Source organism: Ammospiza caudacuta, chromosome 20 (genome assembly GCF_027887145.1).
Source record: "Ammospiza caudacuta isolate bAmmCau1 chromosome 20, bAmmCau1.pri, whole genome shotgun sequence".
NCBI lineage: Eukaryota > Metazoa > Chordata > Aves > Passeriformes > Passerellidae > Ammospiza > Ammospiza caudacuta.
The window spans coordinates 9,321,971-9,537,539 of record NC_080612.1 but is presented as its reverse complement, the minus strand read 5'-3'; the positions used below and the strand labels follow the sequence as shown (position 1 = coordinate 9,537,539).

The 215,569-nt window shown below is 45.7% G+C and overlaps 15 protein-coding genes across 19 annotated transcripts in view; 5 read left to right on the top strand and 10 right to left on the bottom strand.

The window, feature by feature from the left end:
- Positions 1-1,094: 1,094 nt before the first annotated feature.
- Positions 1,095-8,117, bottom strand: NLE1 (notchless homolog 1). Its single transcript, XM_058817879.1, has 13 exons — positions 8,098-8,117; positions 7,684-7,830; positions 7,386-7,603; positions 7,190-7,269; positions 6,861-6,937; positions 5,628-5,725; positions 4,115-4,307; positions 3,595-3,730; positions 3,303-3,349; positions 2,980-3,182; positions 1,938-2,097; positions 1,782-1,852; positions 1,095-1,333 (listed from the first exon to the last, which is right to left on the bottom strand). Exons 1-13 carry the CDS (start codon positions 8,104-8,106, stop codon positions 1,321-1,323), a joined length of 1,452 nt encoding a protein of 483 aa, XP_058673862.1. The 5' UTR covers positions 8,107-8,117; the 3' UTR covers positions 1,095-1,320.
- Positions 8,118-8,700: 583 nt separating this feature from the next.
- Positions 8,701-26,630, bottom strand: AKAP10 (A-kinase anchoring protein 10). The gene is made up of 15 exons (XM_058817784.1): positions 26,319-26,630; positions 22,820-22,867; positions 20,616-20,798; positions 19,785-20,300; positions 18,303-18,401; positions 17,792-17,876; positions 17,332-17,455; positions 16,185-16,321; positions 15,136-15,280; positions 14,203-14,376; positions 12,721-12,830; positions 12,296-12,378; positions 11,689-11,741; positions 11,027-11,122; positions 8,701-9,987 (listed from the first exon to the last, which is right to left on the bottom strand). Exons 1-15 carry the CDS (start codon positions 26,482-26,484, stop codon positions 9,982-9,984), a joined length of 2,025 nt encoding a protein of 674 aa, XP_058673767.1. The 5' UTR covers positions 26,485-26,630; the 3' UTR covers positions 8,701-9,981.
- Positions 26,631-30,999: 4,369 nt separating this feature from the next.
- LHFPL7 (LHFPL tetraspan subfamily member 7) lies at positions 31,000-87,604 on the top strand. The gene is made up of 3 exons (XM_058817814.1): positions 31,000-31,287; positions 40,240-40,378; positions 84,457-87,604. Exons 1-3 carry the CDS (start codon positions 31,000-31,002, stop codon positions 84,681-84,683), a joined length of 654 nt encoding a protein of 217 aa, XP_058673797.1. The 3' UTR covers positions 84,684-87,604.
- Positions 87,576-91,947, bottom strand: SPATA22 (spermatogenesis associated 22). The gene is made up of 8 exons (XM_058817813.1): positions 91,774-91,947; positions 91,245-91,373; positions 90,463-90,517; positions 90,239-90,334; positions 89,523-89,826; positions 89,058-89,187; positions 88,629-88,726; positions 87,576-88,303 (listed from the first exon to the last, which is right to left on the bottom strand). The coding sequence occupies exons 1-8, from the start codon at positions 91,814-91,816 to the stop codon at positions 88,112-88,114; spliced, it is 1,047 nt and encodes a 348-aa protein (XP_058673796.1). The 5' UTR covers positions 91,817-91,947; the 3' UTR covers positions 87,576-88,111.
- A 2,780-nt stretch (positions 91,948-94,727) lies between these two features.
- Positions 94,728-101,090, top strand: ASPA (aspartoacylase). The gene is made up of 6 exons (XM_058817576.1): positions 94,728-95,009; positions 96,844-97,039; positions 98,229-98,322; positions 98,760-98,867; positions 99,414-99,523; positions 100,050-101,090. Exons 1-6 carry the CDS (start codon positions 94,783-94,785, stop codon positions 100,260-100,262), a joined length of 948 nt encoding a protein of 315 aa, XP_058673559.1. The 5' UTR covers positions 94,728-94,782; the 3' UTR covers positions 100,263-101,090.
- Positions 101,091-104,646: 3,556 nt separating this feature from the next.
- TRPV3 (transient receptor potential cation channel subfamily V member 3) lies at positions 104,647-123,976 on the bottom strand. Its single transcript, XM_058817575.1, has 18 exons — positions 123,911-123,976; positions 119,972-120,094; positions 117,399-117,503; positions 115,761-115,847; positions 114,573-114,730; positions 113,640-113,816; positions 113,319-113,459; positions 112,863-113,143; positions 112,062-112,238; positions 111,406-111,564; positions 110,872-110,973; positions 110,223-110,296; positions 109,464-109,629; positions 108,922-108,988; positions 108,310-108,581; positions 107,794-107,906; positions 107,140-107,210; positions 104,647-106,679 (listed from the first exon to the last, which is right to left on the bottom strand). Exons 2-18 carry the CDS (start codon positions 120,088-120,090, stop codon positions 106,582-106,584), a joined length of 2,367 nt encoding a protein of 788 aa, XP_058673558.1. The 5' UTR covers positions 120,091-120,094; positions 123,911-123,976; the 3' UTR covers positions 104,647-106,581.
- A 9,697-nt stretch (positions 123,977-133,673) lies between these two features.
- On the bottom strand, positions 133,674-144,290 carry TRPV1 (transient receptor potential cation channel subfamily V member 1). The gene is made up of 17 exons (XM_058818013.1): positions 144,189-144,290; positions 143,521-143,551; positions 141,719-142,034; positions 141,001-141,167; positions 140,562-140,714; positions 140,056-140,196; positions 139,289-139,587; positions 138,511-138,687; positions 138,153-138,309; positions 137,790-137,887; positions 137,412-137,482; positions 136,866-137,031; positions 136,073-136,139; positions 135,354-135,670; positions 134,665-134,792; positions 134,295-134,410; positions 133,674-133,875 (listed from the first exon to the last, which is right to left on the bottom strand). The coding sequence occupies exons 3-17, from the start codon at positions 142,018-142,020 to the stop codon at positions 133,706-133,708; spliced, it is 2,529 nt and encodes an 842-aa protein (XP_058673996.1). The 5' UTR covers positions 142,021-142,034; positions 143,521-143,551; positions 144,189-144,290; the 3' UTR covers positions 133,674-133,705.
- Positions 144,243-153,883, bottom strand: SHPK (sedoheptulokinase). Its single transcript, XM_058818014.1, has 8 exons — positions 153,627-153,883; positions 152,292-152,433; positions 149,881-150,064; positions 148,562-148,714; positions 147,366-147,541; positions 147,053-147,253; positions 145,831-146,217; positions 144,243-144,372 (listed from the first exon to the last, which is right to left on the bottom strand). Exons 1-8 carry the CDS (start codon positions 153,792-153,794, stop codon positions 144,353-144,355), a joined length of 1,431 nt encoding a protein of 476 aa, XP_058673997.1. The 5' UTR covers positions 153,795-153,883; the 3' UTR covers positions 144,243-144,352.
- A 360-nt stretch (positions 153,884-154,243) lies between these two features.
- CTNS (cystinosin, lysosomal cystine transporter) lies at positions 154,244-161,042 on the top strand. Of its 3 annotated transcripts, none has more exons than XM_058818016.1 (11): positions 154,244-154,314; positions 154,722-154,795; positions 155,533-155,611; positions 156,141-156,225; positions 156,314-156,417; positions 157,285-157,416; positions 158,163-158,262; positions 158,357-158,476; positions 159,536-159,706; positions 159,906-160,023; positions 160,340-161,042. In XM_058818016.1, exons 2-11 carry the CDS (start codon positions 154,732-154,734, stop codon positions 160,468-160,470), a joined length of 1,104 nt encoding a protein of 367 aa, XP_058673999.1. In that variant the 5' UTR covers positions 154,244-154,314; positions 154,722-154,731; the 3' UTR covers positions 160,471-161,042. The 3 variants fall into 3 exon arrangements, with proteins under 3 accessions (XP_058673999.1, XP_058674000.1, XP_058673998.1); XM_058818017.1 differs by having other exon boundaries at positions 154,289-154,460; XM_058818015.1 differs by having other exon boundaries at positions 154,312-154,543.
- A 264-nt stretch (positions 161,043-161,306) lies between these two features.
- Positions 161,307-165,022, bottom strand: TAX1BP3 (Tax1 binding protein 3). Its single transcript, XM_058818018.1, has 4 exons — positions 164,930-165,022; positions 163,480-163,599; positions 163,123-163,200; positions 161,307-162,901 (listed from the first exon to the last, which is right to left on the bottom strand). The coding sequence occupies exons 1-4, from the start codon at positions 164,966-164,968 to the stop codon at positions 162,764-162,766; spliced, it is 375 nt and encodes a 124-aa protein (XP_058674001.1). The 5' UTR covers positions 164,969-165,022; the 3' UTR covers positions 161,307-162,763.
- A 76-nt stretch (positions 165,023-165,098) lies between these two features.
- EMC6 (ER membrane protein complex subunit 6) lies at positions 165,099-165,932 on the top strand. The gene is made up of 2 exons (XM_058817923.1): positions 165,099-165,281; positions 165,384-165,932. The coding sequence occupies exon 2, from the start codon at positions 165,426-165,428 to the stop codon at positions 165,756-165,758; it is 333 nt and encodes a 110-aa protein (XP_058673906.1). The 5' UTR covers positions 165,099-165,281; positions 165,384-165,425; the 3' UTR covers positions 165,759-165,932.
- Positions 165,933-166,541: 609 nt separating this feature from the next.
- P2RX5 (purinergic receptor P2X 5) lies at positions 166,542-177,086 on the bottom strand. 3 transcript variants are annotated; one of them, XM_058817744.1, is made up of 12 exons: positions 176,829-177,086; positions 174,117-174,267; positions 173,586-173,762; positions 172,669-172,744; positions 172,177-172,273; positions 171,743-171,823; positions 171,140-171,278; positions 170,051-170,187; positions 169,694-169,787; positions 169,126-169,191; positions 168,700-168,782; positions 166,542-168,325 (listed from the first exon to the last, which is right to left on the bottom strand). In XM_058817744.1, exons 1-12 carry the CDS (start codon positions 176,963-176,965, stop codon positions 168,250-168,252), a joined length of 1,314 nt encoding a protein of 437 aa, XP_058673727.1. In that variant the 5' UTR covers positions 176,966-177,086; the 3' UTR covers positions 166,542-168,249. The 3 variants fall into 3 exon arrangements, with proteins under 3 accessions (XP_058673727.1, XP_058673729.1, XP_058673728.1); XM_058817746.1 differs by having other exon boundaries at positions 173,691-173,762; XM_058817745.1 differs by lacking the exons at positions 168,700-168,782; positions 169,126-169,191.
- An 8,217-nt stretch (positions 177,087-185,303) lies between these two features.
- HASPIN (histone H3 associated protein kinase) lies at positions 185,304-189,271 on the top strand. Its single transcript, XM_058817949.1, has one exon. It carries the CDS (start codon positions 185,304-185,306, stop codon positions 188,034-188,036), a length of 2,733 nt encoding a protein of 910 aa, XP_058673932.1. The 3' UTR covers positions 188,037-189,271.
- Positions 189,272-196,965: 7,694 nt separating this feature from the next.
- On the bottom strand, positions 196,966-210,774 carry LOC131566407 (transient receptor potential cation channel subfamily V member 2-like). The gene is made up of 18 exons (XM_058817696.1): positions 210,520-210,774; positions 210,180-210,342; positions 209,825-209,936; positions 208,653-208,946; positions 207,347-207,480; positions 206,409-206,561; positions 205,864-206,004; positions 204,605-204,903; positions 203,977-204,153; positions 203,341-203,499; positions 203,126-203,221; positions 202,576-202,646; positions 202,038-202,203; positions 200,831-200,897; positions 200,443-200,750; positions 199,184-199,302; positions 198,669-198,763; positions 196,966-197,948 (listed from the first exon to the last, which is right to left on the bottom strand). Exons 4-18 carry the CDS (start codon positions 208,889-208,891, stop codon positions 197,827-197,829), a joined length of 2,346 nt encoding a protein of 781 aa, XP_058673679.1. The 5' UTR covers positions 208,892-208,946; positions 209,825-209,936; positions 210,180-210,342; positions 210,520-210,774; the 3' UTR covers positions 196,966-197,826.
- Positions 210,775-215,401: 4,627 nt separating this feature from the next.
- UBC (ubiquitin C) overlaps positions 215,402-215,569 on the bottom strand; it is a 2,798-nt gene continuing 2,630 nt past the window's right edge. Inside the window, exon 2 of the mRNA XM_058817996.1 lies at positions 215,402-215,569. This exon is cut by the window's right edge and continues 1,762 nt beyond it. The gene's annotated coding sequence lies outside the window, so the exon portion shown is untranslated.

The following is a 215,569-nucleotide window of genomic DNA, read 5'->3' as shown; positions in this document are numbered from 1 at the left end:
CATGAACACTTGCAGACAAACCAAAGGCCATTACTGCACCATCTTAATCCTCCAAAGCAGGGATAAAGTCCTAAAATGCATCTTCTGCAGCTGGGAAGCATCTGAGACCCAAACTCCTGTTCTGAGTTGTAGTAATCACTGCATATGAGGGCTATGGAGAATGTTTTGACCTTCATGCTAACCCACTGCAACTAAATCTGACAGTATCATTTCTGCTCCTTATTAATCACATCTTGATTTTCTGTTTTGTAAGCATCCTGGCAATAAACACTTCGTCTAGGTCTATTCACCTCATGGTGGCTGGAAGCCTGAACTGACTGATAAAAGGGCTCATAAGCAAACTTACAAATACCCAGCTGACAGTGTGAATCCCTCTCACCCACTGGGCAAGCAAATGCATTTGAGAAATTCCAGAAGGAGCCAGCCCTGTGCAATGGCAGTATTGCTATTTTCTGTGTCTGTCCCAGCCCTGCTGTCAGCACGTATCCAGGGCAAGGGACAAGTGGCACACAGAATTCCTGTTCCATTCTTCCCCACCCTATCCTTCCTCCCCCTGAGCCAGTGGTGGATGGGAAATGGGCACTCTCTCCCCTGTTCAGAGTCTCATTTTCCCATTCCCAAGAGCTCCTGAAATCTGAAAACTCAGCACAGCTCCAGCAGTCGTTTGAAGTCCAGGCCTGTTGCACCCTGAACAGATCAGCCAAGGAGTGATCTGCTGTGGATGCAGAGGATCACTGGCAGATAATGCTCAGCACAGCCTACAGGAAAATGGGGCTGTGTGGAAAGGCAAAACCTTACTGGAATAATGAGAAGCCCCAAGTCCTCATTTTCAGCAGATCTTTGTCCCAGACATTGTGACATTGTGCAGCCAAGCACAATTCTGCAATGGATTGATGTGCTGAATTTTCCTATTTTTCTCTCTCTCTGGAGGCCACACAAGGACAACCCTCTCTGTTCCCACTAAAACCCTCTTCTCCACAGGATTCTTCACAGAGCAGGAAAGGGCAATAGCAATCTCCACCCTCTGCTTGCCCCTTTCAGGACAATGGCTACTGTGAGGCCGAAATTCCAATAAAAAGCCAGTTGAGATGGAGGCAGATGAGATATCGCTCCTGTGAAGTTCAGAGGAAATCATCCTACAATGCACAGCTCTTAATAAGAACTAAAATTAAAATTTCCTTAAATAAATATAAGGAAAGAGTCCATGAGGGAGAGTTGCCAACGGGAACACGGAGCTGTGTTGGGTCAATCTCTTCATCCATCACCGTGGAGATGTCCCAGGACTGTGCTGAGGGCAGGACCAGCTCCATGTCACTGCTCCTATCGACGCCATCTGCAAAGGGAAAGAGCTGCTGTGTCCCTGTGGTGGGGCACAGCTCTGCCCAGCAGGCACCAGCAGCACCACAGGGACCTGGGGTCACCAGCCACAGGGAAATGGCAACCAGCTCCCAGGAATTTGTCTGCATGACTGGGAAAGGGAAGAAGGTCAGAAAGGAAGACCTGACCAGCTGGTGCAACTGTTCCTTTCCCTGTCCAGGAGTCAAAATATCTGAGTCAAATTTCATCCTGAGTCAAATTCCAGCCCCCTCGGCTGGAGGGGCTCTGCTTTCTAGTTATCTCCCAGCCCTGAGAGAGGTCAGGTCTCTCTCCCAGCTGGGATGTGACACAGTGCTCTCTGAAGGAGATCATGCCCTAACCATGCAGGTCCCTGCAAGGGCACTGTGGCTCTGAGGGGCACAGGGAGTAGCTGCAACACCCTCATGGACAAACAGGTTACTCACATCCGCAAACACTTGTCCTTCCCTCCGCTCGCCACCCTCTGTCCGTCCGGGCTCCAATCCGCTGCATACACCTGGTGAGATGGGAATCAGTCACCTGTGCTGGGAGGAGGGGTCACTGCTGCCTCCCAAAGCCCCCAGCCCCAGCAGGCAGCTCACCTCATCTGCGTGGCCGGGCAGATCGATGGCCAATTTCTTTGTCTTGGCATCCCAGACCTTGAGGGTGCTGTCGCTGCTGCCGCTCACCAGCAAGCGGCTGTCGGCTGACCAGGCGATCTGGTACACGGCCGAGACGTGGCCCCGCAGCGACGTCAGGTACCTGGGACAAGGACAGGCTGTCAGAGCAGCAGGCTTTGTTCCTAACCTGCCCTTGCATTCGTGTTTCTTCTCCACCAGCACAGTCACAGGATGCCCAGCACACTCCAAGCAGTCAATCGCTAGACAGACTCCATCCAAAAACTCTCCCAAGTGGGCTCAGAACCTTCTAGAGAATGTCTCCCCATCCCACTCCCTCAGACAAGAGACCTTTATCCAGCAGGCAACACTTCAGCCCTCAGGTGTGAAGTAACCTGCACAGGTGTGTCCTTCCCTCTCTAGCTGAGCAGCCCAGATTTAGAAGGACCTTTAAAATCACTGACATGAAAACCGAGCTCATGAATATTAAGGTTGGTTTGCTGCCTCCAAGAGCTCACCAGTACTGCAGCTGAAAGTTAAAAGCTGGATTACAGGAGCATCCAAACACCAACAGCACTACTTGTAACTACAAGAATTTGCATCATCCAGAACAAGCTGTTCTCTGGCACAAGAACTGTTTAAACTGGGTCAGTCTCCAGTTCCCAACACACACATCTTCAGGAGATCACTGGAGTGGAACATCCCATCCCACCACAGCTGCGCCCGCCCCGAAGAACTGACCCTGCAGCAACAGGGTGTGCAAACAGGTGCCAGGCACACCTGAGTCACAGTGGGGCTGCACACACAGAGCCAAGCACAGACACCCTGACACAAGAAAAGCCAGACAAGACTTCCCAAGGGCAGAAAAACGCAGAGGCAGCAGAGTGACTTTGTATGAGCTGAGGCCACAGAGATGCTGAACACACCAGGGAGCTGCTGGCAATGAACTGGGCCCAGCCCTGTGTGCCCTGAGCATTACACACAGACTCCATAGCAGCACCACCTCTAACAGAACAAACCAACTCACTTTCCTGTCCTACCATCCCAGAGCTTTATGGACTTGTCAAAGGAGGCACTAGCGATGGTCCGGGTGTCTGGCGAGAACAGGACTTGGTTAATCAATGCCTGGTGGCCTGTCATTCTCTCCAGTGGCTTCTTGTCTTCTGCTGGTCTCCAAAGAAACAGGGTGAAATCATCTGACCCCGAGACAAGCCTTTCTGGTTCCTGGCCCTGAAAAGGAGATGGAAGAGCCCAAGTTTTGTACAAGCCAGGTGTGGAGAGCTTGAAAGCACAGCAGTGTTGGGGTGTCCACTGCTTTCACCAGTGACAGCAGGGACAAAAGGGACTTACCCGGACTTGGTTGTACCTCTGCAGTGCCCTCTCTTTCAGTTCTGACACTGAAAAAGGGAAAAGGAGGGTGAAAGAGAGATTGGCAATCCTTAGACGAAAAGAAATTTTATAACCTTGTCATGCCAAGTCCAGTCCTGGCTCTGCAGGTTTAGCAGGAGCATTTGTGACCGCTCAATTTGCCAAAGTGACCTCCCCATCCCCCAGACTTCTCCACCCTGGCATGGGCAAGAAAAATCTTGACTTCCAGCATGACCAGCCCTCCCCCAGCCTCCAAGGTGGGTGCTGCACTCACAGGAGCCTTTGACATCCTGGGGGTTGATGGTGGCCTCGGCCGGCTCGAAGGCGCCGGTGCGGAGAACGTAGTCGGTGCTCAGGGCCATGGTGTTCACCCAGTGAGCGTGGCCCTGCAGCGTGCGGCACAGCACACCCTGGGGACACAGCCACCCTCAGACAGGGACAGGACACAGCCACCAGGCTGCAGGGACACACCCCACACTTTCCAAACCAGCTGCAGGCAGGTTCAGTAAGCAGGGAGGACAGAACGCTGTTGAGCTTCAGGAATCAGTTTCCCTTGCACAACACCCACCAGCTCAGGTTGCTGCAGGGATGTTTCCAGCTTTTAGACCCATTTAATGCTCTTAAGGATGAAAACATCACACAACAGATACCCCTTGCAAATGGTGCCAAGCAACAGGTCTGACAGGTCAGGAAGATAGAGCAGCTCTGTTTTTCAGGGCACAAGCTGTGCCAGGAAGAGCAGACAAAGCTACCCCACAGTGTGCCCAGCAGCCCAAGGGCAGTCCCTCACTTACATCCTGGCTCCTCCAGACTTTGATGGTCCTGTCCTGGGAGGAGGAGTAGAGCAAGCCATCGCCCCCCCACTTGACACAGGTCACGGACTGCGTGTGGCTCGTGAGGATCTTGTCACACCTGCCCATCAGCGTGTCCCAGATGCGGATGCTGCAGTCCTTGGAGGCACTGGCCAGGTAACGGCACTCTGGGTTTCTGGCAAAGAGATCAAATCCATTTGTGCAGCTCCCCTGAGCTCCCTCCCACCAGCCCCAGAGGATTCAAGGGTCCAGCAGGCAATAAAATGTAACTTTATTTTGCCTTAAGATCAGAGAGAGGCCAGTCAGGGGCAGAGCACTGACCTCCAGGGAACAAGGTCTCACAAGGCAGGGGAGAGGCAGACAAATGCCTCCTCCAAACCAACTCCTGGGCTGCACATTGGAGAAATCAGTCCAGGGTAAACCTGGCAGCTGAGGCCTTGGCAATGACCTTGTTTGCACAACTTTAACCTACTGGCTAATGAGGTCACCACAAACTGGCACCTTCCCTGGGCACAGGCTGGAGAGAGCCCTGGGCAGGGGATCAGCCTCACACAGGGAGCACAGACCCATGGGACATTGGGAATGTGTTGGATGTTCCCCTGCCTCTGCCATGCTTCACCTCCAGCCTGTGGACAGAGCTGAAAGGAACTCTGTCCATCCACATCCATTGTGGCTCAGGGGACAAACTGAACACATCTGGAAGCAGCTGGCCACAACCCAGCAAGGACAGGGCAGCCACAACCTCTGCCTTTGCATATCTTTATCATTTTGCATGGTGGCACCAGCAGTGAGGAAGAGCACAGCCCCTCCCATTTCACTGGAACTGGCTGAAGAAGGAGAACTGCAGTCCTGGCAGGGTCATGTCTCTCCTCCCCATTTCCTCATCTTCCTTACAATCATTTTTTTGCTAATCCAGTTAATTGTCTGCAAATAGCTGGAGCTTCCTACTGGCAAATTCAATTTGCAGGGCTCTGCTCTGAAGGGGCCCTTTTTCTTTCTTTTTTATTTATTTCTGTAACATCTTGGATTAATGGCTACAACTGTCCCCTTCCACCCACCTCTCCCAGAGGGAGCTTTAGCTGATCGAAGGGATAAGGGGATTGTACAGTTAATCATCCCTGATGATAAACAAACAGCATGACAGAGGCCAGCAGGATCAGGAGAGCAGAAAGGAGAGCTCTGCCCTTGGACACCACCAGGCTTCCCTGCTCCCACCTCAGCACATCAGGGTTTGTCCAGCACCACAGAAGCAGGTGTGTTTTTATACCCAGGGGAAAAGAGACACAGCCTGGCAGTGATTCCCCAGCAACTCCCAGGGACTGTGAGCAGCACCTGGGACTCCTGGCTCCCAGATTTTTCCCAGCTCACCTTGAGAGCTGTTTGACGTGGGCTTTTTCCCGTAACAGGAGCAAGGCAAACAGGAGCAATGCCCTTCAGGTCAGGCTGCTTTTTCCACAGGAGCAGAGGGGAAGGGCTGAGCTGGCCCTTCACTCACCTGTGGAGCGGCTCCCAGCACAGCCACGTGATCCATTTGGAGTGGCCAGAGAGCACCCGGCCGATCTGGCTGCCAGTGGCCGGGTCCCAGAGGAAGATCTGGGCAAGAGAGGAAGCACCAGGGTCACGTCAGGCCACAGACATCATGTGAATCCCACAGACGTCGGAGCTCCATTTAGAAAGCAGAGGTGTCCTTGGGATCGTGTTTGCACTCGCAGGCAGCAGCAGGGGAAGGGGGCTGGATGCCTTTCCAAATCCCTGCAGCAATCAGCTGACACCCAAAAGAATGAGACCTGATTGCCCTCCTGTCTGCCTACAGCACTGCTGCTACAAAGTTATCTGACTCAACTCAAAAAAGATACAGTCCCCCAAGAGCCACCCCGTGCCAGAAACTCAGGGAGTGTTTGCAGAGCACAGTGAAAGCCACAGCTAAACGCTGCTGATTATCGGATGCTGTGGGTGGGACACATGCTGGTTTTCTCTTGTTGATTCTCTCTCTACATAAATGTTCATCTTAAGAGCCAAGGCATTAGTCATCTCCTACTTAAGAACTGAGGAGAAATAGGGAAAAGGAGGACAAGCAGCTCTCTGGGTTCAATTAAAGGCAGAGCAGCCCCAAACCATGGCTGAACCACCCTGGCCCAGGACATTTCCTTGGGACTGGCATCACAACTTTGGCAGCTCTGTGAGTGCTGTCATTGCTCCCAGACCATTCAAAGGTTAGAGAGAGAAACTGCCCCTCAGGAACTCAGCTCCCATTTAACCACACATTTCTGCACTTCAGGCACACAAATTTTGCCCCACAGCGAGGGCTGAACTCCTTTCACATTTGTGCAAGAGGGAATTTGGCCGTGTCTGTGTGGGAACGCTGTGACCAGGCTGCTGCAGCACGGCTGGATCACGCCAACAGCAGGCCTGACCCATCCTCACTCCAGACACCTCCCTCGTGATGGAGCTGCCTGCCAAGGACCACATCCAGAGCCTGGACTCTTTCCTGGACAGAGGGAAAAGCGTCTGCCACGAGACAGCAGGACTGAGCAGCAAGAGCTCCTCAAGGTGACAATGCCAGAGCACTGCCTGGCACAGAGAGGCTTCTTGCAATACTGGGACACATCCACACACAGAGCTCCTCTGGAGAATGGGAATCCTGCTCCAAACAATGGGATACACCCCTGAAGAAACAAGGAACACCCCTAATCCCCCCCAGCCCCATGCTGAGGGAGCCCAGGTGTACCTGGCTGTTCTTGCAGCCCGAGGCCAGTTTCTTGCCATCAGGTGACCAAGCAATGCTGAGCACCCAGTGCCGGTGACCTGGCAGAGAGAGAGAGCACAGAGGGTGTGAGTGGAGAGCTGGGAGTGTCCCTGGTGTCCCAGCAGGAAGCCACTCTGTGCTCCTCCTGGCCAGCCCCTCTTTCACCACTTTGCCAAAGAGAGCTACTCCCTCCCCAGGCTGCAGTCCCAGCTCAGACAGCACCAGGCTCTGCCCTGCTTGTCCCCCAGGCACACAGGGGTCCATGAGGGCAGGGGTCACAAGGTGCCCTCCTGGCACTCCCCAGCACCCACCTTTGGCCGTGAACTGCGGCGTTTCCGTGCTCAGGTCCCAGAAACGGACAGTGGTGTCTCCAGAGCCGCTCGCCAGGTACCTGGGAGAGGGGGAACAGCTCAGCACAGTGTCCCCAGGACAGGACAGTGTCCCCAGGACAGGACAACGGCAGCTGCCGCCTTGCCCTGATCCCCGCCTGCAGCCACAGCCTCGTACTTTCCCGTGGGGCTGAAAGCCACCGAGATGACGGCCTCGGTGTGTCCCTCCAGGGAGCTGGTGCAGCGTGTGACCGCCCGCACCCTGAACACCGCCTGCGGCTGGTAGATGATGTCCAGGACCTTCTCTGTCTCCACGCTCTGCCCTGCCAGGGTCTTCTCCAGCGACGCCACGATCTCGGCATCGTGCACGAAGAAGGCCAGAGGCACCGGCTCATCCTGCGGGAGGGAAGGCAGGTGAGGTAGCGAGGGCGGCGCCGGTCGGGCTGGGGGTGCCGGGGAGCTCGGGAGGGTCTCACCTTCTGCAGGAGGGCGTTGCAGACCAGCTGCAGCTTGTCCGGAGTGATGGTGACGGGCACGTCGAAGGGGGAGCCCAGGCACTCCCCCGCCTCATCGCGGAACTGGATCAGGAGCCGCTGCACATCCTCCTCGTCCGGCGACATGTTCTGCGGGACAGCGGGCTCAGCTCCGGGAACCCCAGCGGGCGGCGGGCACAGCTCCCACCCCGGCAGCGATCCCCTCCCGGGGACAGGGAACCTCTGAACCTCTACAGGGGGACCCCCCGCGGGACGGAGAAACAGCCCGCACCGAGCAGGAGCCGCGCGGGGGAACCCCAGGAGAGGGCGAGGAGCCCCCGGAACGCCGCAGCACTCCCACCCCTGCAGCTTCCCGGTGCTGCCCATCCCGGCCCCGGCCACCCCGGTCCCGCTCACCGCGGCCATGTGCGCGCCCGCCCCACGTGCGCCGGAAGCGGGCGGGGAGCGCCGAGCGCGGCGCTGCTGCCCCCTGGCGGCCGGCGGTGAGCGCGGCTCTTCCCGGGGCCGCGGGTTCGAGGCCGGGCAGGGACAACTCCCGCGGGTCCAAAACTTCCCAAAACCTCGGGGGGGTTTGGTGCCAAAACGACTCAAGATGGGCCGAGCCTCTCACATCCAATCTGGCCCAGAGTTTAACGAAACGCAGCCCTGAGCAACATCCATATCCAAATCTGGGAGCTGTAATCTGTGAACATGCCCAGAATGACTTGGGATTGTGCCAGGGAGGAAATTGAGGCAGGGGTGCACTAAAATAGGCAAGAGTTTAATGTGGTTCAATACATCACGACCAACCCCTGCCCCTTTACACTTTTCCCAGCGAACTTCTGCCATGTCCTGTGATTGAACAACTTATTTACTATTTAAATAAGAATTAATCTTATTCACCACACTGCCATTAACATAATCTATTAAGAAATGAGGGCAAAATGAACCCTAAAACTTACATTAAAAACCCCATCCCATGTAACTTCAAACCCCATGAAAACAGAAAATCGACACAAATTTTAATATTTATATATTTTAAATCAAAACACAATTAAATATAGTATGTTTTAAGTACATGAATGCTTGGGTATGAGAGAAATAAGAGGTGGTACATAGTACCAAAAACCTATACACAGCCTTTTTTGCTTTTTCATAACAATACAGTGTGTCTCTATACAATCAAATATTGCAACAGAATAACACTTTCTAGTCAATCAAGATATTCTGAACATTGGAAATGATTTGAGTTCTTCGCATAGTGATTTCTTTGCACAAGTTTGAGGAGAAAAGCAATCATTAGAGTTAAAAAAAAGACCCGAAATAAAAGTGTTGTATACTAAAAATGCAGCAGTAACATAAGGGTGAGACACTGAGTACTTCTGCTACCCTGCAAAATCGATTTGCTGGGGGAAAAAAAGGAGGTGCTGTGTAACATGGTAAGTGTGGACAGTGTCAGGAAGAAGGCCAGAGGTCATTAAAAACTGTTTTTCTTTGTAAACCAAACATCTGGAATTAGATCCTACGTTGGGTGGAGGACAACAAGCAATGGAGAGTGGCAGCAATTCCTTTTTTCCTTGCTCAGGGATGGTGAGGACAGGAGTGGAGCACTGCAGGGTCCAAGGTGGGAGCAGAGGGGCTGCAGGACCAGCCTTGGCTCTGCCCTGTGGTGGAAGCAGGGGAGATGTGTGTGTGTGTGCAGGTGTAGGAGCTCAGCAAGGAGGAGTTCCTGACCCTTCTACACTGCCTTCAGAGTTAATGCAGGTATGAAGTAAAATACATTTATCTTACACTTGAATACTCATCTATTTCAAGTAACGGAAAATTAAACTTAGAACTTCCCAGGTCATTCACTGCCCATGGATTTGCCCCACAGCCCTTCCAACTCTGTGTTTAAAAATTACAAGCAGTAGAACCAGAAACTACAGCAAAACCTTCCCCTCTGTTGTGGCCTGTGTGTCCCATTGCAGATATTTTGCTTGAAAGTCTTTTTGTGAGACAGGGTCAAGTATTTGTGAAGTCAATGACAGTTCCTCAGTGACACATTTGTAAACTGCATCTTCATCTCAGAACCATCATTTCTGTGAATGCCACACACACCAGGCAGAAGTGTTTCTTCACTCTCTACAGTGGAGGTCCAGGATTGCTTCTTCTTCATTCTTCCTCAGAAATGAGGGGGATTCCAGTGGTTGGAGTAGCAGTGCTTTGTTTTTATTGGCTGTGTTAAAGAATCCACCAATAGGGAAAGTTCGCTCGTTCTCAAAGTGGAAAACCAGATTTCCTGTCCTGGAGTTTCTAAAATCATAGCTGGAAAAGGGAAAACCAGTTAATTTTACCCTAAAACATGCAAGGTAACTGTTCAATACAAAGACATTTTGTGTTTAAAAACGTTGAAGCCAGGTTTGTTTGAGTTTAGGGAAGAAAAAAGCTCCAAACCTAATCCAAACACACTCAGCCTTTTGATTACTTGCTTAATTGAATCCAGAGCATCTGCAGTCATTTGAGAATTCTAAATACTGTGCTGAGTGACCTTTTCATCCAGGCAAACTGGAATTGTATCATTGCAGCCAAGCTATCAAGTGAAGTCATTGTACAAGTTATTTAAATGTTACTGCTCTATTAGAAAGAAAATAATCAGTGTTCACTCCCAGTGAAACTGTGGATCCACCCATTTGGATCCAAAATCTGGGCTTTGGCACATGTGCACTTTCAATAACTGAACATAATGCAAGTTAATTTTTACAAACTCACATGCCCGAAAGTCAGAAGTACCAGACATGAACTTGGTAACCTGCTGTCACCAATATTTCACAAAATCCAACTGCTGCCTCAGAACTGGGGTTTTTTTAAACAGAGAACACATGGGCTGTACAACAACAGCCATTAAGCAACAACACACAAACCCATGCACAGGGTGAAAGTCTGGAGACAGAAGTGTGTAAATGAGAGCACCCAATGAGACAAATCCACAGCTGCTGAGTTTCACTGAACTTCAAGTAGAAATGCCACTACTGACTAAGAGGACACAGCAAGTGTGAGCTCACGGCAGGAATTACACTTCATCCTGCAGCACAGATCACCCTTTTAACTAATTAGGCAGTTTGGAGACTCAAACCAAGACAAGTTTAATGCTTGCACAGGAGAACCACCACAGGCATCTGCTAAGAAATTCCTACATCACACGTAGGCTCAAACACTTCCAACCTTTGTTTCTTCCTCTCATGCTCTGCTGGTTTGAACATTTTCCAGCGTGGGTTTCAGCCACAGGAGGAAGGCAAGTGAGAGCTCTGCTCCTCCCACAGACTGGCTGGAGCCAGATGAAGGCAGCAGCCTCTCCACCCCCTACCTTGGTGACCTTCTCCACGGGCTGCTCACACTGCGCCTGCTGCATCACGTTGTTGACAATCATCTTTGCTATCCTCCAAGCCATCTCTTCTTGAGCCTGAAAAACACAGCCCAAAACACAGATAGCCTCAGGTTCTTAAAGGACAAACACAGTGCTCTCAGCACAGCCTTGGAGTCAGGGAAATCTTCACAACTCTATAACTGGTATGAATATATCCTCCCTCAATGGAAATGCACCTGGCTTCCAAGTGTTAACTTCAATTATTTTACCTAAGGCTTGATGCAATTTCCAAGAGAGTTAGTGGAGATTTTAGATTTATCTCTTGGAGATTTATCCAAGCCCCTCAGAGGGGAAAAATGCAGCCTGGAATCCATGTGCAGTGGTCACTCAAATAACACTTCCACCCCTACTTACAGATAAATAAAACCACAACAAGAAAAACCCTGACTGCAAGCACACACTTAATTAGTTCAACCAGCAAGCACTGGCAAAGAGCAAACCAGTTTCACACATACATGCAATCAAACTACATTTAGCACACAGAGTCTCCCTGTTCTGGGTGCAGCAAAAAGATACTCAGAGATAACAGGCAGGATTAAGAACATCAATGCTTTATTTCTCTGAAGTTTAAAGTCACAAGAAGAACATGAAAGAGGACACACCTCATCTGTATTTCCTTGAACCCATTTCTTCATTGCTTGTGAAAACATGGACCCTGGTTGAGATAAAAATAGCAAGCAAGGTATGTCAGCAAAGTGAGGCACAAAGCTGATTCCTGTCACCCTTCTGAGGTTTGCTCTGCTGCCATTCAGGACATGGAGGGGTGCCAGGAAGGACAAGGGACTGCCTGCAGCCATTTGGACACTGAGCCTTCCCCAGAGCTGAACAGCAGCACCAGCAGCAGGTCCCAGCCTGGGTGGGAAGCTTGTGGAGAGCTGCAGCTCTTTTTCATCTCAAGACCAAAGCTTTGAGGGTTTGATCACCAGCTCAGCTGCTGACACTTCCATCCCTGCCACGTTCCACCAACAGCTCCAACTCCCACAGGCTGCTCATCCTCCCTGGAGTCCAGCTGGACCAGGAAAGCAGAATTTGGGTAGGAAACTGAGCCAGAGATGGGTTTTGCCTCACTACAGGCCAATCCCCACAGAATTTCTATTTAGCTTAAAACAGATCTGCAAAGAGTCAAACACTTTGCCTGTCTTAACTTCAGCAGGGAAGAGAGCAGCTCTGCAGATGTTTGCAGAAATGGAGAGAAAGAACAAAGCAAACCTTTTGATTTTTTGACATCAGGCTCTGGTTCAGATTCTCTGATGAACTGCCCCAGGTCACTGACTCTTCCAAATGTCATCTTCCTGAGGAGAGGAGTGAAGAACCATGTGGGTGATCAAAAGAACTTTGGCATTATGGAAAGCTGTATTTGGCTATATATTGGCTACATTTTGGAATCAAAGAGGAACAATAACTAAGAGGAAGAGAAAAATCAATTAGAAATATTTTTCTGGCTGCCATTTTGACCAAAGAAACATTCACTGGGTGTTAAATCACACTATTGAAATAAAGTTACTATCAAATATTAAGACATGGACTAAGATCTTGCATTTAGGCCTACTCTCCATGCAGGAGGATACAGCAAAAATGAAACAGAGGTGAAACATGTAACCAGAAAGGAAACAATACACTGAAATGAACCTTACCCTGCATATGTTCGTTGATACAAAGATTCTGGATCCAGACTTGCAGCATCTACAATTATTGCTTCATCAAAATTTTTCAGGATTTTAACATTAGCCTTTTTGACATTGGACTACAAATAAAAATTCTAAGTATTAGTGCCCAATGCAGATAACTACCAGCTTCTTAACAAAACTGCAATTTTACTGCTTTTAACACAGATAAGCCTCCATCAAATCTCTAAGCAAGAGTACAAAAGAATCAGTGTGTCTATACAGCCTTGAATTCCCAACTCACAGGACACTGTTGTTAGCAGAGGATGATAAAATTCTGTGGACAGAGCCAAAGACACAAAGCCCAGGTCAGCACAGGCTGCTCAGTTATCAGCTCAGCAGGTCCATGTGTGCTCACAAATCATTTGTTGTGAGTCTGGAACATCCCTCCTGCTCTTGCTAAGCAATTCCCAAACACAGATGCCTCCCCCATGCACAGAGAACAAATTATTTATCTTCTGGCCTGGAGTATTTATATAAGATTATGAATAAAAAGCCAAGGAAACATCAGAGCAACAGCAGAGAGGGCACAACACACAGCACTCCATTATCGCCTCAGCACGGAACAGGAACACCAATGGCAGCTCCTTTCCTGCTGCTCTTTATGCAAAAATATGCAGAGAGCCAGAGATTCTCCTGTTCACACAAGCAGGAATGCTCACACAGAAAGCAGCACCTCATCTCCTAAATTGCCCAGCCAATTACCAGCAGTTCCTCCTGCTCAGAGGTTCAAGCAGCAGGAGGCTGCAAGAACACAGATTTTATTCCTCAGTTCACAGCTAGGGGAGGAATATTCCCTCCTTGCAAATTAGGAGGTTTAAAAATAGCACAAGCAGGTGGTACAGCTTCCAAGTTGCTGGAAAGCCAGGACATGACTAACAGTGGTGTGGATACTGGGTTTGAAGCTCAGGGCTGCCCTGCAGAGTTCAATAAAAGCAGCAGTTGCTTGGCTCCTCTGCTCTCAGCTGGGCTTGCAGTTTCCAAGCTGTCCTGGTTACAGGTTAGCCAGAATCTGCTCTGTGTTTGAGCAGATTGATGCCTTCAGCCCTGGAAATGAGTTTACTCTTCAGGACAGAAGATTTGGCACTTTAAAAGAACTGAGCACACAAAGCTAGCATGTTTATATTTAAATTTGATAGCATATTCACAAGTGTCAATTTTCACCTGAAGTTGTAACTATGGTATTGACAAAATAATGTTATTTCTAATAACAAACATTCTTAGATATTATGGCATTATAAAAAGTCTTCAGTAAAGCAGCAACTTAATATAAGACATCACTGATGTAAAGAAATAACAGCAGCACAAGGCTGTGGGTACAACAAATAGCAGAGACACTTCTGACAGAACTGAGCTGCAGGTAGATTAAACACATCCTAACACAACACAGGCTTTAAATGAAAGTGGAATGGTGTTTCCTTGGATATTGACACAGGAAAGCCAAGGTGGTACCTGGGAGGCAGAGCCATCCGTGCTCCCCATGGAATCACTGTCAGGAGAGCTGCCAGGGCCATGGATACTCAGTGCAATGTTCCCTCCTGGGAATTCATCTCCTCGGACTGAATGGATGAGGTCATTCAAGTATTTGTAGTAAAGGTTGCTGGACAAGAATCCAGGTAGGAAAACCTGAGAGATGGAAAAAGTCTCCTTTAATTAAGGTTGGTCTCCATAGTTAGAGAAGAGCACACAAACATCTCAGTCCTTGTGTAGATGGAACACAAGTAAAAGCATCCATGCATGGAATTATTGTGGATTAGCAACTGCATTGCTTTAAGTTTTAATCCTACTGCAAAATGAACAAACCCAACTGCCTATTAATGAAATCCCCCAGTGAATGGAACTGAAGTTCAGGGCTTTTTCCCCCCTCTAGAAACTTAAGCCTGGCAGCCCAACAGGCTTTACAGTTATTCTGTTTCACTGTGCACAATTCTCTGCAGCTCCAGAATCAAATAATTCATCTCTGGTATCTGGGTATCCCAGAGTTACATTATTAACCACAGCACTTGTATTAGACTTGCAAACAACTCCTACTAAGAGGAAGGAAAATTTTCCAAAGATACAAAATAAGCTGTTGATAGCAATTCACATGGGAGGAAATTCTGTTACTTCCATTAAACTGCAATAATCACCCAATGAGACAAACAGAGCATTAACAGCAGCAGTGGGTGGTATCTTCAAATCAGGCTGGGGAAGAGTCTGGCAGATTTTCCTGAAGCTGTTCTATTATCCAGGTAAACAGGAAATCAGTAAAGGAACAGCACAAATCAGGGCACACTGTGGAGCCCCCACCACCCTCACTGAGTGTGAACCCCACTCTGGAGGGGAATCAACCCCAGCCCACTCTGGAGGGGAATCAACCCCAGCCCACTCTGGAGGATCTCTCACCGTCTCCATGGTTGTCCAGGCCTGCCTCAAGGGAGTGGTGAAGCAGTTGGGGAGAGGCCCCCCCTCCCTGCAGATGTTGGATTCAATCTCCAGCCTCACAGAGTCATCAAAGCCCAGAGGGTGCGTGGCCTGCAGGGAGAAGTACCTGGACAGGGCAAGGAAACAACACAAAGAGGATTTGCAAACCTCTGCAGTGCTCAGTGCCCACCCCAGACACTGCACACACCTGGTCCTCACTACTACAGGTGAGACTGAAACAGTCTGAGAGCCCTGCCCTGAAACACAGATGAAAAACAGAGGATGGGAGACAGGAATGGAGCAGGAAACACCCAGAACTCCAAAGCAGCTTTGGCTCTACTGCTCACATCCTTCCAAAACTGAGTGTAAGGATGGGGGAATGATTGATGAGCCTGAGTGAAGCATTTGCTTCCTCTCCAATTATTATTTCCTCCTTGGGTAATAACTCCAGTTGTGGTAGAGCCTCACACTTCAGCTTAAGAACAAACATTTCCTGGAAGCAGTTGTGCTGTCTGTCTCCCAGCTGTCTTATTGCTAAAGTGAAGCACAAAGTACAGGAAGAAAGTTCCTCTCCTGAAAGTCAGATGTTAAAAAGGATCTGATTGCTTCCTTAAAAAAGGAAGTATTTCACAATACTAAGAACAAGCACTAGCTGGCTTCTATTACATGTGAGAAGAGTTTCTACAGCCTACTTTATATGGATAAGAGTATCTGAACATTAAGGTTTTTCTGCTACTAGGCTTAAACCCCTTCCATCTTCAAACATCAACCCATCAGATTTGATACTTCCTAACCAAACAAAACCAAGCAATCAAGTCCTGAAAACCCTGAATTATGTTTAAGAATGGAATCCTTGTAAGGATTTCTCCTCCTGTATATAAAAAAAATTCAGTTCATGTGTGCAAACGCATCAAAAGCCACCTTGATAAAATGCACCTCAGCAGACCAGCCCAAGAGTGCAGAGAAGTTCCTTTTGCACAGCCAACACAAAAGCACAAGTACAGAAAGAAAGGATTGTTGAGCTCCCTCACTTGTCATACAAAATCATGGCATCATTCTGTGCTTCTTGCCCATCATACTGGCCTTCTTTGGCAGCAAGCTGAGACTGGAAGTTATCTGCTGCCAACCAGAACTGCAGTACATTAACTGCATCTTCCTTCTCCATGTACTGCAAGGGAAAGCACAAAAAGAGGAGATTAAAGAAGTCTTAGCAAGAAACTTTTGATGATTTTTTAACTTCCTTCTTCCCATTTAGAAGAAGAAACATAGACCATGTATTAGTGATGCAAAATTGGGCATGGTATTTTGAATTTCTGTTTCAGGCAGATTTAGCTTGCTTGGGGGGGAAAAAAAGGAGAAAAAAAGAAGAGAACTTCTGACATTTCTTTTCTGTACTTATTTTTACACTTAGTTTCCAAAAAACTATTTGTCTTGTCATAGGACAGGAAGCACAATTTTCATGCTACATTTAGCTTACCCTGAGCTCAGCACATTGTCTCAGCTTCCCAAGCTGCAGTTTCAAACTACATCAGCTTGTCAGACAGTCAGGACAAGTGTGTCAAGAGCTGATGCCTTAAAGGTGCAGGAGCCTGAAACTGTGATATCTTTTATTTAACCTATGACATCACTAAAGGTGCCCTCTCCACATAGCACTGGTTGTGATTTGTTATCTGCAATCCAGGCTTTTACAATCACTACAATGTGAAGATCAAGATAATGTCAAAGCTTCTACAAAGCAGAAACTCTGAGAAGCACTCAGCAACTGAGAGGAAATCACAACTACTCATTCCACAACACAATGGACAGGTTTGAACATTTGAATTAGTTCTACGTGAGGGCAGGAAAAAGTTCAGTGCATTTTCTCTCAGAAAAAATACACCTTGGGCTTTTTATTGTATTTAGAATCATAGAATTACAGAATTGTTTGGGTGGAATGGAACCTTAAAAATGATCCAGCTCCACAGCAGGGACACCTTCCACTATCCCAGGTTGTTTCAAGCTTTAATCAACCTGGCCTTGGGCACTTGCAGGGATCCAGGGCAGCCACAGCTGCTCTGGGCACCCTGTGCCAGGGATCAATTCCTGCCCAATATCCAACCCAAAGCCATCAAGGAATGAACAGATTTGTTCCATCTGCTAGAAAGCGATCTAAAAGCAAACCCAAACATTGCCACTCACCTCAGAGAAGTAGAAGAGGGCTGACTCACAGAACAGAATGTCAGCCAGATACACAGTCCCACTGGTCAGCACCTCAATCTGGTATTTACAGAAATGGTGACTCCGCAGGAATTCACTAAAGTGCCTGCACAGACAAGGGACAGTCACTTATCAGGGTCAGCAGCACCCAAGGCAACCTCAGAACCCATCAGCTCTTGCCCAGAACTCTGATACTTTTGGATGGATAAAAGCCAAACCAGCAAGAAACAGGGCAGGTTTGTAAATGGCACAAGAAGGAGATAAAGAACACAAGAGTGTGAACAGCCAAGTTCAGCAAGAATGGATTTAGAGAAGGGATCTGAGCAATTTCAAATATAAAATACAGCACAGAAAGTGCTGATATGGTCATGTGTCCATAAACATTCTTAACAGAACCTTTAGGACAAGAGACACAAGAACCCAAACCATGGCATCAACTTACTCTTGTTCCATTGCATTGAACACTATGGACTGGGCTGTAACAAAGCAGTTGGGATCCACCTGGCCATCCTCTCCACAGATCTTTGCTGCAAAGAAAGAGCAGGTTAATTTTAACATGGATTTGGCTGATGGAGCTGGAAGGCAGAGCAAGGACTGGTTAATGAAAGACTGCAGTTCAAATCCACCAGAATCAGCTGGTTCTGACTGAGCAAAGAGCTTTCAAGGCTGGCCAAATAATAATAACATGGCTAAAGTATTCGATTGAGACTCATCTGGATCCCCTCCATAATCACCAAGAATTCTTTCCCTAATTTAAACAAACTCTCTGAAAGTTTTTATGAGGATATTCACAGCACTGCTGAAGGTCAGATCCACTGACACTTGTAATCTCCTATCCTTTTAAGGCTGCCTTTAAAATTCATAAAAATAAAGGCAAATATGTGACATATTAGAGACACATTTTTATGGGGACAGAGCAGCTCTGAAATGAGGAAGCAATTATTAATTCTTACCAACTATGTCATTTCTCATTGCTTCTGTAATAGGGATTGGTTTAGCAGCATCTGGAGAAATATATTTGGTAAAAGTACTAACTGCATCCCGTTCTATACCTGCAGGGAAGAAACACAGAATCAAACTTGGAATTCCTTGGAGTGAGTGAGTAACAAATATTTGCTCTTCAGAAAAGCAGCTGTCTAATTCTCAGTGATGTTTCCACTGCAGGATATTCATATTCTGCCCCTGACCAGCTGCAGGGACTGTGTGATCTCCAGTCAGGTCACAACAAACCCAGCATGGACTGGGATGGAATAAAACAACACAGCTCCAAATTTTCCCTACCAGCACACAAGGCAGAACCCACTTCCTCAGCTGCACACCATAGTCCCAGAAGCAACAGCTTTCAGGCAAGTCAAATTCCCAATTTCTAGCTCTCATCACAGAGAAATCACTTGCATTATACAGGAATTACTAGGAAAAAAAAAATCTTAAAATTATATGCCTCAAACAAGTTGTGCTCTTTACACATCATCGTTTGAGACTTGGGACTCTGCTCTGGAAGACAGAAAAAAATTACACTCAAATTCTTTTCAGATTTCTCAATAAGGACCCTGTGTTTTCAAATTCTTTTTAAACATCAGAAAGCAGAGATGCTTTGGTGACTAAAACATCATTTTCCCTGTTTAAGTGGCTTTGAGGCTGAGGTTATGTATTGTGGAGGCACATGACAAATAACTACAGGAGAAACACAAACAGCAAGAGAAAGGGATGCAACACAAGGAAACAGTTGGGCAAACAAAAGGAACCAATATGAAGAAAGAAGTGTTTCCTTTTTGGCTGCAGACTTGCACAAATGAGGGAGGACTGAGTAGATGCAAAGTAGACAAACATGTTACTGTGCATGTAGCTCACTACCAAAAGGAAATATTTAATTTCATCCTTACTTCCAGCAGCCTCTGAAGAGGTGGAATCCAAATGACAACAAATCAGTTACAAGGGAAGGAACTCTATCAAATAAATCCAAGAACAAAAACAGTACATTCCACACGTAAATCTCCACAAGTCTCTTGCAACCACTACTTATGTCATTCTAAGTAATACAGGATATTTACCTTCCATGACAAGTGAATTATCCATTCCCAGCCCCGCCATCCAAACTTTCTGCAGTTCTTTTAAGGTGAGATGGATGGGTGAGGGAACAACTGGACATAGCAACGTTCACTCAATTTCTTATCACACATGGAAGAACAGAACCAACCTAAGCTCATTGAGTACACAATAATTTTGCAGTCTCTTCAGCAGCTTTTTTATTTTTAAACAAGACAAGCAATACACAGCTCAAGCTGACCAGCATCAGTTTAACATAAATAATACACAAAAGTTTCTTCCTTGCAACATCACATCAGGCTTGCTAAGAGCCTGAGAACTGAGGCAGCCCCCTGCACAAAAACGTTCATTTCCCACCTTTCCAAGCAAAGGGAACACACAGCACTTACTTTTCATGAGTTTTCCTGACAAGTCCTTTAGTGCAGAGGAGGGGCTGTTTCTGTTTGATACTGAAAGCTTGGAAGATTCTTGCTGATCATCTGGAAGAGGGTGAGTCCCAGGCTCTGCTGTGCCCCGGGGCAGAGCCCTGGCGCCGTGGCTGTCCTGCCCCAGCAGCCCTGCGTGGTTCTGGCTGCTGGCAGTTCTGTGGGGCTTGGAGAGCTCCAGCCTCTCCTCCAGGCTGGCAGCAGGGGGAGAGGAGCCCAATTCCTGCTGCTTGCAGGGGGACACTGGCTCTGCCAGGGAGCTCTGCTTCACCGTGTTCAGGCTGTGGGCGCGGATGCGGGACCACGTGGTGGAGTGGAAGCTCTCGGCCTCCAGCCAGAATTTCACCAGGTGCTCCATCCTGCGCAGCTCCATGAACTGGATGAAGTAAGGGAGGGCTACACTGTCCTGCAGGACTTGTTCAAGGGTCTTGGAAAGGCTTGATTTGGTCTCTTGAGCCTGGTAGTTCAGACATGATCTGCCTAAAGGAAAACATGAAAGGGAGTGAGTCCATATTGTACCACAGATGTGGGGGTGAGATACAGAAGTGTCCTGTAAAGCAACTGTGAAGAGGCAATTCCAACATAATGCCAAAATAAAGGAATTAAAGTCTGTTCCCTTCAATTCCCTCCCAGGGTAACACAGATGCTATTATACAGCAGCCACACTTTTATTACCTATTTGTTTACCTGAAAACCAAGGGGTGGTGAGTGCACACCATCACAAAATAAATACACAATAATATACAAAATAAATACACAAAATAAAAAGAAAAGTTGGCATTCTTAGAGCCTTACCTAAGTCTCCAAAGTGAGCAGCTTCCATGTGACTTGGCTGCTTCTTGAGGGCAGCTGTGCGGCTGCTGGAGAAGGAGTCCATGTTGGCAGAGATGGCGTTGATGGCCACGTGGCTTGGTCCTGCAGCCTCCAGCAAGGCATGATTCCTGGTGCTTCTCTGGGGGGAATGTACTGGGACTGCAGCTGGAATCAGGACAGCAACTGGTAAAGCACAAGGACCCCAAGACCTCTTCTAAACACTGCCCGATGCTGAGCACCCCAAAATACACCAGGGAGCTGGCAGAGTCACTCTCATTAGAACCTCACTGTACCTCTGGGTGTCATCTTTGATTAAGGGTCTGATTAAAGACTCCAAGTTTTATTATTGCAAGAATAAATTCATTCCCACCCACCTCTATTTTCCTTATTCAGCAGCAAATCAAGAGATGCCACGTCCAAGTTTACACATGAAATACTTTTGAGTCTTCCTGCTTCCTTGATAACCACTACTGTAACAACTTTATACTCTGTCAACAGTTTAATTTAGTTCCAATGCTCCTGCCAATCCATTTCCATGCCTTTTGAAAGCTAAAATGTGTTAAAAAATCCTGAGGTACACATCTCTCTGTGAGGTTTAATAAGAGTTATTTCTCAAAAATATTCTTGTTGCTTCTGCTTGGTTGCAAGAGAAAAAAAAAGCAATAAGGAAATACCTGTGATGAAACCCAGGTTATAAACTTAACCCCCTCTGGCTGTTTCAGGACACAAAAAAGAACAAATAAGAACTTCCTCACACAGAACTCTGCTAATTGTTAATTGATGACAGAGCTGAAAAAAAACCCCAACCATGCTGACAGCAGATTGCAAAGCTCTCAGGAAGCTGTGCTGGATGAGGATGTCGTGCAGGGACATCTCACACCTCTGACTCAAAAATAAAGCACATCAGATGAGCTGATCAGCTCCACACTTCCAGGGATGTGTCCCATCAAGGTGTCAGGCACCTTGGGCTTCATGACTTCCATGCTGCATCACTTTATTTTTATTCCCAATTTTATGACAGCAGTTGACAATTTCACACTTAGATGTCACAGATGCCTCAGGAGCAATGGAAACATTTAAATTATTGCCAAGTGCTTGTGCAGCTGCAGGATTGGACACCAAGACACCACTTGCTGTTTCTTACAAAGCCCCTGGGTGTTTCCTATCACCAATAATGGAGAAAATACCTTTTTTACAAGGCCAAGGGATGGCAGCAGCGGGAAAATTTGGTGGAGGTCACTTGTGTAGAGCCAGAGTCACACTCCTCATAATGCTACAGGCTATTAGATTTAAATTTAATTTTATATTTTAGACATTTGAGAAAAAAATCTATTTTCTCTAAGGGTCAAATAAAGGTGCTGCTCCAGCAGCTTACATGCAGCACTATAAACTTTCAAGTTTATTTTTATTTTCAGGGTCACCAAACTGGTAGTTGCACTGAAAGGTGAGGTGTGGCTATGAAATGGATGCAACTCACTGTTTCCTGCATTTGATTTGAAAGACAGACCACCAAGGTGAAAAAAGCCTGCAATTTTCTCTTGATGTGCAGATAACACATTACCAAGCACAGAAACAAGATTTTGTCTGAGGGTATAAAAGTAGCAAATCAGATTCTGGCATTTACCTCATCTCCTTTCAGAACTGCAGGAAAATCTGACAGGATCAACAAACTTGTTTTCCTACAGTTTATAAATCTCTATTTCACCAAGATCTTTTCTCCTTTCCTAAGACATTCAGGAGCAAGACCTCTGCACCCCACAGAGCAGCAAGGAACGGCTCATTGGGACTGGGATCTTCAGCCCCATCCAAGATAAATCTGCAGCTTCTTCTGCAAACCAGACAGTGAAGCTGCACTTTGCAAACTCCAAAGGACACTGCACCTGAGCAAGGAACTGCAGGAGCAATTTGCTGTGGATAAGGAACAAGCACTGCAAGGTGACTGGAGTGCCTGATCACTTTGAATTAAAGCTCATGCCTGACATAACTTAATAACCTCCTGCACCTACAGGATCAGCAAGAGGAGGAGGAAAGATTAGTTACTATAAATAGCCAGAAACAGAATTAAGTTCTGGGTTTGATGCACAGGTCAGATCTGTGCTCAGGAGTAAGGAATGATCCTGATGGGGAACACAAAAATGGTTGATGATGGCAGAGATCTGAGTTTACAGACAAAAGTTTGATCTTACTTTTAATTGCTTTCACATCTGTGGTCTTTTCTTGTTCTTTGCCTTTCACTGTAAAATACAAGGGAAAATGTTAATGCTATTTTGGGTAACTAATGGCATTCACCTGAGAATGGACAGAGACTCCCCAACATCAGCAAGTATCAGAGGCAGACAGAAACTATAATTTTGTTAAAACTGATTTCTCATTTAAATTGCACATCCAGTAACTGACAGAGGCTTTCAAAGCTTTCCTGTTGACTTTCAAAAGCAAAACCTTATCATCCATTAATTAAGTTCCATGAAATACAGTCTGTTACATTTCCACGGAGGAAGATGTTTGCTGTCTATAGATTAAAGCTTCACTCAGGGTGACTTTATTAAACAGCATGAACTGGGAAGAGTGGGAAAGGTGTGTTTTAAGTGTAGAGCACTGGCAGGTGCTCCCTGTGAACCGAAATTCACCTAAAACCAACATTTCCCTTGTGTTACAGAACACCCAACAGTGAGGAGATGTGGGCAGGCTCTGGCTCCATGGAGCTGCTTCCGTGCACATGATGGGCACCACAGAAATGCTCTGGAAACTCCCTGCAAACAGTTAATTCTCTCACAAATATTCTTGCTTAATCATCATGAAACCCCGGGTGAACAACTGATGGGAGATAACAGTGTAAAAAGTTGTGATGGAAAAGCGCTTTGAGGATTTATTTTTTTTTTTTTTAATATTACTATTTGTTAAAGGAAGCTCCTAAAGGAAGTGAAGGAGGAGATCTGTTCAAAACAAAAATAAAGAAACCCAAGCAGCACATAAACAGGATGGCAGAGAAACAAATTGGAGAATGTGATCTACCAGGGAGGCTGCTCCAGGCCAGGATTATTACTACAAACGGGTCACCCCTGCACACCGAGTGTGGAGCCCTTCCTGAGGTAAGCACAGGGCACAGCCCCGCACAATCCCGCATTTACACCACAAAACACACCCCAAAATCCCACCCGAAGCGCTCCCATCCCATCTAGACATGGTAAATATTTCAGCGGAGAGCTCCGGTCTCGGGTTACATAATTGGCCCGGCCCGAGGCTGCAGCGCTGCCTCCAGGCTCCCCTGCGAGCACCAACGCTGCGGGGCTGCACATGGGGGAACTGCGGCTGCAGGAGCACACGGTGTGTGTGACAGAGGGGCCAGGGGACACCCAACGAGGAGGATTCTCCCCTCCCCACGCTGACCTGCAGCCGATGCAGCAGGAGGGTGACCAGCCTTTACATAACTGAGCTGATGGACAGGAGGGAAATCAACCTCTGTGAGCTCTCATCCTTCCCAAACACTCCAATATTTCACCAAACCAGTTCCTAGCTGCCAGCAGCAATTCCTGGGTTTCGCACAGCTGCCCTCCGTAAGCCTATTTCCAGTTTAAATACCTCAGTTCCTCCCTAAATACCTACTTATAACTGGAAATACCAACTCCAGGCTCGTGTCCCAACCCTTCCCACACAGGCTGCTTCTGTCCCCAGCAGCTCTGAGCACGACCAAGCGACACCAGTGACAGGAGGGGACAAAATCAGCTCTGATCCAGGACAAGCCCGAATTTCAGAGGGTGAAGTTTCACTACAAGAATTCACTTTCACTTCCCCCAGAGAGCGGATGCTGCGTGGTGCCTGTGTGAAACCAGAAGGAACCACAGGACAAGGCTGAGGGCGACATTTCCCGTGGCCAATCCCATTCCAAAGGGTGCCAAAGCAGCACGTGACATTCCAGAGGTTCAATTCACATCTTGAAATGCTCTGAACAAACTCAAAAAGCGTTCACAGTGAGTCAACAGCACACAAAAACCAGGGAGATCCTGCTGAGGTCAGCCAGGCTGTGGGACTGCACGTTACCCCCAAGATATCCCCAGGGATGAGCAGTTCCACTGGCAGCAGTTTCATAACCTGCCCTCAAGCACCCAGCTCACCTGCTATACTTTGATTTCTCAACCCATCATCCACCCTCAGTCTGCCAGAACTTTATTTTAAGGCCCAAGCTATAAAAACATTTCACCCCTGGTTTTGATTTTTCTACAGGTCAGTTGTTTTATGATTCTTGCTATGGCTTAATTTTAAATTAGTTTTAATTTTTACCCACTGCAATATCGTCATAAACAACAACAGCTCACCCCAGGAACATTGGTGTTTGTGGGATTTTGGCCTGCACGTGGCCAGAGTTTTATCCTAAGCCTTAATGTGCTGCTTTCCTCACAGCTCCTGCTCAAATCTTCTCTAAAAACCACACCTAAAACAGAGATCACACCGAGCAGTGCTTCATGCACAGCCCAGATGAAAGGTTGCTTTTCTCCTCTCCTTCACAGCGTCTCTCTCTCGGGCATTTAGTGCTGATTTGCCTCTCTGACCAAAGATCCTTTAATCAAAGGAACACAGATCCTCAATTACATTTCTCAGATAATCAGAGCTTTCATGGCTTTCTCCCTGAGAAAGTTTCCTCACAGGCTGACCTTGTCCCTGTGATCCCATGTCAGGATGAAACCTCAGCTACACAATTCTCAATGAAGCAACAGCAGCTCTTTTTGAAGCGTTCATAACCACTATTAAAGTTTTATTCTGCAGCTCAACATTTGTATATAAACGCCCTGAAAAGGATTATGGCACTTGCAAAGCCCTCAGTGCCTTCCAGACTCTTCAGATCTGCTAAGTTTAGATTCATTTCTTGCACAACTGCTACACTAACCTCCCCAAAGAGTGACATTTTCATTGCTGTTGCTTTGGCTGAGCAAGATCCAGAGGGTGTGAGAGCCAAGAGCATCTCCATCAGCCCAGGCACCAGGTCCTTGCCTCCCAGGATGTTCAGTAACCCTGAGAGGCTTCAGGACAGCGCTGCATCAGGAGATCAATGGTTGCATTGCTCGAGCTGCAGCATCACGAGGAAACAGAACTTTCCCAAGGGCCCTTCCTAAAAGGTGCCACTTTCAACAAAAACCACCCAAACCACAGCTGGGCAGGCTGAGAGTGCAGGGCCCTGCCTGCAGCATTAGCACAAAGTGCCTTCAGAACGCTGCACTCCCAGAGAACACTTAAACTGGGCCCATTTGTGCTGCTAGAGTATTATAAATATTTCAGCAGCCCTCAATTTCCCAGCTTGTGCTCCCTACCAAATCCATTGCAGAATAAACAGCCAAGGATTCCTCTGGCTTTCACGGAGAGCTCGGTGCCATGAGTCCCTTTTTCACTGACATTTTCAGCCGCTGCTGTACATTCCCATTATAATTTATACAAAGCCGGCTATGTCAGCGTTGTGAAAAACCATCCGGCAAGGGCTCAGAGGCTCAGACCCTGCACGAAGCGTGGGAGGCGCCCCAGCCCCCTCCCGCCCCGGTCACCGTGCGGAGCCGCCGGGAGCCGCGGGCAGCCCGGGGCCGCAGCCGGCGGTCACTGACCGGAGAGCCCCGAAGGCGGCCGAGCCCCCCGAGCCCCGCCCGGCGCCCCGAGCCCTCCCAGCCCCGCGGGAGGAGAGGACGCGGCGCCGGCACTGACCGTCATTGGCGAGGACGCCGCTCCTCAGGGCCCGCGCGTCCTCGCGGGGCGCGGCGGCGGTGCCGGTGCCCGGAGGGGCAGGGCCGGGGCCCGGCAGCCGCGCGGGGGACGAGCCCGGCGGCCGCCCGCCCGCCGCCCCCCTACCTTTCCGCCTGAAGAAGGACATAGCGCCGGGGAGGGGGCGAGGCGGCCGCCGGGGCGGGGGAAGGCGGGAGGGAGGGAAGGCAGCGCGCCGGGTCCTATGAATGAGGCTGCTGCGCCCGCCCGCCGCCGCCGCTCCCTCCGCCTCTTCCTCCCGCGGCGGCGCCCGCGGCCGCCATGTTGTCAACAACGGCCCCGCGCCCGCTTCCGGCAGCGCCGCCCGCGCGGCACGGCGGGATGCGGCCGCACTCAACATGGCCGCCCCGGCATCGCGCCCGCCCGCCAATGGGGCCGGGCGGCGCCGCCATGTTGGGTGAGGGCAAAGAACCCGCGGGGGTCCGGGGAGGGGCGGCCATCTTTGATCAGGGCGGGGGGCACCGGGTGGCGTGAGGCGACGGCCGCCATCTTGGCTGAGGGCACGGGTGACCCGGGGACGCTGCGGCAGCTCGGGCGCGTCCCGAGGGCACGGGGACAGAGCCCCGAGAGGAGGGGACAGAGAGCCCGAGGGCGGGGGACAGAGCCCTGAAAGGAGGGGACAGATTCCCGAAAGCAGGGGATGACGGGCAGGCGCCGTGCAGGGCCGTGAGAGCCGAGGCGTCCTGGAGAGAGACCTCAGGGACGTGTCCCCAGATGTCCCCTTCAGCCCTGGGGGCCGCACAGAGGGGCAGACAGACAGACGGACACACGGAGAGCCCCGCCCGGGGTGTGAGGGCTCTGCAGAGCCGGTCCCAGTCCTGCAGCCCTGTGGGCTCTCTCTGCGGGACACGCGGGGCCGCGGCCGGTGCCGGAATGCGGCGGCTCCCTCATCCCTCGGCTGCTCCTTCCCTCATCCCTCGGCTGCTCCTTCCCTCATCCCACGGCAGTCCGAGTCCAGCACAGCCAGAAATCCCTGCCGGGCCGCTCTCCACCTGCGGAATCGCTGTCCCATAAGTCAGTTCCGTCTGCGCCCCGAATCCTGCCACAAAAATCCTCTTAATCATCCTCCCGAGGCAAATCCGCTCTTCCCTCACCTGCCAGGGACGTTTGTCACCGTCACCCGGCGCTTAGGTTGATGTCCGAGGAGACACTCCTCAGGTTGATCTCTGAGGAGATCTCTGCTCTAAAAACTTTACAAACACTTTGTAAAGACTGTGATTATAAATTCTGGTTTGTGAGTGTGTGAGAAACTGAGGCACGGAGCCAGAGGGCAGCTCTGCCATGGCCGTGTCACCCCGGATCGATGCAGTGTCACCCTGTGCCGTGTAACTGTCCTGCCCTTGCTGCCCGAGCCGTGCCAAAGTGATTAATGTGATTAATAATCATTGCCTGAGTTTTTGCGCCTCCTTTCATCCGAGCATTCCAAACCTCTTTACAAACACTCAGTAATTAAGACTCATAAATTGTAAATGGCATAAAAGGTACAGGGGATCTTCCAGGGCTGGGATGGAGCCGTCTCCTGGGCGGGATGGTGCCGCTGATCAACACCCTGTAGCAATTGCATTTTCTCTTTTGATATTATTTTTGTTAACTGGTGCTCTTTGATACAGTTTTGTACACATGCCCAGAGGCTGGCTGAAGCATAATGAACTATTCTATATGGTTTCTGCATAATGAATGGAATTATTTAATTGGCACATAACCTCAGAGACTGCTAATAGACTAAAACATTCTGAAGATGAGTAAACTGGAAAGAATGGGATGACTCAGGGAACACTAAATTAACATATTTTGCCAAAACTTTGCACCCAGTCCTCTTGGGTTTCAGGGTCTACATGGGGGTTGAAGAAGGATGCAATGATTGACACAAGAGTTTGACATGAATTACCTTCCCTGGACCGACATTTTCTCTCATTTTTGGGAATCCAGAAGGGCTGAAGCTCCAAGCCAGAGCTGCTCCCTCAGCCTTGGACCTGGATCTGAACTGGAAGTGTGAGTGACAGCAGGTGCTGGAGCATTTAACAGAACGCGACAGTTTAATTATCTGAGCAATCAGTTAAATATGACTTCAGGACATGGGTTGGCCAACGTCAGAGAAGCTGAGGGACTCCTCCCTCAATGAAAATATTCAAATTAAAATTAAAAAAAAGGCTGTCTCAGTGCTTGATTTTTTTTCCTCTCCACAGCTAGAAAAAGAAGTAAACTTTAATATCTGAAAAGATCTAAATGGAATAATCATGTTTGGACAGATATAATAAAACAGAACAAGACTTTGTTGCCTTTGATAATTAATCACAGGGCACTGCTCTGCTCAATTACAGCACAAAATCACAAATCTAACACACATTAGAGGTCATTCCTATGTCTCCCATCTTTGGGACAGTCCATTTATTCCCATGATGTTGGGATTCTCTCATATATAGAATTCTCACTATTTTGGGAACACAAATACCAAAAATTTTATGAGTAAGGACTTTACCAGCTGAGATCTTACTCTGGAGTAAATAATGTCCTAAACACATCAGGAGTCAAAGTTTCTGCCTTTGCACAGAAACTCACAGCACCTTCAATTAGAGACTTGTATTTTACTCCTAATTTTCTTTTTTTTTTTAATGGGAAAACAAGTGTCTGCATGCACACACAGAATTCCTGGCAGGTTTGGCTGTGGCTGACCTCAGTCCATGAACCTCATGGGAACGGGAGGGTTGGTACCTGTGCTGAGCATTTCAAAGCAGGGAATTCTCCCACGTCCCAGCCTGGTGAAAATTAACTGCTTTTATTAAAACACTGCAATTCCTCCCTGCTTCCTTCCACGGGGCACATTCCCAGGGAGGGAGGTTTGTTCAAGCAAGCAGTGAAGAGTCTCTGACTCCCAGTGGAGGTTTGAAGTGTAAAATGGGGTTAAAAGGTACAAAAAAGGTTCATTCCTAGCAGGAAGAGCTGCTTGGTGACCTGCAGGTGTGCTGGACAGAGCTCTGAAGCAGCACTGAGCAGCAAAAGCAGAAAATCTCCCTCTCCACGTCCTGAGCTCTTCCCGGCCCTGCCGTGGCTGCTCCTGCAGGGCTGGAGCCGCTCAGGAATTGTTCTGGATCGGGGAAGGCAAAGGGGCTCGCTGGCACCTCCACCCTGCCCAGATGGCACTGCCAGCGCTCTCTGGGACTCACCTCAGATGACCTTCCTCCAATCCACAGTTCTTGCCATTCTATGGCATCATAAATACTTGGAGAATAATAATTTATTTAACACCATCTTCTGTTTCTCCGTTCTTTTTTCCCCCACCTTTTGCTTTTCTAGATCCCTCAAGGAGTACAAGAAGTGATGCAGCACATGACAGCAGTCAGGTATTTCTCTGAGCCAGGGATATGGGGGGAAACCAAGGCTGAGTGTGATTTTGTCCCTCTAGAACTTTCCCGAGGTCCCAGGACGAGCAGCATTTCTAAAAGCAGGACACAGACACAGCCCATGGAGCCCAAAGGCTGCTTGAGGACAGAACCGCAGCGTTCCGGGGCTTTGCCCGCGCATTCACTCAGCTGCAGGAGCGGATTTGCCATCGCTGCCGCAGCACTCCGGGCGCGCACCAGGAGAGGGTGCCAAGCCCCCGGCTTGTGCTGCGGGATCTGCACTTCCTACAGCGCGGAGCCCTCTGCGCTTTAAACATCAACCAACGCGCCCTGGATCTAAAGGAAAAGCTCGTTTTTTAACCAAAAGCTGCCCAAATGTCTTTACCTGTTTCAGCCCTCTCGGCAGTAAGTGCCCGAAACCCGCCCGAGGACATTAGCGCAAGATAAAGACATTTTTTGCTACATTTTAAAAAGGATCTGGTTCTTTATGCGGCTGATGGACGTGGGACCGCTCGGGGGAACAGCTGAGCTCCTGGAGACCGAGAAAACCCGTAAGATCTGCGAGGCACAAACATAAAACATCAATCCGTGCTGCGCCGTGAGGTTTAGCAGGAATAAAAACCCGATCGATGAAGTTTTTAGAATGACTGTTATAAAAATCCATGTGCACTGGGAGGCGCAGCTTTTACACCTCAAACAAGCGCAGGCTCCCGGGCAGCCGCTGTGCCTCCAGCACCTTGGAGAAACCTGCGGGGTGAGAGGATAACACAGCCCGAGCCGGCGGACCCCGAGCCCGAGACCTCCCTGCACGGCGGGTTTCAATCTAAACCTCGGGTTTCAATCTAAACCTCCCTGCCACGGCGGGTTTCAATCCCCCGCGAGGTGTCACCGCGGAATTCCCGCACCCGCGTTCCCCACGCGTGTCCCCGTCCGGGAGAGCTGCAGGAGCGGAGCGGCAGCATCGCCGTGTGCGGGCACGGAGGGAGGGTTAAAGGCACCGCCGGTAATCCACGGCAGGCACAGCCCGACCCTTTCGGGGCCGCGGCGCCGCCGGCAGCGGGCGGAGAATCGCCGTGACAGCCCCGGAGGGAGCGCGCAGGTGACCGCGCTCCCCCGCCCCGGCTCCCCCGCCCGCCGCGGGTGTCGCAACCGCGCCCGTGCTCGGCCGCGCCCCGCGGGGGAGGCGGCGCAGGGAGCGCGCAGGGAGCGCGCAGGGAGCGCGCAGGGGCGCGGGCAGCGCTGCCGGCCCCGCGCCCGGCCCCGCCGGCCGCCCCGCGCCGCCGATGCTGTCGGTGCCGGTGCCGGTGGCGGGCGCGGGGGCGGCGCGGGGCGCGGGCTCCCTGCCCCGCCGGCGCACCATGTGCAGCGGCGTCGGCTGCTTCTGGGCGCTGCTCTCCGCCGGCCTCCTGGCCGCCTGCGCCGCCGCCTTCCTCTCGCCGGCCTGGCTGCTGCCGCCCGGCCGCGCCGCCGCCGGCTTCGGCTTGCTCTGGCGCTGCGCGGGGCCGCCCCGCGGCTGCCACGGCTCCGCCGGCCCCGGCGGCTTCGGAGACATCCCCTCCGGTTCCTGGCAGGTGAGCGCCTCCCCGCCGCGGCATCCCCACCGCATCCCCCGGGCTCCCGGGAATCCCCCGGCAGCTCCCCGACATCCCGGCTGCCCTTCCCTGCACTCCCCGGCAGCTCCCGTCACCTCCCCGGCATCCCCCGTGTCTGCTTCTGGCTCTCCGGCATCCCTCATCGCCTCCCCGGCATCCCCCCCTTCCCTGCTTTCGGCTCCCCGGCGTCACCCCATCACCTCCTGGCCTCCCCCCAGACCAGCTCCAGGCTCTCCGCTATCTCTCCGTCCTCCTCACGTCCCTAAGGTCCTCCTGTCATAACCCCAGTTTCCCTTGTCCTGTCTTCCAGAGCTGCTCCAGCATCCCTATCCTGGCCGGATCATCGCAGGCATCCCCTGCATCCCCCTCGAGCATCCTCTGCTCTCTCCGGCATCCCTTCCCTCCTCTGCATCCCACCCGATGCCTCCGAGCATCTCCTCAGCCCCCCTTGGGTGTCCCGGGATCCCCGTGGGGTCTCATCCCTCTCTGGGATGCTGGGCTGTTCTCGGGGTGCCCCGGGGCTGACCCGGCCACCCCGCCCTGCCGGAGCCCCAGATCCCCCGCCCGGCCCGGGCCGGCTCCAGGGGCGTGCGGGAGGGACTCGGGGAAGCTGCAGAGGTTTCTGTGCCTCCCAGCGGGGCTGAGCATCGCTCCCGGCTGAGTTTGCTGTGCAGGAGGGAGCGGGGAGGTGCTGAAACTGCTGCTATGGGACACGTGGATGCAGAAATCGAGCGGGATGTGGGGGATCGTGGCTGTCCCCCTGCCCGGCCCCCCGGGGCGATGCCCGTGCCAGGTTTTGGGAAGGCAAGAGGCCCAGACGCCCCATGGGGCTGCTGTGGTGTCCCGGGGTGACAAAGAGCCGCCGGTCACACTGGGTGTGTGCAGGGAGCGCACAAAGCCCGGCCCCGGCATCCCAGCGCCCGCTTGGCCCCGTCCTTCCTCCCTCCTCTCCCTCCGTCCTTACCCCGGGGCCGTGAGTGTGAAATCCCCGCCTCTGCTCGGAACACACGAGCCTGGCCCCGCTCCAGGTCACGCTGTGGCAGGGTCCCCAAGCCGGGGCAGCATCCCCGGAGCTCGGGGCTGTGCCGGGCACAAAGAGGGGCTGTCACCAGCTGGATTTCTCAGCCTGCCATGGAGCTGCGCTGTTATCTCTGCCAGGACACCAGGGCTGCGTGTGATTGCTTAAATCCCATCGCGATCCTTAAAATTGGCATTAGAGACAAATATTGTGAATTGCAAAGAAAAGAACCAGCTGTATAAACTCCTAACTATTTATATAAAAAGGTGCAAAAATGCTCTTGTTTCCATGGGCTGGCCTTTGTTCAGATGTTTTTGCAAATGTGATGCAGATAAACAATTCCAAGTAATAACAAACTTTAAAGATAAGAAGGAAACTCAGCAGTGACTCATTTGAACAAGCCTCAGCCTCTGAAAACACTGACATCCAGAATATAAAACACTGAGATCCAGAACATGATGTAGCACGAAGTCTCTGAGTTCCTGAGCTTGGGCTGAGGGAGAGATGAATAATCACAGCACCGAGGGCAGTTTGCAGGGCATTTCGGTGACATGTGCGTGTCACCTCTGTTAAAACCACCCAAATAATTAATGAACAACAGCCAGTGCAGACTCTTTCAGAGGAGAGTGCTCCCTCACCAGCTTTCTGCCGTGAGGAGGGGGAGAATACCTGTTGTGATGGTTATTTGATGGGCTGGAATGCAATAAAATAGTCCTGACAGCTTTGCTGAGGCAGGCGACAGCTTTGGCTTTCCTGCATGAGCAGCCCCGGAGCCCGCACGCCTCGGTGCTCAGCACGGCTCCGAACCCGTCCACGAGTTCAAGCAGGAGATTTCTCTCCGTTCTGGAGAGATGGGGAAATCGTGGCGCTTTTTTCTTTGCTTTCAGGGCCCTGACGTTCATTTCCAACCTTTCCAGCGATCTGATGGGCAGCTCTCTCTTTAAATGAAAGCCGAACATGGACAGGAATCTGAGAGCTCCTGAAAAGAGCCTGGAGCGTTTGCTCCAGTGGAGTTTGCTGCAGGAGGGTGGGAGCTGGGGCTGCCGGGGTCAGAGGGGCCAAAGCTGATGTGGGGCTTCTAGAGTGGAGCTGGTGGCACATCTGGGGATGCTGAGCACATCTGGGAGAATGCTGAGCACACCTGGGTGGATGCTGAGCCCACCTGGGGATGCTGAGCACATCTTGGCTGGACGCTGAGCACACCTGGAGATGCTGAGCACATCTGGGGATGATACTGAGCATATCTGGGGATGCTGAGCTCACCTGGGAGGGTGCTGAGCACATCTGGGTGGATGCTGAGCGCACCTGGAGATGCTGAGCATATCTAGGGATGATGCTGAGCATATCTGGGGATGCTGAGCTCACCTGGGAGGGTGCTGAGAGCACTGGGAGGATGCTGAGCACATCTGGGAGGATGCTGGGCACACTGGGTGGATGCTGAGCACACTGGGAGGATGCCCACCCGCAGCAGGGATGCCCATCCCTGGGGAACACGGGTTTTTTTTTGTCTCGCTGCCGTTTCGGTGTTTCCCCGCTCCCTTGTGCCGATTTGTTCAAGGGTGGGGGAGCGCTCAGTCCTGCAATGATCGTTAATGCCAGTTGTGTGTGCACTTGGGGGATTATGTTAATCGTGCTACAAATGATGCTTTGAATCATGTCTGGAGGTTAATTAACATGCCTTTCTTCTCTTAAGAGGGCCTTCATGTCTGCTTGGAGTTGCTGGCTTTTTTCTTCTTCCTTTCATAATTACTTTGCAGCTCTCTAATATCATGGGTACCTTTAATTTAACCCTGTCAGTGCTGCTGGGGCTTGGCACTGAGCTCAGCATCATGATGGTTGGAATATAATAAAATATCCCATAATATTGATGGGGTGGAATATAATAAAATATCCCTGGTGGCTGCAGATGTTGTGGACAGGCTGAGACCTTGCAGGAGCTGATGGAAACTGGAAAGGATTTGGCTGGAGCCAGAGAGGAGAAAGGATGCTGATGGTGATGGTGATACTGCCCAATTTGTGAGTGAGGCCCTTAGGATCTGTTGTGGGATGACTTGGACCTGTGAGGGCTGCAGAGGGACACCCCAAGGTGTGCACATACCCTGGGGAGAGGGGATTGCTTTTGTGAGGTCCAATAAAAAAAAACAGGTGAATTTTTGAGCTCTGAGTGGTTTCATAGCCTCTCATGACTTCTCTTTTCTTTTTCCTGGTGCCAGATCACTGTGTACATGCAAAATAGTGCTTCATCCTCAGCTAATTTATTTTCTCCTTCAGTGGGAGCATTTGGCTCATGGGTTCCTGTCTCAGTGCTGCACTTCGGAAGCTGCTGCTGCCACATTTCAGATTTCTATTTTTATTTTTCCAGATAGTCTCCAATTATTTTCAGGCTTTGCCAAGCATGTAATCTAAAATAACAAAGAGGCTGATCAGCCCATGATATTCGGGTTAAAGCCACACAGGCCATTTGCCTATGGAGCCAGTGATGCCATGCTGGAGCAGAGCCCAAAATAACCTGCTCAGGATGGAGGGGGGCTTTGCCCAACCCCAGCAGTTCCTTGAGTGGGTTTTTCCTGGGTTTTAAAGCAGGACTTGAAAAGATTCAGCAAAGCTTAGTAAAAATGTACAATAAACCTGCTTACCCTTTGCATTAAATCTTCACTGCTGGTTTCTCACTGTGTCAGTTCAGCCCTGGGTCCCTGATGTCATCTGGGGTTTGCCCATTGGGGCCAGGTTTGCAGATCAGCAGCCCTGATGGGGTCCTCATGGAGATGGGAAGAAATCTGTCACTCTGTGGAAATCTGTCCCTCCTCTTCTAGCACAGGCTCTGGAATTAGGGAGAGATGCAGTGAGACCCCAGCAGGCACTCAGTGTGTGCTGCCCCTCAGGCAGAGTCTGCTCTGCCTCCAGAGTCCTGTATCAGGCCAGCACATTAACTTGGGATTATCAGGAAATCAACTTTTAGCTCATCATCTTAAGAACTTCCCAAGAGAGCAGACTCTGCCTGCCTGCCCATTTGATTTTTAATTGCACTGACACAACCTTGGCCAGAGTTGTGAGTGCTGAGTGTAAGGAATTTTTGACATCACCACCTTCCTGCACATCACCCCAGAGCAGATTTATCTGCTTTCATCAGCCACCCAGACTTTTCTGACCTACATCAACAGGACTGGTGGTGGGGGAGCCTGTAACTCCTGGGCTGTGGTCCCACATTTCAGTGCCCAAGTCACAAACCACCACTGGCACTCACCAACCTGGTCCCAGCTAAGCTGGGCAGGCCCAGCTTAAGGGTGGGCCCTGGGAGGTCAGGTTGATGGAAAATGCAGCCAGGCTGCTCTCAGGATTAGCTCTGTCCCTGCCCTCAGAGGTTCAGGGAAGCTGCTTGGCCACTCCTGGCAGGGATGGTCAGGTCACAGGGGTCACCTGCCACCCCCTCAAAGGCAAATCCTGACCCTGCACTCGGGAAGGGCTCAGCAGAGCCACTCTGATGTTGCATTTCCCCTCTGCAGGGCCCAGAGCAGAGTCTGGCAGGGACATTCTGACAGAGGGACATTCCCTGCTCCTCCCGAGGCTGCAGATCCCGCTCTGCCCGGGCTCCTCCTCCGGGGGGTGACCCGGGGGCATTCCCTGGCCAGGGCTCGGCTGCCAGCGCCAGGAAAGGGCTGATCCCAGGGAAGGACAATGACAGAGCGAGGGGAAGCTGGGCTGATCGGGTACCCAGCACCGTGCACTGCTTGCTGCCTAATTAAAATTTCATTAAGTTGGTTCGAATCCCTTGATGGAGGTCACAGGCACACCATTGATGTGCTAATGTCTTACTTTTCCCCTTTTTTTCTGTCTTTCACTACTATCCATCATCCTCTTAGATAAAGCAGTGCCATTAGGAACAGCTTTCCAGCATCCCCAGATGCAATGGCAGCGAAACAGAGACAGCCATAATTCATCAGATGTATTATCTGTCCCTTATTTTCTCTCTAATTAAAAAAATGCCTCTGCCCCCATTTGAATCAGTTTGGGCATTAACCCCTCTGGTGTTCTGTTGAATATGCTGGGAATTGGAAAAGTTGCCTGGAAGGCCAGGACTGGCTGAGCTTTGTTTTAGTGGAGGTGGTGCTGAATTTACTGCAAAAGCAGGATTAATTTTGCCACCTCTTCTCTTACAGTTGACTTTACAGTTTTTCTCTATCTCATTTGGGGTTTCTTAGATATTTTCTCTCAACAGATACCCCCAAAAGCCAGACACACTGTGACCTTCACCTCCTTTTTCTCACTGAGCCTGTGGCTTTGTTTCCCAGTTATTCAGGGCATTTATTTTCTGCCCCCTCTTCCAAGGATGCTGAAGGATCTGAGCAGGGCTGGACAGCCCAGCAGTCTGTAACCTGGCCCTCAGCCTGCTGCCCTGGCTACCACAGGCCCCAGCCAGGATAGCAGCTGTTGGGGATGGTCAAGTGCCAATTAATAAATTGCATTAATAAATTAATGTGCATCCTGACCCAGTTCATAGTGATGGCAGGAGCTTTGCCATGTTGGTTTATCTCTGCTGAACCAAACACCAGGTACTGCTTTTCAGCACTAAAAACTGGACTGGAAAGTTTATTTTCCCTTCTTCTTTCCTGCTTTAAAGCTGGCTTTCGAAGATGAGCTAACTTTACAAAAGTTTTCATTAGGGAAATTAAGGAATTCTTCCCAGAACAGCCATTATGTGGCATTTTAATTTTGATTTTTCTGGTGAATGAAACAACATCTTCAGCAGATTTATTGCTAAGTGAATGGCCCAGCCATGGCATGTGTCAGACCTGTAAAACACTAAAAATCAGGCAGGGGATTGTTGTTAATCAGAATTTATTACGCCACATAAAGGCATATTTACAGTCCCACCAGGGGACGATTAATTTGTTTGGGGATAAACAATTAATCTCCCTGGGAGTGGGACCAGAAAATCTGACATGGTTTTATGTCTTTTCCCAGCATGGCAGAGGCAGGATTGCTCACAGCCTCCCTGGGGCATCTCCCTGGCACTGCCAGGGGTCAGCAATGCCCAGGGCCTCCCTGGCAGGGTTTGCACTGGGAGCTCTGCTCTTTACTGGGATAAATGGGTTTTTTCCTGCCCTGCCTGAGCTGGGCTCTCACAGGCAGCCTCCTGCATCCCTGCTGTTCCTCCCCACCCTGTCTATTTTTGGGTTTCAGCCCTTGCATCTGTTTCCTACATCCTCTCCTTTCTGCTCAAGAAGCAACAGGCACAAACAGGGAGGAGAGAGGGAGGTGCTGCACAGTGGGAAGGAGACAATTGCAGCTGCTATGCCTTTGCTCCATTGACTTCTTCAAATTTAAACCTTATTATTTCCCTTTGAAAGCAGCTTTTTGATCTGTGCAGGAGCAACCCCAGTACAGGGCAGGAGCACTTGAGAAATTCCCAGCTGAGGTTATGACAAAAGCAAAATTTCTGTTTTCCAAGAGCATATACAGTGTTTTGGCTGGTAATGTCAGCACACACACACCCCTGTTTTGGGGGCAGCTGTGCCCCTGCCACCCCTTCTGTCCCCAGGAGCTGCCTGGCAGCTGTTGGGTGGCTCAGCATTCCTGGCCCACGTGGCAGAACCCAAACCTCACCATTACCTTCATTGAATCTTCTCCCATTTATTCAACAAGATCTTTGTTCCCTTTGCCAGGGCCTGGCTGGATTTGGGGGGTTTTGGGCACCCCTGTGCACATCAGGGTGCTGTCAGCCCTGAGACCCCTCAGTCTTGTTGCCAAACCCTGATGGCAGCTCCCAAACCAGAGCAGCTCTTCTGCCAGTGTAACTCACCTGCACCCAGCCTGTTTGTGCCTTTTTCCTGTCATTTTAACTCACCTGCACCCAGCCTGTTTGTGCCTTTTCCCTGTCATTTTGTCCTGAAAAAGACCTTCACACTTCTCCACAGGAATTAACAGTCGGAGCAGCTCATCACTTGTTTCCAGCAGGAACTGTGAGTTTTTAGGAGATTTGAGCCACCACAATTAAGGAGAACCTAGATCATTAAAAATAATATGCTTCACACAAGAGAAGAACCAGCCTGCTTCACAAGACCTCTTTCTGCTGAAAAATTCATTGCTCTAAATAATTAATGGCCCTTGCAAAGGAGGATGGTTTTGCTGGGCAGAAGGTGAAATGCAGATGCCAGGCAGAGTAATCCTTTTATTTTTGTTATGAATCCAGATTTCCTGGCCATGCTGCTGCCCTGGGAGCAGTTGGGGAGCAGGGCTGTGGCTGCTTTCCCCATGTGGCTGGGGGAGTGTCTGTGCAATGGGGACATCCATCCCATCCCATCCCATCCCATCCCATCCCATCCCATCCCATCCCATCCCATCCCATCCCAAATCCCATCCCAAATCCCATCGGTCCCTCCTGGTGTAGGGACAGGGCAGGGGGCCCTGCTGGGGGTGTCCCAACCTTGTACCTTAAGCCCTGAATCAGGTGTTTTCTCTCCAGCTCTCAGTGCCTTGGCAGGCTCTGGAGAGGAGCAGATTTCCCTGCTGGAGCAGCCTCTCCATTTCCCTGGGTAGCTTTTGCACTGCTGTTCCTTTTGCATTGCATGTCAGGAATTCATTTATTGCTGGGACAGCATTTGCATTGCTCAGTGCATAAATAGGCTATAAATAAGATGCTGATTTCCAATCACTGCACAGCCCCAGGAGAAGCACTCACACCAGGGTGTCAGGTGTGCCTGGCCTGTCCTCTCCAGCACCAGGGTGTCCCTTGCAGCAGTGGCAGCTGCTGGGGCACAGCTGGCAATGGCTGTGTCACCCAGCACCAGCCAGTGCAGCTCAGCAGTCAGCAACAGGGGGAGGTGTGGGGCAGTGCCAGACCTGTGGGACAGCAGCACTCATGGGAGGGGGTTTTGAGCTCTTGGGACCCCCATGGGCATCCCAGGGTAAATCCAATTCCTCTTCCCCTGCTCAGCCTGCCGGTGGTTCCTACAGAATAATTTACATTATTATTATAATAATGATATTATTCCAAACAGTAGCAGATTGTTTGTGACCTCTTTGGGGAGAAGAGGTAAATGGAAAACTGCAGTGGGGTTGTTTCCCTCAAAAGCTCAGGTAGAGGGGGGAAGATCAAAAAGGCAAACTGTGCTCTGCTAACCAGAATGTCCCACCAGGACAAGAGGGCTGGACAAGGGTGGGAAAGGAACCTGACCCCCTCAGAGCAGCTCCCACACAGGTTATAGAAGGCAGGCTTTTCAGGGAGGTGGGAGTGGGACCTGCCTTGGTGCTGTGCTGCTCCAGCAGCTGAGGCACTCACCAGAGCCAGCAGCATCCCTGGGATGTGCTGGGAGTGACAGGAGCTGCCGTGGCTGATGCAGGGCTGGGCCTGAGGTGTCCTCACACTGTTTGAGCACTGTCACCAGCTGGGTGCTGGAGGAGGAAGTCTCTTCTGTGCCCCTGGCTGGGCTGGCATGTCCCTGCTGGAAGAGGCCACCTTGCTGCCAGTGCCACCCGCTGTCACCTGCAATGGGGACAGAAACAGCAGCAGTGCAGTGACTGAACACCTGTACCCAAGGGCGAGCTGTTTTGCCATGAATTAATGCTTTTCCCTGGTTTTAGGCTGCTGGGGGTGGGAGCAGCCTGCCATGTCAGCAGAGCTGCAGTGGGATCCCCAAAATGCCTGCTCATTGCCAGGCCTGCTGGGGCAGGGCTGCCATGGGTCCATTTCAGTGCTCAGGAGGGGCACTGACACATCACACACATGTGGTTTAGGACAATTGTCACTGCAGCCCCAGTGAGCCCTGGGAGCAGGGCATGGCTGAACCTCGGGTGGTGAAGGGAAAAGGTGGGAGAGCTGCCCCTGACAGGGCCGCACTGCCCACTCCCAGAGGGGGATTTTGGGGTGTGTGTGGTGTGGGGTGACCTCTCTGACAGCCCCTGTGTCCTTGCAGACGAGTGCAGTGCTGTGTGCGGGCGGCTGTGCCCTGCTGGCCCTCAGCTCCCTGCTGGCCATCGTGGCCGTGCTGCTGCCCGGCGGAGCCTGCGAGCGCCGACTCTGCACCCTGGCTGGCTACATGCAGACAGCAGCAGGCAAGTGATGGGGCTCTGCTCTTGGGGGGGAAGGTGGGGTGTCCTCTCATGCCATCTTGGGGCTCAGCAGCACGAGGAGATCGCAAACCCTAAGCAAGGGTGGGAGAAAAGCAAGCGTCCCTTCAGTTCAGTGATTGCCTCTGTTGAAGTGTCCAGTTCCATCTTTGTGGTTCAGCCCCTGGAGGGATTTCCCTCCCTGAGCTTCACACCTGACACAGGGGCTGCCCAGCCTGTCCTGTATCTCCCCAGGCAGCCCTGGTGATGCTGCATCCACTTAAAATTCCATTGCAATCTCCTGTGCTTCTGCCTTGGGGGAGCGCAGAGCAAGGGGAGGAAGCTGGGGAGGGACAAACCCCACTGGAGAACTGTCCCCCTGCAGGGAGCCACGTCCCTGAGTGTTGGACCAAACTCCCCAGCTGGCCATGAGCCACCACAGGAGATTAATGCCCCTTCGTGTCTGTGCCCAAGAATAAACTCCTTTGCTTGGAGAAATTCTCAGGGCCAGCCAGGCTTTGTTCTCTGCCTGGAAGCATTCAAGCTGCTTTGGGGGGAAATCCTGTTACACACTCTCCTCTGCAGGGCTCATCCCCTGGGATCTGCTTTGGGACAGATGGAGCAGGACAGATTTCAGCCATGCTGCTCCAGCTCAGCCAGGCTGTGGGGCCACACACATCTCCTTCTCCCAGTCTGGAGATTCCCATCTCTGCTGGCTGCTGGCCAGTGTGTCCCCTGGGTGTGGGACAGAGGCTGGAGGAGCCTCATGGCAGATCCAGCTCCAGGGATGGGTCCCTTGCAGGGGACAATTGGGGTGGAAAAGGGTAACCCCACATTACCTTTGCCTGGAGGGTGGCACATCCCTGCAGTGTCTGGAGCAGATACAAAGCAAAGGATTAGGAAGAGTCCCTGGAAAGGAAACTGACTGTGGCAGATAAATACAAATGAGGAGCTGCCAGGGGTTCTGGTAATATTGAACAGGCTGTAAATAAACTGTAGGCTCTAAGCGTTATTGACAAATGAAAATTTACTGGGGACGTTTGAGCAAGCTAATGGGTTTGCTTTAAACCCTGGCATTGCCTGCTAAGCATTTTGTCTTGTGCTTTTTAATTTTGTGCACTGTGGATTAATTCCCATTCAGAGCCGGGCAGCCCTGAGTCAACAGAATTAAATGGTTTAATGTATTTGGATTCAGAAATGCTGCCCCTCCATAATTTCTCTCCTTGTTGCCCCCTCCCTCCCTAGGAGGAAGCTTTTCAATAGAAATCAGCTGCAGCGAGGTGACAGGGAGAGAAACTCCTCCCCAAAAATCACATTATCTCAGAGAAAAACAGGGATTTCAGGATGGATGGAATTATGGGGGAGGGAAGGAAAGCAGAGCAAGCCTGGAGGTTTGGTAGAGAAGCTTTCTGATGGGGGGCAGCTCTGCCAGGGGGACCCCCTGAGATGCTGGCAGAGCAGTGAGGGTTGTTTCTCCCAAATCCCAGGTTTCCAGGTCCCAAAGTCACCTTTCCTCTGTCTGACCAGACATTTTCCCACTGAAATCCAAATTTTGCTCTCCTTTTCCCATTTCACAAAGCCAACTTCAGATATTCTTTTAGAGCACCAAAGGTATGAATAAATCAGCTCAATTCTATGAAACACTGAATCAGGAATCCAATGTGCTGATGAAGAGCCAGGTGCACTGAGCCAGGAGCATGGAACATGCCAGAAGTGAGGAGCAGAGGCACCAGCAGAGCCAGAATCAGCTCCCACAGGCCCTGCACTGTCTCAGAAGGATGCCCTGAGCTGCACTCACATAAATCCAGGTCAGAGGCCAAGGATTGATCCCTGAACCAAACAGGAACCAAGCCTGAGAGCAGCCCCACAGCCAAGCTCAAGCTACAGCTTTAACACTTTCCTGCTGTACATTTGGAGAGCCAAGTTGTGCCTTTGCAGCCCAGAAAGGAGGAAGATAAAAACCTCAGGCAGACAGAGCAGAGCTCTAATTGCAGATGCAGACAGGCCACCAGGGTTCAGAGCCGGGCTAATTGCCACCATGCTTTGAGAACAGGAGTCCTGATGCCTGGCATCCATCCTTAGGAAAAACCCAACACATCCACACAAAGACAAGAGGATGGTCCCTAATGAAAGAGTTAATGAGCAACAGGGAGAGGAGGGAGGATAAAAGAGCATTTGCTCAGCTCTCACACCCTACAAAGTCAAAGCTGCCTCTGAGAGATTAGAGATGAGGCTCACCCTCTGCTCGTGGTGTCAGCTCACTGAAATGAAATTTCTGGGGGTCCTTCCTCCCAAACCTGCATGGCAGCCCCTCCAAAGAGGCTGAGGGAGCCAAGCTGGGTTTTATTTGTGGGGGGGCCCAGTCCTCAGCTGCAACCCATTGCTGTTGCTGGGGAGGAGTCCTGGGGCTGAGCTGAGGGACAGGGAGGGCAAATGGGGGCACAGCTGAAACCCTGCCAGTTGTCCTTCAGCAAAAGCCTCTTTGCTGGGCTTTAAAAACAGGAGTTAATTCCAGGAAGAAATGTCTCCTGCTGTGTGGGGCTGAAAGGGAAGCACAGGGAATGTTCTCCAGGGCTGGCTGTGGCTGTACAACCTCCCTGGGGGCTGCCAGGTGCTGCTCAGGGCCCTGCAAGGCTCTCAGAGCAGATTTTCAGTGACTGGCAGGGGGAAGCTGCTGGAAGGAGCTTGGGGCCATCCCAGTGTGTCAGGCAGTGCTGTCACCCATGGCACCTGTGGGTGATGCTCTGGGGAGCCCCAGGGCTCTGCTCTGAGCTGTCACAGCCCATACAGCCCCCAGCAAATGCCTCACAGGAGTGTCCTGAGCCTGGGGGAGCTCAGAGCAGCCTGTGACATATTTCCAGCAGGGACTGTGCTCCAGAGCATCCCCACCCCCATGGGAATGGCCCTCCCAGGGCAGTAAGGCTGATGACAACTGAGATTGCCACTCAGTAAACCCCATCAAACAGGAAATCTGGGCAGATTTCTGCTTTGGGGCTCGTGGTACTAAGGGAAGGACTATGGGTGACCATGCTCCAGGACTGGAGCTGCTTCCATCTGCTGCTGAGGAATGAGCCCTCACAGGCAGGATGAGCCCCCCTCATCCCTAAAAGCTTCAATAAAGGCAGGACTGTGTTGATTTTGGGAAGCTTTTCCCTATGTGCTCTTCAGGCAAAGGGCTCCTGCTTTGCTGGCAGGGGTGGCTGATCCAACCTGCCATGGCCCCATGGCTGCTGCTCCTTCCCCTGGTCTCTGGGGCTCCAGGAGGAGCTGCAGAGCTTGGGACCTCTCTGAGGCACAGAGCACAAAAAGCCTTCAGGGAGAGCTTTGCTTTCACCCCACGCTGCTCTCTGTCCAATCCCACCACCATCAAGTCACTGCTCAAACCCAGTGCTGAGGGAAATGATCCTGACCTGCCTGTGCCTTTCTAAGGCTCTTCTGGTTTTAAAGAGCAATTTCCCAGCATTGCCATGACAGAATCAGAGCAGTCACAAGGCTCCAGCAAGACAGGCAGAAACCCTCAGTTATGCAATTTAGCCACACTGTAATCCCAGGTTTCATGGCAGTCCCAGGAGCTTCTTCCTGGAAAATGTGATTGCATTCTGCAGCCAAAATTTCTCTTAGTGGCAGCAGCATGGTGGCATTACAGAGATGGCCTCAACTTTTGGTCAGTTAAGCAGCAGAGCAAAATACAGGAGACCTTTGTTTGTTCTTTAGACACTGATCATTCAGTAAGAACACAGAAAGAGGGAGAATTGTTCACTTTCAGATCAGTGTGAACCTTCTAAATGTATCAATTCCCAAGGACTGAAAACCAACCCAGATTAAAATGCTTTGTGCCATTCCCAAGGGAGAGCAGCAGGATGGGTGGGAGGTTTGGGGCAGCAGGGCCACAGCGGTCCCTGGCCAGGACACTGTCCCAGTGTCACAATGTTATTTAGGAAGGCAGCACACGATCCTTCCCCCTCATTGCACCTCCCTGCGTCCCAGCCCACCTCTGGGATCGATGGTGCCCTGTTTGTCCCAGCCTGTGCAGGCTCTGCATGGCAAACAGCACCATCATCTGCATCACTATTGATCCCTCAGGCTCCCATCCTTCAGCCTGGTGACATATAGGTAATGTGTAATTAGTAACTTAGATAAAAACAGCACCAGGAGGGAGCTGCCAGGCCAGTGTGTCCATGGAGCAGCAAACAGAGGGGTGGTGGCTGCCTGGTCACTGAGTCACTGAAACTCTTCCCTTGCCTTTGGGGTCCCTCCCATCCTGCCCCTCTGCCACACATCCCCATTGGAACAATGGCATGAGGGAGGCACTGCCAAGCATCCCTGCCCAATGCACTTGTGGGGGTGCTGGAGGGCAGCACCAAGGACGGCGCAGAGGCCACCAGGCAGTGGGGACACGCTCTGCTGCTGGGTTCGGTGTCCCAGCACGACTGTGAGGGGACAAAACTGGAGCAGGCCCCTCCCCAAGCAGGGGAATGAACTAAAAGCCTTCAGGAAGGGCCAAGGCTCGAGGCTGGACGAGGCCCGAGCCCCGTCCTGCTGCCCGAGGGTTGTTTGTCACAAACATCCTTGGCATTCGGAACTTGGCAGTGGAGGCAGGGGGGAAGCAGCGCCCTGTTGTCCAGGCATTGATTTGATTTCAAATCACCCAAAGCTTCCCCCATTGCTGTTTAAAAATAGCAGCTTGGCTTTTATCACAGAGCCCACGCCGTCCCTCTTCTCGTGGCAGAAAAACATGCTCAGTCCCGATGCACTGACACTGCTGGATGTGCTCAATCATCAGAGCAGCATTAAGGAAATGCTGCCATAAAGCTGCTTCCCCACTTAGGAAAGGTTCCTCAGATCTGCAAGAGAAGCTCCCAAAATAAGCAAAGTCCAGTCTTCCTGCAAGGTGCAAAAGCAAAACAGTAGCTTGAAACCTGAGCCTGGAGATGTGTCCAGCTCCTGAATTGCAAGGGCAGCTTGTTTGTCTTCCTCTGGAAAGAGCAAAGCTGCGAGCAGCTGCATGACCCTCCTCAGTGCTCAGGTCCTCACTGCCATCCTCATCCTCTCCCCTCACATTTCCCATCCTGTCCTTGCCACAGAGACAGCACTCACACTGTTGGGAGCCCTGATTCTGCCCCTGGTGCAAGGCTTTCCCCCCCTGCTTTCTTTAATTACATTAGCAAAGTCAAAAACTGCCTTTGGCACGTTATTATTCAGTCAGTGAACTCTCACTAATTCCTGACACAACCAATAAATATCTGAGGTGGGAGCTCACTGCCAGGAGCTGGAGAGGGGCTCGGTCACAGCCCAGTCCCACTGCTCATTTCAGGGTCAGTGTTGCTCATGCCTGACTTTCCTGTGCTCTGATTTTGTTCACTTGCACTGATGCAACTCCTCTTCTGTTACAATTTTGCTAATTTCCTCCAGAATTCAACTCAGTAAAAGCCACAACCTTCCTGAGCCTTGTGCTGGTTTGTCCTGGAGCAGGGACTGCCCTGAGCCCTGTGGAGATGCTGGGCACCAGCACCAAGCCCAGGTGTTGTTATTCCATCAGTCTCTGTGTGCTGAAGAATTTGATGAACTCCTGTGTTAGAAGCAACAATTGACTTTTTTCCCATTTCCCTCCCAGCTGGGAGGTGCTGTCTGGGAGGATGTTGCAGGGGGAAAATGAACTTGTCAGATCTGCAGACTGACAGGCATGAAAGTGGAACCACAAACATCAACTTCAGCCTTTCAGGAAATTTTTACTTCTGCTGAAACAGTAATTTCTCTGTGCTCACTCCAGTGCATACATTCCAGTGACAGATCATTTTAGTTTGAGAACAATTTCATGATTTTACTTGCAAACCCCAAAATCTCCATTGGAGAGGCAGGCCATTACACACAGCAGTGACAGGGGAGGGGCTGGCAGCTCTGCTCACAGCCAGGCTCCCTGCCACAGGTTAAGTGCAGATCATCCTTCCCAGGGCTCCAGCTTGTCTCACACAAGGTGCAGAGCTGTGAAGGAGCAGGGGCCAGACCCTGGCTGTGCTGTGGAGCAGCTGAGCTCTGCTCCACCCCAGTGACAGATGACAGAGCTTCATTTCCATCTGACATTTGGACAGATTGCTCATTTCTCAAAGAGTGCTGTGATTCTCTCCAGGTGGGTGGTGCAGTTTGGCACTTGGTGCCTTTGCCCTCCCTTCAGGCCAGGTCCCAGCAGCAGCAGTGTGCTGGGCTAATGCCAGGAGCAGAGCATTTCTCAGCAGCCTCATTTAGAGAATAAACCAGCCATGTCCTTTCATTGGCTTCTTGGAGAGGGGCAATACATTTCCAGTGGCATCAGTGACAGAAGCAATATTCTTTCATTGCTATAATCAGAAAAGAGCAGCTTTATACTGCAAGAAAGAACTATTTCACTTGTACAAAACATATTTTTTATTTCCTTAAACCTGGGGAAATCCTTGTCATATTAATATGTGTCTGAATTGCTTCTCTTTCAACAGTTCTCCCAAGGATTTGAGCTCAGACCAATTATTGCACTTGGATGCAGTAACAGTCCATAAAACAGTATATTCTGTAAATAATAACAGTGCTTTGTAATAAATGGAAACTACAAATAACAAGTGCCACTGGGACTCCAGCACTGCTGCCCCTGAGGAAATACAGGCCCCAAAGAGCCCAGCACTGTGCCAGAGTCACGTGTTTCAGATGGGAAAATCCATATTTCACCTGATTCCCTCTGCCTGTGACTCTCCCTTCAGTTTACAGGCAGTTGTTCCTTTATAAGGCAGAACATTTACCTGGATTCTCACATTTTCAAGGCACCAGGGTGGAGCTTGTGGGTGTTACCAGAAGGCTCCTCAATCTCTCCAAGCAGGCTCCTTCTTGAATTTTTGGTGAGGGATGGCTTTGATAATTACTTGTCTTTCATGAAGTTTAATTGATCTTGTTGGTTGTTGCAGCAGAGAACAACAGCAGGAGAGGGTCCCCCTTCCCATACAAGTTCAGGTTGTGTAATAAACCAGGTCCTGCAAAGCTTGAGAGCATTTATCATTTATCATTTCACAGCTGTCATTAGTGGCTGCCCAGCCTGCTTGTTGCATGCCCACAGTGCTGAGCAGGATCACGTCCTCTTATCTCCTTGCTGTGTAATTATGTGTTCAGCTGAGGTTTCTTTTCACAAACAATTTGACTTCTCCCATTCCTCCTCCTTGCTTAGCTCATGTTTGTTGGAGACAACCCTGCAACCCTCTCCAAGGCCACCTGAATGTCCTGCCTTGCTGTGGGGAGGGAGCTCAGAGCTGAATTTCATGCATCCTGAAGCAATTGTGTAGACACCACATCATCTTTATTGGCTCATCCATCTGCACTGAGTGCAGGGTGTAATGCTGAGAAAAAACTCTCCCTGTCCCCTCTGATGCTGGCAGGAGCTCAGCACTGTCAGGTGCATTCTGCAGTTCAGTCTGCCCAGGGATGCATTTCAGGGATTTTAGGTCAGCCCCAGTGCCCAGCCTGGCTCTGGAAATGCTGAAGATTTTGGCCTGTTGGTTGGATGTTGGCTGTAATTTAAAAGGCATCTGAAAGTGGGGACAAGGACCTGAAAGTGGGGAAAGTGGGGTCAGAACACAGAGCAGGGCAGTATAGAGAAGCCATCCTGTCTGCCAACACCAACATGCTGCCCCAAAACCTAAAGGCTGACATCAAATTTAGGGTGCAGCAGTGAGCCCCTCAATGCCTACAAAAACCTCTGTTTTGCTGGGATTAGATGAAGCTCATGCTATTTGTGGATCCTCCTTGGAGGTCACTACAGGCCCTGGCTGGCCCAGCCTTGGTGAACTCAGTGATAAATCTGGGTGGCAGCTGCTGGCTGGTTTCTGTGTCACAGATTGCCCAGGCAGTTAAAAACTCTGCATCTGTGCACCACAGCCTGGCTTTAGGAGCAGGGGTGCACAGAGAAGATTTCCCTGAGAAAAGAGCAATGAAAATCTGACAAATGGGTCTTTCCACCTCCTGCAGTCCTGCTGACTGTGGCACAGACCTTTTGGTGGCACTTCCAGTCCCACTTTGCTTGCTCTGATCTGGTTTGAGTGTCCTGGATAATGGGAGGTGCTGCTGGCTGAGCTGGGGAGGCAGCCTTGGGAACAGCCACAGGACAGTGGCTCTGGGCCAGCCCCACTTCCTTTTTGCACAGCCTGACAATGCAGGGAGTCTGGCAGAGGTCTCTGTCCTCCTGTGGGCACGTAGCACAGCTCCCAGGCGAGCTCTGCTTCGGAAATGTTTTGCTCTGCCTTCCTGTCTGAGCCTGCGCTGAGCTGGATTCCTTTGCTGGTAAGGAACAGATCTGCTCAGAGGAGAAATTTACCCTGCACCAAGTGTAAACACAGATGGAAATGTGGTGGAGCCCTTTCCAAAGTCAAGGGAATAAATCTGTTTAAAAGGCTGAGCACCTGGGGCAGTGAAAGAGCAGGTGGAGCAAGAGCCCCAGAAAGGACAGTGGGACTAAAGCAGAGGGCACAAACTGCACAATTAAGTGGAGAAATTACCCCAGAGAGAAAGGAAAAGACACTCCTTTATGGATCTCTTTTAAGACTCCAGAGTTTTCTGAGCCCTGTGAGTTGCATCCCAAGCAGGTAGGCTTTTCCCCTGGACTAACCTCATCTGCCTTCTCCAGGGCAGCATGTGAGGGATGCAGCCCCACATCCTCCAGCTCCTGGGAGGGATAAGCAGGATTTTCCTCCCTGGTTAGGCAGCTATTGCAAGGACAGGAACTCTGGAAGGACAGGGCATGTTCACACCAGTGGAATCAGCTTCATGATGGTTTGGTCAGCTCTGCTGCTCCAAACCAGTACATTTTCTATGTTCTACTGTAACAGCACTCCTGAACAAAGGCTTGGTCCTGCAGGGCTTTACTCACTTGCCTAACCAAAAAGCTAGAAACATGGATAAGCCTTGGATGGCTGAGAAAATGTGAAATTGGGTTCTCCTCCCAGCTGTAACCTTGGCAGAAGCAGAGCTCTGGCTGCTAAAGCCCATAAAGTGCACAGCCCCTGTTGCTCCTGATAGGGGTATAAAATTATAATTACTTGAGGAGTGACTTATGATTCAGTGAAACAAGAATCTTCTCCTTTTTGATTGAATTACTCAGTGGTTATTCCTAGAAGACTGGAAGCAGATGGCAAGCTCTGGCCAGGCATTTAACAGCCTGAGTTATGGCATGGAGGGGATGGAGCTGAGCTCCAACCTGCTGCTCCTGCCTTCCTGCTTGCTTTGGGTCCCATCCTGGGGTATTCCCTGGGAAAGGATAGGCTGGGGCTGGGACAAAATGGTTTTCAGCGATGGATGGAGATGTGGAGCATGTCCAGCAGCAGAGGGCTTGTTTTGTAGCTCAGTTGGCAGCACAGCAATGCAAAAAGGTTGTTTCTGTCAATCCAGTGCTGCTTTGGCCCAGGTAGGCACATCTTGACAGCAATCCCAGGGCACTGTCAGGAGCCTGTGGAGCTGGGAGCTGACAACTGTCCCTGTGTCACACAGGAAAGCTCCCCATCCCTGCAGGCCCACGAGGAGGAGGGATGGATGAAGGCAGACAGTCCCCTGGGCTGGGGAACAAACACAGCTGTATAATTTCTGCCTCACTGCTCCTCCTGCCCCCGTGTATCTTGAGCACATCAATAAAATCAAACAGACTATTAGCAGCACGTCCTGTTATCAGCCATGGATGGGCATCATGCAACCTGCATTTTATGAAGTGCTGCTCCTACCACTGCTGGGGCTGCAGTGATTATCACATCTCCTCACAGCTGGGCCACACCACAGCTTTTATGAGCTACCCTACATCAAAGGCCCTTTCTTTTTAAAGATAAATTAACAATTCTCTCCCTTTCTTTTTATTTAATAGCAGAACAGCCAGCTGATTACTAGGTGAGACACCAATCGTGTTGCTGAGCTGTGCTTACTGCATTGTCTATTTGATTATTTTTATTGAATAAGCAAATGTTCTCTCAGAGCTCTCAAGTCCTTATGAGGGAGACTCATTTTCTGCTGCTGTGATCTCTTTGTCACGGGTGGGTGATGTATGAAAAGGAATTGCAAATAGCTGTTTACAGCAAGCAAAGTCCCAGAACAGCCCACTGCAATTTCTGCTATCTGTCAGAGGCTGTTGCTGGTGATGGTCAAAATTAATTAAGCAGGAAGGAAGAGAGCAGAGAGGCACCATGTATCCAGTCCTGCCATTGAAATATTAATGGTGAGCTAATCAAGAAAGAGTATCTATGAATATCTAATCAGCTCTCAGTTTGCAGTTTTACTGAAGCAGTGAACTTCTGGGCAGGAGGTGTGGGAGGGGAGGTGGGTGGGCTGCTCCTGATCACTCTATCTGGGAATAAACAAAGAGCTCCTGCCTGTCACAGGGGCTCAGGGACATTTTCCTTCCTCATCTCACCTCCCTGCTGCCCCTGGATGCTGTTGCATCCTTCCTGCAGTCACCCACAGAGTGTCCAGCTCACAGCATCCCCAGTGCTGTGCTCCTTCCTCCCCAGTGCCAGGGACAGCTCAGCTCCTCCAGGACTGAGCTGCAGCCTCTGACCACATCCAGGTCTTGGGAAAAGGCTCCAAATTGTACTTTGGACACACAGCCCTGGCCCTCCATGCCTGCTACAGGCACCCCACAGGAGGCAGCAGCTGTGTCCCTGTCCCTCCTGCCAGCGTGTTCCCAAGCTTTCTATGGGGAAACAGAAGGTGATGGGTGTGCTGCAGGGCCAGGGTGCACTGCAGACCCCCCAAGCTCAGAGCCTGCTCAGCTGCTTTCTGCCACCCACCACACAAGCAGGGAAAAACAAGAGGAAACAATCCCATGGCAAAGCTGGGCCGATTCCAATCAAAGCCACAAAAGTAAATGTCAGTTTTGGGTGCCAGGAGTCGTCAAGCATCATTTCTTTCTTCAGTGTCAGTGTAATGAGGGCTGTGGCTTTGGAGATTTCTATTGCTGTGTTTCTGCAAACAGTTCCCTCCTCTAACCTCTTGGAAATTGGATTTTGTGGGGCTGAGCAGTTTGTGTGCAGCAGATAGCAGCAGGACTGATAAGCAGAAACCTGTTTACACACTCACTCTCATCTAATACTCCAACTGGACAGGCAGCTGCCTAGATTATTTTTCAAATTTCTCTCTCTTTTTTTTTTTTTTTAACATTATCCAATGTAATCCTTGTTGGCTGAATGTTTTGCTGCTTAACTGGGAGAAATCTGAACTAGGCAGTTTTAACATGTAACAAACATGAAAATGATGTGAAGAAAAGGATAAAGGTAATAAGTAAATCTTAAAATGGCACCAAAGAAGAATCAAGTGGTGATCAGGAGGGAATAGAAAACCTGTGCTATCCTGTGTGAGGTGTATTTCATGTGCTGCCAAGGGAGGAGGGACTGGATACAACTCCAAATTCAGAGTCCTGGCACATTGCTCTGACAGCCACAGGAACTTTCTGGGAAAGGAAAAGCAAAGCAGATGGCATCAGTTAAGAACAGTGGAAGGTACCAGGGATGTCCAGGGAAATGATGGAGCCCAGTGGCTGCATCCATTGTCTGTGGGAAGGAGAAACCCCTGACTGCAGGTGTGTGGGGGCTGCAGTGCCCAATGCAGCTCCAGGATTTCTGCAGGAGGAGCTCTCTGCAATGTGCTTCCCTCACTGCTCCAGTATAACCCAAATCTGTCAGCCTTTAGGGCTTGCTGAGAAGGTCATCTGTGAGCATGGCTAATTATTTCAAGCAAAGCATCAGGCTAATGCCACTAACCTGCTCCCAGGGACTGAGCTCTGCCCTCTGCCTTGGCTCCTTAGCTGCAGGGAATTATAGATACATGGGAGTGTGTGTAAAGCTCATGGGTATAAACAGATCCCACTGGCATCTACCTTGAGCACAGGGAGGAAAATTCACATTTTTCATAGCCTGTTCATTCAGTTGTCATGAAAATGCTGTTCCAGCCAAAAGGCAGAATCTCTTCTTTCTGCCATTTAATTTTCTTTAATCTGCTCTTGACATTTATTGAAAGAAGTATTTTACCCACATCAAAGGCAAAGATTTCAGAATGTCACATGGAAAAAAACTTAAGGTCAGTCCAAGTGAGGTTATGGTGGCTGACATGAGATGAAAGACTCTGGTTTTCACAAGGAAAGTCTGTGCAAAACAAGAGGCCTGTGCTCTGAGGGTGCTTCATTTGCACCCTGGCAGGAGCTGCAAGTGGTGGCCTTTGTGTGTCAGACACCTTCAGCAATTCAAGCAAGGCTGTCCTTAATATGAACAGGTTAAAGAATAGAAGATGCCTTGATAACATGACTTTTCAGAAGGCTCTCACAGGGGTGAAGGGTTTCCCATGGCTCTGCCCAACGTTTGCCCAACTCTCTTTGCCTGGGGCACAGCTGGGCCCTGCTCTGCCTTCACTCTCCATGAGGGAGTGGTGCTGCTTTTCACAAAATTAAATGAGCCAAAACACCTGACAAACTGCTGAAAATGCACACAGCAGTGGGGCCAAGCATGCAAGATGCCTCTGGATGTGTGGAACATCCTGAATGCCAATTCTGAAGAAAGGTGTAAAATGTAAAAGACTCTCAGAAAACTTCTCAATTTAGTTCATTTTGCATGGGTAGAGGTAACAAGCTGACACAGGTTAATTTATAGCTTGGCTGTATGCTGATTGCAAAGCACACATTTCCACTCAGCCACCATGAGTAAATCACTTTCCCACTGGTTCTCTTGGCATATAAAAGAAATTTCTCCCTTCCCGACATTTAAAAAAAATCCTAATATGTTATACACTGCATGACTTTATAGCATCTTTAATATTTAAAAGGCTAGAATCTATAACCTCAACCTTTAACAAATGTACAGTAACGTGATAACAAATTTGCCTGGAACAGCTGCTATCTGGGTACCAACTGGCACGAGGAGGAGGGAGGTAATTGGCTTGTTTTCAGATAATTACCATAATTGTAGTGACACCATTTGGATCACATCTAACTGCATTCCTGCTGCAAGTTGGATAATTTAATAATTGGCAGAATTTAGACTGACAGTAAAGGTAAAGTCAGCATATGGTGGGGAATCAGCAGGCACCTCCCTGCACTGCTGCTACAGGCTCTGCTGCTGTTGCTGTGAACTTCAGCAAAATCTTTTGGTTTTGCTGCTTTTCTTGAGCTCTGTGACTGAGCCACATCTTTGCTCCTTTTCTGATGCTTGTCCTGATGAGACCACATTTTGCACCTCTTGAACCTTTTGATTTGAGATCAATCAGTTCAGTTCACTCCTACCCAAATTACTGCTTCCTTTGTGCTCTTGAGTATTTTTAGCTGTCCTAGTTCTGCTGGGGGCTGTCAGAGCTCTGCACTGAAAGGGGATTAAACCATGGTCAGGTGCTTCCAGGCAGCAGCCAAATGCCTCTCCCCGAGGTTGAAGCTCCCTGGAGCAGGGCTCATTCCTGGCTGAGCTGCAGGAGTGCTGGGCACTGCTGGGGACCTGTTCCTCTTGTGCCCTGCTGTCCTTGCTGCTGGTGGCAGCTGAGGGGATGCAGCAGCTCCTCCAGAGCTGAGAGCTGCCCAGCAGAGCACAGGAGCTGAAAGGTAAGGCCAGGAGGTGGCTGAGGCTGCTGGGGGAAGGCAGGGAGGTTTCTCAGCTTCTTGGGCACTTCAGGAGTGCAAAGGAGCAGAGCACTGAGCTGCTGCCCTGCAGTGCCTGTCCCTGGCCTTGCCCTGCCTTTTTCTGCAGGGCAGAGCTGAGCACAGCTGCCAACACCACTGACACTGGGGCTGCTGGAGCCAACACTGGGGCTGCTGGAGCTCCCCAAAATGAGAAATACTCCTAGGGTGCATATGCTTGTTTTGTTTGTGTGGCTCTTGTGCTTTCTCTGGGCTGAACCCAGCCACCAGGTGTGTTTTCCAGTGGGTGAGGGGGCTGGGGATACACCCTTAGCTCAGGTCTGCAATGCAGCCCAGGCCTGGGAGCCTGGGGGGATCCATCAGATGCTGGAGACAACTCTGGCATGGAGCAGGGGAAGGGCCCATCTCTAACAGACCCCTGTGCCAAGATGAGGTTGATGGCTCCATCCCAGACTGGGCACACACAGCCCTGGCACAGGAGGGAGGGAAGGGATGACTAAAAGTAAATCCCCAGGTTCTGGTGGGTGGTCTCCAGGGCAGTGCTGGGAAGGAATGGGAGCTGTGCTGCACCAGGTTTGGGATGCCTGGAAGCAGCTGCTGATCCCCACACATCCCTTCTCCCTGCCCTGCTCACAGAGACTGCAGGGTATCCCTTTCCTTGCAGCATTCCCTCCCCCTCTGTGATTTATTGCTGCCAGGAGCCTGTGCATGTGGAGGTGGCATAAATCTCACCCAAAAGAGAGAGAAGGAGGAAATTTGCATTTGCTTTCTCACTGGCATATTGAATGCAGCTTTCCAGTTCAGTGCTGAAGGCCTGGGCAGGTCCCAGGCTGAGGCATTTCCCTCAGGGTAACACAGGGCCAGCACTGGGGCTTCCCTCCCTGCTGGAGGAGGCTCCCACAGCCAGCAAGGAGCAGCTCCTCCACTCCACCCAATTATCCCCAGATTAATTTCAATCCACTCCTATTTATATTTTGTGGTATCAGCCTACTTAATTCTGTAGTATTTGCAGGCTTCAAGCACTCACTGTGCTCCCCTGTGCTGATCTGCCAACAGCCACAAACCCTTCCCTCATTCAGACCTTCCAGTCCTCCAGCTCCTTTCTGTGTCTCACCCACCTCCCTCCAAGCTGCTTCCATCCAGCCTGACAGTCTCTGTGCTGGTTAAAACCCCCCAAGCTGCTTCTGGAGGCTACAGAAAGCAATTAGGGAGATTACAGTCAGAGCATGGTCATGATGCTGCAGGGGTCTGGGTGTCCTGTCACAAGCAGGCAGCCTGGACTAAGAGGCTTTCAAATAACAGAGCATAAGCAAACAGAAAAGCCTGGCAATTGTTGTCTCCAAGACTGCATTTTGCCTGGAAGTCCATCAGTGTTTTCCTGTGTCAACACCAAACTGGATACAGGGCAAAGCAAGAGATGCAAAAGAGCAAGGAGAAGGCAAGGGGGGTAAAACACATTAATCAGAGGGAAAAGTTGGAGGCAGTCTGCAAAGCTCTGCTCCTGCAGGGGCTGACAGCTGTAAATAGCATATTGAAGCCATGGAGGAAGTAAAGAATTAATTACAGTGCCAAGACCCAATCCCACTTCCAGCCACAGGCAGCATTTATTAAGATCTCACTGAGGCAGGAAAGATTGAACAAGGGACTCAGGGGACTACGAAGGGGAAAAGAATTAATCAGTTTGTCTCAGGAGAGTGGAGAAGTCAGATTAAATAAAAACTGGAAGTAAAATGAAAGGGGGAACAAGATGGTTGGAAAGCTGGACCTGTTTGAAGGAGAAACTCTGCAGTCACAGCTGGGAGCAGTCCCAGGGGCTCCACTCCCCCACTGCAGAAGCTGGAGAGCTTTGAGAACAAAGGCTGAAAGTTTGCCTTGACTTTTTAATAGGTTTAAAAATGTCACTTTGGGCCTCTTCCTTCCTTTGCCTGGCAGAAGGAGGCCAGGAAAGACATCCCCAGTTCCAGTGCATCACCAAGGAGCTCAGATTCCCCACATCCCACTTTAACTTGGACCTGAGAGTCATTCCCCAGCTGAAATTCCCCGATAGCCAAGCAGGGGAAGCTGCACCCAGTTGAACAAATAGAAATCCAAACCCAGAACCAACACCCTTAAAGGAGCATTTTTTGTCCCTGCTCATTGTCAGTCCAGTGTTTTCCATCACAATAACATTCAGTTATTTATCTTCTAAAGTGTACAACATTTTCCTCCCTCTTTTGTGCTGTTGCTTTTCTGCCTGTCCCTCTGGGAAAGGTCACTGAGCTTCCACATTCCTGCTGTGTAATGAGCTGTGACAAACACTGCTGACCACGCTGGGGTCACAGAGTTTTAGAGGGCCTTGAACACCAACATCACAAGGAGGGAGCCTGTCCCCAGTTTGGGAATGGTGTCCCATTGCCAGGCTCCTTCCCTTCTATGCAGCTCAGAGGCAGAAACTCCCTAAAAGCCAGATCAGAGACCTTTGTCTTATTCTTCCCCCTCAAAAATCCCAAGCCTGACATATCCAGACATAAAATAAAACTTTGCATGTAATCAAAGTAAAGAGTGAATGGAGGAGCACATTTTGTCCTCCTTGCTAAGTTTTCAGGAAACAGGAAAGGATTCCTACTTTTCTTGCAAGTCCAGAAACTGTTTTGAGAAAGCCCTTATGGAAATGCAAAGTGCAGATCCTATAGAAAAGAGACACCAAAGCCCTGCTTGTTGCTACAGAAACTTTCCAATGAAAATGCAGTTTAGAAAGTTCCTGACTTTATCCATCAGTCTCTTTCATAGAAGTACAGGTCTGTGTCTACTTTTTTAGCAAACCTCCAGATTACTGGAATTTACTGATGGGTTTAGTCCCATGTTATGCCAAAGAGCAGTTAAAAAAAAAGGTATTTTCTGCTGATTCTGTGGTGGTATTTCCTGGAAAAACCACTAAACACTGTTTGCTGGAGTTTAATGTGCATGAATGATGGGAGGGAGGGATGTGCACTGTATTACAGCCCCTGGTTTTTGAAACCTGGTGCTCTAAAGCTGTGAGTGCATGCCCAGCACCCCCACTCCCCATGTCCAGGGCAGAGCAGCAGTGCCTGCTCCTGCTCACTCTGACCCACAGCACCACCCTGGATGCAGCCAGCCCCTTTCCCTGACCTCACATTTAAGGTGAACAAACCAACAAGCCACAGCTGCAGGCAAGCCTTAAAAAACCCCACAAGCCACCAAAAATAAAGATGTGTCTCTCCCAACACACGTGTAATGTTTCAAACCAGCCAAAGAGCTGAATGTGAAACTGGTGCAGAAATAGATCCTCCCTCAGAAAATGAACAAAAAGGATTTTTGCTTGGGGATAGGGATAAGACAGGGAATTGGAGGTAAAACCTGAAAGCTGGAGATGGAAGAGCCTCCCTGAGCCAGCTGTGCTTCCTGGGGTCCCTTGAGGCCCCAGTTTCAGCTTTTGGGCTGTGCAGTCCCAGCTGCACTGTGTGCTTTCCAGAGCTGCCCAGTGACACCTCAGAGCCACCCTGTAACCAACCCAGAAGCGACAAAACCTTCCCAGCCCTTTGCAGTCACCTTTTCCAGCCTGCTGCTGGTGAAAACCTTGGTGCATCTCACTTTAATGCCCCCAGGGCTTATCGATGGAGCCCAAAATTAGATCAGCAGACCCCAGCAGGCTCAGGAGCCTTAGCCAGGCTTGTTACCTTAATGAAATGCTAATTGCTGCTTTTGCAGACTAAAAAAGTGCCTTTGGTCCTACAGCAGCTTCAGTTAAGCAGTGTTAATTGCTAAAGCTAATTATGTTGCTGTTGCTCCTAGATACTGGTTCAGGTTAGGTGTGTAAACAATGAACCCAGGCAGTGCCTTGGGTGCTTTTTGTGCACAGAGCAGGTGCTGCCAGGGAACAGGGGCCACATCCTGAGCTGATGCCACACACACAGAACAGGACACTACCAGGGAGGTGACAACCTTTGGACAAGAGACCTCACAGCAAACCTTCTTCCTAAAATTTTTAGGATTTGTGTTTCGAGGGAAAACACTGAAAAAAAAAAAAAAAAAAAAGCTGATATTTCCTCAGTTCCATAGATACAGGTTTTAGTAATTTCCTTAACCAGCTGTCCTTAAAAAGCCTCAGATTTCTTCTGTGATGCAATTAGTGGAAGCCAAGGAACAAATAGATCTGGGGTTCACCTTCCTAAGGGAAAAAAAACCTCTTCAAATGCCTTTTTTGTTGTACATCCCACATCTGTTTCATTGCCGAAACTGCCAGCTGAAAAGGTGCATCATGTCAATTAAACCACCAGAATTTTCCAAGATCTTTCTGAAAGACCATTAGGATAAAATATTTGCTGGTTAGAACAGCCTTGGATAATGGCTCCAAAGGGGTTTCACTTTGCCAGGCCCTTTGGGAACCACTGCTTTGGGACTGGAGGCAGAAGCAGCCTTGTGTCAGCAGCTGTGGGGTTGCAAAAACCAGGATGAACCATTCCTGGGACTCTCCCAGGGCAAACAGGAACAGCCTGGGAGAGCCACAAGGAAAATTCTCTTGAGTTTGGCTGTGCTGCTTTACTGCTCTGCTCCTTGTGCTGGGCAGGAGCAAAACAAAGCAGACAGGCTATAGGTTGTGATTCTGGAAAGAACTTTACAGAATCCTGCTTGCAGTAAACCAGCTTTTATCCCAGCTCCAATTAACAGCTGAGTTACAGGACTCCAGTGGGATAAAGGGCAGTGAATCTCCCAGCCTATTTACATGATTTATTAGAACACTGCTGTCGGCAGGAGCTGCTTTATGTTTCATTTATGAGGACACAAGGGGGTGAAGGCTCAGTTACCAAGCTGTTGGGGTGTTCCTACCCCAGCAGGGCTGAAATTCTCCTACAACAAAGGCACTACCAGCCCCATTGCTGCAGCACTGCTGGCTGTTCATGGCGTGTCAGCCATGGCTTCCTGGCTCACCTTGGCAGAACTGCTGCTGAAAAAGCACCATTTATTCCCTCTCACTCCTTTCCAGGTTCATCTGGAGCAGAGAGCCAAAGCTCAGACTTCCAGAGGGAAAAAAGAGATGAGCTCCCAGCCTGGCAGCTGAAGCAGCAGCAAGGGGCAATGCATGTAGTGGGAGTTTCTGTAACAAGCATGGAGAAGTTGGGACTGGAGGTTTCTCATCTGTTTCTGAAACTTCCCTTTCTAAGCATCTTCCAGGCCAGGAAAGGATATTTGAGCTGACAGCCTTGGAAGGGCTCCACCATTTGATGTTTGTATGTTTGTAGAGGAAGCAGAGAAGGATTTTCAGTGACAGATGAAATCTGCAGTCCCTCTAACACACCAGAGATCTCTTCTAAAGAGATTTAGCCTCTTGAAAGCCAAACTATAAGGTTTCTATTGCAGAGATGTTTGATACCAGGAAACTGAGTCTTGTGAGAAAATGAAAGTGTCCATGGTTTTCTCCCACTGCAATCAGTATTCCTGTAAAATAGCTGCTTTCCCTGCCTTGCATAGCAATGCAGCAGTGAGACCAGCTGCTGTTTCATCTTCCCCTTAATTTTCAGGAGTAGCTGATATATAGTGATAGGAAAATACAGTCACAAGTAATGTGACTTTCTCTAAGTGTCTGTTTTCAAGAAAAGTGTTTTTCTGTGTGTGGTGGGGTTTTTTTAACACTTCAGTGGTGCTCTGAATAGCTGTTAAGATGAGAGGCTCCAATGCCATGTTGTATCAATATCACAGAATTGGGTGCTCCTGAGGGAAGGAGCCTAATTAGGATTATTATTTATTGCTAGAGCAGCCTTAGATTTGGCAAGTCCTCTCCCAGCAAGACTGTGTTCACTCCTAGCATATGTTGTTTGGATCCATCATTTGAACTTAAAAGCTAAAAGTACTTTTTCTCTAATGGGTAGAGATGCAAGCTCTCCTCCAAACCTCTCCAGGAGGTGGAAGGCTCTCTCAAGGGGTTGCCTTTTTCTGTTAAGTGTTTCTCTAATGGGCTTGGAGAGAAGCAGCACTGACACAGAGCAGAAGGAGCAGAAATCAGCCTTGCAGAGGTAATGTAAAGCTCCTGTTTCCAACCACCTTCTCGGCTTGGTTCATCTTATCCACTCAGTCTGATCTCATAAGAAAACCAGGCAACTCTCATGCTTGTAACCAAAAATTGATGTAAATAATATTTTAATGCCCATAAATACAGGTAAAATATTATTTGCAGAAAAAGCCATCCATTAAAAACCAGGTTGCTACATTTAGTTTTCTGCTGTCAGATAGAGAACCAGGCTGCTTGTAAGGTGAACTTCAAATGGGACCAAGTTTTAACAGAGTCATTTGTGCATCCTTCTCCCCAAGATGCAGGCACACAGGTGTCCCCAGGCTTTGGTGTTCCTGAGTGACTGCTAACACACCCTCAGGGGCACCTGAAACACCACAAGATAAAACACCTGGGCCCTGTGGGGACTTTTAGGCAATTGCTGTTAAAGCTGTTGTGATCTCTCATGTCCCAGCTTAGGGAGTTCAAGAGAAATAGCAGAAAACATGGTTTTAAATGAAGGGTGAGAAGTGTTAGATTAATGCACCAGTCATTAAGTGTCTGCAGCAGAAAGTGTTGTTTTTCTAACAGTATTTCATGCAGCTCCTAGGTGTGAGACAATAAACTCTGCACACTCATCTTAATAAGGGATCTGCCTTGGGAGTGCCAGGGCTGCTTGTGCAGGAGCAGTTTGAGTTCCTCTGGAAATCAGGAGAGAATTCAGCTCTCAGGAGCACAGGGTCTTATGAAGAATTCAAACCAGGTCTCAAGCCATAGACACTGCCAGCCCAGACTAGGAAAAGTAATTTTTCTCATTTTCCTCATTCACACTCACACTGGCAAAGGGGTTGATGCTTGCAAATTCAGCTCAAATCTTTCAGCCACATTTCCAGCACACCAGTGCAGAGCACACAGGTACCAAAGCAATCATTCTCTGAAATACAGGAGATTTCCAGGGTGCAGCAGAGTTCAGGTGGGGTTGTTGGAGCCACCTGGGATGCCCAGGCTCCCAGCAGGGCTCCCTGGGGTGGGAGGATTGCTGCTGCACAGTGAGGACTCAGCAAGGAGCTCCTTTCCATCCAACCTGACCAAGGCTGCCAGCAGGGAAGCATTAGGGGCAAAGTGTTTCCTCTGGCTCCTTTTCAAAAGCCTGGAATGGACAGAGCCCATTTTATCACATTACTTAGGATGAAATCAGCAGTCAGCCTAGACCAAGTTCTAGAAAAGTCTAAAGTTTGGCAGCCAAATAGCAAGTGTGAACAAACAGCCATTAACACTGTTGTTGTTATTATTATTTACTGCCCTCAAGCATGCAGTACTGCAGGGGGGAGGAACAGGCTGGCACTTGTCCTCAGGAACCTGCTGCTTAGATTTAGTCACAGCAAAACAAAAGCTTCCCTGTGCACCACACCTCCCTCCCTCCCTCCATCACAGCCACTGTGAGCTCTCAGTTTGGGGACAGCCTTGTCCCTGGCAGTAATTAAAGCCATAACAAGAGGCACAGGTCTCTGTGCACAAGGTTGAACTGGCTCAGCTCCTCCTGGCAGCTGAATTTCCCTGTTTTGTGTCCCAGCAGGTCTGATCAGCACATACCTGGGCTCAGACAAGCAGTGCCATGAGCTGCCATGGTCTGATGACTTGTGATCACCACTCCAGACTTTAATAGTCACCTACAAGTTTGATAACCAGCAATTGCTTGACTCAGCTCCTCTCCTTTTCCCCCCAGGCACTCCCAGTTTGCTGCTGGGAGCTCGTGGCTCTTCCCCATCAAGCTCCCCCCACCCCTGCTGACAAACCCATCTTTAAAAACTATGTCAGCTGCGAGGATGCAGATGGTCACATTTGCATCAAACAACTTTTAAATTATCATTCAAATTAAATTAAATTGAAAATGCAATGAGCTGTTCCTGTAGAACTCCGTGCACAAAGACAAGTTAATGAAGGTCACATTTGTAACCAGTGAGGAACATTTAAACTGTATCATGCTCGGCATGGGATGACATTAGAATAACATGCCTGTCTAAATAAGGATGAATTACTCTTAAAGGCCTTGTGCAGGATTATTCCCTGCTCCAGAACAAGTCTTTGGGCCCTCGGTGGTCCAGAGAGGGAAGAGCTGTGCTGGGTGCAGCAGAGCACCAGCAAAACTCATTGGCCACAAGGGTGAGGCCTCAGGCACCATCAGGTCCTGTCTGCTCTCCCTGCCTGGATGCAAAGTCAGGCACACCTGGAAAGGGCTGCCAAGGGAGCTGATTGAAAGGTGCAGTCCCCATGCCTCTGGTTGGAATTGCTTCATTTACACACCCAGAACTGGGTGTCTATTGCCTTGCTCTGTGTTTGCAGCCATTGAAAAACTGCCCTGTAATGCTTTGGGTGACATCTGTCATCTTCATGGCTCTGTGCTGTCACAAGGATGTCACAGAAATGAGCCATGCCCAGTTCTGTGTGCTGGGATGACAAATGTCACCTGTTTGGCTCCTTGTGAGGCTTCACAGCTCCTGCTCAGATGCCAGGCTGGGCTCCAGTCAAACACTGAGTGCAGGAGCTGAGCCCTGACTGAGTCCAGGCAACCACAGAGCAACAGTCTGAGCAAGCCACACAAAGCAGAAATTTGTAGTTACTCTTCTTTTTCTCTGCTTTGCATGATCCTTCACCTCATCTGCACCTGCTGCAGGCCACATCACATTTTTCATCTCAGGAAATGAAGGAGCATTTTGTGTAGGGAAATAAATAGCAATAGTACATCCCAAATGCTCCTTAGCAACAAAAGGAGAGGTTTTACTCATTTTTCCATGGGCTCTGCTCCACACTCAGGTGCAAAGTCAGATGCTGAGAGATCAGAGAAACCTGTGAAATGGAGAGTAATAATTGGCACAATTTTTGTCATCTGCAAAGGCTTAAGAGCTGTTGGTTCACTGCAGCAGTCGCCTGCTGTCTCAGAGAAGAGCTAACACTTGCCATCAAAAGGGGACTGAAGTGCTTTGCTTTAAATAGCTGCTGAGGTTTTAGCTGCTTTGAAGTGACTGAGTGCATCCAAAAATCTTAGAAAGCAACTGTTCTAAAATCCACCCATCCCCATTTCTGCCATTACAACAAAAGCAGTCAAGTCACAGCTGAATGCAGCTCATAATTCCCTGCAGGAAGAATCCCCAGGTGCAGTTTCTGAGCTGAGGACAGTGGCTCAGTGGGTTGGCCCTGCCTGCAGAACATTGCTGAAAGGCAGCAATGTGCCTTTGCTTTCTCTGAGCAGAGCATTGCTCAAATGTCTTTCCTAAAAAGCTCATAACAGTTGTAAATCTGAGGAAAACCCTTCTGATCCCTGTGGATGATGGTCTAATTTGTTATCAGCCCAGCTGAGAACAAAATCTGGACCTGAGTGTTCTACTCAAAGCAAGCTTTTGTGTGATGGCATCTGAGAAATTGCAACAACTGGAATTAAATTATTTTACATAATCCATTCATAAGATAGAGCTCATAAATAATAGTAGGAAAACAAAATGTCAAGCCAAACTGATTTTTAAAAAAATCCTGAAAGCTGCCTTACAAATGAGTGGCACAATAGCAGCTCAGCACTGAATAGTGATTTACTCTCTGCTTTGTAAACCAATTTATTTATCAATAGCTGAAGTCCAAAGATTATGCAAAAGTAAGAAAGTCAAGGATATGTGACCAGGAGGAATGTCACACTGCTGCCTATATGGATTCAACAAAGGAATTGAAGGCTTTGTCTTCCTCCTGATAACTGCAGAACTCTCTGTCTAAAGGCACAGCTGCCCTGTGGCCATGGGAGCAGATTTGCAGCCCCAGTTTCTGAGCCTCCTCCTCACCAGCTCTGGGGAGCTGAGTTCAGTGCTCCTGCCCAAGGAGGTCACAGTTTCCTGCTGCCCTTTGCCTCTGCCAACTGCTGTGCTACATGAGCAGCCTGTGCCTCAGACACAGCTCAGTTCTGACCCTGGAGAGCTCAGGGATGTTCCAGAAGAGATGAAGACTCTGGGTCTGGCCCCTGAGTTCTCCTGCACAGCATCCAATGCTGCAAAGAGAACCCTTTGCACTGTCAGTTCATTTTCTCCTCAGAATCTCCATGGAAAGGGAATTTTCCCTCTTTAGATGTTCCATTAGAAACTGCTGATGCAGAATCCATCAAATGCATTAGAAGTCCATTAAGTCTATAAGGCTGCTGTTTGTTTTCCTGTGCTGGCTGAAGAATTTGGAAGGCCACAAGCTGCATGTTGCCTGAGATTAGTGCTCTGGCTGCAATATCCCGTGTGCAACAGGGATGTGTGGCTTCAGGAGGTGAGAGGATACAAGGCCCTTTCAATCTGCTGTGCCTTTGAACTGTGTCACACAAAAATGACAGCAGTGGGAGACACAGCAAATGATGCCCAAGAAGTTTGGCCTAAAATAACCTCATCATTTTGCATCAAACAATTCTGTCTGGGATATTTGCTCTTTAGTCAGTCCTGAAGTGCACATTCTTCCCTAATTACTGCATCAACAGGTGACACTTTGCTCAGATTATAGCTAGATCTTCATTAAAACAAGCTGAAGATGATAGTACTGAAAAATTCATCCAGGATAAATGTCCTGGAGCATTTAACAAACTCATATTCATGCATCAATTCTACCTTACATGCAAAGGATAATTTCAGGTAACACCATGCAATAGTTATGTCTGAGGTAAAACAAGGCACAACAATTCTGTGCAGCCCAGGATGATCAGGGCAGGACAGGCTGACTGGAACACAGGATTAATCCTTGCAAACTGATGTTGAGCCAAGTGGGGAGCTCCAGCCACAGCTTGTTCCAGCAAGTGACGTGCAGGGATTTTGATGAATCCTCACGACACCCTGTTGAGAACTGGGGATGTTGGATAAACATGCAGCATCTTGGAATCTTGCAAAGAGCAGGGATACACCTGGTAGAGCACAGAGGTCAGAGCTGAGTGTGTGAGACGCTTGTCTGGTTTGTTGCAGCCTCCTGGGAAATTTGTTTGGGTTTGGTTAACTTGAATTTTAAATGCAGGCATCCTACGGAAGGAAACTTCCCTGAATGACAAGTCTGATGTAGTTAAACAAAACCATTTTTGAAATGCAGAACTCCAAACGTGATTAAAATGCAGGTTTTCCAATGTATATTTCATCAAGGCTAACCATGAACAATCCTTTTTAAGTATTTCCTTTGATGGCTGGCTGTTTATTTGGATTCAGTGAATGCAGGTTTGGTGAAAGAGGGTGTCAAACAGGTCAAGAGGCGAGAGGGACACTGTGCCCTGGAAATCCAAGCCTTTATTATCTGGTCTCCACGGGATTTCCTTTCCTACATGGAAAAATGTGTGGTAATGCCATAGCAACAACAAAGGAACAAACATAGCAGGACATGTCTCTGCTGTTTAAGGCTTAGTAGACTGGATTTTGTAAATGACTGCATTTCCAGAACTGTTATTTTGCTTAGAATAATATAAACAATGAGAAGCTGAACTAAAGGCACAAGAAATAAGGATGAACAGCTTTCCATCTTCTCCTCGAGGATTTTGTCTGTAAGGTAAAAGGAGCCTTATAAATATTAAGGACAAGTAGAAAAATCCTCATTTTAATTTCAAACTGATTCCTCTTCCTCATCTCATACCACACTTAGAAAGGAATCATCCTTAAGCCCCACGATAAACTCCTCACCCTGTGTGGGGAAGCACAGATGCAGAATACTGCACGTATTCTCTGCCAGCCAGTTCCCACAGACAGAATCTGCTGCCTGCTTGTTAGGCAGAGAGGCTCTGCTGAAGGATTCAGGGGTTAAATGGCCCTTGGGGAGCTGGGATGTCTGGGGAGAGTCACAAAATGGGAAGAGAGAGTGGCACTTGAAGGCTGGGCAGCTCCTGGTGTGGGGGTGATGCTCTCAGATGGTTCTGCTCCCCTGTCCTGTGTGCCAGCAGGACACAGAGCAAGGCATAATCCACTTTCTCCCTATGGATTTGCTCTAGGATCCCACAGGAATGCATGGCTCACCACCTGCTCTCTTAAAGCCACATGCAAACAGTAGATCAACATGATTTATCAAAATCAGCTTATAACCAAGACACTGATCTGTCAGTGAGCAGCCCCAGAGGAAAGTTTTTGCAGCCCTCCCAGACCCTTTAAGATCCTTGACATGAAATGCAAGGTTTTCTGAGCTGCCTCCTGACCCTTCCTGTGACCTTCCTCTCTCAAGCCATTATTCTCCACAGCAGAGCCCATCAGCACCTGTCAGGGAAGGGGTCTTGGCTAAGAACTCACAGTCTGGCTGCTGTATTTCAAACCAGCTCTTTATCAGAGAGGACCAAAGTCAGGCCAAGAAAAGATCTAAGGAGGTGTGTGTGTGAGAAGGAAAAAAGTCCCTCCAGTTTTCAGGACCACTGGGTAACTAAAACCACCTTTCATGGTTACCCTGGTTTGCAGGGTAGCTATAACCACCTTTCATGGTCAGCCTGGCTTGCAGTGCCTTCATTTGCAAATCTGCTTTCCAAACCCATCTCAGGTCCTAAAAAACTACACCTCTGACCTCAACCTCTGCCCACTTCCCCACTGTTATCCTGCCTCTGATTTCACCAGGAGTGTCTTTATAAAGAGTACCCAAAGCTGGGCAGAATCCAGAGCCCAGCAAAAACCTCATGGGGAGAGGTCCCAATGTGGTCCTCCTCAATAATGAACAGGAGCACATGGCTCACAAACACTGACAGGGCCTCATCCAAAAAGCTCCTCCATAAATAAGAGCTGCCCTAATGATATGAATTCTCTAATAGTTCAATACATGCTGAAATCATTTCAGTGGGCATAAAAAGACATATCATGAGATTAACACTGAAACAGATTGGAAACATCTGGCTTTGGAAAGTGGATTGGTTAGACAGCAGCTTTTGCAGGGCTTTGCAGGGTTATTTTCCCCTTTGGATTAATCTGCTCTACTACAGAATAAGTATTTTTCTGACCTGCCAGCAGAGACAATATTAATAGTTTCTAATTCTTTAGTCAGCAGAACAGTAAGGTGAATGCATGCCTGGGATTGGATAGAGAGGAGTCTTTATGATCCTCCAGCATCCCTTTAAATTCTCCTTCTGTCACTTGCAACAAAACAGGCACTTTTGGTATCGAAAACACATGGCACACAAAGAAAAAGGAAAAATAAGCCTGCCACCTCTAAAGGCAGAACTGCACTCAGATTTATGAGGTTGTGGCTAAGGAACAGAATAACAGCTGATATCTTTTATGGGTGATTGGGAAAACGAAAATGTATTTCATATACCATTATGTACTATTACACAATGGTTAGTCATCTCAAAGAGATATTAGATGGAGTTTTTTTCATTAAAATGCCTTTAACAAATGAAATGGGTGGGAGGAGCCATTGGCTTGGCAGTGGCAAATGAGCTGATCACAGGTGAGTAATAATAATTGTGCATCAGCAATAATCAGTGCCAGCTTGACAGATAGCTCAGATCTGACCAGTAATATTTGGCATCAAACCTCATTTCTATGCACCCAGCTTCCTCCTTCTATCTTTATCACCCAGTGCATTTTCTTTTCTGAGAGCAGGCTGATTGCTACTAATCTTCCAGCCTGTAACCTAATGCTCTCTCTTTAAATGAAGTCCCATATTGTTGATAAAGAGTCATTGTGTTCCCTTATCTCCCTCCTCTCCAGAAGTGATAGCAGTAAATCTGACTTCTCAATTAACCTGTGCTGAATTAGAATCTTTATGATCAAATTGGTTGATGTCAGTTTGGATTTTTATTTTTTTTTTCTTTTTAAATCTTGACTGCTTGAAACTCAGTGGGAATTAGGATTTGTGTAAGTCACCAGAGCCTCTTTCTGTGTGTCAGATTGCTGTGGTGTACACAGATGAGAAGCCATTTTCCTGTCATTCTTACAAATTGCTTCTCTTCCTGAAATTTTCGAAGGAGGAATGAACGTGGCATTGTGTTGCAGGGAAAGCAACAGAAATGAGATCATTTACACCATGGAAAAATAAAGGATGTTTCACAGATGTAGCAAGGAGAGTATGGCATAGATCTGTCTGTGAGACAGGAGCCAGACCCTCTACAAATTCATTACAATTATTATTTTAAATGCATTTTTCTGGGATGCAACGTTATACATTAGCATGTGAGAATGAAGACATTCAAAACTCAGTATATTCATGCTGTCTGCATGTTTTCCAAACCATTCTTTTCAGATTAAAGTAATCTATGGCTCACAGATGCCACATCCCATATGGGAATCTCATCAAAGGTTGGGGAAAAATTGAATGAGTCAAGACAGGCAAGAATTTCCAACCAAGCCAGGGGAAGAGGCTCGTGGGCTGCTGGGCTGGGAGCACATCCAGCCCTCCAGCCTTGGCACAGCACCACCAGCCTGGGCTTCCCTTGCTGTGCTCCACAGAGCAGGGATCTCTGCTGCAGGGACATCCTTCTGTCCTGCTTTAGAAACCTGCTGTTAGACACTGGCTTCCCTGAATGTCTTAAAGCAGGGCTTAACCTGGCTTGCTCAAATTCCTTGGCATTTGACATAGATAAACCCAGGTTAATTACAGAATCTTTAATTAGAGACTATCTAAGATCATCAAAACGTCTCCTACTTTAAAAAGCACGCAAATCTGATTAAAATATGGATACCTAAGAAAAGATATTTAGTGGCTAAATGGAAGCCCTGTCATTACTGCTTCATTTCCTTGCTGCTGGTTGAGTTTTGACGGGAAGGGCACTGGCAGATGATCCCACTCTGATTAATCTGTTGATGATTTCACCTATAATTATCCCCTGTAGGAACACAAGGACCTGGCCAGGTTTAAATCAGCATGCCTCAGATACCTCCTTTATTCACCACTTCAAATATTTTTCTTGTTCAAACAGGGATGTGTAGCTGTAGTTCTTTCAGACCATGTTTATCTAGCACAAGAAAGCCTGAACTGACACACACAGAGGTTGGTACAAACCAAATTTCCCATCTCTCCACTACAGATTAAAGCACAAACCAAAACTAATGCCATAAAATAAAACCTGGTGCAATCCAAAAGTTGTGCTAGAGTACACACTTGCACTGACTCCTGTGTGCAAGATGTGCTGTGAAACTCCTTTACCTAAGAATATTCCTTTTGCCAAAGATTTAAACCAATGCTTTTTCTCTTTCCATTCAATATTTATGTTTTCCTTGTCAGAATCTGTTTAAATTCCCATTATTTCAGGACTATCTTGTAATATTTGTGCAGTATTTCAAAGTGTGTAATTTCAGGAGTATCTTGTAATATTTGTGCAGTATTCCCAGTTAAAAGACATTAAGATAATCTATGATACTACACATAAGAGGCTTTTTTAAGGAAGTCCTTGAGTCATTTTGCTGCGATGACAGCAGGGCTCATTAAACAGCTGCATCTCCTGCCCAGACCGGGGACGTTTGCAGTGCCTGCAGTTTGTGACATTCCCCAACGTGACCCCTGGGAGCAGCAGGGACAGAGCAGGGGATGTAAAAGGAGCAGAGTGTCAAAGAGCAGCTTGGGCAGGGCCTGGGGGTCTCCTCCCTTGCTCAGCTCCTGCCCACCTGCTGTGCTCAGCATTGTCTGGGCATGGCAGCCACGGCACAGCACAGAAATCCCACAGCTGGCTTGTCCAGAGTCTTCCACAGGGACACATTTAGTTCTGTGCTTCAGCTGTGCTGCTTTGGGGGGTTTATCTCACCTGGGGATCAGGAGCAGGGAGATCAGACTTGCTTTGAAGGGCTCTTTCCTCCTCCTGCTGGGGATGCTCACAGCTGAGAGAACCCTACTGAGCACTTGTTCAAGCTGCTGAAAGTTCAACTCTCTATGCTACAGAAGCAAAACATTCCAGTGAATACATCCAGGCCCACTGGGGCTTGATTAGAACTTTGTAATTTGCCCCTGGACAATCTGGAGTGGGAATTTGTCTGCAAGTCATTTCACAAGCTCCAAGGGGTTATATCCTCCATGAGTTGCTGAACACAGGTGAACTTTTATAAAATATTGTTCTGTCAGCCCTTCCCTGTGTGTGTACAGAATACCAAGCTTCCAGGCTGCTGAATTAAAGCTGTAAATTTGACCTGTCAAAGCCAAGAGATGTTGGAGCAGGCAGCAGGTACCTTTATGACATTTCCTTATTACAAGCACTGAGATGCAATTGTTCATGGAGGGCATTAAATCAAATTGTGGATGAAAGCTGTGACAGAGCCCCCCAGGCTCCTGCCTCACCACAGGCACTGCAAAGTACTCACAATTAACCTGCCTGGCTGGAGAGTGCAGAGGGGAGATGCTTTTCTTTTGGATGGATTTTGCCATCCCAAATATAACTGTGCACTCTGCTACAGGGCAGTTGCAATTACCTTAATGAACTGAAGCCTGTGGAGCAGCTATTCCATCAGGCTTTTGGGACAGCATCTGCTACATTGCCCCCTTGGCAGTGGTGCTCCACTGAGCTGCATCCTCCTAAAAATGGCATCAGGCTTGGAGGAGCAACCATTTGTCCAGAGACACAGGAGAAAGAATGGATTGATGGAATTAATGATGCTAGAAGGGTACTCCTGTGCTGAGCAGGTTATTTGGCTGTTGGTTGTATCTTACACGACCTGCAATAGATCAGCAGGTGCAGTGACTCTGACAGGAGCTCACCTGTCTGCACTGAGTGAAAAGTTTGGGGTGGGCACATCCCTGGGGACAGCAGAGGGAAACCTGAGCTGCCAGACTGATTCAGCCAGGCCATGGCTCCCCATCAGAGCAGTCTACTCGGCCTTTGTTGTTAATTGTTTCACTCATTGCTTCTTTGTAGTCCATCAAATTTCATTCTGTCCGTGGATGCAGTAATTACACATTCCTGTTTTAATGAAGGACTAATGGACCACCTAAGGCTTTGTGTAAATTAGTTAATGTTTCCTCCTGCAATGCTGCTGCTTGTCCTGTGCTGTGCTGGCAGGTGCAAAATGTTCCTTGCAAAAGCATATGGAGAATCACTGAAGTACAGCAAATGCTGATGGGTTTCCCAAGGACAGGGTTAAAGGATCATGTTCTTCATGATATAGATGAGCACAGGGTTTATTTTATATTTCTTCTGTAGCCTGAAATGCCTTAAAATTGCTGCTGAGAAAGCAGATACCTCAGAGGAAAAATATTCTTGTAAGGGACATGGAGGCAAAATAATAATTTCAGGAGGTGCTTAAGCCAAATGGGAATGGTGACAGTGAGCAAACAGAAAGGAGCAGGGAACATTGTCTGGTTTGCACTGAAATAAACTTGTGGAGCAAAGTTTTTAGGCTGGCTGCATAAAAATTAAGGATTCTGTAGGGAAAGATAAACTGGTGTTGTCAGATATTAATCTGCCAGTCACACTGCAAGAGAATTGTGGCTCTTTGTAGATATCTGGGGGTAAAATTTGGCCTAATGAGGTCGGTGGCAACGTTTCTGTTGACTCAATACGTGCAGGATTTCATTCTAATTCTTTAACTGTTTTTATTTCCTGTAAATAATCCTGCCTAGAGCTGAGGAACATTTTTAAGTGAGGGTTTATTCCTCAGTGCTTAACCATAACACATTAATAAATCAGCAGCCAAACTAAATAACTACTGTTTTTTGATTATATTTCAGCCTTCTCATTTATTTCTGGTCTTCCTTTTTCTCATGTTATGCTGAAAACAAGTCCAAAATCCACATTTTCTGGCAGTTGTGAGATGCCCATAAGAAGGGTAGCAGATTCTCAGCCATGTGTTCAGGCAGTGGTGGAGGCAAAAGCACAGCATTAGTTCAGCTTTGGTTCCCTTCCCTTTCTGCTGATCCCATGAAATTGCAAAAGCAAGAGGAAAAATATCAAAAGATCCCATCACATTTTCTGCAGTTTAAAGTACAAACTATCATGTTATGCAAAAGCCTGAGGTAAGCCTCAAAGCTGGATCTCTTACATGGCAATTTCCTTGAAGAGTTGTTGGATCACATTTTTGTAAGGGTTTCTTCTACACATGAGTATTTTATTGCATCTATTTATCCCAGTAACCTGGAATTCATTTATCTGACAAAGATATTTCCATCAGTGAGCTTCCAAACACACAGAGGAAAAACATGACACATCTGCTTTTAGTTTGTCCTTTCTGTGGCTAATTTAAAAATGAACACCAAGGGAAATACGTGTCAGGCACAGAGGATTCACCTCATTACTAGCAAACTTCCAACTCAGAATAGAAAACAAAATCTGAAATAAAGATTTCAAATGCCACACTGCAAACTTCTAGATGGCAACAGCTGTGCCAAACCACAGAATTAATATGGCTGTGATGGAGTGGAGGAAGGATTGCAATCAGTGGGCAGCTTCTTGGGGACTACAAAACAGGCAGGGATTTAGATCAGCTGCTGAAAAATCCTTTAAATCTTCCAACTTGTTCCCAAGTCTCTTGCAGAGTGATCAGACAGAGCAGCTGAGGCCTCCTGTCCTCCCCTGAATGGGGTATCAGAGCAAGCAGCAGAAATATCTTCATTTGGGAGCTCAATGCATTCAGAGTCTCATCCAGAAATGGATGTGGGGCCTCTTTCTGCCTTTGTCAGACCAAACCCTAATGGAACTGGGACAAGAACCAGTGCTGAGACGTGGAGAGTTATTTCTTAGAGGGAAAATGAGTTCAGTGAATGGAAACTTTTGGGCCCTGATGGCTGATGTGTGCACTTAGGGTTCATCATTTGCCCTGCCTAGATGCACATCACTTCTGCCAGAACAAATGAGCATTTTCCTGATTAATCAGGAGCCCTCAGGGAGCTGCTCCTTTCTGTACATACATTATGATCATTAAGGAGCCTGACTGCCCTGTTCTTGTTGCAGGATGTGGGAAATGCAAAACAAATTGTGCAAACTGTGCTCTGTTTATTGGACACATTTCTCTGTATCCCTTTCAGTAATGGTGTAATTCAGTATCCTGAGAGGACAAATGATGGATTTAAGTTCAATCTTCCCATGCTGCCCCATAAATGTTATTAAGCCAAACATTTAAATGCAGCAAGATGGAAATGCTGTGGGGTTTTTTTGGCACTGTCCCTGGGGTGTTTCTCACTGCTGGGTAGGTTTGGCAAGGAGGGTCCCAGCTCTCAGCAGGGCACAGCTGAGCAGGGCTGGCTGCTGGAGCCACACAAACCCAGCTGCAGGGCTGGCACTGCTCCCACAGCATCCTCACACCCCACAGTCTGGGCTGAACAGCAGGACAGGGGCCAGAGCCCTTTGCTGTGTTTACAAGCACACCTTTCACTCTGCAAACAAATTACTGCCTAAAGCACATCAGACAGGCTGCAGAGTCATTGCTGTGGGAGCAGTGCCCGAGTTTGGGGGGCAGGAGTGGCTCTGTCCACCTGACAGTCTGGGGCTCCTGCCACCCACACAGGTATCTCACCATTGTTCTGTACTGGACACCTAATTAAACAGCAAATTAACATTAATTGCTACCCTCTCTACTGGCACAACCACCTCATTCTGGTACTGCATAAGGCTCTTGGAAGGCTTTCCACTAATGCTTTTCTCACATGAAAGAGATTTTTGCTAATATTGTCCTCTGCTGGGTCTACACTGATTTCTTTTTAAAGTTGAAAATATATGATGCAGTGCTCTTGAAAAATTCGAAAAACAAATCATCCCACAGTCCAGTAAGTAATGTTTCAAATGCTGGCTAAAGCCTATGTGAAAGGAGAGAGAAATATACATTTTTTATTACAAGACCTGAGCTTAGAAATTGGCTTCACTTCCCTGACACCCTGGACTGGAGGGCACCATTTTTCTGGCACTCTCACAACTTAACAAGGTCATCTGCACTCCCAGAAGAAACTCAAAATTCATAACTGGAGTTTCAGTTGATTAAAAAAAAAGAAGGAAAAAACCCCTGATTTGCAGTTTCTTTGCATAAAAATATATCCAGGGAAATGCTGGGATCTTATCACTACAGTTGCAGTCTTAAGTAGTTCATTTATTAAGAAAGTTCAGGGTTGATTTAAGCATTTCAGCTCCCCTTTAAAAAGAAAATCTAGAAAATAAATGAAGTCCAATGTAAAAAAATCCACAGCAGAGCTATTCTTGTATTAATAAAACAATGGGAATAATACAGATGTCCTTGAGAGGAACTCTTTCTTACAGAGATAAGGTGGTGATTAATGGCAAATTTGTTCTTGCCAGAGGTGGCTTTCAACAGTAAGTAAATAAATAGTATGATCCCATTCTTGCAGTCTACCTACCATAAATATTATTAATCTGGTAATAGGAAGCTGTAATACTGCTGGCCATCCAGAGGTTAAGATTCTGAAAGCACCCTTGCCCCTAAGGTTATTTTGTTGATGATGTCATTTACTATAATGCCACAGGGAAAAAAAATGGCATGGCAACCAATTCAATTCAGTTTTAAAATAATTTCCAGAATAGAATGCTTTTTTCTGACAGTGTCACTGCACCTGGTGAAAATCAGCTGAGGAGCTTTGCCTCAAGAAATGGAGCAGCCTTTATGAAGCTGGATTTTAAACCTGAGGGAGTGCTGGAGCAAATGAATGTGGGTTATGTCCAGTGGCACATGTGCTGCAGCAGCTGGGCTCCCCTCAGCACTCAGTGGGAAGCAGGACATTGCCAAAAGGCACCAACCTCCTGCAGCTCCCCTTAGCCTGGAGTTATTGCACACAGACAGAGGATTTCCAACAGAACCTTAACCCCTCCTCCACACAGATATTCAATTTTCCCCATAGTTTATTTATGAATTCTGAATTTCATGGGCCAAATTTATGAACTAAGTTATTCTGTCAAGAAATATAAATGATGATCATTTGTTAGCTGCACCTCTTGAATAACTGTATCAAAGTGGAATAAAATTATTGAGGGGATTTATTAACCTGATGAAGTCACTCATTAAATCCTTCAAAAGCATTAATGAAGGAGGAAGTGTGGGCCTTCTGGTATAATTGGAGTTGGGAAATTGTGCAGCTGGGCCAACCTGATAAGAAGGATCAGATACCCCAAAACACATTCATTTAGCTGGTAATTTGGGGCATTTCTATCACTACTCTGGACTTCAACATGATTTTTCTAATCTAGGTAGCTCTGCATCAGAACACAACTGTATTTTTCTTTTTGTTTTGTTTTACTATTTCCTTCTAGCAGCTTTGGACTGAATGAAGCTCCCGTGTGAGATGTGGCTGGGGTTCTCTAAGGCTGCTCTGTCTGCTGTTAACTGAGGGTGGCTGGAGCAGCACAACCAGCCCAGGACAGTTTTGACCACAGGTTTTAAAAGGACATTATTGAAAATTGCTGTGTAAGACCTGGCTGAGGAACACAGGGGTCAAACAAGGCTGAAGTCAAAACATCAGATGTGCTGTGCTGACTCATTTGCACAACCAGCCATCAGGGACAGCAAACCCTGGATATTAAAGTTGGATATTAGAAAGAGCATGGGAGAGAAAGGATCAGAGTGCATTGAGCATCTGAGGATCAGTGCTGGGATCACCTGCTGCATTTCCAGGCAGCTTTCAGTCAAGTAGAAGTTGCTATCCCATTTTCCATCTGCAGACAGCATCTGGCTCAAGGCAGAGCTGACTCCATTTATAATGTTTTTAAAACCACTGCACTGTTCCAGTGAGCAGCATTAAAGATCTTTGAAGCACTCAGGGAGCATCACTGCTGGAGGAGCTGCTCTAACCCACTTCAGCAGGACAGGGCTGCCTGTGGCTGCAGCTGTGTGGCACCTGGGCTGGGAGAGAGGAGCTCTGGAGCAGACAACTATTTCCAACATTACTCCTGGTGTGGCTGATTTATGGTGGGCTGGAATCAGCAGCATGAAATGAGGGTTGTTACAGAACTGTTCTTTATGATCAGGTGGTGGCACGTGAGCTTCTGCTGACTGATGACATTCACAGGACTAGGACATCTGAGAAACAGAAAACTCTGCTTTCAACCCCCTGTCAAGCAGTTTTTATGAGGAGATTTGAAAACATGCAATTTGTGTCTTCCTGGTAGTTCCTGTGCCCTGGGAAAACTGCAGCTGGTCTTTGTAGCTTAAATCAATTAGGAGAAGGATGTAGGATGTCTTTTTTGTTTTAGGCATGTATTTTTCATGGTTGCATTCCAGATAAAGCACTGTTGTGTCAGGGATTCTAATCACCTTTCAGCCATATATGTAAAATACATGTCTCTGAAAGAGGTAATGAATGTGATATCCCTGAGGCTGGGAGGCTGCTGGGATGTGAAGTGCAGCTGTAATGAAGGGAGACGTGGCCATTATTCTGAGACCTCCCACCACCACTGCCTTGGCTGCCAGTGTGCAAGATGAGGTAGAGAATGGGCAAAGTCAAAATAAATTCACTGTACAACATTTTACAATAAGGTCACCTCTGGTTGAAGGCTGGTATTTAATGGCCACCAGCTTCATTAGAAATCTGTTTTCGTCAGCGTCTGCTCTGCTTAAATTGTGAGTCTTGGGAGAGGTGAAAAGATTGATTTAAAACAGACCTGTGGGCTGAGCAGGTGGGGAGGAGAAGGGAGCAAATGTGTCATGTGGAATCATGACATTTCAGGTGATCTACACATCACTGCCTGTCTTTTGGACCTCAGCCCCTGCTCTAAATAGCTATTAAAGAGCTTGGACTTGACAGGCAGAGCAGGAGCCAAGACCTGCTGCAGGCTGGGCAGCATCTCCCCTTCCCAGGTGAGCTGGCTCCAAAGCAAAGACAAATAAATGTGGCTGATCCCTCACTCCCTGCAGCTGCATAAGGCTCGTGGAAGGCTCTCCTCTAATGCTTTTCTCACATCAAAGAGAATTTTGGACCCAGGCTGACATTGCTTCTTTTGCTAGGGAATGCATCAGATGGCAGGTGGAAGCTGCTCTTGTTCTCAGCCAAAAGATCACAAGAAAAAGCATTAATTTAAATTTTCAGTCATCAGTTTCATTCCTTGCTCATGCTGAAGAACATAGCAGTTTTGGCAAGGATAGATTAATTAAGAAGAGAAGCAAAGCATTTGCCACCCTGATTTCTATTTGTAGAAATGTGCATTGCTTAGAAAATGTGTACCATGTTATGTTTACCTAAAATAGAACAACTGAAATATGCACTTTTTATTAGCACTTCTTGACTGTTGAATAAAATGTGACACAAAGATAAGGGAACACAGGCACATTACAGGCATGATACATTCTGAATATGCTGCTCTCAGCTAAAGAATCCAACACTTAAATATGTCAATATTACATTATTAGTCTGCTTCTGTGTTTGCTGTTCTGAGAGAGATGAAGTGAGCATGACTTAAATAATTTTCAGAAAAAATAAATAGAAAATCTATGTAATTATTGAAGCAGTACAAAAGAGGAAAATCATAATGGTTTCCAATCTGACAGTCCCCATTTCTTAGCTCTCTGACTCTTGTAAAATTTCATGTAACAGGCTGCTATTTTGAGAAACATTAGCTCTTGTCTCTCTTTTACAGTCTGCTAAAGAGGCTGTATTTCTCCTAACCTTGCAGATGACAAAATGCACTCCTTCAGCACAGTCCACACAGAGCTAGATCATTTCAGGCTTTCCGAGTCAATGACACGCAGCTCTATAACTGTGTGATTAGGCCCATAGATTACCAGATTACAGCTATAAATCTTCACCAGAGCCACCACTCACTTGGCAGAAATAGTCAAGTTTCATCATTTGTTCTCATGTAGAAAACATGCTGTGAAATGCAGCCTCAAAGGTCACCAGGATGGCATTTCCTTTTGTGGCCCTTAATAAACTTGCAGCTAATGCAGTAATTACCAAGCCAAATTACCTCTGTGATGGCTTCAGAGAATTTCTTTTCAAAGTCTGGATAGTCAGATTCCACTCCCTTCAGTTCATAAGTAAGATGGATTCAGCTATTCCTACAATTGTTAGACATTTCTGAAACAGGCTATTTGTAGAATGAGGGAGCTGTACCAACAGAACCTGAGTGGGATATTTTAGTGGCACTAAAAGTATTTGTGTAAAAAAGGTGCATGGACACCCTTCTTTCAGAGCTAACTTTATTCAAAATAATGTATTTCTACTCTACTTCAGCTAAGTCCAAATAAATTAAAATTGAAAACATTGCCCAGCTTTTGATATACACATATTTCCCCATAATTTTGCATGTATGCACATACATAAAAATACAACCTACTGTATCTGATGCAGCTCCTTAGTTTGTGAGTTGGAGTCAGCATTTCCTTAAGCACAGAGTTTGGAGACATTGTACAAATGAACTCATTCCCTTTGTTAGCTACAAAGGGCTTTGACAAGCTACACAGCTCTTGCTATAACTACATTTATATTACAGCTGCTAAGTGCTAACTTGTGAGTTGCACCATTTAGAAAAGCCAGAAAAGGGACTGCTATAATCTACTCCTCTGGCACCAGTCCAGCACTGATAGAAGCTCCTCAAATCACAACATGTTTGACTGAAATGATGCTACTGGAATAATTCTTTACAAAGAAGAGCTAAAGTGTGATATGTTAGAAGTGGCTGGGCCATTATGAGGAGTTCCAGCTCTTTATTCAGTTACAAAGGAAGGCAGCTCCATCTTTACACCAATATATGGGCATTATTATCCCTTTTTCCTGCTCTTCCTTTTGGTTTCCTTGGAGGGAATAATTGCTAGGGCTGCTTGCCAGAGTTTGAACTCCAGGTACCTGACATGCACCTGCCAGGAGTTCAGCAGAGCAGAATGGCATTTAGCAGTCCCTGCTTGCCTCACCCTCCAAAGTTCAGCTGTTATAACAGTAGGATTTTAGTCTGGTTTCTTTTATCTTTGAGAGGTCACTTTCCTGTTTGTTTTATTTATATGTAATAGGCATTTTAAATGATGTCTGCTGATTTTAGATATATTTCAGCTCTCCCCAATTTGCTTGGGTAATCCCTCCTTTCCTGAAGTAGTCCAAAGGAAATCACTAATTTTCAGATAAGCCCAGAATTCCATCTTGTTTCTATTTGCACACTGATGTGCAGCTATTACTGACAAAAACCTTGGATCTTACTCAGCACTGTCTTCAAGGGACAGATATGGAAAAGAAATATTGTACCTCCTTTTTGTACAAGAGAATTTATCCAAAATACCCCAAATGTAGAAACCTTTAGGCATGCTACAAAAATATTTGATTGTGAAGAGTGCTGGGAAGGACTGAGTGCAGGCCAGGCAGGGCAGTAGCACAAGAGGTGATTTTTGAAGATGTCTGGCTGTGTTTGGCTGCCAGGTTTTCCCTGTTACCTGTGCTTCTGCTTGGTGTTAAGCTGTCTGTGGCTTTGGATCAGCACCTGCTTTCTCATTTAAGATCATGTAAGTAATGAAAAGCTTGAGAGCAGCTAATAAATTAGGTGAATAAAATGTATGAACATGACAGGAAAGGTGTTATTCGAAGTCAACTGATTGTGCATAAGAAAAACTGCCAGGTTTAATAAGGGAGGTAATGGATTATATGTAAGGGGAAACTTCTTGATGAGTGAAAATTGCTTTGGTAGATTAAGCTCTGTCAATAAAAATCTTCCAAGAAGACACAAGACTATGACAATCTGTAATAGGGTTGGAATAATACCCATGCTTGCCTATGATTCAACCCTAATTCCAATTATTATCTGATATGTCCCACAAGCTTGCAATTAATCCATCATTGTCATAAGTATCCGCAATATAATACACTCCTAAAGTAAGCAAATTAAATTTCTAAGACAAACTAATCCTCTTACAGCAGGTAATTTCAGGAAGAGAACTCATGCACACAGCATATTTCACTACTACACATCACCTAAACACATCAACAAACACAACAAGATAAAATAGGTTTTTCTGTCCTCTATGCTTGTGAGCCACCTTTGGATTTCCATCCATTTTATCATTAGTATGGAAGATAAACACAATCTTAGTCCAGTTTAAACATTCCTGCTTCACAATACAGAAAACGATTCACTTATTGTGTTTCAGATGTTGGAAACTCCATCAGTCTTGCCAAAAGAAGTGGAAGGGAAACAGCCTTTTCTGTCATGGTACCTGAGAGTGTTGTACATTGGTGCCCTCTGCACACACTCCAGAGAACTGCATTGCTTTGCTTTGGTTTAAAATCAACTTGAAAATGGTGTGAGAGATTTAAATAATTAAACACTTGTACAGGGGCTTAATGAAATGAATAAACCATTGCAATGACAAAGAGTTATATATTATTAATTTCAAAATAGCAGAAAATGCTATTTTTCCAAACTAGAAGTGTCATTGATTCAGTATTTTCACCAACAATTTACAATCTTTTCCTACAAAAAGCCCTGTTTTCCCTAAAGAGAAGTGTCCTCTTTTCAAATAATACTTTATTCCTATTAAAGTTATTTAGAAAGCAAGCAATTCAGAAATATACTTCTTAAAATAAAACCAGGTTTTGGCTGGCAAACCCTTCAGAGGAGAAAATGCCATTTACCATCTGCCTGTAGGACACCAGGGAAGCAAAGAGGATGAGACTGTAACTGTTTGGGATTAGAAAGCAGAAATAAAATCTGACTTACTGTGGGAGCAGTGTGCTTGGCCTTGTCTCTGGGCTGCCATCAGCAGTGGCTGTGAGTTACTGCAGAGGGCTCAGGTGGGGAGAACCCAGCAATAACAAACACCTGTGTGGCACATGATAAACAAAGAGCACTTTTTAACCAGTGAAACCATTTACCCATCCATAGCTGATGGGAGATTAATCAAATTATCAAACCACGTTAAAAAATAACTCAACTATACTTGAGTTAAAGTATAAAACTATATATTTTACCAGCGAGTCCTCTCAGAGCCCAGAGGTTTCATGCTGCAGAACAGACCCAAATATGTTGTGTGGCCTCATCACCAACATATAACAAACACCATGTTTGTTATATGTGTGGCACATGATAAACAAAAAAAAGAAAGAGCACTTTTTAACCAGTGTAACCATTTAACCATCCACAGCTGATGGGAGATTAATCAAATTATCAAACCACATAACTCAACTATACTTGAGTTAAAGTATAAAACTGTATATTTTACCAGCAAGTCCTCTCACACCCAGAGGTTTCATGCTGCAGAACAGACCCCAATATGTTGTGTGGCCTCATCACCTCGTGTGACAGCACGATTACAGCACGCAGAACGGTGAGATGCACTCGCTGCTGTGTTCTGACACCTTTGAAAGTGATGTTTGTTGTTGGAAAGCCGTGCAGAGGCGTGAGTGTTACACGAGGAGCCTAAATGGAGCCCCACTGTTCCTTTGTGCGCTGTCCCAGCTCGCTGTGCTGCTGACAGACAGCACCATTAAGCAGTCATTAGCAGCACGCCTGAAAGCTCGGCTTCTGCGGCTAATAACGGGGCTATTCAATATTTGGAGCCTTTGTAAGAAAGAGGGCACCTAAATGAGAATAATGAGGTCATTCTGTGACATGCCTGAGGATATGAAACCATGGGTAACTTTTTAGCCCGTTTGATATGTGAATGTATACGTTCAGCTGTGACAGATTATTTCTAGCCTCGGAAAAAAATAAAGCTGCTTCCATTAAATCACACCACGCAACATCAGCACCAAGTGGTAATCAAAACACTGTAAAACACAGCCTTCAAAACAATTCTGGGGAACCCAATCAAGAAGACAACATATATGGAACAGATATGTGAAACAGAGCAAGGGGTTGAGACAGTGTCAGAAAAACAGTGAAATTTAACAGTTAGGAAAGGATTTTATAGCTGAAAGGATTGTTTCCAATTCTGTTTTTTTTTTTTTCTTCATCGAATGAGATGCTATTTTGGCTTTGAAAAGATGAACAAACTGAAATTTTAATTTTAGACCTGCTTCTTGCTTAGAGCAGTGGCTGTTTCTTGTAAAAGTGGCTCACTTTCCCAACATTTCACAGAAGGCTTTGCACCCCAGGGCTATTTCAAGATTCGTGGTGCAGTGGAGCAGCCTGGGTTGGAGGGGAGCTGTGCTGGGCACCCCCTGGGCACCACAGGCTCTGGGCAGCCCCTGCTCCACGTCCCAGCTCTGAACCTACAAGTGCACAGGTCCAGGGATTAACAGGTTTAGTTCATGGTTTAATACTCTTGTAAACAGCAGTAGGAAAAATCTCCCTTTTTTGAGTTATTTCCCATGTTTCTGCCCCCAGAGGAGGTGTTCTGGAATGTTCTGGAATGTTCCTGGGTGTGCAAGAGTGGCATATGGCTCTCAGGCTGTGCTGGCCCCTCAGCTCTTTTGGGAAAGCTCAGTGACCTTTACTGAACAAGATGACAGAATCATGGAATAGTTTGGGTTGGAAGTGACCTGTAAATGTTCTCCTGGAGCAAACAGGGAGGTCTTCAACTAGACAAGATTGCTCAGAGCTGTCCAACCTGAGCTTGGGTGCTTCCAGGGATGGGGCATCCACCACCTCTCTGGGCAGCCTGTGCTGGTGTTTTACCACACTCATCATGAGAGATTTTTTCCTTCTATCTACTCTGAGTCCACCTTGTTTTAATTTTAAAACTATCACCCCTTGTCCTTATGTGGTTTGGCCTCATTTTTACTGTATTTTCATTTATATTGTTTTTAGGGGTGTCACACATGAGCAGTTAGGGAGATCTGCATAACACAACTTCTCTGTATTCATTCAGCACGGCTGGTGACTGTCAGGCCCCAAAAGCAGGGACAGCTGCTGAAATCTCAGCTCCAGGAGCTCCCCCTGCCCTGGGCACCCCCAGCAGGGGCAGCTGTGGAGGATCAGGAACTGTGAGCCTGCCTCAGGATGCTGCCTGTGCTGGGAAGCACTGTTCTCTTTCTGGCTCTTGCAGCAGCACCTGGCACCCTCCTTGTGGGGAGGTGGAAAGAGGAAAAGGCCACAGCAACCACTGAAAATTCTCCCTGAGGTTTAAAGGAAGGAGGGTGGCTGCTGGAGCAGGTGAAACACTTGGTGCTCACAGTTCCCCCTCTTGGCAGGCAGCTTCTCTTTGTACCCATGTGTGAGATACCCAGAGGGAAACAAGACTTTGCTGCTGCTCCACTTTCTCTCCTTTTAATTTCCATTTTCTTCACCTTACTGTTTTCAACGAGGGATTAACTCAGCAGTTCCATTTGGACTAGAAGGAAAGGTTTAATTCAAATTATTCAGAGACTCAACAGGCTGTGTGTTAAACTTTTGGACTTCATCTAGCCCCCAGCTAATTAAAGTGTTTTTTAATTAAAAAAGATTAATGAGTGATTGCCCTTTTTTAGTGGATATTTTTTAGATTAAGCCTCTCCAATATTATAATTGGAGTAATATGCACATGCCCTACCTGAAAGGCAATCACAAACACAGAGAACAGCTCACAGTGTTTGTTTTATACTCCTAATGTTTCATTAGATGTTTGCTGGTTATGAATTATCTATCAGCTCAAACATAACTGTTAATTCTGGTTGCTGCTTGAATCACTTCCCTGAATTTGAACAAAACACTGCCCTGGAAAAGGGGAAGAGAGGAAAAGGGACTGGTCCATGGTATCTTTTTAGTACATAAAAAAAGCCTTTTAAAATAGAGTAGAGATTTTAAATACAGTGGTAATTGATTAGCAGAAGGGATGGAGAAGAAAATGTGGTTTCTCAGTGCTGTCTCAGACAAAAGGAGCTGTAACCCCTCACATCAGCCTGGCTCAGCCCCTTTCCACTTCCAAGCTGGGCAGAATCAGCTTCCAAGAGTTGTCCCTGGGGGATTTTCATGCATCTTTATCTTACTCATGAGTTATACCTTGGGCAGTCTTATTTTCAAAGTTGGAAAAGTGGTTCTGCTGTTGATTCAATAACCTGCATAAATTGATATTTGAATATGACATGGATTCCTTAAAGACTAAAATCTGTGAAGTTCTATTAAAAGCCAATGGGTAATGCAGGGTTATAGCAGGAGGCAAGCCTGGCCTTCCAATGCCAAGAGACATAAAATAAATAAATAAATAAAAAGAAGATAGATGGTGTTGGTTTTCATCAGTTATTCAAATGCAGGATGTTTTAAACAATTTGAGTCGGTACTAATGAATCTCACATTATCACAACCTCACCAGCAGAATCTAAAAAATTGTATTTGAACTCTTTCATTGAAAGTTTCTATTTGGCAGAACAAAGTAATTGTTTGTCTCAAGCACAAAAATGCTGCTGAGAAGAAAGTGAAGCTGGTTTGGAATCTGCCAACTTAGGAATTCTTCTCCTCTGGATTCCATTTTATCTGAACCACGGTACTTTTTACATGGCTACATAATTTGGATCACAGCGTTTCTGAAGTTATTTAATGGCAAGAGTTCTCATGAAAAAAATCCCAACTTGCTGCCTTGTCACACCACTGCTGTTCACAAGAGGTAATTATGAAAAGGAGGATAATCTGCCAATCACAAGGGGGTTTTATAAGCTATGCCTTTTCCCATTGATTTTAATATAATAGATATTTGCCTTTCTAAAATTAGGATTCCTTTTTTTCTAAAGGAATTAATGCTTGATAATAACTGGTGTGATTTTTTTTCTCCTCTCTAGTGTTCATAATGGCTTCTGGGCTTTTGGTTTACCCTTTTGGTTTCAACTCTGCTACTGTGAAGAGATTCTGTGAGAACTCAGACATCTACTATGCAGGAGACTGCCAGATTGGATGGGGGTACATGCTGGCAATTGTTGGGGTCATGTTGTCTGTCTTTTTACCATTCTTTGCAAAATATGCACCAAAAGAGCACATATCTCCAACTCCAATACCTACTATTTTATAGTATTTTATTACTGTTTAAGAACAGAACATTCCTGTCTACACTAATGGGCAGAAATTCTTGAAGCACTTCCAGTTGGCTGTGTTGCTAAAGAGAGGAGAGGAGATGGGGAAGAGAAGGTCACACTGACAAAGACCAAAAGTGCATTGAAAGTCTTCCGTAAGCACGAGCAGCGAACGCTCTGGAATTGAAATAGGATTAATCAGCAGCCTTCACACTGCTCTAACCACATCATGGCATCCTGCCTTAGACAAAAAAAGAATCAGTTTATCCTCAAAACATCTGTCTACCTCCCAGTTTCTTTTGTGTCTCAAAATTGTGAGTTTTAAAAGCTTCAATTCACTTTTGATATATTGTGAAATGTCAGAACTTTTATGAACCCAGTAACTTGAAAATCAATAATGATATTTTGTTACAATTATTTTGATTAGTGAAAAAGCACCTACGAGTAGCCACAGCCTAAAATTAAGATTGATAGCTAAAAAAAATGTATACAAGAAAAGTTTCTTTTTAATCTATATATATTAGCAGCACCTGCATATTCTAAGTTCTGGGCACAGTTTTTACTTCTGCTCCAATTGCCAAGATATAGAGACATCTTCATGAAGTCCTGGGTAAAATTTAAATTTCTTTTTTTCTGAGAACTCCAACTACTTCCAAAGGCTTCATGATGATTTAATACTTTAATAACAGGAAAAAAATCCCTAAGAATTTCTTCTCAGTATTTCCTAAATTATAATTCTAAGTGGACTTTAACAAAATGTTTTGAAATATGACAGCTATAGATTTTGGGTTTTGTTGTTTAAGGCTGAAAAGAAAAAAAATCTCTGTTTACAAAAATGTCTGTGCCCAATGGCCCTTATCTGTAGTGACAATACAAGCCAGAATGAACCAATTCCAGTATTTCCATTGCAATTTAGTCCAGACTGTAAAACAAAAAAGTGAAGTGAAGTGAAGTGAAATGCTATTGAACATGACCAGCAAAAATCTGCTGCTGTGTCAGAAGTACAAATGGCCATATTTCATTAGTCTGTATGGAATTTTGTGAGCTCTGATTTCCACAACAGCACTGAATTCATTATCAAGCATTGAAATAAGTGCACTTGATTGCCTTAAGCAAAAGAAACATTGGGTTCTAATCTCACATCACTGTTGTGTTTTTTCATTTAAAATAAAATTTTAATTCTAATTCTATTCTCATCTTTTATTTTCTATTATTTATTAAAAAGAAAAATCACATAGATTATATTTAATTCAGAGGTGTACTTCTTAGTTTTGTATTTTGGCACAAACCAGGTGATCAAATTTATTATTCTTCACTTAGCTGAGTCCAACTGATTCTGAATTTTTATTTTTTTTCATGGAAGGTGTACATGAAGGGACAGACAGAGACATGTTGAGGATGTATAAGAAAATGCAAACAGAACAATCACTGTGTTATTTCAATATACATCAAAGACTTCTGCAGTCTTGTTTACATTCCTCACCCTTCTAAACTTCAATGGAACATTGCATTGTTTTCCAAAACAATTGTCCTGTTCTTACATTTCCATGCACTCTAAAAGCAATTTCTGCACAGAAACTTAGCAAGTTCTTTGAAAATGCAGATTCCAATGCAGAATTGAGTACACTGAGAAAGAGAGCAGGAGTGCTGAGAAATTAAATCTTCCACATATTTAACAAAATAGGCTGAAGGAATGCCCTAAAGTAAGAAGAATAAATTTCAGTCTCTTCTGTATATTAATGTGCTTTTCAGTGATGTCTTACACTTTTTTAATGAATGGCTGAGATTGATAATTTTCATGTGAGAGTCAGAAAAGTGAGGAATAACAAACAACATGCAAAAAGAAAAGAATCACCACATAGTAGAAAGACAGAGATGCAGGCTTTTCTTTCCTAACCAACCTGTGCCTTTACACTAGAACCATTGTACAAGACAGGATCAATATGGTCAAGAAAAAAAATCACCCAACAACTGAAAAATGTTGAGTAGTGTGTATAAACTGTATTGAGTAGGGTTTCTTCTGTTTTGTGTAATGTTTACGACTGTTCACTTAATGTTTCACTAGAAAAAGTGATTTGTTAGTGTCAAATAGAAACTTCTTTTGCAAAGATCTAAACACTTCCTGAAAAGAAAAATTAATTTAGATTTTTATTAACAGCCATAACATACCTAGTAGACAAAGGACCTATTCCTGTCATTACTTATTAACCTAAGTTTCACATGTGCAAAACTGGAAGCATCAATCACTTAACTGGAAGCTGTTTTAAATTACTGTTACAGCAGTCTCACTATTCACAACACTGCTGTATGAATTCCTTTACTTCTTAAAGCTCAACTTCTCTTGTGCAAATCATCAACCTCTGCATCCTGCAAAATTCTGCACCTTTTATGAGTCAAGCTAATGCTTCCATTGGAGCTTCCTTTAACATTTTATAACATTTTTATAATATTTAAATAAAACAAACACGTGTACATGACCTCTGCAACTGGCAAAACCCTCCCTGAAGCACCCGTGCTCTGAGCCCACCTCACACTGAAGGTGTGGTGATAATTCCAATGATCCTGGCAGCAGTTGGTAAAGCACATCCTTCAGATCTCACCTGCTGCTGGCACTGCCTGTGCTCACACTGACAGATCACTTTTTTAAATAAAGACTGTCTGCGGTTAAACTGTGTAAAAGCGTTTTCCTGTTACAATTTGCTGGACCAGGTTCAAGTTTTATTCTAAATCTATAATTTTTTAAGTGTAACTAAAAGCTGTATTTTCCATTAATGTGTTTCTGCGTTGACTAGCTGGCTCCTTTTTAGAATATTAACTGTTTTCTGTATTTGACTTGTTGGATACAATATTTCAATTATTTTAAATGTGAAATTTCCAATTGCCAACACTGTATAATAAAATAATAAAAAAAAAATCCCCATACTGTTTGCTATTTTCTTGACAACTTTTGTTTTGCAATTCCCAAGAGATCTGCTACAAAGCTTCTGAAGTAGAGGAAAGGGAAATAGGAACAGCAGGAATAACCTATGAAAGGTAATGTTTGAAGGCAAAGGCACATAAACATGTACACGGTCCATCTGTCATGAAAGACATTTCCATGGCAAAGGCAAGGAAGTTCTGTGTTCTAATAATTCTTTCCTTTCTACTTCCTCTGTGTCCTTGGGAATCTTCCTACAGCCTCAGGGTCTGTTGTTATTTTATACAGGTATTATACTGATTATTTATTTTTTCAAAAAAACATCAATCAGGTAACACATAAATGGGAACCCAATGAACACAACACAGCATTTGTTGGATAACACAGCACAGTGATATTTTCAAATGTTTAACCAGATTTTCACTGGTAATTTTGGTAAATGTTGTAGCATGTCCAGCCTTTATGGGTAACAATTAGTTAAAACTGGGGTTTGGACAACCATTTTGATTTTTACATTTCATTCATAGTTTTTACATATGCTGTCATCTCAACATCTGCAACTTTAACAAAGTCTTGGAAAGTGTTCTGTTCTTGAGCAGTTGCTGGTCTTACAGAGACGCACTTGAAAATGTTCTTTTTTGCATCATAGGTTCCCATGCACCTGTGCACTCGACCTCTAATGAGTCGTGGAAGCTCACGGTCCTTCATCAAAGCACAATAAACACACAAAACAATTACATCACCTCACAAAAAAGCTCTCCACATGGCTGCTTCTGAGGGCTACATCAAACAGAAAACCTCTACATCACCTTTGTTCCTGTTATCAGCTACTTAAAAACTAAACTCAAAACCTCACCTGTTTTTCTGAAACAGAAGTCTGAGGATGCCTAAGTAGTGAGTATTGCTCTAAATTGGGAACAATATGATAAAAACATTCAGCCTGTCTTTTGCACTGTGAATTTATGTTTTCTTTGGAAAGGATTGGAGCCAGTGGTGACTGTGTTATGTGTGGACACAGAATACTCACAATTTCATAAAACACACAAGGCAGGGTCTCCTTTCCATCTCTCAGAAGAAAGTTCTTTGCTCCATACGCTCCAGGTGTGACTGCAGAATCCAGTGTGCCTGTCCCATTAAGCAAAAATTAATCATTCCAAGATTAATTCTATTAAAAAATATTCTAAAACTGTATCACTCTACAGAAGATTCCTACTAAATAGGAAATTAACATGTTCTAAAAACAAGGAAAGAAAGAGGATAGAAAAACTTGATGTTGGAGAATGACTGAAGTGTAAATTTCATACCTGTTTCAGTCACCTTTGATAGCTGAATGGAAGGGAAATTAGATGGTGTTCATGCCAGTATTTTGTGGTTTATTTCAGCCATTGAAAAATTCTCACTTTTTGTTGCCCTAGCATTATTATCAGATTATATTGTTATAATCTATGATGCTTACCTAAAACTTCAAACAGCAGTGCAGTTTTATAGGCATACTGGCTCCAGTGCCTCACACTCTGAATGACTGCAGACAGGATTCGCAAAGAATTCTTTTTTATTTTAGTTTTCACTTGAGATGATGAAATTTCCTTTCAGATGAAAACAAAAGTTTAAGTTAGACTTATACACTTGTAATTTCAAAGGGCACGTAGGCATTTATTTATTATTTATTATTTTAAATAGGCAATAATTATATTAAAATTAGGGCATTTGTTCAGAATATACAAACAACTTCCTGCCACTTAACTGAGGGTTTTAGATTATTACAGTAGTATACAGAAAATCTCAATTCTAAATTTCCAGAAACTCCAGGTTTTACTTAGGCAGCTTGAGCTGATGAAAACCTCATCATCTTCCACCAGTTTTCTTTCTTTACTACTTTCTTCATTGTGTCTTTCCTATTAACCCTGCCTATAAGTTTTACCTGACTTTTATCTTCTGGGACACAGCCAAACTGGTTTTCATTCATTTTATTTTGCTGAGTTTTGTAGTTAAATTTATATGCTGGACTCTGATCCTGCAGATTTCTTGCCACAGTGTTGGGTTTCACTGGCCACTTTCCTTTGGCTGTGTCTGTTTTGATGAGCTGGGATGGGTTATGACTGTCAGGGTGGTTTTGCTGCTGGACAGTTTTCAAACTGCTTGGAAAGGTCTCAAACTCCTGAGAAGTTCCATTATCAGATCTTGAATTTGCTGTTTTACCTAAAGGAGCATATTCACTTCTGTTCCTGCAATACAACAGTTCAGTATCACAGTGCCTCTTCTCAATAGTGAGCTATGTGATTAAAGAATATGAAAGCAATGCATAAATTGTTGATTTAGCTTTAAATATCTCCAAACTCCCTTGAGTTTACACCAAATTTATCCATATACAGGGCAGTGATTACACCTGTGCATAAATCTATCTGAGTTCAACAGGCCTTAAAACCCTGCTCAGTTACTGTCCTGCCCTGGGTAAGGGATCTTTCCTGCCCCAAAATTCACATATTTTCATAACTCTAAAATAAAATAAACAAGGTTTCCTCTGAGAGTGAGATTAAAAGGGTTGCTTTAACTGCTACAGGCATATGGGAAAATGTGAGATGCATTTTCACATAAGAACAAAAAGGAAGGGTTATAGACATTAAAGGCTTCACCAACCTGCAGGCAGACACGTTTTTTCCAGCATTTGCTAAATGAAACTTTGATGCATTTGGTGGTTTCATAAGGGAAGGAGCCATCGGATGTTCTGCTTGGCTTTCAAAGACAAGTTTAAAGTATCAGTGGCACAGCAGCAGCTTTATTGTAACACACACATGGATTGTTCAGGAAACAACATCCAAATAAAAATCAAAAAAGCAACAAATAACTTGCTTTTTACATACCCACTGTTTGCTGCTTTCTGCAGTTCATCCACTTCTGGGTTTGCAATTCCCCAGCCTAATTTTCAAAAGACAAAGGATGGAATATTGATAAAAATGGAAAAGACTGAAAGGTAGTAAGTCTTTGTAGGCCTCCAACTCTGTTTAACGTCCCACAAACAGACTCACATAGGAAGGAGGAAGAAAAAAGAAATAAAGGGAATGTGATCCTTTGATATTTGTAATTATAAGACAACTTCTAACAAGTAGGTTGCTTTTCTAGACAATAGTTCAGTTACAAGCATTAGACTTACTAGCAACAGAGATTTTATTGTGAGAAAACTTTGAAACTTTATTACAAGTAAAACATAATGAAAGCACTAAAAGCAGAGTTCTGCACCGTTCCTTCCAAGCCCAATTTGAAGAACAGAAGTTCCTTTCTGAACTACAAGAATGACATCTTACAAATGTTTCTTCTTGTAACACAGGACTTGAATGTTGATTGAAATCAACTGAAAACAAAAGGTCAGTTTCAAGAGACTCTATTTAAATGCCAGTGCTACTTCATTCTCCATCACACAAAGAGTCAAACTCCCTCTAGGCACGAAGTATAAAAAGCTCAATTGTACAGAGGAGAAAGAAATTTCCTGGAGGACAATTTTTACATAATGAACTTTTCAGAAATAGATATAAAGGATGCATATAGTTCTTGATAAAGACAATGTCTGATTGCATAGAATACAATCAGTAAGTTAAGATTTATTTGGATTTAGAGGCAGTAAAAAAAAATAAAATGTCTTATTTACCGAATGATGAGGGAGAGAAGTCATAACTACGAGTCCCAGAACCAGTGTCTGGTTCATTTCTAAGTGGATTTGAAGTGAGGGGCTGTCTAGTTCTTTTTTTCTGATTGAACAGTGGTACAGGCAGACAACCTAAAATTAAAATTTAAGTAATGCTATATTAATTGCAAAAGGGTACACAACCCACACTTAAAACAAGTAAATAAAATTAGTTAATTATTTTACATTACACATAAGAATTGCATTTAATAAACACATAAAAGGCCATTCCCTCACAGAATTTATGCTCCCAGCCCTCTGTCCTGCACATAATCCCATTAGTGAAACCTTTCCCTCAGTGACCAGTTCCCTGAATCCATCTAAAATCTCGCCCTGCAATAAACAGGTAACCCATGCAAGTCCACTCAGGAAATGGGGATTTAGGGCTAAATACTGAATATCCTCTATGAATACTACATACATAAATGTATTTTATGTCTCTATAAAAGCATAATGAGGTGTGAACAGGAGGGCACATAAGAAGGGCTGGTACCTGCTGTGCTCCGAGCTGGTGTGTCAGCTAAACTCCTTTTCATTTCTTTGCTGAATCTTAACAGGCAGCAATAGACTGATTTTTCCAAATTTGCTGTATGGAAGTCGGATAAACAAAGCAAAATAATTAGTGCTGCAAACACATCCAAATTTCACATGATTTTATGGCAGCTCCTCTTAACACTGCAGCACCAGTGATTGGCATAATTTCAAACACAAGCCCTAAAAAACAGAACCAGCTGTACTGAATTTAGAAGATTCACAGGTGCACGCCTAAGATGCAATCTGCTCTTTGCAGATTCCAGGCCCTGAGGGAGCGGGGCTGAGGGTCAGGGCCATGTTGAGAGTCAGCACTTACCAGGCTGAGGGAGAGACCTCAGGGACAAGGCTGAGGGTCAGCCCTGAAGGTCAGCCCTGACGGTTCAGCCCTGAGGGACGGGGCTGAGGGTCAGTTCTGACGGTTCAGCCCTGAGGGACGGGGCTGAGGGTCAGTTCAGACGGTTCAGCCCTGAAGGATGGGGCTGAGGGTCAGCCCTGACGGTTCAGCCCTGAGGGACGGGGCTGAGGGTCAGCCCTGACGGTTCAGCCCTCAGGGACGGGGCTGAGGGTCAGCCCTCAGGGTCAGCCCTCAGGTGAAGCCCTCAGGCGAAGCCCGCCAAAAACAACGGTCACTGGTCCGCGCGCTCGCGCCTCAGGCGGTGCGGAAATGGCGGGAAGGCGAAGCCCCGTTCCCAGCCGCTGAGGGCACGGCGGGAGCGGCCGTGCCCGGCCGGGAGATACAAGAACCCTTTACTCAACCCCCGGTGGGATTTCATTAATTATCCCCGCCCCCGAGGAACCGGTGTAGTGTCATCCTCAGAAAGCCCGGGGTAGGAGCTGAATCTGCAGAAGTGTGTGAGCACAAAAGTGGCTGTAAATAAAAGTAAAAGCATTCTTCACCCTGTTTGTCTCTTCGGCTTTTACACATGGGTGGTTACTGCCTAAAATCTGAGTGCTTGGCACGACTGGATCTTGTCCTGTTTTAATAAACCTTTTCTTTCAGAAGCACTCCCAAAGATCTGTATGTAGAACATCAAACCAATCTGGATCCTTACTAAACTAAATATCCCACTCCTTTTTCAGAGTGTGAGTATTGGCAGAGCACAGGAATAAGGGATGGGTCCCAGTGTTTAACCCTGAAGAGTGAAAACTTTCCATGTGAATTTCCATTCATTCCCAAATTGGCGGGTCCTGGGGACACCAGGAGTTAAAGTGTTTGGATGGGAACTGCTCTGAGGGGATAAAAGAAGCTTCCATGGGTTTAGTTCCTAAACTCATGTTTGGAAATTCACTGTCTCTGTCCTAAAAACTCTCTTAGGAGACAAACTTCTTGCATGTTAATTAAGTGCACAGACATCTCTGTGTTTCATTCAGTGCTTTGGAAGGAATTACAACCATTACAATGCCAGCAGGAATAAAAGATAAACTAAATATTCCAGCCCTGCATGTTTGCATTTTGCTGTTTACTCTTCAGACTTGTGCTGTGTTTAAATTCAACAAACCCAGATTCAGAGTGTGAGTTGTGTTTTTGGGTGTTGTCACTCCCCATTCTGGCACCACTGCTGAAGAGAGATAGGGGTCAAAGGACAGTACACACTGTCCAGTGCTGTAAAATGCAACTTTACTGCTTTGTTTAATAAATTACTCATTCTGATTAAATATCTGACAGCTTCTAAGTACAGAGTAGTACAGTTGAATATTTAAGCAAACAGTCTCTCTGTATTAACTCACTGTAAGCTTCAGCAAAATCTGAATGTGTGAACTGAAACATAGAGAGAAACGTCTGTAGAAATTATATTCCTGGCAGAACTATTCTAGATAAATCCTGTGCTCAGTTTTTCCTAGACCTACAGTCTGTCAGCCTGGGATATAAAGCCTTTCAGCCAAATATTCTCTCAGTCACTGGAGTATAATTCTAATAAAAAGGAATTGTTCAATAAACATTCTTTATTCTCTTGCAATCTAATATTTATTATGTTTATATCATGAGTCATATACCAATTGCAAATACTTCTGTCGTTTACAGTAATAAAGCTTATTTTTCTGTTAATAAGTCCTTTTATTCTAAATGTTTTGATTCTGAGGATGGAAGTTACAGCTGGTCTTTGGCTTAAGCTTCAGAAGCCTTTCTGAACGCTTTTGGAAATGGAAGAAAAGTTGCTGACTAAAGTTTTTTTGGGGAGAGAACAGAACTATTGTCCCATCGTGGTCTAGATCTGTTTCCTTTTTAATAAAAGACTGCCAAAGTTAGAGGGTTGTCCCTGGCACAGTTGTTTCAATGTGTTAGAGGTCTGTGTTAGCAGATCCCGAGGTAGAACTGGAGCCAGAACTCTGGGTAAGTCAGTCGTGGATAAATTGCGCTGTAATTTCAGCTCATGTTCCTTCTAATCACTGTTTGTAGGATTTCTAAAACAAAAAAGGTCGTACAAGCCACGACGTGCATTGAGGAACTTAGCTGTTCTTTGGCTTTTTTTAGATGAAAATACTTGAGGTTTCAGCATTGTGTGCTGGACCAGAGCCAAGATACAATTCTTATTTTCCTCACTTTAAATCAATCTGCCCTTATATAATATGATCCTTATGTAACTTCAAACATACATGAAAATACCTGTTACACCTACTTTGCAGTGCAAAAATGCCTGATATTTAAGTGTAAAACCAGTGTTTTCCACTGTTCTTTAGCACAGGATTTCCCTATAGATCCTACATTATAAAGACTGCCCAGAGTTAACTTTTGGACTGTGGAACAGTGCCATTAACAGCCTCGGAGATGTTACTAAATACAGAAACCGAAGGGGAGGCTCCTTGGGGAGGGAGGCTGGAAAATCCCGCCTCAAAACTGAGTTGGGAACTGTTGGGAGAAATCCACTCACTTTCTTTTGCGTCTGACCTAACCAGGAGAAAGACTCTCCTACTGGAAAGAATTTATTTTATTTTTTTTCCCCTTCAGAGAGAAAAGTTTTGCTGGAGCATGGGCTGCCCGTGTGCCCGGGTGAGGCGGGTCGGGCTCTTCGGGGGCACTCACGGCAATGAATTATCGGGGGTGCTGCTGGTCAGGCACTGGCAGCAGGATGGAGCCGAGATCCAGAGGGCAGGAGTGCAGGTGAAACCATTCCTCACCAACCCCAGGGCTGTGGAGAGGTGCACCAGGTACATTGACTGTGATCTCAACCGGGTTTTTGACCCCAAGAGCCTTGGGTAAGAGCAGTTGTGCTTTCTGTTGTTCTGCTTTTTCTGGGTTTTAAAATTCTTTCCTGATTAAAATGTTGAACACAAGTTCCCCTACTACTTTAACAGTGCAGTCACATAACTGAAATTACTGACCTTTAACCCAAAAAAAAGAACAAATTGCATGTGTTAACAGACTCACTTCTATTGCTGGTAGAATCAGTTTCAAACCAATACATTATCTTGAACATAATTTTAAATTAGCATTAGATGAGCTGCCTTTGTGTGAATTGGAGTACCACTGTTCTGAGTCAGAGTCATCATTGCTCATGTCTTGTGCAATTCAATTATATTTCCAAGAAATAGCAGATAAAAGCAATTAAACATAGAAATCTGAGTATCCGAAAGAATGGCACAGAAATCAGAGAAGTGTGCTTAATTCCACTTATGTACAGCAAAAGGTGAAAACTAGAAATTAAAAAACCTTGAAGCTGGAAATAATCTATTCTAAGGCAAAAGCACAGGCAAAAACCTGAATAATTTAACTGACTTGTTACATTAAAATAAATAGTCTATAATTACTGTAAAATAGTAACTAATTTTACATTTTTAATAGGATTTGATGTTTCTGTGCTTTTGAGACATCTATTCCAGAGGTGTACTTTGCTATATAAACATTCTTAGTATAGTTGCTAGCCAGGTAATTGTTTCAGAAAAGTTTTAATGGCAAAGGTGACTATCACAGAAAGGAATACTTACTGTATATATTTTTCAGGCAGTTATTCTTAACCTACACTTCTTTCCATCTGGCTTTCCATCTTAGGATTTTGTTGTTGATTGTTACATCTAAGATAAGCAGATGTTAGCACATAAGTATTGAGGCCATTCTTATAATTGTTTATTTTGGAAAACCATTTTAAAAAAAGGTAGTTTTGTTTGGTTTCAGCTGCTTTGAAAGCAGAACACTTGAAAAAACACAAGATTAAGACACCTGCAGGTTTCCTTCATATTAAACTACTATTTCTCAGTAAATACTATGAATTTGACTGGTCCTATTTCAGCTCTACTGAGTGTTTGAGGTAGCTCACCCTGCTCCCTTAAGTGTAGAACCTTCAAAAATCATAAATTATTTTACAAAATAAGAAAAAGGAGAGTGAAATTTTAATGCTACTGAAAGCAATGGTGTAATTCTCATTAGCTTCAATAAAAAGTATTAATAAACAGCTTTATGTGAAGAAATGTTGAATTTCAAAAGGCAGAGCTAAAGAACAGAAAGGTGGATTATGTGATACACAGAATCTCCTGAAATTACAAGGATTAAAACTTTGGAGGAACAGATTTGAAGCAGCAAAATCTTCACTGAGCTTTAAAGATCCTAAAGGAATAGATTGTAAAAGTCTGGTCAGATCCTGAGAAGACAAGAAATAGAACAGGTTAGGGAAAAACAGTTTAGAAAAGCCTTGAGGGTGATGTCCAAGGCAAAACATCATGAACTGATGTCTGAATATGGTCTCCAACAGAAGGGGATCCAGTCTTGGAAATGCTCTATGTTTTTGCAAAATTTTTAGTTAGTTTTATGCATAGGGGGAAATTTTGGGATGTAAGAAGAAATATTTTCCAGCCAAACTTTGATAAAATAATTCTAATACCCTTCTGCACAAGACTCAGAATAATAAAACAATTACTAGAGAATCATACTTGATTTCTTCAACAAATTCAGTCAATTTTAAGTTTGGTAATTAAACAGGTGATTTCAATTGCAGTCAGTTTTGGATTTAAAGTAAAAAGAAAAGGCTAATACATATTTTGTTGACTGTAAAGCCATGGAATGAGCTCACTAATTTCTTTGTGCTGATATTAACAGCAGGCCAGTGGTGGAAGATATTCCATATGAAGTGAGGAGGGCTCAGGAAATCAATCATATATTTGGTCCCAAAGGTAGTGATGATGCCTATGACCTTATTTTTGACCTTCACAACACCACTTCTAACATGGGTGGTACCATTATTCTTGAAAACTCCAGGGATGACTTTACAATTCAAATGGTTCATTATATCAAGGTAAAACTAATTTAAATGAACTATTAAATTACATTATTAGTTGTAATGTTGTATTACTATATATTATATTGTAGTTTCTTTAAATATACTATTTTTTCTTCTGCAAAACTGTTTAAAATATTTCATTACTCATATGATGAATTTTTTTAATCAGAGGCAACTATTAATTTGATTATAATATCAGGTAATTCAGATTTAAACTCATCATATCTTCATGTATTAAAATGAGCATTATTAAGACTAATGGGCAAAGAGGAATACTTAGAATAACATCTATGAAAATTAATGTAGTTTAATCTGCTTTCACACTGATCTGTCAGGAACTTGGATAAATTTGGGTTACACGTGCTAAATAGTTAAACATTAATTTCATTAAATAAAGAGATGTAACAAATAATGGAAGTAGGTACTGACAACGTTTCCTTATCAGTGATGTGTCTTTAGAAGCTGTTTGATTCCGCTGTTCCTGAAGCTGATAAGTTTTGGTAGGGTGTGGTTTGCAGAAGTGATGCTTTAAGCAGAATTTGCTTGAATTCTGGTGGCCTGGACTGTGACTGATGGAATCCAGGTTGGGCCAATGATATGGGATTTTAATTTTGTTTTTTTCCCTTGGAAACAAGGCCTTTTCAAACTTTTTTTTTTGTCTTATTACATGTATTATTTTAAAATGCTAATTAAAAAAATACATGAAGCTCTAAAAAGCTTACATGAAGATCTAAAAAGCTTTTGACAAAAATTATATTAAGAGTGATGGTGGGCAGGCATCAAGGAAGAAGCCTCAAGTAGCAAAAATGCCAATAAGGATTAAAATGAGGCTTAATTCACAATCTGTGTCCCCCATAAGAGAACTGGAGTCTAACTCCAAATAAAATAGTTGAAATCTGCTTTATGGTATTTCAGTTCTCCCTTTTGGAGCCATGCTGAGGAGATTTTTTTTCTCTGCTGGCAGTTCCAGAGTAGAGCTGTGCTCAGTTCTGGTTCAGTGGAGCTGCCTGGCATCACTTAATGGGACAGACACCAACAAACACAGCTTTGTGCATTTTCTAAAGATGTCCTACTTCCTCGAGGGCCCTGAAATAAAGACAACATATTGAAGACATTGTGTAAATCACTTCTGCATCAGTAATCTTTTGTGGCACAACATTTGAAACCCTTTTGCATGACAAAGGTTTCTAAACCATCTCCACAGAACGCTTTGGCTCCAGAACCTTGTCCTGCTCTGCTGATTGAACATCCCAGCCTGAAATATGCAACAACTCGCTCTGTGGCAAAACATCCTGTTGGTAAATATCAAACCTAAAGGCTCTTTCAACCCAGCAGCGATGGTTTGGAAATGTGGCTGTTTTCAGGTGTGCTCACAGAGTGCTCTGAGCACCAGGTGCTGCTTGTCTGACAATATTTACCAAAATGAATGGATGTGATTATCCATTCTTCTGATTTACACAATCATTACATAACACAGAAATCCTTAAACTCAATTAACCCACTTTCTGCAGAAAATATTTACAATGTATTTTTTATTTAAAAACCCCCATATATTTATTATAAATATTTTTATAAAAGACAAGGATTTGCTTGCCTTAAAACCCCACATAATTCTGTGCCTTACAATCCCTCTTAAACATTAAATACTGGCCCAGCAGACATTTATTTTTGCTGTGCATGTGATGAGTGGTGGTGACATTAAGTGACATTAATGATCTGCCTCATCTCCAAACAGGTGTCGAGGTGGGGCCCCAGCCACAAGGTGTTGCTAGAGCTGATGTTTTAGAGAAAATGAGGAAGATTGTCAAACATGGCCTTGATTTTGTGCAACTTTTTAATGAAGGTATGAGAGGTCACAACATCCTGTGTCATGTCAGGGACTATTTTAGGAGAATATTTTTAAAAATGACACTTTACAGGTGGGGGGAGAATTAAAAAATTAAAGTCAGACCTGTGCACTACCTAAAACACACTCTGACAAAATAAGTAGTTTTCATCATTTCAGAGTGTATTTTGTCAGTAGGTTGGGGTTTTTTGAAATAGAAAGAAAATAATACAGTTATGCATGTCAGAATTTCCATTATTGTGCTGGAATAGTAAAGATTAAATACCACTGATATCACTCTGTGCTGTACAACACTAGTAAACAGACCTTTCATTGATTTCCCCATCTACAAAATAGGTCTTTTTATATGAAAAGTAACATTTCAGTAGCAAATTTAGATTTGAACTTCATATGCCCCAATACATGACTGGATCATCTTTCTCCAACTTGGCTTTGAGGGGACAACCTGATGATTTGAGCCATTCTGCAGAGAATAAATAATGCAATGTTCTTTTTAACAGGCAGTTTTTCATCTTGACATTAAATTACATTTATTCTTTCTAGGCAAAGAATTTCCACCATGTACAATCGAGGTTTTTAAAATAATGGAGAAAGTAGATTATCCCAGGAATAAGAATGGTGAAATTATTGCAATAATTCATCCTAAACTACAGGTAATTTCTAGAATAGTTTCCTTTTGTGACATTTTCTACTTATTCCTGTGTTGCTTCTGCTATATTGTTGTATATTTTAGTAATAAATATTTAAAATGCCAATATTGCCAAGGATTTTATTGAATATTTTAGACCTCCCCTAGGGTTAAGTTCTCTCACTAAGGTCATACATTCATTATTTCAGGAACTGTCTTGGGAATCACTGAATCTAAAATCACTACAAAGAAAAAGCCAATAGGACAGCTTATATTTTAAAATATAAATCTAATTTTTAATTCTAAAACGAGTGTCTGTTTTCAATTTTCAATCAATTGTGAGCATCTGCAGTTTCCTTCTAGTTCACTTTACCAGTGAATTCTGAAAATGAGGGCCAGACACACAAAATGAGGTATTAAGATTAAACAATTACTTTAAAAGCTTTTGCCATAAACTGCAGAAATTTGCATAATTAGCATTAACTCAAGAATCACATAAAATATACAAAAACCTGAAAGTAAATATATTCTATTTATTTTCTTTCCCTAAGGATCAAGACTGGCAGCCACTGAAGAATGGTGATCCTCAATTTTTAACTCTTGATGGAGAAGTAATTCCATATCAGGGGGACTGTACAGTCTATCCAACATTTATTAATGAAGCTGCATATTATGAAAAGAAACAAGCTTTTGTAAAAACAGAGAAAATCAAACTCACTGCAAAACACCTCAGGTTGTCAGTCTCAGAGCAGAGCACTTCTTAAGAGCTTTTGTCATATAAAAAGTGAGTTTCCTTATGAACTCCAGGGTCATTCAGTAGTTACTTGTGGGATACACAAATGCAGAATCTAATTTTAAATTGTAATTTAATTAACCTTGCTGAGCACTTTGAGATCTACTGTCATAATGCTTATTATGACTGTTTATTGTTCTAATAGACTCCTACAGATGCAAAGAATTTATAAATATTTTTGTGAAGTTTTTATGAAGAAGCTCATCCACAGTACTACATTATATACAAAAATTACAGCTTTTCTACTTCATAACCCCAACCCTCAATAACCAACACTTTTTACAATGGCTTAATCCTCTAAATTAATTCCTCAGGTAAACACACAGAATGTGAGACAAAGGATAAGCTGGGCAGAGAGAAATAGGGGGAGGGTGTGTATAATAAATGATGTTATCTGCATATGTGACTGACCCCCACTGTGCTGAAGTGGAAGCCTTGGGGCTTATTTTGTTTTTATACTTACAAACATTAAAAGAAGCTAAAAACAGGATTTCAGAGAAATATACTCTAAAAAGCTTTACATTTCACTTTAGTGTATTTCAGAATAAATTGAAGCTGCTTCTGATTTAAGGCAAGATTTAGACAGTTATTCTGTTTTGATGAAGAGCAATGCACAAACCATACCTGAGTATTCCAGAATGGAAATTAAGAAGAATTCCATATGGAGAGACTTGTTCTGTATCTGTGGAGACAAAGCCTGTCAATGTCTTAAAAAGATAGAAAAATGGGGGTTTAATTCATTTTCTAAAGTTGTTTTTTACACATTTGACAAGTAGGGGATAAACATTAAGAATTTTAAATAAAGACACGTTAATTATTTACTGAAAGATTAATTGTCCAGATAACTCCTATATTCTACCTTTGAAATGTGATGTCACCCTCATTTACTATTAAATTTAATAGTAAATGAGGGTGGCTAAACCCAAATAAATACATGTGGGAGGGGCTAAACCAAATAAGGAAATGTGGGCAGGGCTAAACCCAAATAAGGAAATATGGGTGGGTCTAAAACCCAAGTAAGGGAATGTGGGCATGGCTAAACCTAAATAAGGAAATGTGGGAGGGGTTTAAAACAAATAAGGAAATGTGGGCAGGGCTAAACCCAAATAAGGAAATGTGGGTATGTCTAAAACCCAAATAAGGGCATGTGGGCATGTCCAAAACCCAAATAAGGGCATGTGGGCATGGCTAAACCCAAATAAGGAAATGTGGGATGAGCTAAACCCAAATAAGGGCATGTGAGCTTGTCTAAAACCCAAATAAGGGCATGTGGGCAGGGCTAAACCCAAATAAGGAAATATGGGAAGGGCTAAACCCAAATAAGGAAATGTGGGTATGTCTAAAACCCATATAAGGGCATGTGGGCATGTCCAAAACCCAAAAAAGGGCATGTGGGCAGGGCTAAACCCAAATAAGGAAATGTGGGATGGGCTAAACCCAAATAAGGGCATGTGGGCATGGCTAAACCTAAATAAGGAAATGTGGGTGGGCTAAACCCAAATAAGGAAATGTGGGTGGGCCTAAAACCCAAATAAGGAAATGTGGGCAGGGCAAAACCCAAATAAGGAAATGTGGGCAGGGCAAACCCAAATAAGGAAATGTGGGTATGTCTAAAACCCAAATAAGGGCATGTGGGCATGTCTAAAACCCAAATAAGGGCATGTGGGCATGGCTAAACCCAGATAAGGAAATGTCGGATGAGCTAAACCCAAAAAAGGGCATTTGAGCTTGTCTAAAACCTAAATAAGGGCATGTGGGCAGGGCTAAACCCAAATAAGGGAATGTGGGTGGGCCTAAACCCAAATAAGATAATGTGGGCAGGGGTAAACCCAAATAAGGAAATGTGGGCAGGGCTAAACCCAAATAAGGTGATGTGGGTGGGACTAAACCCAAATAAGGGAATGTGGGCATGGCTAAACCTAAATAAGGAAATGTGGGAGGGGCTTAAAACAAATAAGGAAATGTGGGCAGGGCTAAACCCAAATAAGGCAATGTGAGTATGTCTAAAACCCAAATAAGGGCATGTGGGCATGTTCAAAACCCAAATAAGGGCATGGGGGCATGGCTAAACCCAAATAAGGAAATGTGGGATGGGCTAAACCCAAATAAGGGCATGTGAGCTTGTCTAAAACCCAAATAAGGGCATGTGGGCAGGGCTAAACCCAAATAATGAAATGTGGGTGGGCCTAAAACCCAAATAAGGGAATGTGGGTGGGGCTAAACCTAAATAAGGGAATGTGGGAGGGGCTTAAAACAAATAAGGAAATGTGGGCAGGGCTAAACCCAAATAAGGAAATGTGGGATGGGCTAAACCCAAATAAGGGCATGTGGGCAGGGCTAAACCCAAATAAGGAAATGTGGGTGGGCCTAAAACCCAAATAAGGGAATGTGGGCATGGCTAAACCCAAATAAGGAAATGTGGGATGGGCTAAACCCAAATAAGGGCATGTGAGCTTGTCTAAAACCCAAATAAGGGCATGTGGGCAGGGCTAAACCCAAATAAGGAAATGTGGGATGGGCTAAACCTAAATAAGGAAATGTGGGTGGGCCTAAAACCCAAATAAGGTTATGTGGGTGGGGCTAAACCCAAATAAGGGAATGTGGGCAGGACTAAAACCTAAATAAGGGAATGTGGGATGGGCTAAACCCAAATAAGGGCATGTGGGCATGGCTAAACCTAAATAAGGAAATGTGGGTGGGCTAAACCCAAATAAGGAAATGTGGGTGGGCCTAAAACCCAAATAAGGAAATGTGGGCAGGGCAAAACCCAAATAAGGAAATGTGGGCAGGGCAAACCCAAATAAGGAAATGTGGGTATGTCTAACACCCAAATAAGGGCATGTGGGCATGTCTAAAACCCAAATAAGGGCATGTGGGCATGGCTAAACCCAGATAAGGAAATGTCGGATGAGCTAAACCCAAAAAAGGGCATTTGAGCTTGTCTAAAACCTAAATAAGGGCATGTGGGCAGGGCTAAACCCAAATAAGGGAATGTGGGTGGGCCTAAACCCAAATAAGATAATGTGGGCAGGGGTAAACCCAAATAAGGAAATGTGGGCAGGGCTAAACCCAAATAAGGAAATATGGGTGGGTCTAAAACCCAAGTAAGGGAATGTGGGCATGGCTAAACCTAAATAAGGAAATGTGGGAGGGGCTTAAAACAAATAAGGAAATGTGGGCAGGGCTAAACCCAAATAAGGCAATGTGAGTATGTCTAAAACCCAAATAAGGGCATGTGGGCATGTTCAAAACCCAAATAAGGGCATGGGGGCATGGCTAAACCCAAATAAGGAAATGTGGGATGGGCTAAACCCAAATAAGGGCATGTGTGCTTGTCTAAAACCCAAATAAGGGCATGTGGGCAGGGCTAAACCCAAATAAGGAAATGTGGGTGGGCCTAAAACCCAAATAAGGGAATGTGGGTGGGGCTAAACCTAAATAAGGGAATGTGGGAGGGGCTTAAAACAAATAAGGAAATGTGGGAAGGGCTAAACCCAAATAAGGGCATGTGGGCATGTCCAAAACCCAAAAAAGGGCATGTGGGCATGGCTAAACCCAAATAAGGAAATGTGGGATGGGCTAAACCCAAATAAGGGCATGTGGGCAGGGCTAAACCCAAATAAGGAAATGTGGGTGGGCCTAAAACCCAAATAAGGGAATGTGGGCATGGCTAAACCTAAATAAGGAAATGTGGGATGGGCTAAACCCAAATAAGGGCATGTGAGCTTGTCTAAAACCCAAATAAGGGCATGTGGGCAGGGCTAAACCCAAATAAGGAAATGTGGGATGGGCTAAACCTAAATAAGGAAATGTGGGTGGGCCTAAAACCCAAATAAGGTTATGTGGGTGGGGCTAAACCCAAATAAGGGAATGTGGGCAGGACTAAAACCTAAATAAGGGAATGTGGGAGGGGCCAAACACAAATAAGGAAATGTGGGCAGGACTAAACCCAAATAAGGAAATGTGGGCCAGGCTAAACCCAAATAAGGAAATGTGGTGGGGCTAAACCCAAATAAGGAAATGTGGGCATGGCTAAAACCTAAATAAGGGAATGTGGGAGGGGCCAAACAAATAAGGAAATGTGGGCAGGGCTAAACCCAAATAAGGAAATGTGGGCAGAGCTAAACCCAAATAAGGAAATCCAAATAAGGAAATGTGGGCAGGGCTAAACCCAAATAAGGAAATGTGGGCAGGGCTATTTTTCCTTGCCTTTTTACAACTCCTATGGCAATAAAATAAAAAAAAAAAAACCAAAGGACAATGTTGACTGACATGTTTTATTTCCTTAACTTAAATAAACATGGTATAAAAAGCATAAAATTACCTGCTCTAGTCGTTATTCAGAGTATCTGGAGACAGCACGTGGTTAGTGTGAGGTGGCCAAGCTCTGTGGCCACACAAGGAGGGATTTCCTCAGTGAGAGTTTTTTAGGAGCAGCCCCCAGCTGGTTCCTGAGCTCACCCACAGGTTTGTGCCTGGGCAGGGGCACAGCACATTCTTGTAGGGATTTCTGTGTTTCTTGTAGGGATTTTTGTGCTTTTTTCACAGCCCAGAGTAGCCTCAGCACAGTGCAGAGGTCTCGTTGTGTTTCCAGTGGCCTCACGGCCCAGGCTGGTTCCTGAGTGTGTGTGAAGAGGTATTTTTTTTTTTCCCTTTGTACAAAACTGGCACAGAAAGGATCCAAGCAGAGCTGAGCAGTCCTGAGGCAATGTCCTTCCTTGGCAGCCTTGGTGCAAAATCAACAATCCAGGATTCCGAGACCACAGGAACTTCTCATCCTCACATCTCCTGCTGAGGAAGCCAAGCAGTGCTGGGGTGTGACGAGGTCTGTGGGTACACAAACGTCCTTCCCTCCAATTCCTGTGCCCAGAACACAGCCCAAGGCTCCTGTGGATCCCCTCCATCCCTGCAGGCTAGGCTGGAATCTCAGGGCACGATGTCTGTCAGGGGCAGGCTGGGCAGCAGGACCCACTCTTACCATCCCTGTAAATATTTTGCATTTTCCTTCCCACTGCAGGCTTCCCTCATGCTCTCTTCTGTCTTAAGAAAGTCTTTTGGATCATTTTGCCCACAGCTGCAAAATCCAATGCAATTCTTATTATCATTCAAACACAGAACTGAGTTCCCCTGAGTCTCACCTAAAATAGCACCTTTAAAACAGGCACCACATGAATAATTCTGATGAAAAGCCATGACACTGGAGACACATGTTAATTGAAATTTAAAAGCACACAGAACAAATGTTTCTCCTTAAATATACACACATAAAATAGAAAACTAAAAACATAAATAATAAAATTCATAATACTATGAATTATATTGTTAGAAAACTAATAATATAATTCATAGTACTTGGTCATCACAGGTAATTAAATAAAAGCAACAGAAATGCATTACAGAGTCCTCTGAATAAAAAATAAAGTCTGGAATTGCATTGCACTGAACTAATTTTGTTCACCTGGGGAAGAAATTGACTTCTGATTTTTCTGAAGTGGTTAAATGCAAAAATTAATTCAGAAGAACTTCCAGTGTGGTAACTCGTTATGTAGGAAGATGCAACAGCATGGAAGGGTCAAGGAGGAAAAGTAGTGTTGTGACTGGAGCAAATCCTCCATCAGGAATTCTATTTCTGCCCTGTTATTTCATGGGGAGGCACAGACACACAATAATAAATAAACAGCAATAAACTCCAGTTACACCCTGGGGACTGCACAGAGGAAAACAGATCAGGCAAAGCCACTGGGATCTGATTTTCCAACTCATGGGCCCAAGCCCCCAGTAACACTGACAGTCAATGCAAAAGCTGCAAATGTACCCAGAACCTTGTGACTTCAAAATGACATACTTCATTTAGTCATCTTCAGAACTGAAATGCTTTGCTTTGCTCCACAACAAGAACTTTTTTGTTTCAGTGCACAAAATGAGTTTCTCATGAGTTAGGCATTCCAAAAAGCAGCAGATTGGGATCACGATGACCTTAATTTTCCACAAAAAGAAGAAATATCTCACATTTGACCTTTTTTTATCCAGTTAAACATCTCAGGCCAAGTTTGAGGAGCATCAGGCAAACTTGGACAGCAACAGTTTGAGAGGCTCAGAACTGACCCAGTGAAAAAAATCCCATTTATTTCAGCTCAGCTGCTCTGAATAAATGGGTGCAAGTCATCAGACTGTGTGACTGAAAGTTTGTGTTCCAGCTGGCTACAGCTGTCCAGAACAGACACAAAGCTTTCAGATCCACTGCTGATGCTTTTAACCTTCAGAAGAGCCACACGTCAAGCCCAGTACAACTAAACAGAGGTTTCAGGCAAATCATCCATTTCTTCAAACGTATTCAGGGTGTTTTTGCTATTAGTTCTTGAATTATCGTCTTGAATTTTGCTTGGATCTGCAAAAAAATGCATTGTAAACAGGATATGGTAGAAACTGTATAGGCAAGATCAGAGTTTTGCACCTTTTTTTTTTTTTTTTTGTTAAAAACATGTATTTATTTAAACAGCAAGCTCTCAGTTTGCTACCATATCTTCTACAGAAATTTTTCACCTCAGAGGGAGAAAAATTTCTCCATTTCTCCAGGACACTCCTGCTCTGGCAGCAGATGGATGTCTTGGATTTCCTGGCCAACATTTATCTCATACACTATATATGTTACAAAACTTGCTTGTCATCAACCCTCTCTCCAAGTCTTTAAAAGTAATTTAACACCACTGCCATATTAACCATTAGTTTCTCTAGTAGTAATGTGTAGTTTAATATAAGAGTTTATGTTTTGAAAGATATAAAACTGTATCAAAAAGCATTTCTAAGAAAATATTCTGCAAATAGAGTGTCATAAAATTCCACTGTACCTGTTGGCCCTGGATCTTCATTAATAAATGAAACATGGGTTTTCCACTCGGTCCATTTCACTTCATTAATCCTGTTTACATTTACATAAATTGTGTTATCAGCATGAATTATCCCCCAGCTACATCCCTGACCTTCCCCCTTGATTCCTTCCTGGGATTGCCATACTTGACCACCTGCTTTGCTGGCACTAAAGCCTGAATGTCTTTTGCACTATATGAAGGTGAGAATAATATCAAGACTACTTCATAATTTCACACATTGTTAGTACAGCCTTGAAATATTGAAGTATTTTTCATTAAACAGCACAGTTCTTTAATATGGTAATCATCAATTACCAATCAACTTAACTGTGATTGCTTTTAAGCTGACATTCAAAGGAGATTATGATAAAGTGACATTTACTGCAAACAGATTTGATGCTTCTACAGTCAAAACATATGAAGATGAAAATCTTTTCTCATCAAAAGATTGCCTACATAAAAATTTATACATTTTCCCTATTTAAACAACTGGCTACAACTGGAAAAAATTGTATTTTTCTGCATAATTTTAGAGATAATAGAAATGTTTTAAAGAGGGTTTTGAGGAGAAATAACCTTGAAGCAGCATAAAGAGAGCAGAATTGATAGCACATGATTCCAGCTTTGCTTTACCTTAAACACACCCTGGTGTCATTTTCAGCCACTTTACACCGTTCTCCCAGCTGGAATTTTTTCCTCAGGCATTTTGGTAAGAATTTTTCAAATTCCAAAATAGTCCTGGCTCTCTATTGGCAGTAAATAGTAAAATGAGAATGGTTAGCTGTGGTCTGATTTCACAGCATGCAGTTTTCAGTTTTTAACAGGTCAAGAGCCAGCACCAAAACCAGCAAATCACTGCTAATTTGTGCAAACAGGGATTCAGATTCCTCGAAAAATAGTGAAACACATCTTCCAGGGGATATATGGTGATATATCCAGGGGAATGCAAGTCATGACTGCATGGGTTGGAAATCCAAGCCATGATACCATCTTTAAGATTGTTAATCCAAAGTTCCTACAATTCTCTAATACTGGATTTATTTATGTCTGTTATTCATGCAAAACCAAATGAGGATTATCTTTAACACTTAACCTTCTGTGTCAGCATGAAGGTTTTAGCCCAAGCACCTCCCAAATTCCCAAACAAACCTGGAGTTTCCAGATGTGCTCACTCTCCTTAGAAATATCCTCCACAGTCTCTCCCATTAGTGCAATCAGCATGTTCAAGAGAAGAACAAAAGTCAGCACAACGAAAGTGATGAGGAGCAGGAGGAACAGGACAGGGTACTTGGAGTTCTGCTGGATCTCCAGGTCACCCAGCCCCAGGGTGAGCTTGAACAGATCCATCAGGACAGGCCCCAGGCTGCTGTTGGAGTGGCACTCCCCACCCTCCTGGCACGTCTCAATCAGGGCAGCCAGAGCTGGGAAGGAAGCAGAAGGAAGTTTCAGTCACAATCATTCTTTAGGAATACAGAATCATTCTTTAGGAATACAGGGATTTCATCCCAAAGAATTCAAACTGCAGATGAGAGCCAGAGCTGCCCAGCCACACAGAGCAGCCAGGTGACAGCTCCAGGAGACAGAGCCCACATCCAAATGAGATTCCAGGGATTTGAGACCAAGGCAAATCTATTCACACCTAAACTTAACATCCAGAAAAAAACCCACCATGAGCTCTCATGCAAACAGGGTTCTTATTCATAATAATGCTAAAATTTTTACCCACACAGAGCATCAATGCTTTTCTCCAGTAATATTTACCTACGCCAAATCCCAGCAGAAACACGATGTACACCACCAAAAACTTGATCACATCTTGCAGGATAACCTGAAAATGGAATGGAACAGTTGACAGAAATTAAAATTCAGAACTAGCTTTGTGCTTTTGAATTCTACAGGGACACAGGTGAGGCACACACTGAAGCACAGACTGCTCTCCTTGAGCAAACAAACCCAAAGGTCTGATTTTTTATCTCAAGCCTGCTGTGCTCTCTGAGAGTGACTAATTCTGTACAATACAGACATTGCAGATTATGATGCTATTAAATTGCAGAACTACATTAGCTGGAAAAAACACAAGCTACTCATATAATTAATGTAATAAAAATGTCAATATTAAAGTACAAACTAGTTCCTGCTGTTGAAGAAGAACAAATATTGTGTTCTGCTGAAGTAATGCATAAAAACTGGAAATAAGGAATTAAAAAACAAACTATAAAATACATATAATTGGTAAATATACTTGATTTAGATTGTAGAACAATGGAGTATCATCAGATAGGTAAAAGAAAAGAAAAACTTGCCTTTTGAATCATCACACTGTAAATGCCCATGGACTGGAAACCTCTGGTGAAATAGAGCATATTGGCCCAGCCAAGGGCCATTGCCAAAACAAGACACACCAGGTGTTCTTTGTAGGAAAACAAGTACAAAAAGACAGAGAAGATCACAAGCAAAGCTTGTATAAAACTGTTAAAAAACAAACATATACGTAAAAGAGAAATTACTAGCACAAAACCAACAACAGAATGGCAAAATATGAAAACAAGATTTCTCTGCTCTTTAGGCTTAATTTGTAATTTCATGCTGCTTTTTTATTCTCCCTATGAAATTGGCATTATAGTTTAATGATAAAATAGGTCAGTGCAAGCAGTATATTAACATATAAGGATTATATTTATTTAATTTAATTTAGGTAAACTATTCTCCCCAAAAGAGCTGCTCAATGCAGATCATGCTGACAGAATTGTAAGAATCCTTACAATATCTTAGAAGCCATTTAATTGTAGCTTTAGCTTAATGAATTGATAGAATTATTAGAGATTTTCCACTGGCAGGTGGGAAAAATCCACTCCAGCTACATCAACCCTGGCATTGTTACTGACAGTGTAGCCAAGAGTTTGTGTTAGGGAATAGCTGCAGGCAAACTTATATCCATCCCTCTAAAACTGATAATTTTGAGGAGAAAAAGTGAATATCTGCTACAGGAGCACATTCTCTGTGACCATGAGATAGAGAATTTTATATACAGTAGAAAAAAAATATATATATGTCAGACTTACAATGCAAAGTGGAACCAGGCATCAGAGAGAATAGACTGCAGGTCTGAGGGCCTGAGCAGGAAGATGGCCACACTCTGTGCAGGCAGAAACAGAAAATGCAGGCATGGTGAAGAGAAAACAGACCTCAACTTCTGTTTTTCAAAATAATTTAACTGGTGTTCTTAACTAACCCACCTACTGATAAGATGTGGTAACTTCTAGAATTAATTTTTTACAGGGCTCTGTAAATTCTGTAATTTATATTACAGATATTTTTAATATCTGTAAATTCAAAGGTTAAAAGTCTGTCATCTCTGGCACAATTTAAGTTACTGTTTTTAATTACTTACATAGCAAAGTTATACCATGGGATTTCTCTTTCATTACAACTTGCAATTCGTTTTTCCTTAAAGCAAATAATTTGACAAAACTGATATTTATACAAATATCAGATCAGTTTGAAAAGCAAATATCCTTATATTTATTTCAAAATTGTAATCAACTGTATAACCAGGGTCATTCTGAATAAGTGATTGTGTCAATGATTTGAAAGCTATACATATCAAAGACATTGCATGTGTATTGTCAATATCAGCAGCAGCATATTCATAAATTTAGAGAAGTTCTTTACAAATCAGGTGTATATTTGTTACCAAAAAAAAAATCTTACCTCTTTTATGGCTAAAAATATTGCTCCTAACATAACCATCACCTGTCCTGACAGCTGCAGCCACCCCACTCCTCGGGTCAGAGCCAGTGGATAAGGAGGAGCCTGCAAAGCAAATCCAGAAGGAAAATCTCAGTTCCATCCCTGAAGGGTGAAAGGCAAAGCAGCAGAAACCCTCCCACCTGTAACTCTCTGGGTTCTCAATTTCTTCCCTTCCAGGGAGAAATTTCTTGATGTATTTACACAATCAACCCCCTAAAAGTGATGTTTGAAATATCAGAAATTTCTTTCTTAAAAAAACCCCAAATACTCTCTTCCCACCTTCAGAAATTTCACAGTATTTTTATCATTTATTTGTATTTTAAGTCACTTCCACACAATGCAAATCTGATGCTCCCACACAGATGTGGGGATGTGGTCTCTCTATATCTAGATATTCCAATATCTGGCCTTGTTTTAGCATTTTAAACACAATTCAGGGAATGCTGTTGCCTTTTAAGTCAGTAAAATTTAGTGAGGTTCAGCTGCTGTACTCACTTCATTTTCATTAGGCCTGTGGTAGGAAACCAATGTTAATGTCACATTGTACAGGAAATAAAAGCAGCAGGACATGAAGAACATGTGCCTTGCAAACTTCTTCCATTTCATCCTCAGCAGTGAGTTCAGAGGCTCCAAAGTCAGCATCTCGTGACGATTCTGAGGAGAAAAAAAATAAATAAAAAAGTTAAATATTTCAACTCACTGCCTGTAAGGAAACTGATTTTTAGGTGTGAATTTTGTGTATTTCATTCCATGCTATCCTTGCTGTTCTAGAAACACCTCTGTGCTCAGGGATGGACCAGATCTCCCTGGGATGGAAAAGACTGTCCCAAAATAACTAACCTGTGTTGCAGGAGCTGAATGCAGATTTGCTTACAGCTGACATTATGCAGCAGCATAAAATTTATCTTGCTCCTGATAGAATAACTGAGAACCAAAAATTACTGTTCACAAGTAATTCAGTTGTTTGCAAGGCTGACAGTTCTAATATGGGGATAGTGCTAGTGAAAAAATTATATTTAAAAAATTATAATAGTTTATTATTAGTCATTATATTATAGTATTTTTATATATTTAATAATTTTATTATAATAATGGTTCTCTTATCTTTTAATAATATAAATTTATATTTTAAATAAGAATAGGCACCTTACCCCAATATTTGTGTTATAGACAATGATTTCCAGCACTGAGTTGTCAGCAGTGGTGTCCAGCTCTGTCAGGTCATACAGAGAAGACTGAACAGGACCATAAGCCCAGTCTGTGAATTTTCTGGACAGGCTCCTGTTTGGCTTCTCTCTGATCTCTCTGCTCAGGATGTACTTCAGAATCTAAAACATGAACAAATGATTTGTCAGCAGCTGTGCTGTTCAGGGAAAGGAGAAACACAGGAATACACTTGCCCAAACTTCCACCTTTTATCTGTAACAATTTGTACAGCTGCTCAATTTAATGTATTTGTAATTTTGTTATTCAGTGAGGGGTGCTGGAGGTGAAAAACCTCCAAGAAGTAAGTTCAGTGTTTTTAATGCCTTCTGATTTTCTGTCAGAGATATTTTTCTAAAGGATGAAAGCACAATTTTCCATGTGTTCATTTATGCCTTCCTTGAACTTAATTACTTTCTAAATCATTCCATTGCCAATTCTTTACACTGCAGTTGATTTATGCAAACCAAACTCTACAGCAATACAACAGAGCAGTTCTAGTGAGATTTCTGAAATTGTTTGGTGGTAAATGCAGAATTTCTCTACAACAGAAGGTTGGATCTAAACAGCTTGTGTGGTTTGTACAGAGGGAGGGAGTTACAGAGAAACCTGGAAGCATTAAAACAACACTGCAATGGAAATATTTGTGTTTTAAACAAAATTAGCTCAGTAATACTGATACAAACCAGCCTGGAAAGAGATGTGTCAGAGCACAAGTTTCTCTTGGATGCCGCTGAAATCACACCCACCTCTAATTTCCCAGTTTTTGCAGCTAATTGCAGCGGTGTCAAACCCTCCTTATTCTTGGTTTTTTCCAGGTTTCTGTCTTTGCTTTTCAGCAGGATCATGTCATACATTCTCATCACAAAGTCATTCTGTGTTTTGGAGTCCTCTGCCACGGTCACTAATGCATGGAGGATGTTGTTTCCTCTGGAATCCTGAGAGGAAATGTTGGTCCTGGCATTGTCCATTAACAGCTCAATTATGTCTGGCTGGTTGGTACATGCTGCCAAAGCCAGTGCAGTCTCACCTGCAGCACCACAAAATGCAACAAGTGGTCATGGTTCATTTCATGAGAACAGAAAATATTGTGTTAACCCTCTTAATATATTGATTATATTGATTGCACTGGATTAAGCTCTTGTTTTATGGAGGTTTTGGGTATTCCTTCTTAACTTTTCCAGAAATATCTCATTTCCACTTACCAAAATAAAAGCCTTCATGCTTGTGTTTGGGATTAAAGAAAATACCCTGGGCACGAGCATTGACATCAGCTCCTTTCTCTATGAGGCTCTGGGTGATTTCATACTGTCTCCTCTCAATGGCAATGTTTAGAGCTGTCTGGCCTGGAAAAGCAGACACAGAATTTAGAGTTGAGTCTCTCAAGCACACTCTGAAGCATTAATGATATTTCACAAAAGATGGCATCAATGATACTGAATAAAAGTTGATTCTAGGATTTAAACCATTATTATTTTATAGAGGTCATGTATAACCATATACCTGAAACTATCAGATGCCAATACCTTTATATGCCTCTTCTGTGTATGCTGCATTGATAAATCTCTCCAAAATGCCATTTTCCTCTGCAAAGGACAGGAGCATGTTCACTATCTCATTTGTGTTCTGGTTGATGTTCAGCAGAGCTTTCATCAGACAAGTTTTGCCAGTGTCTGAAGCTGTGAACTTCTTCATCAGGTAATCTACAAGAGTGAATTTTGAGATTAAATCCTTTTAATTTATTAAACTTCTGTTCATTAGGGGTGAAACCTGAGTGATATAGATGGACACAAACCATTTCCCAAACCAGTACTCCATCCTGTTCATTCTTGAGCACCAAGGCAACCTTGATGTTCCTGTTGGACATCCTGGTGCCAAAACTCCCAAATTCACAGGGAAAGAAAGATAATTCCAAGGGAAATAAAGACCATTCATAGGGAAATAAGGATCATTCCCAGGTTTAGGCAGATCTGGCAGCCCCCGCCCCCCGATGCCTTGTGAAGGCTGACCTAGAAAAGGATCTCTTGAATGGACACACATTGGGCAGCACAAGAGGCCAGCCAGGGCTGCACCCAAGATGAACCAAAATGAACACAAAATGAACCCAAGATGAACCAAAATGGTCCCAAAATGCATGACTGCTCATGGGGTCTCTCACTTTTGTAAGTTCTGTGCCATTTGCATCTTGGAGTTAATTGTTCAATTCCAGCTTTAGCCCATGCAGTCCATCCTTCTTGTTTTTCTCTCTCCAGCCCACGGTGTTTGTGCTCTTGGGCTGAGATTTGGATCATTTGTCCTTGGTCCCCAGCTAGAGAAGGAATTGTTTTGTCCCCCTACTCTGTGAAAAGAGGTCACCATCCCCTAACACAAAGCTCAGAACTACAAACTAAAGCAGCAGAGAATCTAAAAAACACAAAATCTCCCAGCTGAGGCATCAGCCAGGTGCCTGCAGGGCTCACCTGGCACGGGCAGGGAGGTGCAGGCCCCCGAGCGCTCCCTGAGCTCGGCCAGCAGCCGCTGCAGCTCCTCCACGTTCCCCTCGGACACTGCCCGGAACAGGTTCCTCTTCAGCTTCTTCCTGGCACTCCTCAGCTCAGGCCCTTGGCATGTGGGAGCACTGGATTGTAAGAAATCATCATGAAATTGCTGGTGTGATTTATGCTGGTGTATTTTATTTTTTTAAGAAGAGTAAAACCAAATACAATTGTTGGCCCTAGACTGGACGAACTTGCCCTGCTGCCATGGATAGCTCAGAACAATTCTCCCATTGATTTTCTGCAGCTAAGTGGGCTTTTGAGAGGCTGCTTCATCGTAAACAGCTCATTTTTCAAGTATTTTGTGGGTTTTACTCAGTTTATCCATTCTTCTGGAATACAGGCTAAGGAACACTTCTTTGCTCTGCCACACTGACTGCAATGCTGAGGTTACGTGATGCTGCTCTCACAGCAGAACAGGGTTCTTAACCTCACATCTTACACCATTTTCTGATCATCCTTATTCATGAAACAGCTGCTGCAACTTATCCTGGTTTATTTTATTTTTAAGAAGAGTAAATCCAAATATAATTGTTGACCCCAGACTGGATGAACTTGCCCAGCTGCCATGGATAGCTCAGAACACTTCTCCCATTGCTTATCTGCAGGTAAGTGGGCTTTTGAGAGGCTGCTTTATTATAAACAGCACATTTTCCAAGTATTTTGTGTTTTATTCAGTTTATCCTTTCTTCTAGAATAAATGCTAAGGAGCACTTTGCTCTGCCACACTGACTGCAATGCTGACGTTACCTGGGGCTGCTCTCACAGCAGAACAGAGTTCTTTACTTCACATCTTACACCACTTTCTGATCATCCTTTACTCTGGAAAAAGAATGATTTCATATTTCCCCCAGGCAGAAATACTCCATGCCTGGTTGTGGTGTGTGGGCCCTGTGTTGCCATCTAAAAAATACCCATTTTATATAAGGAATCCTCACACTACATATGAAAATTGAGTGATTAGAGTTGTTTATTTTGACATTTCATTATTGAATGATCAGAAAGGCATGTACAAACATGATCTTTTTTTTTTTAAACTGGCAGGAAAAATAGGTAAAATCTACCCTACCACAGATTGACTCAGTGCTGAGAAATATTTGTGTCTCCACTCACCCACAGCTGTCCACGTTGGGGCTGTATTCAGTGGCATCATCCTGAAGAGACTGGGGGGAATCCATGTCTTCCCCATTTGCAGATGCACTGTAGAGAAAGAAAAGCAAATGTGCCAAGGTATTAGCAGGTATTTTGGCAAATTGCACAAAGAACCAGTCAATGGCAGGTTAGAGTATCTGCACTAGAGCTTAAATTAGTCAAATTTGACATTGGCCTTTTAATTCTATCATTTTATCTCCCACATGGATTTTAAAGTGAGTGATAAAAATGAAGAGACTCACAGGATTTTATTATATTTTTAAAAAAGACCACATTAGGAAAGCAATCTGCTTTGTGTTTTATTATTTCACTACAGATCCTGAAAACCGTGGGAACTTTTTTCTTTTTTTTCTTTTTAATGATCACTGCTTTTTATGCTTCACCCTGAATGCTTGAAGCTTGCATTCTCCCTTTTCACATGCTTAATTTGTCATCTGGCACAAAACAAGTGCTAAATCAGTAGCAGTGAGGGGGTTGCAAGCCCACAATGAAAGATTTACCTAAAGATTTACTACACAGAACACTGGAGGCAATTCAGGAGTGTTTTGTGGCTGACTTGAATGAAAGAAATTGAGGACTGGGCCCTAAATAGATGTGTAGGTGATATATTTAAAGGATTTTCAATGGCATTGATATTTTGTAATTGCTGTACATAATTTCCACACGGTCCTAAAAGCAGATCTGACTCAGAAAAATTAAGATAAATGAGTTTCTTACTTGTAGTTTTGTTTCTCTGAGGTTCAGATTGGATGAACTATCTCAGGTTAATAATTTAGGGAACCTGAGCTATTAATTATTGGCAAAACAGATGCATGGACAGCACTGCTGTGCAGGTATTCCCTTGTCTTTGAAATAAATCTGGGAACTCTGAGTCCATTCTCATTCCATCTGTCTCCTCTGCAGAAAGCTGAGTAATGTGGTGACAAAGCACATGTGCAGGTCACTTCCTGAATGACAGGGGGAAATTTGGACACCTCTCCTCTGACACCAAAATCAGCCTGTCAGCCAATTCCTAAAAGCTGACCAGGCATCCTCAGCCACAAAAACCTTTGGCCATTCTGGGCCTGTGCCTGATTTATGACATATTTCACTTATTCATAATTATTGGTTGTTAGCACCTCACACATTTTTTAAAATTAAATGTATTCATCCCAGTCATAATTTTTCTCAATTCATTCAGCATAAATGGCTGCTTTAAATATTTCAGATTCAGCATTTCCACGTTTGATTGTTAATGAGCAATAGAGGGAAGACGTCAGCAGCCAGCTGGGAACAGCTAAATTAGGCTGTGGTCTTCACACTGCAGAAAACACCCAATGAGAGCATGGAGTTTGTTCTAATAAGACGCTAAGATTAAAAAAAAAAAAAAAAAGATTTTAAATTTATTCAGATCTGAGGTCTGATTTATTCCATAGAAATGACAGCAGGAGATAAAACCAAAGATAAATCTCCAGTGAAGTTCTGTCTTTGAAGTGACCAAAAGCTGTAAAAAGTCATGTGAAATCCTGGCAGTGTGGCCCAAGGAGAATTAAAGGGAAGGTGCTGAAAGAAAATAGATTTATTTGCAGCAGGAGCATTGCTTGTGCATTTGGAACTTACCAGGGGCGAATATTGGAATCCATGGGTTTGGAAAACACAGGGGGAGAGGTGTTATGGGGACTGGCATTGCTTTCAAAACCATCAATCTCCAGGAAAAAGTGGGAACTGTTGAAGACAGTGCATTTAAAGAAATATCAGTGATAAAAGGCAAGCCCAACCTCAAACCAAGAAAAGAACTACCAAGGGCAAGCTTGATCATTTATCTCTCCTGTCATTAAAGCTGAGCTGGAGCTGAGGCTTATCTGCTTTCCCTGAGGGGACCCAGCCTGTGCCCAGCTCTGCCAGGCTGGCAGATGGGCAAAATTCCCAAGGTATTTTTGGAACACATGGCATCAGATCCTGACATGTGTGAGCAGCAATCTCTAAACCAGCCTTGCACCCAGTTCCTGTCACTGCCCAGCCACACAAAAATGGTTTCAAAAATGGTTTTTTTTAAATCCCAGTCCCTGCTCTTCCAGCCAGGAGCCATCAGGATGGATCATTTCAAACAGTGATAGTGATTAAATCAGAAAGTTTGAAAGGTCACACGTTGAGTGACATCAGGCATTTCCACCAGCCAGGTCTGAATGTGTCCCCTTGCCTGCAGAACGTTTAATTGCTTTCTCTATAAATAATTACATAAATATTGATAGGGAAAAGAAATAAAATTTGGAACAACACAGACAAAGTGATACAAAAAGAAAGATTTCACCTTTTAAAAGCCTGCAGAGTTGAGAGGCAAAAATCAATGGCTTGGTTTTAGTGGATCTCAGTAAAACATTGCTACAGCTCCCACAGACTGAGGAGTTTCACAAACTGCATTACAGCTCTAAAATATTGCAGTAGTCACCTGGAAAACCTTTCCAATTCACCTAATATTTATGGGTTTGTCCATAGGGCATGTCTTATCTAACTGCACTTCCAACAAGATGTTTTGGGGAAGATGAAGTAGTTGCATTGATGGGAAAATGCAAAAAAAAAAAAATCTTATTTAAAATGGCATTATTAGGACACCAGTGAACAACCTGCTGATATTTGCTAAAACCAGCAGTATCTGTTAGTTCCAAATAACAGTATCTGTTAGTTCCAAATAACAGTATCTGTTAGTTCCAAATAACAGTATCTGTTAGTTCCAAATAACAGTATCTGTTAGTTCACCTCCTTCTCCAATGGCTCCATGATCCAGGTGTTAATTCTGGCACCCAACATCTGTGCAGCAGCTGGCAAGGGCACCCTGCTCTTGGGGCTGACAGATGTCACCTCTCCTGCCTTGGGGCTTACCTGGGCATGTCATGGGAGGGAAATGACACCCCAAAGCAGGGTGCCATCAAATAGCCCTGTGCTGACGTGGCTCTGCCCACAGCCATCAGCAGCCCTGGCAGCCTCCTCCCCACCCTCCCCTCGCATTTCCTGTGCTCAGTTCCAGCCCCAGAACACCCCAATTCCAGGGGATTCCAGCAGGGATTGCCACTGTCTGTCGGAAAGTGAATATTGAGAGTGAGAAATGCCACCCTGGGAGTGCAGCAGCTCTGCTGGGGCAGGGGAAGGAGAGTTTTAAAGGAACGGCGTTGGAACATTTAATTAATAGGATATGTTAAAGCCCTCATTAAAATCCACGTGATGTGGGTGCTGTGTGTTGCAGGAATGCTGCCAGCCACACCCTGAGCTCTGGTTTGAGAGGTGGGAAAAACCCCAGGGTTCCTGCTCCTGAGGCCATGAGGAGTGAGAGATTGGGGCTCAGTGATTGAGGGCTTGGCTTTGGCAGGGTTCCTATAACTCCACAATCTGCCAGGGAATTGCCCCTTTTTGAAGTGCTGGGTGGATCATGAGCTGTTCAGACACTTTGTCTCCCCCCATATGCCACCAAAGAGCTCCTCTACTTGAATTTAATGGCAAAAAGAGAAATTGGACCACCCAGTCCGGGGATCTCAAATAACTAATGGCACCAGTCCTGTGAAAAGTGATTCCTCTGATTATTGAGAATTATAAATGACAGAACAGCCACAATTGGCCAGGCCTTCAGAGTTTCAGAAATTGCCATAATAACCAGTAATTATTCAGAATGAAAAGTTTATGAATAAAAATTCATCCTCACTCTACAGTAACTTAGTTGACTCCATAGTATCAGGCAGGAATTACAGCTCGTATTTCCCCATTCATATTAAATACAAACCCTCGATCCCTTTATTAATTCTCTAATATCAATTATGAATGAAAGTGAATATTTTATAAAACAGCAAAAAAGTCTCATTAACCAGACTAATGAAAAAGAGAGTGAATTTAGGTTCCTGTTTGTGATAGAATTTTTCAATCCTGCTCTCCCTGCCCTCTGTCTCTCCATAGCCTCACATGGAAATGTGACAGATTAAGTTTGAAATGCTCTCTTTTTTCAGGCCAGCATCTCTTAGATAAAACCTGGTGTATTCTTCCATGTGATCTCTTAGAAAGATCACTTTATACCAAACATTAACCATCATTAAATCAGATTCTTGTGAGGTTACACAGCACAAAGGTGTTGGTGGTATTTCAGTGCAAAAGTTCCCCAAAGGAGATAAACAGGGAATTTTAATGGTTCAGACTGAGCTGAGTCCTACCTTTTCTTGGTGGGAGTGCCTTCAGTCACCTTTTTCTCTTGCTGGTTTGCAGGGGGATTTCCAGGTGGGTTTGTTTTCTTGCCCATTAGTGGAAGAATTTCGTTGTTATCTTTAATCATGTTTCTGCAGTAGAGAAACATCAGTTACTTGACTCCTGTTCCTTTGAAGGAAGTGTGGTGACAAAATTACCTGTTTACAGTTTCTTCACATGTAAACACAAAAATATTGACGTATTCATTCTTTTTTCCCCCAAGTTTCTCATTTTTCAGCTGTTAAGGACACACCTCCACCATTTCATGTGTCAAATCTGGAGGGTTCCACACATGACTCATTAAATTTCAGTCTATGACAAGTGCCATTAAAAGTGGTATCGGGACAACCATAAATTCAAGCTTGTGCCTAAATTAAACTGAAAGGAGCCTGTCAGTCCCAGTGACAGTGTGTGTTATTTAGAGAAAAAAAAGATTACTTTTATAAGTAGCCTTAAAATTGGGCATCTTTTCAGTTATCTGAACAGTCTGCTCTTGATCAAGATAAATTCAGAAAAGTGGTAAATCCCAGGAAGATCTGTGCAACAGCAAATAGATAAAGGAAGGTTCCAGATGTGAAAAGAACAAAGAAAAATCCCTGAAAGTTTTTACTGCATTGGAACAGTAGAAGTAGCAGATTGAAAATGATGCCCAAGGTGAGCTTAGCTAAATTATCACATGGATAACATCCAGGATTTGTGTCCTGGTGATTTCCCAACATTTCCTCAGGAAAAAGAAAAAATCCCCTTGATTCTGCTGGAGGGAATGACCACCAGCACATGACACAAAAGGATCTTGATGCAGTTACCTGCCTAGGAACACCCACAGCATGAATTCTGTAAGGAATCATGAATAACTATCTCCCTGTTTCTCAATCTACTACTCAAGGGCATCATTTTAAATGGCCCAGGATAATTTGAAAGCAAGAAGGTGAATTCAGGATACATTAAAATTCACTGAAGGTACACCCAGGAAGATTTATGAGGTCAGGGATCCATTCCCAAGGAAATCAGGGGAGTGGCCTCCATACCCAAGGACAAATGGTAAAAATAATTTGCCTGTAAAGTTTGAACCGCACATTTTCCCCCCTCCTACTCCACTTTCCTTGATGTGACAAATGTACACACACAAATTTTCTGCTCCTGTCACAGTGCTGTCACTGTGCCTTAGCACCAGGATCCCTTCATTCTGGGAGTATCAAGATACAGAAAGCAGATTGTTCAGAGTGTTTGAAAAGACATGACACCTGGTGTGAGAGAGGAGCCAAGAATATCAAATACACTGGTATTGGAGTGAAAGTCTATTAATGCATAAACAACAAATGTTTAATTATGGCAATTTTCAATCCCAAGTACAGAGAGCTGAGAATTTACAGGGTCCAAACACTCCTAAGTGCAGCTGTAATCTCTTGGCACTCTGTGGAAGAAGAACTTGAAATATTGGAAAGGACTCCTTACCTTGCAAAGGCTGGCTGAAGAAACAGGCATGAAAATAAATTTTTATTGTGTTTTCTCCCATTGGCAGGTGTGTTCACACTAGGAAACATTCCTAGCTTGGCTGAGTTCCCTAAGAATTCATCTCACAGCTTTCATAGAAATAATTTTTAAAGGGAAAAATATTTTTACTTGCATACTTGCACAGCTTCTAGTAAATGCAGAGAAGAGCTGAGTTTGGAGATGACACAGGGGAGGTGGGAAGAGGGAGTTTGTCTGTGCCACTGGAAATGCCACTCACGTAGTCCCCAGGACATGTAGTGTCACTGAACACACTGATAAACATTGAGTCTAAACACAGCTAAAACAAATGACTGCTGTCCTGCTTAGTTCATAAATAATTCTGCTATTTACTTCTTACAAGTACTTAAAGAATACAAAGCAGAGTGAGGGAAAAACACCTCCCATCCCAAGGAAGAGGCAAATGGGATTCTTGGCATAAATCAAATATAAGGGGATGATGGTGGGGATGGACAATAAATAGCCTAACAAAATAAGTGACTTTAAAGGAGGAGAATAGTTGGGAACAGATTTTAAAAGTCCAAAAGCCAACAAAACGAGTTGCCAATTTGAGAAGGGCTCAGCTGGGTGGGGTGTGAAGTCAGAGGGGTGAGAGAGCAGAATGAAGAGCTGCAGGAATAAAGATTAAATTCCTAAATTCCTCCTGTTTGTGAGTGATGCTGGAGCTGCTCAGAGATGGCAACACCTCCCTGCAAGGGCAGCAGCTCCAAGCCCCATTTGCAGTTGGTTTTCAGCACAGAGATTTTAGCTGTGACTCGAGAACAGGCTGCACCTCTGAGGAGAGGTGGGAAATAACCAAACTTAGCCCTGGAGTTGTGTTGGATGGTGAAGGACTGCTGAAGCACCAGTGAGGTAAGGAAGCAGTTTGGGAAGGAAAAAGAGGACAGATTTCCTTAAGTACAGAGGGACTACACTTTCAAAAGCACAGAGATGTGACTGTATCCCAGCCAAAAAGTCTATTTAAAATGAGATTTTAATCAGCCTGCCAAGTAAACAACTGCAGGCACCAGAGCAGAAGTACCTTGCTACAGTGCTGAGGCAGCGTCTGCCTCAATTTTAATCACAATTAATTGTGTGCTGAGATGAAAACTAAGCTGGGCTCTCAGCAGCAGCTTCCAGGGCACTATCATTTTCTGGAATCTCTGACAGAAAGAGAAAAATAGTGCAGCAGCCTGAAAAGTGTCAGATCTAAGCAGTGTAGCTTATGTAACCTGATACAGAGTGTTGTCTTTGGTTGTAACTATTTTCTACTCCCATTATCTCCTTAATTGTCACTTCCAGGCCACCAGAGAAGTGGTTTATTTGAAGTGGCCAGCAAGACAAAACCCTGCATTCATTTGTAGTATCAAGAATTACTTTGAAAGGATCTGAGGAGTTGGTGTCTGACCTCCAGTGTGCTGGGGGTAAGAAAAGGGAATTTATCAGTGATGGCGAATGGCATTCTGCCATTACTACACATTATCACAGACGCACCTTCTGCTTACCTGGAACAAGAAAAATCACAAATATCTGTATCTTTATAGCTCAGTAACAGTTCATAGGACGTGGCTAAAGAGAGAATCCTACAAATCAGATTAAACACTCAGCTGTGATGTGGCACAAAGGTCTCCCCTTCCCTGGGGGCAGAGGAGGGGAAGTGACTCCCAAGAGCTGTTTCATTCACAGGCTGCTCAGAACAGACCATGGCACTACAAACTAATTCCCACTGGCCCATAAAAAATAAATCTCCTCCCTGAGGGGAAAGCTGATAAAACTTCATTCTGACTTTTCTGCATTATTTATGATCAATCATATCAGCAGAAAGTTATACTTGGTAGGAAGAGCTTCATCTTCCTGTAAGATTTTTAAACTTTTGAGGGTCATTCATAGACTTCAGGTGATACCAAGAAAGCTCTTCTTGGTGAGAAATTTTCACTTTCCTATGAAGGCTCTTCCTAACAGAAATTTAAAAAAAAACTCTAAAAAGCAACATTTTTTCCCCTGAGGAAAAATGATTTGAGATTATTTACCTGCCTATTTCTAATTGAAAAAAAAAGGGGGAGGTTTTTAGTTGAAATAACTTATGCTATACCTTATATTTGACTTTCAGTGGTCACTACAGTAGCTGAAACTTTTGGTGAAAGATGATGAATGTATTAAAGTCCTGATATTACATTTTGGATCCCCTTGGCACAGGACTTAGGAAGTGCCACAGTGTTCCAGGCTGACAAACACAAATTAAATCAGGCCTGTCCTTCCTCACTCCTGAATGCCCAAGGAAACAGCCCGGCTCAGGAGAGCCATTTACAGACTAGAAGAACAGAAAGAAGCACAACAGGAACACATTGTCAGTGTGAAGGATGGGTTCCACCTCTGTCTCTGGAAGATTTCACCCCAAACACCCCCAGAGCACTCACCCTGCTCACAGCACCTCCATGTCGGCGTGGACGGATCTGGGCCGTGAAAACCAAAGCAAGGCCCCGCTGACAACATCCAAAACTCATCTGCCAAAGGAGCAAAGCTACACTCAGGCTCCAGACTACCCCAAAAACACAAAACCACTCTGCTCCAGGCATCTGGTGTGCTCAGCTGGGGAGCAGAGCCGGGGCAGCACCGAGGAGCCGCGGCCGTGCCGAGTTTGCTCCATCTGAAATTAGGGAACAGGGAGAAACTGGCCAGGCAACAACTCCTGACTTCAGAGCTGCTAAAGTGGGATGACACACAGGCAGTAATTACACACTGGGGTGTTACTAAAGCTGGGTTGCTCACAGGTGACTTCATGGAGCAGTGGAGTATCTCAGGTGATTGCTGCTCTGCAGTTTACACGCGGTTTGCAAAGGAAAATGGTTGTGCAGCTGCATTTGGGTTGTAAATGACACCTTTATGTCATGCTCAGTTTATTACATAGCATGGACCTACTCAGGAGGCAGAAAGCAAAAACAAGGAAATGATCCTAAGTGCTCCAGCAAGCAAACATTTTCACTGTTACTTCAAAGTTTTACAAACTACGTTAGAAAATCTTGTAATTGCACAATGCTGTCAGGGAAAATGTGGTGGGTGGGTTTAAATTCTTCCTTACCTGTAAAAGTTTTAAATTAAATTTAATTCATTAAAATTTAATGAATTTTAATGAAACTCACAACCAGGTTGGTTTCACATCCCTGTCACAGGATGGCTTTTCTCAGCTTTTCTACTTTGGAGTTGTTGAGCAATGGTGAATGCAGAATTCTTGCCTGGGACATACCAGAAGAGTGACCAGGGGTTCCTCTGCTCTTTTTATAGAATCTTTGCACTGTCACCAGAAATAGGATGTGAAAAACTCCCATGTCTTTGCAGTCAGACCTGCAAGGTGTATTTACAGCTGCTGGTCTTGAGTTAATTATTAGATAGGAGTTTAAGAATAACTATGTAGGCAGCAAAACAGGAATCTTTTTTCAGCTTGTCTACACAAGGGCAAAAAAAAGTCAAGTTTAGGTGGAGGAGTTTTGATAGGAAGTAGGTAAAAATTTGGAAGTAAAACAAAAATACCTTTGGACACTATAACACAGACATTTTAATCCAAAGACTATGGCATTAATCTACACACTTAAGGTAAGCTCCTCCTGATCATAAATTATCTTTAAAACCAGGTCTGCTGGGTGTTACATTTGCCTCAGATCTTGTGTGAAATGCCAGGAGCACTGCACAGCTCCTGCTCATCAGTCAGCTCCCAGGAGCTGTGTGGGGAAAGGGCTGTGCCTGGGCTGGTTGGCTTTGGCACCAGGGATCCCTTTGCTTGGAGGAGCTGAGCACACATCCAGCTCTGCCTGACAAATTCCTGCTCTGCTCCAAACCCTGTGCCAGGAGATGTTTTTCACATCTTGCCAAATGCCTGAGCTCAGCTGTGACAACCCAGGGGCAGATGCTTTGATGGCCTTTTAGTGTAAGAACCTGGAATAAGGACTGGATCCTGCCATTCCCTCCTGCCTGGGACTGCACCAGCTTGGTTCTCAACACAAACTGCAAGGAACTGTTTATTTGAAATCACTCTGAGGGTGGAAATAGGCAAAGCCACACGAAATCTGGGTGAAGGTGCATTTGAGGACTCTTGCTTTACCTCTGATCAACCACAATAACAAATCCTTTTGCTAAGGAGGGGAAATGAGTTTGGCAGCAAGCAGGAGTTTGAATTTGGAAAGCAGCTATATCTGAAAGCCCCCAGATCTGTGGGGTTTAGCAGAACACAGCACCTAGCAGCAAGGTCTATTTATAATGTTGTGGCAGCCATCCAGAGAGGAAAATCAAGGACAAGCTGCAGCAGGAGAGGCAGAGCCCTGCTCCCAAGCTGCCCAGGAAAGGTGCAGGGACTGCAGGAGCTGTGAGCAGCTCACAGCAGCTCCTCTCCATCCTCCTGGGAGCAGCTGCTCCTTGCACTGCCAGGGCAGCCTTGACCCCCTGAACCCCAGTGTGGCCTTTCCTCTCAGATTTGGGGAGCAGCAGCCCTGCCTGGCTCTGGCTGATCTCCCTGCAAACAGAATTTTGGGGTGCTGTGAGCCTGAGCTGGGCAGACTTGAGGGGCAGGAAATGAGAGGCAGAGCTCCAGCCAGTCACATCTGTGCAAACATTTTCTTCCAGTTTTAATCATTAACCTGCTCAGCCTTTTTGTTCCCTGCTCCACCCTGATGTTTCTGACAAGGGCAGCATTTTTCAGGAGCCGTGGAGGGTTTTGCAAGAGGATCTGTCATGACCATTTCATAGAGTTTTACAGCAGTCACCAGCTGCTGCAGCTACTGAAGAGATGCCAGAAGGGCCAAGAAGATTATTAAGATGCATCTCCTATTAAAAATTACTTTAAAATTCCAGCTTTGGACAGTCTGTGCAGCACAAATAAGCAGCAGAAGCCCTATGTGGCATTATTTTGTTTTCCTAGGAAGTGTTAGACTCAGTAGAAACCAAAATGAACAAGATGAAGGAAAGCCCAGATGGGAGGGAACGAGCATTTGGAGATCTTCCATCTGACATCAGCGAGTCAGAGCAGCATTTGCTCTTCTGCTGATACAGGACACCCTCCCAGGAAAACTCACATTAGAAGTTATTCAGATTTTGTATTTAATTCTGTGATTTTTCAGTACCCCAACAGAGTCACTTAGGGGAAAAGCCACTCTCTAAATGCATTTTTGACCTTGGGTAACATCAAGAATAATTGTAAATTACTTGTTGCCATCATTCCATTCACAAAGCTCCTTAAAAATAATCCAAAATATGCGAAGTAAAACACTGAGCATACCAGCAGCATCCCACTTCCCCATAGCATAGTGTTTAATTGATTCACAGGAGTCTCCCATGATTTTTCACTGTGCTCTCCTCACCCCTCCCCTCAGAGTTAAACTTGTCCTGGGATCACCTCTGTGTGCTGCTACACAAAGAGCTTTTCACACCTCTCCAGACAACTGAGTAGCACTTGCAAATATTTATACATGATGCTCATAAATCGCAAGATAAGAGGCTGCTTTATGCAGCTGAGCAACAGGGAAATGAATTAGCCTGCAAGTGTGTGACTGTCACCTACCAGGAGACAGCCTTGTGGGAAGTCATTCCAGGAAAATCCATTCCAGGGATATCACTTACCAGTTGGTGCAGTCTGGCTGCAGGGACAAGTCAGCCTCTTTAGCAATGCTGGGATGGATTTCTGCACTGGAGATATCATTCCCAGAGATCCCTGCCAGAAAAGAACAACCCCATGCACAAGGGGATGGAGAAGGTTTGCTGTAGCCTCCATCACAAATATATTCCCTGCAACTGTGGTACTGTGTTTACTCTTTCTCTCTTTCTACTTGGGAAACAAACAAAAAAAAAAGTTATCCTAATTATTTTCTATTTTTCTTCCACACTATACATCCTGGACCCAAGTGCAGCTGCTGCCCTGAGAGTCCTGCTCAGCACAGGGAGAGCTCCACTCATGGCACTCCTCAGTCTGTCCCTGCTGTTTTCTTCCTTTCTGCAGCAGGGAAAAGGAAGATTTTTATTCTGCATTTCAGCAGTGCCCTGCAGCAAGATCAAAGAGCCTATATCTCAACCTCCACCCACTCTCTCCAGCCAAAAACCTCCAAAACTGCCTCCCTTATTATACCCTCCCTTCCCCCTTATTATACCCTCTCCCACCTGACAGAGTGCTCACTCCCACCTGCAGCTGATTCCCACATCTGTGGCCAATTCCCTCTGCAGGCATGGGCTCAGTAACGATTGTTGAAATAAGTGCAGTAAAACCCCACTTGATGTTAGTGGCATCAATATTTGACTTCAGGCCACAGTTCTCCCTTCTCCTGGCAAAGTGTCAGGGCTACCTAAGCATGAGATCATGATAAACAATGGCAAGAATGGATTTGTTATTTTTTTCCCCAGTGTGTTTTCCTGCATTTGTGCTGTTCTCAGTGTCCCCTGCCACTCCTGAGGCAAAACCCAACAGCCCAAACCTACAGAGTCCTTTTCAGCCCTCACTGGGCAGATGTGCAGGTCCAGATGTGCAGGGTGGTGGCTGCTCCTCTTGTCCCTGTCCTGTGAGCATGTCCTGCTGCTGGTGCTGTGGGTCACAGGCTGGGCACAGGGGTGAGGCTCACCAGGCTATAAAACCTTTGGAGGATAAAATAAAATCAGTTTTAGGAGCAGGAGAGAGGCAATTTTCCTACAGTTGGCTCTTGGCTGAGGGAGCCAGGCCTCCTGTGCGACACATCCCAGCTCAGAGAGGTCTCCCAGGGCACAGACCTCCCTTGGCTGCTGAGTCTCACTCTCCCAACTAGGTCAGGCTGTTCTGCAGCTGTTTCAGCCTGAGTCTGGGACTCCTCAGTTGTGGTGCAGAGTTTCTGGTAACGCTGAGCAGCGCTGGGGAATGAGGCAACATGAAAATGCCTCAAGGAGTGCACAGTGAGGAAAGCAGGGCCCCACCTAAATGCTGCATTTTTTTTGGCTCAGGTTTGTGCTGCCACTGCTTGACTCAAGTAGTTTTTGGAGGGTGAGCACCAAAACTGGGGAGGAACTTTTTCATGTTCTAAGAAATTCAGGTTGAACTAATGGTTCAGTCATTTGATTTTTTTAAAACATCAAACCTCCCTTCTTAGAATGGGGATATTTTTATCTGTCTCATCCATCTAAATGTGGGGAATGGTTCATTTCCATTCCCTCTCCAAAGATCTGTTTAGACCTGTAAAACACAGAAGGGGAACAAAAATTCCCTCACTACCAGGCCTTAAACTGAGAGCTAAACTTTGTATCAGCTGCAGCTCAGGAGCTGTGGCAAACTGAAGTCCCTGCAGGCCCCTTCCACTTTTTGTCAAGTTCTTTCTGAAGAATAAATAAATGAAGAATGGAAGGTGAACATCTTCCAGTTGAAATAAACCCTCAGATGCTTTGGGTCCCCAAAACAAGAGCTCCAAATCCTGCAGGTCCCTCATTGCTGCAGTCAGGAGGGCACTGAATAAATCTGGTTTGAAACTTCCAGTGATTCCAAAGGGAATTCTTTGGGCAGACATGTATCATATGTACCCCAGCATCTTTCCAGAATACATTTTCCCTGCCTCAGTTTCAACCCATTATTCTAATTAAAACCTCTTTCATTATGCAAATTATCTCCTCTCTCAGTTTTCAGTTATTCTGTGCATATTTCAAAACCAGCTGTTTCTATCTGTCCCTGCAATCATCCTCTAGAGAAAACTTCACCTTTTTCCAGCCCTAAACTCCTGTGATGAGGGATGTTGTGCTCCTTGTGTGTTCCTCTTTGCCCCTAAAGCCCTCCAGGCTTTCCCCTCTGACAGGAGCTCCCTTTTTCCTGGGTGGGTCATTATCTGCATTCTCCTCTGGAAAAAGAGGAACTGTCTGGGTTAAACCTCCTCTGTCAGCTTGGAGAGAAGTGACCTGGACTGGTGGCATGGCTGGAAACTGCTCTTTCTGGCCCAGTGGCTCAGACACTTCCTCCAGTTCCTGGAACTGGGAGCTGCTCCTGCTGCCTGACACAGCAATTCCACCTTCCATCCCAACATCCAGGTGAGTAAAATGTTGATTTTAGAGGCTGATTACAGCAAGGAGTGAGGAACACAGCTCTGGGTGATGATGGAGCCTGAAAAACTTTGATGATGCTGTGAGTGTTGGCGTCTCCTGCCCTGCCCACAGGAACAGGGAATGTTTCAGATGGAGATGGAGCCACAGCATCAGCAGCACAGCAGGAGGAGAGCAGTCCAGTGAGCTCAGCTGGATGATTTCTCCTTCCCAGAGAAATAAATGCTCCCCACCACGTGTTTAGAAGTGCTCCCCACCACGTGTTTAGAAGATTAACATCTGCTGTGGGAGAAACTGGATCCAGATTTCCTCTGTGGAAGCTATTCCAGGGTGAGAAGGAATCCCAGTCTGCATGGTGGGGCTGATGGGAAGCACTTCAGAGCCCTAGAACCACATCAAGGAGAGCCAGGGTGTCTGTGCTGACTCTGGCAGCATCAATGGAATCCTCTTCCTCCCCAGGCCTGGTAAATCCATGCCTGTGTCCAGTGGAGCAGACAGGGAGACTTGTAAGAAGCATTTTTAACTGGAAGAGGGTTCTCAAATCAGCCTGATCAAAATCAAAAGCCTGATCCCCAGCTTGCCTGCGATTTTTAATGCAATTTTTTTGAATTTGGAAGATTTACCACAGTGTTTTGAACAGAAACAATAGGAATAAAATTCCTGTTGGTGTGATTCTGAACACTTGAAGCCTCAGAAGCTGAGAGCACTGGCTTTATCCCTTAAAACTGGGCTTGGCAGATACCCTGTGTTTTGTAGCACCTGCTGAGCACACACCTTGTGGGGTTTTGAGTGTTGAGTGTTTGGGTATTGAGTATTTGAGTGTTTGAGTATTTGAATGTTGAGTATTTGAGTATTGAGTATTTGAGTATTGAGGCCTCCAGCAAAGATCCTCGAGTGAGTCTGATATCCAGGCCACACAAGAGTGACAGAATGAGCTGACATGTGATGAGTTTATTTACAAAAATAAGTCTGATTGTGTGCCATGAATTTGAGCAGAGCAGCACAGCAGGACAGTGGCATCAGAGGGAGAGGGGCCTGCCACAGACCCCACTAAAAGCTGCCTCAGAAGGGATTAACATTGGTGTTTAATTAGGATATTCACACTCCAGTGAATGTGGCAGAGGCCACATGAGCAACAGGATGTGTGGCTCCAAGGTTTCCAGGCAGGGTGTGTGTTTTTCTCAATAAATCACGAGAAAACAAAATAATTACTGGAGTTTGAAAAGCAGCTCAGTTTTCATGGCCGACTCGACCATTTGCATCTCAGGGATGGGAATGCTGACAATACTGAGGTTGTGTTTTGTTTTTCCACATGTTCATGGATCCCTTCTCACCCCCCAGGGAAGCTGAGCCCAGCTCACCCCTTCCTGCAATCTCCATCCCCACACATTTGCAGTCATTGTTAATTACAGCTGCCACCCTCTGATGGGAGGGGAACACATCTACAGCCTCCATTTCTTTTGCTCCAGTTCCACTGTCGTTATTGGGAGCCGGGGGTTATATATATATATATATTTATATACAGTTGTCCAACCTGATCATCTCCTATTAAGTGTAGACACAAATTAATGTAATTAATAACTGTGAGAAGACAGATTTTTACTCCCTGCAAGCCTCAAAAACAGCACAGGAGCCATGTGCTGCTTCTAACCCTGTTCAGTGTGAAATAATTGCACAAACTTCAAGCTAAAGGTGAGCAGAACCTCCACAAAACAGCCCAAATAAAGATAATTTATTGCAGGCCCATGCTCCTCCTCAGGGGAGGTGTCAGCAGTAGGAACAGAAAGGTGCTGGTCCTAAAGGACAAACTCTTCCTGAACTGGAGTCACTGCCAAGCTGAACCTCCCCATCTGTGGGAAATAAATATAAATCTGTGCCCATTGCAGGAACTGATGATTTAGCTGGAAATTCTGAGAGTTTGGTAATAACTCCCTCTAGAAAAGTGGGATAAATTTGTTTGCTTCCCAGAGAAGATTAAGGGATTTTAGAAATGCAACCAAAACCCCACCAGCACCACCCTATCCCACAAATATAGGGCATTTACATTCTAAACCACAGCATCATTCTGATGTATGTTTTCAGCCTGAATTTCAGCCTTTCTGGCTGTAAGAAGTCCTTTGCAGTCTTGGTGATCTTTTGGAGCAGGAAGGACAGGAAGGCAGAGGTATAGGATGTGTTCAGCTCACCCAGGGCAGTGACCAACCCTTCTGGACTGGCTCTTGATGGAAATCAGGGTGGATTTTAAGCAGTGAATTAGGTCTCTACCCAGGCTGATAATTATGAAAAATGGATTCCTCCCAGGGAAAATAGAAATTTCATGAATGCATTCCAGCTATATCATAATCCTGGTGTCCCTCTAAGCATAAATTTGCTGTGGCATACAAAGCATGGAGACAACCAACCGTGTTTTTCTGGTCAGCTCCTTTTTATGTTTATTCTTAGTAGTTTAAATAATAAATTATGTCACTGTCTCAGCTTGTCTGGCCTACTCAGCTGTGCTTGTTTTACATGTGGATTGTCTCTTGCCATGCTCAGAGTGGAGCATAATGAAGCCTTGAGTGGTACCTAGAGACTGCTACCAAGGGTTTAGAGGTATGAAAATGAATACACCTACTTTAAACATCTTCTGTGGCTTCCTTGTCCACCAGAGACACTGAATTCTGATTATTTCCAGTTCAAATTCTGACTTCCTTCAAGTAATTCTTTCAAATCCTTTGTCAGTTTTCTCTGTTTATATCTACGACTCTGTGAAAATAAAATTACATTTGTCCTGAGTGATGTTAACCAGAGAAACAAGAATTATTAGTCCTCTAGATGGTGCTACTATTTCAAATAAAGCAGCTAGATGTTTAGAGATTTCCTTGAAATATATTCTGTAGTGCCCCATGAGAAAGTACCACGGTGAGAAATCCTGACTCCAGTAAAAGAAATGATGTCACATAACCCAAAATTTCATCTCACAGGGCAGCCTGTGCACAAACACACTGACTGCTTCTCTTTCAAAGCAGGGGATGTCCCAGGATTTTAGTAAATGCAGCAAAATTACAAGATTTACTGATGAAAATGATCTGCACTTCAGTGAAAGCCCAGGAACAGCTGCAGGCCCTGGTTAAACACCTGGCTGACTCAGGGAGTTGTGTGTGCTCTCTGTTAAAGGCTGTTTACTCCAAGTGCTTTAGGGATATAAGGAAAGAAGGTAAAACCATTTACTTTTCTTGCCCAGCACAGCTGTACTGTGGCCCAGCACTGAAATATGGGGCCAGCTGTCAATAAAACAAATTTTCTTGTCCTTAGCTCCTCTATGCCCACTCACTTTTCAAGAAGATGCCAAAGTTCCTCTTATTCTTTCCTCTCTTTCCAAGGCTCCCATCTGTATTTTCAGAACATCTGCCTATTTTCCCTCTGATATTTTTCCTTATTCTCTTTATAGATCCAGCCAGATGGATTTTCAGCACCAGATTTTTCCCTGTTGCTGTCAAAATCAAGAACAAAAACTTTCTAATTTCAAGATTATTATTGTTGTACATTGTTATACATCTGACCTTTGAAACATATATTGTCTATAACCACAATCTCTTACTTTGTGTAAAGTTCATCTGTTATCTAAATAAATGTCAAATTTGGGATCTTGTTAAGCTTTTAGCTTCAGTAAAATAACTGTGAATTTCTGGAGTTTACTCAGGCAACGTAAAAGAAACATTTATTTCATTGATTTTGACTATTCAACCTTTAAAATTTCAGAGTGTATTTGTTCTTGTGTTATGAGAAAATGATTTTGTATTCTTTCCATGTCCCCATTTATTTATCTGCTTTCCAAGAAAGTTTCCCCACAGGAACATCTTGGTGACTTTTACTGCTCTTTTATGAGTGCTTTTCCACTGTCATAATAATTTGGTTGGTTGGTTTTTGAGGCAGCAAAGCCACAAAATCAGGGCCTGTGCATGCTCACAAAAAAGATTTTTTTAATACAAGAGATTCTAAAAACAGACAGAAGGTTGTATTAAAAAATAACCATGAAGACATGAGATTAAACAACAAATAGTTTATTTAGCACACTTAGTGTAATAAATAAATCCTTGCACACGGTAATTCCCTAAGTCTCTGACCTTTTTCCAGAAGTCCCTGTTCCTGTAAATGAAGTGCTCTATTGTCCCTTTTGTGAGGACCAGCACAAGCAATCAGAATTAGGCTGACTTTGGAATTGACTCTTTCAACTCCTCAGAATCTTCTGCCTCAAAATAAGGTTCCAAAACAGGTTTTAATTTGACTTCTTCTGGTGGCTTGTGAGGCTCTTCTCTCCTCTTCTCTCCATCTTTTAGAAGTGGAACCAATGTTTTCCAGTGTTTCCCTGAAACTAAAAAGCAAAGGAATGGTTAATTTTCTTCCCTCCACAGAAACAGAATAAAATATTCAAGTGGTTTGAACAGGAAGCTGCTAAAAGAAGAAGAAAGAAACAGGAAGAAATGACTTTGTGGTTTTCTTCCCCATCCTGTTCCACAAGTTTTCCATATTTCAGGTGGTAAGTGCTGACTGCACAGTGAAATGCTTTGGTGCTGGATGCTGAGCTCCCAAACTCTGGGGCTGGGGCTTTGAGTCTCTTTTACTCCAGAGAGTCTAACTGTGAGAAGTGAGCCCATTTCATCCTTTGCTTTTTGTGCTGGCTGAAAATGCCATCAGCTCAGCCACTGCATTATCAGTAAGTGCAAAGCACTGACTGCCCTCCATGCTGCTGCTTTCACCAGAGTGCAGGATTTGGGTCCCTGAAAGCCTCACCTCTGCCAGGCTTAATGGAGAAACTGAGATTTCGTCTGAGGTCCCCGGAGTACCCAGGGTCTTCGTTGATGATGCCCAGATTAGTGTTCCACGTGGACCAGTTCACTTCATCAACCCTAGGGAGACAACAACAAACCCAAGATCTATTCTAAGGATCACCAGACAGCTCCAGGATCAGTTTATACCACAAAATGTCACCTCTCAAGCCTCAATCTGACCCAAAACCCAGATTAAACTGACCATTGCAGACACTATTAGTGTACTATTCTTCAGAGTGCTCCAGGGGGAAAGTTCTGCTTCCCACCACCAGATACTTGAAGCTGTTTGTCTACAAAAGCTTGTTGGCTTGATACACAAACAAAGAGGTTACCTGAAGCACCATCTGTAATCATCTTGGCCATCAGGGGTGATCCCCACCAGGACTTGCTTCCCAGAGCGGAACGAGTGCCTCAGACAGTTCAAGTAGCTGTTCTCAATGTCCAGGATTGTGATGGCTCTCTGCCAGGTAAAGGAAAGCAGAGCACTGAGGGACTGCTGGTCAAAGTCAAACAAATCCTGAATTCTTTCTTTGTTTGAAAAAGAAAGTTTTTATCATTGTCAACATCTTAGAGCAGACACTGTAACTCTGCAGCATCACCCTTTGTTAATATGTCACTGAAAATGCTGAATTACTGCCCTGAGAATAAAACTGTGAAGTTCCTTTCTTACCTCCAACAAAAACTGATTCTGGTAAAGATTGGTTTTCCCCTTGCATAATCTCTTCCTTCATAGTCTGATCAGGATTTTCCATCATACAAAGACCAATAATTTAATCCAATTAAAAAAATACTTCTTTTCTTACATTCTGAAAATCTGTGGAACACTGGCAATATCTGCTTAGTCAAAACATTAAATATACATGGAAAAGGAGCTAATACACTTTTTTTAGGAGCTGTTCAGGTGAATCAGGAAGAAGCAGTGACCTGCTATTTAGATGTCATCTCCTAAGGATTCTTTCTGAAATCTCTTCTGATTCCCCACACCTTTTTTTTGGACAGCAGCCTGACAGAACCAACACACCTGGAGTTTCCAGATGCTCTTGCTCTCCTGTGCAATTTTGTTGACAGTTTCCCCCATCAGTGCAATGAGCATGTTGAGCAGGAGGATGTAGGTGAGGATGACATAGAGCACCAGCAGGATGACAAACACAGATTTGAACCTGTAATTCTCTGTGAACTCCAGGTCCCCCATGCCAATGGTGAATTTGAAGAGCTCCAGGCAGGTGTAGTAGAGGCTGTTGTAGGAGGTGCGGCCCCGTTTCAAGTGGCAGCACTTGGCATAGTCAGAGATATTTGTTTCCTGCCCCTCATTGTCATCTTCAATCAAAGTCACCACAGCTGTGGCAAAAAGAGAATTCACACAATGGAAACACAGTTTGAGATCATAACTTCATTGCAAGCAGTGAAAAGGAGCAGAGAGGTAACGCACGTTCCCTGCACAGCACATTGACCCCAGGGAAATTGCCCTATAAAATATTCCCCAGAGCTGACACCCTCTTAGCAGGTGCTGCCTCAGTTTTCTCCACATAGGAAAGGATGGCTGGTTTTCTATTCAGCTTTGCAACTTTGAAAAGCTGTATGAAATGACAACAAATAATTGTTATTCTAAAGAGATTTTTCCTATTAATTAGGTTAATTTGTTAGTTTTTTGTTGTGACCAAAAACATCTAAGCAACTTAAAAAATAAAATTTTCTGAGATTCTTTTACCTAAAAAAAAGTAACTGCAAGTAGAATATTACCTGTAGAAAATCCCAAGAGGAATACAAGATAGACAAACATGAAGCGACATAAATCCCTAAGGATCATCTGTAGCATGGAAACAGATAAAAAGATTTTAAAACTTGAATGTAAACTGCAACAAAAACTGGTAGAAAATATTGCTTTGGCTCAAGAATGCATTTTTTCTGAACTGGCTGTTCATGCATTAAGCATTATTATCCAGCTGAGATAATAAACTTTAATACAGAAAACATTTTTCTCTTATCCATGCAACAATTTACACACAAATGCAACACATACACATGGGAACAGTTTCTTCTTTGTGAGCACAAGCCACATAAAGGCAGTTCCACTTCTCTTCCCCTCTTGGGCTGGCTGGCTACATCACAGAGAGGTTTATTAGCCAGCTACTGCCTCTTGGCTAATTGCTCTGGCAACATTTTATTTATACCTGGAGAAATTTCCAGCTGGTAGAAAGCTGGGCCATCTCCCACCAGAGCAGACTGGAGAGACTGGTGAGGCTTTTCTCAGTCTCCTTGCATCCATGCCCACCCAATTATAGTTATTTTGAAGCATGGCAGGTAATAAAAATAATAATAATAATCATCATCCTATCAAGACTGCTATAAAACAAATGGGTGAAGAGCAGGTGGGGGGGGGTTTAACATCACTTACATTTTATCACTTCACTCAGAAAATAATAACAAAGGGTAGCAGAGTCATATGAGAGGCAGGCATGGCCTGGAAATGGGGCTGCTGCAGAAGCTCCTGCGGTGAGGCTCTGCTGCCCCCTCAGGCGCTCCCTGCACTGACCTTGGCGATCATGACCGAGTAAATGCCCATCTGCTGGAAGCCCCGCGTGTAGTAGAGCATGTTGGCCCAGCCCAAGGCTAAGGAGAACACCATGGAAGCCACGTAGAGCTCCTGGCCACAGAAGTAGAGCACCACAGAGCTCAGCAGGAGCAGGGAGTGGACAAAGCTGGAAGACAAGAGTGGTGTGAGTGCAGAGGGCTGAGCTGGCCACAGGTGCTGGGAACAGAGCAGCCCCATGGGGGAGAGAACAGAACAAGGGATTGTCCAGCTGGGAAGAGAAAGGGCCTTGGAGAGGCTTTCTGCATAAACAATGTGTAAATCCCACTTGGAAATCTATTCCTAACTCCTGCATGACACACTGAACATTCAGACACTTAATTTGCTTTACCTCCACAGGAGGTCACTGATCCAGACCCATCTGTTCAAGGATATCCACTGGAAACTCTAAAGACCCAGGGAATTATAGCAAAGCTCCTATCACAGGTGGCTTCAGCCTCAGCTACAGATCCCACACAATGAAATGCAATCAAAGATATTGGAGCTTACAAAAGAACCTCACTGTAGCCATCAACTATCAGTGTCCTCAGTGATGGGCGCCTCTGCATGAAATATTGGATCTGAAAAGAGAACAAAGACCAGGTTTGCATCAAGGAAATATTAATATCCCCTGTGAATTAATTAACTAAGCACTGACCCCTGTATCAGGGAGCTGGTACCCATAAAACACCTCACAAGCTCAAAACCAGCACTGGTGTAAGATCTATGGAGGACCCTTCCAATAACATCAAATCAAGGAAAATGATTTGTACCTCTTGACTAAAACATGGATTATCTAAGCAGCCAATGCTCACTAATAGGAAAAGCTTGTTTGATTCTCTCCTACACCTACACAAACAGCAAAAGGAAAATTTTCAAATATCTTACCCCTCTGAAAAAAAAATAGAGGCCTCCCAGTACACTCAGGATCTCTCCAGTTACTCGAAAATATTCCCCAGTGCTGTAACCAAAGGTGAAGGGAGGCTGTAGAAGACAGAAAAGTAGATATAGTTCTGCTGAGCTGCTGGCCTTGCAGTTGCTGGAAGCAACTCCATTTCTGGGGGAACAGGGGGTGGTTAAGTTTCTCAATGTGCTGCAGCAAGGGGGCAAGAGTGGGAAGCAAGGAGGGTCAAATCTCTCTCCTGCTTTTAGGAAAGGGGAAAATTTGGATGCTAAGGGCATGCATTCAAATTGGGATATCTTGCAGTGGGTGGTTCCCCTGACACAGGACAGGATAATGTACCTTTTCATTCTTCTGTACAGGTCTGTAGTAAGCAGCTGCAGTGAGGATGGTGATGTGCATGGTGTAGACAAAGAAGTTGAAGTAAAACAAGTGCTTGACAAAGCGGTCCCACTTGTCCTGCAGCAGCCTGTTAAGGGGCTCCACCAGCAGCATCTCGTGACGGTTCTGTGCAGGAGCAAAACAAGAATTTTGTTAGGACCAGAATATACTGGACTTTGAAAAAACCCATATTCTGTAAATCTTCAGCAAATGATCCCTCTAGTTCCCTTAAGCTCAGGATGGAGGTTGCTGTTTTATGGAAATGAGGGAGAAGATGCTCTGTGTGGAACATGAAGCTCTCCCCAGGAAAGGAGGTGCAGTACTTACTGGTGTCTCACTGCTGTAGGCAAGGATCTCCAGCACTGAATTTTTCTCACAGGTGTCTATACAGGACAGGTCATAAAGAGAGGAGTGGACAGGTCCATAGGCCCATTCAGTGAACTTCCTGGACAAGTGTCTGCACTCGGGGTCTTTGATCTCCCGTCTGAGGATGTAAGCGAAAATCTAATTGCAAAAGAACAATACAACCAAGGTTTCAGTGCTCATGGACTTGTCATTCCTCAGTCTCTCCACAACACAGGAAGGGTCATTTCTCCCTAGTTCAACTGAGCTGAAGCCAAACCACTGGAGCACTGCAGAGATCACAGTCTAAAATAAACACAGTAATTTTCTCACTGTGTGACGGGAGATGGGAAATACAAACACCTCTTACAACTTGGAATTATCTGTTTCAAAACTGCAAGAGAAAAGCAGAGATGTTACACGTCTCTGAGCAGTCACTTTGAATGGGGACTGCCAGAAGATGAGTTACATCAGCCAGTGTGAAATAAAAGAGCTCCAGTGGTTCAGATGATATCAGAGATCCACTTTCTGTTTCCTCTGGGGCTGCCTTGCATACCAGTGGGGTGTGAATAAACCAGCTGGGCACAGACACACTCACTCTTTGTAGCCTTTGAGGGCTGTGCAGTTAAACTGCAGCGCCAGTTCCTCTTAACTAAAAGACCTCAATAATAAAGTCCTAAAATCCATTCTGCCTGAATGTTTTATATGTTCTCTCTATAATGTGACACAGCAATGGGACAGTCAAACACCTCTGTTCACCTACCCCTATCTTCCCTGTTTTGGCTGCCAGAGTTAGAGGAGTCAGCCCTTTCTTGTTGGTGAGTTCTTCCAGCTTGAGGATGGGATTAATTTTGGCACCAAGGATCAATATGTTATTGTACATCTTGGTCACAAACTTGGTGTTATCCTTGGTGTTATCTGCAATCTCCACCAGGGTGTGCAGGACCATGTTGCCCATGGAGTCCTCAGCAGCAATGTTGGCTGCCTGGTAGGGATTCTCCAGGAGGAATTTCACAATGCAGAGCTGGTTGGTGCAGGCAGCCAGGGACAAAGGCAGCTCTCCTATGGCAAGCAATGGGAAAGAGTGGTCAGAAAGCCCAGTACCAGATGTGCATAAACAGAAACATCACATTATTTTCATCTTTCACCACGAGAAAAGATTAATTCTTCTGTCTGGAACAGCACCAATTCTTGTGATAGCTGTTAAAATAGGTTTTCTTTAGTTTAACTACATCACAGAAACACAGCTGCTTAAAAAAACCCTGCCAGGACAGGAGCAGGTTACAAAGGATACAGTGCTCAGAGAACAAAGGAAAGCTGACACCAGGCTCACACTGAACACCATCAGCTACCAACTGTGTTTCTTTATAAGCTCAGTCTTTGGGAGGAAACGTTTGGCCTAAAGGTGGAACAGCCCATCTGGTACTTCTGGGCCTCCAGCTCCACATAAACAGGATTATTTAACAGCTTGCACTTGGGATGCTGCTAGGACAACTCCATCAATAAAGACCATACTGTGCTCACTCCTACCAAAATAAAAGCCAGATTTCCCTTTGATTTTCCTGAAGAACTCCCCACAGGCTCTGGCATGAACATCTGCTCCATTCTGGACCAGGAGCTTCACCAGGTACATGTTCCTCCTCTCGATGGCAATGTGAAGAGCAGTCTGGCCTGCAGAGACACCCATCAGACAGAAATCCTCAGCATTTAGTACAGACTGAGAGCTTTCAGCACTGCAATTCCCTCAGCTCCATGTAAGATGCTGGAACTGAGAGCTCAGCAGGCTAGAAAGCTCTACAGCTGAACAGGAAAAAAACCACACAAACAGCAAATGCAAGTCATTAAATCACTCTATATAAAAAATGGCAGAATATTGCACCTAACAGGGCACAGCCCCAGCACAAATACACAGATTGTCAATCACACACCAGAACTTTGGTGTGCACAAGGCCTCATGCACAAGACTTTGAGAGCCCTGCCTGACCCCATTTCAGTCTGAGCACCTAAGCATTCACTGCAGCAGCTGCTTCCCTTACCCTTGTAGTAGTTGTCAGTATATTCTGCATTAACAAACTCCTTCAGAGTTCCAGTTTTCCTTGCAATATCCAGCAGCAAGGGAATGGTATCATTTTTCCCATCATGTAGATTCAGCATGGCTTTCAGTAAACAGGTTTTGCCAGTTTCAGGCTCTGTAAAACAAAAAATTGCAGGTGTAAAGAAGTGATTACAAACCCACCACCTATACCCAGGCAAGCAGGAATTAATGAGGTTCTTTTCAAAAGACAAGAAACCTCATTTAGTGTTTCACAGAAAATTTCAGCTCCTGTAACCTTCCAATCAATGGGTTGCCCAATCAATAGGGCTATTAAAGGACCTCCTGCAGACATGGAACATAATTATCTTTTTTATTTTCATCTCAGGAGCACTACTGGGAGAAGAAGAAGGCAACTCAAGGTATGTGACACTAAAAGGTACCTTTGAACTCCTCATCTGTGAGATGCTTGAAGGTTCTGTTAAGGTAGAGTAGCAGGTCACTGAGGTCCTTTGTGTTGCCTTGGGCTACAGCATCAAAGATCCTTCTGCGGTCATAAAATCTGAAAGCTTTTTCTGAGCAGCCTGTGATGGAATCTGTAGACAGGAGCCTAACAAGGGGAAATGTCAGTTACCTAAAGTCAGATATTTAGCAGGCTTTTTATCAACTACCAGAACACTGCTCTTCATTTGCTCAGGTGAAGTAGTAAATGCTGCAGATCAGAATAGGTACCTCTGCAAAGACTAAAAGAACAAAGTCTGCAAGCAACTCTCCTGATAAAATTGCAATTCTGTTGCTGAAAAGCTGAGAACAAGTGATCAAAGAGGCATTGAAGCTTGGCAGTGTAACTGCAAGCCTGGAGCCAGGCAATCCCTTGTTCTCACTCTGAACCAGGTCCATTCACTGAGCAGCCTCAAGCAAGTGAACTGAGGCCTACTGCCAATTTTGGGCATAATATCCATGGAAACTGAGATTTTTAGAGATGCCAAGAGACAACAGTTATTGTCACTTTCATTTGCAACATTCCTTAATTTGGCATAGAAAACAGTGAAACTGAAAAAATGGTCATGCTCAAGTGGAGAGAACAAATGCTGCGCTAAGAACCATGGCCTGCAGCTGTCAAACTACTCATCACAACCAAATCTCACCAGGCAGACTTACTTGTGAAGTTTGCCCCTCTCCAAATTCACGTGGAATTTGATGACAGAAGGTGCCATCAGGTGATCCATCTGGCAGAAGGAGTCCATGGGAGCCATGTCCTTGTCACTGTCCCCCATCACAAAGCGGCCCCGTCTTGCAAAAATGTTGCTTTTGGGTGGGTGCACCCTGGAGCTCAGTGGGCCCTGGGTGTTGTCAGGGGCTTCCTGAACAGAGTCCTCCCCATCTGTGTGTTCATCTGTCACTTCAGATTCCTCCGTGTCAAAACTGCCAAACTTCTTCATCTTCCCAAGGATGGAGGACATGATGGGCCAGCAGGCTGTGAGGAAGGACACAAACACCTCAGGTCAGCACGTACAGGGCCACGAGTCCCCTTTTGGCCAGGAATGTTTTCCACAAGCAGCAGGGAGTGGATTGGTTGCTCTCATCCCAGAAATGAGGCAGATGGACACGTTCTCACTGTGCCCACAGCCAGAAGAGTTTAGTAGAGTCTTTATTCCATTTGTTTCAGTTCCCATTGCCCTCACCCATTCCAGAATGCAGAAAGCAAACCAGAGCATCCCAGAGCTTCCTGCCCATTTCCCTGCAGAGCTGAGCCTCAGCTACCTCTGCCTAAAACCACTGCCTCATCCTCCAGTCATTGCTAAACCCTGAACAACCTCAAACCCCCAAAATCTCTGCTTTTCTTCTCTACTTTCTGACTGGTTTGTGCCACAAACCATTCTCATGATTCTATCAGGGATGTGAAAAAAGCCCTGCTTGTGCCTTAACCTGATCTCTGGGGTGCTGAGCACAGAGGGCTTCCTGCACCCAGGAAAATGATCCTTAAGGGCTTTGCCAGAGTTGTGGCAGTGCCTGATGGAAGCTGGAGTGGGTGATCCTTGAGAGGTGACTGTCACCCCAACCACGAGGCACGGAAACACAGAGGAGAGCTTACCACTGATAAGAACAACCACAGCTGATCTTGTCTGATTCACAACCACACAGAACCTGACACAAGCAATAAATACCCAATCAGAGAATGCTTTGGCTGGGAAAAGACCTTAAAGCTCATCTCATTCCACCCCTCTGCCATGGCCAGGGACACCTTCCACTATCCAAGGTTGCTCCAAGCCCTGTCCAGCCTGGCCTTGGATACTCCCAGGGATGGGGCAGCCACAGCTGCTCTGGGCAGCCTGTGCCTCCCCACCCTCACAGATAACACACTGCTGAAGGTAAAACAAGTTGCCTTTTCTTTGTTTGGTTTCTTATCAACCTGTTTTAATCAGACAAATATTGTCCTCGTGCCACTGAATGGAAAATAGGCTGGAATTCCAGCAGTGGAGACAGGAACACATCACATCTGAGCTGCTGCACAGCTGGCTTGAGACATGCTCTGAAACCCCACAGTGCTTGGAAATCCTACAGCTTTGAGCACAGGAATGTCACTAAATCTTTAAAAAGCCTCAAATTATAAACCACATTAGGGTGGTCAGTAATTTTCTCTGTACAGTCAGGGTGAAAACAACATGAACACACTTCAAGGTTGTTTCTCTTCACAAGAGAAATATTGTGAGGGTTGTGTGCAAACATGCATTGAAGCTGGATTTTCAGTTCTGTGGGAATAATTCATGTTTACATCAAGGGTCACATTTTTCTGTGAAAGCAGGACAGGGAAGAAAATTTTGTCATTTGCATTTTCTATCATTTTGTACAATATACATATAAATAAAACATCAATTTGCAAACTTGCACATTTAGGGTTACTGGAAACAATCTGTCTTAGCACAGATAAAATGCTAATGACTGCAATTTAAATTGCTCACCTTTCAGGTCCTTGGTCTCCTTAGAACCACTCTGAAAAAATAACATAATATCTTACTTACTGAATTGTCCTATAAATAAGAAATAAAAATATTTCTAGTTGGAACAAGATACTAAAATTACAGAAGAACTATTACTACAGTGAAAAAGGAATAAAAACAGATCTATAAAATATAGAAAAAATACAGAGGGAATATAGTCATGTATAATTTTAATTTTTTGTCTAGTTAAACTCAAGTGGATTGAGCCAAAAACATGAGTGAGTGGCTACAGAACACACAATCAATTATTTTCCACAAAATAAATATAAATGTGCAGAATAGGCTCAATCCTGTCTCCCTGGCAATTGCTCAAACCTACATTATACATGCTTTCCTTTCTAAACCATGGTAATATATTTGATAATGAAGACAAAGCTGCATTTCCTCATGAGTAGGAATTTGCAAGGGAAAAAACCTTCACAAATCTGTGGAAGGATTATCAAAAAACCCCAATAAGCATTATCTAGTTTAAAAAATACACAACATACTTGATCTCCTTGAAATCCATGTACACAGAAGTTTGATCCAATGAACAAGGAAATATTTTGGCTAGAATGCCTTGCCACATCACAAATAACAGAGTTTAAAAATAACCAACCATGCTACTCAAATATACATGCAGAACTTACAAATATTGACAAAAATCCTCTCTTCTGAGAAATGGTCCAATCTCAGTGAACACCCACTGATCTACAGGAATTTGGTGCCAGATATTCCTCCTCCAAGGTACCTGGACTGCAAAGCCCTCAGAGTTTGCTTCTCCACTTCATTTGTCTGCAAAATGTGATGATTTTTAGAACCAAGGGAAGTTCACTGGAAAAACAGAGAATAGAGCAATAAGATAATTAAGAACAATTCTGGAACCAGAAGCATCAGTGGCTTCTATTCCCGGAGGTTTAGCAAAGCTCTTTACAAGAATTGCAGTAAGTTGCTGGGTTTTTTTCCCTCCCCTTTAATTGCATTTAGTAATGGATATCCTTCTCCAGATTTCCTCTTCATAAATACACTCAAGTTTGCAAAAAAGAAAAAAAAAGAAAAAGAAAAAAAGCACCCAAATCACCAGACAGCAACTGTTTCTGGTGGGGTCACAGTTTCAATTCTTGAATTTCAATTCAATTTACAAAACTTTGTAAAATCTTTCTCATGTGGCTGATTTAAAGATAAATATTTTAACAAGGAGCTAATTCAGAACAAAGTTGAGGAAGAACCAGTAAGTCCTAAAGATTTTTCATTGTTTCATGTTTCTCCTATATTTTATTTAAATTTTGTATATATGTATATAAGAGTCAGCCTCTAAATATTAATGTTATGAGGAAAAAGAACCCCAACTTATCTAACCCTGGATGGATCTAACACCATCAAAAATTCAGAGCTGTGTCATATATTGCTAAATATATCATTTATATAAGATCTTTTTGACATAAACTAGTCTGGAGAAACAGCTTTTCCAGAGGCTGTTAGGCTGGGAGCAGCCCCCCAACTTCCTGAGATTTTGAGTAGAATATGAAATTATTCAATGAAATTATCAGCCTTTTGTTTTGTAAAAAGTAGCTGTCTCTCTGGTCTTGCCTTGAATATATAAAAGAATTATGTATTTACCTATTTAATAGCAAACTAATTAAACTCCTCACATCTGTGGTACTCAGAGTAACAAGGCTCTTTATTAATGCATAAATATAGATTACCAATAGGCAGCTCCTCAGGAGCATCCAAAATGCTGCAAAGCTTTTGATGTAACAGCATGATCAGCTCTTGCCTGTTATTCAATAAAAATGAAAGCAGACTTGCTGATAAAAATATATTTATAATAATGCAATGTACATGTAGACAGAAAGTATAAATATTTTAACATTAAAATAAAGACTAGGAGAAGAAATAATTTCTAAGAGCATAAGATAGGGGATAAAACTTGGAAATCTTAAGGGAGTGTACAAAAGCATCAGACCAAGTTACAGACAGTAGCTCATCTCTCCCAGCCCTTTCCAACAGATTTCCTACCAGGAAAATGAGCCTCACAAGAAGTGTCTTTTTATGTAGAAAGTTAATGGATCTTTCCCAGTCACTCAGATAAATTTAATGTGATAATTACTCCTCATTTCACAAATGGGAATGACAGAGCAACAAAATGTGCAGACCCAGGAGAAGCATACCCAGGAGAAGCAGTGAGAGTGCATGTGGAATAAAGTTAAAAAAAAACCCAAACAAACATTATAGTGTCAGGAAAAAAACAGAAAGCTGCATCAGGCCATTCCAAATAATGACTTTATTTACTATGGAACATCACCATAGCTGCCCCCACAGCAGCATCCACATCCTTCCCATAAACCACAGGGAATGGAAAAATCCTCTCCACTTCCTGCCTCAGCACCTCGTTCCTGGCAAGGGCAGTGCCACTGCCCAGGACCCTGCTGACCCCCAGCTCCTGCAGGTGCTGCACAGGGAACATGGAGCTCAGGTTCTCCACGAGGCCACGGCACAGGGCTCTGGTGACATGGCCCAGGGACAGCTCAGAGGCACCAATGCTGCTCACTGATGCCAGCAGCTCAGGAAGGTGTCTCTCTCCAAAGATGGTTGGGTGGATTGAGAGCTTGCTGTGCTTTTGGGCCAAGGCTGCTTGGATTATCCTTGGGTAGATGGCAGATTCCTGACCCTGAAATCCTGCAGATGGGAAATATTTTGTTACCAATCTGAAAGGGTCTGGTGTATCTTACATGTGAACAGTTACAACAGACACTGATGCACCTGTTCAGCACAATATTGGATATCTTTTTCAAAGGTAACTGTGTGTCCAAGTTTATGAACCATAATTCTCCCATCCAATTGTACCCAGAATGTGCAATAGCAGAAACTTTTTTCTGATTACAGCAACTGCCTGTCCTGACAACAACAGCTACTCCTCATTGCCTGTACTGTCCCACAAAACAATCTCTTTAAAGGGACTGACAGCAGGGTTCAGCTTCAGTGGCTGGATTCCACGTGAATGCAACATTCACCTCGAGTACTTACTGAAAGAACAATTTCAGAGCTGATTTCTGTAGTGCAAAACTCAAGAGATTATTAAAAAAACCTGTCAATGCCATGCTTAAAGCTCTTAAAAGATATTCCATGAGTTTGAGTCTTAAAATCCATTAGTGCTGCAAAATATGCACCAAGAGGACTCCTTTGGACTGCAGTCACATAAAATTACAGGCTGCTGTCCTCAAATCTGCCAGCCTTGCCTTTTGAAAATCAACTGGCACAAAATAACTCTGTGCTTGAAACAAAAGAAGGCCTAGAGGGAATATGAATGTGGAGTCCAAGCATGACTGTCCCAGCATGTTCAAAAGCTTCAGCAGGAAATTCCAGAGATCTGGGAAGCACGACCCAGGAATTCCATCCTTGTTCCCTTTATGGCATGATGGAACAGCTCCAGGCTTGTCCCTTTGCTTCAGCTTCCTTTTACCTTGATGATCAATCCCAGTTTTGTGCTTCAACTCTCCTTGAAATGACTTACCCAGCTCTTGTGCCCACTGTGCCACCATTCCCACAAATGTTGCAAGCACATTGCCTCCATTGAGTGATGCTGCCACTGCCAAGTAGTCACCATTGAAGTAGGGAAAATAAGTGACAGCTGAGGAAGGATCTGGTGCCTCTGGAGGCTGGAAACCCAGGGGCATTGAGATGGTCAGCTGAGCAGAGGTGCTGATATTAAGAACTGAAACACACCCAAAAAAAAAAAGAGGAAAAAATAAAACAATCAGTGTTTTACTAAGCTACCCTGAAGGAGAACAATGAGAAAAACAAATCAGATACCAAAATGACCATACCTGCATCAGTCCTCTCAGTCAGACAGGAATAAACAGAGCACTGGAAATCTCCCAGGGCAATTCCCACTTTTGCTCCTTTGGGTATTCCATGCCATGCACAGGTTGTCCTGCCTGCAACACTGCCAGGGTCTCCCACCTCTGGAAGCAAGTGCACAGGAAAGCCAGATTTTTTCAGTCTGGAAGCAGAGCAACATTATTGGAATAAAGCATTTGGGGAATGTGTGGCATTACTACAAAAAACTCTTTGAAGTCACAGATGAACCTGGCCACACATTTGTGGCTGCTGCATTTATGGATGCTTTCACCAGTTTAGAAAGCTTGGTCTTGGACTGGGGCAGCATTGGGCTGGGTAAACCAGTCTGGAAGAACAAATTGTTTTCCTTTCTATGCAATCTGAGCACCTGAGATTATACACTGCATGTTCAGTTTAACCTTCTGATGTCATATGGACAAGCAGGTCCAGGGTGAAGGGACAATCACAAAATCAGCAAAAAATGCAGCTAAATGTCAAAACTTCAGTTGTCATGCAATTAGTAGTTCACAACAAAATCACAAAGAGTTAAGTCCAACAAACTCCTTACATAATCAGCTGCAGGTGCTACAGCAACACCACCACATTAGTAACAGTTCAGTTCAGTCAGCAAAATGCAAATTTCTGTCACTCTTTCATACCTTGATGAGGAGATCTTTCACCTTGGAGTCCTGGCCTAACCTAAGCCCTGCAATATATAAGGCCTTAGCACTCAGCCCTGAAAGAGCAAATCATTAAAATAAATAAGTAAATAAATAAACTGATTCTTTCTAAGATTTCCTGTAGCTTAATAGCTCTTAAGTATTATCATAAGTAAATCTTAGAAATTATGAAGCTCAGCTCAAAGAACTAGAGTGGTAACTGTTTACCATGGCACAGGTAACACTGTGGCTGCACTTGTCCATCCCACCCCACCACAGAAAGGGAGAGAACAGCTTGGAATCACTGATAAATCTCTCAGCTCTGCTGTGTGTAGATTTTGGACCAGATTTTATCAGATTAAATAGAGCAAATTCTCAATAGCTCCTCAGTACAGGCCACAATTAATTAGGAATAACTTTCAATCCCTTTTTATCTGCAGCACATCAACAGTCAGGGCCCAAAGAGGGGCTCACACTGCTGACACAAGCAGTGCACAAACCCCACTGAATGGCTCAGCACTTACATGTCAGTATTCCAGCTCTTGCTCCTGCAGTTAAAATATCCCCAGCTGGCAGCATTCTGGACAGACATCAGTGGCTTCTTCAGGTCACACAGCATGGCCACCACATAGTCCTGGATGGTGCCAGCTGCATCATAAGCCTTCAGAAAATCTGGACTTTTAAACAAGATATTTGAAAAAAAAAATTTAAAAAGAGGGGGTTTTGCTTTAAGGCAGTGAGAGAAGACAATTTTCATTGTTGGGGGAACTTCAGACATGTGGGTCCATTAAAATATCACACAGCCACCTCAGTGATCAACCTGAATTTTATTGTTTTGGTTTGGTTTTTTTTAAATGGAATTTGTTATCCAAGCTGCAGCAATACTTATCTGCAGATGGAAGATGGAGAGAGGGCAGCTTTAAGGAATGGGTTGTCAAGGCTCAAAAGCACAGCATGGAAAAAATTAACAGGAAAGTAGTAATTGTTTGTGTGAAATACATAATACTTTGTTGATCCCAGAGTATTACTGAAAAATAGGTAAATTCCCACTTGCTCTAGATCCACAAATGATATGAATGGAAATGTACCAAATGTGAAGCAAAACAAAGCAGCTGGGCTCATGACTTAGGCAGCTCTAAAGATCACACCATGCTCCATAGATTTGCTGGACACACAGTGAAAAAAACCAAGATCTAATAAAATTTCCCCATTTATTGAACCTGAACTCATTGCAAAGGAAGAGACTGGCTCTTTGAGAAAAATGAAACTGAAGAGCAAATCTTGCTGATGCCAAATCATAAGTGAAAAATTATATCCTCTGCAAACACACCACAACAAAGCAGAGCATTTGTGTCACCCCATGACGATCTGTCTCAGTGTCTGAGGAAGGAAGGAACTGAAATTCATTTAGAGACTCTGTTTTGGCATCTGGCAGCAACCAGACCAAGCAACTCTGTTACTGTTTTAGGCATGTCTGTACTTTCCACAAAGCAGCACAAGGCAAAATGACAGTGTTCAAACTGCAGTAGCAGAGCTGCTCTGAGCCATGGTACAGACCAGAATTATTCTATTGCTATGATACTTTAAAGCTTCTGTTCCTATATGGCAAAAACCATCCTTTTATTAGTGATATGTAGTATTTTTACAAGGTCAGAGACTCCTACATGCTTAATTGCACATAGTTTATATTAAATACTGCCATTTTAAATATTCTTTGACTACTTAATTAAGATTGTGATTACAGAGAAGCACAGCCCTCAGCTGTAGCAGCACTAACATGCTACAAGAATACTAATTGTCACATCAACTCAAAATGAGAGCAGCCTTTGGAGCAGCAATGTACCTGTTCTTTGAGCACCAGAAGATTGTGGCACATCCAAATCCTGTAGCCAGGCTCACGTGTGACTGAGGCAGAGGAAGGGAGGAGAGGAAGGTGGGGCTGCAGCGCCCATCCTGCCAGGTGACCAGGTGGCTGACCCTGTCTGCCTCAAAGGCAGGGCCTGGGCCACCCTCTGACCACCTGCACCCTGAAAACAAAACAGAATCCAAGAAATCCAGTGACTCCTGCAGCACAGCCTGCCTGGCATTCCTCATTCCTGGACACACCTGAGAATTTGTTAAATATATCAGAAACAAAGCCAGAAGAGACTGTAATGAAATTAGTCTTAATTTCCAGCCCTAGATAACATCATAATGCAAATTATCCTTTGTAGCACAGAGAATGCTATCCAAAACCTTCCTTCTCTTGAAGGGAGATATTAAAGATACAACTTAAATACCAGGTGAGCCTCAAAAAAACCCAACCACAGCCTGCTATGGGAGGTGAGCTCTCACATAAAAACCTCAGCTGGGTTTTTTTCTTTAAACCACCACCTGGAGAATTCTGCCTCAGTAATGGACTGCCCAGGATGGGCAGCACAAAGCTGCATCACCTCTGGAGCCCAAGCAACAAGAAACCTGCATCTGAGAGTATGTGAAAGTGCTTAAGAGTAAAATCCACATGCACTACACAACAAAGGTAGGACAGGGTTTAATTCAGTGTTTAATTCAGTTTCCCAGCCCAGCACATTCCTTCTGAGCAGAGAACACCACACCTTTGAGAAAACTTCCCCACTCTTCCATTGAAGAGGAGAGCTGGGCTCAAGCTCTGTTTGCCTGCACATTCCAGGGCCCAGCTCTGACCCCTCCCAGGCCATCAGGGACAGGGCAGGTCACTCACTCTGCAGCTGAGGCAAACTCTGGGTTTTGGCCACAGAGCAGAGAGCCAAGAGAAAATACTCAGCTTCCTGACTCACACAAGTATAGCTAAAAATTTAATTCTTGTGTTGGATACAGGGCTTGGAACTCATACAGCAAAAAGCAGCCCTGGAGGCTGGGAGGTGCCATGAGAAACATGCAAAATAAAACATTTTTTCTTGTTTCCTCAATTCCCTGTTCTATCAAATCTGTTTGAACTGAATTTCCAATTGGCTTGCTTTTCTCATTTTAAATGGATTCTAAGAAATATTATTAGTCATAATCTAACCCTAAAGGACGCTATTAAAATTTTTATTTGTGTCCCAAAGGTCCTGGATTCACTTAGTCCACTCAAAACAAATGAGAGCAAACACCCTCTTTCACTTGATAGAAATGAAACTAAAGTGGCATGTGGCTTTAGGACATAAAATATTTACCAATATGACATAAGAATCTGTGCCTGTGAATACACAAGGCTTTGTTATGCAGCTCCTGGGACATCTGGAAAGCAACAACAGCTCCTCCAGTCCATCAGCCCTTGGACTTCTTTCTTTCTGATAATTTTTAGTATTTAATGTAAAATTACAGCCAGTAATGAATAGCACAGTGCCTCCTCAAGCAATTAAGACTCTGACAACTTCTGAGAGGCAGTGACCAGCACTTTTGGGAAATCTGCTCTGTGGTTTACAATACATCTTTACTTCATCTGCATAACTCCTGTTAATAAGACTTGTATAATTATCCAAATGAGCAGATTACAGGGTTAAGTGAAAAGAAGAAATGGACGCACTCTCTGGAAGCCTTAGACTTCAGAAGGTCTATAAGGCATTAGCCAAGAGGAAAATCCATCCCTGTCTCACAGGGCTGGCAGTCCAAGGCCTGGATTCTTCAAATCTCCTCCCTGTCACAAGGATTATCTGGGTATTTGCACAACCAAGCCCCACATGACTACCTCACTGCAGCTGATTTGTCTCTGAGGCCTTGGCAAGCAGCTGAGCATCCACAATCCTGACCACAGCTCTTTCCAGCTCCTACTGACAGAAGCATAAGCAACAAAATGAATGCAAGATGACATTAATGCATGACTGGCTAGGAAAAAAAGCCTTGGGATTTTGGGAAAAACCAGAGTTATTGAGATGCTGGACAGCATCTAGGTAAGGGGTTTGTGAGGTGAATAAAATTCCCCTGCAAGTTATTCATGGGATGCAGAAGTTCTTTCAAAGGGCAGCAGATAGCAAGTGATGGAGAAACAATTAACAAGGCACAAATATGCTATTCCTCCTTTATATTAATAATTGTGCTGAATCTGCAGGGATATCATTAGGCTAAATCCTTTAACTATAGTGAGTAGTTGAAATTTCAGTTAAAAAACCAAAAATTTCCATAAGAGATCTTCTGTTAATTCTCTTTTAGAGAAGATGTGATGCAATAATTTAATCACAGAATCACTTCCCTGTTAACAATTTGATTTTCTGCATTGTAATACACTGAGCAGGAATGTTAAAGAATGAATGTTACCTTTATCACTTTTCCAAAACACAACCCCATGCATTTGTCCAGAGATCCCAATGTGGGTGACTTGCTGAAGCTGCTGCTGAGGCAGAGCAGCAAGGCATTCATTCAGTGCTCTTATGATTTTCTGGACATCCTGCTCCATTCCCTGCAATCACAAAGCATTATCCTGAGCATGAAGCCATTAGGATTCACTCAGTGTATTTATTAAACAAGGCTGCTTTAGTCAGAAGGGAAGGACAGAATTCATTTAGTTTAATAGCATTTATTAGCTATAATATTTCTTATGTTACTAAACTCTAACAAAAAAAGAAAAGAAAAATTGAAAAAAAATCCCACAAACCCACAAAAACTAAAAATCAATACTACCAAGTTGCGCCTCTTAAACTGAAGGCCAAATGATTTTTAATTTCCTAAATAACCACACTCAACCTTAACCTTATAAAAATCCATGACCACTGACTGCAAGTTTTCATTATTTCACCTTCTCTATTGCTCTTCATTTTCCTAACAAAGAGACAAATCCATGTGTTCTGGCAGTCTCCCCTGCCTTCTCCTAAAGCTCCTCCCTGTTTACTCACTGATGATTTTGATGATGCCGATATTCAATTTCTGGACATTCTATTCCTAGAACCACCCAGCAAACTGACCCATCAGTTCCCCAGAAGCTTTCACACTTTCAAGGGTTCAGGTTACTTTGTGACAGACCAGTGTGATGTTTACAAAACTATTGCAACAGAGTCTACAAATAAATGTGAACTTTGTGCATAGGTACTTTAGGCAGCATAAACTGGCAGGAGGAGGGTTGGCCTGTTTGGTATCCTTGGTATCAGAAACAGTGCACGTATTTTATGATTCTGATTAATCCTTTTTTTAGATTGACCAGCACAATGGATGCAAAGAGCTTTAACAGGAACACTTCTTCCTGGTTATTTCCACAGGGAGTTTCCAGTTATAATTCCACCTCACACTTAAGTGTAAAATAAAATTCCCTTCCAGTTGGCAAATGGTTGCTGTTTGCTTACTGGGAGTGTCAAAGATAAGGTGGTGGCTCATGGGAGAATAGTTTTATAGTGTTTTAGGCAATTTTTCAAAACCTGGGTCCTTCTTAAGTCAAGCAGCTCTGCTTGACTTACTTGAACGGTGAGCAGAGGGTGCTTTAATTCTGCTTTTTGATACCCAGAGGCATGCTGCCAATCTGGGCACCAAAACAATCCAGGAAACAATCCACTGCACTCTGCCCAATGAACCAAACTACCCAAGCACTGCAAGGCAAGGCCGGTGTCCTGCAACGTCCCTCAGCACTCCCTGAGGGAAATTGCAGGGCAGTTGAGCCCTTACCTGCGCTGCAGCTCCGGGGCTATCGCTGTGTGCCTGCGTCTCCCTGGAGCAGCTCTGTGCCAGCGCCAGCCCTCGCTCTGTCCCTGTCACCAGCGCTGCCTTCACCGACGTCGTGCCCAGGTCAATGCCGAGCACACAGGTGGGCCCGGGCCCGCCCGCCGCGGCCATGAGGGGATGGATGGCTGTCACCTTGTCACAGGCGGAACAACACCCACCAAGCTGAGCCCCTCACGGTCCCCGGTGCTGCCCGAGCCCCTCACGGCCGAGCCCCTCACGGCTCCCGCTGCCGCCCGAGCCCCTCACGGCTCCCGGTGCCGCCCTGCGGGCTCTCAGGGACGGGGCAGGACCGCGACCTGGACTTCGCCCTCACACTGGAGGTGCTCCCTGTCCTCAGCACTCCCCGGTCGCTACCCCTCCACTGTGACAGTGACAAAGCGCCCCTTCCCCAGCTAACCTGCGCTACTTTAAACCACGTTTTTTATCTAAACCAAACCACCACGGCGCGCAGCCCGCCCTGTCCCTCCGCTCACGGCTCTGCCCCCCTCATGAACCCGCTCCGCCACACCCAAGATGGCCCCCGGGGGCGGCCGCTGCGACGCGGTGGGCGCTGGGCGGGGAGTCCGCAGGCGATCGCCTCACGTGAGAGCCGAAAAGGGAAGAACCGGGACGGCACGGGGCACTGAAGGGGGTGGGTTGCCACCCGCTCCCCGGTACCGCCGCCTCGGCAGCGGCGCGTTCCAAACCACCGCGCACCCCGCTCCGCCGGAGCGCCGGAGGAAGGGCGGCAGGACTACAAGTCCCAGAGTGCATCGCGGCGCGCCGCCAGCGGCGAGGGTCTGGCGGGGGCGCGGGGGCTGCCGAGATTTGTAGTCCCGCGCGTTGGGGTGGGGCGGGTCCGTCACGGCAGCAGCGCTGAGGTAAAGATGTGCCCGGGACGGGGAGAGCGGCCCCCTCCGAGGGGAGCTGAGGGTCCCTCGGCCGGGCTGGGGGCCGTGGTGCTGCGGAGGGAGCTGCTTGCCGCGGCTCCCAGCGGAGGGGATGGGCTGTGTGGCCGTGTGGGTGCTGAGGAAAGCTTCTCCCCTGCTTTTTCCGCAGCTTTTCCACCATGAGGACGCGATACCTGCTCCCCGCTCTGCTGAGCCTCTCGCTGGCGCTGCTGGGGCCTGGCGGTGAGTGTTTGGTCAGCCTAGCTTGGGCCCACAGGGCTCCGGAGCAGTAAGAGATGGAAAAGGGCAGCTCTTTAGTTATCCCATTACATCTTACAGGGATACCCGTGCCATGCTTCACATCAGCTCTTCTCTCATTCCTTACCTCGGGTTCTTGTGCTCATACACTGTGCTGAGGTTGTGCACTTCGTGCTCCAAAATCACTTCTGCAGATTGAAGAGTGCCAGGGCTGCAGTCAGTGATAAACTGGGAGCTCCTCTCGTAACTTCTCACACTGTGTGGCAACAGAAAAAAAAAGTGTCCAGGCCAACCTGTGCAACCTGTGTCTCTCTCTGTTTCTGTAAATGTACATTCTCTTGCACATCTGGGTACTTGGATTGAACTTGTGGCCCAATAAACAATTTTATATTAAATTTGGGGCATTTATGACTCCTAGATCACCAGGATCACATCAAGAACCAGGGTGGGTTTGCAGTACCTTTTAACCTTCCCTTTGCATGAACTTTTGTTCAAGCATTTAAATTACTTCCTTGCAACATGTTCAAGTCACAGTTATATACTTCTCTTTTTAAGTTGCTTGGTTTCCCCCTTTGCTTTTTATTGTGTGAACTTTGTGATTGATCTGATACTGCAGGGACCAATGGGTAAAATGTCTATGGCACAAAAAAAGTAGGTTGTTCTTCTCAAGGAGCTGTTCATAGTAATTGAGATTTGTGTGGGTGTTTTTCTCCCCCCCACAGATGGAGCCATTGTGTTGTCAGTCCCTGAAGTAGTTTCTCTAGAAAGTGGAAGTTCAACAAACGTCACTATCTCTCTGAGGTAAAATTATTATTGCAGCTTTACTTTCCCTTTGGAACACGGGCTGCCTTCCATAAGTGAATTTACAATTCCTCCCTTTCTAAAAATTTATGCTTAAGAGAAACTTGCATTTCCTAGAAGGATCACGTCCTGGACAAATGCTCAGTGGAGTTCTTTAGAAAGCTGTGCAGGGCTGTGTCACTTGAAAAGGTTTTGTTTGTTCTGTTTTCTCTTTCTGCTGTAATTTCATGACCCCAAGTACATGTGCCTTGTTTCAGCAAAGGGTAATGAGCACCAGGACAGGACAGGGTCTTTTGGTGACTTTGCCATTTGTGTTGAGAAGAGGGAGGTACAGGGTGGCCATCACTGGATCAGATAAAAGAACCAGTGCAATATCACCCAGTTTGGTGCTGGTTCCTCGGAGTGTGAGGCAGCTTCTGTTGAGTGTGGGCTGCTCATTGCTGAGAGGAATGAGCAGATGCTCCCCTGCAGCCCCAAAGCAACCCCTGAGCTCAGGTACCAGCCTAACTTGTTTTTTCTGCCTTCTCAGAGCTCCACTAAACGACACACTGGTGATAACTCTTAATATTACACACTCCTCAAAGCACAGCACCATTGTTGAACTTCCTGATGAGGTAAGTGAGAGCATAGACTTGTAACCATATGCAAAAAGCTCCTGCTATTATGGTGCAACTCCTCTGTTCCCTCTGCTCTGCCTTGCAGGTACAGTTCCCTGCAGGTCACACTAAAGCAGAGTTCCAAGTGAAAGCAGATGATGTGGGACAAGTAACAGTTTACCTTTATCCCAATAATTCAAATTTAACTGGGTGAGAAACTGCTTTTTGTTCTATTTACTGTCCTGTAGCTTCCTAAAAGTTGGGGTAACTACTCCTAGGAGTTAAATGGGACATGGGTGGGATGCAGTTAAGGAGATTGGTAACCCTGCAGCAAATCCCCAAGTACTCAGATAAATAGAGGGCACAGAAGCAGAGTGGTGTCTTAGATTTAATTACAAGATAGCTGAGTTCTCACAGCTCCTTAGCCTTGTTTTAATAGTGCCTCCCAAAAGTATGGAGATCACAGGCCAGCTTTTCTGCTCTGGGGAGCATTTGGCTGTCAGTGTCCAGTGGAATGCTGTTCTTGCTGTGCAGGATTTGTTCTGGAGTTCCTGGGCTGGGTCAGTCAGGGGAGCCCTCTCCTCACAGATGCCAGTTCTCCCTCCTGGGAAGAGCCCAGCCACATGGAGAAAGCTGGACTGTACTTGCTTGTGGCTCAGATATTACTGAGCAGCAGAGTGCTCCTGTTTTACTTCCTTGTTTTGCTTCTGCTTTTGAAACTCGAGGCAGAGGCGAGCACGCGGAACGCTCACAGGGCAGCACCATCACGAGGGTGAGGATGCAGCTCTGCTCTTGCCCAACAGACCCTGTGCTGAGAGAGGGGAAGCCACAGGCACAAAGTGACCTTTGGGAGCATTCCCAGCGTAAAAGGATGGAAAGGAAAGACTCAGGGAGTGGGAGGTGTCCCAAACATAACAAGGTCACAAATGAAAAGGGGAGGAACTCAGCTGAACCCAACCGAATCTTTTTATTGTCTTGTCTCAACACCTGGACTCTATTTCCTCTCCCAGAACAGAACAAAATAAAATCTTGTGAAAAAAGCTTGAATTAACTGATTCTTTTTGCATTAACCATCAGGCCTAGGATTCAATTTCAAGTGATTCACAGCATCATAGTGAGATATGCTGATGAGGTGATTGGCTGGATCTATTTCGTTGCCTGGTCCATCTCCTTTTATCCTCAACTCTTTGAGAACTGGCGAAGGAAAAGGTAAAGAGATGTGTTTGCAAGTCACTAAAGCACTTCTGCAAATTGTGTTCATGGCTTCAGCTACATCTGTCTTGGTTATTGGGAATTATCCATGGAAAGATGGGGAAAAGGCAGAGGGAGAGTCTGAATAATTGCAGCCCCAGTGAGATTTTATACATGCAGGTTGGAGGGAAACCAAGTGCATCCTACAAACACCTGATCCTAAGATTTGGCATCCAGTATGAATTTGTGATGGAGGAGACTTCCCCATTCCTTTTGGTGCCATGTTGTAAATCACCTGGCTGAGGCAGCTGTGGTGATCACTGTCAAAGATTCCCAGCCTTGAGAGCTGTTTCTCAGACACCTCCTTGTAGTGTCACATTAGGCCAGCTCCCCTTGAGCCAAGTGACTCTGAGTAGGAGCATTATCATATATGAGAGTGAAACCATTTGATCTGGCAATGATGCACTTGTGCTTTATGGGTTCAGGCTGGAAGGGCTTTATCAGACAGGCTGGAAGGGTTTTATCAGACAGGCTGAGCTCATGGAGGAATGCAGTTAAAGAGCAGAGACACAAATTGATCCATGAGAGCTCTGTTATTTCACCCAGCTTCCTGATGAACTCACAGCATTGTGTGGTCACAATGCCTGAAGCTTTTGCTTACACCAGAAACTGTTATAAATCAATACATTCCAGGGTCAATTTGTCCCTGGAACTGCCTGTGACTCTCTAATGCACGTTTCTCCTTTTTTCCCCCCCTTCTTTAGTGTTGTTGGATTAAGCTTTGACTTCATAGCACTAAACCTTACTGGCTTTATAGCATACAGTGTGTTTAATGTTGGGCTCTTCTGGATTCCCCTGATTAAGGTGAGCATGATTCTCTCTTAACACGTGCTGGGGGGTGGGTATGTGCAGAAGGGAGTTAAAACTCGTGCCTGGTTTTGCTTTCTCTTACCTTTAGGAGGAGTTCCTGGTCAGTTATCCCAGCGGGGTGAACCCTGTGGCCATCAATGATGTGTTCTTCAGTCTCCACGCAGTGGCCCTGACCCTCCTCACCATCATTCAGTGCTGCATCTACGAGGTGGGTGCGGGTGCTGGGCTCACCTGCGGGCTCTGCCAGAGCTCCTTCTGCCGGGCACCTCCCTGCTCCATTTGGGCTCCAAAATCCCAAATTCCCTGCACTTCCACCGGCCTTTCCAGGAGCCAGGCTTCACAGCCCAGCTGCCTTCAGCTTTCCTGAGCTAGGAGCACCTCCACTAACTTTATCTACTTCAGCCTCATGGATGTTCTGAGCTTATAAGTAAACTTCTTAGGGACTCAAAATAACGGAGGCAAACAGCCAGGTTCATAAAGTTCCCAAACAGATCTCTAGCCAGCACACAGATTACAGCTCTTCACAGCACAAATGCTTTGCTGTTTCTTTGGAGCATTCTTCAAGCTGTGGTAGGACTTTAGATACTCCCTGCAATTCAAACACATTTTTTTCAGCTGCTTTCCTAAAACAGCTGTAAATGCCCTTTAATAATTCACACTTTTCAAGTGAGACTGATTGTTACAATCAAGTGATTCTTACTTAATCCCATTGATTGTTCCAGTCAGGTGGTTCTTTGTTTGATTTTCATTGTAAAAACCTCTCATCTGAACAGGCCAATTTTCTCTAGATGGTAACTGTTTGTCTTTTTTGGCTTCTTCCTCTGGTCATGCCAAATCTAAAACTGTAACAGCCCATCTGTCATCATTGACAGTTACTACAGAATTTTCTAGTGAAGAATTAGAAAGCAACCATAAATCTTTTACCATAATGGTGTTTATCAGCCTTTTGCACATACAGGAACTCATGATCTCATCAGATTGAATTTTGGAGCTTTGTTACAGATTATGCACCATAAATACTCCAGAATACTGTTCCCCCTGCTCAGGGACAGCAGTGTTTTAAATGATTGATATGAAAATTGCTCATCAGCTCTTGCAAACTTCCAGCTGGTTGCTGTAGCACTTGCTTAATTTTAAAGTTCTCCTTGTGGTACCAGCCTGACTGGTAAAACAGGTTTGGAGTGTAGTGCTGCAGGGTCCTGAGCAAACTATCTTTGTGTCTGGGGATGTGTGACCTGGCCAAAATGTATCTGTGTTTCTATTTCAGAGAGCAGGTCAGAAAGTATCCAAAGTTGTTGTTGGACTCCTGGCACTTGCATGGATCTTCACCTTCACCACGCTGTTCCTGGCTGCAGCTGAGGTGATGACATGGCTGCAGTTCTTGTTCTGCTTCTCCTACATTAAGTTAGCAGTCACACTGATCAAATACTTCCCACAGGTAAATCTGAATTATTCTGCTTGCATTCCATATCCCTGCCACCCTAAGCCTGCAGTATGTGCTCTTGAAAGTCTGAAGAGACTAAACCACCAATGATTATTTATTAATAGTGACAAACCAGTAGAGTTGTACTGAAAATTGCTTGAAAGTCAATCCTAAATATTGTACATGACACTCTGACTGCTTGTCACACCCCCAGGCCTACATGAACTTCCGTCGGAAGAGCACTGAGGGATGGAGTATTGGAAATGTGTTACTGGACTTCACTGGGGGAAGCTTCAGCCTTCTCCAGATGTTTCTGCAGTCATACAACAATGGTAAGCCTAGAACTGAGGTGCTGGAGAAGTCCCACTACAAAGCAGATTATCTCAGAAGAATGATGTTTGTGCTGTGTTGTGGGAAGCAGTTCTTATTGGAAGGATAAAGGATCTGTTCATATTCCCTCAAGATATAAAATGAAGTAGCCATCCTGAAGAAACCACAGTTATTAATTAGCTTTGCATAAGAAGTGCACTGCAGTCAGTCTTGGGTTTGTCTGAGCAGTCCAGAAAATAGACATTAACTTCTCTAAAGGGTCTTAAGACAAAACTACACTTGAGGAGTCAGACTTAACTCTGATTTTGTGTTTGACAGATGAGTGGAGGTTAATCTTTGGAGATCCAACCAAGTTTGGCCTGGGTGTCTTCTCCATCATCTTTGACATTGTTTTCATGGCCCAGCACTACTGCCTGTACAGGAGCCGAGGGTATGAACCTTGTGAATAACAAACATCCCTTGTGGAGACTCAAACTTTACACTGAACTTGGCCCTGCCCTCTCTGAGGGCTTTCAAGATTCTTGCTGCCAGTTACCAGAAATGCTGATTCTGATGTCTGTGACCTGATCCTCTCTGGGCTGGAACACAAACACAAACTGTTGCCTTGCCAAGCACTGGCTGCCAGGTGCCTTAAGGACAGCAAGCCCTCAGCTGCACACAGGGGACTCATGCCTGTTGGAGCTGCACACACAGCTCAGAGGGAGCTGTCCAAGCAACACATGGCTCTTTTTTCACCAGCCACAGGGAAGAGAAAGACCAAAGTGATGTCTTTCTGATTGGAGGTGAAGCACAAAGAGCAGAGTTCTGTCTTCCAAAAATCTGAGATGATGTTTAAGCAACCACTTCATATCTTTAAGTAATGACTGAAGACTGTCTGTGGATCCTAGTGCTGCTGCTGACCTTTCCCAGACAGCTCACACTCCACCACCACTCAGGCTGGCCACAGTGGTACATCACAATAATGGAGTTGGTAACAAATGCACAAATATTACAATTTGAACTCTTTATTAAAAAAATTCTAAAAACCAGAAGCTGTATTCTTATTTCACTGAAAGCTCTTTCAAAGGTGCTAAGACAAGTAATTAGAAGGGAATATGTGCATTTCTACTTGAATGTTTAGAACCTAATGTGTCTTTCTAGATCCCAGGTGAGGTTTGACAGCTTCCCACCAGTGAAACCAGACCCTACTGACCTCAGTAATTCCAAAATCTACCCTTGAGCCAAAAATGGTCACAGCTAGAAGCCCCCAAGTGATGTGGCACTCTTAAATGTAAGGACAAACAGCTCAGGAAAACCAACTTTGTTTTATTGTGTAAAATCAAGTGAAAAAAAGCAGTACAAATAGCAGTGTATCTTTATAGTAACAAAAATAACTCCAACTTGAAAGACTTATAATTTACTACTGAATTCTTAAGTAACAAAATTCCAAAGCAGGGTTGTAGTAATTCCAGAGATACAAAATTGGTAAATAGGCATCTGCTGGTGTGCACAGAACAGTCTGAGATGCATCAATCACAAGGTCCATGGCACAGCAGTCAGGTACTGAATAAATTAGTCTGCCACCTCCTTGTGCTCTATTTACAACAGCTTACCCCAAGGCTGCTTAAGGAAACTATAGATATGTCTAGATCAACTGAAGAGGATTAAAAACTCCAGGTTTTGGGTAACTGTAAAGCTAACTGGCTAACAAACCACAGGATGCTAGATCATGGACTTAGTGTTGCAGCAAGGATCTTCAGCCCTGTGGCATGTTGATTTAAACCACTTAGTGTCCCACTAAAAGTTTAAATTTGGTCAAGAGGCACTTCTGCAAAATTACTGGCATATTCATCTCTTCCATCACTGATTTAAGCAAATCACTGATTTAAGCAAAGTCTTCTAAAAGACAAACCAAAATCCCTCCCATTTCAAGTCTGATAGAAGTGGAATGAAGGACTGAAAACTCTACAGTTACAAGCAGCATTTTGGTAAGTTCAGGAACATTGTTTTGTTTCCTGCTCCATATTCCCTTCAATTAAACTCAGTTCATCTGATGGTACAAATTGGGAACAAGGAGAATTCAGGTTTTACCCTGGCAGTGAGGCTGAACTGTAGTGACCATGAAGTTGTAGTGTATTTCACAGGCATTGAGCTAACACTTGTGTGTTCCTCAGTTGTTCCTTGCCTGAAGAGGATGCTTTATCCAGGGAATCTTTGCAGGAAACTGTAATGCCCCAAACCCTTCAGCCACTCTATCTTGCACACAGTGATTGATTAGTACAGTGCTCTTCCCCACAGCACTGTGCAGCTCTCAACTCTGGCATTTCAATTTGGTAGCACTGTGAGGGACAGGACAGCTCCCTTCTAAAAGCTTAGGCACAGCAAACCCTCGGGTCTCCCATAGCAGAAACCGCATTTCCTCCTAAAAGAGGAGGCTTTTGTGCTACAGAAGAATCCTGTCCAAGTTAAGGCTTTTCCAGTTGCTCTTAGATAACTTGGGTCTGTCCTGTCCTGGAAGCCATGACCACAGAAGTCTTGCCATGTACCTGCAGGGCAGACTTTAGAGAAGCACTCTGCTGAGGGGAGTATTGTTTTACTACTGCCAGTTACACCAGAAGAAGTTAAAATAAAAAAAAAGTAGCGTTTACCACAGGTAGGAACATGCACTCCTTCCACACAACCTGTTCCAGTCTAATAGTTGCTTCTTTCTTTGATACCAGTCTATAGATCTCCCTCCCACCCCCTCCCCAGCTGGATGATGGATTAGGACATCATGGATTGCTGCACAGCCTTCTGCAGGGACTGTCTGGTCACCAGCAGCCTGACCACCTCCTCATTCCTTTTGGTCAGCCTCTTCCTGGCCTGGTCATGGGTCACCATTGTCATATCCCAGCCATTTACCTGGGAAAAAACCATAAAATAAGGCAGGTGCAGGGGCTCACAGGTGTCCTGTGACTGTTCTGTCAGGACCACATAGTGGTTATGGTTATGCCACAGCTCAGTTTATTTATAAACCCCACAAACTATCTTGGGAAGTACCCAGAAGATGATTTTCCCCAGCAGATGTTTCTCTGCACTGTGCAGCTGGTACTGCAGCAGTACTGTCTTATTTTGGTGCTTACCTGCATGATCTTATCTCCAACCTGGAGTCCTGCAACTTCTGCTGGGCCTCCTACTGTCACTCTTGTTACATAAATACCCTGGGAAAAAATGGAGAGTTCATTTACTAAATGTGGGAGGATTCAGTACTCAAGAGCCATTTGACTGACAACACAAAAAAACTCCATAGTGTATTATGAGATTTTAGTCAAAAACAGGCTTATGCAATGCTGGAAAATAGAAAAGGTGGAGAAGTCACTTAAATAACCTCAGCCTGCAAGTGATAATGGGGCAGAGGGTAGCTATGATAGAGGGCAGATGATGATTTGGGCACCTCAGCCTTTGGGAGAGGGAATTGCTACAGAAAAAGATTGCCTGACCTTGTCAGTCTTGTCTTCAGAGAAAGGATTCTGAGTAGGGTCCTGATCAATGCCACCCCCAATGCTGAATCCCAGAATCAAATTGTCACCGTCACGAAGCTTATGTATTTCAATTCTTTGCTGGAAAGAGAAAGAGATCAAATAGCTGAGCATTGTGACGAGTGGAAGAAATTTCAAGTACATTTCAGACACTGGTACTTCAGATCCAGTCAGATTGTTTTTCACACATATCCCACGACACAGCCCAGCCCCTCAATTACTCAGAGCTCTCCTGCCTGTCCAGAAATAGAAAGGAACAACACTAAAATCAGAGCAGGTCTCTGTAAACATGACTCATGCCTTGATAAGCAGCAGTCACTCATGCCCAGCCTCATCTTGCTCATTACCCACATGCCTTATGTTCCTGCTAGTCCTATCAGCAGAAATGACAACCTATTATTAGGATGGTTCTTTTTCAGGATAACTTTTGTAACCCGGGGCAGGTTCCTCACTGCCCGATGCACAAAGGCATCTGAGCAGCTTTGTGCACTGTGTCAGCACTGTAGAAATGCCAGCTGCTGCAATTCCTGAGCCAGGGTGAAAAGCCACGGTCTTAACTGACACAAAAACCTCTCAAAAGGTGCTTCCACCCTATCAAATGGAAGATGTTCCTGCTCATTCCAGCGGGGTGGATGAGATGACCTTCACGGGTGCCTTCTAACCCAAACCATTTAGTGATCCTCCTGTCACACAGACCTTGAACTGCCCTGCTGAATTCCAAACTCCCCGGATTCCAAACATCCGTGTCCTCAGCGGGAGCACCCACGCAGGCACAGCCCAGACACAGCCAGGGGAAAGCGCAGAATCCCTCCCTCGCACTGCGCGCTGATTAAAGCCATTATCTCACTGTGAAGCTCTGCTTCCCAAACCGCACCCAGACACGCAGGTGCTTATCCTGCCCTCAGAAGGGATCCGCACGGTACCGGTACCGGGAGAACGGCGGGTTCCCTCCCTCTTCTCTCGAGCAGCCTCGGTCCCCCCGCCCGGCGGAGTTTCCCCTCCGTTCTCCCACCCGGTATCGCGGACGGACAATCTGACAGCGGGGAGCGGCCACCGGGCCCGGCGGCGCTGCGGACCGAGCGGCCGCGCCCTTCGCCGGCGGACCGGGGCTGCCCGGGCACCTCCGCCCTCCCACAGCCCGCAGGGCGCTGCCGGTCGGCACCGGTACCGGCACCCGTGTCCCCGTCCTGACCTGCGCCCTTCGCCCGCTCCTTCCACACACCCGCGAACCGGAGCTGCCCCGGGGCGGCACCTCCGCCCACTGACATCGCCCGGGCACCACCGGCATCCCCCGCTCCATCCCCGCCAGCGGCCCCCGGGCACCACCGGCATTCCCCTCCCCATCCCCGCCAGCAGGCCCCGGCACGGCATCCCCCGAATAGCGGTGCCCGCCCCTCCCGTGCCCGCTCACCACCACGGCGGTGACCGGCTGTCCCGGTACGAACGCCATGTCCGCCCCGTCGCCGCCGCCGTCCGAACAAAAGCGCCTCACCCGGCCCCGCCCCTCGCTCCCCGCCAGCCAATCCGGCCCCGCCCCTCTCTCCCCGCCAGCCAATCCGGAGCCGCCCCGCCCACGGCGCACCGCCCGCTCGGCCGCATCCCGTCGTTCCCCTGGCCAAGATGGCGGCCGGGCGGTGGCGGTGGCGCGGTCTGGGCGGGCCGGGCCCGGCGGGCGGCCCGCGGTAACGGGCGCTGTGCGGGGACCCTCGGCGCGCTGCGAGGCCTGACGGAGCGGCGGGGCTGCGCGCCGCCGTGGATGAGAGGTATGGAGGAAGGGGAGGACGGGCGGTAGGGCCCGCGGGGCTCTCCCGGCGGCCTGAGGGAGGCCGGGCGGGCTCGTACAGAGCGTGTTTGCTTCACCTCAGTGTCGGTGCGAGCGAGGAGCTGCCCGAGCCCGGCGCGGAGCCATGGCCGCCGTGGTGGCCAAGCGCGAGGGGCCGCAGTTCATCAGCGAGGCGGCGGTGCGGGGCAACGCGGCCATCCTGGACTATTGCCGCACCTCGGTGTCCGCGCTGTCGGGAGCCACGGCCGGGATCCTCGGCCTCACCGGCCTGCACGGCTTCATCTTCTACTTCCTGGCCTCCGTCCTCCTGTCCGTGCTGCTGGTGCTGAAGGCCGGCCGGCGGTGGAACAAGTACTTCAAGTCGCGGAGGCCGCTGTTCACGGGGGGGCTCGTGGGAGGGCTCTTCACCTACGTCCTGTTCTGGACTTTCCTGTACGGAATGGTTCACGTGTACTGATGCACGGAATGTTCGCCGCTGCCGGAGCTGCAGGACTCTTGCCAAAAGTCACTACACCATAGGCCAGCTCACTTTCCAAACTGTTGTCCGTGGCTCGTGTCGTTAATGCTGTTGGTAAATTATGTCCAAGTACGAATTAATCAGTAGCACTGTTCTAATTAAACTGAATGTGAAGCACCGTTTGGATGGCTCCTGTTTTTTTGGTTATTTTTTTTTTAAGGATAATTTCTGTCCCTAAAAACAGGCACAGCTGTGGGGTTTGATTGATATAGTGCCTTGTATCCTTGGTGGTTTGGATACACGCACCAATTACAATCCCCTCTGGAATTGCTACACACAAATATTGGAGTAGTAACACAGCACCCTGAAAAATGAAATTATTTAAAAATAATTCCACTGACACAAGAAAATAATTAAGTTGATGTAAAGGTTTGGTACAGAAACATACATGCAAATGTTCTCTTCCCTTATTGCCATCAGTAAATGGCACTGGCACAGGTGCTTGTCACTGATCTCCAGAAAAGCCACAAAAGGGGATAAATCCATCACCCACCATCCAGGTAATGCCTTTCCTCTAGCCCTGTTCCTGCCAAAATAAGTGATTCATTGATTTGCTCACATCACTATCACTACACCAGGTGGTTTGACCTGAAAAAACACTTACAGAGCACTCCCAGGGAGCACTGGCCTAAAGTGACACATTTTATTGCTGAACATGAAACACAAGGAGAAAAAAAAGAGTCAAAGTCAAGAGACGAGCTCCTGAGAAGGAATCTGGTTATGTTTTATTAACAGCAGGGGTTGTAGGAGTTGTGTTACACAGCCTAAAGAAAGGAAACATTCTAGGGGATCTGGGAGGCCTGGAGACTTAGATTCAGGAAATAGCTTTGGTCCTCTCACAGGAGGATGTTTCAGCAAGTTAAAACAATGGTTTCAGCAGAGCACAGTCAGCTTTGCACGTCAGGAGGAGCTGCTTGCTTGCCAGGAATTGTGCCAGGCCCTGACGGCACGCAGGGGGTTCACTCTGTGTTTCACCATCTAGAAATTGCTCAATTCCAATTAAACCCTGGCAGTCAAAAGCCTGGTGGGAACACTTGTGCAGTTCCCCACGTGGTGACTCTTGTTTGCCTTGAGGAGAGACTCCTGACATGGAGAAAAGGTTTTGGGTAAGATCAGAGCACCAAAGGTACACAGCTTATCCTAAATGAACTCCAGTGTTTAATTCTATTTTCTAGCCCCATTTTTGGCTCACTACACAGAAGCAGAGGGGAGGAACTAGACAGGGTGGGGTTTGCTGTCAGTGACTGGGTTCAGAGTTTGCCACTAACAGAGGTGAATTTTAATTTAGGATGAACCTGTACCTCAGAGTAACAACCTTAAAGAAGCTGAAGCAGAGGTGGGTGCAGCTGCTGGTGCCATTTGTGCAAACACTCAATGGCAGCAGCTCCCTGATGCCACCCTCAGATGCTGCAGCAGGAGCATCTTTAACTTTTGGTATTCAAAGCATGCACAGAAACATTTAATCTTCATCAGGACAGCTCCCAGTCTGTGGTGATGGGGCAGCATGTACAGAACACAATGAAATTCCTTAAGCCCTTTTCTGAGATTGGTTACATCCTCACATGAGATAAATGGACAAAATGGGCTGCAGGGAGAGTGATTCTGCTGAGAGACAAGCACTTGTGTTTCCTGGAGGTCACTGCTGTTGCAGTAGCAGGCAGATATGTCCTAACTTTCCCTGCTGTTGGTGGATTTGGAGGAGGCTGGCCCAGCCTGTGGCCCTGGCAGAGCTGCCCCTCTCAGTGTGCAGCACAGCCCGGGGTGCTGTGAGAAACAGAGGCGCTGAGTGCCCTTCCAGACCTGCCCAGCATGAGAAATCAGGCAGCGGTGCAGCGAGGACAGTCCCAGCAAATGACAGCAGGCACAGGAGGCGGGAGCTGTGCAGGGGCTCCACGTTGCTGCTCAGTGACTGTGCCCCCTGCCTCAGGCCCTGCAGGACCACAGCCCCAGCTCCAGTGCCACATTTCCCTGCATTTCCTGAGCAGAGCAGTCCTGCTGCTTCACGCCTGATGTCACATCATCACCCAGGCAGGAGCTGGAGGCAGTGGCTGCCACAGTTGGGTTTCAGCTTCAGCCCTTCCCAAAGTGCTCCCATCACAGCTTTTCTCCACATGGAAGCAAAGCACAGCCACAGGACAATGCTGGCTATTGGCATAAGTACATATATATCTACCAGTGGATATAAAAACATTCATTTGGTGCCTTCTTTGTCCTTTTATAAAAATTCTTTTATAAATCCATAGTGACGACACGTGTTGCAAGCTCAGGATCCCAGAGAAATCTCAGGGAAGAAAGGCAGTCTTTAGAGAAGGCTTTTTCCTCTGAGAATCCTGATCATAGCAGGCCTGATCTGGGCTATGTCCACCTCCCAGTGCTGGTGTGGTGCCACACCTGTGTGGGTTTCCTGGAGCTGGCAGAGCCTCTGCTGTGCCTAGAGCCCATCGAGCTGCTCCGGGCTCTGATTCCCGTTCAGCGTAGGGCTCGACAGGGACTTCCTGGAGTTGGACCTGGGGAAACAGGCACAGGGACAGGATGAGCAGCTTGGGATTGTTTCAGGAGGCAAAAATGTTCCCAGCCAGGCCTGGCTCACCTTACCCAAAGGCCCCTCCACATTGCAGTTTCAGAAGGCTCTTGGAGCTGCCCCAATTCCACCCTCGGTCATGAGGGACCAACAGCACGAGGCCATTGCCAGTCCAACCATGACACAGCAGCTGCCTGTGCTCCCCAGCTCACTGCAGCAAGGAATTACAGAGGAAGCCAATAACTTGGCCAAAATCATTTGGAAGAATATAGTTCCCTGGAACTGTGCTCCTGTATCTCCTCTTTTCTATCTCTCTTAACAAAAAGCCATGATTTTTAACACAAAGCCAGGCTCACTTACTTGACTTCCTCATACTTTTTGCCTCGATAAAAGTTACTCTTCTTGATCAGGTATATCAACACCAGGTCACAAAAGAAAGCTCCCTGCAAAGGGATAAAACTTTTGTCTAATCTTTGAAACAAAAGAGGAAGTGTTCTTGGTGTCATTAGAAATAAACATTAATGAAATAATAATTTATGAACACTGTAGAAGCAGTGTTTTCCTTCATTCTCCAGGACATGTATATACAATATATAGCCTGTGTGGATGTTTAGACTATCAGGTTTATTAACAAATGGTTTTAAGATAGGACACAGACACACACGTGGCTGAGTAATCCGAGTAGTTAAGATTCTGCTGGAGAAGGTTTAAACCCCCCCATCCCATTCTCATCCCATTTGAAATCTGGGTCCCCTGGGGTTACTTTAACACAAAACATTCACTTACAGCTCCCATGAGTGCCAGCCCCGAGCTGATATTGATAATGGTGGGAATGATGTTAAATTTCCCTGCCTGGAAGAACAAAGGTCATGAAGTCACTGCTGAGATTACAACCCACAAAACAAACCCAAGGGTGTGGCACTGCCCTGGGGAAGCTGCTGCTGCCCCTGGGTGTGTTTTGTTCCCAGGCACAGCCAGGGGGGATTTGCAGTGAGCAATCTTGGAGGCTGAAGGTCTGTGTGTCTTGGGTCTGACTGTCCCTGGCTGCATTTCTGAGCTTGCATCATCCCTGGATTAGGCTTCTTTTCTCTCTGCAGTGCTTGCACATGGAAGACAAGTCTCTGGGGCACATTTATTTCTGTTGGGCTTTACACGAGCCTGGTTTTAAGTAGAGGAGGTGCAGGCCCAGCTGCACTGCAGGTGATCTCTCTTATATAGGCATTGGATCCACATGGATGGATGGGAAAAGCCCTTTCCTACAACAAGCCAGAGAGGCTATCTCCACCTCAGAGCTGCCTCCACCCACTTCTTTCCTTTCTCTGCAGGCTCTGGCCCACCCTGGCCTGGCCCTCACCTTGCCATTCACCATCACATCGAAGCGGATTCCGTAGGCTTTAATGAGCGTCCGGTAGTCGACCCCCTCAGCATCCCGGTAATACTTGGCAAACCTGGAAAACAGCAATGCTGGATTTAATTCCACCTGCCCATCTGAAGCCTTTCATCCCTTCAAAGAGATCTTTTCCCTTATCAAAGCCAGCATCAGCCTGCCAGGAGCACTCTCTACCTCCCTCCCTCCTCTGCAGCACTCTGTGCTCGGCTGCAGCAGGGCCTGGCACAGGCTGGTGCCACTCCACTGCCAACATCCAGCACCTGCAAGCTCAAACAGCCCAGCCCAGCTGTGGCACTGCATTGTGCCCTCCTCTGTACCCACCTGAAGTTGTACCCAGAAGAGATGGAGGTTTCTGCAGACTTGTTATCCAGCCGGCTAAAAGAATAGTGAGGATTACATTCAGAAGGGGCTTTATCAAGATCACAGTTCCATTCAATCTGAATTCCTATCACACCACCCTTAAAAGAGAGAGACAGGGGGAGTTGTTTAAGCTTAGCTCAGTTAAAGTGTCTTCAAGTCTGTCAGACCCTTGGGCAGATTTTCCCCAGGTGCAAGAAGCAGCTGCACTTCTGGTCAAACAAGGGGGCACACTCGTGCCTAGGCTGAGTTCAGGTGTGTGACATTAATCCCAGTATTACTCTACAACCCCACTTCTCCCTGAGGTTTCTCCTCTCAGGACATTGATTTCATTCCATTCCACTCCACACTTCAGTGGAGAAGATGATCTTTTATGCAGGGGTGGATTTCCAGAGTTCTGGGTTTAATCCAATGCTGTAGTAATAATGTTGAAATTAATAATAATCCCTGCTGGCAGAGCAGCAGTGTGGGCAGCCCTGAATAGAAGGTAAGTGACACAACTGTCGCAGACATCTTTTTATGAAAATCCTTTTCTTGGGAGTTTTTCTTCCTGATAAGCTGTGAGGCCTCAGGGAAAAAAATGTAAATAATGGTTTTCTACTGCTGTGGAATGCAACAGGTGGATCTGTGATTGGTCTCATGTGCTTGTTTGTAATTAATGGCCAATCATGGCACAGATGGCTCTCTGTCCAAGCCACAAGCTTTTGTTATTCATTCTTTTCTATTCTTAGCTAGCCTTCTGATGAGAACTTTTTCTTCTATTCTTTTAGTATAGTTTTAATGTAATACATATATAATAAAATAGTAAATCAAGCCTTCTGAAATATAGAGTCAACATCCTCGTCTCTTCCCTCATCTGAAAACCCCTGTGAACACCATCACACACAACCAGCTGTTTTAGAGAACCCCCGTTCCCTGGGGACAGGAGAAATGGGACCAGCTTGACTTTAGGCACCTGTGCAGTGCAGTGCAGGAGGCAGCTCGCAGGGCAGTGACTCTCAGAGCCTCCCAGTGATCCAGCTGGGAACACCCAGGAGCCCCAGGCACTCCTACCTGCAAGGCCATTTCCTGGAAGTCGCCCCCAGCCCAGCGGACGATGTTGCCCAGCACGAAGATGGGGCAGTAGGGATGCTCCTGGCTGTACCGGCAGCTCTTCAGGTAGGACTCGTTGTCAGTGGCCAGCACGTTCATCCTGCACGTGGGAAACAGGGAAATCCACCTTGGCTCCCCCTTTCCTTGCCTTCAGAGCCTGCAGCAGGACTGCAGAGACAAGAGGCTTCTCCAACACCCTCCGTGCACCCTGAGGGTGTCTCTGGTGCTGGCCTGGGGAAAGCAGCCTGTCCCACAAAAATGATCTCCTGGCCAGCTGAATCTGGGCTCAAGAAAGAGAGCCCACACAGAACAATCTGTTCACACAGAACAGATTGCCAGACTGCTCCAGGGTGATCTATTTTTCTCAAGAAAAACAATAAGATTCTAGAAATGCCTATCTGAGCCAGGACATGCATATTTCTACACTGCTTTAGTTTGTTCACATTGCATCAGCAAACCAATATTTTTTAAATTTGCATTTTTTGCCAGCCTTGTCCAGGCACTTTTCTGGAGGAGGGGGAATGTCTGTTAAGCAGGAGCAGCTCAGGAAGCTGTGGCACTTACTTGGAGAACTTAAACTTGGGGAAGCGAATGGAGTTCTTGATGTAAACAGTGAAGTTTTCTGCACTGCCCAGAAGTGGCTTCCTGCAAGAGAAAGGTTTGTTCTCTGTCTTTGTCCCCTGCCCACATGTGAAATCTTGAATTGCCATTTAGAAGCAGCTTTATCCAGCAGGCTGGATGGCACCAGGCCAGCTGTGCCACTTCCCCCACAGTGCCAGCAAGGGGTTGGTGAGGACATGCAGGTCCAGGGGACACCCCCAGAGCTGGGAGCAGACGCAGGGAGAGCAGAGGCCCAGTCCTGCCAGGGGGAGCCTTGCAGAGCCCCCTCCTGCACTGAGCAGCCAACATTCCAGCAAGCACCCAAGCAGAGGGGACACAGGAACTGCCCTGGGTGACACACAAGCCGAGCAACTCAAGCTTGGAAAGCAGACACGTACTTGGGCTTGGATCTTTTCTCCACTGGGCACCAGGCCAGTATCTCACAAGTCCCTCTGATGCTGCCCCTGTCTTTCAAACAACGGCCAGTCTTAACCCCTGTGAGCAGACAGCACAGAAAAGGTCACACAGCAGGCACCTCCTCTCCTTGCCCACAGGGCATCTGAGAATTCAGGATTTTCCCTCTCCTCCCTGCTGTGAAAGGGCCTCTCAGCTGGAACAAACACCCTCTTGTTGTGCCTCTCAGCAGCCTGGGGTTCCCTGGCCCAGCCAGCACAGAGCTGTGAGCAAGGCAGGGATCTCAATAAAAAAGGGGAAAGGAAAAAGGGAAGGGGGAAAAGGGAAAGGGGGAAAGGGGGAAAAGGGGAAAGGGGGAAAAGGGGAACGAAAGGAAAGGCCTTGATGCACTCTGCAGTCAGAGATCTGGGGGCTGTACCCAGGCTGAGGGCTCTGAAGGACACCAGACACAGCTCAGACAGGGACATGTCCCTTACCATTGCCAGCCACCACTGCTTCCCCTTCCAGGCAGTCCGTGTCCCTGTCACACAGGGCATCGGGAATGCTGGCACTCTGCAGAGGGGAAAGGACACAGGTGACAGTGTGACAGGACACCAGAGACACAGAAAGGGGGGTGGGTTCTGTGTGGGCACTAAAACCACACTGCTGAAGTGGTAACTGGGGGTCATGCACAGATATCCCACCACCAGGAGCACCAGCACTCAGCCACACCCTCCCAGTTTTGGGTTCTGCTCAGTCTGGAGAGGGACAGACTGGAAAAACCAACATTAGTTTCACCAAAGCCAGGCAAGAGGCCACTTTGCTGTAGGATAACCCTACCTTGGATCTAAGCCACAAAATTCTCTGGCCCAATGTGCCCCTGTCCTGGCCACCAGAGGACAGCAGTGCCCTGACCAAGCCAGCTGTGCTCCTGGTGTGACATAGAAAATGCTTCTGCTCCATGGACAAAAATCCATCTGCTCCATGCACAGCACTCCCTGCACAGCCACACACCTCCTCCCCGGGCTCCAACCCACTCCAAACATCTCCACAGAGGATATTCCACAAGCACCTCATGCCTTTGGCCTTTAGGGAATGTTCTGGAAGGAGCTGAGCAGCCACCCCGTGTCTGGGAGGAAACCAGAGCCTGAATGTTCAGCACTTTCCAGGATGGGGCTCTTAAAAAGTCTCCTCTCCCCATAACTACCCTGAGTCACATCAAATTTGTTTTCCCAGGGCCTTTCCTAACCCTGAGCAATCACTGCCTGGTCTCATCTCCAGCTGGGCAGAAATTCAACACCACCTAAAGTCAGGAAGTCTCTGCATGATCAATGCCTCTGGAAGTTAAGACAGCTGAGCCTCCCAGATTTACAGTACTTTCCCAGATTAGCTTTTACACTACAGGAAAAAATACTTGTCTTCCATCCTTCCTTTCTTTGTGGCTCCAGAAGTGTCCTCTGTCAGCTCCTAGCCCCGGTTTTGCAGGGGTCTGGGGGTCAAGGGGCTCAGTTCTTCCTACCTCAGCACACGTGGCTTGTCTCTGGTTTGGGGTCACAATCAGATTTGTCATGACAAAGAAGACACTTTCACCCTGCAATAAACAAAGAGTCAGAAAACTTGGTTTACTCTCAAAGTACTTGTAAATAAGGAGCACGAAGCTCTCTTCAGAAGAGAGCAACCCCTTCTCCCCACGGCTTTTCAGGCTGAGATACACCACCACCCTTTGTGTGGGTATTTGGATGAATTCCCTCACACTGTGGGTGCAAACACAACCATGAGAGCCATCCCACGGTCCTGGGGGGAGGCAGAGCACCCCCAGCATCTCCAATAAAAAACTCACAGCAGAAAACCCCTTCCAGCATCGCCTTCCTGTATCCCAGCTCCTGCTAATTCACAGGGAAGAGCTGGACAGATCCCTTCAGCACCCACAGGGGGTTTTGCCAACCTGGGGAGGGATGACATAGTCTGCAACATCCCAAATCCTCTCCCCCAGCTCCGAGGTGTTGGTGAAGGCCACCCCTTTCAGCTTGGTGATGACAGAGCTCTGCAGGGACGTGTCTGTGTCCTGGTAGCCTTTCTTGACCACAAACACCCACCTGTGAGAACACAGCAGCGTTAGGGAATGAGTCAGACAGAGAAATTCACACTGAGGTCAAATCAAAACATGCCAATGGCACCAAACCCTCTGACACTGCTACTAAAGGATAAAGTCCTGGACACAAGCTGTGCTTGCCAGCAGTGGAGGAATGTGTAATAACAGGTCATGAGGTAAGAAACCAAAGGCTCCATCTGTGCCACACTCAGCAGCCTCAGAAAGGGAAAGGAAGAGCAGGGCTGTGTCTTTCTCAGGAGGAAAAACAAGAGAGGCTTTTGCAGGTTCACAAGGGCAGAACTCTCACTTCAGCACACAGAGCCTGAGCCACACACCAGGCTGGGACAGGGAACCCCTCAGCTGAGCTGGCAGGAGCCTGCAGGGATGTTCCCAGCTGGATCCAGCTCCTTTGTGAGCCAGGGTGATGGGAACAGCCTGGCTGCACCCTGGGACAGCTGCTGCCTTGCTGAGCCATCCAGGGAAAGCTTTGCTCCCTCCTCTCCTCTGGAAGCAGCAGGAATTCCATTGCCCTGGGTGAAAACCTCTGGATCAAATGAAACACTTCCAGCTCCCCCACAACACTGCTAAAATCACCTGCCAGGACAATAAATCACCCTTGAAGAAGCTGAAGGTGCTGGGGCAGGTTGGGAGAGGGACAGAGGCTGAATCTGTGGCACAGCTCCCCTTTTCAGGGCTCTCCTGCCCACAGAGGCTGAGCAGCACTGGTGGCACCCAGCCCTTCACCTGCCACGTGTGACAAACCTGCACATGAGCACTCCCCACTGTAATAAACACATATTATAATACTGGCTTTTCACAAATATTGAAATGGATGCTAAATGTATAATGTCAAAGTAACTTTGCTGTAAAGATATAGTTTATATTTCTGTTAGAGTGGTGAAATAGCTGATAGAAGTATTTTTGTGCTGGGGTAACATTCAATGAACACAAGAAGACCCCTGCTATTGATATTCCAACTGTCAGCACTTACCATCAACAGAAAATATGGCCCAAAGCCCAAACTGGAGGTGATGATAAGAATGATGAAACCACAACCAAGGAATAGAGATGCTCTGAAAAGGCAGCCCTGAGGATGAGCCCTGCTCAACAATTCCTGGAACATGTTAACTGGTTTGGGGGGAAGTTTCAATATGCCTAATTGTTTATTAACATGCAACAGGCTGATGCAATAGGAATGGTACATAAAGGCTGGTTCTGAAATGGTCAGGGTGCTCTTGGTGGAATGCCAAGAGGCACCTGGCCGTTAAACCAATTGCTTTATTGACTTTGTCTCCTATTGTCCATTATTAAACTTTTACATTTTCACAGGAGAGTCAACTCTGTTTTTCACACCCACCCTGGGAAGTTTCCTCCTCTCCCCTTTTCCCAAGAACACTGATTTCCCCCCTCCCAGGAGGGCTCAAAAGCAGATCCCTGCATTTTCTGCAGCCAATCAATGAATCAATGGCAGCCGCACGCTAGAAATAGCCCAGAAGGGTTTGCTGATCCCCACCCCAAGCCAGGATGTGAACAGGGACGTGTTCCTGTAAGCCCCAGGCACGGAGGGGTCACTGCAGGGACCATCAGTGACACTGCCAGGGGTCTGCAGGAGCCACAGATGCCAGAGGAGGAGCAGAGCCCTGCCCTGTCCATGCTGTATCCCCCTCAGCAATGCTCTGCACAGGATTCCTCCTCCAGCCAGCCCGTGCCAGAGTGCTGGGGAGCTGCTCTGCTCCCTGGGACTGCACAGCTTTCTATAAATACCCCCAGCACCTAAAAACGACTCTGCTATATTTAATCAGTGGAAACACGAGGTGTGGGAAAGGTGACGGGACCAGGAGCACAGACTGTCACCATCTAAAAAGCCCCAGAAACTCAAGAATCAGCAGCACAGGGTGGATAATTCCAGGTCTGAGCCTGCAGGGACTGGTCACACACCAGTGTGCCCAGTGTGCTGCAGAACTGGGCCTTTCCCAGGCTGTCCCTGAGCCAATGCCCTGCTCTGAAATGAATGCAAAGCAGCTGACATTGCTGCTGCTGCTGCCTCAGCCCCCACAGCCTGGCTGCTGCAGCCACTCCAGCACAGAAATCCCCCATTTTCTGCTTTTCCCTCCCATTTGCACCTGAGCAGGTCCTGGTGCTGTGCAGAGAGCACAGGTGTGCCCCAAGGCTCAGCACCAGGGCCGATAATGCTCCTTTGTCCTGAGGAGTCACACAGCAGGGTTTGGCACCACTCCCACAAAATATAGAAATAAAGACATAAATAATGCAGCACAAAGCCATAGACACTGGGTCTATTTTTAACCCAACCTTAATCTGAAGGGTAGAGCTGAATCTAGCCATCCCTAGCAGGTGAAAAATCAGACATAACCTATTAGACACAATAAATGCAGCTGTATAAACCTGTCTGATTACCTGCACTGAAATCGGGCTGTCCCTGTGTGCAGAGTGCCCTAATTTATCTTTATCACAGCAAAATATGTCCTTATCATAGCAAAACCCATCCTTATCACAGCAAAATCCACCTTTATCACAGCAAAACACGAAGCAGAGTGTGATTCTTACCCCACCAGGTAAGCCAGGATGGAGAGCTGCACCACTCGGTAGAGGACCCCGACCTTCTTGTTCTTGGCAATGACGTATTTCTCGGTTTTATAATCGAAGAGAGACAGAAATAAAGCCTTCCAAGCCACCTGCCCCATGCTCCCAGCTCGCTCGGTGGCTGGAGCAGGCTCAGCTCGCACCACCCACACGTGCAGTGCATGGAAACCTGAGACAGCAGCCCTGCTCTCCTCCTCCTCCTCTTCCTCCTCCCTCAGCTGCTCTCCGGCAGCAGCTCAGTCAGGAGCCAGCAGCTGCACTGTCACATCCTTCCTGAGCTGCTTTCCAGCTGATTCATCCCTGGGGATAGCCCCTGGCCCCCTCCAGGTTTCATTTTCTGCCCCTCAGGAAATGTTTGGAATTAAATAGCACAAAGCACAAATCGTGTGTCACAGTGCTCACACAGGCACAGAATGGGCTGGGCTGGAAGGGACCCACAGGAACCACCCAGCCCAGCCCTCAGCCCTGCACAGACAGCCCAAAAATCCCACCCAGTGTTTGCAAACACTCCTGGAGCCCTGGCAGGCTGTGCCCATTCCCTGGAGCCTGGCAGAGCAGAGGATGCTCAGCATTTTCCTGATCCACCCTGACCCAGCTGCAGCCCTTCCCTGGGTGCTGTCACTGTCACCAGAGCTCTGCAGCACCCAGGGGACACAGGGACAGCCTCTCACCATTTCTCAGTGATTAAAGCCTTTATTCAGCCCTTACAGGATGAATGCATTGGGGTAAATTTTTGATTTCTGACACGTTTGCATGAGCAATGAGAGGCAGAGTCCTTGAGAACCTGTCTGGTTCCCACTCCTTCCCACCAAACCCCAACTTGAGTAACTCATTAATAAACTCTTCATGTGCTTTAGGATAAATCAATGCTCTCCAGGAACTGGACACGAGGAAACAAGCACAGAGGGTGAGCAGCCTGGGTTTGTCTCAGGATAAAACGTGGACAAGAGCTCCCAGCCAAGCCTGTCTCATCTTGCCCCAAATGTCCCTCCGTGCAGGAAAAGCTCCAGATCTCACTTCCATGAGGCTTCTGAGCTGCCCCAATTGCACCCTGGTCATGAGGAGCAGCAGCAGGGCAGGGGCAGTGACACAGCAGCTGCCTCTGCTCCCTGCAGAATGAATTACACAGGGAGCCAGCAACTGCTAAACTCATTTCAAGAGACATAATTTCCTGTAATTGACCTCTGTTTGCCAATAACAATTACTGCACTCCTGTATCTCCTGTTATTTCTATTAGGCAGAAAAATGAAGAAACTGCACAAATCCCTTCCTTGGGAAAATCATTCTTAAGAAGATCTCAGGCTTCATGAAATTGTTAATCCTTCATCCTCCTTAAATTCCATATCAAATTTGAGCAGAGGGTTCTGGTTTTTAATGAAGTTACTCCAAATCACAGGAGAATCACAACCAGCATCATAAGGAACGAAGAACTCATTTTATCCCTCATCCCAGAGCCATCCCTGGAGCTCCTCTGCAAAGGGAAAGAAACCTTTCTCCAGAAAGGTTCTCCATGCAAAGGGAAAGAAACTTTTCTCCCCTTTTCCTCTGCAAAGGGGAAGAAACTTTTCTCTTCTCTCTGTTCTCTGCAAAACTAGAACACAAACCTGCCTGTGGCCTCCTTGAAACCTGGTGGCTGCCCAGAGCCTTTGCAGTTATTTTCCAGGTCAATTAATCTGAGACAGGTTAAAAAAAAATAAATCCCTAGAGTGAGAAATGTTCTGCTCTAGGCAAGGCCTGAAGGTATAAACCACGTTGAAATGAAAATAAAATTAGAATGCAAAACTGATATTTTCTTGTGGTTTTGGAGGCACCAGCAGAGGCACAGGTGGAATGGCTGTTTTGGAATTAAAAGTTTCTATTTGTGTCAAATGTGCCTCAGAACACTGCTCAGCACAAGCTCCATTTTTGCTGACAATGCTGTTGCTGCAGAAGTTTAACTTGTACTGAGCTGCAAAAACAATTTAGCTGTGACTTTGTGGCACAATCTTGGGTGTTGCTTTTGTCACCTGGTTTTCACAACCTTGGGTTTTAGGGTTTTTTTCCCCTGACCTGGAAATCAATTCTACTGCTGGGTTTGTCAAAGAATTTGTGGACATTCAAACAAAAGCAGTTTTGTTCATAGCAAGGGACTAAATAACCCAAATTGTCACCAGTTAAAGATGCAAATAATGTAGAATCTCTCAGTTCTTCTCAAGGGACAGAGGCTGAATCTTCACTGCAAGGTATTTCCCTTTTTGACTTCCACATCTTGAATTTCCCATTAAAAAAACCAAAAAAAACCCCAAAACCCTCCATTCCCACAAGGGCTGTTTGCTCATTCTGGGAATTCTCCCAGCAAAGATTTCTCCTCCACAACTGAAACTTCTTTCTCTTTTTTTCCCCCTTCAATTCCTGCCATGTCACACCTGTATTTAATTCCTCACAATGCTGACAGTGATTGCCTCCTCATAATTCACAAATTCTCACACGATGCACATAATTCACAAATTCTCACAGGATGCACATCCCTGCCTGCCCAGGCTGCTCATCACCTCCTTCTCCTCCACCTGTCACTGCTCAGAGCTGATCTCAGCCTCTAAAGCCACCTGCAGGGACTGTGAAAATCAAACTTTCAACCTCTGCCCTGACCCAGGGACATTTGAAAGAGTCACATCTGACCCTGGAAAGATTTGAAGATCAGCCCAATAATGTCTTTAAATTACACCCAAACAGAGCCTGTGATTTGCAGGCAGTGGCAGACAGCCCTGGCCAGGACATTGTGATTCACCAGGGCTGGTTTTGGTTTTTGGGCACTCACTCATCCTGGTCATTCCCAGTGCCAAATGCTCCCTCCAGGCACCCACTGACCCCCACCCTGACTCGGAAATGCCGAGATGTTCCTCCAGCACTGAAAAGCTCCTGCAGTAAATGTTTGAGTGGTGCAGATCCATCTTGTGTCAGAAACAGGCGCCAGAGCAGAGCCTGAAATAGCAGAGACAGGGAGGAAGGAAAGAGGGGATTTGGCAAGGAAATGACCAGGGAAAAGGGAGAGGTCAGCTCCCTACATCAGTCATTTAGTTCTTGTCACGCTTGTAAGCAAGAATCTGCAGAAAAACAAGGTGGGGAGTCAAAGCTGGGAGAGGAAGTTACTTCAAACCTCAGCTCATGGCCACAGATATGAGCAATACCAGGCAGGAGCTGCTCTCTGAAGGTGAGGGGTTTGGAGGCAAGAACAGAGAAATGAAATGAAATGTGTGGAACCCATGGAGAAAAATGCTCTGTTCAGCTCCTCTTGTAATCTTTGGCTGGGTCAATCAGCACAGCTGCACACCCAGCCCTAATGGAAATGGAATTGTGGGGAGAACTTCTGTCCCAGTCCACAGAGCTGTCTGTAGGAAAGGGGAGAGTGCTGACATTGCAGAACAGATTCTCCATTTCCAGGAGAGCCATTTTCAGCCTTTGAATGTGCTCCATGTTCCTCCCCAAGTGCTGAATCTCCCATTCAGAGTGCAGGAATGTTGTTATTATTAGCTGGGACATTCACCCACTGCTCTCCCCCTACCCAAGGAGGGAAAGTGCTTGAGGAAGAGGATCAGAGGAGAAAAAATAGTGCACATCTAATGAAACCAAGCCATCATGCCCTGTTCTGTGAGGGAGCTGGCACAGGATCAGATAAGAGAAATTAATAAAAGTGCACATAAAACACTGCTGAGAGACTCAGTGCAAGGAGAGCTGTGCTGTGTTGCCTTGAATTCACCTCCTAAGGTCAGACAATAAAAGCATCACTGGGAAATAAAAGAGTGTTGAATCAAACCCTGAAGGCTAAAGGGGTTTAATAAAAAGTGTATTCATTTTAACCACTGATTTAAAGGTGAAACCCTGCTCTTGAATACGCCCAACAGAGCAGCATTTACTTCTTTGGTAACACAGAGACATGAAATTGGTGCTGGCTTGGTACCTCTGCCAGCTCTTACCTTTGCTGCAAGTCCTGAGGAGGAAGAACCCTTCATCCCCTTCCTTCAGGGAACTCCTGAGGAGAACCCTTCACTCCCTTCCTTCATGGAAGTCCTGAGGAGAACCCTTCACCCCCTTCCTTCATGGAAGTCCTGAGGAGAACCCTTCATCCCCTTCCTTCATGGAAGTCCTGAGGAGAACCCTTCACCCCCTTCCTTCATGCAAGTCCTGAGGAGAAGCCTTCATCCCCTTCCATCACCCTCCTCACAGTCACAGCCAGGAAGCCTGGGATGTGTCCCCACCCTGGTTTCCCAGCTGGGAACTCCTTGCAGCCACAGGAAAACACAGCAGCTGCTCAGACCTGACCCTCCCAGAGGAAAAAGTGTCAGCCTGGCCCCTGAGCTGCCCTCAGGTGTGCTCTGAGCCAGGCCCTGGTGCTGTAACCAGGTGTTCCCAGACCAGCTGGGCCCAGCTTAGCCAAGCTGGGCCTGGGGGAGCCCAAGCAATCTGTCTGTGGCACTGCAGCCTCACTCAGCTCTTCAGCCTGCTGGAATGAGCACAGGAAATGTCTCTTTAGAGCTGCAATTCAATTACCCTGCAAACAAAGCTGCCCCAGCAGGCCCTGGAACCCAGCAAAGCTCTGCATGGCTCCTCTCTGATGCCCTTACCCTGGTGCCTTGTGAAGGCTGGCCTAGAACAGAGACTGGACAGAGTTAAAGAATAAAATAGAGATTTATTAAAAGGATCTCCACAATGGATGCACCTTGGGCAGCACAAGAGCCCAGCCAGGGCTGCACCCAAGATGAACCAAAATGGTCTCCCAAAATGAACCCAAGATGAACCAAAATGGGCACAAAAATGAACCCAAGATGAACCAAAATGCACACCCACTCACAGGGTCAATCACTTATTATTAAGTTCTGCTCCATTTGCATATTGGAGTTCATTGTCCAATTCCAGCTCCAGCCCATGCAGTCCCACCCTGCTTGTTTTTCTCTCTCCAGCCCACGGTGTTTGTGCTCTTGGGCTGAGATTTGGATCATTTGTCCTTGGTCTCCAGCTGGAGCAGGAATTGTTTTGTCTCCCTGCTCTGTGCAGAGAGCTCACCATGCCCTGATATGAAACTAAGAACTACACACTAAAGCAGCAGAGAATCTGGAAAATAAATATAAAATATAAAATATAAAATATAAAATATAAAATATAAAATATAAAATATAAAACCTGAGGCATCAATGCCAGTGCCCTGTGATTTATAATGAAGTACTGATGGCTTTCTCCTGCTGAGCTGAGCTCCCTTTCCCCTGCAAACACCCAGCTCGCTGCATTGCCCAGCTCTGCCCACAAACCTGGCAGCTCCTGAGCACCCTGAGGGAAACCCAAAGTTTGGGGATGTTCCTGCTGTGTGACAAAGCCACCAGCAGCTGGTGTCACCCCCAAATGAAGCAGCATCACAAAACACGTCCTGTTCTCCTGTGGGAGGCACAAAGCTGTGAAGAAATGCAAAGCTGGATAAATGAGGGGGCCCACAGAGATGAAAGCAGGAAATTGTGGCTCTGCAAACCCTCTGCCACCTTTGCATGAGGCAGAAGGAAAGGTCATGAACCGTGCTGGCAGCCCCAAGGCTGCTCTGGGACATCTGCAGCAGCTGCTCTGCCACCACACCTGGCCCCAAAGTGCTGCCAGCTCCTTCACCTGCCTGGGGACAGGGGGCTCCTCACCCTGAATTTGCCAATTTTCTGAAAATTTGCCAATCTCCTGTCCCTCAGGGAGATGCCACAACTGTGCCACAAAGTCAGGCAGGCTCCTGCACAGGGCACTTTATTCAAAATGTGGATTGCAAATAAATTTAGCAGCAGACACGGCCAGGCTCCCATGGAAACTCACAAAAAGCCAGCTGTGGTTTGGGTGAGGTGGGTCTTGGCACTCTTGGCTAATCCCTTAAGTGCCATCCAATTACTGCAAAATGTGTTTGGCATCTGCTGCAGTGATGGCAAAGAATTAAATGGTCGATGGAACTCGCCGGAAATTACAATCACAGAGCCCTGTAATGCATTTAGGAGAAAAAACATCTAAAAAGGAAAATAGCATTACCCACTGCAAGAGCTGACCTCCTTGAGAGCCATGAGGGAAAACAAAAGGCATCCAAGTAATGAAGGAAGATTAATTCAGAGAAGAAACTGGAAAATAAAGGAGAGAAGGATTGTTTGTTCTTTTTGCACCAGGCAATATTGGTTAGGCCAAAGGAGACAGGAGCCCTTTTGTCTTCTGAAGGTCTGAATGAGAAATCTTTGTTTATTCTGCTGCTGTCTACAAACACACATTAGGTCTGTGGGGTTTATGGTCAACCAAAGAGAACAAAAATAAATAAAACAACCACAAGAATAGGAGACAGAGAGAGGAACATTACCAAGTGTCCATCCTTGACTTTGGAATCCACAGAGGGGGAACTGAGATCATTTCACTGGGAGAACACAAGGCCTGGCCAGGCATTTTCTTTCCCCAAACCCTCCAAACTGCAATTACTGATAACCTGCAGCTGATAAATCACCAGGGTCAGTCTCTCAGATTACAGAATTAAAGATTTCCCTGTTTTCAGTGGGGAAAGGGGAGCATTCAGGATAAAATCTCTGAAAGAATGAAAGAACAGGAGGCCTCTGCTTTATCTGCATCAGTACAAGAGTTCCACACAGAACCCTGAATATTCTCTGCTCTGCAATGACAAACATCCTCCCTCTGCTTCTGCCCCACAGTCAGAACCTGATTTCACTAAACTCAGAGGCAGAACAAAAGCTGCAGAATTTAACTCTGGGGCTTGATTGCTTCTCTGTGCCCAGCAAACCCCTCTGAGGTCCCACTTGTTGCTGTCCCAAGGGAAGCTCCAGGTTGCCTGTGTGACCCTCAGGTTCTTCTCTTTCAGGTGGAGCTCTTTGTTGGAGATAATTTCCCCTTGGTTTTTTTGTTAGTTTGTTTTTGTTTTGTTTTTTTGGGGCTTTTTTTGGGGGGGGGTTGGTTGGTTTTTCTGTTTTTGGTTTTTTTTTTGTTTTTTTTTTTTTTTTTTTTTTGTTTTTGTTTTGTTTTGTTTGGTTGGTTGGTTGGTTTGGGTTTTTTTTTTTGGTTTTTTTTTTTGTGTTGTTTTTTTTTTCCCAGGGATCAGCAGCACAGCTCTTTAAGCTTTTTAAGAACAGCAGAAAACAGAAACGAAAGGAACCAACCACCAGCAGCTTTCCAGCGAGGCTCAGCTGCAGGATCCCAGTGCTGTGCTGCCACCAAGCTGCGTCCCTGTCCCCAACCCGAGCGACAGCTGCGACAGCGACACCGAAACCTGCAGGGCTGGAAGGGTCAAACAGCGGCCGGAGGGAGCAGGAGAGCTGCAGGAAAGACATTTTTGTGCTGCTCTTGTGAGCCAGAAAAGGCTTTCTGAAGATAAGGAAAGTTCCTCTCTCGAGGAAGGTACCAAGGCTGTCACCATAGCAATGTGAAGAGAGAAAATAAAAATATATGAACTAAAATTGGGTCCCAGAGTGATGCGGCTCCTTTACACCTTTTGAGAGTTTTGTTTCTTTTTCACGCCCAATGGGCAGTGTATGCGTTTGTTAAGCAAATGTAAATATGCTGTAAAACTATAAAGGAACATGTTGCTTTAATAAAAGAGCCCATACAGGCTCCTGATGGAGTGCTGGTGCCACATCGAGCTGCAGAATCCCTGCTGAGCCCTGGGAGAGCCGGGCGTGGATAAAACATGGATACAACATGGAAAAAAGATGGATAAAAGGAAACAGCATCACCCGTGGTCCTGCAGGGCAGGGCAGGGCACACCCTGACCCCGGGCACGGCAGCTGAACGCGCCCTGGAGCCTCCCTGCGGTGGGAACACCTGAAATGAATCCTATTTTCACACACAATATTATGGAATGCCGGGGTTGGAAGGAATCGTCTATTCCCGAGCTCTCTGCCATGTGCAGGGACACGTCCCGTTATTCCAGGCTGCTCAAGGCTTTGGCCAACCTGTGGCTTTGGCCACTCGTATCCTCCCCGGGAATCGTGCCGGTGTCCCCGAGGCTCCTGCTGGAGCGTACACGGCTGTAACACACACACGGGTGTAACACAGGTGTAACACACACATATACAGGTGTAACACACACATATACAGGTGTATTCCGTGCAGAGGTGTACAATACAGGTTAAATAATTAATTAATTAATTAATTCATTAATTCTGCCGTCGCTGCCACGCGTCCCAGAGCGGGCATGGAGCAGCGCCGGCACCGATCATCCCGGGGGTCCTGAAATGCCACGGAAACGCTGCGCAGCGCCGGGACACGGCGGGACACGGCGGGACACCGGGAGAGGCACCGGGACACCGGGAGCGGCACCGGGAACGACAGCAGGACACCGGGGGGCGTGTCCGGGGGCGTGCCCTGTCCGTTAGCCCCGCTCTCGCGCGCTCTCGCGATACCCGTTCGAACGGGCGGCGGGCGGGCTCCCTGTGAGGGCCCGGCCCCGCCATGCCGCTGCAGCCGCGGCTGCTCCGCACCTACTCGCGGCGCGCCGGCTACCTGCGCCCGCTGCCGCCGCCCGACCGATGGATCTCGCCGCCGCAGGACCGCAAGCGCCTCTTCAGCTCGACCTCCGCCGCCTCCAGCGCCGCCTCCAGCGCCCTCTCCGCTTCCAGCGCCGCCTCCACCCCCTCGGACGACCCCGACTTCTCGCCGCCCGGCAAGCGGCCCCTGCAGGCCCTCGGTAAGCGCCCCGCCTGGGCCCGGCGGCTGCGGACCCGGAGGAAGGAGAACCGGGGCCCGGCCGGGAAGGAGAACCGAGAACCGGCCGGGAAGGAGAACCGGAAGCCGGAGAACCGGGGGCGGGAGACGCGGGGCCGAGGAAAGGAGAATCGGGAGCCGCCGGGGAAGAAGAAGCGGAGCCAGAGCAAAGAGCCCCGCGGGCGCAGAGAGGAGCCCCGGCGTTCGCCGCCGTCGCTGTCCTCGCCCTCACCGTGCCCGTCACCGTCCCCGTCCCCGCCGCGCGGTTCGCGGCGCCGCCGGCAGGGCCCGCTGTGCGCGGCGCGGCCGCCGCTGCTGTGCAGCACCCCGCAATGGGCCCCGCTGCGGCTCAGCTCCACCGCCGACAGCGCCTCGGCCCCCGGGGACAGCCCCGTGCCCCGCCGCCGCCGCTCGCCCCTGCGCCTCAGCTCGCTCCTGCTCAGCACCACCATCGAGGGCGGCTCGGCGCTGGGCGAGCCCCGCTCGCAGCACCGCGGTTCCCCCGAGCGGGGCTCCGGGCAGCGGCCGTCGCTGCTGAGCGCTGGCGAGGAGGTGCCGGAGTGGTTCCGAGCGCAGGGCTCGGCTGGGAGCTGTAAGCCCCAGCCCGGGCTGCGCGGGTCCCGCCGTGTTCTGAGGTCGGCGGTGCGGGGACCCTGCCCGGCCCAGGCTGTCCCGACCCCGCTAAAAGCCCCAAGCACTTCCCCGCCCCTGGAGGGGGAGCCACAGCGCCTTGTGTCCTGTGACAGTGGCACTCGTGAGGAGCCCTCTGAGGTCCCATCTCATCTCACAAGAGATTCGGCAAAAATAAGCTCGAGCTGTCAGAGAGACCTGGCCAAGGAGTACCAGCTTGTGCCAGTGGTGGTGCTGGACCCCCTGGAAGTGCCAATGAGGTTGAAGAGCATGAAACTCAACAACCAGGCTGATGTTCAACCTGCCTGCCTGCAGCCAGGATCTCCCGTGGGCCGCCAGGGGATCTTGGAGAACAAGCACAAAAGGACCAGGGGAATCCCTGGGGAGGGCAGCACCTGCAGGAAAGCTTGTATCAGTGGCTTCAGTGCCAGCCGCTGGGGCAGGCACACCCGCCTCCGGAGGCGCAAGAACAAGAGGCAGCAGCAGCCCAATAATTCCCTTTTCAGACTCCAGCCAAGGCAAAAACTAACTCGGAGGAGAGCTCTGGAGATGTCTGTAGGTGTCAGAGACAATGACTCTTCGCTCCTCAATAACTCTTATTCCTGGGCTAGAGTTCGAGCGTCTCTGTCCTTCCATAAAAAGAAGAAAGTGACCACAGATGAGAGTTTCTGCAGCAGCAGCCTCTGCACCCCCTCAGGGAAATCCCAGCTTTCGGGGTACCAAGCCAGCCTGTCTGCTGGCAAAGCTCAGGGCTGCTCCTGGTTTGCTTCCTCCATGGTCCTGCTGGCTCCCAGGGATTCCTCCTCTGCCCTGGAGCTGCTCCTTACAGATGCTGAGAAAGTGTTTGGTGAATGCAACCAGGAGGGCCCTATTGCTTTTGAGGACTGCATTCCTTTAAATAAAATGAAAGATTGCAAGAAAATTGGAGAAGGGGTGTTTGGAGAGGTGTTCCAGATTGACAGCGAGAGAGGACCTGTGGCCTTAAAAATAATTCCCATTGAGGGGACTGAAAAAGTAAATGGTGAAGCTCAGAAGAGCTTTGGGGAGATTCTGCCTGAGGTAATAATTTCAAAAGAGCTCAGTCTCCTGTCTGAGGGCTCTGTGAACAGAACTGTGGGCTTTATCAGCCTCTACTCTGTGCACTGTGTCCAGGGGGCCTATCCCAGGTATCTCCTGCAAGCCTGGGACAAATTCCACGAAGAAACAGGCTCGGAAAATGACCGGCCGGACTTTTTTGGGGCCCAGCAGCTGTTCATGGTGCTGGAGTTTGAGTTTGGGGGCCGGGACCTGGAGCGCATGAGGAGCAGCTTCTCCTCGGTGGCGTCAGCCAGGAGCATCCTGCACCAGGTCACTGCATCCCTGGCGGTGGCAGAGCAGGAGCTGCACTTCGAGCACAGGGACCTGCACTGGGGGAACGTGCTGGTCAGGAGCACAGAGCTGAGGGAGCTGCAGTACGTGCTGGATGGACAGACACACTCCATCCCCACCGCGGGCCTTCACGTCAACATCATCGACTACACCCTGTCCCGCCTGGAGAAGGACGGGCTCACCGTCTTCTGCGACCTCTCCACGGACCTGGAGCTCTTCCAGGGCGCTGGGGACCCCCAGTTTGACATCTACAGGCAGATGAAGGAGGAGAACTCCAACAGCTGGACTGACTACCACCCCCACAGCAACGTCCTCTGGCTGCACTACCTGGCTGATAAACTGCTGAAAGCCATGTGCTACAAGAGGAAGGCAACAACTCCTGCCCTGAAGAGAATCAAGATGCAGCTCAGCAAGTTCCACAAGGAAGTGCTGACCTTTGAGTCTGCCCTTGATGTTCTGCACCACAGCAGCCTCTTCCAGTGAGCAAGCACTGAGCCACTGGTGCTGCCTCTCTGCTTTTTGTGTGTGTTGGCACAATGATGTGTTTTGATTAGTTCCAAATATTTTTAATACATTATCAAAAATGTCCTAAAAAATCCCCCCCCAATGTCTTCTGCTCTAAGATATTTCCATACCTGCTGGTTTTGAGGGGAGACAACAGAGCTGACTTTGGAGAAAGGAGGGGGAAAGAGACTTCTTCAGACACAGTTAATACTCTGAATTTCGCATACATTTTCTTACCAATTTTAGCCTTAGATTATTAAAAGTTCTTTTCTTACTTTTGTCTTTTTTACAGATTCTTTTTTTAAAGGTAAAAACTCTTCAGGTCTGGACAGTGAGGACAAGGATTGAATGTTGTTGGCTCACTGGAGACAAGGGAAAATCCATCCTTTGATTTAATTTCGGCTAAATTTATACCTGGAATGAAAGTATAAAATGTAAATATGTGACATTTCTGTAAAGGGTTTTAAATCCACTAATCTGCACTTATCTGTTCTTTCTTTCCCCCTCTCTTAAGGACCAAGGAAGAGGTACCTGATTGTGGGGGGAAAAAAAAGACAGAGTACCTGTGTTCCTGATTTTTAATGGTTATAATGTTGTGGTCTTGTGCACTGATAGGAACTCAAATCTGTAACCTGGTGGTAGCACTGAAGGAATTTCTTTATCTACAGATGAAAATGCCCAAGGTAATAAATGTCCTTTAGCCCTGACTGCAGATGGATCAGGTGCCCCAAACTGGAGGCTCTTAATTTAAATGCCAATTCCCTGTTTTCAAGAAGTCCTTTGCTAACATTTCTGTTTATTAAAGAAATTGGGCTAAAGAGAACAATAAATCAAAGTGAAGTGAAAAGTGAATTAAATTCTGATCCAATGACACAGATGCATTAAGAAATTAAGAGGCAGCATCATCAAATTCATTATAACTGCAGTGCTCTCCATGCAGTCCAGTGAGTAAATGTTGAATTTGTGCATCTCAAAGATTCATCTTGGACCCTCTCTTGGAGTCTCCTTTTTACAAACCCAACAAGGAGTGGGGTGGTTTTATTGTTCTGGCTTCCAGACACTGCAGAAAGTGACCTGACAATCTGCAGTGCTGCAAATTATCAAGATGGAAATTGTGCTGGAATGTTCCCAGGCATCCTCTCAACCTTTTTTTTTCCCCTCTCTAATGAAATAAAATCATGCACTGTAATTGAATGGTCTTAAAACCCACTTGGTAAGGCCTGCAGTGAATGCTTATCTGACATCAAGGAGTGTTCCTCAGTCACAATGGTGCTAATTTCATTTATGCTTAAAAAAAAAACCAAAAAACCAAAAAAGATGGATGAAACCACGTTATTTTTTGCCTGCCTTGTTGCTTTGTTTCTGACTTGAGAACTGATTTTGGCTGTACAGGAGGGATGGGGCTTTGGCAGGAATTAATGCCAGGAGAGGTGACAGCCCCTGGTGCAGGAATTTGGAGATTCTGAAAGCTGAAACCTCAGAATGTTTCCCTGCAAACCAATTTGCTGATTTGTGAGCATGTAGTAATTTTCATTAATCAAAATGTAAGGCTTCTACCTCCCCCCAAAACTGGACATTAAATTCATATAGAAACCATTCCTTTAAACTGTGCTTGCAAGGAAGTGCAGCTGCCAGAGCTGAGCCCTCATTTCTTTTTTTAAAGATGCTCTCTGATTAAAAAAAACACAGAAAAAAATATCATGTACTAATCAGCCCTCATAAATTTTAATGGGAGGATGGTGACAAAAAAGGAATTGGAATAGTAAATTTCCCCTAATCAAGTTAAATGCCCTGAACATGTTTTCATCTGAGTGAAAGCTTTACTTGGAACAGAGCTGGATTATATATTTTAGAGATCTCTCCGTGCTGAGGAAAGAGGATTCCAGAACCCAGTTTGCCCCTTCAGAAAACACAAGTTTTTTAATACTCACCACACTGAAATCAGAGCCTTAAAGGGTGCTCCATGTTTTACTGAAATAAGGAAGTTTGAGCAGGGCCAGAATTATCCCAAGGGAGGGGAAGATTTTTCACATGGATCCAAAGGCTTTAGGAGAGTGAAAAGACCAAGCCTGGTTTGTGTATTTGGTAAATCAGATGGATTCCAGGCAGGAATTCTGGCGTTTCCAGGTAAAGTAGATTTTGTGGTGAAACCAGCGACCCTCACTTGGAATATGCTTTCATCCAAGTACCAAATCTCTGAAAATTTTACCTATTTTGTTGGAGAATACAGATAAAATATGGATTACCCTGTGAATACTCTGTAACTCACCAGAGTGCTGTTAAAGCCTGTATTTTTTTGCTCATTCTGGAAAAATCAGACATGAAGTGCAGGAATATGAAAGTGATCTCTTGCCTTGAGAAGCTGAATGAGAAGGAAGAGCAGCTCTGGCCTCAGTGTGGAGAGAATGAAGAGCAGCTGCTCAGTATCATTCAGAGGCAGGAAAAAAGGGAAAATTTTAATTTCTGTCCAATTCTGCAGTTCCAGAGTGCAGCAGTTAATGGTGCCCAGCAAGAGAGGAGGCTGCCAAGGGAGAAGGAATTCTCCTTAGAGCTGAATAACAACACTGGGAAATTCAACTCGGCCTGGGACTGCTCCCATAAAACAAATTAGGTACAAATAGCCCAATAAAAGCTTGGGACTCTTTAATCAGATAAATCCAGTATTTAGGCTCTCCTCCTAACAAGTGAAATGCTCCTTGCCCTCCCTGGAGCTCCTTGCAAGGTTTGTTTGGGTAGTAAATCACTTGGTGGCTGGGCTGGGTTTCCTCTCAGCACTTTGCTGGGAGCTCTGGGGCTGTTCTACAAACTCACCTCCCAAAATGCAGATTTTTGGGGTAGTTCAGGAGCAGAGTTGTCACACTGAGTCATCTCCAATGTCACTGTTACTTTCATGGTCACTTCAGTGTGGCCCCCACTGATCCTTCCTAGGAGCAGACAGAAAATGGAGTTTATTTAATGAGAGGCCTGCAGCATCCTGCTTGGAATTTGGGGGCATTATTCCTTCCAAATTCTTTCACACAAAGGACAATACAACAACCCAATTAATTATTCAATATTCTTTAGGGTCTATAGGAAAATAGTTCCTTTTCAGTCTCAAAGGAGACCCTCCATGCTTTATGTGACATTTTATCATTCAGGGGTGACTTTAAGCACTGTTGCCCTTGTTCAGCTCCTCAGCCAATCTACAGGGTGGATTTTCACCATGAACATTTGCCTTCTGTCAGATGCAAACTGAGCAGCTCTTTGCTGCAGTGCTCTGCTGCTCATCTGTTCCTAATGAAATGCCAGAACTGGGATTTTTGGATGATTCTTGTTGTTTAAATCTCAGCCTGTGCTCTGGGATCTCCTGGGACAGCCCCAGAGATGAGGCACTCTATGAATGGGAGGTTATTGAAGGATGAATTGCAGGGAAAGTCAAAAAACACCACTGAGGGATTGAAGAAAACACTTTTTGTACAAAGAGGATGTTTTATATAAAACTAAATGCAAAATCTGGAGAGTGCAACTCCTCTGAGTCAGAGGCAGATGAGCAGTGGAGGTGGGAGTGCAGCCCCTGGGAGGGCACTGAGAGCAAACACAGATCAGCTCACATCAAACCATCCTCATTTTCCTAAGGGAGCAGGTTCAGAATGTCTTTACATGCACACAAACAAAATTCCCAACACCTCAATGGAGAATTAAAACTAAAAGACCCTCTAGTGATGAGTTCAGCTACTGTAAAGGTTTATAAGCAACAACAACAAAAAAATCTTGACTGTGGACAAGGTCTTGGTAAACAAACTCCAGTTCTTTACCCTTGGATTGCCATAGGACAATAATATTATTTTTCCCCAGTGATGAGAAGTTTTTCTTGATTAAATATTCAAGCTGAGGGGCACAGCTTTGCACAGATGAGATTTATTCCTTTTTCTACTCACCAGTAAATATCTCCTGTCTGTGGCTGATGTTCCTGCAGAAGTTCAATGCTAATTAACAATTAGATGTTGTGTGCAGAGGTACTCAGCAATGCTGACCAACACTCCAGAATCTCATGAATTATTCTTAGGAAATAAATGTACAACAGCATCAGAATCCCTGAGGGCACTGCAGCCACAGTCATTAGTGTTCATTACTGAATGCTGTCCCCACTTCTGTGTCCTCTGCTTTATGAACACCTAATTAAATATTTAATTGTGGCAAGGACTCCTAATTGCTACTAAAGCAGCAACACATCTCAGCTTGACCAGAATTCCCAGTTTTTGCCTTGCCAAGGCACTGTAACACTCAGATCATTGTATCAAAACACAGTTTTGCTGTTTTGGAAAATGAGGATTCTCCCAGGGCTGAATCTCATGCTGGTGAGACAGGGGACAGCTGGTCTTGAGTTAGTCAGTGAAGAGCAGATCAGGAACAGAATCAAATATAAATTTGGAGCTGAAATATTCCAGGAAAAACGTTTTAAGGAAGCCTGGCAGCAAGAACAAGAACTGCTCAGTGTTTCCATGCTGTGTCACCTGGAGCAGGCTGGCCTATTTACAGAAGTTCCAGTTTCTGCTGGGAATGTTCAGAACACACAAAATCCCAAGAGCCTGAAGGAGCAGACAGCCAAAATACACCACTATGGGCAGAGCTTCAGGATTAAACGTGGTATTTATGTTTCCATTAGATAAACACATTATCTAGCAGTTCCAATCCTTTATCTGGAGTTTGTTTTCAAATCCAAAATGCAAAGAGAAAATCAAACCCATCTGCTCTGCCTCTGTCTGTGTGAGCTCCACAGGTCACTCAGCTGACAGGGGTCTGATTGAGAATGAAGGACAGTATGTAAATAAATTAAATTTTGTATAAATAAGCTAAATTATCAGTGCTGAACTGCAGACATCAAGGTCTTCTCAGACCTTCATCTGAGTTAATTCATGTTCACTATCTTTTGCTTGTCCAAATCTTTAGACATACAAGGCAAAACCCTTTGTAACTTGGACTGAAGGGTTTATATTTCAGATAATTTCTATCACTGGGAAAGATTTTTTTTTTTAATGCCCCTCTGATGCTGAATTAAAAATAGAATAATGACACATTGCATGGAACAGAGATTCTATATTTGTCTTTGAAGCTTTTCCCCAGCACACTAAAAACAACATTTATTACCTACCAGAGCACAATCACGTCCTCCAGAGATCCTGCAAAGTCCTGGAGACCACCAGGAAAATCAAAGATTGTCCCAAGAAGAGGTCCAAACCTGCACCTTGAAGTGGCTTTTCAAGGTGGATGAATCAGCCTAGAAAACATCAGAGAAGGATTTATAGCAAATGTAGCTCTCTTGCATTTGAAAATATAAAATAAATTGTACTGCATGGTGTTTTCTGAAATCAGCAGGAGCTGAGGGGGTTCCCAGCCTGCTCCAGACCTGGACCCATCCCTGTCCTCACCCTGTGACAGGACAAAGCCACGAGAGGGTGCCCGTTGTGTGAGCCCTGCTGTGCCCAGGCTGCTGCCTTCTGCTCCCAAGCACCTGAGCAAACTCCAGCAGGGCACCAAAGGGTTTCCTTTGTGACACAATTCACTTTAATCCTGGATAATTTCATGGATCCTGTAGGATCTTTGGTTTTCTGCCTGGCCCTAGAAGCAAAGGTGACACGCAGAAAACTCCCCAAGCACATTTGTGTTGCCAAGGGCTGCACCAACAAATCCCTGCACATAAGCAAAAATCAGAATTTTACCTCACTGGGACAAAAAGGGACAGAATAACTTTATTTCTTTATTTCTCCCCTATTTTCTACTGAGCAAGCCAGGAGCTCTGCAGTCCTCTACCATACAGGGAGAGCACATGCAGCAGGGAGCACAAAGCAGGAATGTTTTATTTGTCACTGCTCAGGCATGGTTGGAAAATCCCCAGCAGGGAGTGTTTACGCTGCCAGTGTTTGCACCTCTGTCTCCAGGCAATGGAGTGAACCCTCCCCTCTTCCCTCAACCTGCACCCAACAGCTCCAGCAAGGAGAGCATCAGTCAGCCCAGCGGGCCACACACCCATGGGCACAGCTCAGACCCCAAATAAAACCCAACCTGTGCTCCAGAAGGAGACAAGCAGCCCTTTCTCTGGAATTCTCTATATATAGCTTTGGAGAATTAGTGTCCTTTGCAGCAGGAAGGGCAATTTTTAGAACAAAACATCACATATCTACTTATATGTGGATCAGTTCCTATTATTTATTTTATTCCAGCCATCCTCAGGGACGGATCCTGTAACCAGTTTAGCAGCAGCAAAATCATTATTCAACAATCTGACAGCAGAAAAGGGAATAGCACAGCTGGCAACCTCCCTCCCTATGACCCATGAGAGTGGAACAGAAATACTGCACAGCCCAGTTAGCTGAACTTTTTCCCACTCTTTTTCCAAATTCCATGATTCCTTCCAATGTATTTGCTGCAGAGGTAAAGCACTGCAAGCTTGGGATGAACAAAGGGAAATGGTTCTGGCACTCTGCAAATTCATTCTTGTCCTAATGGATGAAGGTTTTCATCCAGAGGATTCCAAAATAGCAGAATTTTTTTTTCTCTGCAATGATGGAATCCCTGACTTTAGTGTTGGAGATGTGAACAGCAACAAAACCAACACTGCCAGCTGGGGATGGCTCTGCTGCCCAGTGAAATACAGACATGGTTCTCTTTGCCCAGAAAATCTAAATTTTCTAAGGATTCTCAGGAAAGAGAGCAACAAACCCCATGGGCACTTTCCAGCCACCTCCAGCTCTCCTCTCTGTGTGTTCAACATTTGACAACCATCCTCACAGACCAGAAATGCTGTAACACCCCACATGCCACAAATCTCAGCTGAAAAAAAGAGAAAATATTATGGCAAAAGAGGAAGCAAGCAAAACCCCTTTGCAGTCAGATTTAGTGAGAGTTCTGTTCCACCCCCAAGGCAGCCACAGCCACATTTTCTGAGACTTTGCCTGCTGCTGTCTAGCCTCAAGTTTGGGGGATTTTTGAGCTGTAGAAGCAGAAGTGAGGTTGCAAAGAGCAAGTTTTCTTTTCAAATTAATTTTTTTTCTCCCATTGTAATTTTTGTTTTAATCCCAGAGCAAGAAATGAAATTTCTTGAGCACAGCAAAGCCCAAAAAGTGAGAGGCAGCCCCAGGAAGAGTCCAGCTGCAAACTCCACCAGCTGCAGCCCTTCAGCCCCAGCCCTGGGCAGCTCCTGGGACTTACGGAAAGCATCTGCTCTTTGTCCCAGCCCCGGGGCTGTCACATTTCAAAGGCTCCCTCTGCGAGCTCCAGAGGCAATGGAAAATATGCTCGGTTGCAAGTGGGGTCACAGGGAGATGGAGAGGGAGGAACCAGCTCGTGGATCCAGCTCCCAGTGCTGGCTCCAGCTTCAGAGCAGCCTTTGGAAAAACAGGGGGGGAAACTCACCAAAGTGTGCAAAGCATCTGAAGAACAAGGAAGGTTTGATTCCATCTCTGCTCCTGAGGAAAATAGGGAATTAGGAACGGAGCGGAGATGGGATTTTTTAATGAAAATTGCCGAGAACTCAGAGCCTTCCACAGAAGGAGCAAGGAGCAGGCAGAGTGTGCTGGGGTGAAGGAGGGGTTTGGATGCTCAAGGTTCATCTCTCACCTGCCAGGAGCTGAGGAACTCTGACCAAAGCACACCCAGAGGGTTTGGACAGCCCTGGAGCTGCCGGTGCCTTCCCGTGGCAGAGCCTCTGTGCTTCAGACAGAGCAGGGGAACTGCAGCTGCTCCTCCACTGCCACTTGTGAGAGGTTTTATTGTTTAGTCAGAGCCCTGCAAAACTTCCCCTGTGCACAGAAAAGTTCTCAGTGGGGTTTACCTGTCAGGGGGAGAGGGAGAGGACAGCTCACCTGTGGAGAAGTTCTTGTGTAAATGACTGAAGGGTTTCCTGACAAAACATTGGCATCTGTTAAGAGTGGACCCCAAAATTCTCAGGGGCCTCTGAACAACCATCCTTCATCCATGAGAGTGCTAGGGTGGGGCTGGGAAGCTCTGGGGATGCCAAAGCCCTGCCTCACAGCAGAACATTCCTGGTGCAGATCAAAAGACAAATGAGCACTGCCAAGCTTTAAAAGAGAAGCAGGTCCAAGGAAGGGCAGAAGAGGAAGGTGATGCTGAAAGCTGTCAGAGCCCACAGCCTCCCCAAACTACCAGCAAGGTTATTTATTGAGAGTCCAGCCAGGAATGGCAGATCTGATCCTGCCTTTCTTTACAATCCCCAAGTGCCCCTGCCACAGCAAAGCACCCAGCACAGCAATAGATTTATCATAGGGCAGATGAGCACCTTGCCAGATCTTGGGAACACTTAGGACAAAGCCATAGATGGAAAAAGCAGCTGAAGGCTTCACAAAGCAAGAAAACAACAGAAGGTGGAGCAAGAAAAGTCAGTTCCCACTCAGAGTCCCAGAGCAGTGAGGCTGGAGGGGGCATTGCCCAGCACAGGGGGAAGAACCCATTGAAATGCAGGGAATAAATTTTATAACAAAATTTTGCTGCCTGCCACGTGCATGCAGTGAGGATTAAGGTGATGGTGTCCAAAAGGAAAACCTCCAAGGCTCACTCAGAGTCATCTCAGATTGCATGGTTTATCTCACTGAAGGGAAGGGGAGATAAACCTTTCCTGGGATTCACACCAACCTTCCCCTGGACTGGGAGGGGCATCCAGGGCAGCACCAGCTGCTCCAGGCTCAGATGTGGCTGCACAAACTGACATGGAGCTGTGAAAAACAAGAGTTAACTCCCACAGCAGCAATCAGGAATCTGATAAGAACCTACAGTCCACACTGATAACACCTCCTCTCCCTTGCTGAGAAAGGCAAAGCTCTAAAAGTGCATCCAAAAATGAACATTTTTTCAATTAAGTACACTTGCTGTATTGTTTACAGAAATTTTACATGTTATTACTGTTGAACAGAGTGAAAAGTGAGACAGTTCATTTTTATCTCTTTTCCCACAGAGTTTACAGCACGCTGCAAGTCACAAAAAGGAGCAAGGTCCTTGCAGACATTTGCAGCAAGACAGGATGCCCAACATGAGTAAGAGGAAGCAAAAACCACACAGAGTGTTGGCCCATCAGTCTCTCAGGGGCCACGAGCAGCATTCTGCTGCTGTTTATTACAGAGACAAAGCAACCCATGAAAAACACAAGTCCCAGAAGTCCACCAGTGAAGTTTCAGGTCCAGGAACTCCACAATCCACTTCAGTTTTCTTTTAGGCAAAGAATTTCACTCTGCAAGTGTGAAATGGGGATCCTGATGTGGATTAACCACAGAGCCCTGCAGGTTCTGCACAGGGTGAGGGTTTGTCCACTCACATCTCACGCCAACACAGAGACAACTCCACCCTCAGCAGCTTTTAGGAGTCTACAACAGTTTTTATTCCAAAGCACTTCAGTGCAGTCCCTTGTGACAGGAGAACAGGCTGGGCCATCCTCAGCCACGTGGTTCCTTGAGCATTATCCATGAGCATCATCCATGGGCATTATCCACATTATCCATCAGCATTGTCCCTGCACAGGTCAGAGAGCTCTGCCTTCCCCACTGCCCCAGCAGCTCACTCCCACCACTGGATCTTTAGGAATAATAATAAGAAAGTGTCAGGCAGAGAAAAGTCAAGTAAAAACAGTTTCTTCAGAGGAAATGAATCATTAAAGTGCATGACAACACTGAAAGCCACAGGCTGAGCCACAATCCTCCACGAAAAATGCACTTTGCTGCTGACAGTGCCCTCAGCTCTCCCAGCAGCTCCTCTGGAGATGGAGGCAGGTTCAGGGGAGCTGTCAGAGCTCTCTGGGCTGTCTGTGCAGAGGAACCATCTCCGTGCCAGGAGCCTGGGGCTGCAGCAGGGCCAGCTCCTCCGGGGCAGCCGCTCGGGGTGGTTTCTGTGCTGGTCTCCAGGTGTCTGCAGCAGGGACACAGAGCACCCCCTCGTCAGCAGGAAGCTGACAAAGGGACCCAGCTTTAGAAGGGTGAAGGCTCAGGGAACACCCAACACACACACAGAATCCCCTAAGCACTGCAACCCCCCCAGTTATGGAAAACTGGCACCCAGGGGGAATCTACTACAAATCCACTGGAGCTCCTGGCCAGGCTCTGCCAGGCTGAACAAGATGTTTCTAACAGGAAAACAGCTCTGTTTTCCACATCTCTGATTTCTAACAGGGAAACGGCTCTGATTTCCACAGAGCTCCTTCCCAGTTCTACCAAGGGAAGCCAACAAAGATCTCAGGCAGAATCTGACAGTGTTCCCAGAGTTAATGTCCAGATTCAGGCTCTGAAAGCCCTGTGATTTTAACATCTGCAGGATGAATGAGCCTGAATTTTACCTTTCCTAGGAAAAGCATCGCATATTTGGGCTACTGAGCCAAAAACAAGAGCAGCCCTTGCTTTTCCTCAGCAGCATTTCCTGCCCATTTCTCCCAGAGCTGAATAGGAATGGCATCTCCTTCATCCTCAGTTTGTTCCCAAACTCTGGCCAGCCCCAGACCTACACTAAATCTTTATTTTCTCATTTTCAAGTTGGCCTGCCTGGAATGCCAAAGACACAACATCATGCCAAGAGCAGTTTGCTGAGCAGGAAGCTGAAAGGGAACTGCAGACCTTTCCCCATGATTAAATTTACCTTCTGGATTTAGCTCTGAATCATTGGTGCTCCCAGGTTCTTCCTTCAGAACTCCCACATCCTTTGCCCAATCTGTCCATTTAATTTCCTCTACTCTGGAGGGACAAAATGACACAAGACACTGATGCCTGGAATGCAGCATCTCAAGGCAGAGATCTCCTTTTTCTGCAGCCTCCCAGCCCAGCTCACCCTGCCAACACCACCCTGATGGTTTGCCTGCAGCAGCAGCACCTTACAGAGCTTTTTTTATTTGAGCAAAGATCTTCCATAATCAAAGCTCCATTAGGTAAATTATCTTTTCCCCCTGTATATTGTCCACTGGTCTGGTTGGTTTAAAATTTTCCAGCTCAGGGAATGTTCTTAATACAAAAGTGGCAATGCTGGAGGAACAATTCTCAGACATCCAGCTTGGCATTGACCACAAAATTTGGGTGTAGCTGAAATTCCCTGTGCTGCCCCAGGCTGTGACCCCACTGGGGCTGCAGTGTGAGGGGGGAATTGTGTCTCTGCCTTACCTGAAGCACCACCTCTCATCCTTCTTATTGAGCCCCACGGACATGAAGCAGCCAGATCTCCTCTTCCCCCCCTGGCGCCACAGCCAGGCCTTCTCTATCTCCAGGATGGCAATTGCCCTCTGAAGGAACAAAATTCACAGAATCAGAGAGAAGCCAGGGCACAGACAGAACCCAGCCTTTCCCCACTCAGAAACTCCTTGGGCTTGGAGAATCCCCAGAGAAACCAACCCCAAAATGCTCCTGGAGTACTGCCCCAAGTTACCCCTGCAGAGAGATGTAAATAACCTAAAAATGCACCTAAAATTCACCTGTAAATACACCTAGAAATGCACCTAAAATTCAGCTGTAAATACACCTAAAAATGCGCTCTCAAGGTGACAACTTTATATAAAAGGCACAATAATAGCTGAGCTTAGGACAGATATGTGGCATTCATATTTTCTGAAAAAAAACTCCCTTAACCCAGGGTTTTTCTCCTGGGAAGCTGAGAAGCCTCAGAGAAAAAGGAAAACAATAATTATCCCATTTGCTTCTCCTGTGCTTTGCTCCTTTTGTGTGTTTGGAGATTGTTTACCCACAGGTGATTGTATAATTAGATTCTGCTGTGAATTATTTTGACGTATTGGCCAATTAAGGTCAAGCTATGTCAGGGCTCTGGAAAGACTCACGAGTTTTCCTTATTATCTTATTTATTTATTCATTATTTCATATTATCATTATATTAGCCTTCTGTAAGTATCCTTTCTGTATTCTTTGGTATGGTTTAGTTTAGTATTCTATATCATAGTATAGTTTAGTATTCTATATTCAGTATTATATATTTAGTATTAGTTAATATGTGTTTTCCTGCGACTGCAAGGAGTTCCCAGCTGGGAAACCAGGGTGGGGACACATCCCAGACTCCCTGGCTGTGTCTGTGAGGAAGGTGAAGGAAGGGGATGAAGGGTTCTCCTCAGGACTTCCATGAAGGAAGGGGATGAAGGGTTCTTCCTCCTCAGGACTTGCAGCAAGGTAAGAGCTGGCACAGGTACCAAGTCAGCACCAATTTCATGTCTTTGTGTTACCAAAGAAGTAAATGCTGTTCTGTGAGGAAGGCAGTGGCACCTGTAACTCTGGGCCTCACCTGCAGGGTTTTGGGCCTCACCTGCAGGATTTTGGGGCCTCTCTGAGCAGGGTTTTGGGGCCTCTCTGAGCCGGGTTTTGGGGCCTCTCTGAGCTGGGTTTTTGGGGCCTCTCTGAGCAGGGCTTTGGGGCCTCACCTGCAGCTTCCAGACGCTCTTGCTGTAGCCAGAAATGTCCGTGACGGTCTCGCTCATGAGGGCGATCAGCATGTTGAGCAGCAGGATGTAGGTGAGGATCACAAAGAGCAGCAGCAGCAGCATGACAAAGTACCTGAACCTGGCGTGCTCCTGGAAGTCCAGGTCGCCCATGCCGATGGTGATCTTGAAGAGCTCCAGGGAGACGCTGAGCAGCCCCCCGTACATGGCGTGGCTGCCCGAGCTCTCCAGGGGAGCCAGGGACTTGTTGTGGGACACCGAGGGGGCATCGCCCATCAGCGTCACCAGGGCTGGGGGGAAACACAGCCTGAGTGCTCAGGAAAGGGATTTGTGCAGCCCAGCCCACACAGATCACCCACAGAGGGCTCACCTGCAGCAAAGCCAAAGAGGAAGATCATGTAGACCAGGAGGAAACGCAGCAGGTCCCTCATGATGGTCTGAAACAAACCAGGGGAAGTGCTGGGCTTTATCTCACATGAAATCACCAGGATGATCTCACACATCACAAACCAGCCCTCAAGAGCACTGGCAGCAAGGTTTCCACCTTTTATCCAGTGTAAAAAACTGCTAATGTGTGTTAAATTACTTCTACAGGTAAATAATATCATTGGCGGGTTAATCTGATAGTGCTATGAACTTCTTTGTTGTTCTGTTAGTATGAACAAATAAATATCCTATTAGCTCCCACTATGGCTGTTTCCAAATTGTTTCAACACAAAACCCCCTGTCCCTTCCACCTCCATTGGCTTTACACAAACGGTGACCAGAATTCTTCCCTGGTACCTCCTTTCACCCCTGCTTTGCCTTTCCAGTCTCAGGTTCCTCTGTGGATCTGGAAACACCTCTCAGGCTGAGCTGAGCATCTCCAAACGAGTAATTTGCTGCAAGTGCAGATGAAGACACTGACCCAACCTCATTCTGCAGCACCTGTGCTTCCACAGGACACCAATCCCAGCTAATTCCTTTTTGCATGTGCTAATTTTACTGTGACCACTGCAAACACTGCAGGCAAAGTAACTGAAATTTTGCAGGCAGAGCAACGAAGCAAAATGACTGCTGTGTTTAATAGGTATTAATAACTGTATTGATCCCTATCTACTTCCCCTTCATTTCATCCTCTATGATGAAATGCTCTCTTTCATCCTCTGATGAAATCCTCCTGTAGGATGAACAGTTGCCTCTAGGCATCCTCTAACACAATTTGTTCCAATACAGTGTTTCTGTCAATTCCCTGTTCACTTACCAACTGCACAAAAAACAAAATTTCAAGATGTGTTTTTTTTGTTCCTGAGGACCAATTCTCATTACTCAGGAACCAAAAAACACATCTTGAATTATTTTTTTTTTTTTTTTTTTTTTTTTTTTTTTTTTTTTTTTTTGTGTGTGGCAATACCAGCCCCGAGCCTCTCTCTGAAAGGTTTTTTTGGGCAGCTCTGACCTTCTGGATCATGACGAATTCTCATTACTCAGGAACCAAAAAAACACATCTTGAAATTTTGGTGGCAATACCAGCCCAGAGCCTCTCCCTGCAGGGTTTTTTTTTGATACCTGCTGGATCTGCAGGGTTTTTTGGATACCTTCTGGATCATGACGCTGTAGATGCCGGTGCGCTGGAAGCCGCGGGTGTAGTAGAGGGTGTTCACCCAGCCCAGCAGCAGGGAGAACACCATCACTGCCACGTAGTTCTCTGAGCTGGCTCCATACAGCACTGCTGACAGCAGCAGGGAGAAGGCCTGGATGAAGCTGGAAGGGAAAAAAAAAACTGAATTGGCAGTGGCTCATCTCAGCAAAAATGGCCCTTGCAGATCTGCTCTGCAATGAAAGGTGTTTGGGGAGGCTGAGAGGAGCACACAGAGCCCACCCAGCAACAAAAACAGGCTCAGGACAAGAGGCAGCAGCAGGAGTGCAAAGAGAGAAGCAGAAGATCTGGTTTTTTGCTCCCCAGCTCTATGGCAGTGCTGGGGCAGCACAACTGCACAAAAAGGCTCAAGACAAGAGGCAGCAGGGGTGCAAAGAGAGGGGCAGAGGAGCTGCTTTTCCTGCTCTGTGGCAGCGCTGGGGCAGCTCAGCTGCACAATGCAGCAGCTCCAGGCTGTGGCAGAGCCCAGGACTCACATGAGGATCTCGATGCAGCTGTCAGAGCACATGGTCTTCAGGGACTGGCGCCTCCTCCTCAGGTACAGGCTCTGGGGAGCAAAATCAACGCAGCATTCATCAGAGCCAGGCCATGTGAGAGAGGCAGCCCTGCCCTGCCCTGCCCCAGGCAAGGCTCTGCTCCATGTGCTGCTCCTTTCATCTCCAAGATCCCCAATTTCATCCCTCTCAGACGAAAAAAGGCCCTCATTTATAAAGGGCAAGGATAAGCAAGGGCTGAATCATGCCTCAGCCCAATGTCTTTATTAATAGCCTGCATTAAATGCCAGGGATGCATTTTAATGCCATAAATCACGGAAGTCTCTCAGAATTATTTGCTGCTGTGGAACTGTGATTCCCCCTTGCCCAGCAACCTGGCTTGAGCTGCCCCTGCCACTGCCAGGTCACAGTGAGTGTCCCAGAGCAGGATTCCCTCCTGCACATATGTCAGGAGAACAGATCCTGCTGCTCCGTGTTGTTCCCTTTTTTTCCCCTCTGTTTTACAATGGAACCAGACAAGAGATCCCCCTACCTGAGCAAAGATCAGATAAATGCCTCCTAACAGGATAATGATCAGCCCAGAGACCCAGAGGAAGCCTCCAGCTGTGAACTCCACTGGGAAGGAAGGCTGCAAGACAAAACCAGAACCGCCCAAAGCAGTGGAGATGGGCAGGGACAGGGACGCCAACCACCCACAACTTTTAAATCTGCTCCATATATCCAACCAGACAAAAAGGCTGGGCCTACCTTTACCCTCAAGGGCTGATAGTATGCAATGGCTGTGAAGATGACCATGAATGACAGGTAGCAGGCAAAGCTGAAGTAGAACCTCTTGGAAGCAAAGGTTTCCCATTTTTGCTGAAGCAATTTGTTCAGTGGCTCCAAAACCACCATCTTGTACCGGTTCTGTGGGGAAAGAAGGAACCAAAGTGCACCTGTGTGCCCCCAGGAATGGGAATTCACCTGGGGATGGTCTTTTCAAGGGGTGGAGCTGTGTGGATTCAACTGGGGAGTCATTAAGGGGTTATTCAGTGTGAAAGATAACAAATATTGCATAGAAGTCACTTCATCGAGGTATTTGAACAAACCGGGGCTTAAGACAGCCAAAGGATCAAAATTTCTCTCAAATTATGGATGGTCAGAGCCATGCCAAGCAGCCTCCAAACAACAAAATCTGCAAACATCTCCACTAATCACTCCTTCTTCAGAGAAACCATCACCAGAAAGCCCACATGAACTTGAAATGCCACAATTTCAAATTAATGCCACCATAAATATCCCGTGATATTTATGGTGGCATTAATAAACACCCCTCTCCCCACTGTGAAAAAGGAGAGGAAAAGCCTGTCCAAGCCTGTCCTGGAGCTGAGGTGAGAGGCTCACCGGGGTGTCACTGCTGTAGGCCAGGATCTCCAGCACAGAGTTCTCCTCGAAGCTGTCCAGGGAGGACAGGTCATAGAGGGACACGTGGATGGGGCCGTAGGTCCACTCGGTGAACTTGCGGGACAGGTGCCGGTACGGGGGCTCCTGGATCTCCCTCTGGATGATGTGCCTGAAGATCTGACACAAACACAACCCTGTTCCTGTGCTGCAGCTGCAGGAGGACACCCAGAGCAGCATGGATGGGGCTGGGGCTCATCCAGCAGCTGGGTCTGGCTAAAAGCAGGGAAACAACCAAATCTGTTTGGTTGTTTTGGAGCAGGGACAGCAGGGACAGGGCAGGGACAGCAGGTACAGCTGAGGCTCTGCAGGACACAGCTGGGTGGCTTGGAGGTGCCCTCCTTTGTGGTCACCCGTGGCACTGCCCCTGCCAGCAGCATCAGCACAGGTTGGGTGTGAGAAGCTCCAACCCCAAACCTCGCTGGACACCAACCAAGGGTGCAAATCCCACCATCCCTGCTGGACACCAACCAAAGGTGCAAATCCCACCATCCCTGCTGGACACCAACCAGCAGGGATGTTTGCAAATCCCACCATCCCTGCTCCTCAGCACCCCTCTGGCTGTCCCCACCTCCACTTTGCCTGTCTTGGCAGCAAGCTGCAGGGGATTTAAGCCATCATAGTTGACAATCTCCTCCAGTTTGCAGGTGGGGTCCAGCTTGACGCCCGCCTTGAGGATCTCCACGTAGGTGCTGCTGACAAACTTGGTGTTCTCCTCGGTGTCATCTGCAATCATCACCAGGGCGTGCAGCACCGTGTTGCCCTGGGTGTCCTGCTCCTGCAGCCTGGCCTTCTGGTGGGGGTTGTTCAGAAGATAATCCACCACGTCCAGCTGGTTGGTGCAGGCAGCCAAGGAGAGGGGGAGCTCACCTGAGGAGATCAGGACACAGCGTTTGGAGAGGAAGAAGGAAGGGATGAAAAAGGATTAAAGAAAGGGGGGGAAAGCAATACTAGAAAAATATGTTAAATATATAAAAATAGAAAACTTATTAAAATGTATAAAATATATTAAAATAATGTATAAAAATATATTAAAATAATGTATAAAAATATATTAAAACAATGTATGAAAATATATTAAAACAATGTATAAAATATAAAAATATATTAAAGTAATATATAGAAATAGATAAGCATATATTAAAGTATAAAATATATAAAAAAATATAAAATATATTAAGATTTATTACTTATTATATAATAAAATATAGAATATAAAAATGTAAATATATTAAATATAGAAATATATTAAAATATATTAAGATGATATATTGAAATATACAACAATATATTAAAATATAAAATATAGAAATATATTTTAAATTTATAAAATTTTATTTAAATATATTAAAATAATATATAAAATATATTAAGATAATATATAAATGTATTAAAATAATGTATAAAATATATTAAAATAATATATAAAATATTTAAAAATATACAAAAATATCCCAGAGTTTTATCACTGAAACACAGAACAGGTTCTGCCTCAGTGTTTTTACAATAAGGGTTTTACAATAAACAGTCACTCTGTTTCTGGGGCAACTGAAACACTTTCCCACATCTCAAACTGATCTCTCAAATGTGAACCAGCCAAGTATTGCTGTCTGAAGCCACTCAGACAGGATTAAACACATAAACCCAAGGATGATGGAAATGCACAGTGAGTACCCCAGATATGAAAGGATTCTGTTTTTTAAATAAGTCAAGGGCTTGATTAAAGGGCACTGAAGATGGCACCAGAGGGGCAAACCCATCCAGAATTAGTGGCATCACAGAGAGCGTGGCAATAAAACCCCCAAAGGAACATGTTCCACAGTGACTCACCAAAATAAAAGTAAACTCCTTCTTTCTTCTTCCTGAAGAACTCCCCGTGGGCCCTGGCGTGGACATCAGCTCCGTTCTCCACCAGCAGCTTCACCATCTCCAGGCTCCTTTTCTCGATGGCGATGTGCAGGGCAGTCTGGCCTGGGGCACAGCAACCCTGTCACTGTGCCACCCCAGGGGACAGCAGGGATGGCACGGCCTCAGGGTGGGCAGGGCTGGCAGCTGAGGGCTTTCCATGAGCCTCAAACCATCAGGAATTCAATACCAGGGCAGGCAATTCCCCCTGCCTGGCACTGAGGTCCCAAACAGCCAAACAAACTCATTCAACAAGCACAGACCACTTCACTTTTTCAAGTGCTTTTTATACTTTCCCAAGTAAATAATCTCTCTTCTTGGGTTATTAAAAGCATGTATCATTTCTGTTTTACAGACCAGGGAGGGTGTAAAGGCTGGGGGAGATGCAGCAGCAAAATCAGAAATAAAGGGTGGGGAGGAGCTCCAGGTCCCCTCTTTTCCCTGCTCATGTCACAGGAATCCTTCCTTACCTCTGTAGAAACAGTCAGAGCAGGACACGTTGACAAGGGGCCTGGGGTTCTGTGTCTTTTGGTCGATTTCCAGCAAGACTGGGATCGTGTCATTCCTCCCATTTTTCAAGTTCAGCAGGGCTTTCATTAGGCAGGTCTTCCCAGTCTTTGCATCTGGCAGGGAGAGAGGATTGAATGGGCTGTGGGTGTGCTTTGCACACAGCTGTGGTGCTTGATTCAGAGATCAATTATAATCTTCATTTTAAAGGCTTTTATCAGTATTTTTAGCAGTCCTAAGGCAAAAGCCTTAGGATATATTCAATTAATGGCATTCTCTGTGGTGGTGTTTGTTTCCCAGGGTGAGGGAAGAGATGAGAATCTTGACTCCATGTTTCAGAAGGCTGATTTATTATTTTATTATATATATATCATGTTAAAAGAAAATTATATATTAAAACGATACTAAAGAAAGAGAAAGGATTTCATCAGAAGGTTAGAAAGGAAGGAAAGGAATGATAGTAAAATCTTATGATATATATTATATTAAAAGAAAATGTTGTATTAAAACTGTACTAAAGAAAGAGAAAGGATTTCATCAGAAGGTTAGAAAGGAAGGAAAGGAATGATAATAAAATCTTGTGACTGACCAGAGACAGCTGGACTTTGATTGGCCATTAATTAAAACCAATCACATGAGACCAACCAAAGATGCGCCTGTTGCATTCCACAGCAGCAGATAATTATTTTTTTACATTTCCTTTCTGAGACTTCTCAGCTTCTCAGGAGAAAAATCTTAGCAAAAGGATTTTTCATAAAATACGTCCATGACAATTCTCCACCTCAGGGTGAATGTAAGGAAAACAAAAGAAGACAGAGGGCAAAGAGAAAGCAAAGAGAAAGCCAAGAACACATTCCCCTGCCACCCCTGTGAATAAACCGTCCCGGGAGCGGGGATTTACCTGTGTACTCGGAATTGGTGAGGAATTTGGAGTTCCTCCTTAAGTACTCGAGCAGCCCCTCCAGAGCCTGCGGGCTGCCCCTGACCACGGCGCTGAACAGCCGCTCCCTGTCAAAGCGATTCGGGTCCTTCTGGCTGCGGGACAGAGGCGAGCAGCAGGCAGGGATTACGGGGGCAAGGGGGAAAACGATAAGTATCTGGTTTAAATTTTTAAAAAATTTAATAGCAATAAAATAGTTATAAACACAGTAATGTAATTAGAGTGATAAAAAATTTGGATAATTGGGGTTTAGGACAATACGAGGCAATAAAAACAAAGAGTTATGGATGGTCTGGGTACCTTTTCTGGGCAAAATAAGCCCGAAAAAGGACCCAGGTTAACAGAGGATTAACTTTTAAAAACAACAGCTTGTTGCATATTTATACACTTCATCCATGATGCATAAATTCTATTTAAAAAAAGGATTTTGTCTGCTCAGTGTCAACTTCTTCTTAATTTTCACAGTGTCTTCAGGGCTGAAGGAGGTGGGAAGAAGTGTATCATTTTATGTAATTTAAATATAATTATAATATAATAATCAAATATAATTTAAATAAAATAAAAATAAATATAATTTATTATATTTTATTATCTATATTTAACAATAATAATCATCATCATCATCATCAATGTTTAGGTGTCCTGTGGCTGCTATCTAGTGTGAATACTCTATTCCTTTCTTTAAAAAAATATCCCACATACATAGTTACTACTTTAGCATTTTGTCATAACCTAAAACTATATTGAATACACTACTTTAAAAAAATTAATACAGCATAACTTTCTAACATAACACGTATAATATTAATTTTAATATTTGCTAAAAGCCAATTATAAATTACACATTTTTCACAGGAAGTTCTGGAGAGCAGGGACAGGAATGTGCCACAAGCTCCAGTGGGACAGTGGAAGGAAGGAGGGAGACTGAGGAGATTTTGTTGGAGGGAGGAAAAAAAACCCACCATAAATGTTTTATTTTTGAGTCAAGGGAAAAATAGAGACAGTTATTTCCCAGAATTCTGCTAAGTGGCTGCTCTTTCCATCAGCTGGAGCTGTTCCCAGAGCCAGGCTGATGCGCAGCCCTGGCAGGAACCCAGAGCAGAGAGAGGAGCCCAGGACCAGGGTCAGGCCCATCCCTGGGGGGATTTATTTTATATTTAGTGGGATTTAGTATGGATTCTTTCAGTGCAGACCTGGGAAAATCCATAGGATCAGTGTGGATCACCTGGATCAACCCAAATTGATTAAACACCTCCCAGTTACTCACTTGCTGACGAGTCCTGGCCGATAATTCAGATTAACCTTGATTTTAGGGGCAAAGTCACTGCTCTCCTTCTGGTAAGGTGTCTCCAAGGGCTGTGGCTCTCCTTTCCTCCCAGGCCCTGACCTTTCCTCCTTTTGGCTCGGGGCAGGTTTCTCCTCCTGGGGGCTGTCATCTGTTTCCAGCAGCCCTATGAGCCTGTTCCTCTGAGCTGGGCCTGGCTGCCCATTTGTGAATTTATCCATTGCCAGGAGAGATGGTCCTGCAGGTCACAAAGAGCTTCCCTGTGGGGCACTAAACCTGCAAGGGATGGGGACAATTAACACAATTTCTTCACAAACCCCAAAGGTGTTGGAACACAAAGAAAGTTCCCAGGTTGACCACAGGCCCCTTGAGAGGGAGATTTGGTAAAACTCTGCATGGAGGAGGAGGATTTGAATAAAGGATCAGGGTCCCAAGTGGGGTTGCAGTGAAGGAGAGGTTTAGGAGCAGTTCATGAGGCACAGGCAACTCGTGTGCAGCACATCTGAGCCCCCTGTGTGGGATGACCTCACCTGTTGGCAGCAGCACAGGCTCCTGACATAAAAGGCAAGGAAAGGAGTGTGAGATCGTGGTTCTTGTCTCAGTGCAGCCAGCACAGGCACAGGCTGCTCACCAAGTGGCCAGAAAGATAAAGGTTCACTGGGGGCCCTCCTTGGAACAGGGATGGGTTTGCCCACAGTCCCTGCTGGGGAGTTTTAAAGGGAAAAACACCTGCACAAAGTGCCTGGCATTTTCTCCTTGATGGGCAAAATAATCTCAATATTTGGAGCTGCTGGTTATGCCTGGCATTTCATCCCTGATGGGCAAAATGATCTCCTGGATATTTGGAGCTGCTGGTTGTCCATGTGAGCACAGAGCTGGAGCAAGGCAAGCACAGTCCCAGCCCTGGGAGCTGCACAAGCACAGCTCTGCCCAAGAGCTGCAGCACAGCAGAGCCCCCAGCCAGCCCCTCTCTCTTCTGAGGAGGATGTTCTGCTTTGAGGAGTCAAACAGATTTTCCTGAGCTCTGTCTTGGCTCTTTGGGGACGTCTCTCCACATCCTGTGGGCACAGCTCAGACCACACCCAGGGCACAGAGCCCAGGTCAGCGTCTCACAGGGTTTGAGAGGCAGAAATTGAACATCCACAGGCACCCACCTGCAGCAGACCTCTGCTCAGCAGCTCCTCCTCATTGCCAGGCACTTCCTCCAAAGGGTTAACAGGTCTGCTCTGAAGAGAAATCTCCCTTGCTACAGCCTGACTCCATAGCCTGCACCAGCAAAGAGGTAAATGGACACAGCATCAGCATTTAGGCTGTGAAAAAACACAGCTTTGGGCAGAAAACAGCCACCAAACATCCTCATGCAGCTCACAGCAAGAAACCCCAGGGCTGGTTTGGAGTCAAACCGTGGTGATAACGCAGACACTCAGTTTAGTCTGGCTCTAGTGACAAACATTCCTCTGCACACACCCTTTAATCCTCTCAGCCCTGCTTCCCTCCCCACACACTTACTGGTGCATCTGCCGAATCCTTTAGGAGGAAATTTGCACTTCCATAACAGTTGGCTCGTGCTTTTCTGTCTTCCTCTCCCCAAAATCATTCCTCAGCTGCAGTTTTCATCCCTCCACAGCGCTCAGGAGAGTTATTTACTGGCAGTCTTGCGCAGACAGAGCCTCTGGGTTAAAACCAAGAGCAAAATGGTCCCATAAACCAGGACCCTGAGAGGGATCCCCCCTCTCTGTGCATCCCTGGGGGCTCTCCCTGCTCCCCAGCTCCACTGGCACTTCCCAAGAGCTGAGTTCTTGCCCCTGAGCCTCCCCAAGCCCTGCTGTCAGAAGAGCTCAGCACTCACCAGAAGTTGCTGCAAGCTCCACCCAAAGCTGATCTGATCCCCACGGGTCCTTCAGAGGGGAAAAACCTCCCAGCAGAACCCAGGTCAGGCACCAAGAGGTGTCAATTGGCATCAAGGCAGACCCAAAATTATTCCCATCCATGGGTGAGAAGCCGTGCAGGGAAGCCCATGTTCATCTGGCAGTGGCACAGCATGGAGCTCCGGGCTGGTCCATGAGGGAATCCAGGGATCCTGTGGGAAGGAGCAGCCCCAGAAGAACCCTGTGGGAAGGAGCAGCCCCAGAACCACCCTGTGGTTCACCCAACGTGTGGCTTTTTGCAGAGTGAAGGAGGCTTGCACAGGAAATGACTGGCTGGGTTTCTCACTGAAGGGGAGAGCCAATGAGTGCAGTGCTCTTATATGGGAAAGCTGCTGCCTACCGCAAATTCAGAATGTTTAACCCCTGCCTGCACAGAGCCTCTGCCTCCCCCACAGCCCCCTGAGCCCCCCAAAGCTGCCCAGGAGCAGCAGAAGTGCCTGGACAGCTGAGCCAAGCTTGGTGTGGGAAGGAAGCTCTGCAGAGCCCCAGGGACACAGCCTGATGTGCCACCAAGCAGTGCCAGCTGCTGCTCAGGGCTCAGGGCAGTGCCCAGAGCAGCCCCAGACTCTCAGGGCACCACTCACCCCCTCTGCTCCAGGGCCTGGGAGTGCTCCAGAGGAGAAAAGTCCGACAGAGGCTTCCCCTGGGAGCAGGGATGAAGAGTTGGGCTGGATAATCCTTGGGGGTCCCAACTCAGAATATTCTGTGAAATCTGAATGGATGTGTCCCCCCCCCCCCCCCCAGCCCACTTTATTTGCTCTGACACCAACAGGAGTCCAGCTCACACTTTTGGGTTTAAATCCTTCTGGGCTCCTTCTCCAGCTGTCCTGGGAGGGATCCCAGCCCTGGAGGCAAGGATGAGCTCAGCCCTCAGGAGAGCACCAGGACAGCTCTGCCTGCACAGCTGCTGCCACATCCCGCAGGGAGGGAGGGAGGGAATGAGCTGGGAAAGGAATCCCGGCCAGCTGGGAGCTCACCCGGGCAAACAGAGCCAGGGGGACACAGAGCAGCCTGGAGAAACGCAGCAGTTTAACCCCCCCAGCCTGGGTTTCCCTCTTGCCTTCCGAGGCTTTTGTGTGAATCCCACAATTGCTTATTTCACCCAGGAAATGTGTCTGGGTTTGTCCTGACAGAAGAGGCACGTCCTGTGGAAATCTGGGAAGGGAGAAATCAAACTGCCAAGTGAAATCTCAAGTCAAGTGTTATTCATTCAAATTATATAATATTATAATTTTTTTCATCAATAATAAATATGACAAAATACATTAATATATAATACTTATAATATATTTTAATATAAGTATATATAGTATATATAGTAATATAATTATATATAATAATTATATATTAAAACATAACATTAACAATATCATACATTTCAATATATTAATATATTAATATATTAATTTAATATATTTATATATAAAGTATAATTATATTCCATATATTATATAACTTATTTTATTATGTATATTGATATAGAATATATAATTATATATAATATATAATACGTTATGTATTATAATATATAATATACTGTATGCTATATTACATATTATATAAAATGTATCATATAATATATAATATATAATATAATTTATACTATATTATATGTAATATAGTAGATATTATATGCAAATATAATTCACAATATATATGTATTATATATATTATATATACTATAATATATAGTGTATATTGTATATTATTATATATAACATAATATCTATTATATATAATATAGTACCTATAATAAATATTAACATATATTAATATATAATACTTAAAATATCTTATCTATCTATATTATAATTATAGATGAGTAATTCACAGCAGAAAAAGCAATGACTGGAACCTGCTTAAGCAAAAGGAAGCATGAGGATCATGGTAGTGGTTGGAAAAGATACAAACAAGAACATTTCCTGAAATATATATTCTGTATTCACTAAAGTTTCCATTTTTACCACATAATGAAAAACATAACAGTCCTGTGATTGATACCATGTTTTCAGTGTGCTGTAAATAGAAACTCAAAGTCACTTGTGATTTAGTTACAGAATTCATCTGTGGCCACTCAGGTGTAGCAGCTCAAAATCATCTTCACAGGAGGAGGAAAACCTGCAATTACAACGTGCAAGGGTGGAGAATAAAAATACAACAGGTAAACCAGCAAAAGAAAACATAATTTCTTTTAAAGGTGCATTTTCATACTTGGGAAAGCATCAAGTATTTTTGCAAGGCTCTTTTTTTTTAATTTTTCCATGTAATTGTTATGTAAAAGCCACACTGAAATGATTAATTTGAGCAGCTCCATTTCTTAGTTACAGATGGCAATGAGTACCTCAGCCAGTGCCCAATCTGAAACATAAATATTCCTAAATGTAATCCCTTGTCAGAACTTGTCTGATAGCCCAGGGAAACCAATTAATCACACAAGAGCATTTTTGGAGCTGCAAGCTCCACACCATAACATTTACAGCCCCAATCTATATTCTGTGAGGGGCCCATCCAGCTCTCATCCCTAAAATGGAAATTTCTTTCTACTTGATGTATCCCATTCTGTAGGATCAGAGCCTGCAGGAATGCTCTGCTGACAATCAAAGCAGCAGAGGAAAATCCAGATGGAAAAATCCTGTTTGTGGAGGAACAGTGACATCCTGTGGCCACCGAGGAGATTAATTTCTGCTGCTTTTCAAACAGCCAAATTGGGCAAAATCTTAAAAAACACCCCTGGCTACTGTGGGCAAGGCTGCAGAAATACTGAGGGATTTATTCCCAATATTCCCAATTCTATAGGATTATGTTATGGGGCAGCTGAGAAAGGAGAAAACCCCAAATGTATCCAAACCCAGCATAATGGGTTATTTCATTTCTCTTTTTATAGGTATAAGTAATTTATTTAAAGCACAAAATACAAAACCCCAAAATCTTGGCTGGTTTTTCTTTTTGGGGTTTTGTTTGATTTTTTTTTTAAAGAGAGAACAGACCAGAAATTAACTGAAGCAAAAAGAAAAAACCTAAAAGGCCAGTCCCAAAACTCAGATTACAGCTGGATTAAAAGATGTTACCAGAATTTGTTGTAAATATGGGAGCATTAAGATTATTCTAACAACACAGAGATTCTGGCTAAAACATATTGAATTATTATTTTAGTTATGAATAGTTGTCTCTAAGCAAACTTTGGAGGTACCACCATATTGTAAGAGTAAAAAAAAAAAAAAAAGAGTATTTAAATAATGTCATTTGTATTGCCTGACATCTTACTTTGTTTTATACTAATAATTTTGGTGCAAACACTGCGTATTATACAAATTCATATTCACATTTCTTTGTGATTCATACCCATTTCCTTAATTTACTTAAATTGCAAGGATTTTTTTCTCATTAATGAAGACATTCTTGCAGTCATTTCCTGCAGCATCCCAGGTACCAGAGGAGGCCACAGTTCAAGGCCAGAAACCAGAGCAGGAGGACTTAGAAATGGGGCAGCTGAGAGGCATTTTAAAAACCCTTATTCTGTTTTAAGTCTCATTTAGAAAGGTGAGACAATACAGATGTTACATGCTATACAAACCTTTCATCAAATTTTAAAATAATTTTCTACAATTCTATTTCCCACAGAATGTCAGCTTATTCAGTGCCCACCCCAAACCCCAGCAGGAAAATCACTTTATTTAGTTTATTCCTCTGGGGCTGTGAACTGCTCAGGGACTTCAGGCAGGGCTGAAAACACCCAGCCCAGGAATGGCTGGGGCTCAAAGGGACATTTGGAGGTCACCCTGAGGTGGCTGCCCCAAATTGTTTCCCTTATGGCCTTTCAGTCCCTCACAGGAAATGCCTGCACAGCCTCTCTGGGCACCCTGCCAGGGGGTTAAACTGCAAAAAGCAAAACAGCAATTGCAAGGAAATTCAAACTAAGGGAAGTCTCTTGTGGCAGAGACAGTAAATGTTTATTTAACTTTGTATTTCTGCTAGCTCAGCAGGCAGAAAAGCAAGCCCAGCTCCTAAAAATAAAAGAAAAAAAAATCTAATCATGGATGTAACCCTCAAACCCACATTGAATCTGCAGTGTGCAGTTCTCTATGAAAACAGCAGATTTTTGGTTTAATTTCCCATGAAGTGCAGCGCTTACCAGAGATGCCCAGTGATGAACTCCAGAGGGAACAAACCAGCTTCCAGAGCAGCACTCCAGGGTAAGAGTGGACGGAGGTGGTTCCTGACATGGGTTTGGGGGCAGGGCAGCACAGGCTGTGCCCCTTCTCGGGGTGAGCAGCTGCCAGAACCCAGCAGGTGAGGACAGTGACACCACCCCCAGAGCCTGGGGCATTTTTGGGGAAGGGCAGATGGGTATCGCATCCCCTTCTGAACACCCTCCCCTGCAGCTGAACCAACCCAGCCCAGCCCCAGCTGAGTGAGTGCCCTAAAACCACCCCATAAAAAACAAACCCAAACCCAGCTAGCCCAGACTTTAGTGGGAGCTCCCTCCCTTGTGTAGAACTCACCAAACCAGGCAGTTCACACTGCTCAGTCACCCACCGCCATCTCAGCTTTCACCCCCCCACCCAGCACACAACTCCCACTGTGGCCAATCCATCCCCAGCCCAACATCCCCGGAGTCCCCTCAGGGCAGTGCCAGGCACCGGCACCCCTCACACCCCCCCAAGGCCAGCAAACAAACCCCAAACCCAAGACCTGCAGCAAAACCCACGCCATGCAATGGCCACCCCACCATTCAGTGGGGTCCGTATATCCCACCTGGGAGCAGAGTGCTGCTGAACTCTAGGAACAAAAAACAACATGGTATTATTAGCACTTCATTAAGATTTTAATCCAGATCCATTTTAACCACAAGGTTGGTCCTCATCATACATGCACAGAGGCTTAAACTGCCACGGTAAGAAGCCAAAGCATTTCACCGAATACACGTTTGACCTGCTTGAACTGAGACAAACTACAGGGTGTAATGTGCAA

Coding starts and splice junctions, on each gene's coding strand:
- SPATA22 (XM_058817813.1), bottom strand. CDS start 91,816: ATGAAAAGGAGTTTAGCTGACACACCAGCTCGGAGCACAGCAG. Junction 90,518..91,244: donor CTTCTCTCCCTCATCATTCG/GTAAATAAGACA, acceptor TTTGAAAATTAG/GCTGGGGAATTGCAAACCCA. Junction 90,335..90,462: donor CAGAAAGCAGCAAACAGTGG/GTATGTAAAAAG, acceptor TGTCTTTGAAAG/CCAAGCAGAACATCCGATGG.
- CTNS (XM_058818016.1), top strand. CDS start 154,732: ATGAGGACGCGATACCTGCTCCCCGCTCTGCTGAGCCTCTCGCTGGCG. Junction 158,477..159,535: donor TTCAGTGCTGCATCTACGAG/GTGGGTGCGGGT, acceptor TTTCTATTTCAG/AGAGCAGGTCAGAAAGTATC. Junction 160,024..160,339: donor TCTGCAGTCATACAACAATG/GTAAGCCTAGAA, acceptor TGTGTTTGACAG/ATGAGTGGAGGTTAATCTTT.
- LOC131566407 (XM_058817696.1), bottom strand. CDS start 208,891: ATGGATAAATTCACAAATGGGCAGCCAGGCCCAGCTCAGAGGAACAGG. Junction 202,647..203,125: donor TTTATCTGATCTTTGCTCAG/GTAGGGGGATCT, acceptor TTTGCTCCCCAG/AGCCTGTACCTGAGGAGGAG. Junction 202,204..202,575: donor AGCTGCATCGAGATCCTCAT/GTGAGTCCTGGG, acceptor TTTCCCTTCCAG/CTTCATCCAGGCCTTCTCCC.
- HASPIN (XM_058817949.1), top strand. CDS start 185,304: ATGCCGCTGCAGCCGCGGCTGCTCCGCACCTACTCGCGGCGCGCCGGC.
- SHPK (XM_058818014.1), bottom strand. CDS start 153,794: ATGGCCGCGGCGGGCGGGCCCGGGCCCACCTGTGTGCTCGGCATTGAC. Junction 147,254..147,365: donor GACTGAGAGGACTGATGCAG/GTATGGTCATTT, acceptor GGTGTGTTTCAG/TTCTTAATATCAGCACCTCT. Junction 144,373..145,830: donor AGCTATGGTGATGTTCCATA/GTAAATAAAGTC, acceptor CTGTTTTTCCAG/TGAACTTCCCTTGGTTCTAA.
- TRPV1 (XM_058818013.1), bottom strand. CDS start 142,020: ATGTCCTCCATCCTTGGGAAGATGAAGAAGTTTGGCAGTTTTGACACG. Junction 134,793..135,353: donor AGAGCATCTGGAAACTCCAG/GTGTGTTGGTTC, acceptor TTTACCTGGCAG/AGAGCCATCACAATCCTGGA. Junction 133,876..134,294: donor CTCCATTAAGCCTGGCAGAG/GTGAGGCTTTCA, acceptor TTTGCTTTTTAG/TTTCAGGGAAACACTGGAAA.
- EMC6 (XM_058817923.1), top strand. CDS start 165,426: ATGGCCGCCGTGGTGGCCAAGCGCGAGGGGCCGCAGTTCATCAGCGAG.
- NLE1 (XM_058817879.1), bottom strand. Junction 5,726..6,860: donor CGGGCTGCAAGAACAGCCAG/GTACACCTGGGC, acceptor TCTCTTGCCCAG/ATCTTCCTCTGGGACCCGGC. Junction 3,350..3,594: donor CCAGGATGTCAAAGGCTCCT/GTGAGTGCAGCA, acceptor TCCCTTTTTCAG/TGTCAGAACTGAAAGAGAGG.
- TRPV3 (XM_058817575.1), bottom strand. CDS start 120,090: ATGATTAAAGATAACAACGAAATTCTTCCACTAATGGGCAAGAAAACA. Junction 115,848..117,398: donor GATTCCAATATTCGCCCCTG/GTAAGTTCCAAA, acceptor CTTTCTCTACAG/TGCATCTGCAAATGGGGAAG. Junction 107,211..107,793: donor GACACCAGGGTGTGTTTAAG/GTAAAGCAAAGC, acceptor AAATGTAAACAG/GATTAATGAAGTGAAATGGA.
- ASPA (XM_058817576.1), top strand. CDS start 94,783: ATGGGCTGCCCGTGTGCCCGGGTGAGGCGGGTCGGGCTCTTCGGGGGC. Junction 95,010..96,843: donor TTTGACCCCAAGAGCCTTGG/GTAAGAGCAGTT, acceptor TGATATTAACAG/CAGGCCAGTGGTGGAAGATA. Junction 97,040..98,228: donor AAATGGTTCATTATATCAAG/GTAAAACTAATT, acceptor CCATCTCCACAG/AACGCTTTGGCTCCAGAACC.
- AKAP10 (XM_058817784.1), bottom strand. CDS start 26,484: ATGTCCTTCTTCAGGCGGAAAGGTAGGGGGGCGGCGGGCGGGCGGCCG. Junction 12,831..14,202: donor CGGATGGCTCTGCCTCCCAG/GTACCACCTTGG, acceptor TTTTATTTGTAG/TCCAATGTCAAAAAGGCTAA. Junction 11,123..11,688: donor TTCAAGGAAATACAGATGAG/GTGTGTCCTCTT, acceptor TGTGTTTTTCAG/GCTCAAGAAGAGATGGCTTG.
- P2RX5 (XM_058817744.1), bottom strand. CDS start 176,965: ATGGGGCAGGTGGCTTGGAAGGCTTTATTTCTGTCTCTCTTCGATTAT. Junction 174,268..176,828: donor ATCCTGGCTTACCTGGTGGG/GTAAGAATCACA, acceptor GTGTTCTCACAG/GTGGGTGTTTGTGGTCAAGA. Junction 173,763..174,116: donor ACTATGTCATCCCTCCCCAG/GTTGGCAAAACC, acceptor TGTTTATTGCAG/GGTGAAAGTGTCTTCTTTGT.
- LHFPL7 (XM_058817814.1), top strand. CDS start 31,000: ATGCTGTCGGTGCCGGTGCCGGTGGCGGGCGCGGGGGCGGCGCGGGGC. Junction 31,288..40,239: donor TCCCCTCCGGTTCCTGGCAG/GTGAGCGCCTCC, acceptor GTGTCCTTGCAG/ACGAGTGCAGTGCTGTGTGC. Junction 40,379..84,456: donor CTACATGCAGACAGCAGCAG/GCAAGTGATGGG, acceptor TCTCCTCTCTAG/TGTTCATAATGGCTTCTGGG.
- TAX1BP3 (XM_058818018.1), bottom strand. CDS start 164,968: ATGGCGTTCGTACCGGGACAGCCGGTCACCGCCGTGGTG. Junction 163,201..163,479: donor CTGAAGACAAGACTGACAAG/GTCAGGCAATCT, acceptor ATTTTTTCCCAG/GGTATTTATGTAACAAGAGT. Junction 162,902..163,122: donor TTGGAGATAAGATCATGCAG/GTAAGCACCAAA, acceptor GTTTTTTCCCAG/GTAAATGGCTGGGATATGAC.